We start from the raw sequence: 288,358 nt of genomic DNA, 5'->3' as shown, positions 1-288,358 counted from the left end.
TTTCAACATAATTAAGAACATTTAAAAACAATTAAGAACATCTAAAAGCATTTAATAGCACAGGCGCATCCTCTGACAGCTAATCATTTCAATGTTGCTGCAAGCTGTACGTTTCCGTCATGAAAAGCCTGAGTAAACAGGGACGTGTAGGGCTTTTTCAATTATTCCTCCCGGATGTTAATAATGAGGGTGACAGGTGCAGCTTCCACAAATGGGGAACTGCCACAGAGAAGGCCCCGTCACAGCTCACAGCCCAACAGGGGAACCACCTGCCCAGCCATCAAAAACCCTCCAAGTGTCCCTATTTTCCAGGGACAGCCCCGGATTTACAGACGCTGTTTCTGATTTGATCCCGGAATGCCCCACTTTTCCGTAAGGTAAAGGTAAAGGGACCCCTGACCATTAGGTCCATTCGTGGCTGACTCTGGAGTTGCGGCGCTTATTTCGCTTTATTGGCCAAGGGAGCCAGCGTACAGCTTCCAGGTCATGTGGCCAGCAGGACTAAGCTGCTTCAGCAGCACACGGAAACACCGTTTACCTTTCCAGCGGAGCAGTACCTACCGTATTTTTTTGCTCTATAAGACGCACGTTTCCCCTCCTAAAAAGTAAGGGGAAATGTGTGTGCCTTTTATGGAGCGAATGCAGGCTGCACAGCTATCGCTGAAGCCAGGAGATGTGCACCGATCCCTCTTGCTCTCCTGGCTTCAGGGATAGCCGCACGAAGCCTCTTCAGGGCAATGGGGGGAACGCTCCCCCTGCCCTGGCACTGCTATCGCAGAAGCCAGAACAGCAAGAGGGATCGCTGCTTTCGCCGGGCAGCAATCCCTCTTGCTGTTCTGACTTCACTTTGCTGGAGAGGCGCTGCACAGAGAGGGAGAGAATATTTTTTTTCTTGTTCTCCTCCTCTAAAACTAGGTGCATCTTATGGTCGGTTGCGTCTTATAGAGCGAAAAATACTTATAGAGCGAAAAATTTATCTACTTGCTCTTTGACGTGCTTTCGAACTGCTAGGTTGGTAGGAGCAGGGACCGAGCAACAGGAGCTCCCCCCATCACGGGGATTCGAACTGCCGACCTTCTGATCGGCAAGTCCTAAGCTCTGTGGTTTAACCCACAGTGCCACCCGCATTCCAGTCAGTGCTTTTTTCTTTAAAAAAAATGTTTAGCGGCACTCTCATTTTCCTACTCATATTGAGGCCAAACTTAGATTCACAAAATGTTTAGGGTTATGCGTACCCCTGCGTCCCCCCAGAAAAAAAGGCACTGCTCCTAGTTAAATGGGCTTTAAATCCATACTTCTTCTTCTCTCTCTCCGGCACCCTATAATCGTGGTGTGGGTGGGTCTGTGAGAGAGAAGAACTACTCTTGAATATGGAGGTTCTATTTTTTTAAAAAAATGATATTTATTAAAGATTTTTCCATTATAATACATAAAAAAAACAGAAACAAAAAAATTAAAAAACACATAGAATTCAAAGTCCTTATTTTCAATGACATATTTCCCTGACTTCCCCATACCTCCCCCTCTTGTATTCCAATTCAGATTGTTGGTTCAACAAGTTCTTGTCGCCAATTTTTAACCTTTTTATATTTAATTCATTTTAGAAAAACCAATTTTAACTTATAAACATCAATATTTAAACAACAGTTAAACAAGTTCTTGTCCCTAATTTTTAACCTTTTTATGTTTTATATTTTATATTTAGTTCATTTTGAAAAACCAATTTTGCCTTATAAACATCAATAATTATACATCCGTGCTTATTCTTAAAGCCTTTTTCTAAAGTCAACCTAAATTCCCTTCCACGATTTCCTCAATTCTCATACAAATGACAAAACAAAATAAAAGCAAAACAAATTATAATTATACACCCTTTGGATTCCCAAACTCCACCCCCCCCTTTCCCGGTTCCAATCCCCAATAATCGTCCATCAGTCAATCTACTATCAGCCTGGAGACCTCACGTCCTTGAATATGGAGGTTCTATTCCTGGCTAGCGTGGCTCAGAAGGGAAGGCGGCCCTCTGACTGTACAAGGTCCCCGACCCTTGATCTAAAGAAATTAATAATAATAATAATAATAATAATAATAATAATAATAATAATTGCAAGAGAGATAACCCATTCAGGACCAGGACCCCATTCAGGACCAGGGAGTCCTCCACACCAGCCCACCCCCTGTCCCTCAAGAACAGTACTTCTGTCTTGTTAAGGCTGTGTTCATGGAAGACAATCGTACTCATCTACAAGTGATTGCTAAAGAAGACCATAGGCACCAGTTCCTGGGAGCTGAGGCATTTTGGAAGCCCCACCCCCACCCCTGTTGTTGTTTTTTGAGGTGGCCGGACACTCTCAATGTTCAGAGGGTGTTCGGCTTGGCCCCCTGGTTCCTTGTGACGTCACACGTGCGGCTTCAGGAAGTTCCATTGGGCCCCCTCAGTTATCCTGAGAAGCTGGCGCCGCTGGTCACTACTTTTAAAGTCATTTATTATTAAGATTTCTTTCTGCCACTTAATATGCATGATCCCTAAGAGGTTTGCTTAAGAGAGACGGATGTATTAGAAAAGCAAACTGTAAAGCACTTAATACGCATATCGAAAAGAAAACCAAACAGAACGGTGCGGTAAAGGCTTATAATTCGGGGGAAAGCCTGAATAAAAAGGTGTTTAAAAGTAACCACTATTTACACCTCCCAAACGATGCACAGGAAGGTGTGCGAATGCCCAAGGGGTGCAGCTCAAATGTTATGTTCTTTGGAGGCCATGTGCGAATCGCTTTTGGGATTGCTTAGTGCAACTGGCTGTTCTTTATCACCACCACAGAGGAGAGGGCTGTGGCTGGCTCCTAGCCTTAAAGGCTTTCTGCTCTGCCTCCACAGAAGACACTTATTCACACGGTGCAGAGTTAAACTCTGGAACTCCCTGCCACATGAGGCAATAATGGCCACCAACCTGGATGACTTTATTTTTTTTTTTAAAATGATATTTTATTAAATTTAACAAGAGAAAGGAAAAAAACCATACAAAGAAGAACAATACATATTAAAAAGATTAACAGAAAAAAAAGAAAAAAGAAAAAAAAGGAAAAAGGAAAAGAAAAAAGACCTCTTTTCAAATTCTTATCATTCATGACCTTATTTTCTTGACTTCCACCCGCCTCCCTTTCTTGTATTCCACTTTGAAGTTGATCAGCAAATTAATTCTGTTAGTTTTGTCCTTATATAATTTCCCTCCCATATTGTACTTCCCCAATCCTTGCTTACTGGAACCCCTTCTTTTCATTTCAATGTCATCAGCATTCAAAAATTTTACAGTGTTTTTGTAAATAGATTTTAAACTTCATCCAATCCTCCCCCATCCGCTCTTCTCCTTGGTCTCGTATTCTGCTGGTCATTTCTGCCATTTCCATGTAGTCCATTACTTGCATCTGCCATTCTTCCAGGGTGGGTAGATCTTGTGTCTTCCAATGCTTTGCTATAAGTATTCTTGCTGCTGCTGTGGCGTACATAAAGAAAGTCCTATCCTTCTTTAACACCGATTGGTCTACCATGCCCAGGAGTAAAGCCTCCGGTTTCTTCAGAAAGGTATACTTAAATATCTTTTTCATTTCATTGTAGATCATCTCCCAGAAGGCCTTAATCCTAGGGCATGTCCACCAAAGGTGAAAAAATGTACCTTCAGTTTCTTTACATTTCCAACATTTATTATCGGGCAAATGATAAATTTTTGCAAGCTTGACTGGGGTCATGTACCACCTGTACATCATTTTCATAATATTCTCTCTTAAGGCATTACATGCCGTGAATTTAATTCCAGTGGTCCATAACTGTTCCCAGTCAGCAAACATAATGTTATGTCCGACATCTTGTGCCCATTTTATCATAGCAGATTTTACTGTTTCATCCTCAGTATTCCATTTCAGCAACAAGTTATACATTCTTGACAGTATCTTGGCATTGGGTTCTAACAGTTCTGTTTCTAATTTTGATTTTTCCACCTGGAATCCGATTTTCTTGTCCAAGTTATAAGCCTCTCTAACTTGAAAGTAATGTAACCAATCTCGCACCTTATCTTTAAGTTTCTCATAACTCTGCAATTTCAGTTTATCACCCTCCTGCTCCAAAATTTCCCAATATTTTGGCCAATTTGTCTCCATGTTAAGTTTTTTCAGGGCCTTTGCTTCCATAGGCGATAACCACCTTGGCGTTTTATTCTCCAATAAATCTTTATATTTAATCCAGACATTGAATAATGCTTTTCTGACAATATGATTTTTAAATGCCTTGTGCGCTTTTACCTTACCATACCACAAGTATGCATGCCACCCAAATACATTATCATACCCTTCCAAATCTAGAATATCCGTGTTCTCAAGAAGTAGCCATTCTTTCAACCAGCAAAAAGCTGCTGCTTCATAGTATAACTTAAAGTCCGGCAGGGCAAATCCCCCTCTATCCTTTATATCCGTAAGTATCTTAAATTTTATTCTGGGCTTTTTGCCCTGCCAGACAAATCTAGAGATATCTCTTTGCCACTTCTTGAAACAGTCCAACTTGTCTATGATCTGCAATGATTGAAACAAAAACAACATTCTCGGCAATACATTCATCTTAATAACTGCAATTCGGCCCAGTAAGGAAAGCTTCAAATTTGACCAGATTTCTAGATCTTTTTTCACTTCTATCCAACACTTCTCATAATTATCTTTAAACAAGTTAACATTTTTTGAAGTCATGTTCACCCCCAGGTATTTTACTTTCTTTACCAATAATAAATCTGTCTCCTTCTGAAACTTCTCTTTCTCAATTGGCGTTAAATTTTTTTCCAAGACCTTAGTTTTTAACTTATTCAATTTAAAGCCTGCTACCTGACCAAATTCCTGGATCAATTCCAGGGCCCTTTTAGTGCTAGAAACTGGCTCCTGCAATGTCAAAACTAGGTCATCTGCGAAAGCTTTAAGTTTATATTGTTTCTCTCCGACCTGGATACCTTGGATCTGTTGGTCCCTTCTAATCATATTCAGCAGCACCTCCAGGACCGAAATAAAAAGCAATGGGGAAATTGGGCAGCCTTGTCGTGTCCCTTTCTCAATTTTAACCTCTTCTGTCACCACATTATTAACTATTAATTTAGCCTTTTGTTCTGAATAAATCGCACCTATACCATTTTCGAATTTTTCCCCCACTCCCATCCCCTGAAGATTCTTTTTCATAAAATTCAACCTGGATGACTTTAAAAGAGGATGTGACTGATTTATGGAGGAGGAGAGGGGTGTCGATGGCTACTAGCCATGGTTGCTATGCTCTGCCTCCACAGCTGGTACCACAGGAGGGGAGAGGGCTCTTGTGTGCGAATCCTGCTTTCTGGTTTCCCACACGCATCTGGTTGGCCACTGTGAGAGCAGGAGACTGGACTAGGTTGTCCATTGACCTCATCCAGCAGATCTCTTCTTAGACTCTTGTTGTCATCCATTTCCTGGTGTGGTTTAGCAGGCAGGAGGGAGGCTGGGATCTGGACGACTTGGAATATTTGTTGCCATTTCTTTAAAGTGATAAATAAATAAATAACAGCTATTATTTCAAGGAGCCTGAGAACTACTTTCAGGGGTCTCCATAGGGATCTCTCCAGTGTGGCCCGGGGCCAGGATGCGCTTCTTTGCCAAGTTGATTTATGCATATTTCCTTTTGCGACAGAGAGGGAAATTCAGCCAAACTCTTGATCAAAGTGTCTGAAAGCCTTTTGACCCCGCTGCCTACAAAGGCCCTTTCTTAAGGCCGTTTCCCCTACTCGGCAGCCCCTCAAATCTCATATACACAATAGCATCTCTGCAAAACTGGGGTCACTCTGTCTGCTGGATTCCATGGGAGCAACATTTAGCTGCTAACACCAGTGTGTGTGAGAGAGACAGGGGGACAGACAGACGGACAACTATACGATATTTGAGGCAATGGTACAGTTAGGTAACTTTAGACTCTACTGGAGTCACTCTGCCCCTGAAGGAACAGGTGCACAGCCTGGGAGTCATTCTGGACTCACAGCTGTCCATGGAGGCGCAGATCAATTCTGTGTCCAGGGCAGCTGTTTACCAGCTCCACCTGGTACGCAGGCTGAGACCCTCCCTGCCCACAGACTGTCCCGCCAGAGTGGTGCATGCTCTAGTTATCTCCCACTTGGACTACTGCAATGCGCTCTACGTGGGGCTACCTCTGAAGGTGACCCGGAAACTACAACTAATCCAGAATGCGGCAGCTAGACTGGTAACTGGGAGTGGCCGCCGAGACCACATAACACCATATAACACTGTGCTGGAACCACAGGAGGGGAGAGCTGCTCTTGTGTTCGAATCCTGATTGCTTCCAAGCGCACTCTCTACCAAATGAATGCACACGTCAGATATTTAACTATGGCACTTGTAGTCATTTCTAGGGCTCCAAGTACCCAGATACACCAGATGCACATATTCCCAGGCCTGCACCTGATGGAGCAGTTGCAGCAACAGGGGGCCACTCGCCCTTCCCCAGTTTACATACCGCCCCCTGATGGGCTGCTTGAATGCAGCTGGAGACTACACCTGTGTTGAAGCTGACTTCAGCCCCCTCCTGGTTCTGGGAGTAAAGGTAAAGGTAAAGGGAGCCCTGAGCATTAGGTCCAGTCATGACTGACTCTGGGGTTGTGGTGCTCATCTCACTTTATTGGCCAAGGGAGCCGGCATACAGCTTCCGGGTCATGTGGTCAGCATGACTAAGCCGCTTCTGGCGAACCAGAGCAGAGCACAGAAACGCCGTTTACCTTCCCACCAGAGCGGTACCTATTTATCTACTTGCACTTTGACGTGCCTTCGAACTGCAAGGTTGGCAGGAGCAGGGACTGAGCAACGGGAGCTCACCCCATTGCGGGAGACAGAGGTGCAATAAAGGGTGGGGAAGCACCCAGCCCTTCACTTGCTTGATCTGATTCTTCCTCCTCTTCTTCCTCCTCTTCCTGTGCTCCACCCCGTAGGAAGGGGAGGTCCGTCCCCCCCTTTCAGTATACAAGTGCCCATACACAAACAATTTTCTGTTTGAAGAGACTGCAGCCTCTCTCGAACAACAAACATTAGCACAACCCTTAGTTCCACTTTTTCTCAATATTTGTCATGTCAGGTTGACCAGACCCAACATGGCTTCTGTAAACAGAATTTTGAAGCAAGCTTGCTTTTAAAGCTCTGTCCACGTAAGATAGCAGCCACGTTACACTGGTACCTCTGGTTAAGAACTTAATCATGTGGGGGCTGGGTTCTAGCCACCATGCGCATGGTGGGGCCGTGAAGCCCGCAACTCCACCTCTTCCGAAGGGTGGAAGTGGCTTTGTGCGGCACTCCAATAACTCCCTGTGACCCCCTGTCTCTTCTTTTTTTTTTAAAGATATTTATTGAGATTTTCCACCTTAATACATTAAAAAATCAAAAAAGAAAAAAGAAAAAAGTTAAAAACACATAAAGTTTACAATCCATATTTTCAATAACATATTTCCCTGACTTCCCCACACCTCCCCTTCTTATATTCCAATTCAAATTGTTAGTTCAACAAGTTCTTATCCCCAATTTTTGACCTTTTTATATTTAATTCATTTTAGAAAAACCAATTTTAACTTATAAGCATCAATATTTGTACATCAGTGCTCATTCTTAAAACCTTTTTCTAAAGTCGACCCAAATTCCCTTCCACGAATTCCCCAATTTTCATACTAATAACAAAACAAAATAAAAAACAGATTATAATTTTGCACCCTTTGGATTCCCAAACCCCACCCCACCCCTTTCCCGGTTTCGATCCCCAACAAATGTCCATCAGTCTTAGTCTACTATCAGCCTGGAGACCTCACGTCCGAGGCTCTTAATTCTCTCTCAATTCCTCTCTGCCGGTTTTTTTGGTAGTCCTTAGTATTAAACACCAGATCTCGGAGAAGCTCTGTCCCAATAGGGTCCATGTTTCTTCCAGCCAGACCTCCATACTTAAAAGTGGAGCCCGAATCTTGTTTCTTACTCCTTTTAAGTCCAAATGTCCCGAAAGCTCCAACTTCCACCTTAATCAAATTTGTAATCCATAGGTCTTCAGATCTCCACATAAGGAGATCTCTCCATTCTTCAATCTCCAATTCAGACCAGATTTTCATCATCCAGTACTTATTTTCCTTTGTAACCATCATGTCAGGCCTCTGGCTCTCCTTTGTCATCTGCAACATTACATCTCCTCCTTCCTTTTCCTCAGAAACAACATATATCTCTTTCTCCACACTCTCAAATCTCTCAAGTTTCTCTTCTTGTCCAGCTGCATGAACTTCCTGAGTCAATCAATCAATAGATTTTATTGCATTAGCCGTGTGGCCATAGCATGATATACATAAAAATAACAACATAAAATGGGGGTGGGGAGGTAAAGGTAGATATCGTCCTGGGCAAATACTTACAGGGGGGGGGAGAGATAACAGAAGTGACAAGGGATTTAAAACATCGAGTGACCGATAATACAAAAACAAAAAGACAAAAAACTACTGAGGGTGGAGGAGGATCGTTAAAGGGGTCCTTCAGCTCCTCAGATTTGTCCTAGCTCCATTGACCTTGTACAATAAAGCTACTTGGAACTTCGTTCGATTGTGCAGCGTAACTTCCTGAGTCAAATCCTTATCAAATTCAATGAATTTGTTTACTGTTAAGTCCAGAGTTGCAACATTGGTAGCCAAAACACCAATTTGGCCTTGTAACTTTCCCAAGAGAAGAAAAACTCTGTCCAATTTAGCTTGAATTTTTCCTCCTTCAGCCATTCTTGTAATGTCCCAAAAACCCCTCTAGAGGGATTTTGGTTACTTAATCTTCCTTCCAGTTCAAATCCAAAAATCAAGTTAGTTTGTATCAGTTCTTCCTTGCTTTCAACAAAATATAACCAAATTGTAACAAATATATCCAGCAGAGATAGCAGAAACAAAGTTCTCTTTTTCCTTCTTGACAGCTAATTTGACAGCTGTCAAACTCTTCTATATCTCCTCAACAGGCTCTCTCGCGGATCACTCCCGGGTCCGGGGGGGTGGCACTTCAGCTCTCAAAATTAGCTCTCAAAATTAGCTCTTATCCTCCAGTAAAATTACTTATACTGCCAAATCGTGAAATTAATGTCTTTTACCCAATAAAGAAGAAGAAGTTCTCTCAACCTTAGTTAACTAGTCCTTGCTTTAAATTATTTACAAGACGGGGAGACGGACTTCCTGTTTGCGCCTTCCCCGATCGTGCCTAATTCAAAAAAAAAATTTCTTTGCAAATCCAATTTCCGTACTACTCACGGGTTGTTGCTTTTAAAGTCCAATTGTTCACAAGAAGAAGTCAGCGCTCTCCGACCATGGCATGCAGCTTCACTTCGCAGGAGAAGCAGTCGACTCTCAGCACCGCGCCGCTCGCCCCGTCCCCCGTTCCAAAGCCTTTAAAAAGGCTCCTTCGCGGGTCGGGGTGCGCAAATGGTGCCCGCTGAGTCACCAGGTTCACAGGCTTCAGCGCCTGTGATTTCTGAGGGTCCCCGCGTCGCCGCAGCGGCAAGACCCAAATCCTGCGGAGCCGATTCCCTCCGGAGCTCGGAGGGAATCCGCCATTAGTCAATGGCGCTAACCCGGAAGTCCCCTGTGACCCCCTGTCTCTGACTCTTGCCTCCTAACTGGTACGCTTCCCCCCAAATCACTGGCCCCCTCTCCCGAGTCAGACTCCAGCCCCCCAGTGCACATTTGCCAGTGTCCCTGAAATCTGCTGGCATCCTGCAGGCATCTGGTAGGCCACTGTGAGAACAGGATACCGGACTAGACAGGCCATTGGCCTGATCCAGCCCGCTTTCCTTAGGCTCTTTTGAAGGAAAACCTCAGTCGGAACCACTGCAAGATGGATGGAGGGCTAAGGAAATTAGAGAAATCAGCCAAAAGCCTCATTAAGAGATAGGCAGATCTATCAATGTCCTGCCAAAGCTATGCTCCATCCCACTTCAAATATGATCTCATCATGGAGCACGAGGCTTCTGCTAACCAAACCATTCTTCTTTCTAGCTCTCCAAACATTTCAAAGTGTTCTCTTTGAAAACATCTCCAACTTGAGAGAAAGTTTCTCACCCCTCCTCTCTTCTTCTTCTTACCTGACACCTCCTTCTTCCACCACCCCCCTCCTCCTTTTCCCACTGGGATAAAAGACTCTCCTACATAATAATTTACTGAAAATGGATTTTGTGCACATTTCCCCCTTAGGGTGTGCATGGATGAGCATCTGCAAGCTCAGCTGGTGACTTTGATTTTATTAGCCATTCAGTCTTGGCGCTCAATGGAAAATGCAGGAGGGACAAGAAATCAAAAGGCCCCGGGGCAGAGCGGTTTGTGTGGGGGAGCACAGAGAGAGAGAAAGGGAGAAAACCCAATATCTCTGCCAGCAAAAGATCGGCTTTAATCAGGGCTCCATCCACCTGCTTTGGGTAAGAAAGAGGACCCTTCTTATTAAGAGCAGATGAGGGAGAGATGGAACAGAAGTGGAGGCTGCCTGGCAGTGGTCTGCAGAGATAAGATTTAAGCACTCAGAACGGGGAGTTGGGGAGGGGAGAGGGGTGTCATTAGAATAAAGGAAGAAGTGGCAAAGAGAAGAGGAAATTAAACTTTCGCAGGGCACTGACAACAAGTGGAGGTGAGGAAAAGCAACTGGCAATCCGCTCCGGGAAAGAAAGAGCGAGAGAGCGTTTGAATAGCAAAAGAGACCTAATTGGTTCTCTCAGGTCTTCCTTTCCTTGAAATTATCCTTTGCTATATGTTTACTTCTTTGGCACAGACCCAGATACTCCTGATTCCCCCATGTAAATGCTGTGATTTCCCAGGAGAGCACAGTAAAGCTAGACAGAGCCGTGGAATTCAGTGTCCTAGAAATCAAAGCTTCCCTCTTTTTTTAAAAAAAGCAACTTTCTAGACCTTATTGGGGCAGAGGTGAACTCGGGCAATGCCTAGTGCAGAGAAAGCAAGCCTTGTTGTTGTTGTTGTTTGGTCATTTAGTCGTGTCTGACTCTTCGTGACCCCATGCACCAGAGCACGCCAGGCACTTCTGTCTTCCACTGCCTCCTGCAGTTTGGTCAAACTCATGCTGGTAGCTTTGAGAACACTGTCCAACCATCTTGTCCTCTGTCGTCCCCTTCTCCTTGTGCCCTCCATCTTTCCCAACATCAGGGTCTTTTCCAGGGCGTCTTCTCTTCTCATGAGGTGGCCAAAGTATTGGAGCCTCAGCTTCCTGAAAGCAAGCATGGTTCTCTCCAAATGCAGGCTTCCCATGGGCAACTAGTTGGCCATTGTGGGTACAGGATCCAACAGCCAGTTCTCCTTATGTTCATGTGTTCTGAAACATCTTGGACTCCAACTCCCATCATCCTGAGCCAGCATGGCCAAGGATGATGGGAGTTGGAGTCAACAACATCTGTTTGTCCAAGCCTTCCTCAAGATGGTGTCATCCAGATGCTGTCAGACTACAGCTCCCATCATGCGTGGCAGTTGCCCATGCCGGTTGGGGCTGATGGAAGTTGGAGCCCAACAACGTCTTGGGGAAGAGCTGCTCTAAGTCAACTCTTTTGATAGTACCATCTACAGGTGTCAATCAGCCAGAGATGTCAAGATCAGTCATCTTGGAAAGATAATACCAGGAATCAATGCCCTATTTTGGTTACGACTTCTCCATTCTGTTTTACAGCTCTTGCCTTAATTCCCACGGGTTTCAGGGGGGAACACACCTAACTTGACCTGTCTATTGAAACAGGAGAATATAAAGTCATCACCAGAGCCATGGAAGTGTAATCAAAACTGATGCTTAAGAGAGTTTCATGTGGAAGTGAGCCTTTGAAAATAGGTGAAAATTGTTTTAATATAAGCAGCAATTAATACTGCTTCACCTGAAGCTCTGTATGCAGGCACTAATTAATTTCCCCATAATTGTCTCTAATTGCTACTAGTTTGTGTAGCCTGCATCTAAGACCTGATTTGGGGTTGGCTGCCAAAAACTGGTCCCTCACAGAAAGGTTTTGACCTTATAAATCCCTCTGCTATTTTTTAATGTTTTTGAGATTCTGCTGTAACAAAGTCCAGATTTACTCCCAATGAAAATTCCTGTTCTAATCCAAAAATGAGGTCTGTCCCATTTAAGATGTGCATATATTTTTTTACTGCTACTACTACTACTACTACTAATAATAATAATAATAATAATAATAATCACATACACTTAGGAGTTTCGATGGCAGTAACAGGAATAACAGAGGATACTTCTTGTGACCACTCTCTGCATCTGCAGTGGAGGTGACACTTGCAAGAGGGCTTCTGAAGGCCACCTTAGTGTCCAGATAGGCCCACAATGGGCGTTCCATGAAGTATTGAGACCCAAGCCATGGAAGGCTTTATAGGTCAAAACCAGAATTTTGCCCAGGAGTGAAAGTTCTTTGCCCAGAAACCCCGCCTAGCTGCTGCCAGTCAAAATAGATGCCATTGGGCAAGAAGGAGCAGTGGTCTGACTTGTTCTGTTCATGTGGCCCACTGAAATTCTGGAATGGTGGCATTGTGTGTATATAAATACATGCAGGGTGCAGGACTGGCCACATATTTTTTCACCGATTATTGAGCAGCAGTTGGCATAAATAATTGAAGGAGGCACAGAAAGCCTAATACTTTTTAGTCTTTGCTAAACATAGCAGAGGGACGCGGGTGGCACTGTGGGTTAAACCACAGAGCCTAGGACTTGCTGATCAGAACATCAGCGGTTCGAATCCCCGCGACGGGGTGAGCTCCCATTGCTCAGTCCCTGCTCCTGCCAACCTAGCAGTTCGAAAGCACATTGAAGTGCAAGTAGATAAATAGGTACCACTCCGGTGGGAAGGTAAACGGTGTTTCCGTGCACTGCTCTGGTTCGCCAGAAGCGGCTTAGTCATGCTGCCCACATGACCCGGAAGCTGTATGCCGGCTCTCTCGGCCAATAAAGCGAGATGAGCGCTGCAACCCCAGAGTCGGCCATGACTGGACCTAATGCTCAGGGCTCCCTTTACCTTTTTACAGCTGGAAGAAGTACAGCTGAGCCAGGATTGATGCAACATGATACAATCTTTGCTTGCTATATTGTACACAGCTTAGAGCTTTTGGAATGTTTTTTAGATACATATGCATGTTTTTTAGACAAATATGTCCAAGCCATCAAAATTCTGGCTGTGGAACACTGCATCAGCTGCGGTTTCTGGACCAACTTTAAAGGCAGCCCCACAGGCAATGCATTGCAGTAATCTTATCTTGAGGTTACTGGAGCATAGACAACTTAAGATAAACTCTATCTCTAACCAAGTGTAGCTGGAACACCAGCTAGAGCTTGTAGAAGCTACTCTGCTCCACAGATTCCAATTGTGCCTCCAATGACTGAGATGGACCCAGAAGTACCCTCAAGGTACGAACCTGCTCCTTCAGGAGAGCATAGGCATGTCCAGATCTGGCTGGACACGACCTCTCCAAAATGAAGAATCACCCACCAACAGCATCTCCATCTCGCCCCAGTCAATTTTCACTTTATTGGCCCTCATCCATTAAGGTGCTCAGGTGCCAGCTAAATGCTTCCACGTCCATTGTTGTTGTTGTTGCTTAGTCGTTTAGTCATGACCCCATGGACTATGCACTCTTCGTGACCCCATGGACCACAGCACGCCAGGCACTCCTGTCTTCCACTGCCTCTGGCAGTTAAGTCAAACTCATGCTGGTAGCTTTGAGAACACTATCCCACCATCTCATCCTCTGTTGTCCCCTTCTCCTGGTGCCCTCCTTCTTTCCCAACATCAGGGTCTTTTCCAGGGAGTCTTCTCTTCTCATGAGGTGGCCAAAGTCTTGGAGCCTCAGCTTCAGGATCTGTCCTTCCAGTGAGCACTCAGGGCTGATTTCCTTCAGAATAGATACGTGTGATCTTCTTGCAGTCCATGGGACTCTCAAGAGTCTCCTCCAGCACCAGAATTCAAAAGCATCCATTCTTTGGCGATCAGCCTTCTTTATGGTCCAGCTCTCACTTCCATACATCACTACTGGGAAAACCATAGCTTTAACTATATGGACCTTTGTCGGCAAGGTGACGTCTCTGCTTTTTAAGATGCTGTCTAGGTTTGTCATTGCTTTTCTCCCAAGAAGCAGGCGTCTTTTAATTTCGTGACTGCTGTCACCATCTGCAGTGATCATGGAGCCCAAGAAAGTAAAATCTCTCACTGCCTCCATTTCTTCCCCTTCTATTTGCCAGGAGGTGATGGGCCCAGTGGCCATGATCTTCGTTTTTTTGAGGTTGAGCTTCAAACCATATTTTGCGCTCTCCATGACCATACCTACTCCCAAAGAAAAGGAGAAACAGAAGCAAATGTCACCAGCATAATGGCAACAATGCAGCCCCCAAAACCCTGGTTGACCCCATGCAGTTATTTCATGTAGATGTTAGACTTTAAAGTGTTGGCTTTTGCTAGATAGTAATATGAAGATTTGCTTGAGGAATTTTGCAGCCTGAGAAGAAGGACAGGAAAGGAAAGGACCTGTCCATTTCCCTTATGTCAGCTTCTCCTTTTTCCAAACTTCAATTCGGCTCTCTACGTTTTTACGTTTCTGCAGCAATTTGCAGATTTCTTTCAAAAAGTCCTCATGAAGATTCTTCAGCATTTTAGTGTGGATTTCACATAGTAAACACATTTTTCTATGCAGTTTTGACTAATGTAACCAATTTCCAAAGCAAATTATCCTCACAGAATGCATTTTGCATGTCATTTTCACTAACATATTGATTTTTATACATGTGTTCCCCTAAAAGATGCATTCTTGTAAACGTCGCTTGGTTGGAGAACCGCGCTGCAAATTTGGGATCTGTTCGAATTTTGAAAGCGGGCTGCGTTTCAGTTCTTGCATTGCTTTGAAAATTGCGCATTTGATAAATTCGGTTTTAAATGCGGACATGAGTCAAATTTGTTCTCCATCCCTAACTTTAGATTGCATTAGGTCTGGGTGCATTAGGTTGATGCATTATTTGCAGTTAGTCATACTGCATGATAAGTCAAGTCTGTCTTTCTGCTGCTCTTGTGATGTAGTCATTACAATATGGTTACTAGATTTTTTTTCAATGAATCTGGGGACACTTTTTAAAAAATATATTGCATGCTTTATTATCCCTAATTACATCTATACATCAGCTGTTTTGCTGTCTTGAGAAGTCCGGAGGAGGAGAGAAACCTGGGGGATGGAGTTGGAAGCAGAGTTTGAGAATACGACTGTGGGATGTTCACAGAATCACAGATTTGGAAAAGACCTCTGAGGGGCTTCTAGGCCAATCCCCTGCAATGGAGGTGCCGCAACTCAAGCAGCCTCAACTTAAAAGAACATAAGGCTTCCCTGCTCCAGTTTGACTTCTGCAGTTCCCGGCCATCAGGGACACGCTCTCGTTCACGCTCTCTCACGCTCAGCTGCCCCTTCCTTTTGACAGACCAGGGGAGGCTCGGGAGTCATGGCCAGGTGGCCGTTTCCTGGAAGGGGCGCAAGGCGCACGGTTTCTCTGCTGGCCAAGGTGCAAAGCTCTTCTTTCGCACCCTGTGAAACTCTCAAAACAAAGGGGGAAGGCGCAGGAGATTGGGGGAGGCTCGGGAGTCACAGGCGGGCAGTGTGCTGTTTCATAGGAGGGGTGCTGGGCACACGGTTTCTCTGCCAGCCAAGGTGCAAAGCCCTTCTTTCGCACTCTTCGATCCCCTCATGCTCCTCTGCTTCTGCCTGCGCAAAAACTATCTTCCCACCCCCACCCCCAGCTGCCTATTACTCCAGGAGAGCAGGGTGTCACATTTCCTGGGGATATTTAATGAAATCCGGGGACATTCCAGGGACTGAATTTGTCCGGGGACAGATTTGCAAATCCGGGGACTGTCCCCGGGAAACATACCCTCCAAGTATCCCTATTTTCCAGGTACTGCCCCGGAATTATGACGGCTATCCTGGCTTCTGATTTGATCCTGGAATGTCCCTATTTCCCCTGCTATTGCTGTTGCTGCCAGTGCTTGTCCCAAGTGATGGTGGCTGTTGCGAGGGAGCACCCATTGCCTCTCTGTGATCACCACTGCCAGCCTCGTCCCTTGGGCAGCTCATAGTGGCTGCTGGCTGGGGAGCAGGAGAGGCTTTTGCCACTGAGGTCCAGCCCTACGTGGCACACTGGCTCTGAGAGGCAAGCAGAGGGCTTTGCTGCCCAGGGTAGGAAGAAAGGGTGAGCGGACCAGGGTACAAGGAGTCTTGATTTTTTAAAAAAATGTTAAAATGCTTCGTGCTTCTGCGTCTGATCTTTCCCCGTTCTAAAATTTATTTATTGCTGTGTGTTTTTCTTTTTGTAAATTTAAAAACTGGAGTTAAAGGGTTTTCTCATGTGTGGAAGAGATGTGTATTATCTCCTGTTGGTGTAGCGGTGGTCCGGAAGAGGCCAGCTTAAATAAAATTGCCCTTACTGCTAACTCACCTAAAAGCAGGTATTAAAGGAGCCAGGGATCTCTGTCTCAAGTTATGGTATGGTGGCGCTGTGGTCTAAACCACTGAGCCTCTTGGGCTTGCCAATCAGAAGGTCAGCGGTTCAAATCCCTTCACGGGGTGAGCTCCCGTTGCTCTGTCCCAGCTCCTGCCAACCTAGCAGTTTGAAAGCACACCAGTGCAAGTAGATAAATAGGAACCACTGTGGCAGGAAGGTAAATGGCGTTTCCATGTGCTCTGGTTTCCATCACGGTGTCCTATTGTGCCAGAAGCGGTTTAGTCATGCCGGCCACTGCCGGCCACATGACCTGGAAAACTGCCTATGAACAAACGCTAACCCAGAAATAGTACCTCGGATTAAGAACTTTGCTTCCGGATGAGAACAGAAATCGTGTGGCAGTGGCAGTGGGAGGCCACATTAGTTAATGTGGTGCCTCAGGTTAAGAATAGTTTCAGGTTAAGAACGGACCTCCAGAATGAATTAAGTTCTTAACCTGAGGTACCACTGTACTTTTTTATATAAATCTATGGCATGTCTGCATTTGGAATAACAATGGGTATCTCAAAGATGGAGCCAAAGACAAAGAGAGTGATCCAAAATATAAGAACCCCTTGTAATTTCCATTGGGGTAAATCATGTAAATGTAACTTATCCTTATCCCTCCAGTCCAAACTCCATTCCAAAGCTGAGCCAGCCCAAGCCTGGCAGAGGGAAAGCAAGCCTTTAAAACCACTGGTTTATGCCACTGGGTTGCTAGGTCATGTGACCGAGCTGAAAGGATTTTCCTTGCCCTGCTCCACCTTTGCTGCCCTCCCCAAATGCTGATACTCATTACATTAGATGACTTTAAAAATGAAGAAGACCATGAAGGGAGAGATAAAGTCCATCATGAGCTAAAATCCAGGATAGCTAAACAAAATACAGTGGTACCTCTCATTAAGAACTTCATTTGTTCTGGAGGTCTGTTCTTAACCTGAAACTGTTATTAACCTGGGTTAGCAGAGTCTGTAAGCTGAAGTGTCTGTAACCTGAAGCGTCTGTAACCCGAGGTACCACTGTATACACGTTCAGAAGCAGTCTATCTTGGAAAACTTGCTTTGGAAAGGCAACAGCAGCAGGGGTGCCTCAAAAAGTATGTTTTAGAGTTGGAAAAGGTTCAGAAAAGGGCAATCAGGGTTGGAGGGACTACCCTCTGAGGAAAAGATGCAGTATTTGGGGACTTCTCAGTTTACAGAAAAAGCAAGTGATATTATTCATGGCCTGGAGAAAGTGGATAGAAAAACGTTCTCACAGCCCTAGAACAACCCTTGGGGTTTTCATCAGCTGTACGCCATGATCGTCACAATTATAATAAATAAAGGCTTGACATATCTCACTTTGCATGTCATAAGTCTATCTCATACTTTAGTTTCACCTTTTAAGTTGAATTACTGAAATAAATGAACTTTTCCACGATATTCTAATTTTTCGACGAGCTTTTTTCTGATTTTTTTTGTGATAAATTGAGGGTCGTCTTATACATGGGTTAATATGCTAAGTAAGTGAGGGCTAGTGTGGCAGTAGCAGGGAAACGTTGGAGAGCAGGCTGCTTACCCGCTCTTCCTGGTTCAGGAACAGTATTTGGTGAGTGCCAGTATACGGTGTATTATGGCACCAGTTGCATCAGCCAGAGCGAGGGATCGTCGAAAAGCTGCTCAACAGCTCAGCACACTTACAAAAGAAGCTCAACAGTTGTTGAGGGCTCCCAAAAGTAGGAGTCATCTTATACATGGGGTTGTGTTATACACGGGAAAATGCGGTATCTGGACAGCCATCGTGGGAAACAGGATGGACCTACTACTGAAGAGATGGACGTTTGGTCCCTCCTCGTGTTCTCTTGTTCTTCACCAAGGCTTGGGCACAACCGCCTTCATCTGTGCACAAGCCAAACCATCGTGAAGTCTGGGCATTCTGATCACTCCTTATTCCAAACAGCTGTTTCCTACAGACAAGCTGCAAAAAGCGACTGCGCTCCTTTGGGCACACGGCACTGGAGGAGCGTGCGGTATTAATAGAAATCGATGGAATTAATGGGTTAATTCACTGCTAATAAAATGCTAAAGCATCGCAATAGAAGTTAGCCTAATGAAAACGTCTCTCTCCCATTTGCATCTGGTGATTCATCTACCGCTCCCCGCAAACAGACATTAATGAGATTGGAAGTGTAATTTTCGGTATTTACACGACGGAGGGGAGTCCAATAGAATGGGGCCAGAATTAGCTCCTGATGATCCTCAGGTTGCCAATTTCTCATGCCACATCATTGAACCCCTCTTTCCCCCACGTTCTTCCCATCCTGGTGGAATATCTCAATAAGTGAGGGGAGAGAGAGGGGGGGGAGGGAGAGGGAGAGAGAGAGACTTGCTATGTCTCTCAGCTGTGTGACCCTTTGGTTCAGGGTTATGCGAAGGGGGGGAAAGCAGCGTGTTTTCATCATTATTATTTATTCTCCCAGGGAGAAAGGGGTTTGTCCACCTAAGGATGAGGGCTGGGAATCCAGAATTCTAGGAGCAATTAGATGATGTCGGGTGGGGGGAGTTTTCAGAGGGTAGAATGTCACTCTCTTCTGGTAGGTCATAAAAAGCCTTTAGGGATTCAGTCAATCACAAATTCTTGTTATCTGAAAAATGCTTTCTTCCTAGCATGAGGCCACATCAACCCAACCGGGGAGCTCTGGCGCCTATTAGAATGGCATTCATTTTTTAAAGCATGCCAGGCACATCGCAGAACAAAGAACAGGGCAAGAGGGGGTGTTGGAACAAGACGGCATTGATCTCAGACGCTTGGCCTGCAATCGAGACTGCAGCCCGGATACTTAGGCAAGGTCAACCCACCCGAAACGCAGGACTTCGGGTGATGTAAGAGGGGGACATCCCAGTGATGATGTGAAGGGAAAGGGGGGGGGAGATGTCGTCATGCAACTGCACCAAAGATGGTTATGGGGAAGGAGGGTCACAGCGTCAAGTCTGTCCCTGACCCCACCCATTCATAAGAATTTCTGTGGCTGGGAATCACAAGTGGGGACAGTGCTGTTGCACTGAGGTCATGCTCTGGGGATTCCCACAGGCTTCTGGTTGGCCACTGGAAGAACAAGATGGTAGGCCAGATGAACCATTGGTCTTGTGTTCTTCTCAACTAGATAGCCCCTCAGGCATTAGACACCAGAGGGCAGAGCTGGTCCTACCGTTAGGTAGACTGAGATAGCTGCCTCGAGCAGCAGGTGTTGATGGGTGTGAAGTACATGCCTAGTTACCGTATTTTTCGCTCTATAAGACGCTCTTTTTTCCTCCTAAAAAGTAAGGGGAAATGTGTGTGCGTCTTATGGAGTGAATGCAGGCTTCATGCGGCTATCCCAGAAGCCAGAACAGCTGTTCTGGCTTCTGGGATTCAGAATATTTTTTTTCTTGTTTTCCTCCTCCAGAAACTAGGTGCGTCTTATGGTCTGGTGCATCTTATAGAGCGAAAAATATGGTACATCCCATGTCAGGGACTGTGCTAAGGAGGGCTGCACTGAGGAACAATGGTGGGAGCCACCTCCTCCTCCTGATCCTGATCTTGAATCTTCCCAGGAGCAGGAGGACAGTATAGATTTGGAACAGTGGTTTGCAGAGGGGCACAGTTCGGAAGGCAGAAGCTGGGAAATACTGGATGGGGAACAGCTAGCAGAAGAAACACTAGAAGATAGAGAGTTAACAGATTCACAGTCTCTGAATTCACCCCCCCCCTTCCCCAAAGCCTTGGAGAGCTCAGAAAGTGTCAGAACAGAAAGCACAGAGACTACAAACTCAGATTCAAGACATAGGAGTGAAGTGGCTTAATAGGGACAGAAGGGAAGGAGTGAGCCTTAATTGGGAGCACCGCCATTCTGGTTCAATGCTTTCATTTGTCCTTCGCTGTTTTTATTAAAGAAACTAACTGGCAAGAATTCCCTTTCGTTTGATGTATTCGTTTATGGCCACGGGGGAGGAAACTGATTCCCTGAATCCTGACATCCTGTTTGGATTACTGCAACACGCTGCACGTGGGGCTGCCTTTGAAAGGTACTCAGAAACCCCAACTGGCTCAAAGAGCTGCAGCCAGATGGCGGACTGGGGCTGGTTATAGGGAGCAGACATCCCCCTTGTTACAAGAGCTTCAACTGGCTAAAGCGGGGGACCCAAACCAATGGATTCAAATTGAAACTAAATTCCGACTAAGCATTAGGAAGAACTTTCTGATGGCTGTCCGACAGTGGGACGGCCTCCCTTGCAAGGTAGTGGACTCTGTTTCATTAGAGGTTTTTCAGCAGAGGTCGGGTGACTATTTGTCATGGATTCTTTAGCTGTGGTTCCTGCATTGCAGGGGGTTGGACTAGATGACCCTCGGGGTCCCTTCTACAATTCTATGATTCTGCCACTCCACTAAGCCCCACCGTGCAGAAGCCACAAGGTTCAGGTGGCTCCCTTTAGTCAGCTGGAAACAGCAATGACTTAATACAAGTAGCCCAATGTGTTTACCTTCACATCATCAAATATATTAAATACGCCTAATAAAATTATATTAAATTCTTGAACACGAGAGTAGATTTACTTCCTGCTAAGCAATTGGTTAGAAATAAAGCCTCCGCTACTTTTCCCCTACTATCATATTTTATTCCATTTATTACTCACATCTATACCCCACTTCCTGGACAAAATAAAAAAGGTCCCTGAAGAGGCGTATACTAAACTAGGATGAAAAACATACAAAATAATAAAAGAGAGTAATAAAATAAGAACAAATAAAATGAAGAAAAAGAGGGGAGGGGAAGCAATAAGAAAAAAGTATTTCTGGTAAAACAAGGACATAAAAGCCTTTTTCTAAAAAAAAATTGAAGGTGTTGGTCAGTCACCACAGAAGAGTAAGATCGGACTTTGCCAACCTCGTGCCCTCCAGATGTTTTCGACTCCAAGTCCCATCAGTTCTGGGCATTTGGTGGGCACCAGGTTGGCAAAGGCTGAGTTCCACCATCTCCACCTGTAATCTGAAGGCACGTAAGAAGTACTTTTGAAAATGTGTCCTGAATCTTCCAACCTTCAGCTTCTCTGCCTGTTTATGTGTTCAGGCCCCCCCATTTTGCTAAAGCTACAGAGGTTTGTGTTCAAATGGGTGACTGCCAGGGAACCACGTGGGCCACACCCTGAGCCCCATGATGGGGCGAAAGGGAGGATATAAATGAAAGAAGATACATGCAAATAAAGATATTGCTAAGAGCAAATGCCACAGATGAGAAGGCCCTCAGACTGGTTGCCGCTAGTGTCATCCCAAAAGTTTCCTCTCTCTTTTTCTAAATGAATTAATCTATAAGAAGTGACACATGTATTCAAAAATTATTAAAGAGTTGAGAATTTTTTAATGAAATTCTTGTGGGTGGGATGCAGGAATTTCACAGCACTTCCCTTTTTCTTGATCTGGGCTGTGTGTTTCACAACTATCTTTTTTTTATTCTTCAAGTCGTGTTTCTGGTGTTCTGCATTCTGCAGCCTCCCCAGGTGCCCATAACTTCCCCAAAAGCCCATGATATCCTCAGCTGCAAGCTGGAGGTGATGCCTGCAACGCTCCTGTTTGGTTTAGTCGTTTAGTCGTGTCCGACTGTTCGTGACCCCATGGACCCGAGCACGCAAGGCACGCCTGCCTTCCACTGCCTCCCGCAGTTTGGTCAAACTCATGCTGGTAGCTTTGAGAACACTGTCCAACCATCTCGTCCTCTGTCGTCCCCTTCTCCTTGTGCCCTCCATCTTTCCCAGCATCAGGGTCTTTTCCAGAAAGTCTTCTCTTCTCATGAGGTGGCCAAAGTATTGGAGCCTCAGCTTCAGGATCTGTCCTTCCAGTGAGCACTCAGGGCTGATTTCCTTCAGAATGGATCGGTTGTATCTTCTTGCAGTCCATGGGACTCTCAAGAGTCTCCTCCAGCACCATAATTCAAAAGCATCCATTCTTCAGCGATCAGCCTTCTTTATGGACCAGCTCTCACTTCCATACATCACTACTGGGAAAACCATAGCTTCTCCTGTTAGCGCTTCCTAATCGTTATTTCTGAGCGTTATTTATTTGCTGTTAAGGAAATCAGCACGGAAAGGCATGTTTGAAATGTCAGAAGGGAGCTCTTACCTTAAGAACAAACTCAGCAAGTGTGCTGACCTTTGGGGATTGAGTCTCCCTGGTTCCTTGCCCTTCAAGTCCAGTGATGGCCACTAATTCGGATGGCTTAAAAAGAGGATTATAAGGGACGCGGGGGGCGCTGTGGGTTAAACCACAGAGCCTAGGACTTGCTGATCAGAAGGTCGCCAGTTCGAATCCCCGTGATGGGGTAAGCTCCCGTTGCTCGGTCCCTGCTCCTGCCCACCTAGCAGTTCGAAAGCATGTCAAAGTGTAAGTAGATAAATAGGTACCGCTCCGGCGGGAAGGTAAACGGCGTTTCCGTGCGCTGCTCTGGTTCGCTAGAAGCAGCTTAGTCATGCTGGCCACATGACCTGGAAGCTGTACGCTGGCTCCCTCAGCCAATAAAGCGAGATGAGCGCCACAACCCCAGAGTCAGTCACGACTGGACTTAATGGTCAGGGGTCCCCTTTACCTTTAAAAGAGGATTAGACAATTTCATGGAGGACAAGGCTACTAGACAACAAGGCTATGTTCTCCCTCAGCAGTGGGAAACCCAGACAGATGGGCGGGGTATAAATAATCAATTATTATTATAAGTTATTATTCTGAATATCAGTTGCTGGAATCACAGGTGGGCTGTTGCTCTCTCATCTTGCTCGCGGGTTCCCCACGGGCATCTGTTTGGCCTCTGGGTGGGCCATTGGCCTCGTCTTATTGTCTTATTATTCAAAGTAAGGCATTGGGAGGCAAAACCACCGTTTTTTCGTTTTGCCTCTCTAGCCGTGGGCCTGTAATAGCACCTGAATGCTGACGGAGAAGGAAAAGAAAGGGTTTTTAGTTTACAGATTTTATGACTTAAAATATTTATAAGCCCCCTTTTAGGGAAACTACTTTCACAAGGCACACCGCACAGCAATAAAATGCAAACAAAGGAACAATTTAAGGGCAAGAGATATACCAGTCGCCCGGAGCAAACCCTGTTCAACATAATCACCCCTGCGATGTCTGCTAAATGGGACTCGCTTCTGTAGGATTCAGCAAATGGTGCAAAACACCTGGGGTGTGGGATCTAATGTAGTGCTAAGACAAAGTTTCGTAGCAATATACTTGTTGCAGTGGTGGCACGTTGCCATCCAGGGGTTGCCAAAGCAAGGATGTTACCAAAGATGGCTATGTAACAGATTGCACAGGGGGAAAACATCAGCTGTCGACGAAGTCCAATTTGTGATTTCGGCTGTGGCAAACTTAACTAGATTGATCCCTCCTGGAGGTGGGAGCGGGGAAAGTTGGGATTTATTTATTTTTTGTATTCTCACCTCTCCTTATTTGTAATTCATATATATTGGATATTAATAAAACTATATTAAAAAAGAAAAAAGAAAAAACAGCTGTTGCCCAGCAAGACTCAGCTGTTTCGCAACAAGCATAAAATGTTATGCCGCACAGCTATTGCAATGGATTTCTCTGTGGCACAACCATTAAACTCTGTCACTGCTAGTGCAAGAGCTATTGCGTGTGCAAGGGTTCATGCACCAACAGACAGAGAATGTTGCATGTGACGCTTTACCCTGAAGTAAGGATGAAGTCTCTTCTGTTCTGACGGGAAATGTGTGCATCACTTTTAGTTATTACTGTTTTCAATATGTATTTTACTAGGTAAGTCACCTTGTGATAGGCAGGCAGTGCCGGATTTACGTATAAGCTAAACAAGCTATAGCTTAGGGCCCCACTCTCTTTGGGGCCCCCAAAAAATGTAAATAAAAAAGTACATTTCCAAAATATAAGATAAAAAACAAATAAAATAAAACCTACATACAGCAACAGTGTTTTCTGTTGTGTAGACTCCTATTTGTTATGTGCAAATGGCTTTAGATACCTATTAGGTCCATAAATTACCATATAGCATATATTCAACACAGCAACAGTGTTTTGTGTTGTGTAGGCTCCTATGATGTAAGCAATGGGCCCCGCCTGCTAGCCTGCTCCCTAAAATATCACTGGTTTGCTCATTTTATATGTAGGGTGCCTACATTCTGCATATAGCATATATTCAACACAAAAAACAGTGACCATTTGTTGTTGATAAAGGACAGCTGGACATATAAAGGGGCTCGTTACCTTCAGTAGCTTAGGGCCTCATCAAACCTAAATCCAGCCCTGTCTGCAGGTATGGAGACACCTAAATAAAGTAACACCAGTTCTGCTAAGCTGATGGATGCTTTGCTATTGGGGACAGGGAACTAGGTGTGAGTCTAAGGCAGGTAGAGGTGACTCAGGTAACGACACTTGCCTCCTCAATGGTCCCATTTTTGGACTTACCACCCAAGAAGGGTCTTCTTATCCCTCTGCCAAATTTCACACACACACACACACACACACGTTTTTTCAGTTATTCCTCACCAATCAATGAGAAAGAAAACTGAAAATTACCAAAGGGAACAGAAAACCATTGTGGAAATCCTCATGGATGGGCTATGTGGTTATTGTATTTTCAAGCCGAGAGGTTTGGGAGTGTCCTTTCTTTCATTCCACAGGACTTCTCTCCAATGATCTTCCTACTGCAGCCTCCCCGGGTGTCCACACTTCCTGAAATCACTGTGTCACCCCCCACCTGATTTTCCTGAGATTGTGGGGAAGCAGGAAGACTGCAAACTGGACACCTAGTCATTGTTTTGGGAGGGTTAGGTGGAACCTTTTTCATTTTGAATATAAAAGTATACATCCAGCATGGTGTAGGGGTTAGAGTGTCATGGTATGAGCTGGAAGACCAGGGTTCAAATCCCCACTCGAGCATGAAGCCTACTGGGTGGGACTTTGGGCCAGTCATTGCCTCTCCACCTAACTTACTTCACAAGGCTGTTATGGGGATAACATGAGGAGGGGGAAGAACCATGATATCACCTTGAGCTCCTGGGAGAAACAGGTGAGATATAAATGCGACAAATAAACAATAAAAGGAAGGTGATCCCTTCAGAATAAAACCAGTGAGTATTCTAGTCTCAGCTGCTCAGTAGCCAGCCTCTTGAGCTTCCCAGACTTTGATTAAAGCCCAAGGGTAGGTGTCTTAACTCCTCCCTTGGGGCTTTATCTGATTATGAGCTGTTGGCACCTGGGGAGGCTGCAGAGAAATATTTAATGGAAAGAAAAGCACAGCCTCTTCAGCCATTTTACAGCGATAAAAGGAGCTCAGCCCCACATCAATAGACATTTTAAAGAGCTCTAGCAAAACAGGCAGAAAAACTGGAGACCCTTTCACAGGACAGAAAAAAATCTCGGAAATTGGAGAAGATTTTAAACACAGCAGTTGTTTTTCTGACACCAAACTGGCTTTCTTTTCTTTTTGTTTGCTGGGGCTTTTGTGTGTGTGTGTGTGTGTGTGTGGTTTTTTTTTATTTGGTTTGAATTGGATTGTGTTTGTTTAATCACTGAATGCTCCACTTTTAATTGTCTTATTGACTTGTTTATTGTTTGTATTGATTTTATGAATGCCTCCCTGAGATCCTTGTTGGCAGAAGCATGAGGTCTGCCTGTAAAAAGAAAAAAAAAAGCAATGAAGTGTCATGGAGAAACAAGGTGTTTGAAAACACCAGTGGGAATACAATAAATATATATATATATGGATGCGTCACAGGAGGGGCAGCATACATTTCCGAGAGGGCAGAGGAAGCTTTTCTTCATCTCTGAGATTTCTGAAAGAGAAATCTCTCCCTCTAATTGCAAACACAGGTGATAAGTGCCAAAAGGATTGCATGGATGAATCAGTCTCTTTCCAGCCCACAAGTCCGTCCCATCCAATTAAAGCATTTTTCAAGACAAAAAAACCCACCCAAAAATATATTATAGCGTATCTTTTCTCACAAAATAAAATTTAAATATAAATTTGTCTCTCAAATGTATTCAGTATCCTACCCCACAAAAAGAATGCATTTTTTTAAAAAAAAGCAAAGAGCTGTATTGCAAAAACCAGAAGTACAAAACCCCAAATCCTGTGAATCAGACCAGTTTAAAAGAGGATTAGACAAATTCATGGCAGAAAGGGCTATTGATGGCTACTAGCCATAGTGGCTATGCTCTGCCTGCACGTTTGTTTGCAAGCAATCCTTCTGAATACCAGCAGCTGAAAACCGCAGGAGGGGAGAGGGGTCTTGTGTTCGAATCCTGCTTGCAGTATGCTGAGCTATATGGACCACTGGCTCATTTTATGCTCTTACGCTCTTCACTTCCTTAAAAACGCATCACCCTAGCATCCATCAGGACCAAAGGGCGATATAAAAATGTCCTACAGTAAACGACCATTTCACGCCTGTCCTATATGCATGCAATCACATGCATGCAAATCGCCATGACCCGGAAGTGGCTGGAAAAGTGGAGGGGGGGCATAACAAAGCATAATGGGGCACAGTGATGTGAGCTCTGCAGGGTTCAGGAGCATCGTCTCTCTGCAAGATGGCCGTCGCCTGTATTTAAGGCTGTTTCTTCCATCTTCAACTGGAGTTCAAGACAGGGCAAACATTCCATGTTCTGAGGGAACTCGGGGTTTTGTAGCAATACAGATCTATCTCTTTTTTTAATAAAAAAAAAGGAGTTGTTGTACAACAGCTTACAATACAATGATACTGAAATGCAAAAGCCTGTCAAGTACAGGCACTTTACTTTGAAAGCAAATGAAGTTTCATTGCAATTTTTTCTCTGGGAACATTCCTCATATTCATGCTACACAGAGGCAGCGGTAAAATGGCAAATGTGCATCAATGGAAGGAAGTATAAAGTGATGCACACCAGGGCAAAAAAAATAAATAAATAGGGGTAAAGGGGACCCCTGATCATTAGGTCCACTCGTGACCGACTCTGGGGTTGCGGCGCTCATCTCGCTTTACTGGCCGAGGGAGCCGGCATACAGCTCATGTGGCCAGGTCATGTGGCCAGCCTGACTAAACCGCTTCTGGCAAACCAGAGCAGCGCACGGAAATGCCGATTACCTTCCCGCCAGAGCAGTACCTATTTATCTACTTGCACTTTTGACGTGCTTTCGAACTGCTAGGTTGGCAGGAGCAGGAACTGAGCAACGGTAGCTCACCCCGTCATGGGGATTCGAACCGCTGACCCATAAATAAATAAATAAATAAATAAATAAATAAATAAATAAATCCTAATTTCAAATGCCTTCTTCTTCTTCTTCTTCTTCTTCTTCTTCTTCTTCTTCTTCTTCTTCTTCTTCTTCTCTGGCAATCACTCGTAGCCAAGTAAGATTGTCTTCCATGAACACTGTTTTAGCAGTGAGTCCATAAGTGACTGTGGAGGCCAATTCTGGATCCACACGTCCTTCCACAGTGGGGACATAGGTTTCCAGGCGGGAGTTGATCACGGTGAGGGTTTGCCAAGCGTGCCTTCCTCTTAGCGCATTTCTCCCTTTCGTCCTGAGTTTGAGCATCTTCAAAGCCCATGACACCTGTTCTCCAACTGGAGCGCTTGCAGTCCAGCGCTTCCCAGTTTGTCAGTGTTTATACTACATTATGTTAGATTTGCCTTGAGAGAGTCTTTAAACCTCTTTTGTTGCATCACACTTTCCATTCTTAAGTTCGGAATAGAATAGTTGCTTTGGAAGACGATACTCAGGCATCCGCACAACATGACCAGTCCAACAAATGATGTTGAAGAATCATTGCTTTAACACTGGTGATCTTTGTTTCTTCCAATACACTGGCATTAGTTCGCCTGTCTTCCCAAGTAATTAGTAAAAAAATCCAGAGACACCGTTGATGGAATCTTTCAAGGAGTTGGAGATGGTGTTTATAAGTTGTTATGTACTGAGTTGAATAGGATTCAGAATGCAGCAGTGTGATTGGTCCTAGAACAATAGGATTCAGACTGCAGCAGTCTGATTGGTCCTAGAACAATAGGATTCAGACTGCAGCAGTCTGATTGGTCCTAGAACAATAGGATCCAGAATGCAGCCATCTGACTGGTACGCAGGAGCCACCCAATCCAAATCCAGGTGGAAGTGAATCCGCAACCTGATTGGCATACAGGAGAATCCCGGAAGTAGACAATCACGTGGGGCCCATTGTGTAAATAATGTGTATAAAGCAGATGTTTCAGGCGAACTTCCATTCCTCACTACTATGAGCTGAATAAAGAGCATGAAATCCACACTCGACTCCGAGTATATTCCATAAGTGTACACTAATGGGGTCTGAACTGGAGGTGTCTGGCCACTGTGAGAACAGGACACCTTATAGAGAGCCAGATCCTTGGCCCAATCTAGGTCAATACTGTCTGCACTGTCTGGCTGTGGCTCTACAGGATTTCAGGCAGGGTCCTCTCATAGTTCTACCTGGAGTTGTCAGGGGTTGAACCTGGGAGCTTCTACATGTGAAGGAGATGCTCTGCCACTGTGCAAAGGCTCTTCCTTTAAAAGTCCGTGCAACTCAGGACATGGCAAGGAATCACGACTCCCAAAAACATGAGAAGAGGCCTGCAGCTGGGTCAGGCTGCAAGCCCCTCTGGTCCAGTATTCTGCTGTCACAATAGCCAGCCGCATGCACCAATGGGTAACCACAAGCAGGTCAGGACATTCGCACAACCAGTTGACTTTGTTGCAAACAAAATGTGTTGTCTGAACATCTCTGTGCCAAATCTCGATCTTGGACACCTGGGTCACATCAGAGAAGAAGTTATTTCCTTCCCTGCCCCCACCTAAAAGCCGGAAGGGTAGTGACAAATATTCCCATTTTAGGCCCAATAAGCTACTACGGAGGTCTACTGAGGCATCAAATTAAAACACATTATCTAAGACCCCCCTCATAAATCAGTCTGGTGGATTTTTTGAATTAATGAGGTAATTTGCTTCCATGACTATTCTTTAAAGAAAAAAAAATCTATCAAAAAATCCCCAACTTCCAAATTCCCGTCGTCTGATGTTCAGGCAGCAGCATCTTCAGCCTCTGTTTCTCCATGGAGTCCATGAGGTGAGGAGAACCATCCCAGGCCACAGCGAAGAAGGATGAGCTCACAGTCCCCATTTCAAATTTCTTCTCAGCTAGGAAATCATAGAATCATAGAATCATAGAATCATAGAATCATAGAGTTGGAAGAGACCACAAGGGCCATCGAGTCCAACCCCCTGCCAAGCAGGAAACACCATCAGAGCACTCCTGACATATGGTTGTCAAGTCTCTGCTTAAAGACCTCCAAAGGAGGAGACTCCACCACACTCCTTGGCAGCAAATTCCACTGTCGAACAGCTCTTACTGTCAGGAAGTTCTTCCGAATGTTTAGGTGGAATCTTCTTTCCTGCAGTTTGGATCCATTGCTCCGTGTCCGCTTCTCTGGAGCAGCAGAAAACAACCTTTCTCCCTCCTCTATGTGACATCCTTTTATATATTTGAACATGGCTATCATATCACCCCTTACCCTCCTCTTCTCCAGGCTAAACATGCCCAGCTCCCTTAGCCGTTCCTCATAAGGCATCGTTTCCAGGCCTTTGGCCATTTTGGTTGCCCTCCTCTGGACACGTTCCAGTTTGTCAGTGTCCTTCTTGAACTGTGGTGCCCAGAACTGGACACAGTACTCCAGGTGAGGTCTGACCAGAGCAGAATACAGTGGCACTATTACTTCCCTTGATCTAAATACTATACTCCTATTGATGCAGCCCAGAATTGCAGAATCAAGAGACCACCATCTTTTTGTTCCTTTCTGCTCAGCCCCACCACCGTAATTTTTTTTTTCAGTTTTGGGAACGGGCAGGTGTATCCTTCCCAGGATACTCCATTCCACTTCCCCCTCCCCTGAGTTTTCTGTTCTAACACCAACTGGCAATCATGATTTCATGGCCACTGGAAGTTGTTCTCCAGGTGGGGCAGAGCCACCATGCAGATGTTCTAGCAGGTGGAGTCATTATGGGTTACCAGGAGAAGGAGAGGGCAGAGAGGGCAGGGCAGGTGACCACTAAGTATGTTCAACCCTCATTGGGCGGGGTTTGCTGTGAAGGGAGGCTGAGCTGAGCTAGGAGTTAATATTTGGCAAGAAAGTGAAGGAGGCAGAGCAAGTTGAGTGTGAAAAGGCTGATCTCTAAGGAGCTGGGAAGAATGGATCTGCCCATTCCAGTTTTTTCGATTGCAAGTTCAGTTTTCTGTATCCCTGCATCAGTTTGCAAAGTCCTTTCAAATCCTGTGAATATTCATCAGCATTTTAGAGCAAATTTCTCCCAATATGCACAATTTTATATGTTATTTTGCCTAATATCCACATTTTTGCAAGTGACCTTCCCTAACGTAATGCAAATTTGCACGTTAATTTCACTACTTTATATGCCTTCCTTCTGAAAGATGCCTCTTTGTACACCTTTTTAAAAATCTGAGTACTGGGTGACAAAATTCGGAGTTGATCAAATTCCAAAGCATCGCTATTTTTCAATTTACATATTGTTTCAGAAAGTACAATCAGGTGGTTTCCCGTTAAAATGTGAACAGAATTGAATTTTCTCCCTTTTTCCTACTTAAAAGCGAGCTTCCGGTTCTGATGCCTTTCCATAATATACATCAACCTTGTCTTTTTTGGTATACCTGGGATCCCTTTTGAATTCAATTTTTTAATTTAATTTTGGACCGCTTTGATCCCCTGAGGGGGTCCCTGCTCAGGGGGTTCCCTGCTGACAAGCCAACTTTCAGTAGCAAAATGCAGAAAGAGCCAGCCGACCCCATTCCCACCACACCTGGGTTGCTGTGAGTATGTTTGATTTACTCAGAATAATAATCACCGCCTGTCTCCTCAGAAGAGAAGTAGGCTAAAAGGAGAAGGGAAGGAATGGTTTCTTGGGGGAAACTTGCCTGCGACTGAACTTTAGAAGCCCTCGCATCTCCACCCACTAGGGTCTCACCCAAGTCCTTGCAGCACTTAGCGTCTGATTAAATGCTAAACTTTCAGGGAAATGGCCAATTGGTGTAACAAGAAAGTCAGGCGAGGGCCCCCGAGAGGCTCCATTAACCCCAATTGATTATGTGATAGAAAATGTAATTTTCCTTTAAGGCTCAGTCGATCGAAAGGGCCGAGAGAACACATCGATGTGCTATGGTGTGGGTAGTGTGGTTTTTTTGAATAGTACACATGTTCTCGGCAAAACTCCATAATCAATTTTCCTTCTCGTCTATTGTCTCTTGCAAAACATGTATCCACCCACCGTCTTTTCATTTTTTGCAAACGCATTTCTTGTCCCCAATCGCCGCCACCGCCGCCCCCCCCCCCGGCGACCTTTTGAGATATTCACCCAGTGAATTATCATCGAGTGTGGTTTATTAATAACTGTGCATGTTCCCAATCAAAGCTGAGGACTGTAATTAAATATCAGGATTCTCAAGCGCCACTCGGTGATTTGTTTGCATAGCGAGCTGCCTGTGATTGAATGACGGGTCTGTGAATGGATCAGATTAACCTACATTCTGTTTTTGTTTTACGAGGTTGTTCCCCGAGGGCGTAACTACATTGTGGGCTTAAAGCGGCTGAATAATCATTCCCTCTCTCCCCCCCCCCAGCCCCACCACCACCACCGGTGACCCTGGCAACTAGATGAGGATGGGTCTTGTAGTTTCTCAGAAAAGAATGCCCGGCAAACTACACTTCCCAAGATTCTCTGAGTCACAAAAGTATCACCCTTTTTCCCCAGTATAATTTTTCACAATAATCTTCATACCAAATAACTGTGTTGTTTCATAAATTGACTTCCCACTCCCAAACCTTTTCTACTGCGTTACATCTTTGATATTTTTGTTCAGTCGTTTAGTCGTGTCCGACTCTTTGTGACCCCCTGGACCAGAGCACACCAGGCACTCCTGTCTTCCACTGCCTCCCGCAGTTTGGTCAAACTCATGCTGGTAACTTCGAGAACACTGTCCAACCACCTCATCCTCTGTTGTCCCCTTCTCCTTGTGCCCTCCATCTTTCCCAGCATCAGGGTCTTTTCCAGGGAGTCTTCTCTTCTCATGGGGTGGCCAAAGTATTGAAGCCTCAGCTTCAGGATCTGTCCTTCCAGTGAGCCCTCAGGGCTGATTTCCTTCAGAATGGATCGGTTTGATCTTCTTGCAGTCCATGGGACTCTCAAGAGTCTCCTCCAGCACCATAGTTCAAAACCATCAATTCTTCGGCGATCAGCCTTCTTATGGTCCAGCTCTTCAGGAAAAGCAATGAAGTTAACTGAGCCTTCCTTTTCCCCCTTGTTGAAGATGGGGGCAACATTTGCTCTCCTCCAGTTTTCAGGGTCTTCACCTGTTCTCCAAGAATTCTCAAAGATTATAGACAGAAGCTCTGAGGTTGCATCCACAAGCTTTCTTAGTACCCTTGGACGCAGCTCATCAGGCCCTGGAGATCTGAATTTGTTTGAAGTAGCTAGTAACTTTGAAGTAACTTTCCCCTTCTGAAAGTTTGGGAACCAGCCACAGAACTGGCTCAAGCGCCTCTACCACCCACCTCTCCCACCCACTTCCCAGTCCTGGAGGAGGAGGAGTTCGGGGCATCTGCTGGGATTTGTGGGAGTTGGTTTACAGCGAGCCTCACGCAAAACTCACAGGGAAAACAATTTGGTATGTTAATCACATCCTTTGCAATGCTTGATAGTGGAAAGAGGTCAAGACTGTCAAATTTGAGGATATATATATATATATATATATATATATATATTCTAGATGGTGAGAACTGTTCCTCTGCTCTCTTCACAAGGAGCGGCTACTCAAGAGAACCAGCCTCCATCTCATCAAGTTGCACAAACTATAGGCAAAAGCTGCAGGGTACGTCACTATTGATTTAGCTCATGTATATTCCATTGGGAAGTACAGCATATAAGGGGGGGGGAGAGAAAGAGAAAGGGAGAGAGAGAGAACTTTTATAATGTGAGTCGCCTCAAGACTATTCTTAGTAGTAGGCATCTAGACAGAGTTGATATAGATGATAGATAGATGATAGATAGATGATAGATAGATGATAGATAGATAGATAGATGATAGATAGATAGATAGATGATAGATAGATCGATGATTGATTGAGATAGATAGATATAGATTTGAAAGCATAAAAGAGAACTTCAGGCAAGTTTGTTCTGGATCCTGGTAGAATGCAGTTAATCACTAAAACCTGAAAAAGCAGCAATATGGATAGAGAACATTGGATTAGGACATCACCTGCAGCTCCTGCAATATAATTTGTATCATCAAATGCCAATAACCACAATGCCATATTGAGTATGTAGGTAAAAATGCAACTGACCAACACACACATTGTAGAAACCACAGCTGGAATTTTGACACATACCCCAAAAAAGTGGGGCAAGCTGTTCCTAAATGGTTTGAGAACCACACCCTGCTGGACTTATTAGCAATCGCACTATCAGGAAGCCAGTTTCTACACCTGATTATCTTATTCTGCATTTATTCATTACTGTATTTTATTTTATTTCATAAAATTTATACACCGCTTGATTGTAAAAAGAAGAAGAAGAAGAAGGGTTTGGATTTGATATCCCGCCTTTCACTCCCTTTAAGGAGTCTCAAAGCGGCTCACATTCTCCTTTCCCTTCCTCTCCCACAACAAACACTCTGTGAGGTGAGTGGGGCTGAGAAACTTCAGAGAAGTGTGACTGGCCCAAGGTCACCCAGCAGCTGCATGTGGAGGAGCGGAGACGTGAACCCGGTTCCCCAGATTACGAGACTACCGCTCTTAACCACTACACCACACTGGCTCTCAAAAGCAAAAAACCCCAAAGCAGTTTACAAAAAAAAAAATACAACTATAAAATTATCAATAAGAAAAATCAACTTTCCAAAGGTTAAAAACAACACTAGTCTGAAAACAGATTAAAACTCGCAGCAACTTTCTAACTGTCTAACTGGGAATGTTTTTAGCTGGTGCCGAAAAGAGTTCACTATATATCATTTGGCAGGCTGTTCCAAAGTGCAGGTCTATTGAATGGTTCTCCTTCAGAATGGCAACATATGGACTGCTCTATCTCCGATGGTTTCTCCAACTGTCATGGCTACTTCTTGCCACTCATGTGAGAAACTTCCACTCTGAGATTGATGGGTGAGGGAAGAGAGTTCCCCCCCAAAAAACTATCTCTGTAACCCTGGGTGAAAATGGTAGAACATGGCAGAGGAGATCAAGATTTGACTGTCTCCTGGTGTTCCACTCGCTGAGAGTTCCACAGTGAGGAAGTTGCAGAGAATCATGTCATTTTTAAAAAAAAAATCTGTTTTAAAAAATAATTTTATTTAACATAATTATTACAAAACATAAGCAAAATATTGCAAATACATACATTTGTTGTTGAGTCGTTTAGTCGTGTCTAACTCTTCGTGACCCCATGGACCAGAGCACGCCAGGCACTCCTGTCTTCCACTGCCTCCCGCAGTTTGGTCAAACTCATGCTGGTAGCTTTGAGAACACTGTCCCACCATCTCGTCCTCTGTCGCCCCCTTCTCCTTGCGCCCTCCATCTTTCCCAACATCAGGGTCTTTTCCAGGGAGTCTTCTCTTCTCATGAGGTGGCCAAAGTCTTGGAGCCTCAGCTTCACGATCTGTCCTTAATAAATACATACATACATACGTACATGCATACATACATACATACATACATACATACATACATACATATCTATATTTAAGATAAGCACACATATATAAAAAAGAACAACAATGAAAAAAGAAAAAAGAAAAAATAAGGTGAAAAAGAAGAAAAGTTGGAAGAATTTCTTCCAAATTTATTCTACAAATATCTCAATAATAAAATTTCAATTATTGACTTCCATCACTTACACTGCACTTCCTATATACATTTTAAGCAAGATTGTATCCGTTATTCCGTATTTTTCCCATACAATCTCATACAAATATTCTAATCAATAAGTTTTCTAAATCTTTCATAAATCTATTTGAAACACAACCAATACCTTGCATTTAATCTTTATATACATAAATAATCATTTAAATCATTTAAACTATAAGAAAAAATTACTACCGCCTTTTCCACTGTCAAATAACAGAAGGTCACCCCTACAAAAAATAAAATTATCGGAGGCCTGATATGGCCAAGGGGTGAGCCACCTCTGACATAAGCCCATTAGCAGAACTGGGCGAACTGGGCCACTGGCCTGACTCAGTTGAAAGCCTCTCCTCCCTTGGTGATCTTCCTCTTCTTTCTGCGCTGATCGCGGACCAAAAACTGCCGGAGGGACGAGCCGTGAACTCAGCGAGCAGGAGCTGAAATGTTTAGGACCCTGCTTGAACGAGTCCCTCGGGAATGGCTGCCGGGAGCTCTTAATGAAGGACTTTCACACTAGAGTGGGAACAAGGAGATAGCATTGATGTCAAAAGCAAATGTACTCAGCGTGTCATCGCCTTAATGTTCTTCTCAGCTCCCCTTTTGGAGAAATGCTATCGCTGAGAGTCAGGGACACTGGCTGGCTTGCAAGTTTTAAAAACCAACCAAACTTCCACAGGCTCTGGAAGGAGCTGGCAATCGCAACCCTGTATGTTACAAAAGGGGACGCGGGTGGCGCTGTGGGTTAAACCACAGAGCCTAGGACTTGCCGATCAGAAGGTCGGCAGTTCGAATCCCCGTGACGGGGTGAGCTCCCGTTGCTCGGTCCCTGCTCCTGCCAACCTAGCAGTTCGAAAGCACGTCAAAGTGCAAGTAGATAAATAAGTACCACTCCGGCGGGAAGGTAAACGGCGTTTCTGTGCGCTGCTCTGTTTCACCAGAAGCGGCTTAGTCCTGCTGGCCACATGACCCGGAAGCTGTACGCCGGCTCCCTCAGCCAATAAAGCAAGATGAGCGCCGCAACCCCAGAGTCAGCCACGACTGGACCTAATGGTCAGGGGTCCCTTTACCTTTTATGTTACAAAAGAGACAGCGCTCTGAAAAATAATAATTGCCCAGCACAGACTTGGAGGAGAAAAGGTTTGGATGTAGGTGGGCATAGAATCGTAGAATCATAGAGTTGAAAGGGACACGAAGGGTCATTTAGTCCAACCCTCTGCAATGCAGGAATCTCAACTAAAGCATCCATGACAGGTGGCCATCCAACCTCTGCTTAAAAACCTCCAAGGAAGGAGAGTCCATCTTCCGAGGGAGACTGTTCCACTTTCAAACAGCTCTTACTGTCAGAAAGATCTCCTTTCTTGTAACTTGAAGCCACTGGTCCAGTCCTACCCTCTAGAGCCTTCTCTCCTTTAATGGCCCATCACCCAGGTGATCGCCTCATCAGAAAGTTAGCCTGGCCTATATTTTAACACTTGCTGGATTTGGGGTTAGAAGGGTCTCTGCACACAGCCTGCTTCCCCCCACCCCAAACTCATCACTATATATCATCCCCCCAAAACTCTTATCATCCCAAGATATGCCAGCCTAGCAGACCTTGTTTAATTTCCATTGAAAGTTGTTTTAAACTGTTCTTAGTTTTAATGTTGTAATGGGCCCTGGGACCTTAGAGTAAAGGTCAGGTAATGAATAAAGACGTAATAAAAACAGCAATAATAGAACTTTTACAACATGGCGGAGGGGCCCTTTTAGCTGGGTGGGAATGTCACCATATTCATGGGCTTAGCCAAAGGGGGGCTGGGGGCAAAAGGTATTACAAAGCAATAGAAACACTTAAACTGAGATTCTGCCCCCCCTAACAAAAGCCAGCCCACAAGGTGTTTTTTTCCCATATTAAAGGAAATTTCCAGGATCTTCCAAAAAGAAGCTTAACAACTTTTTGTCCAAACTCACCCCAAATAAACTCAACAACTTTGAGTCATCCAACCTCTGCTTAAAAACTTACAAGGAGGGAGAGTCTGTCACCTTCCAAAGGGAGTCTGTTCCACTGCCAAACAGCTCTTACTGTCAGAAAGTTCATCCTGATGTTTAGTCAGAATCTCCTTCCTTGCAACTTGAAGCCACTGGTTCGAGTGCTACCCTTCAGAACAGGAGAAAAGAAGCTTGTTCCCTCTTCCATGTGACAGCCCTTGAGATATTTGAAGATGGCTCTCATATCTCCTCTCAGACTTGGTTTCCAGACCCTTGATCATCTTGGTTGCCCTCCTCAGCACATGTTCCATCTTGTCAACATCCTTCTTAAATTGTGGTGCCCAGAACTGGACACAGTATTCCAGGTTGGGTCCGACCAAGGCAGAATAGAGTGGTACTATTATTTCCCCTGATCTGGACACTGTGCTTCTAGTGTTCTTCTCATAGCATAATATACTCCTTTAAGCTTCTCCTAGCATAAAGTTAGAAGTTCTTCCAAAGGCTCCTTTGTCAATTTTCTCCTCTGAACCTGGAGTTCTGAATTAACCTCTCATCTTTTTTTCTGAAGTGGATCTGAAATATCAGTGATTCTCCATTGGTCCATGTTCAGGGCTTTGTAAAACAATAAAAGGAGCTTGAGTCTGTTTTGTTTCACTTGTGCCTTTCCTCCCCATCTCCTTCCCCAGTGCACACAGGAACATGGATAAAACCTTGCGAAGAAGCAATCTTCTTCTCCTCACAAAAACCCTGTGAGGCAGGTGATGCTGAGAGTGTGAGACCAGGCCAGGGTCATCCACTAAGCTCACCAGATGAGAGAGAAGCTGAACGCTGGCCTCCCCGGAGGACCTAGTCTAACACTCCAGGCACTGAATAAGACTGTCTCTCAGATTCTCCATACCACTATTGCAATCCTCTGGTAACTGAGCTCATTAGAAAGTAGGCCGCTCATTTCTCCATCCCAGGAAGCTGGGAAACCATTATCAAAGGCAGGAGCTTTCTAATTAAAAACGGAAGGGGAAAATGACGAGTCAGTGCAAAGGACAACATTCACAGAAAGAAAGAAAGAAAGAAAGAAAGAAAGAAAGAAAGAAAGAAAGAAAGAAAGAAAGAGGAAGGAAGGAAGGAAGGAAGGAAGGAAGGAAGGAAGGAAGGAAGGAAGGGAGGGAGGGAGGGAGGGAGGAAGAAAGAGAAGAAGAAAGAAGGAAGGAAGGAAGGAAGGAAGGAAGGAAGGAAGGAAGGAAGGGAGGGAGGGAGGGAGGGAGGGAGGGAGGGAGGGAGGAAGGAAGGAAGAAAGAAAGAAAGAAAGAAAGAAAGAAAGAAAGAAAGAAAGAAAGAGAAGAAGAAGGAAGGAAGGAAGGAAGGAAGGAAGGAAGGGAGGGAGGGAGGGAGGGAGGGAGGGAGGGAGGGAGGAAGAAAGAAAGAAAGAAAGAAAGAAAGAAAGAAAGAAAGAAAGAAAGAAAGAGAAGAAGAAGGAAGGAAGGAAGGAAGGAAGGAAGGAAGGAAGGAAGGAAGGAAGGAAGGGAGGGAGGGAGGGAGGGAGGGAGGAAGGAAGGAAGGAAGGAAGGAAGGAAGGAAGGAAGGAAGGAAGGAAGGAAGGAAGGAAGGAAGGAAGGAAGGAAGGCTGTTCTGCTCCACCATCCCAGTCCAGGGGTGCCAACTTGAATAAAATATGAGGGGTAGGTAACACTGATCTAGGTCTTTCGATGGAACCCCTTATATGGGATTTTGTATATAAATTTTCCCTCGGCTCTTGTTGCTGGCCCATGTAGGACCAGCATGGATAGCTGGCTCCGGTGAATATTTGACATTTTCTCCCCTTATGGCTTTGATCTATGGGCTACCAATAAAACGAGGCTGCATTTTAAGCTGTATTCTAACTTATATTTTAATCAACTGTTCGTTTGGTTTTAGTTTTGGTTGTTTTTTTGTTTTGTTTTTAATGTTTTTGAAAGTGGGATGAGTGCCGCAACCCCATAGTCGCCTTTGACTGGACTTAACTGTCCAGGGGTCCTTTGCCTTACTTATAGGCACAGTCCAGGTTTATTGTCAACAGCTCACAGGGTTCGTCAGAGTGGAGTCTTCCTTGGCCCTACCTAGAAACGCCAGGAACTGAACCCGGGCAGCTGGACCATAAAGAAGGCTGATCGCCAAAGAATGGATGCTTTTGAATTATGGTGCTGGAGGAGACTCTTGAGAGTCCCATGGACTGCAAGAAGATCAAACCTATCCATTCTGAAGGAAATCAGCCTTGAGTGCTCACTGGAAGGACAGATCCTGAAGCTGAGACTCCAAGACTTTGGCCACCTCATGAGAAGAGAAGACTCCCTGGAAAAGACCCTGATTGAGGGCACAAGGAGAAGGGGACGACAGAGGACGAGATGGTGGGACAGTGTTCTCGAAGCTACCAGCATGAGTTTGATCAAACTGCGGGAGGAAGTGGAAGACAGGAGTGCCTGGCGTGCTCTGGTCCAGGGGGTCACGAAGAGTCGGACATGACTAAACGACTAAACAACAACAACATCTTTCAGTCCTTCCTTTAAAATAAAGGCTTCCCCACTCAGAGGCGCCCTAATGGAGAAACTTCACCGGTTCTGTTTCTACCTGCCATATCACTTTGGTCTTCTAGGTCTAAACCTAGAGGCACAACCATACCAGGGTTGGTTCCAACCAGTAAAAATCCTATCAATTGCTTTTATTGGAGGGGAGGAATCCCGCCCCCCCATCCAAATAAAAGGACAGGGCATTTGGAACACTGCAGTTCGTGTTGCCTGAAGCATTTAATTCCAACATAAATATAAAGCATCAGCATTCAGGGTGGTAAATATCAGCCCTGCTGCTCTCTCTGCCGAAGCAAAGCTCTTGGCTGGAGGGCACCATTAGTGGGTTTCATTTGTCAATACATCTCCAACCTCAGACTCTCAGCCTTTCATGCTTTCTTTATATCTGCAGCCTACAAACATATCCACTGAGCTCCCTTTCCAAAGATCAGAGGCAGCATCTTAGTTAAGCCTGACCCCTGCCACCCACAAGGGTGGTCTTTGAGCCTCCGCCCACCTGTAGGGCAAGTGGAGGGACCCCAGCAGAAATCTGAGATCGACTGCAGCAGTTTCCAAATGTTCTTCCTCTGGGCAACCCTTTCAGAGGCTGGATGCTCTGTCTGAGAAATGCTTCGGGATTGTGGAGGGTTCTTGAGCATGATCTGGGGTGCCTGGTTGGTTCACCTGGAGAACCTGGTTTGAAGGAACATAAGAATGTAATAAGAGCATGCTGGATCAAGCCAGTGGCCCATCACACTGTTCTCACAGTGGTTTGTCATCCAGAAGCATAGAGCTGCAAGGGACCCTCAAGGGCCATCTAGTCCAACCCCTTCCAATGCAGGAATCTTGGCTAAAGCATCCATGACAGATGGCCCTCCAACCTCTGCTTAAAAACCACCAAGGAAGGTGGGAGTCTCGTGGGAGTCTGCTCCACTGTCAAACGGCTCTTACTGTCAGAAAGTTCACATCTCATTTCTTGCAACTTGAAGCCATTGGTTTGAGTCCTACCCTCCAGTGTGTGCTGGGCCCGGGGGTAACCCGTGAGACATGGTCCAGGACCAGTTCAGAATCCAAAGGTTCTGCTAGGAGTCAGGGCCAAGGCAGGAAACCAGGCAAGGACAGGTACAGGATCTCAGGCAGGATCTAGTATACAGCAATGTTGCTCCCACAACCTGGGGCGGGGTCCGACAGCCTTTTAACTTTGTCGGGTAACGGCCAGTCCTGATCCCCCGGCGACTCACCTCCCTGTTTCGCCCGAAGGCGAGCACTCCTCCTGCGAGTACTCAGGTCTCTCTTTCTCTCAGACCTTCATCTCTGCAGCTCGGGAGACATCGGTGGGTTACTAGACCCAGAAGCTTCCTCAGCTTCCCCTGACCCAACTGGTAGTGGAGTAGCTGTAAGTGATGGCCCAGCTGGAGGCAACGAGGTCATCCCCGCATCTGGAGCCAGGGCAGGCTCAGGTCCCTGACTCGGCCCAGCTGGGGCTTGTTGCAGGGAAACCTGTGCAGACTGGGACGCTTCAGGATCATGCCCCAGACTTGGTTCAGATGACGTCTGAGGCAAAGGATCCAGTGCAGACTGAGACCCCTCTGGTTCAGAGTCCGAGCCCGAGTCCCAGGCCATCACACAGAGCAGGAGAAAACAAGCTTGTTCCTTCTTCCTTGTGACAGCCCTTGAGATATTTGATGATGGCTATCGTATATACTCTCAGTCTCTCCTTTTCCAGGCTAAACATTCCCAACTCCCTCAACTGTTCCTCATCAGGCTTGGTTTCCAGACCCTTGATCATCTCAGTCACCCTCCTCTGCACACCTTCCAGCTTGTCAACATCCTTCTTAAATTGTGGTGCCCAGAATTGGACACAGTATTCCAAGTGTGGTCTAACCAAGGCAGAATAGAGCGGGACTATGACTTCCCTTGATCTGGACACTAGACTTCTGTTGATGCAGAATAGAATGGCATTAGTTTTTTTGCTGCCGCATCACCCTGTTGACTCATGTTGAGCTTGTGGTCCCCTAAGACCCAGAGATCCTTTTTCACACGTACTACTGGCAAGGCAGATGTTTTCTATCTTATGTTTGTGCATCTGGTTCTTCCTGCCTAAGTTCAGAACCTGACATTTGTCCCTGTTGCAATCTATTTTGTTAGTTTGGGCCCAGTTCTCCAATCCATCTTGAATCCGGATTCTGCTGCACACCTGTGAGAAACCCCCAAGCAGGGTCTGTGCACAAGAGCCCTCTCCCCTCCTGCGGTTTCCCAACTTCTGAGGGTCACAGGGCAATGGTGGGTGGGGTCAGAGGCAAATGTGGGTGGAGCATGAAATGCAAATTGTAGTCCTACGCCCACTCATGCAACCTCCTCTGTCCTTCATCTGGAGAAGCAGGAGGTGTTGTCTGAGTTCACCGCCACCTTTCCAGCCAAGCAGAAACACTCAAGGAAGGTGTAAAGAAGGGTCTGTGGCCTGGGGAGAGTTTTGAGGGCCAACTAGAATAGTTTGGAGGGCCACATTCAGTGGCTGAGCCTGGGATTCCTTCCCCCTGGGGTATCTGAATAACTTTGGCAACTGTACTCTTACATGTGTGTGTTTTTTGTAATATTTATGCGATTCTGCAGATCCTATAATTATCCTGCACTTTGGCTTTGTATCTCGATGTGAGCTGCTTTTGTGTTCCTTATTTATTTTACTTAGGAACACTGTTTAAAAATATTTATCGTTGCCTAATAATTACGTCGCTTTAAATGTGGAATTATGATCATTAGACGTTGCAATGTGCAATTTGTATTGTATTTCGTATACCTACCTAGAGAGATATTATTATTTTTTGGGGGGGATAGGTAAACTGCTTAGAGCAGGTGTGGGGAGCCTGCGGCACCCCAGATCTTGCTGAACTACAACTCCCATCATTCCTGACTATTAGTCTTGCTGGTTGGGGCTTGTAGGAGTTGGAGAGCAATTTCCTCTGGAGTACCTAAGGCTACCCTTCCGCTGGCTAAGAAGTTTCTGTTGAAATATGAAGCAGTATATAAATGACATTCATGGAAATCATAGGATTGTAGAGTTGGAAGGGACCCGAGGGTCATCTAGTCCAACCCTCTGCAATGCAGGAATCTCAACACAAACATGCATGACAGATGGCCATCTAGCCTCTTCTTAAAACGCTCCAAGGAAATGGAGTCCACCAACTCTTGTGGGAGTTTGTTCCATTGTCAGACACCCTTTACGGTCATGAAGTTTTTCCTGATGTTTAGTTGGCATCTCCTTTCTTGTAACTTGAAGCCTTGGGTTCGAGTCCTACCCTACAGAGCAGGAGAAAACAAGCTTGTTCCATATTTGGTGAAATTGTTTTTTAAGAAGAAGTTTTGGGTCCTACCCTCTGGAACAGGAGGAATTTTATCTACCATGTGGCAGCCATTGAGATATTTGAAGACAGCTACAGTAGCAGGCCTTGATGCTTCAAATTTCAGCTGTGGCCCATGTGATGCCAAAATTCAGTTCTTGCCCCTGCCTCTCAACTTCCATTCTACAACATAGTTGCAGCACAATCTGTGGCACCCCAGAGGCACTGTGCCGTGCGACCCGCCCTGTGGAATGCCCTCCCAACAGATGTCAAAGAGAAAAACAACTACCAGACTTTTAGAAGACATCTGAAGGCAGCCCTGTTAAGGGAAGCTTTTAATGTTTGACAGACTATTATATTTTAATATTTTGTTGGAAGCTGCCTGGAGTGGCTGGGGAAACCCAGCCAGATGGGTGGGGTATAAATAATAAATTATTATTATTATTATTATTATTATTATTATTATTATTATTATTACCACCAGTAACTAGCATCTGCCTCTAAAGGCTATCATATCTCTTCTCAGTCCCCTCTTTTCCAGATTAAACATACCCAGCTCGTTCAATCTTTCCTCATAAGGCTAGGTTTCCAGACCCTTGCTCATCTCAGTTGTTCTCCTCTGCTCACACTCCAGCTTGTCAACACCCTCCTTAAATTGTGGTGCCCAGAACACAACACAGTATTCCAGGTGTGCTCTGACCATGGCAGAATAGAGTAGTCCTATGACTTCCCTTGCTCTGGACACTAGACATCTGTAGATGCAGCCTAGGTTTTCCCAGTAGTGATGTATGGAAGTGAGAGCTGGACCATAAAGAAGGCTGATCGCTGAAGAATCGATACTTTGAATTCTGGTGCTGGAGGAGACTCTTGAGAGTCCCATGGACTGCAAGAAGATCAAACCTCTCCATTCTGAAGGAAATCAGCCCTGAGTGCTCACTGGAAGGACAGATCGTGAAGCTGAGGCTCCAAGACTTTGGCCACCTCACGAGAAGAGAATACTCCCTGGAAAAGACCCTGATATTGGGAAAGATGGAGGGCACAAGGAGAAGGGGATGACAGAGGACGAGATGGTTAGACAGTGCTCTCAAAGCTAACAACATGAGTTTGACCAAGCTGCGGGAGGCAGTGGAAGACAGAAGTGCCTGGCATGCTCTGGTCCATGGGATCACAAAGAGTCAGACACGACTAAACGACTAAACAACAACAACAGAATAGTATTAGGGGGGGTTGGGGGAGTTGCTACTGCATCACCCTGTTGACTCATGTTCAGCTTGTGGCCTACAAAGACCCCCAGATCCTTTTCACATGTACTGCTAGTAAGCCAGATGTCCCCCATCTTATATTGGTGCAGCTGGTTCTTCCCGCCTAAGTGCAGAACCTGACATTTGCTGTTATTGAAATTCAGTTTGTTAGCTCTCCAATCTGCGAAGGTCATCTTGAATCCTGATTCTGTCTTCTGTGGCATTAGCTACCCCTCCCAGTTTGGTGTCATCTGCAAATTGAATGAGCATCCCCTCAATTCCTTCATCCAAGTCATTAATAAAGATGTTGAAGAACAAGGGGCCCAGGACAGAACCCTGTGGCATCCCACTTGTCACTCTTTCAGCCAGGATGACGATTAACCCTTAATGAGCACTCTTTGAGCATCCCCTCAATTCCTCCATCCAAGTCATAAAACCAATGCATCAATGCATCAAATAAATGAATAGCGCTTCTGTGTGAAGCTGATTGTCTCAGACCATCTGGTCCATATAGCCTATCAGGCTGGCTTTGGCTGGCAGTGGTTCTGCCAAGCGGTGACTGTGGTGAGTTTGTTTCCTGAGCTCTTAAATCCAAGATCAGGGAAAGAAAGCTCTGCCCATTTCAAGTCTCTTCGTTTTTCATTCATCCAATCTTAAATGAAGTTCTTTACCTTTCTACAAGGGACACAGGTGGCACTGTGGGTTAAACCACAGAGCCTAGGACTTGCAGATCCGAAGGTCGGCGGTTCGAATCCCCACGATGGGGTGAGCTCCCATTGCTCAGTCCCTCCTCCTGCCCACCTAGCAGTTCGAAAGCACGTCAAAGTGCAAGTAGATAAATAGGTACTGCTCCGGCGGGAAGGTAAACAGCATTTCGGTGTGCTGCTCTCGTTCGCCAGAAGCAGCTTAGTCATGCTGGCCACATGACCCAGAAGCTGTATGTCAGCTCCCTCAGCCAATAAAGCGATATGAGCATCGCAACCCCAGAGTCGGTCATGACTGGACCTAATGGTCAGGGGTCCCTTTACCTTTACTTTACCTTTCTACAGCAATCTGCAAATTATTCAGCATTCTAGCACAAATTTCTCCTAATGAACACATTTTTGCACGCAGCTTTTTGGCGACACACACATTTTTTCCTGGCAACTTCTCCTAATACGATGCATTTCCGTGTGTCATTTTCACAAACATATATGCAGTTTTATGTGCACTTTTACCCAGTGCATGCATTTTTGAAAATGTTGGTTGGCTGCAGAACTGCATTGCAAAAACTGGATAAGTGTGAATTTCAAAGGAGGGCTGTGTTGCATTTCTGAAAGTGCAAATTTGATCTGTTTGGCTTCAAATGCCAGCTGAGTTGAATTTCTCTTCTTTCCCTTTCCAAGATCCTTTGCCCATCGCAGGAGAAGACTGGAAGCTGAAAGCAAGCCGTCTTGCAGTGCGGTTTGCTCACAACACCTGATCACAACAGACCCAGCCTCGCAAGTTCCCCCAGGCCACAGTTTGAAAGCCACCACTCTGCTACATTGCAAACAAATAAGACGCCACTCGGTTTAATTTAAAACCAGTTATTTATTAAACATGAAACAGAAATGTGCACTCCCGGGAGGATATATGTCAACTGAATGGTCACTTCTTTCCCTCTGAATACAGCTGGAAGAAGTGGAGTTGCTCAGAACAATATTTAGTGCATAAATAAAACAGATTTTATTTTATTATTCATGCTGCTTCCATATCACCGCACCTACAAAGGTGCTACTTTTTATTCCAGATTTTCAGGAAAATAATAATAATGCTTTGCATTTGTATGGTTTGGATGTATTGTTCTTGTTATTATTAATGTAGGTGGAGCTGTGGTCTAAACCACTGAGCCTCTTGGGCTTGCTGATCAGAAGGTCAGCGGTTCAAATCCCCGCAATGGGGTGAGCTCCCGTTGCTCAGTCCTTGCTCCTGCCAACCTAGGAGTTCGAAAGCACACCAGTACAAGTAGATAAATAGGTAACACTGTGGCAGGAAGGTAAATGGTGTTTCCGTGCGCTCTGGTTTCCATCACAGGGTTCCGCTGTGCCAGAAGCAGTTAAGTCATGATGGGCACATGACCCAGAAAGCTGTCTGTGGACAAATGCCGGTTCACTCGGCCTGAAAGCGAGAGGAGAGCTGGGACAGAGCAATGGGAGCTCACCCTGTCACGGGGATTTGAACTGCCAACTTTCTGATTGGTAAGTCCAAGAGGCTCAGTGGTTTAGACCACAGCGCCACCCACGTCCCTAGTACCTCCATACACCCTGCCCAGGCTTGCGCCCAAGGGAGGTCACTTTGGTGGTGCTAAGGCAGTGGTTTGACTTCACCCCCAGAGATGCATTCCATTGCGTCTTGAGACAGATGGATGCCCAGTTCCCAGCAGCTGTGGAGGAGTCAAGGAACTGCAGATTCCATAAACAAGCACACACAAACCCACACCAAAATTATGCTGCCATTTTAAGGAAACTAATCTGAGTCTAATCTCTGCAGCCCAAGGCAGGGAACCCAATACCGAAAACATGCAACACACACAATCCCACTTCGTAGTCTCCACTGATGAGGGTATCATAACTTCCTTGGGGCAATCTGGTTAAGGTTTAGCATCCAGCTGTCCCAATATTTAAGAGGATTTTTTTCCTAATCTTTGTAATCGGCATGGGCTGGTGGTGGAGAGGAACAGTTGCTGTGAACTGCCTTTCTGAAAGCCTTCAGAGATTCTGAAATCTCTGGTGGAGAAGGTGCGACTGAGCAGTAGGACATCTTCTTTGCATGCAAAAGATCCTGGGTTCAGTCCCTGCACCCAGGACACCCCTGTTCTGCCTTCTTCCAGGTCCCAAAGGACCTGCACGTTGGCAGAGGCACATCTAGCTGCTCCGGCACCTGGAGTGGCACACATTCTGTGCACCCGGGGGTGGGGTTAGCCATCTGCAGACTGGCTGCTTAGCTTCGTTCATCTCACATCTCACAACGGTCTCAACCATACCTGAAGGAGTGTATCCACCCCCTTCGTTCTGCCCAGACGCTGAGGTCCAGCGCCGAGGGCCTTCTGGCAGTTCCCTCATTGCGAGAAGCAAAGCTACAGGGAACCAGGCAGAGGGCCTTCTCGGTGGTGGCACCCGCCCTGTGGAACGCCCTCCCACCAGATGTCAAAGAGATAAACAACTACCTGACATCCAGAAGACATCTTAAGGCAGCCCTGTTCATGGAAGTATTTAATGTGTGACATTTTAGTGTATTTTTGGTCTTTGTTGGAAGCCGCCCAGAGTGGCTGGGGAAACCCAGCCAGATGGGCGGGGTACAAATAATATATTATTATTATTATTATTATTATTATTATTATTATTATTATTATTCAGAAAGGAGGACCAAGGAGGAATTCTACACAACCACACACTCCTGCTTCTCTGCAAAGGTGGCAGAACCCCAGCAAAAGCACTGGGCAGTGGGAAGGTCATGGAATGGCTCAAGCAGACTGACCAGAGACATCCCTAAAGAGCAGGAAATAGAAGCAAGAGCAGCCCCAGAGCAGCCCTGCACAGAATGAGGGCCTTCCATTGCCACCCTCTGAGCTCCTCCAAGCTACAGAACTATTTCCCCAGCTAGACTTTCTTTCCTTTCGGATCACACCCTCCCTCTCCCTGTGTGTAACGCGCAAACTCTTCCCAGTTGTTCCTCCCCTCTTCCTGAGCTTGGATATCTCCTCTCCTTCCACACAGCCCAAGCTCAGAACTTTGCAGATGCTAGATGATTTTAATAGGAGATTTTAATGGAATTGCGGGGCAAACGTCCCAAGGGGGGTGCCGCCTACAGCAAGCATCCCAGGGGAGTGGGGAGGCGATGTCACCCCCCCCTCAGGGATGACATCCGGGGCGAGCCGCACCCACCACACTCCCTTCCTCCGCCAGTGCACATTGGTGATCGCACATCAATTGGACGTGCCTAAAATGACACTTGCTTTTCGACCACGCTTCATTTTCCTTGAGAGCTGCATTGCAAAATTCATCGGTGTGCAACTTTCAAAGGACAAGTGTCTCCCAATTTGCGTCTTGTTTCAGCGAGGGTGAGCTATGCAGGCCAGCATGGAAATGTGAGCCGAATGGGTGTCTCTTAGTGGGCAGCTGGTAGGTTCTACTTTGCAGAATGATGATTCGTATTCTGCTCGTACCTGCAGGACAGTTTGACAAGTGCACATTCTGCAATGATTGCCTTCTTGGATCAGATCAAGGTCCATCTAGGTCAGCGTTCTGTATTCAGCTTTGAAATATTTCCCGAATACACTATCACTTATCCCCGGCTTCTAACTGCTTGTCAATCTCAGGAACATCTTTTACCATCTTTGTTAGCTTCACCTGTGTTGCTGTGCCAGACATTTATCAGCTGGGTCCTGGGCAAACCCTGGAGCTTCTCCACGTCCAAACATCAACCATGCTCACAATTTTTAAATTAATTTGTGGGATTTACACATTAAGAATCCCCACTTGTTGTAGGAGGTTATTGGACAATTACCTTTAAAAAAATTGGTTTTTCAAATTAAAAGTTTACAGCAATATATCAAACATAAATCATAAAAACAAGATTCCAAGGAATCTCCTGGACTTCCATCCTCCCTTGTGGGTCCTATTATTAATCATTTCCTCCCGCATCTTTTATGATGAGCCAAATCTTTTACATCTCCATTGTGTCCAGAATTCACCCTTAAACTACAAGTGATATTCCAATCCTACTAACGATTTTAACTGTTTACAATGGTTATAAATTTCCCCCATTCCTTATTAAAATTTTGGTCTTCCTGATTTCTGTTTCTTCCGGTCATTCTAACCATTTCAGCATAGTCCATCAACTTCACCTGCCATTCTTCTCTGGTAGGAACAATTACCTTAATATACCTGAAGGAGCATCTCCACCCCCAGTATTCAGCTCAGAGGGCCTTTTGGCAGTTCCCTCATTGCGAGAGGTGAAGTTACAGGGAACCAGGGAGAGGGCTTTCTCAGCAGGCATGCCCGCCCTGTGGAACGCCTTCCCAGCAGATGTCAAGCAGCTATGTGATGTTTAAAAGAAATCTGAAGTCATCCCTGCTCAGGGAAGTTCTTAGTGTTTGAGGTTATATTGTGTTTTTACTATTTTGTGTTGGGAGTCGCTCAGAGTGCCTTGGGCAATCCAGTCAGTTGGGCAGCATACAGATAAGTTGTTGTTGATGTTGTTGTTGTTGAAAGTTCTTCTTCATGAAACACATGAACTATGGAATTCCCTGCCACAGGAGGAAGTGATGACCCCGAAACTAGATGGCTCTAAAGGAGGATTAGGCAAATTCATGGAGGAGAGAGTTATTGGTGACCACTAGCCCAGCTGGCTACGCTCTGCCTCCACAGCTGGAAGCAGCAATGCTTCTGAATAGAATAGAATAGAATAGAATAGAATAGAATAGAATAGAATAGAATAGAATAGAATTTATTATTTATACCCCGCCCATCTGGCTTGGTTTCTCCAGCCACTCTGGGCAGCTTCCAACAGAGTATTAAAATACAGCGGTCTGTTAAACATTAAAAACTACCCTAAAGAGGGCTGCCTTCAGATGTCTTCTAAAAGTCTGGTAGTTGTTGTTCTCTTTGACATCTGGTGGGAGGGCGTTCCACAGGGCAGGTGCCACCACCGAGAAGGCCCTCTGCCTGGTTCCCTGTAACCTCACATCTCGCAGGGAGGGAACCGCCAGAAGGCCCTCTGAGCTGGACCTCAGTGTCCGGGCTGAACGATGGGGGTGGAGACGCTCCTTCAGGTATACTGGACCGAGGCCGTATAGGACTTTAAAGGTCAGCACCAACACTTTGAATTGTGCTCGGAAACGTACTGGGATAACACTTGTTGGAAACTGGGGGGTGGGGGTGGTGTTAGAATTCCTGCTCCATGATTGCAGTCATGGGATTGTTGTCTATCACATGGTGATGTATGTTTTGACTCCACAGAGTGGGAAGTGACAGAGACAGGATGTTTGCGTTACTGTGTTCCGTGAAGTGGGACTATTGTCCTTTGTTCCTTTTCTCTTTTGCTGTCTGATGCTAGAGAGAGAGGGAGCCATGTTGCAGTGCTCCGTGTGTGTTTATATGTAAATAAAGTAGCTTAGCCAAAATGCTGAGTTGCTGAGGTCTGTTACGCAAGCTGAGAAGACTCTGTGGATCCCTAAGTGTTCTGTTGTCTGTTGGCATCGGTCGCTGTGATGTTCGGGCTGAAGAAAGTTTTTGAAGCTCCCAAACGATCGACCAGGAGGGAGAGAACATGCCAGTCGGGCATGTGTCTCTGCCAGGGTCCTACTCGGGTGTAGGGTGAGCTCCTGCTAGGGGGTTGCTCCTGGGGTCGCATCCTGCTTGTGGGTTTCCCCACAGGCATCCGGTTGGCCTCCGTGAGAACTGGATTCTGGGCTTGATGGGCCATTGGCCTGACCCTACAATCTATTCTTACATTCTTACCTCTCTAAGACAGGTCCAGTTTGGCAACGTTCTCATCCTGCTCTCTTGTTCTCCTCCAGAAGGGATGACCGATGTGGTCAGCTCGGCCCGGGACTGCCTGCAGGCTGGCGAATCCTGCACCAATGACCCCAGCTGCAGCTCCAAATTCCGGACCCTCCGGCAATGCATCGCTGGCAACGGCGCCAACAAGCTGGGTCCGGACGCTAAGAGCCAGTGTCAGAACACAGTGACAGCCCTTCTGTCCAGCCAGCTCTATGGCTGCAAGTGCAAACGGGGCATGAAGAAGGAGAAGCACTGTCTCAGCGTCTACTGGAGCATCCACCACACCTTGATGGAAGGTGAGTTGGCGGGGCTCCACAATGTAGCAGGGAGCTAGGGGAAGGAGCAGGCCGTTTGGGGGCAAAGGAGGGTGGGGAGGACTCCCATCTGGGGGGGAAACAGTAAAGACCTGATGAGGAGAACACAGCAAAGGTTATCTTTTCTGAGAATCCTCTGGAAAAATAATCTCTCAAAGGACCTGTTGATGGCATTTTACCATTGTACTATTGAGAGTGAATTAACTTATGGTCTGTGTGTGTGGTTTCGGAGCTGCACGGTCAAGGGAAAAACAATGCTGTCCAGGATTGTAAAGACTGCAGAGAGAATAATTGGGTGCACTCTTCCCACCTTGGACCAAATCTATCCTTCCAGGTGCCATAAGAAAGCTGCAGAGATAGTGCAGGATAGTGCGCACCCCGGAAATGATCTCTTTCAGCTTCTGCCTTCTGGAAGAAGGTACAGGGTTATAAAGACTAGGACTAGCCGCCTGAGAAACAGTTTCTATCCAAATGTGATTTTGGTTTTAAACGGTGTAAAATAGTCTCTAGGGACGCAGGTGGCGCTTTGGGTTAAACCACAGAGCCTTGGACTTGCTGATCAGAAGGTCGGTGGTTCAAATCCCTGCCACAGGGTGAACTCCCGTTGCTCGGTCCCTGCTCCTGCCAACCTAGCAGTTCAAAAGCACATTGAAGTGCAAGTAGATAAATAGGTACCGCTCCAGCGGGAAGATAAATGGTGTTTCCGTGCGCTGCTCTGGTTCGCCAGAAGTGGCTTAATCCTGCTGGCCACATGACCCGGAAGGTGTACGCCGGCTCCCTCGGCCAATAAAGCGAGATGAGCGCCGCAACCCCAGAGTCGGCCACGACTGGACCTAATGGTCAGGGGTCCCTTTACCTTTAAGGTAGTCTCTATGGGAGTATATTGTATTTAATTATGGGGTATAAGAGTTTTTAGGGGGTCAACCAGGCTGGGATAGCTGGGATAGCAGGCTTGTTGGTTTCTGAATGTCTGGTGTAGATTTTTCAATTTCGTTGTTCTGTATGGGACAATGACATAAGCGCTGGAGGGAAATGGCAGCCTTTCTTTCTGGCTTCCTCGGAGGAGCAGACATCAGCAAGGAAACCTCACCCAGAATTAATGGGGCTTTCCTTTCCTCTGATGCCCTCTCACCTCTCTGCCTCCCAAATGCTTGCAAAGCTATTTGTTGCAGTAGCCCTGGCTACAAGCTCCACAGGTGAATGGTGCCTGTGGGAGGCACCTCGGAGACCAGGGGCGGCAGCAGCTGCTGCCCGGAGGACTCCCAAGGAGAGGAGAGAGGAGAGGAGGCTGAGGTTACACTCCACAAGGGAGCATGTTTGAAAAAGCGTGCTGCCAGTTCCGCAGGCAAGGGGTGATCTAACCAGGCTCCTGAGCCCCGCAGAGGTGCTGCAGAAAGAATGTAGTTGGTTGAGGGAGCAGTGGACTCAAAAAGGTTGAAAACCTCTATCCTAGGTACATAAGAAGGCATCAATTTCTTTACTGCCCTGTTTGCGTGCAGCTGCGGTCCATCTTCTGCCAAAAATGACATCATTCATATCACTGTCTGCCGTGGCAACATTACATAGTTATACAGTGGTATCTCTGGTTGCAAATGGGATCCGTTCCGGAGCCCCGTTCGCAACATGAGCAGAACGCAACCCGCGTCTCCGCATGTGCGGGTCGCGATTCACCGCTTCTGCACATGCGCATGACATCATTTTGAGCGTCTGCGCATGCGCGAGCGGCGAAACCCAGAAGTAACCCTTTCCGGTACTTCCGGGTCGCCGGGGGACACAACCTGAAAAGATGTAACCTGAACCGAATGTAAAAAGAGGTATGACTGTATGCTTTAATTCTGCAAGAGTTTAATTGCTTTTCAATGATTGTTATATGTTTTCAGCTTTCTGTATTCTATCTGTGTTGCTTTAATTTGTGTACACTACCTTGAATCGGCAGGGGGAAAGGCAGGGTGTAAATAAATACAATAGCAATTGTCATTATGCATCCATCCCAAGGAAGACAAATGGCCCGTAGCTTAATTCTTTATTGAGAAAGCACAAACTTATGGTAGTTCCTGATGCCCAATAAACATGCTTCGGGTGGGCAAGCAGTTGGCTCCACGCTCTGGGTTTGCGCTCAGAGCTGGACTATTGTAGCAATGCACACTCCTGCATGGGAGCTGATTCTGTGCTTGCCTTTTCAAATACCTCCTGGTCCTGGGAGACATTTGGGGCTGGGGCAGAGGGGATGCTGCCACGCCCTTCCCTTCGGGCACTGCCCCTCCCTGCAGCTCCTGGTCCTCCCCACATCCTGCACCTCCTTCTCCACCCCCAACTGCTCACACTGCTCCCCATTTTCCAGCTCTGACATCGGCCTCATGGGAGGTGCAAAACTCCATAAATTGTAAAACCCCCCTTCCCCTGGATCACTCTCCAGCCCTGATAACTTCTCCAACCACTTGTCTGAGCCCTGCCAGTCCCGGGCATTACGTAATTTAAATACTGCGCATTACGTACATGGCATAATTTCGTCACCGTTTTCCTTATTCCGCCCCGCTCACTTCAGCGCAAAGCAAACGCAGTGCAAATGGATGGGGGGCAATTTGATCAATTGCACAATGTTTGCAGACTGAAAGCAACAGCCAGCGGAGAATACCGATTGTGTTCCCTGGATTGATTTCCGTTGTGGACATGGGACAAGTAAGCAAACATCGGCCTTTTCCACTCTCCTTTCCATACAAACACTCTGACATCCTTAACCCCTCCATTGGCCTGAAGCAGACCAAACACCATTTTTGAAATCTGTTTATTAACTAGATTCTTATCCTGCTTTTCAGGCAGTTAAGCATTTGTCAGAAAGAGGGAGAGGAAAGGGTCATAGCTCAGTTGTAGAGCACCCACATTGCATCTGCGGAGTTCAAAATTAAATCCCCAGTGAAATTTCCAGCTAGGGTTCAAAGTGAACTCAGCAAGAAACTCTGGAAAGGCACCAACAGTGATTGCAGGTTATATTCTGCTAGATGGGCCAAGCAACTAAAAAACAACCTATTTTAATAGTAATAATAATAATAATAATAATAATAATAATAAATTATTTATACCCTAAAAATTTTACAACCGTAATTTAAAACACAGGAAGTTGAAACCACAGTAGAATAGCATGAAACAAATTAAAGCTCATGTAAACTTTCTAAATATCTGGGTAGGCTTACCTGTATGCTGTCAGATTGCAGCCCCTGATAAAACCTACTTCCTCGTAGTTAGCTCCTCATTGCCTTGGCGACACAGGAAAGCACCAATTTACATGCAGGGCCCAGATCATGTGGCCGTACCCCGTCACGGCATCAGCAGCCCCAGCGGAGGTGCTACTTTGGTGTGAGAAGTGGGCTGCGCAATTGATGTTCCATCCATTACCGAGGCGCTTTGGATCCTGACCAAAGGGAGCCGTTTCCCCCGATCTCACTTCCGTCCCGACTCTGCTGTCTTCAACAGAGAGTTTGTCACCATTGATCTCCTCTGCGTTTGAAGTGTCAAATAACAAATTAAACAAGCACACAGGCTAATTAAACGCATGCTATTAAACAAGAGGCTGCTCTTGGCATTTATTCAGACATTTATTCCCCTTCTGGCTCCCTCCCAGCTCTCTGTGATATCTCCCTTCCGTGTCACTTTGCCACTGAGCAAAGAGGCCCTCACGGATGTCCTTCTCCATGAGTGGAGGGGTGGAAGGTCACGATCCTGGCAGCAGGGCCCTGTCACCTACACGCCTCCCAGAGTCCAGAAGAGGAGATCTGCCCAGTGTGTGGACTCTGCTCCTCTCTGTTCCTCGTTTTTCCAATCTTCAGTTCAGTTTGCAAATTCCTTTTCAAGCTCCCCGTGAAAATCCATCAGCAATTTTTAATGCTATTTTGCCTAGTGTACTTGGAGTCCTTTTTGCGAGTAGTTTCCCCCCTATATAATAAGAACATAAGAAGAGCCTGCTGCATCAAGCCAATGGCCCACCAGGCCCAGTATCCTGTTCTCAGGTGCCTGTAGGAAACCCACAAGCAGGATTCGAACGCAAGATCGCTCTCCCCTCCTGTGGCTTCCAGCAACTGCTGTTCAGAAGCATTGTTGCCTTCAACTGTGGAGGCAGATCATAGACATCAAGGCTAGTAGCCGTCAATACCCCTCTCCTCCATGCATCTGTGTGTATTACTTTCACTAAAATATTTGTGTTTGTGCACACACACACCCCTAAGATATGCTTTTCTGCACATATTATGTGGCAGCGGAGAACTGCATTGCAAAATTCAGAGAAGTGAGGATTTCAAAGAACAGGGCATTTTGGTTTTCCATATTGTTTTAGAAAGTACGGGTAAAAGGGGAGGGGGAGGGAAGAGAAGGGAAATAAAAGATCAGGCTGAATTCAAATTAAAGGCCAGGCAGAATAGCTCTGTGTTATAGGTCCGACAGAAGGCGGTTAAATCCTGAAGGGCCCTAGTCTCCTGGGACAGAGCATTCCACCAGGTCGGAGCCATCACTGAGAAGGCCCTGGCCCTCGTGGAGGATAGTCTGACTTCCTTAGGGCCCGGGACCTCTAAACTATGGTTATTCATGGACCTTAAGGTCCTCTGTGGGGCAGACCAGGAGAGGCGGTCCCCTAATACAAGGGCCCTAAGCCACAAAGGGTACATTTAGAAGGTACATTGAGCAGAGGGTGGAATAGATGACTTCACAAGTCCCTTCCAGCTCCAAAATCCTATGATTCTATAGCTGTGTCCAGGCCTGGCTGGATGCAGAGGTGTGTTAGGAGGTAGCAGCTTAGGAACCCCATTTATTGCCTGAACTATACCTCAGGGCAAATTTGTATCTATGCATATAAATTAGCATATGCAGTCAACAGAACTGTCCCAGCCCTGCCTGAAGATGACAAGGACTGAATCTGGGAACATTTCCATGCAAGGCTCTATGGCCCTTCGCAGTCTGGAGCTTTCCAGAAAGCCCTCCTCAAAACTGGGCTCCCATCTCCGCTGATAGAATTTCAGCAGGTTGGACTCTTGAACTTTACAACTCTACTCTTACAATGTCCTGGTTTTTGACAGCATGTCCGTGCACAATTTTACAAAAGTGTGCAGAAGCACGTCTGTGGCAAGTATCCTTTCCCATGCAAAATAGCAAAATAGCAAAATCATGCAAAATAGCATTTCCTTTTCCATTTTGGTTTCCTTGCTGGACAAGTAGAGTCTATTGAAGCCCACTGCTGTATGCCTAACCCTCCTGCCATCTTTGGTTTATTATGTACCTTGGTGAAGAAGGAAAAAAACATTAGCAGAGCCAAGGATTTTAAATAAATCAACACACTGGCTGTGCGGTGCTCGCTGTCATAGCTGTGACGGAGATGAAAGCCTGTGTGTTGAAATAATCAGTCTTTTATTCTCATAAAGACTTTCTGCCCCCGCAACTTTGGGGCAAATGGGAAACGTCAGCAGAGCACCCCACAAATATGCAGACAAACCGAAGGATTCCGTAGAGGACGGTGGCCCCATCATTCATCAGTCTGACACCCCCTCAGACCACAGCAGAGTTTTTCTGCTGAAAGGGGAGGTGGCGGAGAAACCATTGTTGCGAGTCTCCAAACGGAACGCATCCCTCCTGGCTTTTCAGATGTTGTCTGATGTTGTTCTCAGTGACCTTCGCCGGGAGTTCTGGGCCACACATCTTGTGGTGGCTGGTTGGCATGACAACACTTCAAAGCCCTTTTCGAGCTCAGTGTGGGCCTTTCAAAACCGGAGGAGGAGGCAGGAAATGGGGAGGGCAAGAGGAGGAAGGAGGAGGGTGGGAAGGCGAAACATCCTGCAGTTTCTGACTGGGCAAACCCGAGGGCACCGGCGGTGCTCAGGAGCCATCAGATGAACGGCAGAGACTCAGAGTCCATCCACCCGCATTTGGGAACGGAGGAACTGTTCTCAAAGTGGCCGGCTGGATGCCTTTGGGGAAAGGATCCGAGCACAAGAGTCCTCTCTGCTCCTGTGGGCTTCCAGCAGCTGAAACTCAGAAGAAGAAGAAGAAGAAGAAGAAGAAGAAGAAGAAGAAGAAGAAGAAGAAGAAGAAGAAGAAGAGTAGTAGTAGTAGTAGTAGTAGTAGTAGTAGTAGTAGTTTGGATTTGATATCCCACTTTATCACTACCCGAAGGAGTCTCAAAGCGGCTCACAATCTCCTTTCCCTTCCTCCCCCACAACAAACATTCTGTGAGGTGAGTGAGGCTGAGAGACTTCAGAGAAGTGTGACTGGCCCAAGGTCACCCAGCAGCTGCATGTGGAGAAGCGGGGAAGTGAACCCGGTTCACCAGATTAGGAGTCCACCGCTCTTAACCACTACACCACACTGGCATCGCTGCTTCTGACTGTGGAGGCAAAACAGAGCCATTGTGGCTAGTATAAGGTTACCAGATGTCCCCATTTCCTGGGGACAGTCCCCAGATGTACAAATCAGTCCCCATACAAAATCCTATCATTCCTACTGAAGTTGGAAAGTGTCCCCGAATTCATTGAAAAAAAATCTGGTAACCTTAGGCTAGTAGCCATCGATAGCCCTCTCCTCCATGAGATGGATTGACACACCATTTCCAGCGGTGACTGTGTATAATTTTGTATCTGTTCCCCTTCCTCTGCTTTATCTGATGGCCATGATTCCAGTTCACCTAGTGGATCCGGTGGACTTCCTTGGCAAATGATCAAGTCATTGAGATCTGATTGGAAGGACTTCTGCATTCCTTTGGGATGTGTCTTGACTTTGGCTCATAGGTGAGCCCGTCTAATAGCTGGAAAGAGGGAGGAGAACTTCCTCGTTAATAATAATAATAAATTTTATTTATACCCCGCCATCCCCAGCCAAGACCAGGCTCAGGGTGGCAGACACCAGGTATAAAAACAATTGATTAAAAACAAGATTAAAATACAACATTAAAATGCAGCCTCATTTCAGTAGAAACTCAAATCAAAAACTTTTTGGGGATGAAAACGTCCAATCTTCACCAAGGCCAACTCTCCAGACTGGTCCTACGTAGACCAGAAAAAAGCCAGGGAAGTCCCCAAATAGGAGTTCCATCACAGAAGGAGAAAGGAGGGTATATACCTTCTCTATGCAAGAGGCATCAGTTTGTCAATACAGTGGTACCTCGGGTTACATACGCTTCAGGTTACATATGCTTCAGGTTACATATGCTTCAGGTTTCAGACTCCGCTAACCCAGAAATAGTACCTCGGGTTAAGAACTTTGCTTCAGGATGAGAACAGAAATCGCACAGCAGCGGTGCGGCAGCAGCGGGAGGCCCCATTAGCTAAAGTGGTGCTTCAGGTTAAGAACAGTTTCAGGTTAAGAATGGACCTCCGGAACGAATTAAGTACTTAACCCGAGGTACCACTGTATCTAGCATGCCACCCCCTAAAAAACTCACATTACAGGCTGTTTGTGGGGGACACTAATTTCTCAACAGGGGGTGTCCTACTAGGGACACAGAAACTGGTGAAGAAACTCCCTAGGGATTATGCAAAGCTTGGGACCCCAGGATTGAGAATGCCACTGACCTGTATACCTAAAGTGAAACTTCACAGTGAATTTGGACATTCCTGGTGAACAGAAACACCCCAGGAACGTTGAGATGAGCAGACACAATGTCAACAGAACTAGCAAGGTTTCTCAGAGTGAGTCATACAACCTGGGTTGTGGGGACACATAAATTCGCAATCTCCCATGGCCCAAGTTTGACTGGTGGGTGGGATCATCCATCTGTCAATCGCCTGACATGGTCAGGTGACCAGTTTGTGCCTGCACGGACTATCAGCCGATAGTTGGGGCTTGCAAAGCACCGTGCATGGATCTCGAGGCTTGGTTTTCTGATTAGGAATACGAGGGCACAGAATCAGAGCCCCCACATATTCTGTTTCTACCCACATATTCAGTTTCCTCGTCCATCTAGCAGGACTTGCAGAAGATTGACTCTACCTTCCCAATGTTATGATTTCCGCTCCTGGTGTGACCAGCGAGGGCGCACCCATGTACAAAAATTGTTATAATGGGCTCTTAAGTGTGATAATTAGAGCATTACAGCCTTGGACTGTTTTTTATTCCTCCAAGCCACTAATTTTTGGCAAGTATTGAGTTTTTAAAGGGACCTCATAAAAGCGTTAACTCTGGGAGTCATAACTCTTGCCTTGTCAAGGCTCTGAGTGTTTTATGCTCCGTGGAAATTAAACCGGGAGTAAAACAAGGGCACCCAAGCGTAGGCTGGGAAATAGATGGATTAATAAAACACCACTGGGGGCTGGAAGAAAAGGTAGGGAGGCCGCGAAAGAAAAAAGTGGGGATGAATTACGATGTGAGGGAGGTGGAGAGAGAAAGAGAGGGAGAGAGAGAGAGGAAGATTGCTTAGGTGGTAGAAAGACCCGTCTTTGGCACCCAAACATCGCCAAACATGTGAAAAGAGTTGGATTGCCAGACTCTGAGCAGGTACTGCATCAAAAATGTGCTCTGCGGTGCGTTTCCCTTTCTAACTATTCTCCAACAATTAATTAGGAAAGAGATTGCATTTGAAAATCAGCAAAAGAGAGAGAAAATGTTGGTGCGACTCTCATAGATGGGGGCGGCAGGTTGTGTTGTCATTGTTGTGTTTTCCTACCTTTTGTGGGGGCTGAGGGGTTTTGTGGCTGCCCTTCTAGAAATCTGGTGGACTGAATCCTGCAGCTCGCTCAGGTGCCAGCAGTTTCTGAAAGCCCCACGATGTTTTCAGCTGGACATTCCTGTGAGTGCAGGAAGTGGCGGAGACTCTCTCTCTCACGCTCCTGAGAGCTGCCCGTTGTTGGTGCTTGTTACAAGTGAAGTCTTCCCACTTCGCACACAGACACAGTGCATAATTATTATTATTTTAAGGGAAAAGGGAAAACTGCCCTCAAAAACATCAGTGAGCATGCCAGTCTCGGGTGCTTAAAGGCCAGCCTTCTCAACTTCTCTTGGTTCATAGAATCATAGAATTGTAGCATTGGAAGGAATCCCAAGGTTCATCTAGTCCAACCCTCTGCAATGAAGGAATCTCCGCTGAAGAATCCCTGACAAATGGCCCTCCAACATCTGCTTAAAGCCCTCCAACGAAGGAGAGTTCACAGTGTTTCAAGGGAGTCCATTCCACTGCCGAACAGCTCTTACTGTCAGAAAGTTCTTCCTGAAGTTTTGTGAGAATCTGCTTCCTTGTAACTTGAATCCATTGCTTTGTGTCCTAAGCTATAGAGCAGGAGAAAACAAGCTTGCTTCATCTTCCATGTGAAAGCCCTTCAGATATTTGAAGATGGCTATCACCTCTCTGTCTTCTCTTCTCCAGACTAAGCAGCCCCATTTCCCTCAACCGTTCCTCATAAGGCTTGGCTTCCAGACTCCCTCTTCTGCGCATGTTCCAACTTGTCAATATCATCCTTAAATCGTGGTGCCCATAACTGAACACAGGACTCCAGGTGGGGTCTGGACAGGGCAAACTAGAGGGTACTATTCAGCAGCGGAGCAAGCCAGTTGGGCGGCTCCGTGGGGCCTCCAAGGAGTCTGCCTGCCTCCTCCCACTCAGACGCCCTACAGCTGAGGGGGAGGCAGTGAGCAGACCATTTGGGTCACTCCCAGGAGAGAGGCATGGCTCGGGGGCACTGCAGGCCCTGCGGTGAGCGCCGGCCAGCATTTTGTCACCCCCCCTCAGTGGTGACACCGGGGGCAGACCGCACCCTCCTTCCTCCGCCCTGGTACTATTACTTCCATACATGTTGTTGTTTGGTCGTTTAGTCATGTCCAACTCTTCGTGACCCCCTGGACCAGAGCACACCAGGCACTCCTGTCTTCCACTGCCTCCCTCAGTTTGGTCAAACTCATGCTGGTAGCTTCGAGAACACTGTCCCACCATCTTGTCCTCTGTCGTCCCCTTCTCCTTGTGCCCTCCATCTTTCCCAACATCAGGGTCTTTTCCAGAGAGTCTTCTCTTCTCATGAGGTGGCCAAAGGATTGGAGCCTCAGCTTCAGGATCTGTCCTTCCAGTGAGCACTCGGGGCTGATTTCCTTCAGAATGGATAGGTTTGATCTTCTTGCAGTCCATGGAACTCTCAAGAGTCTCCTCCAGCACCATAATTCAAAAATTATCTCCTTCATGGATCACTGCCTTGCCATGGTGAAGGGGCTTGAATAACTCAGAGAAGCTATGAGCTATGCCATGCAGGGCCACCCAAGATGGACAGGTCATAGTGGAGAGTTTTGACCAAACGTGATCCACCTGGAGCAGGAACTGGCAAGCCACTCCAGTATCCCTGCCAAGAAAACTCCATGGACAAAGACAACAGGCATATTACTTCCATACATACACACACCCACACAAAACCACACACACAGCTGCCTGCATTTGGGGACTCTCCTTGGCTATTTGTTGACATCTGTCTGTCTTGAGAGACAATGGAGTGCACCTCCGAGGGTGCAGTCAAACCGCTAGAGAATCACAGCACATGCTGTGGCTGCAGAGACCTTGCCTATGGGGGCTGTCATAATGAGTTAGGAATACATAGGAAGCAGCCTTATACAGTCAGACTAACAGTCCATCTTCTCTAGCATTGCCTACTCTGACTGGCAGCAGCTCTCCAAGGTTTCAGGCGGAGAGCCTTTCCCAGTCCTACCCGGAGGTCAAACGCAGGAGGTGACTTTGTGTACAGAGCGCTTGACCAACCCCTGAGCTCCTTGCCCCCATCGTGTTCGCTGCAACTGCACCAACACGACCCCATCGCGAAGCCTTGAAGCTTGAAAGGCAATTGGTGGGCAGACACACAGCAGGACGCTGCAGCCAATCTGGTCTCCCTGGACTGGGAGAACAGCGGCGCAGCCCAGCAAACGTGATTCATGGTGGTCGAATGAAGCCGAGAGCAGTTCCGAGAGACTGATGCCAGATTCCTGCCCCCAACGTGGACCCGCAACCTGATGGCAACAAAAAATAATATCCGCCAAGATGCCCTTTCTTCTGGCATCCTAGCGCATCCCCCTTTTGACGGCTTCTCTTATTAAAAACTATTCTGCAGCCGGCTCCTCTTTGGCCTCCTGCGATTCCTCCCAATCTTTCTCCGGCATGAGAACTGGGTCTCCAGGAGTTGTTTCTCTTAGAAATTGCCCTCCGCCTTGTCCCCCAAACGTAGGATTGATGGATGAGTATCAGAGGAAGGGAGCTGAGACAATGCCGGCTTGTTTGCAAAGCCTCGTCTTTCAGAGGCGCGAACCCTCCAGAGGCCGTAAAGGCTTCCAAGAAGCCATTTATACAATCAATTATCAAAGCCCTTGTCCTGGGAATTTGTGGAGCGTATTATTTACTCAACGCCGAATAAAAGCAAAGATTGCATTTCGGGAACCCGCACATTTGCAAGCACCAGTGAAATTGTCTGAGGACAAAAAGTGGCCGCCGTCATTACATAGGCAATTGTCCTCATCCGAGCAAGAGGATGCATATTGGGGGAAGGGGTCTTCCCCTCTGGACTGAGGTTGTGCACACCCTCCCACTCCCTTTGCATCCAGCATGATCCCAAAGCTCTTTTGGGAAGTGGTAGCTACACAATATTAGGCACAAGCCACATCCATCCTGCAGTTTCCTATGAAATGTTATGTTGCGGTGCTATTTCTCCTTGTTAAAAATGAGGTGGTTTACATTTTTAAAACAACAACCCCCTCAGGGTCTCCCCATCCCTGCTTTGCTCAAACGTCAGCTGTTGTTTAAAACTGCTGTTTTCCTCTAATTATGCCTCCATCCCTGTTGTTGTTGTTGTTGTTTTACTGTTGAGGGTTGCCAAAAACCCTGAATCTCCCGCACATAGCCGGAATGTGGCATTTGGAAGCAGGGCCCAGATGAAAATGGCTGAAATGTCTAGGAAAATCCGGGTGTAATGCAACCCTTGTCAGAAGTCTATATTTTGGCAAATCCCCCCCCCCCAAAAAAAGCTCAAAAACTGTGTGTGTGTGTGTGAGAGAGAGAGAGATTTTGCAAACTTCTGTGTCCATATTTCCACTTTTTGAAATTTGGCAACCCTATTACTATTACTATTTTTAATTTATTTATACCCCACCTTTTCTCTGATGGAATTCAAGGTGGCTTACAGATATAAACAAGAATCGCTAAAAACATAGACAAAACAGTAGATAAATAAGTAGATAAAAGTGCAAGTAGATAAATAGGTACAGGTCTGGTGGGAAGGTAAACGTGTTTCCGTGCGCTGCTCTGGTTTTGCCAGAAGCAGCTTAGTCATGCTGGCCACATGACCCAGAAGCTGTCTGCGGACAAACTCCGGCTCCCTCAGCCTAAAGAGCAAGATGAGCACCGCAACCCCAGAGTCATCTGTGACTGGACCTAACGGTCAGGGGTACCTTTTCCTTTACTGTGTGTGTGTGTGTGTGTGTGTGTGTGTGTGTGTGTGTTTACAACGTACAAATAATTACCAGCCCTTCCATTAAAAGCAGTCAGTTCCCTGAAGCCTGCTGGAACAAGAAGGCCTTCAGCTGCCGGTGGAAGGGCAACAAGGAGGGAGCCAGTCTGGCCTCTCTAAGGAGGAAGAACCAAACTTGTCTGGGAGCCACCACCAAGAAGGTCCTTTCCTGAGTCCCCACCGACTGTGCCTGTGGGGGTGGGTGGGACTGAAAGAAGGGCTTCCCCTAAAGATCTAAAAACCCAGGCAGATTCATGTGAGGGAATACAGCCTTTCAGATAGCCTGGGCCCTTGCAAGCCAGAGGGGCAGCGGGGCTTTGTTGAGGCTGCTCAGCCTCCCCGCCTAACAGCTGGTGTGTGAGGTATCTCAGCAGTCACTTCCCCGTGTATCAACTGGGCAGCCTCAACCAAGCCCCACTGAGCCTTCAGCTCATGAAGAGACCTTCCCCATACATCCTCTCTGGCTCTGGGGAGGGTCTCCTCATGAGTCGCAAGGACTCTCCAGGGTGCTTCCCACTCCTGGGTTCCACTTCCAGGTTCCCAGAGCTGTGTACATGTGCGTTTGCACACAAGCGGGAAATTGCCAGTACTGTGTCCATTTTTGTTTCTGTCTCTAGCCGCCCCTGGCACATGGTTCCCAGGGACTTTGTCCAGGAGGGAATGCATCCTGCAGGCTGAGGGAAAGGGTTTCCTATCCCTGTTCCAAAAGGTGAACTGTCTGTGTGCATCTTGTCGCTAACAGCTGCAGATAAAGGTAAAAGGTAAAGGGACCCCAGACCATTAGGTCCAGTCGTGCCAACTCTGGGGTTGCAGCGCTCATCTCGCTTTACTGGCCGAGGGAGCCGGCGTACAGCTTCCGGGTCATGTGGCCAGCATGACTAAGCCGCTTCTGGCAAACCAGAGCAGCGCACGGAAATGCCGTTCACCTTCCCGCTGGAGTGGTACCTATTTATCTACTTGCACTTTGACGTGCTTTCGAACTGCTAGGTTGGCAGGGACTGAGCAGCAGGAGCTCACCCCGTCACGGGGATTCGAACCGCCAACCTTCTGATCGGCAAGTCCTAGGCTCAGTGGTTTAACCCACAGCACCAACCGCATCCCTACCAGCTGCAGATAGACTTCACCAAAAGTCTGACGGCCACTTTTGGGAAGCCCTCAAATCCAGGAGCCATTGCTGAATCTTACAGCAGATAATTCAATCCGAGAATTACAGGTGTAAAGAAAAGACTATCTTTTGTCTGGCCCCAGCCTGCCGCCAATCATTTTCAGTGAGTGGCCCTCCCCCACAGCTAGGAACAGAGGTAAATAATTATAGGAGGACAAATGCATGCAAATCTGCGGGGATTTTTTGGTTCCCTTCCTGCAGAGTAGACCCCTCCTGGCTCTCAGGATCGCCGCGGCTTATGTAAACTGCCTCTACAGACCATATAAATGTCAAAGCGCACACACCAGGCTCTTTTGTTTTTCGTATATTAAAAACTTGCTGAAAAAACTATTTACCTCCATAACACCCAGTGAGATGAGTGGCTACACTGGCACATTTTACGGTCCTTGGAGCAGATGAAAGGGGGAGCGACTGATTGAATATAATTAGCTTGATGTCTTCTGCGGGGAGTTATCTGCCAGGCTTGTGTGTCATTATCGCAGAGCTCCACTACAAAGGGCAGCCCACAAGGAGAAGATGTTGTGGTGTGTGTGCGTGGATTGCAAAGGCGCAGAGGCGCAAATGGATGTGGGCACATGCGCCGTCCAATGAAGTAAACGGAAGGAGATGGAAGGGGGTGAAGTCAGGGTGGGGAGACTTTAAGGCTGTGAGTTGAGCAACCAGCCGAGCGAGCAAACCCGCAGCAAGGTCAGCAAAGCAGTGAAGGACAGATCCATACTAGACGTTTAAAGCACATTCAATGCACATTTAAAGCACAACGTATCCTTCCATCAATGTATCCTGGGAACTGTAGCTTCCCACCCCCTCACAGAGCTACGGTTCCCAGGATTCTTTTGGGGAAACCACATGCATCACAAGGGGTTAGTCTAGAGGACCTTTGCAGGTCCCTTCCAAATCTGCAGTTCTATGAAATGTGCGGTCATGGACTGGTTGGATGCAAAGGAATGGTGGGAGGGAACCAGCTAGGGAACCACCAAGGGGAAGGCTCAGAGCCAAGGGTGGGGGTGGGACAATGATGAATGGTCAGAGGGAGAAGACTGAGAAGAGGAGGTGTCAGAAGCTGAAAGGGCAACAGGGCTTGGTGAGCTGGGAGAGTCTGTGGCAGAAAGCAGTCCCAAATCAGAGGCAGAGGCTGAAGCAGGAGAGGAGAGAGGAGAGAGGCAGAGATGAGTCTGACTGGTGCAGAGTCCCCCTCCTGCTGCGACAGGCTCCCAGAACCAAGAAGAGGCATGAAAAGGGCAGAGGAGAGGTTGGTTGGCTGCAGGCACGCAGTCTCCAATCGCTTGGGGGAAACCCTGGAGAGGAGCAAACTTAGATGGCTGTGGGGAGGCGGCGACTTTCCATCTCAGCAACTGATCCATAGGGCAAGACCTACTGGGGCAAGACCTGCTGTGCTCATTAGGCCTGACACTCAGCCAAGTCTGCGAAGTTTTTGCTAATAAAGAGTTAACTCCAGCTCTGAACAGTGTGATTTACTACCAGCTCGCTTCTGACATGTGTGATGGATGTACTTTAAATATATGGTGTGGGTCTGAGGGTAAAGGAAGGGAGCCATCTTCAGATCGGGAGCCACATTCCCTCCTGGGCAACCTTTTAGGGTCTGTATGCCCACAATGCACAGGGCCAGAGGTAAGAGTGGATTGCAGGTTACATTTCGTACCTTTGTACAGTAGGCTATGCTTGTCCAGAGGGTTCTGTGTACCACCCTCTTCATTCAAGCAAGCTGAAACAGGGGGCGGGGGAGGCCAAGAGGCAGAGCTGAATTTGGCTGGTGAAGAGTCACAGGTGTCTCCCCCTCCTACTGCAACAAGCTCCCCTCCCCACTGGTCTCCCAGGACCAGAAGAGGCATGAAAAGAGCAGAGGCGGCGTACACAGGCGCAGTCTCCGCTTGCTTGGAAGAAGCAAGCTCAAGAACACGCAAAATCATTTGGTGAGGGTTTGGGGCAGGGCCAAAGAGGGGTGTGGCCTATGGAAGGGGTGTGGCTTCTGCAGATATCCAAGGGCCAGTCAAAGAGAGACCTGGGGAGGTCCACATTAGGTGTCTGGGGCAGAGGTTCCCCACCCCTTGCACTACAATTGCCACCATCCCTGACCATTAGCTCTGCTGGCCTGGGACTGATGAGTGTCGGAAGTCCCACAACACCCAGTGAACCATATGCTCCCTGTCCCTGGACTACAAGAGGGACAGTGTTGCCTAATGGTTAGAGCGCTGGACTAGGGGCTGGGAAACCAGGGTTCAAATCCCCACTCAGCCACGAAGATTGCTGGGCAGCCTTGGGCCAGTCACTCACTCTTAGCCCAACCTCCCTGAGGATAGAAAGGAGAGGAGACAGAACTGTTTGCGCCAATTTGAGCTCCTTGGAGAAATGGTCAGAGGGAATTGAGTTTCGGAGGAAACTGAGCAGTGTTGAGGCTGTCCCAGTGGCAAGAGGCGAATGGGAGTACCAAGGAAGTACATCAACAATCAGCTGCTGGGCAGGGAGAATTGATTGAAACCAAACCCAGCCGTCATTATTTAGATCACCAAGCAGAAAGCCTTCATTTGCAATCATTGATTTTAATCCGTTTTTCCCCACGGGTGCCTCAGTTTCCCAACCATCCGGCTCCCACCCCCAAGGAAATGTGCATAGTGATTTGTTGATATAACCATTAAAAGCATGTTGATTTACAACCACGCTGAGTTTCTCCCTGCTTTCCACATATCTTTTCTCCTCGCTATGGCAGTAGCGTACTCCAGCAATATGCATTTATTTGAGCAATTATAGATTCCCCCCCTCTCCTTCTTTCCCCCGGTTTTTTTAATATATTTTTTAAGGAACTGCACAATTTTTACTGCTTCGGAAAACAGAGGATGGTAAATTGCTTATTGTTCAAAATAGCTCTGCCCCTGGTTTTGTGAGAGGGGAGAGATAAAATAGAAGGCTGAAGAAGCACTCTCATGGAAAATTATCAAAGAGAAAGCTGTGAAATCAATCCAACAATAAGGCTTTTTTTAAAAAAGAAAAGACACATGCAGCTTCCCCACTGAGAAAGCCTCTCAGACCTCATTTCCCTGGCAAGCCTGGTGCGCAGGCTGTAACCCCTCCTGGGCCCATGTTCAGATGACCTTCAGGTTAGACTACTGCAATGTAGGTTACGTGGGGCTGCCTTTGAAGACTGTCCAGAAAGCTCCGTTCGTCTAACATCAGTTGGATGCTTTAAGGATCGCCTGAACACTGGCGGCTGTTATGTATTGAGATGTCTCTGTTTGCCTGAGCTTCAGTCTGGACTAAGATCGTGAAGCTGAGGCTCCAAGACTTTGGCCACCTCATGAGAAGAGAAGACTCCCTGGAAAAGACCCTGATATTGGGAAAGATGGAGGGCACAAGGAGAAGGGGACAAGAGAGGACAAGATGGTGGGACAGTGTTCTCGAAGCTACCAGCATGAGTTTGACCAAACTGCGGGAAGCAGTGGAAGACAGGAGTGCCTGGCGTGCTCTGGTCCATGGGGTCACGAAGAGTCGGACACGACTAAATGACTAAACAACAACAACAAAGGATTCTCAGCCCCTATGTCCCGATTCGGTACATGATATCCAATCACAGAACATTTCAGGATTTGGGTCTCTGCCATTGGCCCTGAAACTCTGAGTTATGATTTGCAGCTTGGAAGTTTTGACAGCCAATCACGTTCGGAGTGGGAGTGGCCCAGGCCTTCAGAAATGTATATAAGCAGTTGCTTTGCCCCTGTTGTCTAGTTCTGTTAATTCAATAAAGTTCTTGCTGTTATTGCTGTGTCTTGCCTCGTGGGAACCCAACAGCACTTCAGTGGACATCACTGCCTACTGTGGGAGAGAGTTCCACAGTTTAACTCGGTGCTGCGTGAAGAACTTTTTTTTCTTTTTTTAAATTTTTATTTCAAAACCAAAAAAATTTACAAACATCAAATTCAAAATCCATATTCATTTTCTTACATAAGCCTATTACATAGATTACCTAAATTAAAATATATCTAATTGCTCCAGGCTTCCCTTTGCTATATGTAAATACAATGCAATTAACAAATTATATTATAAATGATATTATAGGTTTCCATATACCCCCCCACTCCCCTTCACCCATGTGTGATCTCAATATTTTACTTCTTCCATCTTGTTGTGTTGTTATAATTTAATAATTATTCAATCGATTCTATTATTATTTTCTTGCTTACCGCTGCACGTTTTACCCATTCTCTATTAATATTTCAATTCTGGAACCATGTTTTTTTCATTTATTCCTTCACTCCACCCCACTCTGAAGGACTTTTGTTTTATCTGCCTTAAATCTTCCAGGATTCAGGTTTATTGGAGGTCAACAAGTTCTAGCGTTAAGAGTTGCATTAATTTGTAGTAATACTGTTGTTGTTGTTTAGTCGTTTAGTCGTGTCTAGTAGGAGATGGGTGATTGACTCAATGGGTATGGTAAACCTGTTGACAACTGTTAACAACTACAGGAAAAAGCAAGGGATAGTATGCAGATGACCAAAAATAGCTTTAGCATATGCAATGAGACAATAATCCAATATCTCTATTCAGACCAGGTCTCTCCATAGTTTTCAGTTTAGTGTTGTTGTTGTTTAGTCGTGTCCGGCGCTTCGTGACCCCACAGACCAGAGCATGCCAGGCACTCCTGTCTTCCACTGCCTCCCGCAGTTTGGTCAAACTCATGCTGGTAGCTTCGAGAACACCGTCCAACCATCTTGTCCTCTGTCGTCCCCTTCTCCTTGTGCCCTCCATCTTTCCCCACATCAGGGTCTTTTCCAGGGAGTCTTCTCTTCTCATGAGGTGGCCAAAGTCTTGGAGCCTCAGCTTCAGGATCTGTCCTTCCAGTGAGCACTCAGGGCTGATTTCCTTCAGAATGGAGAGGTTTGATGGAGAGGTCCATGGGAAGGACAGATCCTCTTAAGAGTCTCCCCAGCACCATAATTCAAAAGCATCAATTCTTCGGCGATCAGCCTTCTTTATGATCCAGCTCTCACTTCCATACATCACTACTGGGAAAACCATAGCTTTAACTATACGGACCTTTGTTGGCAAGGTGATGTCGTACATTGATCAATTCTACCCAAACCTGCACATTGCTTCTATAAAGGAAAGTTCAGTGGGGAGACTGACAAATAACTGAATAACTGAAGACATCGTCAAGGTTTCAACTTTCCATGATATAAGCAAGCATCGGGGAGGCTGCAGATCTCATGTTAAAGGTGCCTTTCATTCGCCTTGATCTCTCCGTGGCTTTCAGTACTATTGACCACAGTTTCCTTCTGGGGCATCTCAGTGAAGATCGCAGAATCTTAGAGTTGGAAGGGACCCAATGGTCATCTAGTCCAACCCCCTGCGATGCAGGAATCTCAGCTAAAGCGTCCATGGCTGATCCACCCTCTGCAAGGAAGGCGAACCCACCACCTCTTGTGAGAGTCTGTTCCACTGCTGAACAGCTCTTACTGTCAAAAAGTTTCCCCAGCTATTTAGTCAGAATCTCCTTTCTTGAAGCTAATGGTTCGAGTTCTACCCTCCAGAGCAGGAGAGAACAAGCATGCTCCTTCTTCTATGTGACAGCCCTTAAGATATGTCACATGGAAGGAGTGGGTTGGTGGCTCTCCACCTTGATGGTTCCACTCCTACTTCCAGGTCCATTTCCAGAAAGGAGTCATGGGAGGCGACTGTTCGGCACCATGGGAGGTGTCCTGCAGTGTCCACAGGGTTCCACCTTGTCCCCCATGCCGTTTAGCATTTATGTGAAGCCTCTGAGATCTGCCATCAGATCTGGAGTGATGTGCCACCAATCTGCAGTTGACTCCCAATTCGGTCGCTCTGCTCCATCTGAATCAGGAGAGGAGGTTGAGTGCATGGATGCTCTGATGATTTCAGTGTGCGCCAACGAACTAAGCCCTATTCCTCCAAAGGCAGAGGTGTTATGCGTCCCAGGTTTTCACACCTGGGAGGTTGCATTCACATGGAAGGAGCAGGGGGTGCTGCTGGATTCAACACTGTCTCAGGGGGTTCAAGTGGCCTCAGTGATGAGGAGTTGCCTTTTTCTTTTCTTTTTTTTAAATAATTCTTATTGAATGATTTTATGTTACAAAAAACAATACAACCATACTACCACTAAATATAATTAAGAAATAAAAATTACATACATCAATATTTACTTTGTTATTTGTTATTTACCATCTTATTTCCTCCCAAACGTTCCATACAAAAACACACATATGTGCAGACACCCACACACCCACACACAAAATGATAATAATGAAAGTAAATATTTTCCCCTTTTATTTTCCAAAATCTTTTCTTCAACTTTGACTTCCTGTCAAGTCCCTTTGCATATATTTTATCTTACAATCAAATGTACACAAAACAATTAACCTTTCTATATAAATTTTCCAGTACATTCTGAAAACATAATAAATTCTTAATTGTTGTCCACCTCCTTTTAGTTCCTTTATCACTCGAATGCTAGCACGGAGTCAAAACTATTATTGTATTTTTGAACATATCTTCTATAACCATCCCATTTTTCTGCCGCCTTTTTCACTAGTTACGGCTCCTTTTGGACAGAGATGACTTGGGGGCTGTCCTTGAAGATGACTTCAACTGGTCCAAAAGGCAGCAGCCAGATTGCTGGTTGGGGTTTGTGATGGGATGGTGAGCTGCTTGTGCGTAAAATCCTAGTCCCTCAGAGTTTGGCTAAGTCCACAAACCTCTGTCTGTGACGGAGCTCCTTAAGCATGGCTCCATCAGTCGCTCGTTGAATCGGACAGTGGGCGTTTACGGAACTTCTTCCAGCATAAAAGCTCCTTAACGGAAACGCGTCTTCTGGACTCTCGGCGTGACAGTTTCCGCCGAGGAGTGGGTGTCCCTACAGGAGGTCCTGAAATCTCCCCGCTGCTCCCGCTTGAAGTGTCTCTGAGCCCTCCCTCCGACTCACTTTCCCTTGGAACTCCACTTCTCCCCCTGCTGGTCCCCTCCTCAGCTGAATGGTCTCTCTCACCCTCCGTGAGCCCTTTCACCTCCTGCGTCTCAGATGGCAGTTCCCTGACATCCACCTCCCCTCCAGGGCCCCCTTCACCCCCTTCCCTCCCCTCCTCTGCGGGAGGCGAGGGAGCAAAACCCCTGAAGGAACCTCCCTCATCTTCCGAAGTTTCGAACACTTCCCTCCACCTCTTGCTGTTTCCGGTTTCCAAGTACTCCTCCTCATCGGAGTCTGTTCCTCCTTCCAACTCCGATTCCCTGAATCCTTCCAGTTCCTCCTCATCGTCGGTGGTGCCAAAGTACTCCCTCCGGAACCTCGCTACTGGCTGAGGTTTCCTGGGGAACCTTTGGTGGAACGTTTCGATCAAGACTTCGTCACGGACCTCCTCTGCCGTCACCCAGGTGTTTTCCGACTCCGGTTCCTCTTCCCACGCGACCAAATACTCCACCTGATTACCCTTCCACCTGGAGTCGATGATTTCCGCCACATGGTTGCTGCTTTCCCTTTCTTCTATGGCTGGCCCCCGTGTGGATACCCCTTCACCTTCCCCCCTATATGGTGACAGTAATGACCTGTGGAATACTGGGTGCAGTTTCATGTGGTTCGGTAACCGGAGTCTGAAAGCCACTGGGTTGACCTGTTGGATGACCTCAAATGGTCCCAATCTTTTGGGTCTCAATTTCTTGCAACCCCCCTTGAACGGCAACCCTTGGGTTGATAGCCAGACCTGACTCCCCACCCTAATGGTTTCACCTTCCCTTCTGCTCTTGTCTGCCTGCCTCTTATATTCTTCTTTGGCCCTTTCTAAGTTGAGTTGGAGTTGACGATGGATCGCTTCCATTTCTTCTACAAAATGTTCAGCGGCCGGGACACTCCATCTCTCCCCTCCTCCCCCTGGAAACGCCCTGGGGTGGTACCCATAATTAGCCAAAAAGGGGCTCATCCCGGTGGACACATTCTCTGCATTATTGTAAGCAAATTCCGCTAGCGCCAACTTTTCGACCCAATCGTTCTCTCTGTCATTGACATAACACCTCAGGTATTGTTGGAGGATACCGTTTGCCCTCTCCGCCTGCCCATTGGTCTCAGGGTGCCTGGCAGTCGAAAAGTTGACCTCTACGTGCAACAAGCTCATAAGTTTCCTCCAGAATCTGGACGTGAACTGTTTCCCTCTGTCGGAGACCACCCTCAAGGGGGCGCCATGCAGCCTAAAAATATGTTCTACAAACAATTTCGCTGTCTCTTCCGCCGTGACTGCATGTGAGCAAGCTACAAAGTGACCCATCTTAGTTAACAGGTCTACTACGACTAGTATGGCGGTTTTCCCCTGGGATTTAGGCAGATCAGTCATAAAATCTATCGATACCGCCTCCCACGGTCGTTCTGGTGTGGGTAACGGTTCTAATAACCCCGCTGGTGCCCGCCTTTCTCCTTTGGCTCTCTGGCATTGGTCACACCTTCTCACATACTCCCGTACATCCTCCCTCACCTTGGGCCACCAAAACTCCCTGGTCACCAACCACATGGTCTTGTGTTGCCCAAAATGCCCCACTGTGGGATTGTCGTGCAGCTGTTTGAGTACTCCCCCCCTCAATTCCCCTTCGGGTATATATAGTGCCCCTTTGTAATACAATGCCCCGTTTCTTTCTTCAAAACCTCCGGGGTCTTCTCCCTCTCTCCTTAAACCTCTGAGCTTATCCTGGGCGTATTCATCATTTACCGTTCCCTCTACCAGTTCTCTTTGCCCCACCCAGGCCGCCCCACACACCCAGTGATCCTCTGGGATAATATGTCTCTCTTCAGGCGCTCCCTCCCCCTCCAAATATTCAGGTTTGCGAGAGAGAGCGTCCGCTCTGATGTTTTCTGGACCTGGCACATAGCAGATTTCAAAATGGAATTTGGAGAACTCCTGGGCCCATCTCACTTGTCGTTGGTTGAGCACTCGTGCCGTTCTCCAATACTCCAAATTCTTGTGGTCCGTACACACTTGCACCTTATGCTGTGCGCCAATTAGTAAGTGTCTCCATCTCCGGAACGCTTCGTGAATGGCGAGTAGTTCTCGGTCATATACGGTGTAGTTCCTCTCGGATTTGTTCAGCTTACGCGAAAAGAAGGCACACGGTCTCCATTCCGACTTATTGCTCCCTGGCTGAAGCAGCACCGCCCCCACCGCCCGGTCTGAGGCATCAGTTTCCACTCTCATGGGTTTTTGTAAATCCACATGCAGGAGCTGTTCTTCCGAAGCGAATGCCCTTTTCAATTCCTCAAATGCTTGCTCCGCCTCCGCCGTCCAAACGAATTTCTTCTTGCTGCTTAGACAGTCCGTGATGGGAGCCGTTAAGTGGGCAAAGTTCTTGATGAATTTACGGTAAAAGTTCCCAAACCCTAAGAACCTTTGCACATCCTTTTTCGTTTTCGGTGTCTTCCATTCCAGCACCGCCTGGACCTTGCCTGGATCCATGGCTAATCCCTTGTCTGATAAGCGGTACCCCAGGAATTCCACCTCCTTGGTGTGAAACTGACACTTCTCCAATTTCACCCACAGCTGGTTTGCTTGCAGCTGGCTCAGCACTTCCCTGACATCCTTTACATGCTGCTCCTCATTCTCTGAATATATCAGCACGTCATCGAGGAAGGCCACGCAATTCTTGTAGAGCAAAGGTCCCAGGACATGGTTCATGAGCGATTAAAACAGGCGGAGCCTGATTGCAATCCGAATGGCATAACGAGATATTCAAAAGCCCCCAAAGGGGTGAACATGGTGGTTTTCCATTCATCCCCTTTCTTTATTCGTATCAGATATATGCCCCTCTCAGGTCCAGTTTCGTGAATATCTTTCCCTTCCTCACCCTGGTCAAAATGTCATCAATCCTGGGCATGGGGAAAGTCACTGGTTCTGACACGGCATTTAGCCGCCGGTAGTCCACTACAAGCCTAGGTTTATCCGTGTTTTTTTTGTCCACAAAAAACACTGGGCTCCCCCCCACCGCTCTGGACTCTCTGATGAAGCCCCTCTTCAGGTTTTTATCAATAAACTCCCTTAACTCCTGCATTTCCCTGTCTGACATGGCGTACAGCTTGCCCACGGGGAGCTGGGCCCCAGGGACCAGGTTAATTTGGCAGTCAAAGTCTCTATGCGGTGGTAGTTTATCTGCTTCCCTTTCGCTGAAGACCTTGCTCAGGTCAGCGTATTGTTTGGGCACCTTCCCTTTGTCCGCCACTTCCGTCCCTGCTAGAAAGGCTTTTGCCCCTTCTGGCACCTTTCCCTCTCTGCAGTGTTCCAGGCAATGTGCTGACCCAAAGGAGACCACTCTCTGATGCCAGCCCACTAGCGGGTCATGCAATGCTAGCCAGCTCATTCCCAAAATGACGGGAGCCCCTCCCAGGGTGGCCACATTGAACGCTATCCTTTCGGTGTGCCTGGCCACCCTCATAACCATTGGGACGGTCTGTAGGCTAACTTCTCCTCCCAACAGCTCCCTCCCATCGATCGTGGTCACCTGCAGGGGGTTGCTTAAAGGGAGTGTCTGTATCTGGTGTTCAGCTGCAAACTCCTTACTCATAAAATTACAGGAGCTGCCTGAGTCCAACAGCGCCTTTGTCTTTAGTGGGTATCCGTTTGCCAGCTCTAGCAACACCTCTATTACTAGGGCTGGTCTTGGAGGTTCCGGAGTGGGCACTTTTACTGCTCCTTGGCCTGGCTGCAGTGCCCTGACGGTGGCAGCCAGGCGTTGGCTTTTACTGGCTCCTGGACTCCCTCCTCCTTCCCCCCAACAGCTCCCGCCATCCCTTGCCATTCCTTTCTTTGCGGGCAGACTCTGGCAAAGTGACCTGGCTGCTGGCAGAGATAACATTTCTTGGCGCTCTTTCCCTCCTTCTTCCTCCCTTCACTGGGATTTGAAACTGCGCGCGCGCGCGCTGTTCCAACTTCCATCGGCTCTCCTGGCGGGAAACTTGGCTCTGGAATCTCTGGAATGCGGAAATCCCTCCAACGCTCTCCTTTCCCCTCCCGCTTCTCCAAGGCTCTTGCCTCCTGGCGCGCTCCAATGGTCAGCGCTGATTTGGTCAGCTGGTCCATAGACTCCGCCCTGGGCGCCCGGGAAAGTTCGTCTTTCACCGCCGAAGAAAGCACCTCTTCAAAGAGCATTTGAATGGGTTCCGCCGATAGGTCCCATCCCAATTTATGTATCAACATTGTAAACTCAGTCCAGTACTCACGAACCGATCGGCTCCCCTGTTTGCAAGCCATCAATTGTCTGCGCACCAGTCCCTGTTCAATCTCGCTGGAAAACATCAAATCCATGGCGCGAAAAAACTTCCTCGTGTCCTTCAGCATTTCACTATTCCCTGCCATCAGGGGTCTAACCCAGTCTCTCGCCCCCCCTTCGAGATGGCCAATCACAAACGCCACTCGCGATGCCTCATCGGGAAAGTCGTTAAACTGCAGTTCGAGAGCATACTGCATCTCTGTCCTAAAGGCTTGGTAGTTCCTGGGGTCCCCCCCAAACTTCTGCACCAATCCTGGCATCTTTCTTGCTAGTGTAGCGCCTTTTGCCTTTTCTGCATCCTGCGCCCTCCTTTCTTCTAGCCTCGCCGTTTGCAGTGCTAGCTGGACTTCCAACCCCCTGTACCTTTCTTCCAGGCTTGGACCCTCTCCAGCTCCTCCTGCTCCCCCGGCTCCGGCTGGGTTGCTCATGATGCCTCTCTGCACAAGCTGCTTTCAGGGACTGTCCAATTGCTGTGATGGGATGGTGAGCTGCTTGTGCGTAAAATCCTAGTCCCTCAGAGTTTGGCTAAGTCCACAAACCTCTGTCTGTGACGGAGCTCCTTAAGCATGGCTCCATCAGTCGCTCGTTGAATCGGACAGTGGGCGTTTACGGAACTTCTTCCAGCATAAAAGCTCCTTAACGGAAACGCGTCTTCTGGACTCTCGGCGTGACAGTTTCCGCCGAGGAGTGGGTGTCCCTATAGGAGGTCCTGAAACCTCCCCACTGTTCTCGCTTGAAGTGTCTCTGAGCCCTCCCTCCGACTCACTTTCCCTTGGAACTCCACTTCTCCCCCTGCTGGTTCCCTCCTCAGCTGAATGGTCTCTCTCACCCTCCGTGAGCCCTTTCACCTCCTGCGTCTCAGATGGCAGTTCCCTGACAGGGTTCTATAGACATCTCATATAACCTGCTTTAAAACAGCTGCACTGTTCATTCCTTGGTCCTCACAAAGCCCTAAACAACTCAGGACCCAAATATCTGAAAGACCACCTCCTTCCCATCAGACCACCTTGGGTGCTGAGATTGGTAGGGGGCCCTCTTGGTAGCTCCTCCACCCTCAGAGGTTCAGGGTGGGGTGGGGTGGGACAGGGTCTTCCATGTGGTGGCTCCTAAACTGTGAAACTCCCTCCCCACAGAGGTGCATCTGGTGCCCTCACCATACAGCTTTCGGAGAACGCCAAAGACACGCCTCTTTCTCCCCTGGCCTTTGACACTTGAGATGTATATTTTCAGACGTGCCTTGTTTTTGTGATTATAAATTGTTCTGAGCTGTGTCTTTCTGCAGTGGTATTTTCCTCCTGTGACATCGATTTCTGTCTTCCTTAGGCATGAACGTCATGGAGAGTTCCCCTTACGAACCCTTTGTGAGGGGCTTTGACTACGTCCGATTGGCTTCCATCACTGCAGGTATGTCTTCGCAGGGATGTTCCCCTTGTCCCAAGCACCAGGCAGTCTCTTAGAAGTGGCAGGGAAATGGACTTCAGCTCCCTTGTGATTCCAGGAAGTCTCTCTCCAAACTCCAAGCAAAGCCTTTTCACTTCCCTGAACTGTTTTGATTTCTGCCCATGCTGACATAAGCAGGAGAATCAAATGTTTTCTGCTCCTTCCTTCTTTCTCAGAGTTCCTCCAGAGGCCACCTTGTTTTTCCACCAGTGGCCAGTTCTGTGGGAATGTTCAGGGAGGCAGGAGAAGATATATTGTTTATTCATATCCTTCCTAACTTGCGCTGGCAAGTTCCTTAGCAGAGTTTCACATTCCCCTTTTAAACGCACAGCAGATAGCTGGTTGTAGGCTCATGTAAGCCTCTCACTATTATATACAATTCAGTATTGAATTGTATATTCCTGGTAAGTTCCATTTTCCCCCCTTAAAAAAATAAAAAAAGTCTTGTGTAAAGTATATAAATATAAATATATGAACACCGGTGTCCCAGGTCCTAGTCTGACTCTCTAACCATGACACCATACTATTGGGATACTCAAGTTTGAATCTTGAGGGTGGTAAAGGTAAAGGGACCCCTGACCGTTAGGTCCAGTTGCAGACAACTCTGGGGTTGCGGCGCTCATCTCGCTTTACTGGCCGAGGGAGCCAGCGTACAGCTTCTGGGTCATGTGGCCAGCATGACTAAGCCACTTCTGGTGAACCAGAGCAGCGCACAGAGATGCTGTTTACCTTCCCGCCGGAGCAGTACCTATTTATCTACTTGCACTTGACATACTTTCGAACTGCTAGGTTGGCAGGAGCAGGGACCGAACAACAGGCGCTCACCCCATCACGGGGATTTGAACTACTGACCTTCTGATCAGCAAGACCTAGGCTTTGTGGTTTAGACCACAGCACCACCTGCGTCCCTTATAGGGTGGTATATCAATTTTTTATTATTATTATTATTATTATTATTATTATTATTAGTTAAGCCATAGAAGTATAGTATCATAGAGTTGAAAGGGTCTTCCAGCCCACCCCCACCCCAATGCCAGGATGGGCATTTTGGACTGGCGTCTCTCTGCCTCGCAGGCTCCGAGAACGAGGTCACCCAGGTGAATCGCTGCTTGGATGCTGCCAAGGCCTGCAACGTGGACGAGGTTTGCCAGCGCCTTCGGACCGAGTACGTCTCCTCCTGCATCCGCCGCACAGCCCGGGCGGACACTTGCAACCGCTCCAAGTGCCACAAGGCCTTGCGGAAGTTCTTTGACCGCGTCCCCCCCGAGTACACACACGAGCTGCTCTTCTGCCCCTGCGACGACACGGCCTGCGCGGAGAGGCGCAGGCAGACCATCGTGCCCACCTGCTCCTATGAGGCCAAGGAGAGACCCAACTGCTTGGCGCCCCTCGACTCCTGCCGGGTGAACTACGTCTGCAGGTACGTTGCGTTTCGCGCCCCGTTGCCACTGCAAAGTGGAACTCTGTTTCTGTGGTTCATTTTGCATACCGTACACCCCTGCATATCTTACATGAACTAAACCATCCAGTAATCCATCCTTACATCCATCAAATCTTATTCACACTGTTGAATTTATCTCAATGCTTCTGGCATTTTTGAATGAACACAATTTTCACCCATATATTCAGTAAACATTTTCCAGTCTTCTTTAAACGTGCATTCTTCTCGTTCTGTTAGTCTATATGTTAAATCTGCAAGCTGCACGTATTCCATCAGTTTAAGTTGCCATTCTTCTTTCTTGCTCGTTTTCCATTTTGGGGCTAATGAAACACAGGCCACAGTAGTAGCATACATAAATAGTCTTTTTTGATGTCTGGGAATTTCCCTCTGAATTATCCCCAACAAAAAGCGCTCTGGTTTTTTTGGAAAGATAAACATTTTTTTCAATTCATTTTATATCATTTCCCAATATTCTTTTACCCTTTTACACTTCCATCACATATGATAAAATGTACCCTCAACCTCTTCACATCTCCAGCACTTAACTGATTCGGACTTATATATTTGAGTAAGTTTACTCGGAGTTAAATACCATCTGTAAATCATTTTCAGGTAGTTTCATGGTATGCAAAATGAACCACGGAAAGAGAAGAGGGGAAGTTGTTGATTTAAGGTTGTTTAAATGAATATTTTGAAATGCAATTTAGAAAATTTAATAAAATTATATTTATATAGGAAAGTGGAACTCTGGAGCCTGAGGTTAAAAAAGAAAGCCTGTCTCTTTTCCCCTTATAGAGGTGATGGAAAAGAGGCCACAGCCTGGGGTTTCTTTTTCATGCACCCAGCCCCTTGGTGCAGAGCAAGCGTCCAGTTTGATGTGCTTAAGAACCACGGTGCTGGCGATCAGGTCCAGCTCACTGTTAGTCCCAGGCATCAGCAGAGAAAGTAAAAAATAAAAATGTTCTTTTGTCCTTTGTTTTGCACAGAGAGAGCGAGAGAAGCCTTTGATTGGGATGCCCTTGGTCCAGAGCAGGCTTGAGTTATCTGTACGTGGAAATAGACCAATGGGACCCCTTGTCTTTGCTGGAGCTGCAACGTGGTGTCAGAAAAGTACGACACCCTTGTGTTTGTGCGTGTGGAAACTCTGCTTGAGTTTGGGGCGAAAGCTGCACAGCATCTTTCTCCCTTGACATTGGTGCTTAGCAGTGCCACTGGAGCTCACAGGAAATAGAGAGATAGAGAGATAGATCAGTTACCTTCTGAACGCATGCATTAAAAAAAAAAATTGTGTCCATAGTGAATAATGAGAAGCAGGAGCAGGAACCAGGACGTATCCAAGGTGACATGATTCTGAACGCCAGCAGCTGGGGATCACAAGTGGGGAATCATAGAACTGTTGGAAGGGATCCCAAGGATCATAGAACTGTTGGAAGGGATCCCAAGGATCATAGAACTGTTGGAAGGGATCCCAAGGATCTTCTCGTCCAACCCCCTGCAAGGCAAGAATCTTATAGCCCTTGCTGAAAGGCATGGCAGTGAAAAACATCTGGAGGGCATCAGGCTGGGAAAGGCTGCCTTGTCGAGGGTCTGCTTTTGATATGAGCATGTCAGATTGCAAATAACTTCTCCCCTTTTGCCTCTCTCCCAGATCCCGTTACGCTGAGTTCCAGTTCAACTGCCAATCCTCAGCGCAGTCTGCGACAGGGTGCCAGAGGGAAAATTACGCTGCCTGTCTGCTGGCCTATACTGGGATCATAGGTACATACCGGGGGTTTGCTTAAATTTTGCTTGTTTTCAGCCGCCCAGAAAAATCGCTGCCATGTTAATTCAAACATTGCTCCATTGACGATTCCTCCATGCTGAAAATTACAGCCCTAACTGGCACAGAATGTGAACGGAAACCCAGGGTCCTTTGAAACATTGCAAAGCATCAGATCATGTGTAGCTTAATGCCAGTGTGGTGTAGTGGTTAAGAGCGGTGGACTTGTAATCCGGTGAACCGGGTTCGCTTCCCCGCTCCTCCACATGCAGCTGCTGGGTGACCTTGGGCTAGTCACACTTCTCTGAAGTCTCTCAGCCTCACTCACCTCACAGAGTGTTTGTTGTGGGGGAGGAAGGGAAAGGAGAATGTTAGCCGCTTTGAGACTCCCAAGGGTAGTGATAAAGCGGGATATCAAATCCAAACTCTTCTTGATGCTTAAAATAAAAGATAGCAGCAGCAGCATTTTACTTAAAACCCACAGTTGTAGAAGAAGAAGAAGAGTTTGGATTTGATATCCCGCTTTATCACTACCCTAAGGAGTCTCAAAGCGGCTAACATTCTCCTTTCCCTTCCTCCCCCACAACAAACACTCTGTGAGGTGAGTGGGGCTGAGAGACTTCAGAGAAGTGTGACAGGCCCAAGGTCACCCAGCAGCTGCATGTGGAGGAGCAGGGAAGCGAACCCGGTTCACCAGATTACGAGTCCACTGCTCTTAACCACTACACCACACTGGCTCTTTTTATTCTGTTGTTGACTGCAACAATATACCCATCTCAACCTTTTAAGAGGTTTATCCACACTTTTGCTTGACCCATATTTTGATCATATTATTTACCAATTAATTACCCCAAGTCCAAGAGTTTCCTCTTTGTTCTGTGATTGTGCCTTGTGAAAATCCTGTCTTACCCGCTGAACTGAACCACATTTAAACAAAAGCTCTTGGATTTTCCACGCATCTGGTGCTTTTAAGAAAATTGCCAAGTCCCTTTGGCCACATAGACACCCCAGGCATTGACAGCAACATGATGGCATTTTAAAAATTCATGGCTTTCCTCAAAGAATTCTGGGAGCTGTAGTCTGTTGAGGGTGCTGAGGGTTGCTAGGATACCCCCCCCTGTTCCCTTTCCAGAACTACAATTCCCAGAGCTCCCTGGGAAGAGGGATGGATTGTGAAACCACTCTGGGAATTGTAGCTCTGGAAGGGGAATGACAACTCTCAGCGCCCTGAAACTACAGCTCCCAGAATTCTTTGGACTGTTCCAAGTGCATGATATGAATATGGGCGTTTTTATCTGGAGCAGCTATTCCTTTTATTTATTTATATATATATATATATATATATATATATATATATATATATATATATATATATTATTAATTTACAACAAAAACATACAACAGTTTCACATCCAATTTTTTCACAAAATATTTCTTTCCTGGACTTCCTTCAGCTTTTCCGTAAATCGTCCATAGTCATTATTTAAGTTACGCATTCCTTAAGTTTGTATTGTCATTATTTAATCCTTTCCCTTTCTATTCCCTTTTAACAATACTTCTCAAATTTCACAGTGCTTCTTTAAATCCCTCTAGCGTTATCTGTCCCTCACATTCTGTACTCACATTCACATACCACATTCCAGGTATTCCGCAAATTTCCCCCAGTCCTCGATGAACTTTTGGTCTCTTAAGTATCTGATCTTCCCAGTCAATTTGTCCAACTCAGCATAGTCTAACAGCTTCATTCTCCATTCTTCCATCGTCGGTATTTCCTCTTGTTTCCACTTCTGAGCCAGTAATACTCTTGCCGCTGTAACTGCACATTGAAAAAATTTACAGTCCTTTCTCTTTATCTCGTTTCCTAATATCCCTAACAGAAAGGCCTCTGGTTTCTTTATAAATGTGTATTTTAATATCTTCTTCAATTCATTATATATCATTTCCCGGAAGCCTTTCACTTTCTTACATTCCCACCACATATAGTAAAAAGAGCCTTCTTTATCTCTACATTTCCAACATTTATTACATGTCTTATACATTTTCGCTAGTTTAACCGGGGTTATATACCATCTATAGAACATTTTCATAACATTTTCTTTTAACATCATACAAGCTGTAAATTTTAAATTCTCCTTCCATAGTCTTTCCCAGTCTTCAAATTGTATATTATAACCAAAGTCTCTTGCCCAATGTATCATTACCGACTTAACTTCCTCATCTTTCAAATTCCAATCTAACAACAACTTATACATTTTAGATAGAATTTTAAAATCATTGTTTATTATTTCCTGACCTGTTGCCAGAGTTTGACATAGGATTGGGTTTTGTCCTCCATCATCAACAAATATTCTCTCTCCCTCTCTCCCTATTTCCCACTCCCCATTCCACCTCCTGGCAGGTAGTCCCATCACCCCAAACTACATTGACAACTCGACTTCAAACATTGCACCCTGGTGTACGTGCAACGCTAGCGGGAACAGGCAGGAGGAATGCGAGAACTTCCTACACCTCTTCACAAAGAATCTCTGCCTCCGTAAGTATAGGCTTGCCATACGGCAGGAAAATTCCTGACGTATACTGTTTTTTTGGGTGTAAAAATGGCATCAGGGTAGGGGGCATTTTGCTGAAGCGTCAAAATGTCAGGGGAAACCTGACATTTCAGGGAGTTCCCTCCCAAAAAAACTGAACAATTTTGTTTTTGGTTTTTCAAAATTGTTTCCATTTGATTTTTACAAATTCATTCACGCAGGTAATATTATAACAAATAATAAACATTGCACAAAATTATTCCAAAACTCCAGACTTCCCTCCTCCCCTCTGTGGGTTCTTTAAGTAGAATTTTTAACTGCACATCTGTCTAATTCATGGGTAGGTAAACTAAGGCCTGGGGGCCGGATCCAGCCCAATCGCCTTCTCAATCCGGCCCACGGACAGTCCAGGAATCAGCGTGTTTTTACATGAGTAGAATGTGTGTTTTTATTTAAAATGCATCTCTGGGTTATTTGTGGGGCATAGGAATCCATTCATACAGTATATATATCCTCCTGATTTCTGACTTTCCCAGTTAATCTTGCCATCTCTGCATGGTCCAATAATTTCACCTGCTGGTCTGCCCTGGTGGGTATCTTGTCATCCTTTCAGCTCTGGGCAAGAAAAGCTAAACTATTGTGGTGGTTTCCTAAAATAAATAAATCGCTTTTTGAAATATGGGAACCCGACGGTTCTCCCAAGCACCAGAGTTGGGGGACGGGGTGTCCCCTTCCTTCTCTCCCATGCCCAAAACCAGGGTCACCTCTGAGTAAGGAGAATCCTTCTGCTGCAAAACGGATGTCTCAGTCCTTGAGAGTGGCGTGAGGAGGAGGAGGTGAAGCGGGCAGCCAGGCCTTTCAAATGTCAGAAGGAGGGAAGAAAAATCTCTGGCAGGTTGAGCACGTCAAGACTCATCAGCGTCCTGAAAAGGACGCGAGGCTGTCGAGACTCAAGGAGATCTGACAAGAGCGGACCTTGCAACAGATTGGATCTCGGCGGCTGCTAAGGACGGAGCGTCTCCACTTTACGAGAACGCTCTGACAAGGGCAGGCCTCATGGCCTTGAGGGTGCTAACTTCGCCAGCACAGCGGCCAGACATTCAGTGCCTGGCTTCTCTGAGCCTCTTTAGATGGTGGGAAGAGGGCAGCAATAGGTCAGGAAAAGCATTGCCTTCGTTTAGCATCTCCTGCACACCTGAGTTCAACTACCGCATTGTTACAATGGGATTCCTTTATGGCATATCTCAGCCACAGATGCTTACATTTTAACGTTTCTGTCAGGGAACTGCCATCGGAGCCTAGAGTGGAGGTAAGGCTCCCTAACTATGCAGGAGAAGGGACCAGCAGGGAGAGAGAGCAAGCTTCCTTGGAGGAAGGAAATAGGAGGGACACCAGGAAGAAAGAGGAGGCTGCGGAGGGAGGGCTCCGAGACTCTTCCACAGAGAGCAGCGGGGAGAGCCCCGGACCTCCGTTGGGCACGCCCACTCTGCGCAGGAGACTTCCGTGCAGGGAGGCTAGGCGGAGACTTGGGGTGAAAGAATTTTTATGCTGGAAGAAGTTCAGAAAACGCCCACTGACGGATTCTGCCAGTGACTGACACAGCCATGGAGAAAGGGCTGTCCAGCCAGGGAAAGGTTTAGCCAGGCAACGTTGCCTAGAGCTGCAGCACCCTTTACGCACAAGCAACCCCAATTCCCTTTACAGTTTCAATGGGATGGCATTATTGCATTTCTTCATTGCAGCTTTTAACTATGCATGTGTATATTTTACTCATTCTTATTTGCTGTTGCTATTTATTGAAGTTCTATATCCATACGCATGCCCATAGATCTCAGGAGGTGAAGCTGAGGACACATAGTAGAAGAAGGAATTGCCCTCAGGGCCTGTCAGAGACCGTGCTGAGGAGGGCTGCACTGAGGAGAAATGGTGGGAGACACCCATTCCCCCCGCTCCTGATCCGGACCCTGAAACTTCCCAGGAGCAGGAAGGCAGTATAATTATATAATAATAATAATTTATTATTTATACCCCGCCCATCTGGCTGAGTTTCCCCAGACACTCTGAGCAGCTCCCAATCGAGTGTTAAAAACAATACAGCATTAAATATTAAAAACTTCCCTAAACAGGGCTGCCTTCAGATGTCTTTTAAAGATAAAATAGTTGCTTATTTCCTTCACATCTGAAGGAAGGGCATTCCACAGGGCGGGCGCCACTACCGAGAAGGCCCTCTGCCTGGTTCCCTGTAACCTCACTTCTCGCAATGAGGGAACCGCCAGAAGGCCCTCGGAGCTGGATCTCAGTGTCCGGGCTGAACGATGGGGGTGGAGATGATCCTTCAGGTATACAGGACCGAGGCCGTTTAGGGCTTTAAAGGTCAGCACCAACACTTTGAATTGTGCTCGGAAACATACTGGGAGGCAATGTAGATCTTTCAGGACCGGTGTTATATGGTCTTGGCGGCCACTCCCAGTCACCAGTCTAACTGCTGCATTCTAGATTAATTGCAGTTTCCGAGTCACCTTCAAAGGTAGCCCCACGTAGAGCGCATTGCAGTCGTCCAAGCGGGAGATAACCAGAGCACGCACCACTCTGGCGAGACAGTCTGCGGGCAGGTAGGGTCTCAGCCTGCGTACCAGATGGAGCTGGTAGACAGCTGCCCTGGACACTGAATTGACCTGTGCCTCCATAGACAGCTGTGAGTCCAAAATGACTCTCAGGCTGCGCACCTGGTCCTTCAGGGGCACAGTTACCCCACTGAGGACCAGGGAGTCCTCCACACCAGCCCACCCCCTGTCCCCCAAGAACAGTACTTCTGTCTTGTCAGGATTGAACCTGAATCTGTTAGCCACCATCCATCTTCCAACCGTCTCCAGACACTCACACAGGACCTTCGCCGCCTTCACTGGTTCTGATTTAAAAGAGAGGTAGAGCTGGGTGTCATCTGTATATTGATGAACACCGAACCCAAACCCCCTGAAGATCTCTCCCAGTGGCTGCATGTAGATGTTGAAAAGCATGAGGGAGACGACGGAACCCTGAGGCACCCCACAAGTGAGGGCCCAGGGGTCTGAACACTCATCCCCCCCACCACCACTTTCTGGACAAACCGTAGAGCAGGCATAGGCAAACTCGGCCCTCCACATGTTTTGGGACTACAATCCCCATCATCCCTGACCACTGGTCCTGTTAGCTAGGGATGATGGGAATTGTAGTCTCCAAACATCTGGAGGGCCGAGTTTGCCTATGCCTGCCATAGAGGAACCACAGTCTGCCCTGCTCTGCCTGAGTCAATGACAGCTAAAGCAGGCTGGGCCCTATAAATTAAGAGGCCCCTCTTGCTGAAGTTGGGGCTACCAACCAAGGCTGAGTAGCAGCTCCTATTTAAGGCTCAGTCAGAGGCTGGCTGGTGCTGAAACAACATTTAAGTGCTGCTGTTGTGGAATCTATAGCCTGAGCTGCCCGGTGTCCTTGCCTTGCCTGCCGCTCAAAACTCTCCAAAGTCTCAACAAGTTAAACCCCCGGACTGCATCATGTCTCTAGTGCAAATGCATGCAAATTTATGTGCATGAACACTCAGGCACCATGCCGGGCACAGCCTGTCATTTCACACTGCTGCGGTATATTTCAAAACATCGATAAGTGATCCTGGGACAATTAGGCTGTTTTCTAGCATACCTTTCACCAAAAGAACACAAACACCCTTTTTGGCTTTTTAATCACAGGAAGACAGGCTGTTGCAGAGTAAATTGCAGTGTGAAATCAGGTGAAAATGGGGATGGGAGAACGCGTTCCTGGCCACGAGAAGTCCTGTCTTACGAGCATATCCCACGACATCGCCTGTAAACGAGGAGAGGGTTTGCTGCAGAAGCATTTCTGAAACTGGAGCCTGGAAACCACACATATCAGATTAATATCTCTGGCCCTCGACACGCGGCAAGGGGGCAGAGGGAGTGGAGATCTTTAAATGAAAAAGGGACCGGGATACATAAATCATCTCCCTCCGTCTCCACAAGGCAGTTAAATTATTCACATTACACAGGAGTGCACTTGGAGAGTTTTAGGACTTTAGAGAAGAACGCATATTACAGGGAGACCACATCTAGTGGGTGAGGATATAAGAGAGAATCCCCACTTGTTCCCAGAGCCCAAACACAGAGTGGGCCTTGCTCAACCAGCAAGGTGGCGAACTTAAAAGGTCTTTACTTCTGGGGTTGCCCCAATCAGACCTGTTTCCAAAGGAGATTTTAAGCTCTTCACTGTGCTTCGTTGGAGACCCACAGGTTTTAGAGTTTGGAGAGAGGAAGGAAAAACCTCATTCTCTCTCCACTTACCCTGTGCCATGCATAATTTTATAAACTCCACTCTGGGCTGCTCCCAACAGAATAATAAAAACATGATAAAACATCAAAGATTAAAAACATCCCTAAACAGGGCTGCCTTCAGATGTTTTCTAAAAGTCAGATAGTTGTTTATTTCCTTGACATCTGGTGGGAGGGTGTTCTACAGGGCGGGTGCCACTACCGAGAAGGCCCTCTGCCTGGTTCCCTGTAACCTTGCTTCTCACAGTGAGGGAACCAGCAGAAGGCTCTCAGAAGAGGACCTCAGTGTCCAGGTTGAACAATGGGGGTGGAGATGCTCCTTCAGGTATACTGGGCTTTAAAGGTCAGCACCAACACTTTAAATTGTGCTCAGAAATGTACTGGGAGCCAATGTAGGTCTTTCAGGACCAGTGCTATATGGTCTCGGCGGCCACTCCCAGTCACCAGTCTGGCTGCCGCATTCTGGATTAGTTGCAGTTTCCGCATCCCCTTCAAATGCAGCCCCACCTAGCGTGCATGGAAGTACAGTGGTACCTCGGGTTAAGAACTTAATTCATTCTGGAGGTCCGTTCTTAACCTGAAACTGTTCTTAACCTGAAGACCACTTTAGCTAATGGGGCCTCCTGCTGCTGCCGCGCTGCCGCCATGCGATTTCTGTTCTCATCCTGAAGCAAAGTTCTTAACCCGAGGTACTATTTCTGGGTTAGCGGAGTCTGTAACCTGAAGCGTCTATAACCTGAACCATCTGTAACCTGAGGTACCACTGTAGTCCAAGCAGGAGATAACCTATCATTACATTCAAAGTATAAGGCAGCTTCCTGTGTAGAAATGAGGGGAACTGCTTTCCTCTTTCAGAGAATGCCATCCAGGCCTTTGGCAACGGGACGTACCTGAGCGCCGCCCTGGGCTCCTCCACCCCTCCCACGACGCAGATGCGCAAGCAGGAGAGGAACGCCAACAAGGCAGCAGCTACCCTCAGAGAGAACATCTTCGAACAGCTACAGCCCACCAAGGTAGGCAGAGGGTACAGCCCAGGGAACAAGCAGGGTAGCCATGGAAGACGTTTTCAACACCATCCTACCTTGTTGTTGTTGTTTAGTCGTTTAGTTGTGTCTGACTCTTCGTGACCCCCTGGACCAGAGCACGCCAGGCCCTCCTGTCTTCCACTGCCTCCCGCAATTTGGTCAGACTCATGTTTGTAGCTTCAAGAACGCTATCCAACCATCTCGTCCTCTGTCATCCCCTTCTCCTTGTGCCCTCCATCTTCCCCAACATCAGGGTCTTTTCCAGGGAGTCTTCTCTTCTCATGAGGTGGCCAAAGTCTTGGAACCTCAACTTCACGATCTGTCCTTCCAGTGAGCACTCAGGGCTGATTTCCTACCTTACACAGAGGAAATCTGAGCAGACACAGACCAAGGGACACCCTCCTTGGACCATCAACCAGCATCGCTCCCACCCGCAGGCTCCTTGCAGCTTTTGTACTGCCTTTCCAGACGTTCCTATAAGTCTCTGAAAGTCTTTGTAGACTATGCAAGTCTCTGAAAGAAGCAATAGGTCAGATTCTTGCCTGGTGAAAACAAGCCGTAATTCTTCTTCAGCACATGTTATGTAACTCTATGACCACTGCTCCATAGCAATTGTTGTTACACAATTCCATTCACCATATAGATGGGTTGATGAAGCATTTCTGTATCCTTCTGCTGTGCTGAAGAAGAATTCCATGAAACAGTGGGTATATCGGGAATCACTGTTCACTACGTCTATTTGTGGACCTCTTCAGCAGCTTTGGACGTCATATAACAAAGCTTTACGGCTTGTTTTCACCAGATAAGAATCTGACCTATTGCTTCTTTCAGAGACTTGCATAGTCTACAAAGACTCTCAGAGGCTTATAAGACTTATGTTTATTTGGTTCTATGTTTTCAAGAGAATCCATCAAGAGTGCACATTTTGTGACTTTGAGAGATTTATAAGATTTGTTTGTTTGTTTTTGCAGAGAGTGCATATTTCATATATTTCATATTGTTCAATGTTCTGTATGGATTATATAAAGAGTTTATATTGATATTGCATTGTTGTGCTTGGTCATCGTGTTGCCTTGGATATTACTGATAATTGGTTGCAACACAGGGGTTTAATTGGTTGGTTGCTTTCCAGAAGTTCTGACAACCAGTTGTTTCATTCAGAAAGAGACCTAGGTGGTATCTGATGCAGGAGAACCCCTAGCACAATGACTGCCAGCTCCTCAAAGGAACTTGCCCTCTCTCTCACCATGAATGGGTGAGGGCACTCCTCTAAATGCATTCTGGAGATTCCCTCAATCTTCCAGGACAGATTTGGGGAGGGCTCACCTGTTCTAGAAGCAAGCACACAAACATTGCAATATGTATAGAATCACAGAATTGTGGAGTTGAAAGAGACCACGAGAGTCACCTAGCTCAACTCCCTGCAATGAGTCTTTTGCTCAACGTGGGGCTTGAACCCCGAGATTAAGAGTCTCATGTTCTACCAACTGACCTAATCCAGGACAAGCAAGGGGCATGAGGTTCCCTAACTTTCACCATTGATTCTTGATTCAGGTAGGTCGCCATGTTGGTCTGACGCAGTCGAAATAAATAAATAAAAATAAGAAAATTGTCCAGTAGCACCTTAGAGAACAACTAAGTTTTTTCTGGGTATAAGCTTTCATGTGCATTCACACTTCTTCAGATACACTGAAGGAGAAATCACCAGACCCTTATATATAGTGGGAGGGTGGGGTAGGGTTTTTCTCAGAAGGGTAGTAGGAGATGGGTGATTGACTCAATGGGTATGGTAAACCTGTTGACGACTGTTAATGACTGCAATTAGTCCTACAGGAAAAAGCAAGGGATAGTATGCAGATGACCAAAAATAGCTTTAGCATATGCAATGAGACAAGAATCCAATATCTCTATTCAGACCAGGTCTCTCCATAGTTTTCAGTCTAGTGTTGTTGTTGTTTAGTCATTTAGCCGTGTCCGACTCTTCGTGACCCCATGGACCAGAGCACGCCAGGCACTCCTGTCTTTCACTGCCTCCCACAGCTTGGTCAAACTCATGCTGGTACCTTCGACAACACTGTCCAACCATCTCGTCCTCCGTCGTCCCCTTCTCCTTGCGCCCTCCATCTTTCCCAACATCAGGGTCTTTTCCAGGGAGTCTTCTCTTCTCATGAGGTGGCCAAAGTACTGGAGCCTCAGCTTCACGATCTGTCCTTCCAGTGAGCACTCAGGGCTGATTTCCTTCAGAATGGATAGGTTGGATCTTCTTGCAGTCCATGGGACTCTCAAGAGTCTCCTCCAGCACCAGAATTCAAAAGCATCCATTCTTCGGCGATCAGCCTTCTTTATGGTCCAGCTCTCACTTCCATACATCACTACTGGGAAAACCATAGCTTTAACTATACAGACCTTTGTCGGCAAAGGTGATGTCTCTGCTTTTTAAGATGCTGTCTAGTAATAAGCTGTAATTCAGCAACTTCTCTTGCTTTTTCCTGTAGCACTACTTGCAGTCATTTACCATACCCATTGAGTCAATCACCCATCTCCTACTACCCTTCTGAGAAAACCCCACCCCACCCTCCCACAATATATAAGGGTCTGGTGACTTCTGTTTCAGTGTATCCAAAGAAGTGTGCATGCACACGAAAGCTTATACCCAGAACAAACTTAGTTGGTCTCTAAGGTGCTACTGGACAATTTTCTTAAATTATTTTCACCAGTGATATTTCATTGTGTACATGGACCATAAAAGGGTCACGCTTGATATTCTGAGATGCGTATTTGGGGAGGGGAGGAGCATTTGGGGAGCAGAAGTGGGGTGGGTGTTCAACCCTACCTCATCCCCCAGTTGTCCTCAGTGACTCTCCTTACCTCAACCATTTCCCCCTTCTTCTGAAGTCAGGTTTCCCAGTCAAGCGGTGTGAAACCCAGTGGAAGGAGAGGATTCAGCGGGAGAGCATAGGGAAGGGAGAGGGTTAAGCACACCGACACACACCTGCTGCTTCTATAGCAGAAATGCTGACCCTACTTTGCACTCAAGAAGCAAGTGAGCTCAGAGTCTGTTGCCAAGAGACTGCTTCCAGCTTTGATTCATTTTTATTCCACGAAGTTGTAACCAGGAGTGAGGGAGGACTTCGAACCAGTTCTCATTTAAAGGCGAACCTCGCTCATTTGCACTCAGAGCCGAAGCACAATTCCTTTGAAATCTGTATATCCCTGAATTTTGCCAGGCTGCTTCTCCAGCCAAGTAACATTGTCAAACCTGCATATATTGGAGAAAGTGCATTTAATGTATGCATTAGTGAAAATGGCTTGCATTGTAGTTGGGGGAAATCCCTTTGCAAAATTGTGCGTCCAAGGAAAAAATGCATGTAGAAATGAGAGCATTAGCAGAAATTTGCAATAAAATGCCGATCAGTTTTGACAAGGACCTTCTATTTTTTCTTAAACAATCACAAGCTGGTGTGGAAATGGGGAGAGCTGAACCTACAACTGGAAACGGGGAGGAACTGAAATTGATAGATCCACCTGCTTCTAAGAAGTTGTTTGTTTTTCCCCTTTGATTTGAAAGTCATGTGTGCACCAGCAACAGCAGCAGCACCAGATCCAATAAGATTGCCTTGCTGGGAATTCTTCCTTTGGCTGCTGCCGCTGTTTCTTCCCTGCTCGGAGCTGAACTTCCTTTGCCATCTTTAACTCCTCCTGGCGCCCAGCAGCTGTGGGATAAGAGAAGAGCTAAGCCGATTAGACAGCAGGAGCAGGAGGTTTCAAAGAAACGGCATCTAACCATCCCTACTCCCAGCTTACGGAGAAGGGCTTGTGAAGCTGTATCTCTGTCCGAGGAGCTGTCTCTCCTGAAACCGGGGAGGGAGGGAGATTTTCCCCATTGAATCAAACTCATTTCTGTGTGCCTCCCCAAATTCGTGCCACAAAGCAGTAAAATCAACAGATTTCCAGGAACAGGACTGTTTGCGTCCCAGTATTTGGCTCTGCCCAATGTGGAAGGCAATGGTTCTTCACGCCACCCAGAGAGACAAAGTAATAATAATAATAATAATAATAATAATAATAATAATAATAATAATAATAATTTATTTATACCCTGCCCTCCCCAGTCAAGATCGGGCTCAGGGCGGCTAACACCAAATATAAAAACAATTGATTAGAATACAGCTTAAAAAAAAAATTAAAATACAACATTAAAACATTAAAATGCTGCCTCATTTCAGTGGAACTCAATCAAAAACTTTGTTGGGGATAAAAACGTCAAGTCTTCACCCAGGCCAACTATCCAGACTGGTCCTACATGGGCCAGAAAAAAAGCCAGGGAAGTCCCCAAATAGGAGTTCCAATACAGAAAGAGAAAGGAAAAAGGAAAGCGAGGAAGGGGATCAAGTTGATTCCAAGCCAAAGGCCAGGCGGAACAACTCTGTCTTACAGGCCCTGCGGAAAGAAATTAGATCCTTCAGGGCCCTGGTCTCATGAGACAGAGCGTTCCACCAGGCCGGAGCCAGAGTTGAAAAGGCCCTGGCTCTGGTTGAGGCGAATGTAACTTCCTTAGGGCCCGGGACCTGCTTTCTCACAGCTAGCCAGCAGATGGCGCTGGCCACCAGCTTCCTCCCAAACACAACACGGAGGAGCAAAGGAATGAACTGCACGCCATTGGCTCTGTCGCCACCTGCTGTTGCCTCCAGGAATTTCACACAACCAGTGGATGCCATGCACTACTGGGTGGGGCCAGAGGCAAAAGTGGGTGGAGCCAGTGGATGTAAATGTTTCTACACACCTCTATCATGCATACAGACAAGCAAGAAGTTACCCTCCCAAAGGCCTGGTCAGAATCTTTCCCTGGGATAAAAGGCTAATAACAAGGTTGCCAGCTGTTCCTCTCAGAGGGGAGGTCATTCTGGAGATGAGGCACCACCACAGAGAAGGCCTTTTCATGTGACCCCCATCCCTGAACTCTACCTGGCGCTAGAACCACAAACACAAACACAGCTTCTCTCCCACTCCTGACCTAACCCAAATCCACCCACTTCAGATCCACACTATACAATTAATGCACTGCACATTTATTCCTGCATTTCAGGGGCTGGACTAGATGGCCTTTGGAGTCCCTTCCAGCTCTACAGTTCCATGATTCAGTATCAAACCACAGTCCCCTGTTCCCTTCACTTGGGTACAGTTTCTGGAGCGGTTTAGCAGTCAGTCTCTCTTCCCAGGGAATTGTGGGAACTGTAGCTCTGTTATGGGGATAGAGGCCTCCTAACAAGCCCATTGCCCTTAACAAACTACAGTTCCCATGATTCTTTGGGGGAGGCCTTGCTATAGCGCAGAAGGAGCTGCAGACTAACAACTCATCCAGGTGTTAACTCCCTGCCTTTGCTGTTTTTCTCTTTCCAGGTATCTGCAGAGGAGAAGCTTCTACAAGATGCTACCCACCTAGCTTCTGACGGCTCCAGCTCAGCGCTGTCACTGGCCATGAACGGCTGGTTGGTGATGTGGTGTTCCACTTCTACCAGTACATTCCTCCTGGCGTCCATGTGAATTGGAGCGCGCCCACACTCAAGCGCCCTGACCGGACTGCTCTCCGTTTGTTTGTTTTCGAATCGGGGAGCTGGGGCAAAAGGCCTCGCCAGCTCCTGGCTCTCTCCCTCTTCAAGGTTATTGGGAGGAAAGGAAAGACACTCATCTCATCAGCTTGTTTGTCGACACCTTTCTGGTGAGCCACAATGTGTTCATCTGTGGAAGGACCCAGAAATCAGTCCCTGCAAGGAAGCGTGTGATCCATCATGGGTTACAGCAAGGACTAATTCACATTAGCTTCTTTTGCCCCCCATATTTAGCAGGTCAGTAAAAGTTGCCTGCTTTGGTAGGCTGAAACAGTCTTAGGAACATCCCCAGCACACTAGGATTTTGTTGCCATCTTGGAAAACCTTCCAAGAATGGGTTGAAGTAGGCTATCGTCCCAACTTCTCCATGTGTTGAGTCAAAGAACTGGACTGCTTCATCATGCCAATACTCCCATCTTGCGGTAGTGACACCACCCAATCTCCATATTTTTTTTAAGGAGGGGAGGGGGAGGGAAGAACTGAGCGCTTTGTCCTTGAGACCTGGGTCTCCAGACTCAGAATGAGACAGACAAGTCTGGGTATCTTGACTCTCTCCTTGGCCACAATTTTTGGGTGGGAAATGGGGTCTATAATCTGTTGAGCAGAGGGCTTTGGTTTGAAAATCCATGCTTGTTTGGAGCTTCACGAGGAGAGTTTAGACAGGACCAGCAGGACTGAACTTCTGAACCACCCATTCTTACCAGCAAGGCATTGACTTGGTTCCAGCACAGCACCTCGAAGGATAAAACCACACCTCACCTGATACTCTACAAGACAGCAATTGTAGGTGTACCTGGAATCTTCTCATGCAACTGGTGTGTGTTTCTTCAGCCTGGATGGTCCTTCTAGACACTTGTATTGAAGGCTGATTCATGCTGCTGATTCACTGAAATCCCGACGCAATCCACTGAGTTATATTTGAGAGACTCCCTTACTTTCCTCGGTGATTTTCAAAGGACAGTTTGGTACTTACCGCAGAAAACCCATCCCTGTAATTTGGTCCAGGAAAGAGACTGCAGGACAGAAGTCTTAAAAATGTTAATCTCAAACATTTCAATCATCTGGCATTTTGAGATCCCCAAACAACACATCTTGCACATCCAAACATTTGCTGCCGGAAAACAGAAACCACTGGGATCGGAGGCAGAATGTCACCTTCAGGACTGATGTCCAGATGCACAAATTGACCACTCAGCCAAACGTTTGAATTATATCTTCTCAGAGAAGGACTGTTTTGGGTTGTGAGTGGATGTAATGGATATTCCATCTGCGGCGGGTTCTGATCAGCAATGGCTGATCCACAGGTTCAAGGGAACATTTATAGCAAGCGATGGTCCTGAGAGTGTCAACTGGGTCTATGGGGGTGGGAATTACTCCTTCCACCATCCCAACTTGCCTAGCAATGCGTTACATCTCCCATTCATGGTCACGGCTCATGTGGGTCAACCATAGTTAGATTATGACACAATACTTTGACCCCAGTTCAAGATGGAGGTCAGCCCCCATGGAGAGCATTCTGATCAAGGGACTGCAAGGCCCTGAACCTTGTATTGAACTGTGGCCTCCCTCTTCTTGTGCAAAGGATTATTTTTTAAGAAAACACACACAGAAATTGACCTACCTACATTCCAAAGCTCTCCAGGGCTCAACATGCAGGCGTTTGTTCTTACGGAAGGGAAATGCTTTCCTCTTCATGCGTGCATCAGAATTCCGGCATGCCCAGCAAACTTGTTGGGTGGTGCACATGAGCACACAAATTTGGCAAAGTTAGAAAAGGCAGGGATGATCAGCTTGGGGGGAGTGAAAGAGGGAGCTCATTCCAGTACATTAACATCCCACCCACCTACAAAGCAACTTAGAGGTATCTTCATCTATATTGGCCACTAGCTGGTTCCTTGATTCCCGGCCCAGAGATGGATTTAGGGGCAGCGCAACTGGTTATGCCACACTGGGCACCAAGCCTAGGGGGGCTGCAGACCATCACAACTATAATGTAGTGAACTAAGCAGGGCAAAAGCTCAAAGAGGCAGGGGGCACCCAATTTTGGCCTCGCAAAGGGCACCACTGAAGTTTGAAAAGCCAAAGTCTGCCCTGCCTGGTTCTCTGAACTAGAACTGCATTTCTATAGACTGGTTCTGCCCGAAGGATATTTCTGCCCCTTGCCATCTGAGACACGCATCCTAAAGATATTCTGCAGCTGGGATGAGGAACCTCAGGTCCAGAAGACAGCCTACCGCACAAACACAAAATTCGCAATTGTTGCGTCACTCATTCTTGCCCCTCTGGTCCCACCTGCCACTGGTATGTGGCCCTCCAGAATGCCATGTGGCCCTTGAATGGAAAGAGATCCGCCAGCCATGTTCTGCAGCATTGCAGAGCAGTGTTTGCAACCCCTCCTTTGCAACATCGGCAGGTGATTCTTTGCTGCACCGGTGGCTTTTATCTCGTGTTTTTATCCCACGAACCACCCTGAGATCTTTTGACGAAGGGTCGTATATAAATACGATAAATAAATAAAATAAGTAAATAATAAAGGTTGGTGTTTGCTCAGTTCACACACCCCGGAAATAGCTTAGATCAGGCATCCCCAACCTTTGGCCCTCCAGATGTTTTGGACTACAGTTCCCATCATCCCTGACCATTGGTCCTGTTAGCTAGGGATCATGGGAGTTGTAGTCCAAAACATCTGGAGGGCCACAGGTTGGGGATGCCTGGCCTAGATGTTTCAGGTGACCATTTGGTCACTTGGTTCAGCTTGCCCTTCTGAGGACACTGCAAACATTTCAAGTCCTTTGGCAGTGACGGATGCTTTTCACATTAAGGCAGAAGGTAACTGATGGAACCCACTGACTCAGAGCTCCTGGTTTTCTTTGTTCAGACACATCAAATGTTCACCTGACATGCTGCACATTTTCCTGGCTGCAAAACAGAGGCGGAGGGCTTGGCATTTTTTTAGCACTTGGTCGCCAAAGTGGTGGAAAGAAAATCTGGGGAGAGCACTGAAATCCCAAAAGAGGATCTCAGACTTCCGAGTCTGCTAGCAAATTTTGGAAAATCACTAGAATTTAAGTATTTTAGAAAGGGGGGCAAGTAGTACAAAAGAACCTGATGGTTATCATCACCAGCATGAAGTAGTATCTTCTGGCTGGAGAAATATGTGGAAAGGGGAGAAGGTTTAAAAAGCAGATGGCCGCAACCGATATAAACTCATATTTCCATTGGCAGTCGTCGAGTTGATTTGCAGATTATTTTTCTGGAATGTGATGGGTGCCTAGCTGTTATTTATCCTAAGAGACAAAACTTAGCTGTGTCCCTTCCAACTCTACAATGCTATGGTTTTATTATTCCCTACCCCTGCCCTGCCCCCAGTTTTCATGATGGAAAAACTTACAGCAGAGCCTGAGAAATCCCAGAATGAACCTAAAGAGGTTTGGCAGAGGAGAATTCAGGCATCTTTGCACATTCCCTTGCCCCTTGAGGGTTTAGAACATCTTTGCCACCCTGTTTCCAAATCTAGCTTTGCCCACCAGGCGTAAACCAAGTTGAATCGCTACTCTCCAAGTTCAAACCAACGTAGCTCCATTGACTGGAATAGGAGAAAAGCGATCCATAATTCCACCAATCCTATTTGTCTTCTGGATGACGCCTCATGAGAGCTAGAAACCTGCAATCTAAAACAAATAGCAAAGCCAATGATTTGGGAGCGAGGGGAGGCGTTGCCAGCTGCAGCTGCGGGTCAAAACATCTGGAGGGCAGCAGGTTGGGGAAGGCTTTTGTAGGATCATAAGAGGGCCCTATGGGATGCGGGTGGCGCTGTGGGTTAAACCACAGAGCCTAGGACTTGCCGATCAGAAGGTTGGCGGTTCAAATCCCCGTGACGGGGTGAGCTCCCATTGTTTGCTCCCAGCTCCTGCCAACCTAGCAGTTCGAAAGCACGTCAAGTGCAAGTAGATAAATAGGTACCGCTCCGGCGGGAAGGTAACCGGCGTTTCCGTGCGCTGCTCTGGTTCGCCAGAAGCGGCTTAGTCATGCTGGCCACATGACCCGGAAGCTGTATGCCGGCTCCCTCAGCCAATAAAGCGAGATGAGTGCCGCAACCCCAGAGTCGGCCACGACTGGACCTAATGGTCAGGGGTCCCTTTACCTTTTTAAGAGGGCTCTGGCAGGACCAGGACAAAGGTCCATACCAGTTCACATCCTGTTTCCAGCACAGGTCAGTCAGGTGCTCCTGAGGCCATTCTGTGTTGCTCATCCTCATCCTCATCATCTGCTTTTCTTTTTCTTTTCAGCACACCTGAAATTAGTCGGTCGTATTGCTAAAAACAGAGATGCCCAATAGGGTTTCTTCCAGATGTTTCTGGAGAGCAGCTTCCATCACCCTGACCCATGCTGGCCAGAATGAGGGTGCCGTCTCGCTGCAAACCCCATTCTCGTTTTTTCTCTGTTCGGACCACCCACTCTTTTGTTATCTTATTGTTTTCTTATCGCCACCTCCTTAACCCTGCCGATGGTTCTTCAAATTACTGCTCCTGCTTTATCTACGCAGCACTTTGAATTTTGCAAAGTGCGCTTTGACCCTTCACATATTTCTTCTTCACCCTGAACAGCAAATTGCTTTCACACCCATTCTACAGACAGGAAACTGAGGCTGTGAAATAACATATTGTCCAAAGCCAAAGACCCTGTCTACTGAAGGGGTGAGCCTCACATTACCAATCACTTTCTCTCTATTTTTCAAGGAAGCTTGGCCAAAAGGTCCCTAATTTCCGGAAATGCCCTCTTTGCCCAGACAGGAAAGGATAGTAACATTCTGCCAATGTCTACATAGACTTGCCTTCTGTTGCTTGTGACTTGAGATGGGTATTAGGAAAAAACACCCTACGTTTACACCCAGAGCATGGGCGCTGCTCTGGCAGTGGCCAGGTGAAAAAATATATAATATAAGGTCAGTTCTGATTCCTACGTTTCAGGGGGTTGGGCTAGATGGCCTCTGAGGTCCCTCCTGGCTCTGTGGTTCTATGATTCTAAGATGTTCTCATCTCTGCAATAAGACAAAACACAAAAACCTTGATGCTGGAGAGGGGAGGTGCTCCCAAGATCACACATGGGTTTATAGGGGGGGTTGGTTATACTTTTGGGATCTAATCTGTACTTTCTGTATGTATCAGTATTAAAAAAAAATGTACCCTGAAATAAAGCAGATGTGGATTCTTTTCCTGAATAGGTTGGTCACCTTTATGTTGTCTCTTTAAGAATTTAGGAACATGAGGATTATCGGGGTGGGTGAGACCGTACAAGGGTGTTCATGGGCATGAAGGTTTTCCCCCAATGAAGTGGCCGAATGCCAAAATTACAGGTTGAGGAAAGAAGGCATTCGATTTTACGATACAATAATCTTTATTGTTATTGTCCCATACAGAACAATGAAATTGAAAAATCTACACCAGACATTCAGAAACGCACAAGCCTGCTATCCCAGCCTGGTTAGCCCCCTAAAAACTCTGATACCCCATTTCTAAATACAATATACTCCCATAGAGACTACCTTACACTGCGTTTAAAACCAGAATCGCATTTGGGTAGAAACTGTTTCTCAGGTGGCTAGTCCTAGTCTTTATAACCCTGTACATTCTTCCAGAAGGCAGAAGCTGAAAGAGATCATTTCCGGGGTGCGCATTATCCTGCGCTATCTCTGCAGCTTTCTTATGACACCTGGAAGCGTAGATTTGGTCCAAGGTGGGAAGAGTGCACCCAATTATTCTCTCCGCAGTCTTTACAACCCTGGACAGCCTTGTTTTTTCCCTGACCGTGCAGCTCCCAAACCACACACACAGACCATAAGTTGATACACTCTCCACAGTACAATGGTAAAATGCCATCAACAGGTCCTTTGAGAGATTATTTTTCCGGAGGAATCTTAGAAAATATAACCTCTGCTTGCTCTCTTCATCAGGTCTTTGCTGTTTGTCTGTTTGCTGCCTGCCCTTCACCCTAAGGTCCCAGGATGGGTTACAGCCTTAAAATACAATGTCAAAACATCAGGAAGAACTTTCTGGCAGTAAGAGCTGTCCGAGAGTGGAACGGTCTCCCTCAGGAGGCGATGGACTCTTCTTCCTTGGAGGTTTTTAAGCAGAGGTTGGATCACAGCTGTCAACCTTTCCCTTTTTTAAAGGGAAATTCCCTTATTCCAAATAGGATTCCTCTCAAGAAAAGGGGAAAGTTGACAGCTGTGGGTTGGATAGCCATCTGTCGTGGATGCTTTAGCTGAGATTCCTGTGGGAATGTTCAGGGAAGCAGGAGAGGATATATTGTTTATTAATATCCTTCCTAACTTGCGCTAGCAAGTTATTTTACTTAGCAGAGCTTTACATTCCCCTTTTAAACGCACAGCGGATGGCTAGTTGCAGGCTTGTGTAAGCCTCTCACTATTAGGTTCCTGGTAAGTTTCCTTATATCCCTCTTAAAAGAATAAACATGCCACAATCTTATTTAAAAATTAATAAAAGAAGTTTACTCACATCATCAGTTCACAGTTGGATCCCTGAAGCAGTGGCGTAGCATGGGTTGTCAGCACCCGGGGCAAGGCAAGTAATTTGCACCCCCTAACCCGTGGATTTTAGCAGGGGCAGAGAGCTGCGAGTGCGAGCGCGCGCCCCCAGATGTTGCGCCTGGTGCGGCCGGCCCCCCCTGCACCCCCCCACACTACACCACTGCCCTGAAGGCAGACTTAGTTACAAAGTATATACATGTCGATCTATCCCATATGGAGATAATCCCAGTGTCCTCTGTTGGCTGAAAGCTGAAAGTCAACAGAGCATTTCTAGCGAAAAAAGCTGCTCCATTGACAAATGGAGTCAAAAAGAGAGAGTCCTGCACTCCTTGTCCTTTTGTGTTACCTGGGCAGGTAAGGTCACACTGTGCTGGTCCCGGGGGGTTACCGTGGGGTGTGGTCTGAGTCCAGTCCAAGGTCAAGGGTGTGGTATGGGGGCTGTCCATCAAGGCTGAAGCGGGGTCCAAGGCAAGGAGTCGGGTGAGGTCAGGAACTCTGTCAGAAGAGCAGGACAGGGTGCCGGCAGGAACAGGTAACCAACGATGTTGCTCCCGCAACTGGGACTGGGCTGGCTGGCTTTTATCTGCCCCAAAGCATAGGGCGGCCCCGGTCCACAGGTGACTTGCCTCTCCTGGCCTGGAGGTGAGCACTCCTCCTGTGGGAACTTAGTTCCCTCCGCCTCTCTGCCCTGAGCCTCTGCAGCTCAGGAGAGGCTGGAGGGTTACTGGACCCAGAGGCAACCTTGCCTTCCTCTGACGGGGCTGAGAGTGGAGCACCTGCAGGCAATTGGTCCTCCATCACTTCCGGAGCCAGAGCAGATTCAGCTGGTGTCTGCTCCTGAGGATCTGGCACAGGTGAGGGCCCTTCAGGTTCAAGCCCCAGCCCTGGCTCAGCCAGTCCTGGAGACGGGGACTCCTGTGCAGGCTGGGATTCCTCAGGTTCAGCCTCTGAATCCGATCCCCAGGCCATCACACACACACACCTCTAGTCACATGCAAAGGAACTATGTCCCAGCCAGGAGGAAACAGGAAGTTTTTGACTGGCTGGACCAAACATTCCCCTGCGTGTCCACTCTAGGAAAACAAGGAATGTTGTATTTGACTGCTACTTATGCATCACATCCCACAATTCCTGCATTGCAGGGGGTTGGGCGACCCTCGAGGTCCCTTCCAACTCTACAACCCTGCGCTTCCTTTTAAAGCTCATTCTCAAAAGACGAGATGTTTTTCTTCTTGGAAATTAAAACCCGAACAGGAGTTGCAGCTCAGACTGATGAATGAAGAAGACGCAGAGGTGTGTTGGCACGTTTGCCAGAAACAATGGGAGCGGCGACAGATGCAAGAGGGCAGAGGTGACTCCCTGATGAGATCTGTAGCTGCAAGGCAACCTCTCTCTGAAGAAGAAGCAAAAGGACGACAAAAGGGTTGGTTTCGGGAGAGTGTGTGTGTGTGCTGTTCTTTCGCCTTGAGATTGATGAGGAAAAGCCTGACTTGCAGAGGGCTTTAGTCAAAGGAGGCCTTCCAGATGGTTCCACCTTGACCCACTTTCTTATTTGAACAGCAGGTTGTCCTTTCGAAATCTGCACCAAACCAATGCTGATATATCGCATACCCTACCTTAGATGAGAATAGGGACTCCTCATTCCCCCACAACTGACCCTCCTAGACCCCTCATTTCTTGTGTCTCCCACCCACCCACAGAGCATTTAAAATATCTCAAGGGCTGGTCACACAGAAGAGGCAACAAGCTTGTTTTCTCCTGCTCTGGAGGGTAGGACTCGAACCCACGGCTTCAGGTTACAAGGAAGGAGATTCCGACTCAACATCAGCTTTCTGACAGTAAGAGCTGTTTGACAGTGGAACGGTCTCCCTCAGGAGGTGGTGAACTCTCCTTTCCTTGGAGGTTTTTCAGAAAAGGTCTTGGGTGCTTTAGTTGAGATTCCTGCCTTGCAGGGGGTTGAACTAGATGAGGAGGAGGAGGAGTTTGGATTTGAAATCCCACTTTATCACTACCCAAAGGAGTCTCAAAGCAGCTAACATTCTCCTTTCCCTTCCTCCCCCACAACAAACACTCTGTGAGGTGAGTGGGGCTGAGAGACTTCAGAGAAGTGTGACTGGCCCAAGGTCACCCAGCAGCTGCAGGTGGAGGAGCGGAGACACGAACCCGGTTCACCAGATTACGAGTCCACCGTTCTTAACCACTACACCACACTGGCTCTCATCTACACCACAGATGACCCTCAAGGTCCCTTCCAACTCTACAAATCTCTGATTCTATGGTCCATAGCTCAATGACAGAGCCCCTGCCTTGCTTTCAGGCAAGATGGCCATCTGGCAGGGGGCCCTTCCTATCCTACAGTTCTGTGACTCTATGCAACGGGTCCCAGTTTCAGTCCAAAACAGCATTTTCCAGCTTAAAAGAATCCAGTAACACACGATGGAGAGGAATCACACCCACACCATACTTTCAGAGTACGTGGCTGTCCCCCAAAATCCTGGGAACTACCCATTTTTACAGGTGCTGGGAGTGATAGTTCTGTGGGGTAAACTAGAGTTCCCAGGAGAACCTTTGGGGAAGGCATGTGCTTTAAATGGAATGGAAAGCTGATGTTCAGCAGCCCAAACTGGACTAGATGGCTGGGTGCTTCAATGTCTTCCATCTGAGCCTGAAAACACTAAGACAGCCTTCGCTCTTGCAAAAGTCCCAATTAATTTCCACAGTTGAGGCTGGTGCCATCAAAGCTTGCAAGGAGCCTTCGTTTTACTTTATTTTTTTTCTGAGGGAGGGGGGAAGAACGTATCCCTCGCCAGCAGCAGGCGCCAACTTTATTGGCAGCTGTCTCAATGGCCGGTTCTGGCTGTTAAGAAGAGCCAGGTAAGAGGGGCGAAAATTAATGGCTCCTCATTATTCCGAGTCGCTGGTACATTTACAGTCTATCACTCGTTTGGAGTGCCTCTTGAATGCGCAATAAAAGGAAGCGGCAGTAAGATGTTGCCCACTTGTCTGATGAGCTCCTGTTAGCGGCTCCTCGGCCGAGAGATCCGAACGACTCCACCCCCAGCAAGACACATCCTGTTCCATACCCTCCAACATTCCTCCGATGAAAATAGGGACGTTCCATTCCACAATGATAATTTTACTATTTATACCCCACCCATCTGATATGGTTGCCCCAGCCACTCTGGGCAGCTTCCAACATATATAAAAACATAATGAAACATTAAACATTTTTTAAAAAAACATTCCCTATACATACAGGATTGCCTTCAGATGGCCCATACCCTCTGTAATATCCTAGGCAACACGATGACTAAATACAATGATACAATATGAATATACACTCTTTATATAATATGGTATATATGAAATCACATAAACAGAAAACTTATGAATCTCTGAAGATCACAAAATATGTACTCTTAATGGATTCTCTTGAAAACATAAAACCAAATAAACATAAGTCTTATAAGTCTCTGAAAGTCTTTCAAGACTACACAAGTCTCTGAAAGAAGCAATAGGACAGATTCTTATCTAGTGAAAACAGGCTATAAAGCTTTGTTTATGGCGTCCAACGCTGCCAAAGTAGTTCGCAAACAGACGTAGTGAACAGTGATTCCGGATATACCCACTGTTTCATGGAATTCTTCTTCAGCACAGCAGAAGGATACAGAAATGCTTCATAGACCCATCTATGTGGTGAATGGAATTGTGCAACAACAATTGCTATGCAGCAGTGGTCATAAAGTTATGTAGTCGCAGTGGCTCTCCAGAGTTTCGGGTCAGGGAGATCTAGCCATGCCTAGAGGTGGCAGGAACTGAACCCACGACTGTCTGAACCCAGATCATGTGCTCTCTTCCTGGGCTATGGCTCTGCCCTGTAGCTCTTTCTCTGCCCAGAAGAGGAACCGATAGTTGTACCCTTTCAGGGCATTGCACTAGGGGCAAGTTTTTCCTGAAGGGTAGATCATCCGCTTTTAATACACACTAGCAGGGAGCGCCTAGTACTGCCTGGGATTTTAAAGAAACCAAACCAAAAACAAAAATACCCTTTATTTTGTTTTTTTAATGGATAGTATGATTTATGGGTTTTGACACACCACACTAAATATTGGTCGAGGTCATACCAAAGTCATGTTTCAGCCCGCCATCTTGATTCAAAATGGCACCTGGCACCCAAACACCAACCTAGATACATATGAACACCCTATCCTATCATGCAAGGTGGCTGAAACTGTGTCAAAAAACAGGCAAAGACATGCCCAAGTGATGATTTGTTCTGCCAGCTTGATTCAAAATGGTGTCCAGTGTCCAAATGGTGATGGAGTCTGCCACCTTGAGAACCCTCATGCTGAGTGTGGTGGCAATATCTCAAGAGTGGTCTGAACTTGTGCCTATGATAACCTGTAACAACAACAACAAAAACAAATAATGCCCTCATACAGGCAAAGTCACACCAAAGTGGTGTTTTGGTCCACCATCTCAATTCAAAATGGCAGCCAGTGTCCCGATGTCAACAAAGAGTATCATCCCCACCTTGCCAATGCTATCTTGAGAGACATCCTAAGGTGTAGAGAACAAGCAAGAGGACACACCAACCGCTTTCCTCAAAATGTTGGATTTGTCCTGTGCCTGCCTCTACCACCTCACCAGTCTTCACTTCCTGTCAGGTCCAGGGCCTAACCACCCTGTGATCCTCAGATGAAGGGCCGTATATAAATGTTATTTAAAAATAAATAAATAAATTGGGCAGAGACAAGGAACCTTGGACTCCAAATCCTTTCAGCCCCAGTCTGGATGACCAATGACCATGGGTGATGGGAGTTGCAGTCCAGCCACAACTGAAAGGTCATTATTTCCCCCATCCTTGGCTAAGGTGTATCTGGCCATCTTTCACCCAGTAACGTAAAGGGTAAAGGGACCCCTGACCATTAGGTCCAGTCGTGGCCGACTCTGGGGTCGCGGTGCTCATCTCGCTTTACTGGCCGAGGGAGCTGGCGTACAGCTTCCGGGTCATGTAGCCAGCATGACTAAGCCGCTTCTGGCGAACCAGAGCAGCGCACGGAACGCCGTTTACCTTCCCGCCGGAGCGGTACCTATTTATCTACTTGCACTTTGATGTGCTTTCGAACTGCTAGGTTGGCAGGAGCAGGGACCGAGCAACGGGAGCTCACCCCGTCGTGGGGATTCGAACCGCCGACCTTCTGATCGGCAAGTCCTAGGCTCTGTGGTTTAACCCCAGCGCCACCTGCGTCCCCCTTTCACCCAGTAGGGCCCCCAAAATCAGCATCCTTCCAAAAATCCTTCAAGGAAAAGCATCACCTGGCTTTTCCGTGGGTGTCGCCCATTTCCTGTAGCGCAAACCGCCACAGCAGAGGCAGCAGCGTCTTTGAGCAGCCGGGTGTGCCTCTTGTTGATGGCTATTAAAATGTTGTCCATGCTTCTTCAGAGCCGAGACGGATGGCGGGAGGCCGGAGGCAAAGAAACAGGGACAGAATTAGCAGTTGCATGGTGGCGACAGTTCATCGCTCCTCTCGCAAAAGAAGAAAGCGAGTTCAGGGAAGCTCATTCTGAGGAGAGTGATTTGAGGAGAGGCTCAGGAATATTTCTTCGCTCAGATTTGAGGGTGGGGGGTCAGAGAGGAAGGCAGGAACGGAGAACGCTGTCAGGGCTTCAGTAACATCTGGACTTTCATCCTGACCTAACAAGGTCTGGGTGTCACTGGCCGGCAGAGCCTCATTGTGGCAAAAATAATCAGACAGCTTCATTTCTGCCTTCTCAGAAGCCTCGCGCTGCCTTCTCAGAAGCCTCGGGGAAAGAGGATAGCTTGTGAGTCCAGAAACATTTATCAGTCCTCAAGCAAGTGTTTAACTTGGCCTCAGGCAAAGGATGCTGCAAAGAGCTTGAGAAAGGCAGGGCAGATTACAGGCCTGGCCAGGGTCCCTTTTCTCTGTGTGTGTGCTTGTTTTTAAAATGAAATATTGGTACACGCCACCCCAACCTCAAAGCAGCGAGAGACTTCAGGAGTTAAAGGTAAAGGGACCCCTGACCGTTAGGTCCGGTCATGGACAACTTTGGGGTTGCGGCGCTCATCTCGCTTTATTGGCCAAGGGAGCCGGCATACAGCTTCCGGGTCGTGTGGCCAGCATGACTAAGCCGCTTCTGTGAACCAGAGCAGCGCACGGAAATGCAGTTCACTTTCCCGCCAGAGTGGTACCTATTTATCTACTTGCACTTGGATGTGCTTTCGAACTGCTAGGTTGGCAGGAGCAGGGACCGAGCAACGGGAGCTCACCCCGTCATGGGGATTTGAACCGCCGACCCTCTGATCAGCAAGTCCTAGGCTCTGTGGTTCAACCCACAGCGCCACCCGCGTCCCTTACTTCAGGAGTTACCCATGGTTGTTCTCTTGAAATGAAGGTCAGCAGAGACTGTGGTGTCGTTAGGATACACGGTTTTGTTTATGGAAGCTGAGCATAAGATAGAGGGGCTCACAGCATCGACACCCCGACAAATCTTCTTCCTCACCACCACCCCTGAAAGTGGGGGCTCAGAACTGCAAACCCAAGCTTCGCCAGTTCTAACTTTTGCCAAATAACAAGTGTCGATTTGCTGTTATTGGGCAATATATTTGTACTTTACGTGCCTTGTACTTTGAAGGTTTGATGAGAGCCACCTTCCTCTCAGGAACTGTTGGGTGATGGATTTGGAGCCGCAAAGGTCACTGAGGGACTCAAAGATGAGAGAAATGTTGGGGGGGGCTGGGAAGAGCGATAAGAAGCTCAAAGGCAGGTGCGCTGCAAAGCCCAGTGAGAACTGAGAAATAAAGGAAGCTTGGGCTAAAGTAATGTTTGAGACAATGGGCTATTATCTCTTTTCCCCAGCCACTCATTTCCCTCTCTCCTCATTAACAAGCTAAATCGAATATGCATAAGTATGCCAGGAGTGGGGGGGGGGAGCCCGTTTTATGTGCTGTCCATTGAAGTGGGACGCATCAAAGGCAGATCCCAATTCGGACAGAAATAAAAGTAATACTTTACTTTCCAATTTGGGTCTCTTTCTCCTTTCTGGAGCACTCCAGTCAAGACAACCATTTGTTACCACGAGACCCGGTTCAGCTCCCTTCTTAGGAGTTAATGTATGCTCAGGTGCCACGAGGCAGAAAGGTTAATGGTCAGAAACTAACCTCCCGGCCACATTTGGCAAATTATCTGGAGAAATCAGCCGGTGGAAACTGTGATGGACTCCAAAATCAATCAATTAAAGGGGGAACTTGCTGCTTTTTCCCTTCTGGGGGTGAGAAACCAAACCTCCCACCACCCCCGAGCTCCTATTCCCAGACTGACTTCAAGTATCTCCTTTGCTTCGGCGTAGATTTTATGATGTAACCAGTTACAAATGGTTCACCTCACAGGGGAGGGTAGCCTGAGGCCAGACTGCCAAGCAGAAAAGCACTTGACTCATCCAAGGAGGAGATGCAAAGAGCCAGGGGAACCCGTTGTCTTCCAGAACTGCCCTTATCACATCAGATTGTGCATAGGAAGAAGCTGACTGCTGCATCAGACCAGAGGCTCATGTGGTCCAACATGCTGCTTGCACAGCCAATGAGATGATCATTGCAGGAATCCCACAAACGGGACCTGAGCGCAACATTATGCGCCCCAGCTTTGATTCCCAACAACTGATCCACAAATGCAGAATGGTGCCCACAGTGGAATAAATTTTATTAGTTTCCAATTACTGTCAAATAATGGCCTCATTATAACAATACCAATTTATAATACAATTATAATACCAATCATCCAAATACTGAATTATATAATTTAAAGTGGCCCTCCGTGTGCTAGATTTGATTATTTTCTTTATTTCTGCATTCCAAAATCTTATTAGTTTCAATTACATTCTGGTTGACCCATTAAATGATTTATAAAACTTCAAGTGAGGAACTCAAACTATATCCTTGGTCTTCCAGTGTGTGGCAATTATTCTGTTTGTGGTGTTTCTTCCTGTCCTTGTAAGATGTCACACACACACACATACAGAGAGAGAGAGATTGTTGCTATTATCCGTCATGCTTTGGGCAGAGCTGGTATCTCATTGTTGTTCCAGAAATTTCTCCGTTGCTCTGTCCCGTGCTTCATTGTTTTGCACTGAGAACTTTAACAACAGCTGCAAAAGTTACTCTGTCCCAGTAAATATACTGTTGTCACAATTTTTCCTCTCAGCCTGGGAAGAAGAGTGGTTTGTCGAACTGCAGATGACTCAATAAAGAACCTTATCAGTTCCTTGGCAGCTCACAGACTTCTTTCATCCTTCCTTCCAGCTGAAGATATATGGCCAGTTATCCTTCCAATTAAATTAAATTCCAAGTCCTCTTAGCGTTATTCAGTTCATTTCATAGATTGTAAATGTTAGGGAAGAGTCAGCTCTAAGTTTCCATCATAAACCTTTTGCAAAATAGAGCTTCCCTCCCTTTTTCCTTTTACACACACAGTTCCATTTGATATTATATTTAATATTTATAATCCATTTTTTTCCATCCTCACTTGTACAAATATAGTTTGAACTAACATTCAGAGGAGGGTTGCCGAATCATAAATGTAGAGAATACAACTTTAAATAAAGAAACTGTAGGCCCCCCCCGTCTTTTGCACCAAATGAAGTCTTATCTCAAATTCAAACTTTAAAGTCCTTCCAATTGGTTTGTTCCAGTTTGTGATCTCATCTCTTTCCAGCATATGCCTATACTATCGTCCAATTAAACTCTAATTAACAGGAGAACTTCTGCTTCATAATGGTGGCAGTGGAGGGTTTTCGGCAGGCGAAGAGCTTTCGCACTCAGCGCCTCCCTGCCCCTCGCATTCCATGTTGGAGCGAGAGCCAGGTACTGAGACAAATTGCAAGTGAAGCCCGTTCCCCCCATCCCTGGGGAGAATTTGCAAGAATGATTTACTCCCAACCATTCTTCTTTTTCCTTCACCAATGATCTCTTGCAGTGATGGGGGCTGCCTCCATTAAGGCAGAGCAGAACCGGAAGCCAACTTACTTGGCAGGGGAGATAACTTCATCATGAACAGTGGAGGTAAAGGCAGATCTAATAATAATAATACCTTTATTGTCAATGTACAACCTGTATACAATGAAAATAACCGAGCCTCTCCCCCCCGCGCCCAAAACACTCAATCTCATTGCACTGTGTGCTTGTTGCACAACACACCAACCCCGAAAGTCAGTTGCACTATATTATTTTCCATTCAGCAACCTAACAGCCCACACATAGAAACTGTTCTTTAGCCTGTTGGTACGACTGATTATACTTCTATATCTCCTGCCCAAGGGTAGAAGATTAAAGAGGTGCTGGCCGGGGTGTGAATCATCCCTGATAATTTTTCTCGCTCTCCTAAGGCATCAATCCCTTGCGATGTCATCTAGTGGGCTCAGGGGACAGCCCATGATATCATGGGCTGTGTTCACCACCCTCTGTAAAGACTGCCTGTCCGTGGCTGTCAAGAGGAGCAGGACCACAGTGTTTGGTCGCACCAGGCGTGGAGCTTCTGGAGCACCTCAGCAGGCACACAACTATGAATCATAGAGTTGGAAGGGAACCCAAAGGTCATCTAGTCCAACCCCCTGCAATGCAGGAATCTCAGCTAAAGCATCCATGACAGATGGCCATCCCACCTCTGCTTAAAAACCTCCAAGGAAGCAGAGTCCACCACTTCTTGTGGGAAACTGTTTCACTGTTGAACACCCCTTACTGTCACAAAGTTCTCTTTCTTTCTTTCTTTCTTTCTTTCTTTCTTTCTTTCTTTCTTTCTTTCTATTGAGAAGCAAAGAGGCTAATAAGCCTGATCTTTATTAAACTGTTGCAACAGGGTCCCCCACTCACCCCATGCAGGACAGGAGGAATCCAGAACATTGGTGTGCAAGCTCTTATATAGACTTTTGAAACCACCCACCCTGTAGCCCAAGACCACCCCACAATACATCATACATACATCACTGAAGGAGGCAGTCTGTAGCACAAATCCTGTCTGCCAGGATACCTGATAATGGTCACTGATTGCATTACCTGGGCAGCCTGGCCATTCTTTTGTGATGGTTAATACTTTAGTTCCCGAGTCTGGGTCACAGGCTCACCCTATTCACACACAAATACACCCTTAAGACAGGATTTGCAAGCAAAAAGATGACGACCCGTCCCCCACAAACATTCTTTCTGTTGTTCAGCTGGAATCTCCTTCCTTGTAACTTGAAGCCATTGGTTTAGGTACTACCCTCGAGAGTAGGAGAAAACCAGCTTGCTCCACCTTCCGTGTGAGCTCCTTGAAGATGACTTTCGTATCTTCTCTGAGTCTCTTTTCCAGACCAAACACACCCAGCTCCTTCAACTGTTCCTCACAAGGCTTGGTTTCCAGACCCTTGGTCATCTTGGTTGCCCTCCTCTGCACACCTTCCAGCTTGTCAACATCCTTCATAAATTGTGGTGCCCAGAACTGGGCAAAGGACACAGGACTCCAGGCAGAAGACCAATGGAAGGTGAGAGGTCGGGGGTAGCACGGGATTTTGGTGGCACAAAGGGCATCACTGAAATTCGAGATGCCAAGGTCTTCTGCTGGTGGAGGTACAAAGCTGCCATTGTGGTTAGAAGCTATAGATAGCCCCCCAGAGCAGCACACAGGGGAAGGAGAGGGAAGATTTTTTCATCTGGCAAGAAGTGGTTGTGGTGATGGACCGATAATAATTGTGTGACACTGAATTCCTCCCATGCTTAAATTCGGATGGATTATTCTTATTGCTAATGTGAGCTGGCTTTCCTTCTCTCTTTGTTACACTTGACACACATATAGAATATTTAAAGCTATTTGGGCAACTCTAATCACAGTTTCCTCTCCAAGATGAGAAATTAACAGAGGATTTGATCTCCCCCGAAAGCCCCATCTCCAATAAGCTAAGGAATAGTTTTGGAGGATTATGGAGCGAGATGCTCTAACCGGCTCATGAGCAACCCAGCTGGCTCCAAAGCCTGTTTGCAGACTCTGAGCGCAAGAAAGGTGAGCTCTTTGAAGGCTGGATTACCTGGCTGGGCTGAAGGAACAGCCGGGGTCACCCACTGAGCTAATGGAGGGCAAAAAAAATGAAAGAAAAGGGGAAGAGCTTCTGTGTTACTCTTCGTCCCTTCTCTCGTACTACGAAGTCTTGATGCAGGTTTTAAAACCCACTAACTCCTTAAACTGCAAGGTGAAAACAGGAACTTTCTAGTAATAAGTGAGGTTACAGGGAACCAGGCAGAGGGCCTTCTTGGTGGTGGAGCCTGCCCTGTGGAACGCCCTCCCAGCAGATGTCAAGGCAATAAACAACTATTTTACTTTTAAAAGACAACTGAAGGCGGCCCTGTTTAGGGAAGTTTTAAATGTCTGATGCTGTATTGTTTTTAATATTCAGTTGGAAGCCGCCCAGAGTGGCTGGGGGAACCCAGCCAGATGGGCAGGGTATAAATAATAAATTGTTGTTTTTATTTTTATTTTTATTTTTTTATTATTGCTCAGATCTCAGCAGATGGAAATACAGGGTGAAAGAAATGCACTAGCGTAAGGCAGCAAGAATACTTCTCGCTAAATATTGGAAGACACAAGATTTACCCACCGTGGAAGAGTGGCAGATGCAAGTGATTGACTATATGGAGATGGCAGAAATGACCGGCAGAATCCGTGACCAGGGAGAAGAGTTGATGGAAGAGGATTGGAAAAAGTTCAAGGATTATCTACAAAAATATTGTAAAATGTTTGAGTGTTAAAATGATGTGGGATGTGAAGGTAACATGGCATTTGGGATATGGTTAAAAGAGCTATGAAAAAAAAGAATCTTAAAAAAGAGAAGGGGGTATGACTAGAATAATATTATGTCAAAGTATATAAGGTGGAGTAAAGGACCAAGATAAGGGAAATTAGAGACATAATAAGTGGAAACATATGATTATAAATGAGGTTTGAAAGAGGGCTAGAATTTGCTAAATTTGATGGAATAAAGAGGAACACAAAAAAGGGAGATGTGAGGAGGTCAGGAAAGAGGGATATAGAACCTTGAAATTTAAAAGTGGAATTTTCTTTTTTCTTTTTTTTACTAAGTGTGTATTTTCTGTTTTCTGTTTTGATGTATGTGATTGTTTGATTTATGTGATTTTATGGTTTCTATGTTTTGTAAAACCCTAATAAACATTTATTACAAAAAAAAAGAAAAGAAATGCACTAGCGTAAGAACATAAGGGCCCTGCTGGATCACACCAATGACCCATCTAGTCCAGCACTCTATTTTCAGACGTCTGTGGGGAAACCCACAAACAGGATTCGAGCACAAGAAACCTCTCGTCTCCTGTGGCCATCACTGCCTCCTGTGGCAGGGAGTTCCATAGTTCCACAGCCCAGCAGCTTGTGAGGCATGTTTAGGTCAGGCAGACCTGGATTCAAATGCCTGCTTCCATGAAACACGCCATGAGTGACGCATACAGCCTAGACTACCCTGCAGGGCTGCTGCAATGATGAAATGGGGAGAAGACCCAGGAATTTTGCCCCACACTTCTGGGAGGGAAAGGTGGGGCGTGAATGCGAGAAATACACAGTAACCAAAAAATGAGGCAGCCATTCTTAACCAGATCGTCTTCTTTTTATTCCAGAAGGGAAAAAAGTTTTTGTTCATTATTTACTTTTATTTACATACATATACTTCACATTGGTGTTTTAAAATGCACGTATTCATCACCTTGTTCCTGCTTTTAAATTAGCTGTTATTTTGTTTTTTTTTACAATACAAAAAAATACCAAAAAACCAGCAGCCCTAAAATGCGTATTTTTATACCATCCCCACCCCAGCAATGAAATACTTTACAATACTTACTCGTTATTTACATATGAATGCAATAAAGGCTAAATTATACATATGAACAAAACTAAGCTCAGGTCCAAATACAGAAGAATAGTGTTTTTCCCCCCACACCAGGAAAAGAAAGAACTGTAGGGGGAGGAGAAACAGAAAGAAATTCCTAAGAGAAAATTAGTTCAAGAACTCTACAGAAAAGACCTCTTTGTGCACAAATTTCAGAGTAATAGAAATGTAAGGGCTTTTTTCTTTTTCTTTTTCAAGGGGCTGCATTATTTGACACACCATGACAAATTTCACTTAATTTCCCCCATCCCAGTTTAAGTGCTGGAGCAGATTCCTGATGCGAAGAGACCAGGCTCAAAAGTGTCAAAAGCATTCTGAATCTGGAAGACGCAAAAAAAAAAGAAAAAAAGAGCAGCCTTTTTTTCTGGGAAAACAAAGAAAGTTTGTTGGAAGAGTTTTGCAGAGAGGCGGGAGAGTCGAGAGGTTGGTTTTGGGTGTGTGGGGGGGAACGTGAAGCAGCACAGCTAACCACATCCTGAATTTTTAAATTTGAAGCTGCTAGGAAAAGGTAGCGACTGGTGCCGCGATTTATAAGAACAGAAAGACAAAAGCGCCGTCGGCCTCTTGGCCGAAGACACTACCTACAGAGCAGCTGCACAAAGGAGGAACCAACCTGCATCTATAAGACACAACCCAGCAAAAGTTATTTCAAGTAGCAGCTGAAAGGGAAGAGGAAGCCGCCAGGACAACTGACCTGAATCCCAACTTCTTCAATAGGTGTTAGAAGCAGGGGGAAGTGAAAGAGAAACTCGCAAGCGGTGGTTTTGGCAATTAAATAAACCACGTTGGTGGTGCCCATTGGGCTTAGATGGCTGTAGGTGGAACTGGTCTGTGGAAAGGCAGTCTCTTTCTCTCTCTGGGTATGTTGCTGGTGCCATCATGCCCCGCTGTTGTCAGCTTCCCAGATGCATTTGGTCGGCTGGGAAATCAGGCTCCTGGACGGGTGGCTCCTCAAGTCCGATCTCAAAGGGCTCTGTTCATAAGCCCTTGCCTGGATGAGGCCTGGAGGGACTTGTCTTCTCCAGGAACAGCAGGCAAGGCCAACGTGGTGCTCTCCAAAGGCTGCTAGGGGTACAACCCCCACAATTCCTGCCCATTGGCCATGCTGGCTTGAGATGATGGGAGTTGCAATCTCACCTCTGGGGAGCACTACATTGGCGACTGCTGTCCCAGGGGATATTTCAATACCCACAGCGTCTTTCAGGGCCTCATGCACAGCCAAGTTTTTCACTAAACAGCTGCACCGCAACAAGTCGTTTCTGCTCCTGTTTCACGCTGGGGAAGCCTGCCTTGTGGGGCAAGCAGTTATTTCCCATGCGGCTACGCTAGACAGACTTGTTTGGGTCTCCATCCTTCCCAGCCCTGAACTACAAAAGCTCTTCCTCCCCAAATTTGGGGTCTCCTTCTCTTTTTCCATTAGGAAAGCTGAGCTGGGTCACACACAGGCTTGAGTCCCCGGGAACTTGGGAGGGAGACAAGCGAGTCACTGGTTTGAAAAACCAGCACAACTGGGTACTTTTTACCAGGTCGCCTCGGAGCAGCTGTCAAACGATACCAGACAAGGTCCACGTGCTTCTAGCAAGACGCGGCGCTGCAACATGCTGGCTGTGGACCTGGGGCTCCAATCCTCACCCAGAGATCTGCACATAATACAAGGGTTCCCCAATACCAGGGGCTTAGCCTGCAGGCTATTTTTGCTGTGTGCGTGAATATGATATCACCCTAAGAGTAACAAGGAGTCGCTGCTACTAGGATGGTTTGCAGCGGGCTTTGGTTTACAGCTATTACGAGTGAGGAAATAAATTCTGTGCGGGTGCCCTCTTAATGTTTACCAAGGGCAGCCATCGCCATGCTGGGTCCTGCCAGATATTTTGTACTACATCTGGCTGGCAGCGGGTCAGGCAAGCCGGACCTATGACAATGGGAAAAAGTCCAGAAATTTGGGGAGGGGGTTTGAGATAGAGATTGGAGGTGCAGCCAGTTAGGGTCTGAGCTGCTCCTCCTTTCTGAAACACATTCTCAACAACCCTGTAAGGTAGCACTGAAATGCAGGTTGGGGGGGTAATATATATGTCTAAGACCACTTATTGAGTTCCTGGAAAGGGTTGGATTCCTGGTTCACAGCTCAGCTTCTTTCCTCCAACACTACACTCATAGCCAAGATCTCAGACTTCATTTTATAGATATACAGATACTGTGTATATATAAAGCCCACTTCCGACAGTAATTCTAAAAGCGCACTGGAAACCAAGTGAATATATTCTCACACATCGGCGGTCTCCGTGGGGGAATTTCTTTCCTCCTTAATACAGTGTGCATGGTAACTAGAAGGCAGCAGATACCTGTCAAGGGGTGTTTTCACAGCCTGTCATTCTTCAAGCGTTTGCAATTCGCCACAGTTAGGTTACATTATTCATGGATAAGATCCAGGAGGGGAGGGAAGAGAATCTCAGGCACCAGGCAGTCAAGAGACAGCCGGGGCTTTGGCATCTGTGACACAGAACATTTGTGGCCTGACAGCTCCGAAGGACACGAAAGACGCATCGCCAGAGATACTCGTCTGCCTTTGTGTACAAATCACAGGTCCAAAAGGAACACCTTAGAAGTTTCTTGGATGGCAGCAGGCTCCCAGGTGCTCACCAGAGGGGATGAATGACCGAGGAACTGTTTGAGAACAGAAACAATTATATATATATATCCCAGGTATTAAAGAGTGACCCCCCACAGAGATCTCAATTCCAGCTGCCTCCAGAACTTCAAAAGCTGCAGAATTCAGATTCCGAAATAATGGCTTGAAAGGCGAATCTCTGTAAAGATCCCTAACTCCTCGGCTTCCCAGGGGAAATAACCCTCCATTGAAAAGCAGAATATAGCTGGCACAAAACAGCAGAATCAGCTGGGGGAGCTGCACAAGGCCTGTTCATTTCAAGGTGCTCCCGCACAACTTCCATCGATTTCAGGTTGGTCTGTCGGTGCAGGTGGGTAGTCCATGGAAAATGGGGGTCGCAAAGGCCTTCTCTGACACAAGAGGTTATTCCTTAAATCAACTTGTATGCTGTTTATGGGCTCTGCAGAACTAAGACCCGAAGTTCTTCAAACAGATCTCCTCCCCGAAACATGCACACCCCCTTTTTTTTTGGCAAATAATTTTACTTTCGTATATGGGGAGTATTGCAGTCCACAAGCTTTCCATGATTTTCGGGGTGCAGTTCTTTTTGGAGATTGGGATTCCCAGTTCTGCTTGAGTGATGGTGGTGGGAGAGAATTTTGTTAGCGCCACTCCCCTAACTCCTCAGTGTCTCAACAGAAGCGACACTGGTAGTATAATACTGGAGCAAACTGAATGGGAACAGCTCCTCCACTCCCAGATCTTCAGATCTGTGATCCTAACTGGAAGGTCCAGGAGACGGGTGCTTAGCAGGAAGTGGGCAAGGGATCTTGGTTCATCCCGGACTCTTGTCAACCCCTTTGCCATGGCAGATTCAGGCTCTTTTCTACTGCACACAAAATCCACACAGCCTCCCCCAAGCTGGCACGCTCCTTAACGCCGCAAAAATGGACTTCGAGAGGTAATTTGCTGCCTTCCACTTCTCCCTGAGGACAAGCCAATTCAAGAGCAGCTTCAACAAAGCAAATTGGGGAGGGGCGGGGAGAGAGATGCTATTTTAATTGTACGTTTGTTCCAGTTCTGTAGGGTTCAAGAAGTACAGGTTCATTAATATGCACAACGACAGGCAGTCCAGAACAAGAAAGCTTTGGTCGCTCACCGTTCATTCATTGCGAGATGCAAATGAGCGGCTAATTCCAGTCGCGCAATGCACATGCATGCACCTCCAAGGAGTCTAGATCGTTGACTCTCTCATCTCCACTCCCTCCCCCTCCCCATGAGTCCACTCAAAATACAGCTGTAATACATTACTGCATTCAAGAGAGGAAAAGGGGGTAGAGGGCAGAAGGGATGGAGTTACTCCAGGTGTAACTACAGGAGCTGCAACATGCGACACTGCTAAAAAAATATCGCATTTATGTTTCAAGCTACTGTCCTCCACCTGGACGCTGGGAGCACAAGCCTCAGATCTGTGCAGGGAAAGAACTTGCCAGAAAAATGGTATTGGGGGTAGCAGCCGCACTTAAGGGCCAAACATAGCCGCCGCCTCCTAGGCTACAGCAGCCTTGATCCAGCAGTGTGTTGTGCCCAGATGAGAGGGTGGCACAGGGGTTTCTCCAGTCAGTGTGGCATCAGGGGCAGCTCCCGGCTGCTGGAGTGGAAGCAATGCTACAGTGACGGGAGCCTTTGCTGCTGCTTTCTGCATGCATATAGGCAACGGGAACGCTCTCCACCAGCGGCAAAAGTGCAATTGCATCGCGACTCTTGCTATGGCTAATGGACTGGCTCCCACGACCCCCTTGCGTGGGCTGAGATGGCATGCACCGCCAAGCAGCCGCCAGCGGTTCCATTGTAAGTGGGACATAGTTTGGGCAAAATGGGATGGTGCGCTGACTTTCCCCGCCCTGTTTCGGAAGCCTGGTTGCTCCCTTCTGAACACACATGCGAGTGATTTTCAGAGGGAACACAATAGGTGTTAAGAGCAAGTGAAAACCTGAGTTATAGCAACTTCAAACACATGCCGACTCTGCAACGCCCGCTCAATTTGGAGAGAGTGCCAAAGCCAACACTTCTTGCTTCTCAAGGCTCCTGCTTCTCTGGCCAAGCTAATAAAACCCCAGGTTTCTGCTGGTTTCTGCCTGGAACGTACAACGGGCAACCCGGTTAACTGCCCAGGATTTATCAAGGCCAGAGCAATGTAAGTGGCTCTCAATCTGCAATGGCAGTCCAGCCCCTGGGCCAACCGAGAGGCAGTGGCCACCAAGAAGCTGCACCTCGACTTCTTGAGAAGGCACTCAAAGGGTGCCACCAAGTGCCACGCTCAGGTCTCCCAGCCTCTCCTTGGGGCACCTTACGTCAACCTGGCACCCTCCAGATCAGTGCTTCTCAACCTTGGGTCCCCAGATGTTTTTGGCCTACAACTCCCATGATCCCTAGCTCGCAGGACCAGTGGTCAGGGATGATGGGAGTTGCAGGCCAAAAGCATCTGTGGACCCAAGGTTGAGAAAGGCTGCTCCAGATGTTTGGGACTACAACTCCCATCAGCCCCAGCCAGCACAGCGTGATGGGAGTTGTAGTCCCAAACATCTGGAGGCCACCAGGTTGGCTAAGGGATGCTTCAGAGCTAATTCAGACCCCACCCTTGCACCAAGCAGGAGTACACTTGCCCGGGGTGCAGGATTATTGATAGGTATTGGGGAGGAGTGAGCAATGCAAGCCGTTCAAACAGAAGGGACCACTCTTCAGAGCACATCCACTGTAATGCAGAAAGTGGTTTTCCCCACGTTCGTTCTCAAGTGAGGTAAAATAAAAGGGGGCGTGGGAAAGGGGTGGCCCCCAAAAGAGGGAACATCTGCCTTGAATGGAAGCAGATGCACGATGCGAAATGACAATAAATAGGAAGCTTTCCAGCCCCCCACCCCGGCCCCCCGACAACCACCACGGCTCCATCAGCCTGAAACAGGTTAGCATCCTTATACTCCTCACCCGTTAACTGGGCACAGTGCGGAAAAGGCCACGGATTGCCCAGGGTAACTGAGGAATGTAGTTACGCAAGAGGCCAGCTATGCTAATTTCCCTCTGCTGCCTTGGTTCTATTTAAAACCTTGGGAACACTTGCACACAGATCTGCCACACAGATCCACGTGAAAAACATTAATCTTCCCAGAAAAGGGAGGGTGTTTTTTTTCCAGGCAATGTGCTGCAGTGCATAGCACCCAGCCATACTCAACAGCATCCCTCGATTTAATACAGTCAGGTGGATGAAAATAAAGCGGCAAACATAACCCCAGCCCCAATGAAGGTATTGTATTTGGAACAGAGCTCTAAAGAAGAGAGAAATAAATAGAATTTTTTACAACACTGGGTTCCTGGAGGAAATTGAGTTAGCTTCTCCTTAAATCCTGGGGGTTTAACTGCCGAGGGCAGAAAATTATCTGTAAGTGCTGCAGCTTTTCTTGTACAACCAGGGAAGGGGTGTGGGGAAGAAAATCAAATACCACAAAGCGCTTTCCACATACAAAAAGCTGAGTGTTCTTTGTCTTCCCGTGGCTTTTCCCTACTGCCAACCTTCAGTGGTAGAGGCGGACGGATAATGGATTCGCAACCAACGGCCTTTAGCTGGACAGGGGAGGGAGATGCAAAAACGTGGGAGCCAGGCGGGCACGATGGGATTCGCAAATCTAAGACGGAGTGGATGTCAAAACAAGGCCAACTAAGACACTGCCAACAGGAAGGGCTGGATGCTCCCCAGAAACATGGCGCCCGGTGCTTCGAGGTGTCCTTTGCGACACAAACCTTGCAAAAAAACCACACCTCTGTCCTCCTCCCAGGTAATCCCTTGTGTTTAAAACCCTAAAGAGGCAGTTCAGATGTCCATGCATCAAATACAGGTCCCGGGCTGGGCTGGAGGCTGCTGTTTGCGACTTCGTACCGCTCCCGACTTCTCTTTGTAGGCAATAGGCATTTGTTGTGAAATGTCCACCAACGCACTAGCTACTGCAAGACCTGGAAGGAGAAGGCGGAGAGCAGGGAGTTACAGGCAGAACGGAGAACAGGGGAGCCCAGCCAGCATCACCACACCCATCCAACTTAGACTGGCCAGAGACCCAGTGAGGTTTCTGCCTCTTGGTGCTCTGTGCACCCTGGCCAGATTCCTTGCACCCACCTCTGACGCAACTGGTCTCCACACTCAGTGGAAGGTGGACCAACCCTTGGCCAGGATTCAGAAGATGGGGTGGAAGATGGCAACGCGAGCTTCCAGAGAGAACCCAAAGCTTACAGACACCTCTTAAGGCAGGGTGACTCTGCCCTTGTGAAGTTAATTAATTAATTAATTAATTAATTAATAATTTATTATTTATACCCCGCCCATCTGGCAGAGTTTCCCCAGCAACTCTGAGCAGCTCCCAATCGAGTGTTAAAAACAATACAGCATTAAATATTAAAAACTTCCCTAAACAGGGCTCCCTTCAAATGTCTTTTAAAAATAGGATAGCTGCTTATTTCCTTGACATCTGGTGGGAGGGCGTTCCACAGGGTGGGCGCCACTACCGAGAAGGCCCTCTTTCTGGTTCCCTGTAACCTCACTTCTCGCAATGAGGGAACCGCCAGAAGGCCCTCGGCGCTGGACCTCAGTGTCCGGGCAGAACGATGGGGGTGGAGACGCTCCTTCAGGTATACTGGACCGAGGCCATTTAGGGCTTTAAAGGTCAGCACCAACACTTTGAATTGTGCTCGGAAACGTACTGGGAGCCAATGAAGATCTCTCAGGACTGGTGTTATATGGTCCTGGCAGCCGCTCCCAGTCACCAATCTAGCTGCCGCATTTTGGATTAATTGCAGTTTCCGGGTCACCTTCAAAGGTAGCCCCACATATAGCACATTGCAGTAGTCCAAGCGGGAGATAACTACAGCATGCACCACTCTGGCGAGACAGTCCGCAGGCAGTTAAGACTTCCCTTGCATGCATAGACAGGCTTTGGTGAAGAGACCAGACTAATTGCGTTTCCAACGGTTTCTGCGTATGCTGTTGAGGGAAGTGAAGGGCAGATGGGGCTCGTCAACCTGGGAAGATAGCCCATTTAGGAGAAGGAAAACTCTTATCCTAAATCTCCCATTTCCTTGCAGGATATCTTTGGGAGAAGAAAAGGCTAACGGGTAAAGCCTACACAAATCCAGAGTGGATCCACTAAGATGGTTGGATGCTGCCTTGTACACATCCTTTCCACAACTCCTGCAGCCAAGTTGGTGCAAAACACATTGCGCTGCTTTCCTTTGGACCAAGGTTGAGAGGAAAGTATTGTGGTCTGGCAGCCCAAAACCTCCACAAACACTGCCCAGGCTTGCGCCCTAGGGAGGTATCTTTGGTTACTTCTAATGATGCGGTTTGACTTCTACGGAAGTGAACTCCATTGTCTTTCAAGACAGACGGGTGCCAACAACAAGCACTCTCAACAAGACAGGAAGCAGGAAATGAGTGCCTCTATACCGACAGCAGCACTTGCTTCCATGTGCCGGGGCGTACAACATGTCAGTTATATGCCTTTAGCGCACGCAGTTCTACCAGCCCATTGCAATTCCTGTACATGGGCGTGCAAATCGGCACAAGCAGCCATCCACGTGGAGGTGCTCTGAAAGGAATGAGTTGCATTTAAAGTGGCCCCAAGGAAAGAAAAGCGAAAAAGGGCCGGGTGGTCTTAGACATCGAATGGCTGTAGGACGGGGTTACTGGACGACAACTTCCAGCATACGGCAAAAAAACAGAAGGGCACCATGCTGTGGAAGGACGGTGGTTGCTTACCTGATTGCCCTGGTGGGGGGATACCTCCCAGGCCTCGTGGCAACCTCACAAACACCGAAAGAACAGCAGCTTTGTTGCCAAAACAGGGCTCCAACGCTATGGGTTTGGGGACAGTCTGCAGGGGAGAAAAGAGAGCATAATTTACTTCATGCCAGTTTCACCTGATTTTGCCAGCTTAGGAGCTGACCTCTAATCTTCAACCAAACCGCAATCCAATCTGCAGCCACAAACTCCATGATGCGCTATACCTGGACAGAACCAACGCAAAGGGCCATAAGAAGCGCTCACAGAATAGAACAGAGGCAGCATCCATTTTTTATTTTTAAAGTCAAGGGAAAGCAATCAGCAGCTGTGTTTTCTTGCATCTGATTTATTTATCTTTGCTCAGCTTTCTTTAAGCAATCTCTCCGTGGTTAAATACAGGTTTGTGTGCACACATTCCCAGAATCAATTCAGCCAATACTTTTTAGCAGGCACAGCAGAAGCCAAGATTCATCCGTGCCTTTGCATAACCGGGGAGGAGGGCGACGGCAGGGTGCAGAAGGAAGAGTAATACCGAAAAAGAGCATCTGAATTACAGGCTCTGGGAGTTGGAGCAGAACGAACGCTTAGAGGGTGACAAGTTCCCCATCCTCAGGTACAAGGCAACTCCTGGGAGCACAGGAGGCTGCCTCATACAGAGTCAGACCATTGGGTCTGCCTAGCTCAGTATTACCTACACTGGCTGGCAGCAGCTCCCCAGGGTTTCCCAAAAATCACAGACACAGGTGGCATTCCTGAGTATGAAATTCATTTTTCTCTCTCAAGCTCATGCCGCAAACCTCTAGCCCTCTGCTATGTCACGCTGGTTTCTTCTGTGCAGCTCCTGAAACATGTCTAACATGCACTTAGCAGGGCTCCAAGACCCTGTGGTCGAAAATAAACTGGAAAGTGTTTCCATCTATATTTCACTTTGATAGATCAGCAGCTCATTTTAATGGGGCATGTAATTAAATCGAAAAGGTACTATGGAGCTGTATTTCAACATCTATTAAAAGTAGCAGAGTGTTCTCAACAGCAAAGTAGCTGGGAACAAGGCTCAAAAACTTGGGTCTTTGTGTGAGCAAACTATCAGAGAAGCAATTACAAAAGGAAAGGAAAGGAAAGGAAAACACTGTTCTGCTTAGCGGCTGGTACGTTTTGTTGCTTATAAAGTTTCAGCTTCAAGCAAATTCTTTTTATGACGTCCTAAACGGAGCAATTATTGCCTTTTTCGTTAGGTGAGGCATTATAATGCAGTACTTCTGAGCCAAACAGAAACTAAAGATGTTAAAAGAAAGGGAGAAGGAACCAAAGTCACCATTAAGTTAACAAATGCCTAACAAGGCAGTGACAGAGAGAAAAACCAAAATTAGTGCCTTTACGCATCTCTAGTATTAAACGGATAACAAACACACTGATGGATTAGTCCCTGCAAAGCATTTTGCTGTCTGCCACAGGGAGGCTGATATTTACAGCAGCCTGTGCCCTGGAATCTCCACTCCCTATAGAGTTGCTAAAGTTCAAAATAATTCTTTTCTTACAAAAGCAGTGGAGAACAAACTTGCACCATATATTCTGCCGGAACTCAATTACTAGAACTAATGGGCATGCAGTGCCAGGCAACTCCAAGTAATACATTGCCCATGGTGGCATCCAGCATGGAGAGAGAAATAGACAGAAAGAAGAGGAAAGAGAAAGAGGAGACAAGTATATATAAATAGTGTAGAAGAGGAAGGGTGGGGAATTGGAATCCGGCAAGCAGACTGGATCTTTGCCTCCTCTACGGGCCAACTTTAACAGGTGGGCAGGTCCCCTAGCTGCCAATCACCCAACCAAGTAACGAGTTTTCCTTTGAAATCAAACCAAGCAGTCAAGGGCCCGCCAGCTGATTGGCAGAGCCTGCTAACTCCACTTTCAGCAGAGCACCACATGTTTACCTGCCCTGCCTGTAGGGCAGGTGGGCATGGCTTGCCTGAAAGGGTGTCACAGACCAAATGGGAGCAGAGTAGGCATTCCACACCACGGTTTAGATTAGTGTTCTTCCACCTTGGTTCTTCCGATGATGACGGACTACAACTCCCATCATCCCCAGCCAACTTAGCCAATGGTCATGGACGATGGAAGTTGTAGTCCAACAGCATCTGAGGAGCTAAGGCTGAAGGACACTGGTTTCAGGAAAAGGAGAGAAAGCCAATGGTCCAGCTGTTCAAGCAAGCAACTTACAGGATGTGCAGGTCCATGATCTTCATTAACATTTTAATTGATATTAAGCCGCCAGGACAGAGTTACGATAGCATGTTTATTTTTTAGGCTACTTTGGTTTAGGTGCATTCCTTGTAGTAGAGAATGAAGACGAAAATACTTAAGGACAAGCCTTCCGTACTAAAAGAACATGCAACCCCCACCATATCCCTAATCCCCAGGTAATGTATGAACCCGTTTCTGCAAAGGAAATGAGAAATGCACCACATTCACTCAGAGGGCTCTGGTTGGCCACTGTGGGAACAGGATGCTGGACTAGGTGGGCCGTTGGCCTGATCCTGCAGGCTCTCCTTAGGCTCTTGTTTTCTTAATGTGCATCTCATCAGGTGAGTCACAACTGAAGGGGAACTCCATGGAGTTCATCTTCCCTTACCCAACCTGCAGGTACCTACTCTTCTCAACAGAATGGCTAACGCCGCAGAGCTGAAGAAGGCCTTCCACTTCCGCACCCAAGAGGCTGTTAGTGTGGTCCAAGAGCCTTTGCTTTGACTCCCTCTCCCAGGAACAGGAAGCCTAACTAGATAGCCCAGCTCCCACAGTGACAGAACAGGTTTCTTGGATCTCTGCCCAGACCAAGCTTCCTACTAAATATGGTGGCCTGTCTGACACTCCCCCGCCCCCTTCTTAGGGGTGTCATTTTGCAAGATGCCGTGGAAGTGTGCTGAGATACCTCGGGGGGAACTTTCCGTTCTGCCCCATTACTTTTCTTCGCATAAATTCACCAAGTCGCAAGGTCTAGGGATTGATAAACACATTCTTTATAAAAATAGACGTCAACAACAAAAAACAGATTCCCCATACTCGTTCTGAGAGCGATAATCAGTCCTAATTAAGTATTGTGAAACACCAGATGAATCAGTGAGTTGGGTTATCCTTTTTCAAATCCAATTAATGGTGATAGGCAGGGCCAAACACTTAAAAAAATAAAAATTCAGAATGACCACTGAACATGAACCCAGGGGAAAAAATCCTCCACACACTTCTTCTCCAACCATGTCCATTAAATCCCCCCATGCAGTAGTAGTAGTAGTAGTAATAATAATAATAATAATAATAATATATTATTTATACCCCATCCATCTGGCTGAGTTTTCCCAGCCACTCTGGGAGGCTTCCAACAAAATTTTAAAATACAATAGTCCGCCAAACATTAAAAGCTTCTCTAAACAGGGATGCCTTCAGATGTTTTCTTAAAGTCTGGTAGTTGTTTGTCTCTTTGACACCTAGTGGGAGGGCGTTCCACAGGGCGGGTGCCACTACAGAGAAGGCCCTCTGCCTTGTTCCCTGTAACTTGGCTTCTTGCAGCGAGGGAACCTCCAGGAGGCCCTCAGTGCTGGACCTCAGTGTCCAGGCAGAACAATGTTGCATAATAAACTTAAGGGCACAAAAGGATCCCTGCTGGATAGGACCAAAGGTCCACCTAGTCCAGAATCCTGCTTTTTACCATGATGGCCATCCAGATGCCTCCAAGAAGCCCACAAGTATGTTTTGAAGGCAATGCCCTTTCCTGCTCTTGCCTCCTCTAGCACCTGCTATTCCCTTCAGCCACCATGGCCCATAGCAATGGATAGTCCTCTCTTCCTCCATGAATCAGTCAAGGCCCCTTTGAAAGCCATCCAGCCTAGTGGCTGGGAATGGGGTGGGTCAAGGGGCTCCCGTTCCTTCCTCTTCCTCTTCCTCCTCCCATGGAGGGTGTGCAGAGGAGGGCGACCAAGATGATTAAGGGTTTGGAAACCAGGCATTATTAGGAACAGTTGAGGGAGTTGGGAAAGTTTAGCCTGGAAGAGAAGAGACTGAGAGGAGATAGGATGGCCATCTTCAAATATCTGTAGAGCTGTCACATGGAAGAGCGAGCAAGATTGCTTTCTTCTGCTCCAGAGGATGGGACTCGAACAAATGGCTTCAAGTTACAAGGAAGGAGAATCCGACTAAATGTCAGGAAGAACTTTCTGGTAGTAAGTGTCAGGAGTTCACCCTACACTCGAGTAGGACCCTGGCAGAGCCACATGCCCGATTGGCATGTTCTCTCCCTCCGGGTCGATCGTTCGGGAGCTTCAAAGCTTTCTTCAGCCCGAACATCACAGTGACCGATGCCAACCAACACCGGCACACTTAGGGATCCCCAGAGTTTGTGCAGCTTGCGTGACAGACCTCAGCAACTCAGCACTGTGGGTAATCTACTTTATTTACATATAAACACACATGGAGCACTGCAACATGGCTCCCTCTCTCTCTAGCATCAGACAGCAAAGAGAAAAAGAACAAAGGACAACAGTCCCACTTCACGGAACACAGGAACACCAACATCCTGTCTCCGTCACTTCCCACTCTGTGGGATATACCGTCATGTGAAACACAACAATCTTATGACTGCAATCATGGATGTTACATGGATGTAACATTGCAGCTGTTTGACTGTGGAGTGGTTTTTAAGCAGAGGTTGGATGGCCATTTGTCATGGATGCTTTAGTTGAGATTCCTGTATTGCAGGGAGTTGGACTAGATGATCTTTGCAGGTACCTTCCAACTCTACAATTCTATGATTCTATGATAATCACTGTTACACATTTTCTACTTGCATTTTTGTGGTAGCTGTTTCGCCACGAGGCAGCTACAAACGTGTCAGGAGGAGGAGTGGGACACATTTTCTACTTGCATTTTTGTGGTAGCTGTTTCGCCACGAGGCAGCTACAAACGTGTCAGGAGGAGGAGTGGGATCATTTCAGCAAAGCGCTCATAGTGCTTTGTGCCTCCAAAGGCCATCACAGCCCTGCCCCACTTGTGAGTGCAGAAAATGCATGAGCTGAAGTCCCGGCCCCACCCTTTGAAACCCTACGATCAGAGTCACCCAGAGGTCATCACAGCCACTGCTCTGCTGCACCTACCAGGAACAGTTGTCCCAGGTTTGCAAAAACTAACTCCATGCCTTGCTAAGCTAGCTAGAAATAATTCATTAAACAACAAAGGTTTGTTTCCTCCTGCCGCTCCTGTATCTAAGGAGCCTTTTTAGAATAAAGTGAAATTTTAGCGGAGCTAATCCGTTTTGCACACCTCAGCTGCCCGCATAATCTCCAGCTCTTTGTGGTGGGCAACAGCGTCCCCCTGCCAGGTGTTCAAAGGGCAGCGTGTTCCTTTCCATGAATTAAAAAGCGAGGTGATGTCAGCAGAGGCACCAAGTGGAACACAGAAGCCAAGAGCAGTTTGCCTCCTTTTGCTCTGATGTCCCTGCACATTAGAATCTGCTCAAAACCTGCCCACTGACACGGCTTGCATCGAGTGAACTGGTAGCCTTAGAGGCATGTTTTTAAAACGCTGCAGAGGAAGGGGTGCTTTTGTTTATTAAAGGGGAGGACTCGTAAGTTCAGAAGGCTATACTCCCCCCAGTCTGAAGTGCTTCATCAGAGGTCAGCCCCAGACACATCCAATTTTTTTTTTAATATATAATTTTATTAATTTTCCAAAACGATTATACAAATTGCACAAATTTCCATACATTTGATTCCTTTTTTACTTCCTTCGGCTTCTCTGATAATCATCCATATTTACCTCTCAGTTACGCATTTCTCTGATTATATTGCCATTGATCTTCCCTCCCACCTCTATTGCTTTTTAACAATATATCTCAACTTTTACAGTGCTTCTTGAAACCCCACCAGCGTTGTTTGCACGTCACATATTCTTTTCAGATATTCAACAAATTTCCCCCAATCCTCGATGAACTTTTGGTCTTTAAGATATCTAATTTTTCCAGTTAATCTGTCCAATCCTGAATAGTCTGTCAACTTCAGTCTCCATTCTTCTATCGTCGGAATTTCTTCTTGTTTCCATTTCTGGGCCAGTAGAGTTCTTGCATCCATCCAAATCTGAGCCTGGGCTCATACTGCCTTGAAGCAGGATCCGGTCACCGCCATCCCTTCTGTCTACCAGCTAGATCTCCCCCCCCCTCGAAATTTGCAGCTTAGCAGCAAGGTTTCCAGTCCCCTCTGTCCCCCCCCCTCCTCAGGATGCAGGAACCCTGGAGAAGTAGATTTGCCAGAGCTTCCATTACCAGGGATGCGACCATTGCAGCGTGCTAGGCACTGGAAAGATGGAGAGAAGGAGGGAGAGGAAGGGAAGAAGAGGAGGAGAAACTGTAGAGAGACACCCTGCTGCCACAAGTTTGGGGAAGGCGACGGTGTCCAGGGGATCTCCAGAGATGGGGAGACTGCATCATCAACTCCTCTTTTGAAAACCCTTGCAAAATCCTCAAGACAGCACTCCCCTCCTCCCGAAGCATTCATAAAGGAAGATTACAAGAAGCAGAAATCAAGGCGAATCTAATTCACCCAACACAATTCATAATGCTGCCCCAAACCAAACACTGAAAACTCAGAGGTGGTGTGATTCCGCGAACGACACACTGGACGTGATGCATGTGCAAAAAACACAGGAATCTGAATGTTAGCCGTTTAGGGAGAAAAACCACAATCCCCAGATAGTCAGTACCTTTATTAAGGGTGAACTGACCAATGGATATTACACTCCCAGCCTCCCTCTTCGGGGGGCAACAACACAAGCACTGCTGTATCTTCCTTTATGGGGTGGGGGGGTTGAGAAGAACTGCTTGAGGGAAAGTAGAATTTTTAATAGAATGAAGACAAAAGGGGGAAAGGTTTAATAAGCCAAAAACCATCCATCTGGTATGGTATGTTCTCTTGTGTGTGTTTGGGGTTTTTTAACAGTCACGTCTAGTTTTGGTCCATCGAGATCAACACAGGAGAAGGAGCAAAAGTGAGACAAGGATCATCAGCCGCTGAGGCAGCTCCCAGCAAAATTAATGAGAAGGAGAGGAGAGCTGATGAAGACAGAGACCAGCTGAAAGAAAGGACCTGAACTGGCTGGTGGGCAGGGACAGAAAGCCAGTACAGGACAGAGGAGAGGCAGGATTCGGTGGGGGAGAGTTTGGCAGGGACCCACAACGGTGTGTTCATAGGGGGAAATCAAGCTCTTCTGACTCCGCTTAGAGCGATCTGCTACCCACACGCCCTGAGGCTGTGGACCTCATTGGCTTTGCTAAAAGTGCATGGTGCTCAGATACAGACATTGGGAGGGTCTTGTTTTGCACCAGTGGGTCACACTGCCAGGTGACCTCCTGGTTATACCCAGCTCCAAGATTACATGAGGACCTACGCGCTACTAGATAGATTGCGCCGGAAATCTGGTTTTATTTCCTCAGTACAGAATGTTAAATTGCCAAGCAGCTTACAAGCTTTGCTAATCTTAGATCATTCACACCTGCCGATTATAAAAGCTACTTCAAAGCAATATTCTTCTCGGAATAAGTGGATGAAGAAAGCTCAGCTCTAAATCTGATTCGGAGCAACTCTGCCAAAAAGAGAGAGCTGTATTTCACAGGTATCTAATGACAAAGCAAGCCGATAAGCCTTAGAGGGTCAACTTGCCACACTGGCCCTTGTGAAGCAAAGGGGTACCAGATGCAAAACCAAAATGGCTGCCCACCGGCTAGCTGGAATATAAAAGAGGGGGGGTAGTTGGGAAGGGGGTGGGGAACCACTCCTTTAGGCTGCTAGTCACGCGTTGGCTTAGAAAGACGTCATTCCTACTGGGTAAATCGCTCTCTCTTTTCCTTCTTACGCACTGCAGGAAATATACTAATTGAGACTACTGTTCCAAAATGAGTCCAGCTGCAAGACGTTCGCCTAGGATGCAATTAGCTTAATCTGACCTGCCAGTTGGCCAGGCACAAAAGGAAAGTGAGAGACCCTTGCTGACTAAAATGACCCATTTCCTACTATTTGGCGGGCCGCTAGTAAGTTAAGCAGTCGAGGGCAAATTTGCACGTGGCGTCTGCCTGCACAGCCACCATATCCATGCAGAAAAAGCTCTGGGGTGCTCCAAACTCTGGTTCCCCACAGGATCTAGCCCTGCCAGAACAACTGGGTGGCAAGGAAGCAAGGAACAGTCTGGGGTGGGAGGCCTACTGAGAAGAACTGGCAACACTGGGGAGGAACAAAGCTCCTTCCCCCTCCCCAAAGCAATCTGTTACTCCAGAGGCAGTGGGGGATGCTGCCCCAAAATATCTGAGGGCCACATTTCCCATCAACTGCAGCAATAGGCCACAAAGCTGCTATAGGAGCAGGTGGGGAGTGGATGGCTCCCTTGGCCACTTGTCCAGAAGAGATGCATCCCAGAGATTCTTCCCTTTGGCCTGAAGGGGGCGGAGCAGGTCCTCTTCCTTGACTGCTGTTCTTGCAATGCAGCAAATAAGGCTCTGGTCTCCCCTCTGCCTCACAGTGCCCACTGGGGCACACCTTTGCACACTGGCATAAAAGGACCGTGTAAAAATTAGCCAGGAACGTGCCTGTGGAAGCTGCTCCTCTCCTTGCAATTCCCAAGAGCGTGAAATTGGGGTAGGATACAAATCTGCCTAATTTTCGAACAAAGTGGTGCCCGTGACCATTTGTACAATATTCACATAATGCAGCCCATGTGGGTGTGTCCATCCCTACACAGATAACTGGGAATTAAAACCATTGTGCGGGGACAGCCCAAGAGTTTCTGCCACCTGAGCCAGACAACCCAAATGGCCAGTCCTCCTCCCCACCTCCCTGGAATACGGTCAGGGTCCCAACTAAACCACATTGGCAATTTACACCTGACCTACACCATCCAGGGATTATAGTCAGAGGTGTTACATGAGCACTTGCACACCTGAGTGTCTTCTGCTTACAAAATAAGCAGAGCAAGGAAAAGGAAGGGGGGGCAGCTTGCAGAGAGACAAATTAGGTCCTTTTTTGTTTCCCGTGCTGAGAAGCGACGGGCAAACCATCCCCGCGCCCCCTGCAGTCATGCCACTTCCGTTTAAGTCACAGATTCTACACTCTCACACATGCATACACAAAAGTTAAGAGGGTTTCGATAGCTTGTACATCCATGAACTCCCTAACCCTGCTCCGCATTCAGAACAAGGGCTGTCTGTTCCCATATTGATGGCGAACATATGCCAAGTTCTCACGGCTCCCCGGCTCGGGGAGAAAAGGGCGCAGACGAAAAAGTGGCAGCTTGTCAAATCGTCTCCCAGGAGGAGCAAGGCGGCAGAAGCAGGAGGGGCGAGAGGAAGCAAAGAGGGAGGGTGGAGGACGGCTGCGGGAGCAGATCCCTGGCCCAACTAGCTGCCGGAGAACCTGGAGAGCCACTGCCAGAGAATATTCCCAGCCCGACCGGGAGCTGCCAGGAACTGAACCTGGAGTGCTTGCATTGATATGTGGTCCAGGCCTGGTTTGAGGGCCAGAGCACAATAGCGCCTTCACCTGGCAGTACATTGTGGGTGGGGCTTGCCTGACACCTGGCGTCTTGCCTTACCTTCTCCGGCTGCTTCCTTCCTCCCTGCGCCGGGCACTGCAGCTTCACCACAGTGCCTTGCAGGGGACCAGGGCCGATTCCCCTCCCTCTGTGCTGGGTGCTGGTTGTGGGGAGAGCCAACTGAGGTGATTTGGCTTCACCCCGGTGCCACGCAGGGCCAAAGCCAAATGATGCTCCTTCCCTTTCAACACTGCAATGTGTCACTATATCACGATGTTTAGCTGGTGATGCATCAGGATGTTAAAAAGCTGGCATCGCCCAGCCCTAGAAGGCAGAGCATTCGCTCTACCAACTGAGCCAAAGCCCTTCCCCACGCTTAACTGGCTGCACCTCAGAAAGTCCACTTTCCTTGCCTCTGTTACGATGCCCCCCTACAAATCAGGCAGGGAAGTCACTGGTTCACAACCCAGAGGGCAGTGGATACTATCCCACAGCAGAGACACTGGAACTGGGAACAAGGCTATGTTAGAATTCCTGCTCCATGGTTGCAGTCATGGGATTGTTGTCTTTCACATGACGGTGTATGTTTTGACTCCACAGAGTGGGAAGTGACGGAGACATGATGTTTGTGTTACTGTGTTCCGTGGAGTGGGACTATTGTCCTTTGTTCTTTTTCTCTTTGCTGTCTGATGCTAGAGAGGGAGCCATGTTGCAGTGCTCCGTGTGTGTTTATATGTAAATAAAGTAGATTAGCCAAAATGCTGAGTTGCTGAGGTCTGTCACACGCATGGTGCACAAACCCTGCGGATCCCTAAGTGTGCCGGTGTTGGTTGGCATCAGTTGCTGTGATGTTCGGGCAGAATCATAGAATCATAGAATCATAGAGTTGGAAGAGACCACAAGAGTCCAACCCCCTGCCAAGCAGGAAACACCATCAGAGCACTCCTGACATATGGTTGTCAAGCCTCTGCTTAAAGACCTCCAAAGAAGGAGACTCCACCACACTCCTTGGCAGCAAATTCTACTGTCGAACAGCTCTTACTGTCAGGAAGTTCTTCCTAATGTTTAGGTGGAATCTTCTTTCTCGTAGTTTGGATCCATTGCTCCGTGTCCACTTCTCTGGAGCAGCAGAAAACAACCTTTCTCCCTCCTCTATGTGACATCCTTTTATATATTTGAACATGGCTATCATATCACCCCTTAACCTCCTCTTCTCCAGGCTAAACATGCCCAGCTCTCTTAGCCGTTCCTCATAAGGCATCGTTTCCATGCCTTTGACCATTTTGGTTGCCCTCCTCTGGACACGTTCCAGTTTGTCAGTGTCCTTCTTGAACTGTGGTGCCCAGAACTGGACACAGTACTCCAGGTGAGGTCTGACCAGAGCAGAATACAGTGGCACTATTACTCCCCTTGATCTAGATGCTATACTCCTATTGATGCAGCCCAGAATTGCATTGGCTTTTTTAGCTGCCGCGTCACACTGTTGGCTCATGTCAAGTTTGTGGTCAACCAAGACTCCTAGATCCTTTTCACATGTACTGCTCTCAAGCCAGGTGTAAGCTGCAGGGAGCTTTTGAAGCTCCCGAACGATCGACCAGGAGGGGGAGAACATGCCAGTCGGCTATGTGTCTCTGCCAGAGTCCTGCTTGAGTGTAGGCCAAACTCCTGACAGGCTATGCTTCCCTCAAAGCGGGGGGGGGGTGTCAATTGGAAGAGCCACTCACCATCACTCATTCCTAATGTGGTATTTCCACTTTCTCCACCTATCCCTCTGCCTTTCCAGTGAGGTAGGGAGTGGCCCCCCAGCAGCTTGGACTGGTTGCAGCACTGTGAACCCATCCATGAAGAGGATGTGCATGAGCAGAATTATGTTCCAAATCATAGAATTGTTGAGTCGGAAGGGACCACTCGGGTCATCTAGTCCAACCCTCTGCAATGCAGGAATCTTTTGCCCGACGTGGGACTCAAACCCATGACCCTGGGATTAAGAGTCTTATGCTTTACCAGGTGAGCTATACTAAGTGCATACAGGTGATCTCGGTGTCAGTCCCACTCACATTCATTTCATTTCACTCTTAATTATACCACCTTTTCTCTCTCTATTATTTACTTTTACTTTGTATTCTTCCTGCATGGATCACGTTCAGAACCCGAGTGTCCACTGTACACACATTTCCTCCTCCCTCTTGTTGCAGAGGCAGCAATGTTCTAACATGCAACAGATTCCTTGGTTTCTGGGCAGTTATCCAAGTTATTTCCCCAACTCTCAGCCACAGGACAGCATGCTGGGGCTAGAAGCAGTTTGTCTGGCAGTGGCACTCCCTCTGCCCACTGTACCTGTTGCCAGGCTGGCTTTCCAGATCACCTGCTGCTGAGTGTAGACCCTCCCCCCGTTGTAACCAGTTTTACCCGAAATACTTTCTTAATACTTAGCCAATTAGCCTCCCCCCATCCTTTGAAAGACCGTGCAAAGAAGGCTTTTTCAGCAGCACCTACAGCTATTTCCAACCAACTGTTCTGGCATATTAAACTGTATCCTTCTTGATTACAAGGCATAAAAAATCTTTTTAAAAAGAGCTGCAACTTTTATTTAAACCAACGTAACCTGAAAGATGCAAACGAGCAGCCTGGAGAAAGAAAATTAGATCAAAAACAAGGCCTGCTGGGTTTCGAATGTTTACGGCTTCTTTGTGGCTAGACTTCTAATATTGCCTTCCTCTCCTCTCCTCCGCCTCCCTCTCGCAAAAGCCGGTCAAGCAGCACAGCATCTGTGAATATTAACTACGGGAACAGTGCTCCTACAGGGTGGCCCCTCACCTTTACGCTGCCTCCAATGAGGTCGGGTGGCTCCTCATCCGTTTCTAAGGCAACGTTGATGGACGCAAAAGGGCGACTGGCCATCTGCTGCATCTCTCGGAGCAGTTGCTGTTGAATAAATGGAGAGATGTTAATACGGCAGCCCGACATATTCAAGGGTCACGGGTGTTCATGGGATTTTCACACAGTTGCAAGGAAACAAGAGCGGCGGCTGGCACTCTGTGCCCAGAAAGAGAATAATTCAAGACTAGCAGTTAAAGAAAGTTTAAGCAATACTGCTATATATATATATATATATATTAACAGGATGTGGCAAAACATGGGGTGAAGGATCAGACCTGCTGCCACCACGACTCTGGTCCTGAGTTAGGGCAGTTGTAGATTTACAACCTGAGCTGAACAGGCTGCTCAAGAGGCATCGCCTATTAGGACCGATCCACAAGGCACAGTGAGATAAGCATCCCTTTGTTGCCTTCATGTGGAGATTTGTCTGGACGCTAACAGCCACATACTTGGCACTGCCCAGAAATCCTAAGAAACCAAAGTATCAGTTCAGTTTTGAAACCAGGGGTTAGAATAAGGGAAATTTTGGCAGATCCGTTCTTTTGCCATCTTGATTCAAAATGGCATCTGATTACATCCAAGCAGATGAAAACCTCTTCCTTTCCAAAATATATACTAGATGCGAGGGCTGAGTTGGAGGCGATGGATAGTTCAGCAAGGGTTGCAAACCTCTGCTGCGACCAGGGCTCTCACCACACACCTTCCTGCCATATTGAGACTCACAATCGTGTGCACAGAAAATAAAGTGGTCCTTTCACAAAGAAAAAACTCAATGTTTCATTGAGAGAAAACAGGCCTGGTTAAGTGACCTACAACTCAGAAAGGAGATGAGGGCTGAGTCAACCTGGAATCCCTTGATTGTATAGAAAGAAGTTCTCTCTAGGCAACTCACAAGTAACAATACACCCAGAAGAACTAAATGAGCAAATATATGTACTAAAGCATCACAAATTTGTCCAAGGTAAGGTAGGTCTCATAACTCTTCTGCTTTGGGATGACGGTGGAGAAGGTGTTCATTGCATGCTTGTTTCCACAGCAACTTCACTGATCCATCACACACAACCTCCAAAAGAAACCCTATTATGAGCATGTAAGAAACTAGCTGGCGTAAGGAAATCTGCAGAGCCAGATAGCCATGCGCCTTCCCCCATCACATGGCCAGTTCCTGCATTGTTTTTGTTCAGTTCAGCATTTTCAAATTGTTTCCCAACCTGTTCCCTACTTCTCTGGCCCGCTTCCACCTATATTCTCCACCCGGCTCCATGAGTTTTGTGGTTTTAGTTTTAATTGCACGGTTTTATAATTAAACGGTTGCATTTTGTGAATTTGGGGGGTGCTTTAGAAATAATTAAAAAAGCAGGCCACAAAATTTAAATGTTAAGTTGCACGAATGTTTTACCCTGTGATTGAGTGGGAGGTTAGCAAGTCTCCACTTCCCCCGCCAGCTGCAGGGCTGATACTCCACACCGACAAATTATAATGAAACAACAGCAGAACAGAGCGAAACCCACAGCATCAGCCATGTAAGGTCAGCAGGTCTCCCAAATCCATCAGATTCATGTGTGCCACAGTACGGAGGACTACCGTATTTTTCGCTCTATAACACGCACCCGACCATAACACACACATAGTTTTTAGAGGAGGAAAACAAGAAAAAAAAATTCTAAACGAAACAGTGGATGTATGATTTTTGTGGTTCATGCTGTGGCCACAGACATGTGATCTGACGGTGAGTTTGGGGTAGCCCAATGCAAAAATCCTGAGGAGCCAGAATCTAGTACCAAAAGAGTATTAGAAATGATTGAAGAATTTGGTCATGTGGCAGGGTTTAAGCTGAACAAATCAAAAACTAAAGTTCTTGAGAAAAATTTAACACCAATTGAGAAGGAGAGGTTTCAGAATGAGACAGGCTTAACATTGGTTAAGAAAGTGAAATACCTGGGGATTAATATGACAGCTAAAAATGGAAATTTATTTAAGGACAACTATGAAAAATGCTGGTCAGAAGTGAAAAAGGACCTAGAAATATGGTCAAATTTGAAGCTTTCCTTGTTGGGTCGAATTGCGGCTATAAAGATGAATGTATTGCCAAGAATGTTATTTTTGTTTCAATCACTACAAGTTTTGGACAAAATGGACTGTTTCAAGAAGTGGCAGAGAGACATTTCTAGATTTGTCTGGCAGGGCAAGAAGCCCAGAATAAAATTTAAAATATTAACTGATGCAAAGGAAAGAGGTGGATTTGCCCTGCCAGACCTTAAACTTTATTATGAATCAGAAGCATTTTGCTGGTTGAAAGAGTGGCTGCTTCTGGAGAACATAGACATTTTGGATTTAGAAGGTTTTAATAATGTGTTTGGGTGGCATGCATATTTGTGGTACGACAAGGTTAAAGCACATAAGGCATTTAAAAACCATATTGTCAGGAAAGCATTGTTTAATGTCTGGATAAGATACAAAGACTTATTTGAAAATAAAACCCCAAGGTGGTTGTCACCGATGGAGGCTAAGGCTCAGAAAAAACTCAATATGGAGGCCAAATGGCAGAAATATTGGGAAATTTTGGAGCAAGAAGGAGACAAATTGAAATTGCAGAGTTTTGAGAAATTGAAAGATAAAGTGCGAGACTGGCTTCATTATTATCAAATAAGAGAGGTATATAATTTGGACAAGAAAATTGGCTTCCAGGTGGAAAAATCAAAGTTGGAAATAGAACTGTTAGAACCCAAAACTAAGATACTTTCAAGAATGTATAACTTGCTGTTAAAATGGAACACTCAGGATGAAACGGTTAAATCTGCTATGATTAAATGGGCACAGGACTTTGGACATTATGTTTGCTGACTGGGAACAGTTGTGGACCAAAGGTATGAAATTTACGGCATGCAATGCCTTAAGAGAGAATATTATGAAAATGATTTACAGGTGGCACATGACATCAGTCAAGCTTGCAAAAATCTATCATTTGCCCGATAATAAATGCTGGAAATGTAAAGAAACTGAAGGTACATTCTTTCACCTTTGGTGGACGTGCCCAAAGATTAAGGCTTTCTGGGAGATGATCTATAATGAAATGAAAAAGGTATTTAAATACACCTTCCTGAAGAAACCAGAGGCCTTTCTCTTGGGCATAGTCGGCCAATTGGTGCCAAAGAAGGATAGAACTTTCTTTATGTATGCAACAACAGCAGCAAGAATACTGATTGCAAAGTACTGGAAGACACAAGATTTACCCACACTGGAAGAGTGGCAGACGAAGGTGATCGAGTATATGGAATTGGCAGAAATGACTGGCAGAATCCGAGACCAGGGAAAAGAGTTGGTGGAAGAAGACTGGAAGAAATTTAAAGACTATTTGCAGAAATACTGTAAAATTAATGAATGTTAAAATGATGTTGGATTGAAAATAAGTGGTATTGGTATTAAGATTAACAAGAATATGCAAATATGGATTGATAATGAATGAAAATATATAGTTATAATAGGTTAAGATATAGAGTAAAGATGGTTGAAAGAGGGTAAGGATTTGCTGAAATGTCTTTGTGAATGGGAATACAAAAAGGGGAGGTGAGAGGTCAAGGAAACAAGTAAATGAGTCCAAAGATATTGAAAAATGGATATTTTTTCTTTTTAAATTTCTTTTTCAACTGCCTGGTTTTTTTTTGCATTTTGTACCCTTTTTTATTCTTTTTTCTATGTGTGTTTTTTCTTAGTTCGTTAACTGTTGTTAAAATTTTAGTTTGTTAATTGTTGTTATAATTCTTTCTATTTTGTAAACTTACGTTTTTTATTTTGTAAAATTTGAATAAATATCTTTAAAAAAAAAATCCTGAGGATCCATGTGGAGCCATGCTTTGTAACCACGTTTTTGCACCACTGCGGCCCCAGGCAACAGTGGGTGCGTGGTTTTTTTGGTGCAAGCTGTAGCCATGGACATGCTATGTGATCTTATGGTGAATTTGGGGTGACCCAGTGCAAAAATCCTGAGGATCCATGTGGATCCGTGCTTTGTAACCACGTTTTAAGTGGGGAGGGAAGGAAAAGCACTCAAGGGACAAGGAACACGCGTGGGGTGGGTGGAGAAGGATGCTGCTAATAATGCAGAAGAGGGGTATAAGAGGAGAAGGCTCCTCTCCTCTCCCGCTTTGCTCCTTTAAAGCAAGCAGGCTCTCTGTCCCTCTCCTCGCCCCCACTCAGTGGCTCTTCTCCCGCTTTGCTGTTTCAAAGCGAGCCACGGAGGAGGGAAGGAAGGGGAACCATGGATCCTCTGCTCACGACTACAGCAGATCCCCCCGCCATTCGTAAGCATTCGCTCCATAACACGCACAGACATTTCCCCTTACTTTCTAGGAGGAAAAAAGTGAGTGTTATGGTGCAAATAATAATAATAATAATAATAATAATAATAATAATAATAATAATAATAATAATAATAAATAATTTTATTTATATCCCGCCCTCCCCAGCCGAAGCCGGGCTCAGGGTGGCTAACAACAATAAAACAATACAAAAGTACAACACAAACAACACTCTAAAATCATTCATTATAAAATTAATTAAATTCAAGCCACTGGCCACCATTGGGCCAGAGCTCCGCGAAGATTGTCGAGGGAGGGCGTCAGCTGTGCCCCGGCCAAAGGCCTGGCGGAACAGCTCTGTCTTGCAGGCCCTGCAGAAAGATGTCAAGTCCCGCAGGGCCCTGGTCTCTTGTGAGACTAGGTATATGTCTGCTTGAGATTAACAGCAGCTGTAAATAACTCAAGGGTCTACCGACTCCTCCAAGGTCCAGAAAAAGAACTGAACCTAAAGAGCAAAGGATATAGAAATTATGCTGAGTGGATGGATCTGCAGTCTGTATTGCTTAGGGGCGTCTATTTTTCTCACTTCCCACCAGTTGCTGGGGTGTTTGTGGGTTTTGTCTGGGGAGTAGGGGTTGCTGCTATTGTTGTTTTTGTGTCTTTATTGTGAGTTATGTGGAAATTGTTCAGTTTGGTTGTTTTTGATGTTTTATTTACTGTTTAGGACTACTTTTGTAGTGGGGGGGGTGTTAGGGGACGGTAGTTCCTCTGGTGGGGGATATGTCATGCCCCTTCTGGGGTAGTTTGTCCACCCTGAATCCCTACCCTGCACTCAGCAATCACCTGTGGCTCCTAGAAGCTGTGACAGCAGCCACACCCTGGGAATGGGTCCAATGGCCAAGAAAGTGGTTTCTGTACAACACACTGCAGAGGGAAGTGAGGAGCAGGTGGGTCTTGTCAACCCATCTAGGAGAAAGGAAAACTCTAATCCTAAACTTCCACTGCCTTGCAGGTTATCTTTGGGAGAAGAGAAGGCTAAGGAGTAGACCCTACACAAATCTGGAGTCCCTAAGGCAGTTGTACGCAACTCCTGCAGCCAAGCTGGTGCCAAGCGTATTGCTCTGTTTTCCTTCAAACCACATCAGTGAGGCCAGAGTGGGGTCTTGCCGCCTGGGCAGCTCAGAACGTCCATCCACACTGCCCAGGCCTGTGCCCCACGGAGGACACTTCAGTGCTGCTAATGCAGTAGTCTGACTTCATCTCCGGAGGAGCACTCCATTGTCTCTTGAGACAGACAGATGTCAACAATGTAGTTTTTTCATGTTGAATTGCCAGAGCCTGCCATCACGGGCAATTGCCCTGGGTGAAACAAGACTGGTAGGGGTGGTTCAGTACTTCCCCTACTGCTAGTTCAGTGAGGTTAGACTCAAGAGGTACTAGCGAAGCCTGGGCAGAGCTTCTGCTGTTGGGTAACCATGCCGAATTAGCTAGCTGTATTGAAAAGAGGTCAGGCTCTCAGCTGGAAACGCCCAGCTGCAAAAGGCCACAGAGCTCTTCCCACTATTTTAAGCATCGTTTTGAAATCTCCCTTCATTACTTGGGCCCATGGTGCAGATGAACTATGTAAAATTACTGAAATGAAAAGCATCCTAAAAATACACTGAAAGGCAGCCATTTTATATACAGTGGAACCTCACTTTTCGAATGTAATCTTTTCCGGAAGACCGTTCGACTTCTGAAATGTTCAAAACCAAAACTCGAGGATCAAAGGATGGTTGGCAAAATCCATTGAAAACATGGAGAAAAGCGCCTCAGAAAGCCATTCAACATCCGAGGAGCGTTTGAAAACGGAAGCAATTACTTCTGGGTTTTCCAAATTGTTTGTCAACAGAGATGTTCGAGAACCGAGGTTCCACTGTACTTTGCTTCCAGAAAAGGCTTGGAGGATGAAAAGAGTTTTAGAGGTAGAGAACAGTCTCTGAGAACACCTCTCTTTAAGCCCCTTGCTACACTTAGCATTTTATAAGAACAGGGGGAGCTTATCAAAGTCAAGCTTATAAGACTAGGAACTAGCCCAGAGCAGCAACTGGAAAGCTCCAAGATTTCAGGCAGAGGTCTTTCCTAGCCTGAAATCCTTCCCAGAAGCAGAATCCAGAGTGTACCAGTGGTTCCCCAATTTTTTCCCCATGGACCACTTGGAAATTGCTGAGGGTCTTGGTGGACCACTTAATATCCCCCCCCCCGCGCCTGTCTGTAGCAATTGTGAATCCTGGATGCTGAATTATTTTGACAGTACCGTCATACCTTGGTTCTCGAACAGAATGCGTTCCAGGAGTCCATTCGACTTCCAGAACTGTTCGAAAACCAAGACGTGGCTTCCGATTGGCCACAGGAGCGCCCTGCAGCCAATCGGAAGCTGCGGAAACCACACCGGACCTTCAGCTTCCGAAAATTGTTCGAAAACAGGAACACTCACTCTCGGTTTTTTATTGCCTGGGAGCCAAAATGTACAAGTTCCAGGGCATTCGACAACCAAGGTACGACTGTATCTGTTTGCTTCTTTTAATTCTTATATTGTATGTTATTGTATTACCATCTGAACTTAACAGGACTGTACAGAAGTCAAAGTGTTCTTCGCAGACATGCCCCAAACCACCTGAATTAAGCTCAGTTTGGGAACCACCAGTCCGGTCCTGGCCCAGAGTTAGCGAGTGTGAGACCTGGGATCTATTCTGGAGACTGCCTTGAACAATGCAACCATCATGCCAATAGAGCTTTACATAGTATAAAGGGAGGCAGTTTGCCCACAGGGATTTTTGACCTATACTCTACTGACAACCTGCCGTACAAGTGCCATTCAAGTGAACCCAAACTCATGTGCCAGACCTCCTGTTCCAGGCTACTACTTAAAACGATGCTCGGCAGATTGCAAAGTGAAGAAAGCGCGAAACAGATTGCAGGGTTGCTGCTGCAGTAATTGTGCCCTTCAGCTACCATAAAACGCTTTGTCTAATGGCTGTAAAATAAAACCAGAGCAAGCTGTCCTGATAAATATGCCCAAAATAAGAATCAAGCAGAACTCATTAACTCGGCAAGGAGTTGAATATTCACACAATCACTGAGCCCACCCAGGAGGTTATGTGGGTACAGCTACATGAATCTTGCACTTGCAATAGCTCTCGAAGCCTTCAAATCATGAGACAATACATGTTTGTGTGGGGTTTTTTTTAAAAAAATTGTTCAATTCATGCTGGAGGCCCTTGATCAGAATGGACAATGATGAACCATTCACAAGCCCAGACACTGATTGTTCACCTCAATGGAGCACAATAACAAAATTCAAGGATAATAACAGTGGGGCAAAGGAATCTCACAGCAGTAAAATGCTAGGTGCAAGAGTCCCCTGTACTGCAGCACAGATGAAGTAAAACAAGTGTGGACCTTATCCAGCCATTGATGGGAGACCAGAGACAGCCTCATGAAAGCCACGCTGAGCTTTCCAAGAGCGAGATCTAATCGTGTTTTGAAACCAATATTCAGGCATTTAAAGGTCTCTAGGGAAAGACTGCATAACTTATGTGTTCTCTGTAGGTCTTACTGAAATGACCCATTAATCTAGAGTTACTCCTGAGTAGGTTAATAAATAACAGCGTTTTCCAGCTCAGAGTTTGTGATCAGCATCAGAACCATTTTCACAAGTTCTTTCGTGCACAAATCAATTCCTGGTCTCCCCACACCCCCAAGGTGTTCTTTATCAGCAATCCAATTTAGAGGGAAATGCATTTTGCTTGTCACTGCACAACTGGAAGTCAGAAACCCTTCCGATCTACTTTGAATCACCCAGTGGTCTACCAGCACACCCTGCTCCTCCTTCTACCCACTCCTGCTGTCAGCGCAGAGGTGGGGCTCACAAGAGTCATAGGACTAATCTATACTGGTGAGTTATAACGTTATAAATGTGTTATAAAAATGTGACACTAGCAAGTGCTGTACAGGATTCAATGGGAAATTGCATTGAGAGCTATATAGCTTTTCTTCTTAGCTTTTTTTTTTTTTTAAGATCATTGTAGATCTACCCTTAGTTAAACAACACCTGGGAAGGGTGAAAGTTGGTCACTCGTGCTGTAGGAAATCAAAATTAAAAGGTCATCCAGCTATGAGAATGATATGCAAAAGGAACACAACTGGTACACACACACACCATTATCAAGAAGTAAGTTATAGATCTGTCCCATTATTGTGTACTTCTTGACACTTCTATGATTCTATGCTACCATCAATCCGTAACACCACCCCTTCTGGAAACTGTTTTACAAAGAAATAGCTTTGGCATGTATCAGCCTTGGGACTTGCTTAACTTCAAGAGGAACATCTCTTTTTAAAGGAAGCAACACTCCTCCACCCAAAACACACACACCCTGGTAACATTGCCGATCTCAATTGCTGCCAGTGGACCTTGGTTTAAGAAAACCCGACTGAGCAATACATCATCTTTACTGAAGAAATGTAACAAGAATGAAATATTATGCAATCAAGGATAAATCAATTTTAATGTTTTATCTTTACATTCATGAAATGGCGGCCTGCCAAAATGGAATTCTGAAACAAGCGAAGTTTTCAGTCATTAATGTTATTCTCCCTCGAAAAGATACTACGCTACTCCTCAGACCGAAATGCAGGAGCTTCCATTCAACCTCCAGGCACAACACACAATTGTTATGGAATTCTTTTGTGCATGACAATAGAAACCTTTGATGAGGTATGACAGTAACAAGCAACAGTAATCTAAGACAGACAGGATGGTGGTGATATCAAAACCATTGAAATATTGGAAGAGGGAGCAGACATTTTTGAATTTTTATTTTAAACCCTCACTAGTATTCTTTATAGCTATGAGAATGAGAGTAATGAAATCTGGGACTTTAGGGCGTGGAAACTGGAATAAAGAACACAGACAATTGGCTTTGTTCAGACATTGAACCAAACCCTAGTTACAGAAATTTAACTTTGGTTTGTTTTGAAGTCTGAAATCATAAGCCCTGGTTCGTGATCAGCCAATAAACTAGAATCAGAAGCCACACATGAATTGGTTTTGCAAACCATGGATTGAAGTGATGTCTAAACTGACAAACCATAATTATGGCCACTTCTACATCTCTGGAGAAAAAAGTGCTTAGCTGATGTTAAATTAAAACCACACATGGTGCAATAAATCATGATTTGCCTGTATAGTCATTCAAACCATGGCTTAAACTATGGTTGGACTACAGTTCTAAACTATGATTAGTGAAAGCTGTAGTTCGTTCTGATGCCCAGATTGAACCAACTTCTGTCTTTGTTGAAGCCTTAAGGAGAGCTATTATAAAATACATTATCAGTGGTAACTGACACCCCCCCCTCCAAATAAAAAAACTAATCGGGGGTGGAAAGGGGGAAGGAACGGGCTGGGGAAAGGGTAGAATGGGTCCATGTGAGGTTATGCACACTGAACCAATGCACTCAGGAGTCAGGAACGTAACCACCCCAAAAATCAGTTGTTGCCAGAACAAAAAAGACCGGCAGGAGCCCTCATCCATCCAACTACCATATGCATCACTAAGACCACTAGAAGAAGAGGCGCATCAGCATTCCATATTGCTTAGACCCAGCTCTGCATGGCCTGCAGAATGACTATCTGACTACAAGCCACGCTAGGGATGTGGGTGGCACTGTGGGTAAAACCACAGAACCTAGGACTTGCCGATCAGAAGGTCGGCGGTTCGAATCCCCGTGGCGGGGTGAGCTCCCGTTGCTCGGTCCCTGCTCCTGCCCACCTAGCAGTTCGAAAGAACTTTAAAAAGTGCAAGTAGTTAAATAGGTACCACTCTGGCAGGAAGGTAAACGGCGTTTCCGTGCGCTGCTCTGGTTCACCAGAAGTGGCTTCGTCATGCTGGCCACATGACCCAGAAGCTATACGCCGGCTCCCTCGGCCAACAAAGTGAGATAAGCGCCGCAACCCCAGAGTCGGCCATGACTGGACCTAATGGTCAGGGGTCCCTTTACCTTACAAGTCATTATCCGGAAGCCAAGATCAAGCCTTGGCCTCTTCATCATGGGTCCTCTGGGGAAAACCAACCACAGGCACTGGTTCACACCTAACACAAAGCCATTCTCTGCGTTGTTTTGCCCCATTCGTGGCAAAGGATTTTCAACAGGAGATGTGAAGCAGCCACTTCTGAGCAGCATGCAGCCCAATCACATAAAATAAGCTATTGTGATGGGATGGTGAGCTGCTTGTGCGTAAAATCCTAGTCCCTCAGAGTTTGGCTAAGTCCACAAACCTCTGTCTGTGACGGAGCTCCTTAAGCATGGCTCCATCAGTCGCTCGTTGAATCGGACAGTGGGCGTTTACGGAACTTCTTCCAGCATAAAAGCTCCTTAACGGAAACGCGTCTTCTGGACTCTCGGCGTGACAGTTTCCGGCGAGGAGTGGGTGTCCCTATAGGAGGTCCTGAAACCTCCCCACTGTTCTCGCTTGAAGTGTCTCTGAGCCCTCCCTCCGACTCACTTTCCCTTGGAACTCCACTTCTCCCCCTGCTGGTTCCCTCCTCAGCTGAATGGTCTCTCTCACCCTCCGTGAGCCCTTTCACCTCCTGCGTCTCAGATGGCCGTTCCCTGACATCCACCTCCCCTCCAGGGCCCCCTTCACCCCCTTCCCTCCCCTCCTCTGCGGGAGGCGAGGGAGCAAAACCCCTGAAGGAACCTCCCTCATCTTCTGAAGTTTCAAACACTTCCCTCCACCTGTTGCTGTTTCCGGTTTCCAAGTACTCCTCCTCATCGGAGTCTGTTCCTTCTTCCAACTCCGATTCCCTGAATCCTTCCAGTTCCTCCTCATCGTCGGTGGTGCCAAAGTACTCCCTCCGGAACCTCGCTACTGGCTGAGGTTTCCTGGGGAACCTTTGGTGGAACGTTTCGATCAAGATCTCGTCACGGACCTCCTCTGCCGTCACCCAGGTGTTTTCCGACTCCGGTTCCCCTTCCCACGCGACCAAATACTCCACCTGATTACCCTTCCACCTGGAGTCGATGATTTCCGCCACATGGTTGCTGCTTTCCCTTTCTTATATGGCTGGCCCCCGTGTGGATACCCCTTCACCTTCCCCCCTATATGGTGACAGTAATGACCTGTGGAATACTGGGTGCAGTTTCATGTGGTTCGGTAACCGGAGTCTGAAAGCCACTGGGTTGACCTGTTGGATGACCTCAAATGGTCCCAATCTTTTGGGTCTCAATTTCTTGCAACCCCCCTTGAACGGCAACCCTTGGGTTGATAGCCAGACCTGACTCCCCACCCTAATGGTTTCACCTTCCCTTCTGCTCTTGTCTGCCTGCCTCTTATATTCTTCTTTGGCCCTTTCTAAGTTGAGTTGGAGTTGACGATGGATCGCTTCCATTTCTTCTACAAAATGTTCAGCGGCCGGGACACTCCATCTCTCCCCTTCTCCCCCTGGAAACGCCCTGGGGTGGCACCCATAATTAGCCAAAAAGGGGCTCATCCCGGTGGACACATTCTCTGCATTATTGTAAGCAAATTCCGCTAGCGCCAACTTTTCGACCCAATCGTTCTCTCTGTCATTGACATAACACCTCAGGTATTGTTGGAGGATACCGTTTGCCCTCTCCGCCTGCCCATTGGTCTCAGGGTGCCTGGCAGTCGAAAAGTTGACCTCTACGTGCAACAAGCTCATAAGTTTCCTCCAGAATCTGGACGTGAACTGTTTCCCTCTGTCGGAGACCACCCTCAAGGGGGCGCCATGCAGCCTAAAAATATGTTCTACAAACAATTTCGCTGTCTCTTCCGCCGTGACTGCATGTGAGCAAGCTACAAAGTGACCCATCTTAGTTAACAGGTCTACTACGACTAGTATGGCGGTTTTCCCCTGGGATTTAGGCAGATCAGTCATAAAATCTATCGATACCGCCTCCCACGGTCGTTCTGGTGTGGGTAACGGTTCTAATAACCCCGCTGGCGCCCGCCTTTCTCCTTTGGCTCTCTGGCATTGGTCACACCTTCTCACATACTCCCGTACATCCTCCCTCACCTTGGGCCACCAAAACTCCCTGGTCACCAACCACATGGTCTTGTGTTGCCCAAAATGCCCCGCTGTGGGGTTGTCGTGCAGCTGTTTGAGTACTCCCCCCCTCAATTCCCCTTCGGGTATATATAGTGCCCCTTTGTAATACAATGCCCCGTTTCTTTCTTCAAAACCTCCGGGGTCTTCTCCCTCTCTCCTTAAACCTCTGAGCTTATCCTGGGCGTATTCATCATTTACCGTTCCCTCTACCAGTTCTCTTTGCCCCACCCAGGCCGCCCCACACACCCAGTGGTCCTCTGGGATAATATGTCTCTCTTCAGGCGCTCCCTCCCCCTCCAAATATTCAGGTTTGCGAGAGAGAGCGTCCGCTCTGATGTTTTCTGGACCTGGCACATAGCAGATTTCAAAATGGAATTTGGAGAACTCCTGGGCCCATCTCACTTGTCGTTGGTTGAGCACTCGTGCCGTTCTCCAATACTCCAAATTCTTGTGGTCCGTACACACTTGCACCTTATGCTGTGCGCCAATTAGTAAATGTCTCCATCTCCGGAACGCTTCGTGAATGGCGAGTAGTTCTCGGTCATATACGGTGTAGTTCCTCTCGGATTTGTTCAGCTTACGCGAAAAGAAGGCACACGGTCTCCATTCCGACTTATTGCTCCCTGGCTGAAGCAGCACCGCCCCCACCGCCCGGTCTGAGGCATCAGTTTCCACTCTCATGGGTTTTTGTAAATCCACATGCAGGAGCTGTTCTTCCGAAGCGAATGCCCTTTTCAATTCCTCAAATGCTTGCTCCGCCTCCGCCGTCCAAACGAATTTCTTCTTGCTGCTTAGACAGTCCGTGATGGGAGCCGTTAAGTGGGCAAAGTTCTTGATGAATTTACGGTAAAAGTTCCCAAACCCTAAGAACCTTTGCACATCCTTTTTCGTTTTCGGTGTCTTCCATTCCAGCACCGCCTGGACCTTGCCTGGATCCATGGCTAATCCCTTGTCTGATAAGCGGTACCCCAGGAATTCCACCTCCTTGGTGTGAAACTGACACTTCTCCAATTTCACCCACAGCTGGTTTGCTTGCAGCTGGCTCAGCACTTCCCTGACATCCTTTACATGCTGCTCCTCATTCTCTGAATATATCAGCACGTCATCAAGGAAGGCCACGCAATTCTTGTAGAGCAAAGGTCCCAGGACATGGTTCATGAGCGATTGAAAACAGGCGGAGCCTGATTGCAATCCGAATGGCATAACTAAATATTCAAAAGCCCCCAAAGGGGTGAACATGGTGGTTTTCCATTCATCCCCTTTCCTTATTCGTATCAGGTTGTATGCCCCTCTCAGGTCCAGTTTCGTGAATATCTTTCCCTTCCTCACCCTGGTCAAAATGTCATCAATCCTGGGCATGGGGAAAGTCACTGGTTCTGACACGGCATTTAGCCGCCGGTAGTCCACTACAAGCCTGGGTTTATCCGTGTTTTTTTTGTCCACAAAAAACACTGGGCTCCCCCCCACCGCTCTGGACTCTCTGATGAAGCCCCTCTTCAGGTTTTTATCAATAAACTCCCTTAACTCCTGCATTTCCCTGTCTGACATGGCATACAGCTTGCCCACGGGGAGCTGGGCCCCAGGGACCAGGTTAATTTGGCAGTCAAAGTCTCTATGCGGTGGTAGTTTATCTGCTTCCCTTTCGCTGAAGACCTTGCTCAGGTCAGCGTATTGTTTGGGCACCTTCCCTTTGTCCGCCACTTCCGTCCCTGCTAGAAAGGCTTTTGCCCTTTCTGGCACCTTTCCTTCTCTGCAGTGTTCCAGGCAATGTGCTGACCCAAAGGAGACCACTCTCTGATGCCAGCCCACTAGCGGGTCATGCAATGCTAGCCAGCTCATTCCCAAAATGACGGGAGCCCCTCCCAGGGTGGCCACATTGAACGCTATCCTTTCGGTGTGCCTGGCCACCCTCATAACCATTGGGACGGTCTGTAGGCTAACTTCTCCTCCCAACAGCTCCCTCCCATCGATCGTGGTCACCTGCAGGGGGTTGCTTAAAGGGAGTGTCTGTATCTGGTGTTCAGCTGCAAACTCCTTACTCATAAAATTACAGGAGCTGCCTGAGTCCAACAGCGCCTTTGTCTTTAGTGGGTATCCGTTTGCCTGCTCTAGCAACACCTCTATTACTAGGGCTGGTCTTGGAGGTTCCGGAGTGGGCACTTTTACTGCTCCTTGGCCTGGCTGCAGTGCCCTGACGGTGGCAGCCAGGCGTTGGCTTTTACTGGCTCCTGGACTCCCTCCTCCTTCCCCCCAACAGCTCCCGCCATCCCTTGCCATTCCTTTCTTTGCGGGCAGACTCTGGCAAAGTGACCTGGCTGCTGGCAGAGATAACATTTCTTGGCGCTCTTTCCCTCCTTCTTCCTCCCTTCACTGGGATTTGAAACTGCGCGCGCGCGCGCTGTTCCAACTTCCATCGGCTCTCCTGGCGGGAAACTTGGCTCTGGAATCTCTGGAATGCGGAAATCCCTCCAACGCTCTCCTTTCCCCTCCCGCTTCTCCAAGGCTCTTGCCTCCTGGCGCGCTCCAATGGTCAGCGCTGATTTGGTCAGCTGGTCCATAGACTCCGCCCTGGGCGCCCGGGAAAGTTCGTCTTTCACCGCCGAAGAAAGCCCCTCTTCAAAGAGCATTTGAATGGGTTCCGCCGATAGGTCCCATCCCAATTTATGTATCAACATTGTAAACTCAGTCCAGTACTCACGAACCGATCGGCTACCCTGTTTGCAAGCCATCAATTGTCTGCGCACCAGTCCCTGTTCAATCTCGCTGGAAAACATCAAATCCATGGCGCGAAAAAGCTTCCTCGTGTCCTTCAGCATTTCACTATTCCCTGCCATCAGGGGTCTAACCCAGTCTCTCGCCCCCCCTTCGAGATGGCCAATCACAAACGCCACTCGCGATGCCTCGTCGGGAAAGTCGTTAAACTGCAGTTCGAGAGCATACTGCATCTCTGTCCTAAAGGCTTGGTAGTTCCTGGGGTCCCCCCCAAACTTCTGCACCAATCCTGGCATCTTTCTTGCTAGTGTAGCGCCTTTTGCCTTTTCTGCATCCTGCGCCCTCCTTTCTTCTAGCCTCGCCGTTTGCAGTGCTAGCTGGACTTCCAACGCCCTGTACCTTTCTTCCAGGCTTGGACCCTCTCCAGCTCCTCCTGCTCCCCCGGCTCCGGCTGGGTTGCTCATGATGCCTCTCTGCACAAGCTGCTTTCAGGGACTGTCCGATTGCTGTGATGGGATGGTGAGCTGCTTGTGCGTAAAATCCTAGTCCCTCAGAGTTTGGCTAAGTCCACAAACCTCTGTCTGTGACGGAGCTCCTTAAGCATGGCTCCATCAGTCGCTCGTTGAATCGGACAGTGGGCGTTTACGGAACTTCTTCCAGCATAAAAGCTCCTTAACGGAAACGCGTCTTCTGGACTCTCGGCGTGACAGTTTCCGGCGAGGAGTGGGTGTCCCTATAGGAGGTCCTGAAACCTCCCCACTGTTCTCGCTTGAAGTGTCTCTGAGCCCTCCCTCCGACTCACTTTCCCTTGGAACTCCACTTCTCCCCCTGCTGGTTCCCTCCTCAGCTGAATGGTCTCTCTCACCCTCCGTGAGCCCTTTCACCTCCTGCGTCTCAGATGGCAGTTCCCTGACAGCTATGGTTTAACATAGGTGGGAAAACATTTTCATTGCTGTAATCGCCACGAACCCAAGTTCTCTTTACTGGTCAGTTACTGCCATGTCAGGTTGCATTAGTATCCATAGGACGGGTTCTTTTGGTGGGGGTGTATCCTGCCTCAATGTTCAACACTTTGCGCTAGCTTACACTGAACTGCATTTGCCAGTGCATTGCCCATTCTCCCAATTTGGGAGATGTGCTTTTGAAGCTCGCCAAAATCCTTTTTTGCTTCTACGACCCTGAAAAACTCTGTTTCATCAGAAAACATGGACATGTACCCCCTTAGTTCATGGACCACACCTGCTGGGTCTCATGAAGCCCCGTCAAGACTGCCTGGGAGATAAACACTAGGGAGCAGAACAGTTATTCACCGAGGCAACATAAATGCTTAAACTATCACGAGAGAGGAGAGGCATGTTCTTTTGAAAATAAATTGGGCAGTAACACTTAGCCACAATTGCAAGCCACCATGTAAAACAACGAATAAATAATTATCTGGCAGTATTTTCATCATAGCCGAAAATTAAGTTTCCAGTTCCCTGGGGCAGCGATTGCATTAATGTTAGCTAATTAGGTTTGTAACCAACTTTGCAAGCCTCTCTCTCTCTCTCTCTCTCTCTCTCTCTGTGTGTGTGTGTGTGTGTGTGTGTGTGTTTGTGTGTTTAAGGGGGGGGGGGAGAAATAGAACTCAAATGCTGTTCAACAGGCATTTTCACACTTCAAATTATTACAAACACAGGACAAAGCTACTGGGAATTGATGTCATGTGAAAAGACAAGACAAATGTATCTTCATCAGCCATGGATTAAATACATATTTTATCAGAACCAGGCCCCCAAACAAGGAAGACACAATGGATGACCTTTAGTATGCAGAATAAGCTGAAGGTTTGAGGCTTTAAAAAACGTAAGCGAGGTCTGCTGTAAATGCAAATTAAAAGCAGGGAAGAATACGATAACAAGGGGCACCCATCAGCTGAAAAGCTGGGAAATGTTCAATGTAATTACAAAAAGGCTATTATAACTCTCCAAGAGAATAAATTCCAACGCACCCATTACTGACCATTTTTTCCAGGAACAAACTGTTCCTTGATAGGGCAAGTCAAAAGCCCAAGCTTGTGGTTCTTCTAGGCAAGGATGGCCAAGCAAGCACTTCTTGGTCTGGATGCGACCCCTGAAACAATCTCATCAGCCACAATGTCATCTTTGACTGGTGGGCTAGAGGTAACTCAACAGTCCTGGCCCAGGAACCCAAATTACCAAAACTGAAGTCCAGTTTTGTTAAAAGCAAGACTCATTTTCCCTTCAAAAGCCAAAGACAGAACTAGATATTGAAATTGAGGACCTCATGGGAAAGAGAGTTGTGATCAGAGGCTGAAATCAATATAGAAAATTTATTTAAAATACCCAAGCAGAAAACCATTTTGCATGATGAAAAATGCAAGGATAATCCACAAAGAATATCAAAGTGGAAAAAGGCTTATTATACACAACTGTAAGGAACAGTGTATGCAGGTAAAAATAGAATGTAATGATTACATGGGTAACAAAACAGAATATTCTGCCTTGTGGCTTAATGCTATTCAATCTAAAGATTTCACTCTTAAAACTTTACTTTGTCATTTTATCTGATACTTCCAATATTTCTGTTCTATTGCAGTCAACAATTACGGCAAGCAAAACTTAGAAGTAATTTTTATTTACTTAATCTCTGCTTTGATTTACCTTCCAGATCACCCACTAGTCAATAGCAGTTAAAAGCTTTGCTTATATAGCAAATTAATCTTAAAAGTTAAGCAGAAGAAGAGGAGATGCTAAATCTGTGTTTCCAGGTAGGGGTTCAAAGGAACAAGTTTCTGCGGATTCCAGGAGGAGTGGAGAGATTAATTCAGGACCCAATGCATGGAGGAGAAAAAGATCAAAAAATAAAATAGTGTGGTTCAAACCTCACCGGGGAGTAAGCAAAAATAAAACAAGAATTATTTATGTATAAAAACTACAGAAGCCAAATCTGTTCAGAATTGTTCATGAACCAAAGCTTGTGCCCCAAAAGGCAGATTCACAGAAAAAATTGCCACAAAACACTTCAAAAGTGGAAGGAGGGACAAGCTCAAAGCATGAAACCCCTTCTTCTTGCAAAGAGAAAAGCAAAGGGCAAACTGGACCCCAGGAGGCCTAGAACAAGCAAAAATATATGATAGCAAAACGGGAGCTAAGCAGTGAAATCAAGTGAGAAGAAAAAGTGAGCTCTAGCATGGAGCTGCAGTCTTTTTCCATCCCCACCCCTTGGCACCCCAATTTTTCTGCCTTCTTTTCTCACTGTTAATTCAGTCTCGCTTTGGGTAAAGGACAGGCCAGCGGAGAGGCACCTGCAGAAACAATTCTCCACCAGTTTTAGGTGATTAATGGCACGTTCTTGAGCCTTATCAGAGTCCAGAGAAATTCACGAAGGCTGCTCAGGGCTGCTAGCCACATGGAATAACCAAACTCGTATCTTCGTCAGACTGCAGCACTCTTGTCTCAGCTCGTCAGCATTTCTGCTTCCAACATGTCAGCATCCGAGTCGACAGAGACATTTTTGCCCTTAAGAAGAACATTGAGGCCTGATTAAACCATGAGCCAGAGTTTCTCAACCAAAGGTTTGCTTCCATCCTGCTCCATAGCTCTCTGCCTTCCTTATGCACGCCACTATCTACTCCCTGCCCCAAAGATTCAAAGAACAGACGTCAATGTTTTTGCTGTCTCTCTGTCAGGTTGACTGAAATTTATTTTTTAATTACTTGTATACAGTAAGCCTGCAGCTTAAGTGCATTTAACTTGTGCGCAATCAGCTTTACGTGCATGGCAAAAAACATTAAAAGGGGGGCAGGGTCCAGGAAAAATGACTTGGGCAATCCCACTCGCCACTGAACCCAACGAGTTTTGACTATGCACAATCTTGACTTTCAGGCACGATGCCCAGAATGTAACTCCCATGTAAGCCTACTGTTCCACTTTCCCTCCAAGGAGCTCCAGGTGGTTGTACATACCGTATTTTTCGCTCCATAGGGCGCACCTGACCATAGGGCGCACCTAGTTTTCAGAGGGGGAAATCAAGGGAAAAAATATGATTCCCCCACCCCCCAGCTCTGGGAGCAGCGGACAGGCTGCAGGCAGCCTGTGCGCTTCTCCCAGACCTTCTCCTTGCTTTTGCGGGAGGTGGGGGAATTCCCCCATCTCCCGCAAAAGCCCACAGGAGGGAGAAGGGACTGACTCGGCCAGTCAGTCCCTTCTCCCTCCTTGGGGAAAAGCCCCCAAGAGCGGCGAGCTCTTTAAAGGCTGCGCGGCTCCTGCGGGCTTTTGCGGGAGGTGGGGGAATTCCCCCATCTCCCGCAAAAGCCCACAGGAGCCGCGCACCCTTTAAAGAGTGTGCGGCTCCTGCGGGCTTTTCGACCGAGCTTGTGGGGCTGGCGGTGGGGGGAAGCACTGCTTTCCCCCACCGCCAGCCTCAAAACCAGGTCGGGGAGCCGCGCAAAGGCGTCGTGCGCCTTCCCGCTGCCCCCCGAGCCTGTGGGGCTGGCGGTGGGGGGGAAGCGCTGCTTTCCCCCACTGCCAGCCTCAAAACCAGGTCGGAGAGCCGCGCAAAGGCGTCATGCGCCTTCCTGCTGCCCCCCGAGCCTGTGGGGCTTGCAGTGGGGGGAAGCGCTGCTTTCCCCCACCGCCATCCTCAAAGACCAGACTCTCCTGGCTTCAGTGAAAGCAACGCGAAGCCTCCAGAGTGCCTTAAACTTATGAGTATGGAAGGTGGCAGATAAATATTTTTAAAAAATGAAAGCAAATCACTATCTTTTCAGACTATCTACACAGGTATAGTATAGTATTTTGAGTGGACAGTCTACTGTTTTGAGACTTGGATAAATGCCCTCCATCATACCCTGCCCAAGCTGATTCACAATCTGAGGTTTAAGCCTTGGATTGTGGCTCACAGCTTGACTACAGGAATCCCAAAGGCATGTAAAAAAAGTGAAAGGAGGTTGAAAGGGAGCAAAAAATACATATTAAGACTTGGTTGTAGACAGATGTACTCTTTATGATGCCATTGCGGTTTTATTTCAAGCATTATTCTCCACCACCGCCTTCATGTTTCCTATCACTTTCCAAAAGTCATGTAATAAAAGGAGCAATTTTATCTGTCTTTCAGTATCATTCCGAGCCTCGAACAAGCATTCTTTCTTGTTTCCATTTCCTCCACCAGCAAAATACAGCGCCTGAAAGCCATTTCGTTACGGTGCTCAGTGGAGAGAGAGAAAAGGGTACGAATTTACGAACCACTCACTTCCCTTTAGTAGATCAGTGTCACGCAGACTCTAATGCCGCCTTGCCAAGTTGCCCAAATGTTGCTTCAGATAATATACTGATAGGTCTAAACCCCTGCCAAATGCTTTACAATATCCTACTCTCATTCAGTTATGAATAAATGCTCCTCATCACCACCGTATCCGGGCTAGGTTAAGTAGGGAGTTACATTGGCTATATTAGGTTTCAGGATTGGTTTGGTTTTTAATTTGTGGAGGAAAGATTGAAACAAATGTGCTTTACACTCATTGGGCAGATGCTCTTGGTTGTTCTGTTTCGAGCAATGGCCTGAGTAGTATGGAAATGGGGAATGGATTTTAATGGTACCTTGGAGAGCTCCCTGCAGGACTCAGGCTGGAGACTCCATTAAGAGCAGAGCTTAGATGTTGCTTCAGCAGCAGTCATCTTCTGACCAAGCCTTAAATAGGAGCTGCAGTTCTTTCTTAGTTGCTAGCTCCACCTTCCATGTGAGAAGCTTCTTGCAGCGGTTCTCAACCTGTGGGTCCCCAGATCTTGTAGGACTACAACTCCCATCATCCCTGAGCTCTGGCCTTGCTAGCTAGGGGTGATGGGGAGTTGTAGTTCAACAACATCTGGGGACCCACAGGTTGAGAAAGGCTGGACTTTAAAGGGCCCCCGGCTGCTTAAGCACTTGCAGATTCCTGAAAAACATGGGAGACTGTGGCCCTGCTAGGACCACAGCTAGAGTCCTCTGCCTCAGAGGAGGAAAGCAGGATTGCATGGTCATAACACTGTTCAGCACAGAGTTGGCAGGGACCACAAGCGTCATCTAGTCCAACCCCCTGCAATACAGGAATCCTTTGCCCAATGTGGAGCTCAAACCCACAACCTTCAGATTAAGAGCCCCATTATCTACAGACGGAGCTGTCCCAGTTCACCTGAGAGTAAGCAAAATCTTCTGCTTTCAGTGTTTTGCATCATGTTCTACTGGCCAGGTACAAGAAGTTATTGCAACTATAAATAATGTTTTAACAATATTTCCCCCCTAAAAAGCATAACATTCTATATTTTTCCGCAGTATTCTTCAAGCTGTTAGAAATAGCACGAGCCTTCAACAACCTTGCTCAACATTCCTATCACATAGTCCTTCAACACTCCAGAGTCCTGGGCAAGTTCTGTTACTCCCCAAACCAGCAAAAGTGGGCTTCTACTTTCCCTTCTAGGTCATAAGGACCCCAAATGGGTCACTGCCCTATCTTCCATATATGTATCCCTCTCCTAGCATACCAGCAACAATATAGGTGGCTTCTTAGATTTACTTGTTATTTATTACACAAAATTTCTACTCCGCTTGATTGCAAAAAACAAACCTCAAAGCGGATTGCAAAAAGATAAAACAATAAAATCGAGAAAAAATCACAAACATGCTTTAAAACATACAAAATATAAAATACTTTCTAAGCATCTGGGTAGGCTTATCTAAACAGGAATGTTTTTGGCAGGCACCAAAGAGAGTACAGTGAAGTCTGCTTGATCTCAATAGGCAGGGAGATGGGAAAGGAATTAACTGAATTCAGCCATGGGAAGCGGTTATGACCTCAGTCGTCATTTTGGGGTTGAGCAGGGACAGCAGGTGACCCGATACACAACTCGGGTCAGAAAGAAGTCACCACTGGACAGCAACTCTTCAACACTATTAAGTTATGAGGATCCCTTCCGTATAAAGTTTTAGGACAGTTTGTTAGAAATCAGACAAGTTGTCTATCACTTGAAATTAAAGCGTGCAAACCAAGTATGAGAAACCTAACTGTGAGAAAGATAAGATACCAGCTGATCCTCTCTGCAACTTTCAAAAAAAAAGTATGCCCAGAGGATAACTTCACACCAGTGACATTTTCCATTTAAGCCATCATTAAATGCCTCACTTGGCTCCAGGCAGAATGCGGTATTTCTCAGACTACATCCGACGTAAACCCTGATTAACATTTTATTTAGGAAAAACTCCAGGAAGCCTTCACTTTGCTTTTTATACTCTTGTCAAGATAGGAAAGAGAAAAACAATGGCCATTTATCCCCAAAGTCTGTCTCCTGCTGCTGGTGCCCTGCTCCATCAGACCAAAAACCTATCTGGCCCATCATCCCATTTCCCACAGTGGTCCATAGGAGGCCTCTGAGAAACCCACAAACAGGCCTTGAATGCTATAGCACTCGTCCTCTGTTGGCCCCCCAGCAATTGCAACTATTCAGAGGTATTCTGCCTCTGGATGTAGTATAGTAAGGGCACGCCTCAACTTTAAATTGGTAATCTAAAAATGTTTGCAACCTTCCTCTCCACCCTTTGGCCAAAGTGTTTTGAATAGGAACATGTGAGGTATAGGTTGACACTGTCAAATTCAGCCAATTTATTTCACAATTAAGTCCTCCCTACTATACTTAAAAATACCTGTTGAGATCTCTGAGTTTTCAAAGTTAGGTCCTGATTAAGGATGGGCATGGTTGCATGCAAGCCTTTTGAGCAAGACAGAGCAGATGACATAAGCACACAAGTGTACAACTCCTAGGAGGAAATACATGTCATATGCAAGAAGGACTTGCGCATTTTAAACACTCAAGCTCCAGAGTAAATGTCACTGCTCATGTCAATATATGTTAGATGGACTAGATAGGGAAAGGTAGTCAAAGCTCAGGAAAGAATAGTTTGCCCAATAAGATCTATGCGTGAGCCTTTTCAAACTACTTACAGAAAACAAAATGACCTCTCTTGGGCCTATAACAATTATTATCGCTTGCCTCACTGCTGAAATACCATTATTAACTTTCTTTACGAGAAACCACTACTCCTCTTGCATCTTATTTGAAACTAATTTTTACTTACAGCAGACCCACTGAAATAACTGGGCATAACTAAGACGTGTTCATCAATTTCAGTGGGTCTGCTGAATAAACTTACCCTGAAGTCTTCTGGCATGAACAGAGCCCTGGGAGGGGCAGGGCTCCATCTTACTTTCTGAGGGGCTTCAGAGAAGGCAAGGATCTGTATTTTTAGTATTTCTAAATATTAGCACATCATAAAAGATCGGGGTGGTGAAGAATGACAAGGCGCAAAGCACCATCAAGAACAAAGCAAATAACAACAGAAGAGACAGGCTGTCACATTAAGAAGAAGAAGAAGAAGAAAAAGTGTTCAAGAGACATTTGAAAGTCAAAAGCGAGGTTGCCTACTAAATATCTATTGGACATGTATTTCACAGCAGGACCTAACCTCCAGTTGAGGCCAATGAGGGTTCTGTAACATGTGGAACATCTGTTCTCCTCCAAATGATTTCAGGGATTAATATGGGATTATAAGGTCTCAGGTAAGGGTTCAGGTGGTCCGTAAAAGTATACTGGGTCCAAGTTGTTCAGGGCTATGTATATCAGTGCAATAACCTTCAACCAGGCCCATTAGCATATGAGCAGCCGGCGCAGATGTTTTAGCAAGCTGCTGGACCTCTGCTCCCATCAGTAGTCTAGCCATTGCATTCCGCACCAGCTGGGGCTTCCAGGTGAGGCGCAAGCACGGCTTGCCATGGAGTGTGGTGCATTAATGCTGGCTTGGGGAAGCAGAGAGGGGAGCCATGCTGCTTCCTGGCTGCCCCCAAATCCTGCACACAGAATCATAGAATTGGAAGGGAATCCAAGGGTCATCTAGTCCCACCCCCTGCAATGAAGGATGAAACAAGATGAAACAATATCTGGTCTCTTCCACACACCCCACATGGTGCCAGGGAACTAGGAGGAAGAGGAGAAGGGCCAGACCCTCTTTTTTTTTTTAAACATTTGCAGCAGGGCTTTTGCAAAAGCAATGTGCGTCTCACGCCATTTCTGCCTTCCACCGAGCTAACTCAAAAGGAGACAGTTGCCTCTCTGCTGCCTTCTACGGAACATAGGGAATTTCAAGAGGGCTTCCAGAGCCCTCGGTCAGTAAGCAAGGCTTCTGGTTCAATTGTGTGCTTGGCACCTCTTAGGAGAACACATGCAAGAAGCACACACAAAAGCTCACAGGTCGTAGCAAGAAGGCAGTGATTCTGTCATTCTGACCCACCTCTCTCCGCCGCGACGCCCAGCAGCTCTGCTTAATCTTCCAAACCACAGCGGCCACGAGGAGCAGAGACAAGAAACAGCTGAAATGGAGGAAACAGGAAAAACAACAACACTTATTTCCTTTCGATTTGAGATGCAGGAGAATTCGACAGCTAGACCAACAAAAATAGCATTGCACTCTCATGAACGTCTGTCAACAGATACTAATGGCACATAAAGTGCTTGGCAACATTAAGATTCATGTCTCTGTCTTGTAAGGTGGTGCACAGCAGGCATGGGGGGGGGGAGAGAAGCAAGATGTGCCGCCGCAAAGGGTGAATGACAAAGCCAGAATGAGACCATATCACCTGCCTTCACACTTGAGAACGTCAACATAACTCAATCAAGTTATCACTCAACGGTGATGACAGAAGGCCCTGCTAATGCAGATCTCACTGTGACCCAGCAAGGGAAACGGAACGGCAATGTGTGAAAACATGCAAAGGGGATTTTAAATAAGGAATGTTTGTTCTGTTTCCTTTCTAATCGCAGGTAACGTCTTATTTATAAGACCAAGTGAACTAGAAAATGAACCCTGTTCATATTGATTTATTCACTGGCTGAGATTTATAGGCCTACTCTCTCCCTAAGGCACAGAGTAGATTCTAGCCAAATGTTATCATTAATCCTCATAAAAACAAGCAAGGGAGGTCACCGTTATCCCATTTTTCAGATGGGAAAGTGAGGCTGAATGATGTACCGAAAGCCAGGTAATGATTCCATAGCTGAGTTGGGATTTGAACCCAAGCCAAATCTAACTCTCTACCCAGGGGGCTCTCCAGTTTCACAATCGTTTTGTAAGAGTACTCAATTATTTTTCTACATCTGTTATGACAAAGGAAAAGGGTGATCTAATAGCTTTCATATGTCATTACTTTTATCCAGATCTTTCTGTAATTGTTTTTGATCCAATTAATTATAGCAACTTGCCAACCCAGAGCCAGCAAACATTCTCCCCCCATTATCTCAATAACCTTTAAAGCAGCATGCCCTACAGTTAGATAGGTGGCTGCTACTTGCTCCAGTTTACAACCTGGAACAAAGGAAGAAAATTACTTGCCCAAATATTATCTGATAATTTACCAAAGCAAATGCCAAGTATCATTTAAAATCTTCCTATCTCACAGACATAATCTATTCAGCAGACAGAAAATACAAAGAGAGACCTGCAGCGGTTGTATGCAAGTTATTTAATACTCCTCCCCACCTAGCCTTGATGTTTGTGGCTTATTTGTCCAAAAGTAAGTTCTGTCGCAAGGTGAATTCTTGTCCGACCAAAAAGAAAATATCAAAAAATAAAATGTAGACCAAAGCAAGGGAATGGAATTCTGCTAGTCAACATCCCGGCCCATCGAAGCCTCCTGAACAAAGAACCAACTTTGTTTCTCTCCCTAAAACAAAACCCTACGGCATCTCTGCTCATGTCCTCCGTCCCAATCCGTTTTCACCATTTCTAAATTCAGAGGCAGAAGTTGGGAGCAGAAAGGACTTCTGCAGCCACAGCAGCTGCTCTTGGAGGCTTACAGGAGCTCACACTCCTCGCTAGCCAGACCGTAACCCACATCAGATATTTGTCCAATGGCTGAGGCCGTCCCGTCTGTGTGAAAAATTCAGCAGCCCTTAACACTTCAGCCAAACCCTGCTGAGTTTAACAAGAGCCTGTCAAAAGACTTCGCTGAAGTGTCACCCTCCTCTAACTCTTTTGCTACAACTATCTTCTTTGCCTTTTTAAAAAAATCCATTTGGGAAGGTATCAGTGGAATATACTGAGCAGCTTTCTTCTTCAACGCTTCCAAAAAGAGCCCTTTACATCTTTGTCACAAGGAGGCAGCAGATCCCCGTAAGTGCTGAAAAGCTCACACAGTGGGGCTCATTTTTTATTGCAGGAGGTCAGTCGCCAGCACTTCCAAAAGCATCAGAACTGCAGAGTTCACTTCAGAGTCAGAGCTCTGAACCCAAGATGATCAGGGTCATATTTAAAGGTGACATTTCTGACACATAAATGGCACTCAGAAGTTCCACCACGCTTGGGCAACCAGCAACTGGAACCGGCATGGGGCTATGCAGAACATCAGGCAAGGCAAATGCAAACAAGGTCCTGTCTCAGTTCTCAGTGGCTTGTATGAGAAGAAGCGATTGGTCTGCAATCCAGGGCAACTGAAAGGAGGAAATCCTTGCCCTTCACCTTAAAAGAGTGGCAAAAAATAAAGGTTTGGTGGACACCACAATGCTGCCAAATTGTATCCCATTACTTCTGCAAATGACAGAAATAAGAAGGTGACTTTTATTATTCTTATTTATTGAATTTATATACTGCCCTATTCCCGGAGGTCTCAGGGCGGTTCACAGAAAAGATCTACATAAAAACCACAATACATATAATAAAACAACAGCAATAACCCAATAATACCCCCAAAAGAACCACATTTTAAAAGGGTATGGGTTGTTGATCAGGTCAACCAAAGGCCTGGTTAAAAAGGAACATTTTTGCCTGGAGCCTAAAGGTGTATAATGAAGGTGCCAGGCGAACTTCCTCCCTGGGGAGAGCATTCCACAGATGGGGAGCCACTGCAGAGAAGGCCCTGTTCTCGTGTTGCCACCCTCCGGCCTTCTCGAGGAGGCGGCACACAAAGGAGGGCCTCAGAAGATGATCTCAGGGTCCGGGTAGGTTCATAGGTGGTCCTTGAGGTATTGCGGTCCTGACCCATTTAAGGCTTTATAGGTCAAAACCAGCACTTTGAATTGGGCCCAGAAACTAATTGGTAGCCAGTGCAGTTGGGCCAGGATCAGTGTAATACACTCAAACTGTCTTTCTCCAGTGAGCAACCTGGCCGCTTAGGGGCGATCATGTCAATAGCCCGAGTCATTTGGGTGTTCCAGAGGTCAGCTAGGGCTTCAACAGGGGCGCCAGTCATATCAGCCAGAAAACCTCCCAGAGCCGTTTGGAATCCCACTGGATCCATCACCCTCCGAGGGTGGACCTTCCTAATAGGTCCCACACCTCGGGATAGGAAAAGGTGCTGACAGCCTAAATCTCAACAGGAGTGATCTGACTATGGCAAGGGACTGATGTCAATGTCCCCCACCTTCAAATCACCCTATTCCTGCCCAGTCGAGAAAATAAGGTCCAGAGTGTGGCCTGCCATGTGCGTTGGGCTGGTGACATGTTGGGACAGCTACATGGGTGTCATGGCAGCCACGAAGTCCTGAGCCGTCCCAGAGCCAGCTGCCTCGGCATGGACGTTGAAGCCTTCCAGAACCAGCAGTCTGGGAGTCTTCGGCACCACCTCTGAGACCAGCTTTGTCCACTCAGGCAGGGAGACTGTTGGGCAGGAAGGTGGGCAGTAAACCAGCAGAACCCCTAATCTGTCCCGATTGCCAAGATCACACACTCTAGATATGATACGATACGATAATCTTTATTGTCATTGTCCCATACAGAACAACAAAATTGAAAAAATCTACATCAGACATTCAAAAACCCACAAGCCTGCTATCCCAGCTATCCCAGCCTGTTTAACCCCCTAAAAACTCTGATACCCCATAATTAAATACAAAATGCTCCCATAGAGACTACCTTACACTGCGTTTAAAACCAAAATCGTATTTGGATAGAAACTGTTTCTCAGGCGGCTAGTCCTAGTCTTTATAACCCTGTACATTCTTCCAGAAGGCAGAAGCTGAAAGAGATCATTTCCGGGGTGCGCACTATCCTGCGCTATCTCTGCAGCTTTCGTATGGCACCTGGAAGGATAGATTTGATCCAAGGTGGGAAGAGTGCACCCAATTATTCTCTCCGCAGTCTTTACAACCCTGGACAGCATTTTCCCTGACCGTGCAGCTCCCAAACCACACACACACACCCCCCCCAACTGGACAGAGAGTCTGTAGATAGAGAGTGGATCTCTATAAACCACAACAACTCTGCCGCCCCGACCCTCAAGTCTGGCCTGATGCTGCACTGAGTACCCAGGTGGGCACAGCTCGGTGAGACCAACTCCACCTTGTTCACCCACCCAGGTTTCAGTGATACATGCCAGGTCAGCCTCCTCATCCATAATCAGGTCAAGGGTGAGGGAGATTTTATTCTGGGCCGACCTGGCATTCAACTGCAGCAGTCGCAGACCCAAGGGCTCGCTGATATAATTGCCTGTGCCTTGTGCCCCTTGCCCGGCCTGCCATACCTCCCCCTACCAAAACCACTGTAACTGAGCCTCCCCCTGCTCTGCTCCTCTCCTCCGCTCCTCTCCTCCTGGGCACATGAAGAAGAGAAGAAGAGTTTGGATTTGATATCCCGTCTTTCACTCCCCTTCAGGAGTCTCAAAGCGGCTAACATTCTCCTTTCCCTTCCTCCCCCCCAACAAACATTCTGTGAGGTGAGTGGGGCTGAGAGACTTCAAAGAAGTGTGACTGGCCCAAGGTCACCCAGCAGCTGCATGTGGAGGAGCGGAGATGCGAACCTGGTTCCCCAGATTACGAGACTACCGCTCTTAACCACTACACCACACCACACCCTTATGGCCCAGTTAAAAACAGCTGAAACACTAAACAAAAGAATTTAAAAGGCTATAAAAACAATTTAAAAGAAGAAGCCCTCTCTGCTGAGCAGCAGCAGCAGTCCTTATAAAACTTGTCAGGCCCCTTATAAAACTTGTCAGGCCCCAATTTGGTTTGATTTGATGTGATTGGTCGGTTAATAAAAAATTATTCTTAAAAAAAAAAAACTTGTCAGGCCCCGCCCTGGGCCAGGTGGAGAGAGGCAGGAGCAGGGCCCTCAGGCTCTCAGCAAGATGGTCCTTAAATCAAGTCACATCACAGATTCACCTAGGGCAAAGGTAAAGGTAAAGGGACCCCTGACCATTAGGTCCAGTCGTGGCCGACTCTGGGGTTGCGGCGCTCATCTTGCTTTAGTGGCTGAGGGAGCCGGCGTACAGCTTCCGGGTCATGCTGCCAGCATGACTAAGCCGCTTCTGGCGAACCAGAGCAGCGCACGGAAACGCCGTTTACCTTCCTGACAGTACCTATTTATCTACTTGCACTTTGACGTGCTTTCGAACTGCTAGGCTGGCAGGAGAAGGGACCGAACAACGGGAGCTCACCCTGTCACGGGGATTCGAACCGCCGACCTTCTGATCGGCAAGTCCTAGGCTCTGTGGTTTAACCCACAGTGCCACCCGCGTCCCTTCACCTAGGGCAGTGGCTCCCAATTAGCTAAGTACTGTGGAACTCCTGTTTTTCAAAAGCCAAGCAATGGAACCCTACTTTTTTTAAAAAAAAAGATGTCTCTATGGTAGTTTTTGTTAAGTGAATGGTGCCACGGAACCGCTGGGTGGGTTACGTGGAGGGGTCCACGGACCACCTGTTGGGAACCACTGACCTAGTGCAATGTACTTGGAAGTAACATTGTGGTGGGGAGGAAACTTATATAGGCCACCTGAGACAAGGTGAGACCTCCATCTGAGACCTCCATCAATGGCCAACCCACCAGAGAATGCACTATGTGCCAACGCAAGGCAGGGACTGGCACCTCTGACGCCACCACATCAGCATTAGCAGGGTCAAGCCGAGCAGGTGGCATCCAACCACCCTCTGAATATATTTGCAAGGCTTCCTGTCAACATCCCTTTCATTTGCCATCTGTTGAAGTAGCAAAGCTATAAAAAGGACTGAAGTATCAGACAATAACCTTGGGAATCAACTTTACTGCCACAGGAATTCTATTTCTCCAGGAGGATACATCATCATCATCATCATCTCAATTTATTACTCACACTTTACCATAGGTCCCAGGGCATGTTACAACAATTTAAAATTCAGCATTAAAAATAATTGAAACAAATCACAGTGAATGAATGGGGTAGGGCCTAAAAACGTATCTCAAATGTCTCCTCCTCTCACATTCTCTTCTGGGGTTCCCCAAAATAGATGGGCGAATGTGTGGGAAAAGCCCCATTGCAACAGCTGGATTTCTACCACTAGGTTCCGCTAGCACACTGGGTTAGTTGAATCTGGCTCCTAGTTTCTGTCATATGCTGAAGACAAGCATCTGTTCCTTGCTTCCTGCACTCCCCAAGAACTCTAATAGGTTCATAGCACAGGACTTGCCCTTTGCACAAGCCATGCTGTCTGTACTTCAGCAAAGCTTGTTCTTCTATATGCTAGACTATTTTATCTTTAGCAATACTTTCCACCACTTTCCCTGCTACAGACATTAAGCTAACCAGCCTGTAATTTCCAGGATCCTACCCCAGTTCACGCTACCCACCTACCACAGTAAATCCCTTTTTAAAAAACCTCAGTTCTTACTGATAAAGGATTGTAATATGGCATAGGAACAAAGGACAAACCCTTATTCAGATAGCTCAACCGTCAGTCTTTAAGCACTTAGAAAAGGATGCTGAGATTACTAAAACCCAGCATGGGTTTCTCAAAAACAAGTCATGCCAGATGAATCTCATTTCTTTCTCTTTCTTTCTTTTTTTATGGAGTTACAAGCTTGGTGGATCAGGGGAATGCTGTGGACATAGTGTATCTTGGCTTCAGTAAGGCTTTTGATACTAACAGTAAAATATTTTAGTTATTTAGAGTAGAAGATTACCTGAAAAAGGTGACAAAGAACTGTACCAGGTCCATAAAGTTACTGTGCTGTGAAAATGCAATCTGTAGAGAGAGAAAAAGCAAATAAATTATTTGTTGTTGCATTCAGAAACTCACGTTGCAAATAAGCTATTCCGTTTCCAGGGCTAACATAATAATGAAATCCTGCTCCATTTAGATAGTGTTAACACAGCAACCTGTCACTTAAAAGTGGTGCATTGTTGACATATTTGATACCCCACCATTCTACCAGGTACCCAAGGAGGCTTACAACACACGAAACAATAAAAACATGGTGCCATATTAAAAGCACAAACAGAACAGCAGCATAAGAAACATGCATTGCTTAGAACTATAGGAACGTAATCAATACGCTACAACTTCTCTCTCTCATGCTCTATTAATGTCTGAGCACGCATTAATTTATTGCGCTAAAGCTCTGACAACCACAAAAACCTCCCTAATGCTCGGAAACCACAGTACAGAAGAGTATCGAGATGGTGTGGTGGTTAGGAAGCCATTCAAGTTAAAACAAGATGGGTTCAGGGTCTAAACCTGGGCCCTCTCAGAAGGGGGAATCCTGCAACATAAAAGACCTCCCCTTGAACCATCCTCAGCAATGACTATCAAGGCAATCCCTCTTGCAGAGAAGTAAAGAGTAGAACTATGCTCTGTGTCCTGCTCTTGATAATGTTTCCTGGCCAAAATCCACAGTTATTCACTCCTCCCTAGCAACTTCCTCAGTTCCAGTCTTCCCACTTTTTTCCATTACGGAAGCCTCCCTAGAGTGAACACCTCTTAAAGTAGTGCATGGCCCTTTAACTGAGAGCAAATCCCCTGGGAGGCGAGGTCTAAAACTCTTTTCAGCAGCATAGTGAGAGCTGGACCATAAAGAAGGCTGATCGCTGAAGAATGGATGCTTTTGAATTATGGTGCTGGAGGAGACTCTGAAGAGTCCCATGGACTGCAAGAAGATCAAACGCATCCATTCTGAAGGAAATCAGCCCTGAGTGCTCACTGGAAGGACAGATCCTGAAGCTGAGGCTCCAATACTTTGGCCACCTCCTGAGAAGAGAAGACTCCCTGGAAAAGACCCTGATGTTGGGAAAGATGGAGGGCACAAGGAGAAGGGGATGACGGAGGACGAGATGGTTGGATAGTGTTCTCGAAGCTACCAGCATGAGTTTGAGCAAACTGCGGGAGGCAGTGGAAGACAGGAGTGCCTGGCGTGCTCTGGTCCAGGGGGTCACAAAGAGTCGGACACAACTAAACGACTAAACAACAACAATAAACCATCAGCAGACTGCCAGGCAGTGCTGCTGCAGCGACACGCTGAGATACCTGCTCTCAGGCTCCAGCCCTTAGCTTTCACCTTGCCTGGAGCGCTCACAGTGTACTGTCCCAGGTCCTGATGCTGCCGTATCACTGAGATCCTCACCACCACCTGCTAATATTTGCAAACAATCTATGACCAGGACTGCAGACATTCCCACCCATTGCTTTCCTCCCTTGTCCCTGGGCAGCGACTCCTCTGAAGACTTCGGGCACAAACAGGCTTGCACAGACCTCTGTCAATTTTACTCAAAGCAGCTGCTGCGTTTCCAAGATTACATGGCGACAGCCACCCCAGCCCAAGTTTGGCACCAATATGAAAGCCGGCGAGCCAGTCCTGGTCTTTTAAGCAGGATGTCACCACTGTCTCATTCATTCCAAGTCTCCAGGGACAGGGCCAAGAGACAGCCTCCTCCTGATTCTTAGACCCTCATATGAAGATTAAAATATGGCAGGAAAAACTGGAGAGAATTTAAGGGAAGCATTCTTCTTATTTATTGTTTTGAAATACGAGATTAGTTTTGTTTTTACAATTCAGGTCACAGAAGGCTTTTACATATTAAAGCATGTTTGTAACACTTTTAATGCAAATGATGAACCATTTTCTTGTACTTTATCATCTGAGCACATAGCTGCCTCTGAAGACAGTTCAGAAACGTCAGCTACTGTAGAATTCAGTGGCCAGGTTGCTCACTGGAGCAAGACGGTTTGAGCATCTTACACTGATCCTGGTCCAACTGCACTGGCTACAGATCAGTTTCCAGGCCCAATTCAAAGTGCTGGTTTTGACCTATAAAGCCTTAAAAGGTTCAGGATGGCAATAACTGAAGGACCCGGACCCTGAGATCATCTTCCAAGGCCCTTCTTCATGTGCCTCCTCCTTGAGAGGTCCAGAGGGTGGCAACACAAGTACAGGGCCTTTTCTGCAGTGGCTTTTCTGGAATGTTCTCCCCAGGGAAGTTCGCCTGGCGCCTTCATTATAAACCTTTAGGCACCAGGCAAAATGTTCCTTTTTAAACACACCTTTGGCTGATTTGATTGACATCCTATGCCCTTTTAAAATGTGGGTGGTTTTTTTGGGGGGGCGGGTTATTGGATTGTTGTTTTTATTTTGATTATGTATTTTGTGGTTTTATATTTTGATTTTATTCTGTGAACAGCCCTGAGACCTCCGGGTATAGGGCAGTATATTAATGATGATGATGATGATGATGATGATGATGATGATGATGATGTTTTTATAAACATTATCTACTTGTTCTCCTTTTCTGTCTCTCAGAGTGTCCATTATTTTTACCATACACACCCAATCACAAACCCTGAATAGCCATGCTATGGATGGCAGAACTCCCTCCCCATTTATAAAACTTACTGCCATCGTAGCAGTTGTTAAAAGACACATTAATATTCCGAGATAAGATAGCTGTCTTTTTTTAAACAACAAAAACAGAACAATGGATGTAGTATGAATGCACAACTGCACACACAAGTCAAAATTGATTTCCAATGTTTTCTCTCTCTCTCTCTCTCTCGGGACATTATCCATAAATGTGGAACTGAACTGCTTCAATGTCACCACATCTCCAACAGATGTTATTCGCTGTAGTACAAATTCTGCCCAGCCTAGACAGCATGTATTCCTGCTTCAGATCAAATGGGCATGTTCTGACAGATATCCATTTTCAAGAACTCACATTTGCCTGAACTTGGGGTCCCGCAAGCAGCTTGAAACGATGGAATCAAGTGCGAGTTAATATACTACCAAGCAGAACTGAGAAGACCGACACACTTAGCAGAAAAAGAGGAACTGCACTCATTCCTTCTGCTACAGTCTTGTTTTGAGTAGACCAGAAGTTGATTTACAGTTAGAGAAAGCAGCAACCTAACCCACCAACATCATGGAAGCTAATTTGGCAAGTTATTAGGCCAGTAAGCAATGTGTATTTCATTTCAACAAATTAGAGACCAAATCAGCTATTTTGGATCCAGCGGTGCAAAAAGGAAAATAAAAGAAAAAAAGCTTCCAGGATTTTCTGGTTCCTATTTCAGAAAAAAATGGAATGCCAAAACAAATTAAAATACCACACAAAAGCACACAGAGACCCACAAGGTTGAAAAGTACCCAGACTTTCCAGACAGATAAAACAAACAGAAAAATACACCATGCACGCTTTGTGTGAAATCCATCTGTTTTCTTTCCTGCCACCTGTATTTCCTGAGTTCTAATGTTCAGAAGAATGAAGTCAAACAAACCTCAGAGCTGTGTTTGAATACAAAGCTGCTGCTCAACTTTCTATTGAAAAACAAATTGCCTAGGTATTTCCCAAGCCATGCCAAAAGTTGTCAAGATCATTCATTTTGGTTTTTGACAGTGCATTGTAAAAGGGAAAATTTTAATACTGCCCTTCACCTCAGGGCGGTTCAGCAGCAGTGGAGACTTAGATTTCCACTTATATTATTTTTTTAAAGAAATCAGGTCTTCTTGGTTGAATTTTTGAGGCCAAGGGTGAACCATTAACCTGTAAGAAGAAACAAATCAAGAACCATTCTGCCTGCTGAATCTCTCTTCCCAAATCAATAAATGTAAATTCTTTGATACTTTGTGTGGTGGGTGTTAGCCAAAAAGGGTTCCGGTTATTGCACTTTTATTAAATTATGGGGGATTGAATTGCTCCACAAAAGTCCTCCAAACACTGATTACACTGGGGACAAACTTCGAAGAACTTTAAGTCCAGGAACAATCCTTACTGTATCTTTTGAGAGCCTTGTAGTGTTATATTTTCTTGGTTCTGGACAAGAGGATAGATCACAATTCCTCAGAGACCAGGGCCCAAGAATGACCTCCATAACAGCTATTGGCTTTCACCATGAGATTCTAAGTGTGCACAAACCACAGATGAGGGTCTGAACAGGAGCTGAAGGTTAGAACTAGGGGATGATGAACTCCGGGACAAAATGATAGTTTCCACATGAGAAAAATCTATCATATGCAAGATTATCCCAATGCTAGGATTCTACAGGAGGAGAACAGGATACGGTAAACAGGGCATAGTTCAGCTTCCTGAGAATATCAGCTTCCTTTAAAGAAAAAAGCAAACCAACAAGTTTATATCCCTTTTCATGATGTAGCGCTGACTGAATGAGTGTGGGCAAATTTCAGACATCAGTGGTGAGGTATGGCTGAATGCGAACTTCAGTGCTCAGAGGTGGGGTTGACCCTCCCATTGCACGAAACCAGAATTTGGGGTGGAGGAGTAAGAAAATTGTGTCCTTTTTTTTGCAATCTTTATTTTTTTACAGTTCACAGAATTTGGATTCCCTGTGTACATAGAATCCTGGATATGCATTGAGGGATGAAAGGCAGAGATGGGGCAAAGAACATGAGAATAAATACTGGTTTTACACTTGTTACAAGCCGCCCCAATCTCTGCTGAGTGGTGGCAAGAGATTCCAGGGTCTTGGCACTTAACCAGGGTTGCATTTCCACTGAGACACCAAGACACAGCACAAAATGACACCTTCAGGAAATATGGTTTATTCACACATATTTACACCTGAGTTTTATGGGGAGAGAGTGCACAGCACGTATATCGTCCTTCCCAGGATTACAGCTTGGGATTCAGGGGCACTCTAAATGCCATCCCCATGTCTCTTTGCAACTGCACGCTCCAGACAATCATCATGGCTGCTTCCCATCAGTCCCAGCATGGAGTTCCTCCCCCTTCTTGCTTCCTCCCAGAAAGCCCTGCTCCCTAAACTTCTGTCGTAAAAGGGCACCCTCTTTTTCTGCGGTGACATTACACCCCTGCCTTTACCCTGGCAACCTCCCTCTGTGCCTGGCAAGGTCTTGTTCCTGGTTGATGACTTCCATTGAGGGGTAATGGGTAGCCATCACAACCGCTGTTTCTTCAATGACCCACCATCGCCAGGCTGGCCTCATGAAGAAGTTGTTGTTGTTGTTGTTGTTTAGTCGTTTAGTTGAGTCCGACTCTTCGTGACCCCCTGGACCAGAGCATACCAGCCACTCCTGTCTTCCACTGCCTCCCGCAGTTTGATCAAACTCATGTTGGTAGCTTCGAGAACACTGTCCAACTATCTCATCCTCTGTCGTCCCCTTCTCCTTGTGCCCTCCATCTTTCCCAACATCAGGGTCTTTTCCAGGGAGTCCTCTCTTCTCATGAGGTGGCCAAAGTATTGGAGCCTCAGCTTCAGGATCTGTCCTTCCAGTGAGCACTCAGGGCTGATTTCCTTCAGAATGGATAGGTTTGATCTTCTTGCAGTCCATGGGACTCTCAAGAGTCTCTTCCAGAACCATAATTCAAAAGCATCAATTCTTCAGCAATCAGAAGTTAGCTGATGTTATTTCCCAGTCCTTGAGAAATTCAGGAATTTATGAGTCTGCTCAAATTCTGACCCTTCACTGAATGTAGAGATCTGCCCCACCCCACCCCCTCATAGCAAGGGGCACCACCTGCCCCTTAAATCAGAAAGAATATCCCATTATGCAATATGCACTGGAATTTTCTTGCAGTTCTTTTGCAAGAACCTTTGCTATACAATGAAATGACCTGAAAGAGATTTCACACATACATACACACACCTACAGCCACAGGCTGCTGCCAGGGGGGAGATAATGGCCTCTGGAATGTCCCCCTTAACTGCATTCAAAGGAAACGCAGGAAAAGTCTGATTGGTCCTTGTTGCTGGTGCAGAAGAGACGTTTTTGAAAAGAAGCCATTCCTTCTTTACTTAGCCATTTCATTTCTCCTTTAGTGGAAGCAGAATGTGTTCTGGATTACTTAAACCACAACAGCTATTAGGAAAAGCTCTTCACAGCTTAAGTAGTCAGACTCGCTGCAGTAGGTAGGTAGAATTCACATGGAACAAAATTGTCGGGGGTGGGGGGGTGGGGAGTCTTAATTTTAAAAGTATATATGACTCACTGTTTCCACAGGCAGAGTTTAAGGATTGGAGTTCAAGCAAGGAGACTTCCTGACAAACCTTTAAAACAACAGCCCTCATCTTGGATCTCATGTGTGTTTGTTCAACGAAGCTGGTTTGAATTATTTGCTGTTTGGCAGCAGAGATGTTAGAATCAGGCTAGGATGCTTGCCTGCATGGTTTCTGTTACCTTTTTTTTTTTTGCAAAAGTAAGAGGATAATTTATTTCATTTAACACATGTCTGCGCATTTAACACACTCGGGAACATCCATTGAAGCTGAACACTGGGAGATTCAGAAGAGACAGAAGAAACTACTTTTTCACATGGTGCAGCCATGGAATTTGCTCCCCCAAGAGGCAGTATTGGGTGGCTTGGGTGGCTTCAAAATAGGATTGGACATATTCCTGGAGAAGAACTATCAATGGCCACCTCCACTATCAGACTCTTAACCTTGTCATGGGTGCGAGTCCCATGCTGGGCCAAACAATTTCTGCATTGCAGGGGGTTAGACCAGATGACCCTTGGGTCCCTTCTATGATTCTATGACTAGATGGGCCTCTGGCCTGATCCAGGAGGCCTCTTGTGATGTCCTTACGCATCATTTTTGTTCTTTCTCTCTGCCCCCCACCTCCCTCAAGAAAAGCAGCTCATGATAAATTGTGTATCAACATAGCTTACCGTATCAATACAATCTCATGCCAATGAACCCCCCCCCAAAAAAAAACCTACTTGGATGACAAGACTGAAACCTTGTGGTTGGAAATAGGCCAATGTCCCTAGACAAAGCATTACATGGGGCCATCATGGAAAAAGCCCTGCTCTCCATCCCATGGAGCAAAGCTTTTTCTGAAGACTTTTAAAGCTATGGAGGTTCAGTTGGCGAGAGAGAATCCCCAAGGGAGGCCAGAGGCAGCACCCTGTATATTGGTTTAGAGATGCTTGAGAAGTTTGATTTCTCCAAATTCTGATGCAAACGGACGTGATCAGCATCTCCCAAACTAATGTACAGATCGCAGTGTAATTACCCCTTTGGGTTTTCCACTTCTCAAAATCTTGTGTCACATTCAGCAGCTCAAGTAATGTAAAGGGAATTGGGGGTTGCTTGTGCGTAAAGGGTGCTGCAGCTCTAGGCAACGTTGCCTGGCTAAACCTTTCCCTGGCTGGACAGCCCTTTCTCCATGGCTGTGTCAGTCGCTGGCAGAATCCGTCAGTGGGCGTTTTCTGAACTTCTTCCAGCATAAAAATTCTTTCACCCCAAGTCTCCGCCTAGCCTCTCTACGCAGAAGTCTCCTGCGCAGAGTGGGCGTGCCCAACGGAGGTCCTGGGCTCTCCCCGCTGCTCTCTGTGGAAGAGTCTCGGAGCCCTCCCTCCGCAGTCTCCTCTTTCTTCCTGGTGTCCCTCCTATTTCCTTCCTCAAAGGAAGCTTGCTCTCTCTCCCTGCTGGTCCCTTCTCCTGCATAGTTAGGGAGCCTTACCTCCACTCTAGGCTCCGATGGCAGTTCCCTGACAAGTAAGTTAGCAAATGTGTATTTTAAAATAAAATGCATTTGGAAATGCATACACTGAGATAAAATATGCATATTATCACCTCACCCCTTATATACCCAAGCTGATCACTGGTCCTTGGCTTGGCAGAAACCCTCTTAGCAGGAGAACCACCTGCCATTTGGAATTCTCTCCCATTAAATATTAGCCAGGAGCCCCCTCTGTTATCTTTTCGGCACCCACTAAAAACCTTCCCATTCCAGCAAGCTTTTTAAGTAGAAACCTTTCCCAGTCTGCATCTGCACAGGGGTTGTTTTTAAGAGGCTGTTGTTGTTTGTTGTTTACCGCCCTGGGCTCCTTTGGGAAGAACAGTGGGATACAAACTAAATTATTGTAAAAAAATATGAATAATAATATCTAGATGCATATTTTGAGATAAAATACATATTTAAATACAGAGTGTGACATTTGGTGCAGATTCCTCCCCCCCCCCCCCGCTTTTTACCGAAACACTGCAGATTAATGCAGAAATGGGACAAAAGACTTATGAGTGAGAGACTGATCCATCCATCCCTAGCATTAGCCCCAGAAGCTAATTGCCAAGAAGCATTAATACAAGTCAAACTACAGGAGATAAAGTTCAACAGAAAAACCAGCAGCATACAATTTGCCTTTTCTGGCACAGAGCAGATGAAATCCATGCCACGGGAGGAAAGAGAGTATTTATTTCTGAAGCAGCATGAAGTACAGTACTGTTTTCTGGATGCTGCAGGATCTGCTCCAGTTAGCAACTAGAAATTATTCTGCCTTTTAAAAAGGGGGCTCCCATTAGCAGCAAAATTAATTGCATTTCTTTGTTTTAGACTCATTTTGCTTTAACAATACTATTGACGATTGTTCAGCTGGCACAGGAGCTCTATTAGCTGAAACACAAGTAAAATTCAAGACTCAGGTCTCCTAGGATCTTGCAACCTAACCATTCCAAGGTTTGCTCCCAGTGGCAGTTTATTAGGGTAGCATTTGCAGGTGCCCAGAAGTAGCCTGGTGTTCGACTTTCTACAAGGAAAGATGCAACATCAATTTCCCTGGTTTGCTGGGGGGGGGGTGGATGACAAAGGGACGGCTGATGGCTCTGCAGTATTGTCCAAACACCATTTGGGCAAAAGAAGTTGGCTAAAGCGGCTTTCTTCCCAGTGGGGCAGCATTCCCCCATAACTCCATATGTAGAAGGGGGCGGGTTGAGCCATGACTTTTCATTTTAGCGCGACAGCAAAACAAAGAGCAACAAATCCTCACGGAAGTGACCGTGCAAACAGCACTCATCACTCAGTAAAACTACTGCCATGTGAACTGCCATGTGGGCTTGGGTTTGCTCGGTTCTCAAAGTTAGAAGAAGATACTTCCTATTTGGAATGAAGCACCCAGTGAGGATGCGGGTGGCGCTGTGGTCCAAACCACTGAGCCTAGGGCTTGCCGATCAAAAGGTTGGCAGTTCGAATCCCCACGACAGGGTGAGTTGCCATTGTTCAGTCCCAGCTCCTGCCCACCTAGCAGTTCTAAAGCACATCAAAGTGCAAGTAGATAAATAGGTACCGCTCATGGTGGGAAGGTAAACGGCGTTTCCATGCGCTGCTCTGGTTTCGCCAGAAGCGGCTTAGTCATGCTGGCCACATGACCCAGAAAAACTGTCTGTGGACAAACGCCAGCTCCCTTGGCCAGTAAAGCAAGATGAGCGCTGCAACCCCAGAGTCGTCCACAACTGGACTTAACTGTCAGGGGTCCCCTTTACCCAGTGAGGCATAAGGTATATCCCACTGGTTAAATGGGGACAGATGGATGGACGTTTCACCTTGAAACAGCCCAAATTCAAAGACAGCCTTCACAAATATAAAGGAAGTGTACGGCCTGTTTCACCAGAAAGATTATTTCATAGTCTGATATGCATTGGAGGACCCTCAAAAGCAGATTTTCGAGGGTCTGCATGGAAAGGACAGGAAGGGAACCTCCAATGCATGATCTCTACAGGTGCTGCGCTGGGCAAGACCCGAACTCTCATCCAGCAGAACTCTTTTTACACACGTATTTGAGTCTCTGAAAGATGCATGTTCAAGACTTTTGCTCTTTTCCTTCCCTGGCTGCTTCTCGTTTTCGCTGCACTGGCAGAGTTGTCGGTGACCAAGCTGTGCACTTGACATCTGAATTTTGGTCCGGTGCATTGCAGCTTTACCTTTACCGCTTCTTTTAAGTATTCTGCCGCGAGCACATTCCCCGACGCTTCAATTGTTTCTCAACGAGAGAGACAGCTCTTTTCTTGGGCTGTCACACAAGCACATATTATTGGATCACTATGGATGCCGTTTCACATATCAAGGTACAGGCTAACAACTTTTTCGCCTTCTCTCCCCTCCCCACCCCGCACCCCATTGTTCCGCTTCATCCTCATTTACTGCATCCAGCAATTTGCTACCTAACTCTGCTCCTAAAAATAGATTGCGGTAGATTTTCCATCATTGCAATCAGGCTACAAAATGTTTGTGCTGAACTTCTTGAGAGTTTGTCGCATAGATGTAACGAATGCTTCAATTGGTGCTGTGCGGGAATGAGCTGGGGGGAAGAACGGCGGCGGTAGGAAACCTGCTTTGAAGGGCAGAAGGACACCAAGTTCCACTCAGTGGAGACCAACGGCAGGGAAAGCCACACCTCCAGTGGGGAAGAGGGGAAGGGACCAGAGGATGCTGGTGGGAGCCTCAGCACTGCTCCTGGCCAAGCCGGTCAGGAGGGAAGCACGCCTCTTCCGTCGCCCACCTTGCGCAGAGGTGTAAAACACAAAGAAGGAAGGAAAAGGCTGGGGGTGACTAAGCTCTTATGTTGGGGGAGGACCCGGAAACGACCACTCCCGGATTCTGCTAGCGATTGAGGCAGACCTGAACTGATGGTTCTGCACTGTAAATAGTTTTGCACCAAAATAAAACCAGGTAAAGACAGGTCGGAGTCCTGCCTGGTTACTCACGAGCAACCACCACTGACATCTGACACTGAGGTTTTGCAAGATCCACCAGGAGCTTCAAGCATGCTCCCACCCTTGCCTTCCCTTGGGCTCAAGGAGGGGGGAAAGTTTCCATTCAATGAAGGAAGCTGCTCCTCCCTCCCAGCGCTGCTTCATTCAAGCTATCAGCTTATATTCATCTGGGAGGATTTTCTCTGTACAGAAGGAACCAGCCTATTTGCTGTTTTCCTTATCCTAAAGGGCAGGAGAACAAGTTGCACATGGAGGCGTCCCAGGGCTGTTATGGGGCACCGATCCATCTGCTGCAGGGTCAGATATTATTCTCAGTCTATAAAGGAGCTGCTAAGGTCTTGTTCTAGCCTGGATATTGCCTGGGGGGCCGAAATGCGTGGAGCAGGGGCCCTTTTCCCGAGGTGGCACTGCAACTCCAGAATTCCCAACCGAGGTCCCTGCTCATCTGGGTCACTTTCTAGCTGTCAGTAGTAAGTGAAGACATTTATATTCTGACAGGTTCCTTGATTGATTTCCACTGTCTTTTTGATCGATGGTTCTTCGCTGCTTGCTCGGATGAGCACTTTGTTACAGGGAGGCTCCTGGTCTATAGTCGCATCATCTTACGATTGTAATACTTCGGATCTGCTGCTGCTGTTTCACAGATAAATCTGAGATTTTGCACTTTTGGTATAGGGGATTTTGCAGGGAATGTTACAGGCCACATTAGGCAATTTTCAGGAAGCAGAGGAGAGTGTTATAGAAACATATAAAGTGCATCAGGGGTATGAACCGCCCTGAGACCTCCGGGTATAGGGTGGTATATAAATTCAATAAATAATAATAAAATAATAGAATCGTAGAATTGAAAGGGACCCTGAGGGTCATCTAGTTCAACCCCCTGGAATGCAAGAATCTCAATTAAAGCATCCATGACAGATGGCCAAACAACCTCTGCTTAAAAACCCCCAAGGAAGGAGAGTCTACCACCTTCTGAGTCTTTTCTGCTGTCAAACAGTTTTTACCTTCAGAAAGCTCCTCCTGTGGTTTACTAAGAATCTCCTTTCATGTAACTTGAAGACATTCATTCAAGGCCTACTCTCCAGAGCAAGAGAAAACAAGCTTGCTCTGTCTTCCATGTGACAGCCCTTAAAATGGCTATCCTGCCTCCTCTCAGTCTCCTCTTTTCCAGGCTAAACATACTCAGCTCCTGCAACCGTTCCTCATAAGGCCTGGTTTCCAGACCCTTGATCATCGCACCTTACCATTTCCAGATGATATCTAACCCCTGCTCCCCCCTCTCTCACACACAGTGTTGGCAACTATCACAGGACAGAGAAAACAGATCAATACAAAAGCAACATTTTCCCAAATAACAATTTATAAGGAAGATTAAACAATTAACTGGACCATTATTTATCAGGCAGACAAAGCCAATCATAAAAGCTTATATAGTGTTTATTGATCACTCACATTCTTATAATAATTTTTGGTTCTGAACAGGCTAAATGCATCTCTTCTGAGATTTCTTTCCATATTAAAATTCACATTTCCTAATTTGTATCTCTGAACTCTTTGTGTCCTCTTCTTAAAAATAATTCACTGATTCACATCCAGGAAAGTCTTTTAACAAAATGAACTTCAGGTGTGCATTGACTGTGTGCTCTCCAAATTGTGGGGTGGACCAGGAGAGGTTTTCACATGTTTGAATTTGGTATGCCCTAAATTTCAAGTTGTTCTTTGGATTTGCCTGCCCTTGGTCCAAAAAACAGTGTGGTTGGGATTTAACACTAGGCCTACTCAGAGTAGACCCACTGAAATTAATGAACATGACTTAAGTTGGGTCAATTAAATTCAACAGGATTACTCTGAAAAGAAATTCGCTTAATTTCACCCTGCATTTTTAAAGTGACACTGCATTATTATTATTTTCTAAAAAGCAAAACCAATATGACAAGCTCAGTGCGAGTAGGGAGGGGTGGAGAAATAATTTGCTCTGACTGACACTGTTTCTGAATCCAAATGTTTGACACCACTTACAACACACACCAAGTCCTGGGTGCCACTCAAGTACAGTCGTACCTTGGTTGTCAACCGCCCTGGAACTCAGACGTTTTGGCTCCCAAACGCCCAAAATCCGGAAGTGATTGTTCCGGTTTGTGAACGTTCTTTTGGAACATGAACATCCGACAGGGCTTCTGACTGGCTGCAGGAATTTCCTGCAGCCAATCAGAAGCCGCGATTTGGTTTTCAAACGTTTTGGAAGTCGAACGGACTTCCGGAACGGATTCCGTTCAACTTCCACGGTAGGTATGACTGTGTAAGTCCAGGATCACTGTCCCTCTGATTGGCTGCAGGAAATCTAGAAATTTCACCTCTTTGTCATGACTGGAAGACATATGTAGCCATTCTATGTAAGGGTAGTTGAAGACATTAATCACTATAACAGCTCCTCTTTCGGATGCTTCCTTCATTTAATTCTGCATCTCAATGCCTCCCTGAACATTTTGATTGCAGGGACAATAGCACACACCCCCAGTACGAGATTACTCAATTCCCATTTCAACTGAAGCCAGGAAGTGGCACAGGAGATTTGCGTTTCACGATGGAGCTTGTACTTTTAAAAAAAAGTTTTTGTCACTGTGCTGTACACATGCTACTGCTCTGGTTCCACTTATATTGTCCAACTGGTGCTTTGAGCAGGGTAAATAGGCGTGGGTATTGTATACACTCCAACATTTCTCCAACAAAAATAGGGACGTCCCATTCCATAATGGTAATTTTACTGTTTATACCTGGGTTGCCGCAGTCACACTGGACAGCTTCCAACATATATAAAAACATAATGAAACATTAAACATTAAGAAAAAAAACTTGCCTATACAGGATTCACTTCAGACAGCTCGGGGGTTGGATAACTCCATACCCTCCAACATTTTTCCAGTGAAAATAGAGACATGCTAAAGCAGGCATGTTCAAAGTCCATTTTGGGGGCCTAATCCGGCCTCCCGGTCGATTTAATCCGGCCCCCGTGGCAATATATGTCCTGGGGTAAAATCCTAAAAAAATCTCAGCAACTTTGGGGTAAAATTGTGGAAAAAGCTCAACAACTTTGGTCGGCCCTCAAACATGTTCACTTCATCAAATCCGGCCCTCTTTGAAAAAAGTTTGGGCACCCCTGTCCTAAGGAGAAGTGGGACATTCTGGGATCAAGTCAGAAACCAGGACAGCTTCTCTAAATCAGGGATGTCCCTGGGACACTTGGAGGGTCTGGTATTGTGCAAATGCCTCCAGGTTCTCCAGAAGGAACTTCAAGGGCAACAGCAACCCAAATCAGTACAACAAAATGGACAGGTTAATAATACCTGCACCCTCAAACACTGATTATTGGGCACAAGACTCAGCTTGTAGCACTGCCAAGGAAACAGAAGTACCACTGACCTTACAAACCTCACTGCGGGTGTAAGGTCAGAACATACCACCGTCAAGTATGAGTGCCCATCACACTTCTAAGGCTTTCTCATTCAGTCACCAATTGACAGAGCTTTCAAATGAGCTCCGTTTGGACTCCGATGTTTGTGCCACTACGTCAAACCAAACTACAGAACCGCTAGCACACACGGGGAGGAGAACTTTAACACTGGCGCGTAAAACTGCTGACACAACACAATCAAAGGAGATTTGAAGTGTTTCCCATTACTAGCTTGTCAGATATAGCGAAAAAATGAGCCAAGGTAGAAAGGAGGGGGCGGCTTTGTTTGTTTGAACTGAGAGCCATCTGTAAAATTCCACTGCTGGTTTCTACAACTCAACTTCTTTGCTTCTCAGTTCGGAGGCTTCTAAAAACCACCAAGCTTAACCCTCTGAGATCACGACACCCTGTAACAACTCTCACCGCTGTGCAAACCAACAGGGGGGGAAAGGATGGGGATCTGAAACATGAAACTGCCATTCTCATATATTACTTTGCTGATGATCGACACCTACAATGGTTATACAGCATGCAGAAGACGAATTTGCCAATTCTATTTCTAGAAAGGCTCATTCCGCACGGCACGTGCCAAATAAACTAAATTAAAACTGAAACCATAAATAAGACAAACCGATTGCAGGCTTGATTAATTTTCTAAATCAAAAATGAACCCCTCTTTTTATAACAAACACCAACCATTTGCAGCGCAGACTGTATCCAACAAGAACTTACCCGTCTTCCCCGAAGGAAGCTGACAAACTAACTTAAGCAGACTTGACAATGTGGCTGTCACAAGCCAGAGTGGCTTAAACCGAACCGACTCAGTGAACACTGACACTAACTTCAAGTTTTTAAAGAACGGTGATCTACATTTTGCTAACTGTGAATTCTAGAGAGCTTTTTATAGAAGAGATTGCTTAAATGAAGGAAGCTGGGAGGGAGGGAGGGACATTCTACACCAATATACTTTTAAAACCAACTGGTGTTTTCAAAGAGAGGTGGAGCAATATTTTAAGGGTGGGAGCTCAGCACTGGCAAATGCACAACTATCAGTCGTACAAAAGAGCATTTATATGCTTGCAGCTTCCTAAAGAAAACCAGGCAGAGGGGAAAGGAGAGGCAGGAGGACAAGGAAGTCTTGAAACAGGAACTCCAGGACAAACAAGGGCGAGCGATCAAAGGACCAACATCTACGATGGATTCTTGCAATGGGCGGATCTTCCCAGAGATTTTAAAAGCCTTATATCTGGCACACACCACAACAGGACAAAAACTTAAGTGTCAGTTAACAAAAGAGGGGAAATGCGCCAGCACATTAATTAAGCTGCCCAAATTAAGAATACAAATACTGGCTTCAGGTTAAAATGAGAGAAAATGAAAGTGACTAAGAATGGGTAAACAGCAAAACAAAAGGAATTACACTGAACATGTAATTTCATCCTATTTCAGTTCTCCACTGTGGGCCAAACTACATGCAGCACTAAATGCGCCACTTGGAAGCATATCAGGGTTTTCTCGTTTGTTTTTTAAGTTTAATAATGGGTGAGAGGGTCCCTAATTTCCATTGGGACCCTTTTCTCCCCAGTATGAACACTAGAAAAAAATAATCTCCTGCCTCGGCTATTAGCTTTAGAGGGAAAGGCTATCATTATTGCCAATGAGTCCTTGGGGGTGGGGAATGCACATTTTTCACTCTCTCCAAGTCAATGCACACATACACCTTCCTTTATGTACAACAGGGTCTGGCACTGCCCACGTGGCATTTCTGCCACTTATCGAACTGCAACCCCTTCTCCTTCCCCTCAATAATACAAGTTGGCTTGTATTTTTTTACATTCCACCCCACTTCTAAACTTGGGACAGGGGGAGAGAGACCAAGACCAGACATGCAGAGTTGGCTGTACAGTTCCTCCGGCCGTGTTCGGATTCAAACACACGGCAGGCGAAGTTCCTAACGGGTTGATGGGCAGGGGGATTTGACCCATCTTTCAACACCCAGCTCTTGCCAAAGGAGGGCACTGACAGGGAGACTGGCCGCACCAACAAGGAAGGCTGCACAAAAAAGGCTAGTGGGAAGTGTGATATCACTCACAATAAATAACTCTTGGCCAGGCTTTCTTACTGATTTAATCAGCAAGGATAGCGATACACAGTTCCTGCTCGCCTGCTGCCAACTGGTTAAGGTCACGGAGCCACTGCTTAAGTCCTTCGTGTACCTTTCAACTTGGAGCTTATCACATTCACATCCAATTCATTTGCACCCATTTGTTGCTGTTTATACTATTTCTTATTCTGTTTGCCACATTTACAGACTGCTTTTCGCCATGCATGGTCTCAAAACGGTATTCCGAACTTAACAATGGAAAGCGTAATGCTGGTGGTCAACGAAAGAGGTTTAAAGACTCTCTCAAGGCGAATCTAAAAAAATGTGGTATGAACACCAACAACTGGGAAGCCCTGCCTCCAAGCACTCCAGTTGGAGAACTGTCTTTACTAAAGGTGTCATGGGCTTTGAAGATGCTCAAACTCAGGACGCAAGGGAGAAATGCGCTAAGAGGAAGGCACACTTGGCAAACCCTCACCGTGATCAACTCCCGCCCGGAAACCTATGTCCCCACTGCGGAAGGACGTGTGGATCCAGAATTGACCTCCACAGTCACTTAAAGACCTACGGTTAAGACCGTGTTCATGGAAGACAATCTTACTCAGCTACGAGTGATCACCAAAGAAGAAGACAATATAGAAGCCCACCAGCGGACATGGAGTTCTGCAGAAGTCCCCCACAGGGGAGGAAACCCAGGTAGGAGATGAAAGCACACACAGCAGGAGGGAGGGTTCATTCCATTATACAAGTACTCTGGTCCAATTTTTTAAAAATGGGGTTTGCACTAACAGACTGCTTCTCAAGATGGAGACCTTCCACTAGCACGGTCTGAATGGTCTCAAGTTGAAAGTCAATAAAAATGCTGTGGCCCCATAAAACCTACTGCGTTTAGCTGCCCAGGAGATCTCATAAGCAACAACCGACACAATCTGAATTGCACTGAGGCTGCAGAGTAAGTTAGATCACAGCAAAATAGTGATAATCTGGTGGAACACTCTGTCACAAGAGACTAGGGCCCTGTGGGACTTGACATCTTTCCGCAGGGCCTGCAAGACAGAGCTGTTCCATCAGGCCTTTGGCCAGGGCACAGCCTGACTCCCTCCCTCGGCAATCTTTGCAGAGCTCTGGCCCAATGATTGCCAGTGGCTTGATTTGAATTAATTTTATAATGAATGATTTTAGAGTGTTGTTGTGTTGTACTTTTGTACTGCTTTATTGTTGTTAGCCGCCCTGAGCCCGGCTTCGGCTGGGGAGGGTGGGATATAAATAAAATTTATTATTATTATTATTATTATTATTATTATTATTATTATTATTATTATTAATGGCAATAGGAGAAGGCTTCTAGCATACAAATATATACAGTACAGGACCTGAGCATTTGTTGGAGTATCGGACATCAGCACAAACAAACAGAACAGAGTATACAGAACAGCTCCCATATATTCCAGTCATTCTCTAGTGCTTATGTGAATGGAAGGGTCTCTTACCTGTATCTTTATTGGCCAGGTGAAGTTGCTCACGTAGACAAAGAAAGTGATATTGGGATTGTTGCGGAAGTCAAATTTCTCATTGGAGAAGCTGTCCTTGTACTCCTTGATTTGGCTCCTTGAAACCACCGGAATCTCCTCCCCTGCCTGGGTGCCAGCTGTTGGGAGTATTTTAAAAGAAACATTCTCATTTGTCAGGAGTGAAGATTTTCAGGCTCAGGTTCAAATCCTCACTTGGCCACAAGGCTTACTTGGTGGCCTTGAGCCCTCTCAAACTAATCTACCTCAAAGGGTTGTTGGAAGGGCAAAATGGGTTGGGGTGAGAGGAGCTCTTGGGGCAAAGCCAAAATATAACTGAAATGAAATAAAGATATATGTTTTTGTGCAAATCCTTGGTAACATTGCAAGGGGTGCTCTTAAATTATACAGCAGCGCTAGTTGATAAAACAATAAAAATTATTCTATTTCAACAAGACAGTACTGAGCTCAGTTTCATTACTGCGATTAAGAAACACACAAACGACTGTTGCATACAAAATTAACATTTCGGCTGCCAACGCAAGCATTCAAGATCTGGAAATCGGATAAACTGTTCTACTTCGTTTCTCAGATTATCTTTGGAGTGAAGTTATGCCTCAATATACAGACTATTACACGGCACAGCAGCCTTCTAAATCCCTAAGTCACCCATAGGGTATCTGCATATAAAGAGGCTATAAGCCAGAACTGGCTGCCTGAGCTGAGAGCTGCCTCTTGCTCCCGGCTGAGTTGCTGTGCACCAACTGTGTGAGAAAGACGATCTGTCTAGCTAAGGAGGAAATGGGAAGACTGGAAACAGAACAATGAGGAGCAGGAAGTTGAGGGATGGAGGGTGCCAAGAGGCAATGGAAGGAGTTTGGGCTGTTCAAGGCCAATGAAAGAGCCAGGTCAGAGGGGGACTGGCCTCTGGTTCAGCAGAACTGGCCAAATATCTGGCCACTGGTCTCTGGTTTAAATATGCCACCACTGCTTTCCAGACATTTCTAGTTCAGACACTGGGCATTTGGAAACGAGAAGAATTGTCCTCACCTGCAAAACTTGTTGACCAAGTGATGTTGAGGTTGAAGTTTTTAGAAGCATTGATAAACATGTCCAGGTCTCTGTTTTGCTGATTTCAGGGAACAAAGAAAGCAGCACAGATTAATGGCTTACACACAGAGAGAGCAGCTTCCATCAAGTTTTGTCAGCACTGCTTGGGCAAAAACAAAGGCATGTTAAAATCCCCCTAAAACAGCCCAATAGGATTCAAGCTTACCTATGCCACATTAAAACTCAGCACTGGTTACGTTTCTGTTTGCCAAATATTTTTGCATTTTTTTGTATTTCAGGAAGTGGGAACATGGGATCCAAAATCCTACAATTTTACCCTGTGTTCACGAGACAGGAAGATTCTGAGTTGCACAGAATACCACTTTATTCAGGATTAAGAACAATAAATCAAAAAGAAGCTTTAAAAAAAAACAAGCAGAAAACCCCACATTGGGTTATGCGTACACTTGTTCTCTGGAATTCCCAAAGTCATTTCCATAATAATGTCCCAAGGAACCACAGCAGGCACTACTAAGTAAATTAACCCTTCTTCAGCGTGGTCTGCAAAGAAAAATGTCCAATATGAAGTCAAGCAGCAGCAGGTCAGAGATTAAACCTGTGACTTCCAAGAAAGGCAAGGTAAAATTAAGAGATTCTAGCCACACTACGGTCAGATTAGCCCTCCCTATAATAAACTGAGCCTGGCCATTCTGAGTGGTCAACACAGAATGGCAAAGAACAACAGGCAGAGAGGGTTGGAACTACAAAGACTCAAGGGTACAGCCATAACACAAATGTACCAGGGCTTTGCCCTCGAAATGTATTATTTCCGTGTGATTCCTGAAACCAGGGCTGTGTCACCTTTTCTTAAGAAAATACCTATTTTCAGGAAAAAGTAAGAGGCATTTCCTAGACCAGCTCTCAATTAGCCCTTTAAAAAAGGGGGGCACCTGCCTCCTACTGGTTAGAGCAGGAACCACAGATATATCTAGACAAATACCCATTTGTAACTAAAAGTGTATTTATTTAAAAATAATAATAATTGATTGCTCCTATGGATCCTCTGCAGTGATGCCGTGATGTCAATATGGTTGTGTGGCTCTCTAATAATAATAATTATTGGATTCTGCCATGATTAAAACAAAATTAAATTTAAAAACCTATTTTGTTTTTAAAATTACCAACTGTTCTCACATACCCCCCCCCTCCTGTGATACTGTGGTGTTAAAAGGTTTTTGTAAAAACTGGAGGACCCCTCCCAAATTTGTCCATTTAAAAAAAAAATTGTTTTTTGGGGGGGGTTAAAAAAACCCTGACTTGCTTATGCCAAAATGTTTTTTGTGATACCCCTATTCCTCAAGTAGTGTGTGTGTGTTTTTATTTAAATAAGAACCATGCCCACATTTACACATCTGTGACACATACTCTTATATTACTGTCCCCTCAAGGACTGGCCATGCAACCCTTGGCCTAGAAATGTCAGCCCCAAGGCCACAGGACTTCACACGCAGGAGTATAAATTATCAGTTACAACGGTCGCTGTAAGTTGACTCTCAGCGTACAGTGGTGCCTCGCAAGACAAAATTAATTCGTTCCGCGAGTTTTTTCTTCTTGCGAGTTTTTTGTCTTGCGAAGCACGGTTTCCCATAGGAATGCATTGAAAATCAATCAATGCGTTCCTATGGAAACCGCCTTCAGACCAGGTCCGGGGACAGTCTGTCCCCCGACCTCTTCTGAAGGCGGGGGGGGGGGGGGACAAGGGCTTTTCTTCCCACCGCCAGCCTTCAGAAGGCTGTTCTGAAGGCTGGCGGTGGGAAGAAAAGCCCTTCTCCCCACCTCCCGCCCCGCAAGCTCCGGGGACAGGAGGGCTTTGCTGCCGACCGCCAGCATTTTAAAAGTCCCCGGGACAGCGGAGACTTCTCCGCTGTCCCGGGGCGATTTTAAAATGCTGGCGGGCGGCAGCGAAGCCTCCGCTGTCCCGGGGCGATTTAAAAATGCTGGCGGGCGGCAGCGAAGTCTCCGCTGTCCCGGGGGCTTTTAAAATGCTGGGGGTCGGCAGCGAAGGCTTTGCTGCCGCCCGCCAGCATTTTAAGATCGCCTGGGACAGCGGAGAAGTCTCCGCTGTCCCGGGAAGGCAGGCGGGGGGAGCAAAGACTTTTGCCCCCCGCCGGCCTTCAGAAGAGGTCCAGGACCTCTTCTGAAGGCGGGCGGTGGGCGAAAGTCTTTGCTCCCGACCGCCAGCATTTTAAAAGAGGTCCCCGGAGATTTCCCTATGGGCTTTATTCTTGCGAAGCAAGCCCATAGGGAAATTCGTCTGGCGAAGCACCTCGAAAAACGGAAAACTCTTCTTGCGAGTTTTCCGTCTTGTGAGGCATTTGTCCTGCGAGATACCACTGTAACTGCAAATTTTAAAAATAATTTAAATTTTAAAAAATTCAAAACCAGCCATTTATTACAGCAACGAACTCCACGGCTAATTACATGTACGCCTTGAGGTCATCAATATATCTCAACTTGAGTTCCCCATCACTAGGAACAGAACTGCAGGAGCCTCTCACACAGTGCAAAATGAGCACAGAACTGGCACTGAAAGGAGCGTGAATGCAGTCTAGTTGTGGGCGGGGGAGGGGGAGAGAAGAGTCAATCTCTGCATGCAGCCTACTGACCATCGGCCAGAGAGAACCAGGGCATTTTAATAAACAACGTGAAATGCAATTGGGATAATTTACTAACCTCTTCGGGCGTCGCTACAAAATTGATTGCTGTGTAATAACGATCATCTTCTTGCGAAAGGCTGAAGGTGAACTGATAGTCGATAAGGAGAGTGTCTGTATAAAAGTACACAAATTGGAGTTAGGTGCCGCCGTGGCATAAAGCCAGAGTCAGCCCGAGGCAGGAAGTTTGCTACTTGCTGGGATATAAATAAGGGACATAGGATATAAGGGATGCGGGTGGCGCTGTGGGTTAAACCACTGAGCCTAGGGCTTGCCAATCAGAAGGTCGGCGGTTCGAATCCCCGTGACAGGGTGAGCTCCCGTTGCTCGGTCCCTGCTCCTGCCCACCTAGCAGTTTGAAAGCACGTCAAAGTGCAAGTAGATAAATAGGTACCACTCCGGCGGGAAGGTAAACGGCCTTTCCGTGCGCTGCTCTGGTTCGCCAGAAGCGGCTTAGTCATGCTGGCCACATATGCCGGCTCCCTGGGCCAATAAAGCGAGATGAGCGCCGCAACCCCAGAGTCAGCCATGACTGGACCTAATGGTCAGGGGTCCCTTTACCTTTAGGATATAAATACGAGCTTGTTGCACGGCTGGCCCTTGCATGTGAGCAGGAAAAGCAGAGAGGGGCGAGTGCAAGCAGAGCCCCCGGGATAGCCTTGCCCAACCCAGTGCAGGCCCATCTAGCCACTTGCTCTCTATGTCTCAGCTCAACAAATGAAGCAAGGATGACAATAGTAATGGGCTCCTGAAGCATGACTCAAACGATACAAGGGAAGCCTCTGAAAAACCTCACGCTACACACATGCGGAATGTTGTTTTTGCAGTATGTTGCATGCGCCGCCATTACGCTCTGTCTGGTGGGAATGCGCAAGGAGCCTGGGCTCAGGTCACGGTACAACACCTGGCGTCTTCTCTGCTGGCTTTTCACCACTTCCTTAAGTCTTGTTTGTTCTTGTAGGCATTTAATTTATCTGGTTAATCCTTCATTTAGTTTTTATCTGCCGCTCTGTTTGCATTTTAGTTTTTAATTGGTTTTTAATGCCTTGTTTGATCGTTTTAAATTGTTTATGATTGCATTGTTAGCATCTATTAGAGGAAAAGGTGATATGAAAATAGGCTCAGGCAAACAAACTGTTTGCATTCGCACAGCTATCTTTCTTTTCTTTTCGCTCTTTTGCTTTCAAGTGCCTCCTTAACACGTATCTGCTCGCTCCAACCAGCCCTCTTCTGTTTTTACAGCCTTTCTGTTAATGTGACTTGACTTTATTATTAGATTGCAAGCCCACAGGCAGGATCGGAACTTTTAACTTCTTTTCAAGCACCTACAAATGCGAGGTGGGTGGAGATGTGTGTGCCTGCATGTGCGCGCACCGAATAAAAAACACATCATTAATTCCACTGGAGGGTTTTGATCCTTATCCTTTATCCAATGGCAAAAATAATGACCAGGGTGCTTCAGAAGAAATCAGCAACCCCTTACACATATCTCTAAGTATCTTTATTTAAATGTATTTTTATGGACAGAATATGGCACAACTTTTCTGAATGTCATGGGCTGCAGAACAGGCCTCTGCATCACCAAACTGTCTAGACCAGCTTCTTACAGATATCCATTACGAGAAGCCTGCCGTCAACTAATAAAGCTTGCTGTTTCAATCTTAGTATCAAGTCCAACATCTCTGCAGCTCCCCCAGACATGCACCTTCCTTCTCCTTCCCTTCACCCTTCTCCTTCCAAGGACCCTTCTGCACTTTGCCTCTACAGGTACCTAACCACCTCTTGAGAAGGCAAGAGCAAACTGGATATAAGAGCAATTGCACCTGCAGCTGAAACAGCAGCCCCTCAAGCCAAGACTGAAGCCCGTTTTGTCAACTGCAGTCTAAAACACTGAACTACAGCTCCCCTAAGAACGGCAGCTCTGGGTGAGTCCACTTAGAGAAGTAGAAAGAGACACGGACCCTCGTTCCAAGAGGGACCGTCAGAAACGATCAGGCCAGAAGTTGCCAACCGTTTCAGACCTGTGGGCACATCTGCTAACCCAAAGAAGTGTTGCAGGAGCCACACTCGCACACTATGACTAAGCACACACTGCAACCTATTCTGCTGGCTACAACAGAATGCTGCTTTCAGATCTAATTTCAGCATGGAAAGGACTTGTGGGTGGCAGGGACAGGTGCACAGGTACTCCATGGTAACCCCTGGATTAGAGAACCAACACACACTATTTATATAGCACAATTTGTGTGTCTGGCATGAGGAAATGGCAACAGAAATTGGTGGAGGGGAGCGGGGACACAGACTGCGGGGTGCAGGAAGAACTGGGGGCAGAAAAGGAAGTCACTAAGGGGAGGGAATGAACAGACTCAGAGAGAATGGGGTTGCCCCTACAAATATACATACAGTCGTACCTTGGAAGTTGAATGGAATCCGTTCTGGAAGTCCGTTCGACTTCCAAAATGTTCAGAAACCAAAGCGCAACTTCTGATTGGCTGCAGGAAGCTCCTGCAGACAATCGGAAGCCACGAGTGCCCCATTGAACAGTCGGCTTCCAAAAATAGTTCACAAACCAGAACAGTCACTTCTGGGTTCGCGGTGTACTGGAGCCAAAACTTTGAGAACTAAGCTGTTCGATAAGATATTGAAATTGTTTGATGTGTTTTAAACTGTTTTTGTTTTGTTTTGTTAGTTTAATGTGTTAGTGTTATGTAGTGTTTTTATATTGTATTGTATTGTTCTTTCCCCCCCCCTCTTTTCTCTTCTTTTGTTCTTTTTTGTAGTGTTTAAATTGTTGGAAAAGTAATAAATATTATTAATAATAATAATAATAATAATAATAATAATAATAATAAGCTGTTCGAAAACTAAGGTATGGCTGTGTGTGTGTGTGAGAGAGAGAGAGAGAGAGAAAGAGAGAGAGAGAAAGCGCAGCTCCAGAATAAGCAGCAGCCAACAGAGAAAGCAGCATATTGTTCTCTCCTTTGAGCTCATTTGCAGCAAGCTGATGATGTACAAGTACCAAGTTTACGTACAGGCAAAAGAAAAACCATTTTCACTCACAGTAGCACGTTCCTTTGAGAGGATTGCCTTGGTATCGGTTTTCGACCTCACACCTAGAAGAAAGAGCATGAGCAATGTTGACCTTCTGCCTTAATTTTCCCTTGAGCTTGAAATTGTAATGTTTGTTTGTTTGCTTTTCTTTTAAGTCACATCCAGCATGAACCAGGAAGAAAACCACTTCTTATTAAAAATAAAAAAGCAGCATGCCAAGAGACGAAAGAACAAACAACTCGGGACCAACAGAGGCGACGCAAACCCGGTGGAAGAGTAATGAAACTGAAATTTGGAACACATTTGAGAACCTTGCCACTAACTTTAAAAGTTGCCTAAAATAATCTAAGAAGCTAGCTGGGAATAAGCAATACAAGAAACCACAGGCGGTGGAGAGCTAGGGAAATGATGGTTTGTTTCACTACATGTTTTGTAGAGCATGGAAACTATTTGAAGCAGAAACAGTTTATTTTTCCTGAGCATCAAAAAGAAAAACCAGGAGGGGGGGGGATATATTGTTCCTGGACCCTTCAGGACCAGCAGTTGTGCGACGGAAGGGACCAGCCTCTTGAAAGACACATCTATCCTTCAACTTGCATCTGGAGAGGGGTCATCTCTTCCCTCTTTCTGCCAGTTTTATACTGGTAGCTGGACTAAAGGCTTTTGCCTGTCTGGAGTCCCTATTGGACCATAAATTTAAAAGGTACTAATAAACTGGGGGTTATCCACATCTAGCTTCTTCTTATTATTATTACTATTATTATTATTATTATCATCATTATCATCATCATCAATACAGTCATACCTCGGGATAAATACACTTCAGGTTGAGAGCTTTCGGGTTGTGCTCCGCAGTGACCCGGAAGTAACGGAGAGTGTTACTTCCGGGTTTCTCCGCTCACGCACGCGCAGACGCTCAAAATGACGTCACATGTATGCGTGGAAGCGGCGAAACGTGACCTGCACACGAGCAGACATGCTGTCACATCTTAGGTTCTGTTCGGGATGTGAACGGGGCTCCGGAAAGGATCCCGTTCGCATCCCGAGGTACCACTGTACTCTGCCCATCCACTCTGAAAAAGGAGGTAGCATTTATGGCTGTGCTAAATGTTTCCTGTTTTTAATAATATTGCAGTCAAAACTACTGTTTTCCAAGCAGAACAGAAACTCCTACCTACCCCATATAGTTTTCTGTACTTTCTACTTTTGATAATAAAAAAACCCCAAATCCCTGTTCACACAGCATTGAACTAAATGACCCTTGTGGCCCCTTCCAGCTCTACAGGTTTGCTATTCTATGACACCGTCTTAATGTAGGAATTTATTTTATTTTTTTCTAGCACCTATTTCCTGCTATTATTTCCCATGCACTGCTGCTGATACGGCACCAGTTTTCATTTCATGCTTATAGCTTCTTTCTAGTGACCTCCGGGCAATTGGGCAGCAAAATGCAAATGTGCTAATGTCATAATGCTACATAATCAATCAGATTTGGTTATATGCCGATATCTCTCAGAGCAAACAAAGCCAATTAAAGAGTGTGAGCAATGCTTCGTAGACTGGTCACCCTGGTTATCACAGCCAATAATACATTATGTATTGAACGTGATGTCTTTGAGGACAGATGGGCTATTCGTGACCCTGCTTCTTGAGTAGGGGGGGAAATTTTACCCCTTCCCAGAGTCTCTCAACTGGTGGGTGGACTTTCAGTACTGACAAAACAGTGTTCAACCAAACACACCCACTCCTCAAATCTAATAATTTTCCATCACATAACCCTGTAGCTCACTAAATCTTGAAAGCAGTGGTGGGAATAGATTCTTCAAATGTATATTGTGTTGCGCAAGTAACTTCATAGGACTCCTGAAGAGCAAGATCTTAGTTCTGCATCTCCACGGATCAACTTTTTTAAAACAGGATTCAGGGTTTATAAAGTAGGATTGCTTTCTTCTTCTGAGCTGCAGAAGCCTGGGCAGGTTTAATCTCAATAGTGGGCTAAACGTTCAATGTAAGAATCAGCTCCATCTGGTACGCAGGCTGAGACCCTACCTGCCCACAGACTGTCTCGCCAGAGTGGTGCATGCTCTGGTTATCTCTCTCTTGGAATACTGCAATGCGCTCTACGTGGGGCTACCTTTGAAGGTGACCCGGAAACTGCAACTAATCCAGAATGCAGCAGCTAGACTGGTGACTGGGAGCGGCCACCGAGACCACATAACACTGGTCCTGAAAGACCTACACTGGCTCCCAGTACATTTCCGAGCACAATTCAAAGTGTTGGTGCTGACCTTTAAAGCCCTAAACGGCCTTGGTCCAATGTACCTGAAGGAGCGTCTCCACCTCCACCATTCTGCCTGGACACTGAGGTCCAGCTCCGAGGGCCTTCTGGCGGTTTGTTCACTGCGAGAAGCCAAGTTACAGGGAACCAGGCAGAGGGCCTTCTCGGTAGTGGCACCCGCCCTGTGGAACACCCTCCCACCAGATGTCAAAGAGAACAACAACTACCAGACTTTTAGATGACATCTGAAGGCAGCCCTGTTTAGGGAAGCTTTTAATGTTTGATGCATTATTGTATTTTAATCTTTTGTTGAAAGCCGCACAGAGTGTGTGGGAAGCCCAGCCAGATGGGTGGGGTATAAATAAGAAATTATTATTATTATTATTATTATTATTATTATTATTATTATTACATGAGAACTGACTGCTGCATCAGGCCAATGCCCCCCCTAGTCCAGCACCCTGTTCTCACAGTGGCCAACCAGATGTCCGTGGAAAACCCTCAAGCAGGATATGGGCACAGCAGAAATGCTCTCCCCTCTTGTGGCTTCCAGAACCTGGCATTCAGAAGCATTGCTGCCTCCATCAGTGCACCACACCAAATAAAACAGCACCATGACACATTCTGCTTCAACCATGTTACCCAAACCTGTCACTGCACCCCATCCAGTCCTCTGTTTTATTGCAGGCATATGCAGCAAGATGCCACTGATGCATTAATAGTGCATTTGAAGTGGTTATCTATATATAAAGCTCCCTCATTATTGAACGCACAATTTAACTCCACCAGTCCCATTGGTGGGTGTTCATGCCACCCCCAATTCCACCTGCCCTTTTTCCCCTGAGGGCAGGTTGGTTGCCCTATAATAATAATAATAATATTTTATTTATACCCCGCCATTCCCAGTGCAAAAACTGGGCTCAGGGCAGCTAACAACAAATTTAAAACACAATTGTAAAAGCAGCATAAAATACAGTATAAAAACATGAACAACAATAAAATTCAAAAATCAAAAATCAATTTAGGGGAAATAAGCATTAGATAATCCCCAGGGCTAGTTGGCTGAATTGGTCCTACTTGGGCCAGCGAGGAGGCCAGGGGAGAATTAGCTGTGGGGTCTCAGAGCGGGTAATCTTCATAAAAGGGAAGGGGGGAGGGAAGGGAAATAAAAGATCAGGCTGAATTCAAATTAAAGGCCAGGCGGAATAGCTCTGTCTTAGAGGCCCGGTGGAAGGAGGTTAAATCCTGAAGGGCCCTAGTCTCCTGGGACAGAGCATTCCACCAGGTCGGACCCATCACTGAAAAGGCCCTGGGCCCTGGTGGAGGATAGTCTGACTTCCTTAGAGCCCGGGACCTCTAAACTATGGTTATTCATGGACCTTAAGGTCCTCTGCGGGGCAGACCAGGAGAGGCAGTCCCGTAGATACGAGGGCCCTATGGAGCCACCATGATTTCATTTGTACATTTTTTTGTGTTGTTGCAATCTGGCTGCAGTGGCTGTGCTAAAATGTGCATCCTTGCAGAAAAAGAAACAGGAATGTCACCACATGGCATCAAGGAGAAGTCGGGGGGGGGGTACAGCTACATGAGCTTCACTTCTGGCCCCAAATGAAAGTCAGTTGTGCTCTGGTGCCAAGCCACCAGACTTTGATTTTTAAGCTTTTCTCTTTTTTTATGCTCAGGCTGTGATTACCCGCGAAACCTTTGCTCGTTCACACACACAAAAGCCACCCCACAGGAACGACTGTATCCAGCATTAACAGGAAGCACTTGGGAGCAGCTCTAACACAAATAAGTGGATTTGATTTGGTGCCTTGAGAGGGCACCCCAGCACTCTGGTGCAGCAAAAGCTGGATCCCACACCCCAAGTTGGAACATTTGTGGCATGAAAAGATTTCAGTAGGGAGCTATGGGCCATGCACTGATTGCTCACAAAGCAGTCTGACTGCCCTGAAACCTTTGTGGCCGCAAACAGTATTGAATGCAGGAGTGTGTAGAACCACCCCAATGCCATCAAGAGCACAATGAATGGACAATAAAAAGGACATATGTAAAGGCTGACTCACAGCTGGCACTCCTCTCCTTTGATTCCTTTTGTGGTGCAAAAACACTTCCCTGTGTTTGCGTTGCAGATAGAAGCATGGCCATTGCACTTGCAAGCTGAAAGATAAACAGATTTCCCCCCCCCCTGTAAAATAAATACTGATGGATCAATTAACAAGCAATTAAGCTGTTCACATTGTGAGTGGCTTCCCACTCGCTTATATGCCTTGAATGTGCATTTATGTCATTTATGACAGGACACAAAACACTGCCTGTTGCACAATTTGGAAGACCGCACTTGATTGAGTAGTACCCTGAATTTCATCTCTCTGCCTATACGGACAGACAGACAACCCCTGGGTGACAGCTAAAACCAAAGGTAGTTCAGCAGCCTTAGCAAAAGGCGAGGAGGAAAGCAGGATCTTATCAAATTTCAGGCATGAATGAATGGCAAAGGGATCATCTCTACAGACTCAATGTCTTTGTTAAATGAGTCAATGATTGGGAAACGTGTTGCTCAGACTTTTTGTTCATATTTGAAGTAGACCTGCCACAACGAATATTATGATCCATACCCCTGTGAAATGCTTCTTTAAGTTCAGTTATATGACAGATGTAATAAAATATCACTGGTGTTACACAGTTCTATCACTGGTAATTATCAATTATTCTGTAAGAGCACAGGACACAGAATATGTATCAAGTGTAGAATTCAGCTTTCTGGTAATCTTAACTTCGCTTTTTAAATGGTTCCCACCCCTCGAGGCTGGGAAGATAGCCTTGAAAGTATGTAAGTGAAACCTGCTGAATTCTCTCCAAAAAGGCTAGATGAATAAAATTCTCAGTGTTTGGATGGCTTCAGTGCCCTGGCAAAACACAAATAAATTATGCAAAGAAGCAAAACCATAGCGTTCAGTGAAATAGTGTAAATTTGCTCATTTTGCGCAATTTACAAATTGCAGAAAATAGGTTTCCTTGGTACAGAATTTTGCACAGTCCACACACAGCCTCGATCATTATGGCCTGCATACTAGCTGTTAAAAAAAAAAAAGGTCAGGCAAAAATAAATGGGGACCAGGGGAGGAAATGCAATTGTTCAGCAGTGGGGAAGATGGATGGAGGACCCAACTTACGCTGACAGGTGCCTCCATTTGTGGGGTCTCCATAGTAACCAGAGATGCAGGTTTCACAGTGCTTGCCAGTCGTCAGGTTCTCACACCTCTCGCAGATGCTCTCATTGACACATCTACTGTGCCCGTTACACTGGCAGGCTAGAAAACAAAAAGGGACACTCAGCACATCTTTCGCTCTCTCCCATCCATCTCGTTATTTGTCACCACAATTTTGATTGCTTGGTGTTTTGGGCTAAGTAACAGCAAGTTCACACCAGACCAGGTGGTCTTGCTTTCCAGCGATCCAGGATAAGCTCCAGAGCATCTCAGCAGGGCTCCCCTTCCCAGAGTGGACCGGAGTGCACACATTCAGCAGCTACAATACTCAGCACTTAACTGTGCTGGAGAAACTCTCTGGCGTAGCAGGTGATTGTGCATCGCCTGTATCTGTACTCAAATAATTCTAATGGACATTAGAATTAATGGAGGGAGCACATGCAGAAATTTGCTCTTTTTATGTTGACTCATCTGCCCATAGACAAAGGCATTTATACATGTCGTTTTGTCTAACTACACAGCATGAAATTCAAAGGATCATATCATCATAATCTGGAAGCGAAACAGATTTTGAGTTTGAAACAGTTGTGCCCCCCAGATTTTGAGTTTCAAACAGTTGTGCCCCCCAGATTTTGAGTTTCAAACAGTTGTGCCCCCTTTCATATCTTGCTATCTGCAGCCACTGTTTCCTTTGATGGCCTCTGCTTTGGGAGACATCCGACCACCTCTATTCTTCCCCAGCCAGTTTGGGCTCCTGTTCTGAATGTGATGAAATCACAGCACAATCTAGCAAATCGGATTTAGCTATGTGCTGACATCAGTATATGAAAACTATCCATAAGGGCACTAGCTTCTTTCTGGTCACAGTAAGCCTAGCCAATCATGAATCACTGGAAGAATTGGGACATTTCTCTGCCCTTTCACAACACCAACTCCTCTCCTCCCCCCCCCAAAAAAAAAGGAAAAAGAAAAAGAAAAACCAGCCAAGGAAGAAAAGCTTTGCATTCCAATAAACTGTTCTTTTCCCTGCCCCCATTTCAGGTGACATTAACCCTTATATCTATTTCTATTTTATTTTAACTATTTCCCATAAGGCTGCAGCAGGGGAAGATATGGGACTGCAGGGCTGCTGTGCCAGCTCTGGAGAGCAACTAGATCCATTGGGCTCTTCTTCTCCCACCAACAGTTGAACTTCGACGTGGTCCTTTTAAAAACTTCATACTGTTAGGAACTGTTGTCTGAATTTGCTTTCCCCTCTGCCTTTCCTACTGCAACATGTCTTTTAGGCTGGAAAATTGTGGGCAAGGACTGCTTCATTTATAATGGAGTCTTTTAACTAAAGAGAGGACTACAAACACTATAAACAAGCAAACGGAGTGGCAGACTTCTACATTATAAACGTAAGATTGCATTCTCTGAAGTTCTCCCTTAACACGGCTAACAACTCTGCACTACTCAGGAATAAGGCACCATTACCTGGTTCCATTTTCAAGAAACTGCATACAGTCACTGAAAGATTAAACAAATCCACCCTCTTCTTGCCCCTGCCTACTGGGCATACAAGAGGATCACTTGAGGGTTTTAAGAGATAACTGATCTCCACATCAAATGTGCACTGCTAAATAAGTTACCTGGACAGTGAATAAAGGACCAGTTGTATTTGTTCTCAGCCAGGCACATGCTGACATCAAGGATAGGCTCTAGGTAGGATTTTCCTGTTGCTGGTGGAGGTGAAGGTGGCATCTTCACTGGACCTCTGGAAGAGCCTTCAATGCACTTCCCCTTGCCTGTATTACTGGGATCCGTACACCAGCCACAGCCAGGCTGCTCCAGACAGTGCCCACAAGTGAAGTAGCCAGAACAGTTTTCAGCTGCGGAGATAAAGAGAACTTCCAGGTTAAGGAAAGAAGCCGCCAGTGCTTTAAGGCTTCACATCCTGGGCTGGTTCACATGCAACAACAGCACACCAGGGTCTGAACATCCTCCCACTTGCACACTGCCTTTTTCACAATCTGTTTCGATCCTGGCTGGCTCCAAGAAGTCAGAGTTTGCCATTAAAGCTGAATGAGCAAACTACAGCCTGCAACCTGCCTTCCAAGCAACAACTGGGAAGCGTAATGTGAAGTGGGCTGAATTTTTTTTCCCTTGTAGGTTAGGACTTTCCAAATATCAATAATGCAATCATAAATAAAGATGAATAGAATTTTAAAACAGGGCCTGGGTTGCATCTGGGTAGCCCGGTAAATATTGTGCAGGAAAACTGGTGTTGGAGGCTTCACCTGGAACTCTACCGGCTGGAGGCAGTAGCCGGGCAGGATGCAGACAAATGAGAGCCTCAAAAGTCCTACTCAGTATGGGGATTCTAACATATTCCTCCGGATTTAGACCACTGCAACTTGCCCACAGCCACCCTGCTAATCTGGGGAGCAGCTTTGGGATCCTGTTGTCCTCAGTCCTACAATGAGCACACACACGAGTAAAATTCATTCTCCAGTCCAACAGAAGAGTATAATAAAATCTGTATACCCCCTTCCTCCATAGATCTCAGGACAGTTCACAAAATACAGGCAGCAACCACTTCATGCGGGGGTTCCGTTCCCAGGCCCTGCGTGTGCAGCAGAGCACATAGAAAAGCACCCCACCCCGTTATACCCCCCTTCGGCCATCTTCCAGGTCCAAAAGGACCCTGTGTCGGCGACTGCGCTTCAATTGGATGCCCCCAAAATAGTCGCTGCCTGTGCATAAATATATTAGGTGCACGGACCATTGGACGATACCACCCCCTTTATGGAACTGCCCCTACACAACTGCTGAGATCCCCATCAGCCAAAGGATTGCTTACGTGGACAGCTGCTCACGGTATGCCACTCCATGCACTGGCCATAAGGGAAAGAGGCCACATAAGCACTGGAGTCCACGCACTGTTTCTTGTTGCTGCACCACATACACTCAGAGTTGCTGCTGGTGCATTCGCTGCACACCGTTCTCAGGCCACAGGGGGTACGGCACTGCTTGGCACTGTGGTTGGCTGCGCATTCAACAACAACAACAACAAAAGGGATTAGTGCAAGCAGCTTTTACCATATGAGACATTTCCAAGCCTTTTTCTTTTCTTCCACCTTGAAGCCAAAGGTAACACTACATTGCTGGTGAAAAGAATCCAACTTTCTCCTCCCGAACCCCCGAAAGGCTGCTGAATCCTGACACCGCTTCTTGTCAGCATCACTGTGTTCCTTCCCATTCTTTACTAATAAAGCTCTTATCCATTAAGGAAGCTACTGTAGCCCTCTTGCTGACAGACCTCTTTCCGCACCCTGGACAATTCAAAACGGCTCTCGAGTTCAGCTCTGTGCCTGATTATCCATTTAATTTCCCCTCGAGGCTTTAGCCCTTGAGGTCACACTCTGCATGAACGCCAAGGTTCTTCAAGATAAACCACAGCTCCCTAGACTTTAAAAGCTGCAGCTCACATTTTGATCAGCAGTGGGATGGTGTCAAAGGACTCCACAAAAGTAAGTTATCACCACTCTGACAGTGGAACAGACTCCTTCGGGAAGTGGTGGACTGTCCTTCAATGGAAGTTTCTAAGTAGACTGGATGGCCACCAGTCATGGATGCTTTAGCTGAGATTCCTGCGTTGCTTCCTATGTTCCTGAGTCAGACAACTGATCCATCCAGCTCAGTGTTTTCAAACACTGACAGGCAGCAGCTCCCCAGAGTTTCAAACAGGGGACATTCCCAGCTGTAGCTGGAGATGCCGGGGACTGAACCTGCAGATGAACCTGCAGACGGGACCTTCTGCAGAGGAAGCAGATGCTCTACCACTGACCTACCGTATTTTTCACTCTGTAAGACGCACTTTTTTCCTCCTAAAAAGCAAGGGGAAATGTCTGTGTGTCTTATGGAGCAAATGCAGGCTGTGCAGCTATCGCTGAAGCCAGCAGAGCAAGAGGGGGAGCTGCGCAGCGCCTCTTGTTGTGATGCCTTCACAGCGATGCACGATGAGGGACGGAAGGGAGCCCTTACAGAGCCTCTTCCATCCCTCGTCCTGCTTTGCTGGGAAGCCAGCAGACCAAGAGGCACCGCACAGCTCTCCCTCTTGCTTTGCTGGGTTCAGCAGAGCAGCGCAGCGCATCTTCAGCAAAGTGGGAGGAGGAAAGGAAGGGGCTCCTTGAAGAGTGTCGCTTCGTCTCGCCTGCTTCCTCCGATCCCCCCAACAGGGACAACGCTGTTAGGTGGCCAGCAGATCCAGCTTCCCCAAAGGGGCGGACGGACCGGTGGCTCCTTAGCCTGATCCTCCCTCCTCTTAACTCTTCAACAACATTTGATTCAGAATATTTTTTTTCTTGTTTTCCTCCTCTAAAAACTAGGTGCATCTTGTGGTCGGGTGCGGCTTATAGAGCGAAAAATACGGTAAGTCCCTTTCCCTTGAACTGATAGTCCAGTGTGTTGATACAAATCAACTCTAATATTGTGGAAGGAAGAGTCTACACCAATGCATCATTCTGTATTTGCATGCCACCAATAGCAATGGTCTCCACACATGTTCGTCACCAGTCTCCTACGGCAAGAGCACCAAGAGATATTTTACCAGGCCTTTCGCAGACGCTGCCATTGACTTGGTTGATGCATGTTGCTGCTTTCAGCCCTTGGTTGTTTGGCACCGCCAAGTAGCTGCAGAACCCAATGTCGCTTGGCTCCCCAGGCAGCCACTGGAGTGAGGTGTTCGTGAAGGGAGACATGTCTTCCCAGCACCAGTACGATATGTTGATCTTCCGCAGCCCAACCCAGGGCGTCAGGGCTTTCGGCTAAGAGGAAGGAGGGCGGTATGAGAGTTAAGGAGGAGCACACAGCCACAGTTTGACACACGGGCATTTTCAATGAGCAAAAATATGCTTTCTATTAAGGGATAGGTCTTGCTTAACGCACAATGGTCTCTGGGCTGCCGAGATTCGAACAGGGTGCAAGTGAGAGGCAGCAAGCTGCTGGGTTTGCAAGCGAGAAGGTCATTTGTGACTCTCCACAACCCCCTTATGCTATCGCCGACTTCTTTCTCTAGCTCTCTGCCCCTTCAACAGACACGCATGCTAATTGCGGCAAGTCTCATAGCTATAAGCACACTAGACAGTCAAACCCAGCTGCTGAAATGGAGCCTTAAAACCAGACAACAGCTTGTCAGAGACATAATGGCAAGCCTGGGCGGAAGGGAGGGAGTGGCATCGTGAGTGCCCCAAGGGGGGTAGAGAGCACAGTTGTCACAACTACTAATAAGAATATGGGTAGTTGGGTCTTACAAGATAGCTAGATGTGAGTTCTCTGCATATGGAACCAAGCCAGGTAAGCCCCAACTTTCAACTGCTAAAGTAGTCAAAAACCAAAAGCAGTTGTTTTGGGGGATTAACATCAAAAACATAACATTGTACTAAGATGCCAACATTAGCCTTGGTTACAACCTCACAGAGGAATATGAATTTCAACAGCTCCCTTTGAAATGGAGCAACTCAACCTGAGCGTGAATGCGCAAGGGCCTCCCTGACCACCCAGACGCAACTTCAAAGGGCATTAAGGATCACTCACCGATGACTGTGTTTTCTGGAGTTCTTTAAGAAGGAAATCCACCTTCTTCTGGGTGGTGAGCGACGCCAGAGCGGCATTGTGGCTCCGGCAGTTCAGCTTTGCATTGTCGTAGCTATCTTTAGTTTGCGTGAGTCTCAGGCAAGAGTTGCCCACCAAGTGCCAGGTGGCCCCACAGATGTTCTCTGTAAAAAAAAGAGGAGCAGAAGTTACGCACGGATTTCACTCTTGCCTCGCTTGCGGCGATCATCCACAGGGACTCAGGTGCCTACAAGGATCTCCAATTCACAAAAAATATATATTTAACTCATCAATATACTATCATTTATTTAACTCACTAATAATGATAATAAATAATAATAAAATTTTATTTATGTCCTGCCCTCCCCAGCCGAAGCACGGCTCGGAGTGGCTAACAACAGTAAAAGTAACACAATTTACATAAAATCACAATCAATTAATTGAAATACATTCTAAAATCAATTCAGAATCAAATTAATAGCATTAGTTAAAAATAATGTCAGTGCAATAAAGCAATGCAAAAAGATAGGCAGGCAGATATTCTTCTCCATTTGGGAGTGAAAGGAAAGCACATGCGAATGCTACACTCAAGGAGAAAACATACCAGGCAAAGCAATGCATTCTTGATTCCGACCTTCCCACTGACAGTTCTGATCCAGGCTGCAGCTCTTACAGCTCGTCTTCTTGTTACAGTAAAACGCAGGGTTATCCTTGGGGCAATTTTCAAACGCAGCAATGGGAGTCTAACAGAGACAGCAAAGAGGTACACTTTTTCCTTCACAAGATACACAAGATGAATCAACAATTCTGCTAAAGAGACAACAGGGTAGATCTAGCCATGAACACACTCCTTGTGTGGCACCAAAGCCAGCAGAGTTATCTAAACTTCAGAAATCCCATTCATCCACCCAGCTTTGAAACCATTCCAGGCTTGGGTTTCATTAGAAGTTCCAGATCAGTTTCATCAGTTTTGTCACAGATCGTCCCACTGAATAAGAGTTTTGGGCAATGCATTCAAAGTGTGCCGCCCAGGTGGTGACAGCCAAAGGTTTTGAAAACGTTCAGGAAGCAACAGGGCTTTTTAAACATGGCTAACTGAATTATGGTGCTGGAGGAGACTCTTGAGAGCCCCATGGACTGCAAGAAGATCAAACCTCTTCATTCTGAAGGAAATCAGCCCTGAGTGCTCACTGGAAGGACAGATCCTGAAGCTGAGGCTCCAAGACTTTGGCCACCTCATGAGAAGAGAAGACTCCCTGGAGAAGACCCTGATGTTGGGAAAAATGGAGGGCACAAGGAGAAGGGGACGACAGAGGACGAGATGGTTGGACGGTGTTCTCGAAGCTGCGAACATGAGTTTGACCAAACTGCGGGAGGCAGTGGAGGACAGAGGTGCCTGGCGTTCTCTGGTCCATGGGGTCACGAAGAGTCGGACACAACTAAATGACTAAACAACAACAACTGCATTCCCAAAACACTTTGGGGCCCATATACTTTTTTCAGTGACTAAAAAGCAAGTTCTTCAGCTGTTGAGACCAAAAAAAGGAAAGAGGGGAAAGGGGGTCTGAGGGTCAGGGTGCATGAAGAAAGCTTTCCAAATGCAGCTAAATCAAACAACCTGGCAAAGTAGCAGCCATGTGACCTTATTCCTCATTGCTTAGCTCAGCTTTTGCTAACCTACTGCCTCCAGCTGTTTTTGACACTGGGTCCAGCCAGCACAGCTGTCCAAAGGAGCCACTTCCACCCACTCCAGGACCTTCCAGGCCAAAAGATATGATGTTACCCAACAACATGAGCTAACAGTGTGAGGCAGCAGCAAAAAAAAACCCCTAATGCTATTCTAGGTGGCATCAACAGAAGTATAGTGTCCAGAAGTCATAGTCCCACTCTATTCTGCCTTGGTCAGACTGCACCTGGAGTACTGTGGCCACAATTTTGGCAAACTGGAACATGTGCAAAGGGTGGCAACAAAGATGATCAAAGGTCTTGAAACCAAGCCTTATGAGGAACGGTTGAAGGAGCTGGGTATGTTAAGCCTGGATGAGAGGAGACTAAGAGGAGATATGATAGCCATCTTCAAATATCTAAAGGGATGCCGCATGGAAGATGGAATAAGCTTTTTTTTTCCTGCTCTGGAGGGTAGGACTCGAACCCATGGCTTCAGGTTACAAAAAAGGAGATTTCGATTAAGGATCAGGAAGAAGTTTCTGACAGTAAGAGCTGTTTGATGATGGGGCGGACTCCCCTTCATTGGACGTTTTTAAGCAGAGATTAGATGGCCATCTGTCATGGATGCTTTAGCCGAGATTCCTGCATTGCAGGGGGTTGGACTAGATGACTCTCGGTATCCCAGTGCTACAGTTCTATGATTCTATGACTCAGAGGTCTCGTCTGCACCACACCCCATTGCATGTAGTCCTCACTCTCCCTATGCCATAGGAACCAGAGCATCTCAAATGGAAAATGGCCCTTTGAAAAACACAAACAGGTCCTCAGAGGAAGACGGGCTGACAGAAGGTCTGGACCCACCAGCCTTCATAAGGCCTCGGCATGCCACTGAGACAACAGCCCTTTTCCTGCAAGCTCCAGCTAGCACTTGTCACACTGATCTGTCCATGGTCCTGACAATCTGTGGTTAGCCTTCCTGCTGCAAGGGGTGCATTGATCTGGGCCCACAGCACAGCACTGACATTCATTTATCCCAACCCTGACCTATGCATGTGAACGCCAAAGAACTGAACATCAAAATCGAAAATCCCCTAACGCAGCGGTTCTCAACCTGTGGGTCCCCAGATGTTGTTGGACTACAACTCCCATCATCCCTGAGCTCTGGCCTTGCTAGCTAGTGGTGATGGGAGTTGTAGTCCAACAATATCTGGGGGCCCACAGGTTGAGAAAGGCTGCCCTAACTAAAAAGGATACAAGGGCATAGGGAGGGTGAGGACGAATAAGGGACTATACTATTTTATTGTAATAACGTGAAAAACCTAATATGCTATAGATAAGAAAGAAAGACAAGCAGAGCTACTGATCTAATACAGCCTGCCTTGGAAGCATCAAATCAAAACAGGACAAGACAAAGGTAGGTGTTCAGTGACGGAGTGGGGGGAGATTGTTGTTTGCACCCTGCAACGCTTCTCAGTGTGTGTGACTTGTGTGATTAGGTATAAAAAATAGAAGCGTTTTGGCAGAGTATACACAACTCTTTTGCTTTTCCCCACTCTCTCTTTTAGGACGTTCATTAGTGAGCCACTGAGTACAATTGAAGCAGCCCACCCAGAGCTACGAATTGCAACTGCTTGGCAAAGTCAGCTGCAGTTGCTGACAAGCGCTTTCTTGGCAGCAGACATAAGCGGGGGGGGGGGGGGAGAAGCAGAAACCGTTACCTGGTCTTCTGAGCAGTTGCTATTCCTTGACACACACTGGTCGGTGCACCAATGGCACCGGTTTGTGTTGGACGTGCAGCTGTAGCAGTCTGTTATCTGATCGCATTTGTCATGGTCCACAGCTAGTAAGGAAAAGGAAAGACCTGCATGACCAAACAGGGGCATTTCCTAGCCGTCTCAAAAGGTCTACTTGCCCACCGCAATTCGGACACAAGCAACAGGTGTTATTATTTAATGAAATTTGCATGCCGCCCTTCCTCCATAAATCTCAGGGCAGCTCACAGCATAAAAATACTAGGTAAAAACACAAAATGCATAACAACAACAAAAACAAAAGAATAACCCACCCCTGTCAGCGGGCTATTCCATGTTAGACTGTAGCAGGGGACTTTCATATGAATGAATGCTCCTTTATATACATAAAAGGATACTCCACATTGTAATTCACCAGGCACATTAATTTTTTTTTATTACTTATTTCAAAATATAGAGGAGAAGCTCTAAAATTCAATGAAGGGGAGCAAGAGGGGTGAGCCATGGGAAAATATGCATTTACTTCAATTGCACCTATGCAGCTTAGTTGCAGAAGGCAGGCAGTACAGTGGTACCTCAGGTTACAGACGCTTCACTTTACAGACTCCACTAACCCAGAAATAGTACCTTGGGTTAAGAACTTTGCTTCAGGATGAGAACAGAAATCATGCAGCAGCAGCAGCACGGCGGCAGGCCCCATTAGCTAAAGTGGTGTTTCAGGTTAAGAACAGTTTCAGGTTAAGAACGGACCTCCGGAACAAATTAAGTTCTTAACCCAAGGTACCACTGTAACCGCAGCTCTGACCACTGTCACTGCTGGCTGGGCCTGACAGGGGTAGTTGTTCAGTGATATTTGAAAGGCACCCCCTACATTTTTCAACCCCCAAACCATTCCCCAACGCTACCAAACAGCCAGTGGAAACATCCCAAACCGAAGGCAGTGTCCAGTATGCCAGAGTAATAAAACCCAGTGGATCTGTCTGCAACACCTACCTGTCCAGCAAGGGCATTCCTCAGCAGCTTTTTGCTCTTGCTGCTGTGTGGCCAGTTCCCACGGGAGGCACTGGAGGGTGGAGCTGTTCCACACGCATCGCAGCCCGGGGCCTGCCCCCGAGCAAGAGGTTGCATTGCTGTAAGCTTCGCAGCTTTCCGGTGTGTATTTCACAATGTCGCTCAACAGCAGGCTGTTAAAACCTCCAAATATATACATATTGCTAACAAAGGAAGGAAAGGGGAAGGGAGAGATCAATGGCTTGTTCTTTACTTCAAAAGGGAGACCGTGTGAGACACTTCTAACCGGCTGATCCACGCACAGAAGCCGTGTTTGAAGATTCGTCTCAAACACTAGGCTCGTTTCCAATTAAAGCACTGCCATTCCATGAGAAGTTGCCTGGTTGTTCAGGAACCCTTTGTAGGGCCGTTCATTGTTACTGCAGGCACTGGACCACTTGCAGCCCACTGGCCTTGTCAAGCAGGTAGCAAGCCCACAGGTGCAGTTGGGCTGCACTTAGCTTGGTGGGTTGCAAGTCGGCTTCCATAAAAGTAACATTTCTACAGAGTTCACCACTATCAGAGGGTAGCCAAGCAGCTCTTTATGGCACAAGAATCTAATATAAGTGCTAGAAGCCACCCAGAGTAGCTGGGGAAACCCAGCCAGATGGATGGGGCATAAATAATTAAGTTGTTGTTGCATTGCATTGCAACACTAAAAGAGTAAAGAGAGAGGCAGAAGGACTAATAGGAACCACTTAGTTCTACATGCTGTGTGTTCGTGCAACTGATTGTGCAAGTCAGGTGTAGGGAACCTCAAGCCCTCCAGATGTTGCACTGGCAATGCTCACTGGGGTTGATGAGAGCAACATCTGGAAGTCCAAAGGTTCCTTGGCATAAGTACATGGTCTGGTACACAGTTCTTCAATGGGCATGCAAGAATCTTAGGTGTTTTTAAAAACCTACATCCAATCTTCTTGGCTACTGAGAAGTTTGAGAAAGTTGCAGCTGGGGCTAGTGGACATCTTGGAAGCAGATGGGCGAAGTCATGATGCTCATGGCTTCAGTACTCTAAATCATGGCTAGGCAAACTAAGGCCCAGGGGCCGGGGGCTGCCCAATCTCCTTCTAAATCCGGCCTGCAGACGGTCCAGGAATCAGCATGTTTTTACATGAGTAGAATGTGTACGTTTATTTAAAATGCATCTCTGGGTTCCTTGTGGGGCATAGGAATTCTCTTTCTTTCTTTCTTTCTTTCTTTCTTTCAAAATATAGTCCAGCCCCCCACAAGGTCTCAGGGTCTGCTGAAAAACCTTCCTAACTCCTGCTCTAAATTATCTCAAGTATCTCTTGGTTTATCTCTTCCCCATCTCCTGACTCTGATCTATGCAGGCCACCCACAAGCCAGTTTCCATCTGCTTCCAGTCCTCCAGCCTGGGTCAAAAACTCTAAAGCCACACTGAGCAATGTGTGGCCTTTCAGGTGCTGATGGACTACAATTCCCGTCATTCTTGCAAATGGCCCTGCTGGCTGGGGCTGATGGAAGTTGGGAGACCAACGTCATCTGGAGGGCCGCAGGTCCCCCTGTCCCTGCCCTGAATCTATGGCCTATGTGGATGCAAAACTTGCATAATATACTCTGACTGCAGGTCTGTTTCCCCCACTCGCCAACGCAGAAATATTGTGACGTGCAAAGTGCACAGAGCTCTTAATAACTCTGCTGAGAATCACCTGCACACAAAGGAGGCCAGAGTTTCACAAAAACAGAGTTTTTAAGTGAACCTAAGAAGTGTGAAAATTGTTTCTCTGGGTGTTTTAAGACAAAAGAGAAAACTGTGGCGGTACAGATTAAGTGACGGATGGCTGAAGTCAAGTGCGGTGCAGTAGATACAAAAGAGAGTTCACAAAAGGGCCAGCAGTAACACAGAGGAGCAGGGAAACGGGTTTTTGCCCAGGAGAAGATTTAAGGCGGAGGCTCTCAGAAAGGCGATAAAACCATGTTGTTATGATAGGAGGTACATTAGCCAGCGAATGGGGTGGAAAAGCTGAGTTGGAAACTGTTGTTCAAAGCAAGGATGGAGGCAAAACTCAATGAGCTAAACAGTCATGTTTCAAAACTAGTAAAAGTACTTCTCCACAATTAACCCATGGAGCTCATTACCACAGGAAGGTAATAGTACGGCAGCTAGCATAAAACCGGCAATAAAGAACAAAAGGGGTGGGGGAAGTTTCAAGCCCACCACAAAAGGTAATGTGTACTCTATACACATTAACACAACTGAGTGTAAAGTTGGGAAAGCATCCATGTTGTCATTTGCATACAGTGTGTTAATCTGCTGGGAATCTGGGAGCAAGAGCCAGCAGCTAAAATATTGGCCCTATCACTTAATTTGACAATCCACAAGCACCATGGATGCTGTTGCAATAGGAAAAGTCACTTGCTTTAATTAGCCTTCAGACAAATGGCGGTCCCCTTTGTGATAACAGGTATGGGCACCTGAATTGACATGGGCAACAGAGCAAGGCAGTATCGCCCCACGTATCCAAGGTATCCAAATTTGCTTTGGGGAAGGGGGGGGGGGAATGGTCATTTGTCTAAAAGACAAAACTAAATTTTTCTTATACGCGACGTCTGCAGCAAGAATCCTGGTGGCTAAGTATTGGAAAGGGAATCAGTTACCCACTAGGGGAGAGTTGTGTTATGCAAGCTTTCAGAATTAGCCAAATTGACAGATATAATAAGACAAAAACCAAAAAGTGAAGTGAAAAAGGAATGGGAGTGTCTAAATGAATACCTTAAAAGCCAAGGTTCGAGGACAGAAATCTGGCTGAGTCTGGAATAACCTTGTGAAGTGAAAGGATAAGAAAGAGGGATTTATATCTAGATGCTAGGATAGAGGTGATCAGGAAAACAGGAAGACACAATGAGAGATAAAGGAGGTGCTGTGGGATTGGTGGAAGTCAATGTTTGTTTTTCTTTTTAGTGTTTATATTATTAACTTGTAAGATATGGATTTGTTTTGTTTTTGTTTTTTTGAATGTTGGTTTTTGTGTTTAGTGTATTGTTATTTTTCGATATTTGTGTTGTGTGGAAAATACTAATAAAATTTATAAAAATAAAAAGGTAAAGGAGGGAGCATGCAAGTACAAAGGCTCCATCCTTGCTGCCACATGGCTCCCTCTGTCCTCCCACCTGTTGAGGACAAACACTTGAATCAACGAGCCTGCTGCGCTCCTCCAGGCTCCCCACAGCAGACGATTATCCTGAACAACAGGGGAAGGGCAAAAGTCAGAGCCCCACAGCCCCTCTGTGCTTGCGATGCCCCTTCATAGGAGGAACAACAGAATAGGGCTAACGGTTTGGGCACGAGTGGCAACACTGTGCAGCCATCACAAGCAGCTGATGCAAGTTCAGAGGTCCTGGTCTTGCCAGCAGGAGCGCCTTCAGCCATGACCTGGCGTGGTCGGGAACAGGAGTGCAGGACGAGACCCTGGCTCCCCTTCTCCCCACACCCACAAGGACCCAAGCCATTCTGCCCTCTTACTTGTTGCTCAGCACAGCAGAGTGTCCAAATCTGTTGACGTCGTGAGGGAGGTCAGGTTGAGGCAGCACGGACCAACAATCGCAAGCTGGAATTAAGCAAGCCTCATTTCAGAGCAGTTCCTTCTGGTACATTAGCTGGCATTTTAGGCGGAACGGCTTTTTTTTTTTTTCATTATTCCAAAAGCAATTCAAATGACAACACGGGACGTTCATTAGCTATTCCAAAGAGCAGATAAGTGCTAAAGCGTTTCGGGAGACACATCCAGCCCAATCCCCGGTGCAATTTCTTAAGCAGACCCCAAACAAGATGAGGGTATATGTAGCTGCCATTATTTTCACCACTTGCCTCATTAACTGGTATGGCAGAACCAACCTTGAATTGTCTGCAACCAAGTACCTGCTCTGTATGGCCAGAAGAAGAAAGTCTAACCTGTGCAAAAGGTGTTTTAGGGCTGGACGGTATTATTAAATCCCCAGGGGGGTCTGATTATCTTTTGCAACTAGATAAATTACTCCCCCACCACACACACAAATGAATGTCACAAGTAGCTAAGAGGGGTCCCTGTTCTTTCACTGGTTATTGGGTGAGTGGGCTCAAATCCATTTGGAATACTTTCTGCTTGCCATGGCTTTAAGGCGAGGAGGAGAGAAGAGCAAATCAAACCACCTCTTCCTTCCTCTCTCCAAGCTGTCCTAATACCCCCTTTCACATCTGCTTAGATTATTCCCACACAAATACACACTTACCTTGGACGAAACTACAAAAAGTAAAGTACTTGAACCAAAAAAAAGAAAGAAAAGGGCATCAGCCCATAAGGTTTAGCAAACATGCTATCTTTAGGCTAATGCCTCAAAGGGCTTCCTGTCTAGAATATCATGTCTTTCCCTTCCAGTGGTTCAAAATCTTTGGGGTCAAAAGCAACATTGCACCAGCCACAAACGTCCAGCCGTTTAAATCCTTTGCAGAAATCAAGAAATTGTCTGTAATAATGAGGAATAATGCAGGAAAATGTGGAAGGAGGGGGAGGTTCAAACTGTTCAAAATAGAGTGGTACCTTGGGTTACAGACGCTGCAGGTTACAGACGCTGCAAGTTTCAGACTCCGCTAACTCAGAATTAGTACCTCGGGTTAAGAACTTTGCTTCAGGATGAGAACAGAAATTGTGCTGCAGTGGCGTGGCGGCAGTGGGAGGCCCCATTAGCTAAAGTGGTACTTCAGGTTAAGAACAGTTTCAGGTTAAGAACAGACCTCCAGAACGAATTAAGTTCTTAATCTGAGGTACTACTGTAAAGGTAAAGGTAAAGGGACCTCTGACCATTAGGTCCAGTCATGGCCGACTCTGGGGTTGCGACGCTCATCTCGCTCTATAGGCCGAGGAAGCTGGCATTTGTCCGCAGACAGCTTCCGGGTCATGTGGCCAGCATGACTAAGCCGCTTCTGGCTGACCAGAACAGCACACAGAACCGCTGTTTACCTTCCCGCCGGAGTGGTACCTATTTATCTACTTGCACTTTGACGTGCTTTTGAACTGCTAGGTTGGCAGGAGCTGGGACTGAGCAATGGGAGCTCACCCCATCGCGGGGATTCGAACTGCCGACCTTCTGATTGGCAAGTCCTAGGTTCTGTGGTTTAACCCACAGCGCCACCTGCATCCCTGAGGTACCACTGTACTGAATCTTAAAAAAACACAAAAAAACCACCAAGGTCTGAGGCAGCTGCCATGAGAGGACCAGGGTATGTGGTGTAATCTTAAAATGTATCTACCCAGGTCAGCTCTAAGGTAATGAGTCAGGGTGTGACCAGGAAAGATACTCACCCACCCACAACAACTCAAGAAGGCTTTTAAGTGGTTCTGGCGATTGCTCCTCTTTACTTACACACACACAAACTGTTTCACACACACTACTTCCAGGAGAGGTGGAAGCACAAAAGTTTGCAGTAAGGAGAATTTTTTAAAGTTCTACCACCAGAGGCTTCACTATCTATATTACCATGCGTACCAAAGGCAGATGGCTGGCCAATGGGGGGGAAGAGGGAGGAAAGCTGGATCTCAAGAGACAGCCATTGATGCCTTGGCTAAAACAACATGTGGCCTTTGTTAATGCTTCAACTCCAACGGCACAACTGGCTTCTGTGGGTGCAACAGAGTTCCTTCTTCCTCTTCCTCTTCCCCTTCCTCTCCTGTCCCATCTAGCAGGTTCAGGAGGCACACAGCAGGAAGAGAGGAAATGGAATTCCTGTTGCACCACTGGAGCTACACACGAGGAGGAGCATTGTATGCATCCCACATTTTCCAACCCAGCCAGTTGCTTCTCATAATACAAATGAACCACAACCAGGTGCCTCGTCCTAACAGATTATCTGTTGTCCACTTCCTGGCTGTCCTGCATCCTCCTCAGCCTACGCCTACCCCTCCCATCGGGGCAGCAACCGATCCTATTTCTTCCCCTTTACACCCCCACATTACTGGTTATCCAGACTTAAAACTTCCCTGTAGTCAGTACTGCACCAGAATGTATTGCAGTGCGTGAAAAGGCGGCACCAGCAAATGGGACAACGCATGCTACATTAGCTGAAATCATTAGAGCTCTGGCAACTTTGAATAGTTCAGGACGAGGCTTTGGCATTCAGGGATGGAACCCTAATACAGTTTGGACTAATGGCTCCTCGCCCTGCCGGATGCTTTAATTGCCAGCAGAGGTTTCACTGATTTATTCTCTCTCTCTTTCCAAAAAAAAGTTCGGTGCGAGAGCATTTGATTTTTTCGCTGATCTGTTTAATGGGCACATGTGCCGTTCCAGCTTTTCAAGGCAGATCTAAGGGAAAGCGAGCCAGAAAGTTCAATGGTATTTTTGATCCAGGAGGCTGAGAGCTGCGAAGCCAAGGAACATATTTTTGTAGATTAGGAGGAGCACTTGAAGTGCTTCGACTCTGCTGCCTTCTCCCTCTTTCACTGGGAACCAAGTAGAGAAAAAGCTAATGGTTTTGAGATTACCAAGAATTATTGCCCTGCTGACTTTGAACTAAGCCAACTTTTGAATTCCACCTCAGATCCACAAGAATGTATCAGTTTGTGTGCGCACGCACACATGCACTGTGAAAGAGGTTTGTGTTCTCGTAAAACCTAAGCCCGTACACAGGGAAATGGTTGCCAGGATTTCAGTGCATGCCAAGAGAAGAGGGAGACACAGCAACTGCATTATCGTGAAGGGCTTTTGATAGCTTCAGAGAGCTATGTAAGATGCTGGGGGGGGGCGTAAAGCAAGAAGATGGACGTTAAGCTCTTGCACAGAAAAGAAAAATATATTGCTGTGCTACGACATGTGGGCAAAAACGAATCATTCCAGAAATCCAGGAATTATGGTGAGGCTTCCATAAAAACTTAAATAGGGTATTAAGAGATGATCTAGATTTTATTCTTCGGTGTGTAAACTGATCCCCATCTTGCCTAAAGAAAAACAGCATCCATGTTATAGTTTTGTTAAATGCTGCCCTCTCCTGGCTTTTCCAAGTTCGGCTGCTTAATCAAATTGGGTCCCTGACACATGGGAGCATCTCCCAGCAAGGCACATTCAAGCAGCCACAGATGCGCATGGCCTTTGAAACAAGAGCTTGGCCTTGTTTCATGCTTCTCCACATGACCACTTCGACCCCCGTGTGTGCTGGACAATCCAGCATCACACACAGCTGTGTCGTCGCTAGCCGTGCATCCTTTTCCTGGCATTATGGAACAACATTTGCAATGCACACGTTATCAGCAGGACAGATAAATAATGCGCACTCGCCTTGCAACAGACTGAGGGCTGCTCACGTTCCAAAAACCTGGGCACAGTTCATCTTAACTGTGTTGTTTACAGCATATTCTATTTCTCCCCCTACCTCATCCCCAGCTACAAGCTGTTGCAAAAGCAAAGTTTGGAGCAAAGAGAAATTTCCCCACGGCAGGAGCCCGGTGGCGACTCGACGTTGCAGACACGGCTGATCACAGCAGCGCTGGCTGCCATCTGTATGGGGGAACTTGAGATAATGAAAACCAGAACCGTCTGCTACCATTTTCAGGCAGCCCTGCCTCCATTTTGCCCAGAGATATTCCGGGGACAGAGTCACATGCAGAAGCTTGGCACAGTTGTGCCACAGGGAACTCTGCTGGAGGCTTCCCTGGGGAACCTGTTTGCAGTATAAATACCTAAGGTAAAGGTAAAGGTACCCCTGCCCATACGGGCCAGTCTTGACAGACTCTAGGGTTGTGCGCCCATCTCACTCAAGAGGCCGGGGGCCAGCGCTGTCCGCAGACACTTCCGGATCACGTGGTCAGCGTGACAAGCTGCATCTGGCGAGCCAGAGCCGCACACGGAAACGCCGTTTACCTTCCCGCTAGTAAGCGGTCCCTATTTATCTACTTGCACCCGGGAACCTTTCAAACTGCTAGGTTGGCAGGCGCTGGGATCGAGCAACGGGAGCGCACCCCGCCGCGGGGATTCGAACCGCCGACCTTTCGATCGGCAAGCCCTAGGCGCTGAGGCTTTTAACTAAGTTAGTATAAATACCTAACTCAAGCGTTGTGAGTCAAAGCTCAGAGGCTGAGCACCACTGTCCCCCCCTACAGTGAATGAGCCAGAGGGGGCAGGCAATGACCCTTCAGCGTTAACTGCAATCGTGTAATCCAAAAGGATCTAATGGTTTCAATTGGGGTTTTTAAAAAAAATCCTGCTATCTTGAATGTTGACAGATCAGCTTTCATGAGTAACAGGGGTTTTTGTCTGCTTACTTGAACTGCTAAATGAGACTTACCTAGATCATAGGCCATGAAATCTGAAGAAAAGCACTTGGCGCCATGGCTCATGGAAGTGTCATTGTGTGTGTTTCCTCCAAACACCAGCATGGTGCCACTAATGATCACAGCAGAATGCAGGTATCGGGAGAACTTGCTGTCTCTGAGAATTGTCCTGTGGACATATAACAAGAAATGGGATTTCAAAGGCTGCCACACCCTAAGAGCTCCAAGTGTCTTCTAAAAGAAGAGCGGAGGCAGCTATGGCTGAAAACAAGTACAATTATTTCAGAGGCAGCGCAGAAAAGATCCAGGGTCCAAGGCATCAAGGCCAAACACAGAGGTTGCAAACCCTCTGAGTGCCATAGCACCTATAAAGGTTTTTTCTGGTGCCTCTGGGCAGACGCCCAAGACTCTGAGCTTTCATTTCTAATTTTGGTTGTACCACACACCACACGGCAGTCTTTCTGTGTTATGCCATGCCCTCCCCCCTTCAAAATAGTAGCTATTTTATTGCTGGCGCTTCCCAGCACTCTCCCACAATTCAAAATGTCCCCACCGATCCATAAAGGTTGGCAGCCCCTGCTTGCGACAAAAATTCAAACAGCAAACCCAAAAGGTACACGGGGAACAAACCACATTTTCAAATACTGATAACAAATGCGTAAATGCAACACAATGTAGAAAAACCAAAATCAGGAATAAAAATACAAGCAATAAAATAAGTAAAAATCGCCATCACACGCAGCCAGCATACAGCCCCCCACTGACCCACTGCTTGCCCAGGCCCTTGCTAATAAAAGATGCTCTTTTTTGCCATAGGGAGAGAAAGGAGAAAGCATCTGCGAGCTCATCAACTATGTGCTTCCTTCAGAGCTCTTCTCTTGAATAGGAAAGAGAATGTGTTGGTCCAAGATTCTCGGCATTAATAAGTTACAGAGACCCGTGGGTGGGGGGAAGGCACGGAATGACAGAGTGACAAACTTGCCCTGTACTGTTCGACTTTCTGGCAAAATCTACTTCTAAGTGTATAATTTGCACAGAGACTGGTGTCAGAGCAAATTAGACATCATGATGGCAGATCCACTTGTCATAATCAGATCCTCACCAAGTCCCTGTGTGGGTAAGGTGGGGGCTGCTAAACAGTTTCCCCCCTCATGATTTCCCCACTGAAACGGCATCCCAATGTTTTTTCCCTCCAGCTAGGGCTCCGAAACTAAGAGCAGTTCCCATCAGGACTAGGTCAGCTGGGGGAATATGTTTTGGGGAAAGTGGGCAGACAAGCAGGGGCAGAATTCAGCCTTCTCTCGCCCCCATCCTCTTAAGGAATCTGCTTTTCAAGGGTCTGTGGCTAGTTGGACCCTGATTTGTAGGAAAATTTTACCTTTTCCTACAAATGAGCAGGGAGCGGGGATCTGTCTAAATAAAAATATGCCTATGTCCCTTGGTGTTGCCAATTTAACTGCACAACCCTTGCATAATTTAAAGAGAACCTATCGACTCACTTAAACGTGGTCTGCTAGTTAAAACAAAGACTATAAAATATGCATTTCCCATAGTCCTCCCTTTGCCTTCAGCCAAATATCTTAATTAACTCAATCAATCTCCAAAGCCCTTCCTAGCCACTGTGTGCGGTGGTCCTCCAAGTATGTGACATTTATTCAAGATATGGTTGACATATTCATCACTGCTTCCATGCAGGAAGCTGCCATGCACAGAGTCAAAGCGTGGGTCCGTTTCGCTCAGGACGGTTTACACTGACTGTTTGCAGCAGGGGTCGGCAAACTAAGGCCCGTGGGCTGGATCAGGCCCAATTGCCTTCAGGATCCAGCCCGCTGACTTTCTGTGGATCGGCGTGGGGATTCTGTTCATTCGGGCTGTGCCATTTTTCCCCCTGTGCCATTCCATTCCCCCCCCTCTCCCTCACACACACCACAGTGGCGCCTCCTCCCTCCCTCCTCTTGCCTTCTCCCTACCCTGCCTAGAGGAGGAAGGGGGCGGGGCTGAGCCGGATGAGCACCATTTTAAGCAGCCCCTCTCCAGAGCCAGCCCTTTCGCGCCGCTCATCTTCCCTCCACCATTGCTGCCCCCACCCTGGTACTCCTGTGGGCCAGAGAGCAGAGTGGACAAGCTCGCTCTGCCTACCCACGAGAAGCAGCGGCGGCAGCGGTGGTGGCAGCCCCTGGGAAGGTAAGCGCAGCGGCTGGGGCTGGGGAGGAGGACTACTTGCCCCCCTCGCCTCTTCTTCCAGCTCCTCCCTCCGGTGTCGTTTCTCCGGCCCACCACAAGGTCTGAGGGACAGTGGACCGGCCCGCAGCTAAAAAAATTTGCCTACCCCTGGTTTACAGGCTTACAGACAGGGAATCTCTATCAACCCTACCTGGAAGTGCCAGGGACTGAACCTGGGAGCGTCTGCATGCAAGGCAAGGTGCTGTACCACTGAGCTATGGCCCTCTTTATTTGTAGAGCAAGGGCTCTTTCAAACATCCAAAGAGACTGCTAAACGATCAAAATGGATTCAGTTTTTTTGCTGAGAGCCAGTGTGGTATAGTGGTTAAGAGCGGTGGACTCGTAATCTGGTGAACCGGGTTCGCTTCCCCGCTCCTCCACATGCAGCTGCTGGGTGACCTTGGGCCAGTCACACTTCTCTGAAGTCTCTCAGCCTCACTCACCTTACAGAGTGTTTGTTGTGGGGGAGGAAGGGAAAGGAGAATGTTAGCCGCTTTGAGACTCCTTTGGGTAGTGATAAAGCGGGATATCAAATCCAAACTCTTATTATTATTATTATTATTATTATTATTTCAGCAGGGGTAGGCAACACGGTCTCCTCCAGGTTCTTTGCAACTACCATTCCCATCAGCACCAGTTGCAATGGCCAGTGGACGGAAATGATGGGAATTGTAGCTTTGGAGGGCAACCTGTTGGCTGACCCTGTACTACAGAAACATTTCCCCAACATTTCAAGTTTTTAAGATCGACTTACAGTAGAATCCAGCATCAACTAGAGTGTCGGGACTCATTAGGTGGCCGCAGAAGGCTGCAAATTTCAAAGTGAAAATAGATTTGAAATATACCTACCACCTGCCCTTATTGACTTCATACTGGTATAAATCGTCTGTTAGTCTGTATTTGTTGGCACTGAACGCCTTGTAACCTCCGTGAGCGTAGATGGACTTGGTGTTTGGATCATACACACTGCTGTGGCCATAGCCTCCTTGAACTAAGGCTCCCGTTGTTTGCAGAATATTCCATGTATTTGTGGCTGAGAGAGAATGAAAGGCAGATATGAATGTGCCCTGCTTAATCGGCAGGTGTCATATGTTCCAGCTCAATCGCTACTAACAGCAGGGATCATCCTCTTTACAGAAATCCTCCCTATTATCAAATAAGAAAGCCCCTCCGGTTCACAGCTACTTTCAGCAAACGTTCACTGGCTGCGGAATCCTTCAGGGTCTGGCCACGGATGTTTCCCAGAAACAAATAAGAAAAGCAATTCAAGCTGGCTTACATACTGGCAAGCTGAAACTGAACTTTAATTTATACATTACAAAGATATATGCTGCGTACATAATTTAAAATTGCTACCTAACCCAACGCCAGGGGATATGAATTGTCAGGAATTTGATTTAAAAATGAGAGCAGGACCACTACCCCATCACAAGTGACAAATACCCAACTCAGAAGGATTTACAATCGACATCAGATCAACAAGGCTGAGATTGCCCAGGGGGTGGCTGGCGGGTGGGGAGAAGGGAACAGAACTTGAAAAGGCACATGAGCATCGAGGATCTGGGAAGGAAGAGGCAAGTGATGGAGGAAATGAACACAAGGTAAGGCCGCAACAGAAACCGTGAAAATTTGTGGGTATTTGAAAAAGACAAAATAGTGTTACCTAGTCCTCTGCAGGAGGGGACGACAACAAACACATACAGAATGATGACCAAGCAAACGCAATACAATAAAAAAATTAACATGGCAAACATGGAGCATTGAATGGAGCTTCCCCTTTCTTCCCACTGCAACCCCCTTATTCTACCCCCATCCCACCCCCCAAAAAATCTGCTCTAGAAAGCTCCCCATGGAGATGTTGGGGGGCAAGCAGAAGTCACAGGGGAAACGGAAAGGAAGGGAACACTCCATGGCACAAGTAAAATGCTTTTCTGCTCACGCACAGATGTCATTTGATACAACCCAGTGTTGAAACTGACGGCATAATTGGAATTATTAAAAGGGGACAGGTGGAAGAAGGAAATTTGTCCATTAGTCTTATGTAAGATGTTCCTCTTTAGTTCTTTATGAATGATAAGTTAAAGAGTCACTGTCAAAGCAATACCTACCCAGGTTGTATTCCTGCACGTTGCTGATGTATCCATAAAGAGGGCAGTGCCCAAAGATGACCAGCATCACAACAGAGCCGTCATCCCGCGTGACAATGTGGGCTGAGTGGCCAACGACAGCGTACTGCTCCTTGGTCTTCGGGGTCACCTGAACCCATGACTGGTTTGCAATATGGAACACCCAGAGCTCACTGGTCACGTTTCCAGATTCATCTATCTTGCCTCCATACATGTAGATTTTATTCTGGGGGGGTAAAGGTTTATTTCACATTAGAATTCATTGCTAAACAAAAAATGACCCAGCAAGAAAGCAAACTCATAAGCACGTCAAACAGCACTCCTAGGAAAGAAAGAAAGAACTTGAATTTGCACACACCTGCATATCACAGAATGAATGTTCTAATACAATCATTTCCACCATTCACCAGCACACGTGAAAAGCTACCAACAATCTGATCAGAGCCCCCCTGAACTTGAAGCATGGGAAGTCCCAATAAAAAAATTATAATTCGGCAGAATATTTGGATTATTTGATATTTATATGTATAATTTGGAATATTTAATGTGATTTGATTGGATTGTTAAAATGGAGAACTTAATAAAAATGATTTTTTTTTTAAAATGAAAAGGTACCAACAATCTAATAAATGACCCAGCATCCACCCAGCTTTAGCCTCACACCCACCTTTCACCAGTTAATATCAGCATTTAACAGAAAATGTTCCAAACTGTGAAGAAATGAAATAATCTCAGACATTCTTCTGCATATTACAATTTCACCTAATGGCATGGGAAATGATCCCGCTCCTCCCATATTCTGTCCCTAAGTGTGGAAGTCTCAAATGCCAGTGTGGTGGCGGGTGAAGGGGATGTGTGGAAAGCAGATGAGAAAAAACAAAACCATATGGGGGAATAACATCCCTCCCTGGCCCCAATGGGCTAACAACTGAGGCACCGCAAATCACATGGCAAGCTTATGACAGACCCAGGGAATCTGTTCCTCAGCCCCACAGCTTTAGCATACAAGGCCACTATGCAAGATCAGGAGGCCTGGAGGGAGGTGTCATTCGGATGCGGGTGACACTCAGCTCAGTTCTCCTGTCCTCTGAGTTAGGTGAGGCTGTGTGAGTGCTGAACTGGTGCCTGGATTCAGAAATGGGTTGGATGCTGGCCAAGAAACTGAGGCTCAGTTATGACAAGGCAGGCACGGCAGATAAGTAGCTCCGGTGTCCAAGAATTAGCTGCACAATCTGTTCTATATGAGATTGCACTCCCCCTGGTATGCCGTCTGGGGGCAACTCCTGGCTCCAGCATTGTCACAGAAGGCCTTAGTAGCACAGAGTGCTGCCCATTACTTTCAGCTGTTTTGCCAGCTGTGGCTGTTCCTGGACAGCAATCGTCTTGCCACAGTGACCCGTTGTCTGGTAACCTCCCAACTGGATCACTGCAATGCGTTCTACATGGGGTTGCCCTCCAAGACAACGCAGAAGCTTCCAATTCATACAGGATGTGGCTGCCAGAATTTTAATTGGCACAGCCAGATGGACGCACATTACACTGACTCTAAAGGACTTACACGGCAGCCGGATCGCTTCCAAGGCAATTTGTCTTTAAAACCCTCCAATACCTGAAGGGCTGCGCATATCCTAAGATCTTCAGATGAGCTTCTGTGCACCTCTGCCAGGTGAGATTTGTTGTATATCAACAAGGAAGAGAGAGCCCTTTAGAATGCCCTCCCTACAAGCACACGGCTGGCGCAAGCATTCTAATCATTTCAGCACGAGGTAAAACCTTATTTGCACAGGAGTTTCAAAGGTGCTTAGTCTAGTTGGCCGTATTTTGTTTCTAGTTGCCTTTTAAGTATCGTATGATGAATACTCAATTTTTTGGCACGTTTAGTTTTGTTTACGCTTAATGTGCATCACCCTGATATCCTTAAGGAGGAAGGACAGTGTGAAGATTAATAATCACTGTTTGTTTAAGTCCTTCTCTCAATTTCCAGTCCAAGCTCAGTAACTGCAGCATCATCCTTCCACCGATGGATCACCCCCATTTTTATATAGTGTGCCACATGAATTGCCTTCCATGCCAAGCTGTCTTAAACTGGGCTCCTAAGGAAATTCTTCCATTCTATGACTGGCTCCCATTGCACTTCTTGAAGCAGAATTAAATTCGAGGCTCGTTTCTTTCTTTTGCTGAATATACTGCATTTATCCCATTTCGTACTGGAATTAATCCATGAATCTCATGGATAGAGCACTGGATTTGGGGTGGAGATAAAGTAAAGGTAAAGGGAGCCCTGACCATTAGGTCCATTCGTGACCGAATCTGGGGCTGCGGTGCTCATCTCGCTTTACTGGCCGAGGGAGCCGGTGTACAGCTTCCGAGTCATGTGGCCAGCATGACTAAGCCGCTTCTGGCAAACCAGAGCAGCGCACAAAAATGCCGTTTACTTTCCCGCCGGAGTGGTACCTATTTATCTACTTGCACTTTGTTGTTCTTTCGAACTGCTAGGTTGGCAGGAGCAGGGACCGAGCAACGGGAGCTCACCCCGTCGCGGGGATTCGAACCGCCAACCTTCTGATCGGCAAGTCCTAGGCTCTGTGGAGATACCTGGATTCAAATCACTGCTTCACCACGAAACCCACAGGAACTTAAGAGCAAGGGGTTCTGCATCAGACCAAAGGCGCATCTAGTCCAGCATCCCGCTTCTCACCTTGGTCGCCATTCAGGTGCCCTTGTGTCCTGCTTCAGAGGATACAGCCTCCTCTCACGGTTGCTCCCCAGAAAAGCTTACACACTGGTGCAACGCCTCTGAACATGGGCGCTGAATGTAGACAACAGAACTAATGCCCGTTCATAGGCCTCTCCTCCATGTGGATTTTTAAAATACCCTATTAGAACCATCCACTCTAGTGGCAGTTATCACATCTTATCTTTTGGCAGGAAGTCACTTTCGTGGCATTGCTCAAGCCTCTCCTCCTCAGCCTAACCTGAACAGAGGAAGGAGCAGCTGCATCATCTGGTTGGAGGAAAGGTGGGATGCAAATGCATTAAATAAAGACACTATATCAAAGCTCTTTAGTCTGCTCTCATCTCGCTGTTTCTTAAAGGTAAAGGTAAAGGGACCCCTGACCATTAGGTCCAGTCGTGACCGACTCTGGGGTTGCCGCGCTCATCTCGCTTTATTGGCCGAGGGAGCCGGCGTACAGCTTCCGGGTCATGTGGCCAGCATGACTAAGCCGCTTCTGGCGAACCAGAGCAGCGCATGGAAACGCTGTTTACCTTCCCACTAGAGTGGTACCTATTTATCTACTTGCACTCTGACGTGCTTTTGAACTGCTAGGTTGGCAGGAGCAGGGACCGAACAACAGGAGCTCACCCCGTCGCAGGGATTCGAACCACCGACCTTCTGATCAGCAAGCCCTAGGCTCTGTGGTTTAACCCACAGCGCCACCTGCATCCCTTCACTGTTTTTTAAGAGTCACAAAAGAGCTGCTTCAGCATACTTGATCCCCAGAGAACAGACTACGCCCAAAGATGAGCCCTTCGCTGATCTGTGTCATGTCCCACCAACACTATCAAGAGAACGTACAACTTGGGCGGTTGCCAAAACAGACGTGGAATACTGAATGCTTCTCCTCCGTGTTTCTACTGGGAGAAGAGTTCACCCAAAGCAGGCCCAGAATTTCAAACCAGATTGGAAACACAGCCTCAATAGTTCAAATAAAAGTCCAATTGATTTTATTGTTTGCAGCCAATGGCCATTACAATACAATGTGAACACAAATCGCAGCCTCAATAACTCCAGCAAAGTCACCTACTTCGTGTATGTCCAGGGAATGCCCGTATCTGATCACAACTGCATTCACGCTGCTGTTCAGGGGCAGCCATTCTCCGGAAAGAAGATTATACCTGCATAATGAAAAAGGTAAAATACACGGATGTATCCCTTTTGCGCTCCGAGCACAAAGCTGCTATTTATATTTCTCATAATGCATATGGGACAAGAATAGGGCAAACACAGTAAAAATGCTAAAAGGGGTGTTTAATGATCAAACTAGCACACGGATAAAACAAAAACCGATTTGACTCCAGTGCTTCTGCTGGCAATATAAGCGGCTGCATTTGTTATGGTTCTTTGATAGAGAAAACAGACCCTCAAAATGAATTCAAGCAAGACAGGAAAGCAGCAGCAGAAACAAGAGGAATGCTTATATTCATTTTTGTTCAGCACCATCTCCAAATATTCTCTCTTAAGATGAGTAAGGAGCTTTTTCATGAAACTTTTTTACCCTGGAGTGCGGTGGCTACAAGCCAGCTCCAGACACAATCCTGTGAATTGCCACCTATTTGGGTTGCCTTTCTTGACCTCAGCTGTATTAGTTTAATGAAGTACAGTGGTACCTTGGGTTAAGTACTTAATTCGTTCTGGAGATCCGTTCTTAACCTGAAACTGTTCTTAACCTGAAGAACCACTTTAGCTAATGGGGCCTCCTGCTGCTGCCGCACTGCCGGAGCACGATTTCTGTTCTCATCCTGAAGCAAGTTAAGAGGTGGGAGTTTCCCCTCTTAACATGAGGTACTATTTCTGGGTTAGTGGAGTCTGTAACCTGAAGCGGATGTAACCTGAAGCGGATGTAACCCGAGGTACCACTGTACAGCCAATACAGAGAGACAGTGAAAGGCATATACATGATTAAGAGGCTGCCATGGCACCCTTTACCCGTAGCTTGGGAGACACTTCTTCTGCAAGAAGGTGCCAGGCTTCAAAGGTTGCACCAAAACGTCTCAACGATTACATGCAAGGCTGGCCATGCAAGTCTCCCCCATGGAACTGGCATCCTATCAGGGAGAAGAATTGGGACCACAGAAGACATCTATGCAACTAGCAACACTCCCATGGCTGCATCATTCGAGCACAGCTTTGTCTCAGCTTTGTCTCAGTCCTCGTTACTGATGACTGAGTCTTCTCCCATGGTCCCTTCCCAAGCAGTTACAGGTGCCAGGCAGTCCCCTGTTAACTGCTTAGGAAGGGTCCATGGGGAAGGACTCAGCCATCAATAACAAGGGTGAGAGTTAAGATAAATGAAAGAGGATAGGTTGGGAATAAGGCAGAGGAAGAATAGACCCAGAGATTGCCTGATAACTTTAAGATCCAAGGAAGAGAGAGATAAAATATTGAACCTGCACTACCAAACAACCCTTCGAATTGAAGATTTCTATATTGAGATCTTTAAAGATATTCCCAAAAGTATTTTGGATGCAAGAGGTCCTTACAAGGATTTGGTGACACTGCTGAAAAGGAACTACATACTATTCAGGTGGGAGTTTCCCCAAGGCTTGTCTTTTAAATACAAGGGGAAGAAAAGAAGAATAAAAACAGTGAGTGATAAAGACAAGTTCCTGGGAGAACACGAAGAAGACCTACAGAAAGAGACCTATCCAGGAGAAGGACACCCTTCAAGCAAGGGATCACTAGATACGGACACAGGACCACCGACAAAAGACGAACAACAACTGGGAGCTGTAGGAGGAAGCAAGTAACCCCATCATGGCTTTGCAACTTCTAACCTGGAATTGTAACGGTCTAAATAATCCCCGAAAAAGGAAAAATATATTTCATGCTCTAAAGAAAGATCAATTGGACTTGATTTGCCTACAAGAGACTCATGTGACAAGAGCACACAGAAAATTATTAATAAACAAGAGACTGGGACAAGAATTTATATCTTCAGACAGAGTAAAAAAGAGAGGAGTGGTGATCTATGCAAAGGAAAATCTGCAACCGAAACAAATCTTTAAAGATGACCAAGGAAGATATTTGGCAATTGAAATTCAATTCCAAGGAGAAAAATTTTTGATAGTGGGAATATATGCACCAAATGAAGGGAAAGCAGAATTTTTTAAGAAGTTGCATGAGACTTTAATGGACTATATGGATTATAAATTAATCATGATGGGGGACATGAATGGAGTAGTTTCAACAAATATGGACAAAGCACAAAGACAGGTAGTTACAAAAGATGGAAGACTACCAAAAACTTTTTTTGAAATGACTGACAATATGGACTTGATTGACATTTGGAGAACAAAACACCCATTAGAGAGAGAGGGAACCTTCTTTTCTGAAGCCAAAATGACATGGACTCGGATCGACCAAATTTGGGTGACTAGCAGTATGGCGTCGAATATAAAGAAAGTGGAAATCTGCCCAAAAACTCTCTCCGACCATAACGCAGTAAAGATGGTGATGAAGCAAACAACAACTGGTTCCTTCAGATGGAGAATGAATGACACCTTATTTAGAGACGAGGAGATCTGTAAAAAGGCCCAAAAAACTCTGAAAGATTATTTTGAAATTAATTTAAGGACTAAAGTAGAAAAAAGAATAGTGTGGGACGCAAGTAAAGCCGTGATGAGAGGGTTTTTGATACAACAAAATACATTAAAGAAAAGAAAGCAAAATGAGAGGAAAGAGAAAATTTTGGAAAAGATAAAAGAAGGGGAAAGGAAATTAAGACTGAAGCCAAAATCGCAAGAGATTTTAAGAGAAATTAAATTGTACCAAACACAATATATGGAACTGATGAATCAAGAAATAGAATGGAAAATTAAACAAATGAGACAAAAGACTTTTGAATCTGCAGATAAATGTGGCAAGTTATTGGCTTGGCAAATAAAGAAGAGACAAAAACTCAACACGGTAACAAACTTAGAAGTGGAGGGAAAGAACATATGTAACCCAGTGGAAATTAGGAACTGTTTTCAGAGCTACTTTAGACAACTGTATACACAAGGGCCGCAGAAAGAAACAGATATACAACAATTCCTCGAGAAAAATGGGCTGAAAAAGATTTCGCAGGAAAGTAAGACAATTTTGAACCAGGAGATATCAGCACAGGAAATAGAAGATGCCATTCAAAACATGACGTTGGGCAAATCACCTGGACCGGATGGATTGACTTCCAAATATTACAAAGTCTTGAAGGAAGGGCTTATACAACCCTTGAAGGAAGTCTGCAATGAAATTATTGAGGGGAGAAGGGCACCAGATACGTGGAGGGAGGCTTACATTACACTTATACCAAAGACAGAGACTGAAAAGACCCAACTTAAGAACTACCGACCCATCTCGTTACTAAATGTGGATTACAAAATCTTTGCTGATGTTTTAGCAAAGAGACTGAAAAGAGTTTTGATGGAGGAGATTCATGGGGACCAAGCGGGCTTTCTCCCGAAAAGGCATTTGTCGGATAATGTAAGGAACATAATTGACATTTTGGAGAAGCTGGAAGTGAATATAAATACTAAGGCTGTTTTGATATTTGTGGACGCCGAGAAAGCCTTTGACAATATATCTTGGAGTTTCATGTTGAAGAACCTCCGGGGGGTGGGGGTAGGCCAAGGGTTTGAAAATGGTATAGGTGCAATATACTCTGAACAGAAAGCAAAATTAATTGTAAATAATGTGGTAACAGAAGAGTTCAAGATTGAAAAAGGGACACGTCAGGGGTGCCCTATCTCCCCATTACTTTTTATATCGGTCCTGGAGGTTTTGCTTAATATGATTAGGAAGGACCAGTTGGTCAAAGGGGTTCAGGTCGGAGCTAAACAATACAAATTGAGAGCATTTGCAGATGACCTAGTACTTACTTTACAAGAGCCAGAAGCTAGTACGAAAAGAGTTTTGGAAATAATTCAAGAGTTTGGTCAAATGGCAGGATTTAAATTGAATAAGTTAAAAACTAAGGTATTGGAGAAAAATTTAACACAGACCGAAAAAGAAAGGTTTCAGAATGAGACGGGGTTGACTGTGGTTAAAAAAGTGAAATACCTGGGTGTGAATATGACAGCTAAGAATGTGAATTTATTTAAAGACAATTATGAGAAAACTTGGACAGAAGTGAAAAAAGATTTGGAGATTTGGTCAAACTTGAAGCTTTCCTTGTTAGGCCGAATTGCAGTTATAAAAATGAATGTATTGCCAAGAATGTTGTTTTTGTTTCAAGCATTACAAATAATGGATAAAATGGATTGTTTCAAGAAGTGGCAGAAAGATATATCCAAATTTGTCTGGCAGGGCAAGAAGCCCAGAATAAAATTTAAGATATTAACGGATTCAAAGGAAAGAGGGGGGTTTGCCCTGCCAGACTTTAAATTGTACTATGAAGCGGCAGCTTTCTGCTGGCTAAAAGATTGGCTGCTTCTTGAAAACACAGACATTTTGGATTTGGAAGGTTTTAACAATATTTTTGGGTGGCATGCATATCTGTGGTATGACAAGGTTAAAGCGCACAAAAGTTTTAAAAACCATATTGTCAGAAAAGCACTATTAAATGTCTGGGTCAGATATAAAGATTTGCTGGAAAATAAAACTCCAAGGTGGTTGTCGCCAATGGAAGCTAAGGCAGTTAAAAAGTTAAATATGGAGTCGAAATGGCCAAGATATTGGGAAATTCTGGAAAAGGAAGGGGACAAATTGAGATTGCAGAGTTTTGAAAAATTAAAAGGGAAGGTGAGAGATTGGCTGCACTATCATCAAATAAATGAAGTGTTTAAATTGGACAGTAAAATTGGCTTCCAGGTGGAAAAAACAAAATTAGAGACTGAACTGTTAGAATCCAGTACTAAGAATTTGTCAAAAATGTATAACTTGCTGCTGAAATGGAATACACAAGATGAAATGGTTAAATCAACTATGATTAAATGGGCTCAGGACATTGGTTATAATATTTTGTTCGCAGACTGGGAAAAGTTGTGGACCACCGGGATGAAATTCACGGCATGTAATGCCTTAAGAGAAAATATTATGAAAATGATTTATAGGTGGTACATAACCCCAGTCAAGCTTGCAAAGATCTACCATTTGCCTGACAATAAATGTTGGAAATGTAAGGAAAAGGAAGGTACATTTTTTCACCTCTGGTGGACGTGCCCGAAGATTAAGGCATTCTGGGAAATGATTTATAATGAACTGAAAAAGGTATTTAAATATACCTTCCCTAAGAAACCAGAGGCCTTTCTCTTGGGCATTGTCGGCCAAGGGGTGTTAAAGACAGATATAACTTTTTTTATGTATGCTACAACAGCAGCTAGAATACTCATTGCAAAGTACTGGAAGACACAGGATTTACCCACACTGGAAGAATGGCAGATGAAGGTGATGGACTATATGGGCTTGGCAGAAATGACGAGCAGAATCCGAAACCAGGGAAAAGAAGCGGCGGAAGAAGAATGGAAAAAGTTTAAGGACTATTTAAAGAAATATTACAAAATTAATGACAGTTAGAATGATGTTGGACTAAAGTAAATGGTTACTATTAGTAATGGTTAAGACAAGGAGAATAAGGACGATTAGCTTAAATTTATAGCAAAATAAGGGAAGATTTGCTGAACAATTGATTAGAATTTGGAATACAGAAACGGGAGGCATGAGGAAGTCGAAGAAGAAAGGTTTAAGAAATTAGGACATGAAATGGTACTTGTTTTTTGTTTTGTTTTTGTCTTCTGTTCGTTTATGTATGTTTTGTTTGTATGAGTATAAAAATTGTTTAATAAAAATATTATAAAAAAAAAAGATAAATGAAAGAGGGTAAGGATTTGCTGAATTGATTATGTAAATGGGAATACAAAAAGGGGAGGTGTGAGGAGGTCAAGGAAAGAAGCAAACGAGCTTAAAGATTTCAAAAAATGGATTTGTTTTTAATTTTTTTCTATCTATTTGTTCTTTGTATTTTGTATTTTTTTCTTTTTTTCTATGTATTTTTGTATTTTTTGTATTTTTCCTTATTTCTTCCTTTTTTTGCTTTCTTTTTATTCTGTAAACCTCTGTTTTTTGTAAAACCTTAATAAATATTTTATAAAAAAATAATAGCAAGGGCGAGAGGACAAAGCCGAGCTGCTTGGCCAATGAAGCTCTGGGAGCTCTGGCTGTGGCATCTGCTGCCAAGGTGACCTCCTTACACAAGGTAACCTGAAAACCAGAGGACCTGTCTACAACATCCACCTGAAAACAAGAGGACCTGTCCACCTTCACTGAAGCAAAAAAAGAGGCAGTAATCATGGCCACCACAGAAACTCAATGCCACACATTGAAAAAAGCCAATGCAATTCTGGGCTGCATCAATAGGAGTATAGCATCTAGATCAAGGGAAGTAATAGTGCCACTGTATTCTGCTCTGGTCAGACCTCACCTGGATTACTGTGTCCAGTTCTGGGCACCACAGTTCAAGAAGGACACTGACAAACTGGAACGTGTCCAGAGGAGGGCAACCAAAATGGTCAAAGGCCTGGAAACGATGCCTTATGAGGAACGGCTAAGGGAGCTGGGCATGTTTAGCCTGGAGAAGAGGAGGTTAAGGGGTGATATGATAGCCATGTTCAAATATATAAAAGGATGTCACATAGAGGAGGGAGAAAGGTTGTTTTCTGCTGCTCCAGAGAAGCGGACACGGAGCAATGGATCCAAACTGCAGGAAAGAAGATTCCACCTAAACATTAGGAAGAACTTCCTGACAGTGAGAGCTGTTCGACAGTGGAATTTGCTGCCAAGGAGTGTGGTGGAGTCTCCTTCTTTGGAGGTCTTTAAGCAGAGGCTTGACAACCATATGTCAGGAGTGCTCTGATGGTGTTTCCTGCTTGGCAGGGGGTTGGACTCGATGGCCCTTGTGGTCTCTTCCAACTCTATGATTCTATGATTCTATGAAATACACAGGAAATGACAGAGAATAAGGTAGACAGGGGGCAGAAAGCCTAGCTTTGCATTTTGCAGAGAGAGCCCATAAAGAAAGTTCCTAATGACACATCATCTTCTGCCACCAAGAAGGAGCTTTGCTGAGGGAGACGGCAAGGAGGAGCCAGGCCCTCTGAGCATCTGCCCTTTCCACAAAAACCTTTCCACCTAGCTGTAGAAGGCTTCGAGCCTTGCTCTGCACAGCCACAGAGCCCACGTGCAAGACTGCAGAGAGATCACCAGGTGCCACCATCTTTTAAGGAAAGGGAGAGCACAAGGCAAGAAACAGCTTAGCGATACGTCCCAGTACGTTACCGAGCACAATTCAAAGTGTTGGTGCTGACCTTTAAAGCCCTAAATGGCCTCAGTCCTGTATACCTGAAGGAGCATCTCCGCCCCCATCATTCAGCCCGGACACTGAGGTCCAGCGCCGAGGGCCTTCTGGCGGTTCCCTCATTGCGAAAAGTGAGATTACAGGGAACCAGACAAAGGGCCTTCTCGGTAGTGGCGCCCACCCTGTGGAGCGTCCTCCCATCAGATGTCAAGGAAATAAGCAGCTATACTATTTTTAAAAGACATCTGAAGGCAGCCCTGTTTAGGGAAGTTTTTAATATTTAATGCTGTATTGTTTTTAACACTCGATTGGGAGCCGCCCAGAGTGGCTGGGGAAACTCAGCCAGATGGGCGGGGTATAAATAATAAATAATAATTATTATTATTATTATTATTATTATTATTATTATTATACTTCAGAAGAGCAGAAAGAGAGCAGGGCCAGCACTGTACTGCAGTCAAACGGTTGGCTGTTACTCATCCCAACATCTTGGTTCCCTCTAAATTTAGAACAGGTCAACACACAAGAGCACAGTGAAACCCCTCACTACCATTTCCCATTAAAACGTTTTGAAGTTTTGTTTGTACTCACGCCAAAACCATTTGAGCATCCGTGTGGTTGAACATGTAACCACCAACTACCCACATGACATCATCTTGGACTACGGCTTTATGAGATGCTCTAGGAAGTTTGGGGATGTAGAATTCCTCCTGAGTCCAGAACGACTGGTTTGCTGGGACAGGTACTGAGCAGTCTGTACCTAGGAGAAGCAAAACCATATGTGTCTAGAACAGTATTACATACTTTCCAGCACTCAAGAACTACATTTATATTGACAGACATTTATAGGTAATAAGCTCTAATAAGGAGGGGGAGGAAGAGAGGACCTGAATAAAGAAAAGGATAAGAAGGGACTAGGGGGAGGAAGTATAGGAGCAGCAGAAGAATGGAAGAAATAATAGAAATTTCGACCCTAGGAGCAGAACAAGAGCTGCCAAGAAGCTTGGGGAAGCAGGATGAGTGAATCCAAATAGATAGCTGACGGGATAGGTGTTGGCGGCTATCCGAGTATGTAGGTAAAGGTAAAAAGGTAAAGGATGCCTGGACAGTTAAGTCCAGTCAAAGGCGACTATGGGGTTGTGGTGCTCATCTCGCTTTCAGGCCAAGGGAGCCGGCGTTTGTCCACAGACAGCTTCCCGGGTCATGTGGCCAGCACGAGTAAAATGCTTCTGGTGCAACAGAACACCGTGACGGAAACCAGAGTGCACCGAAATGCTGTTTACCTTCCTGCCACAGTGGTACCTATTTATTTATGTGCACTGGTATGCTTTCGAACTGCTAGGTTGGCAGGAGCTGGGACAGAGCAACGGGAGCTCACATCAAACTGGAAACAAAAAATGCCAGCACCATTCAAATCCTTGCTAAGCATTTCAAACTCTAATACTTGTATCACAAAAGGGCATTTGCCACCTACCTTGCCAACCCAAGTTGCAAACACATCCTTGGGTACCATTCACGTTGCACAGCCCTCTCTCTGGGGAGCCACAGTCGTCTGGGCAGAATGGAATGTCGCAGGCTTCTCCTTTCCAATGTTCTGAACACTCACATTCAACCACTTTGCTGCTGTTGGTGACCCTGCACTCCCCTCTGCCAGAGCAGTTATGAGGGCAGACATCAAAGCTGCAGGCAGAGAATCAGGAAAAGGTCATATCAAAGATGGGTTGTCATAGCACCGGGAAATGGAGACTGGCAACAGCAAACAACCAAGACTCATGCCAAATATGATCAGGTAGCTAGCAGTTTTACTCCTCCCTTGGGAGGAACGTCCGGATCGAAACCCAGTATGTCATAGTAATTTGGGGGGGGGGGAGAAAAAGAAAAGAATGCAATACAATTTTGCCCTTTAATCAACCAAATTATGCTCAGCGAAAGGACAGAACTCTTCCAGACTTTCGAAACATGTTTCTGAAGACTTAGTGCACAGAATCAGAAAGTTTTCAGCCTTTGAAGTTAATGATCTGAGTGTAAGGGTTTGATAGGCAGAACCTAGAAAAAAGTAGCCCGACAAGGAGCAGCTGCAGAGCTATAAAATAGGTAACATGGCTGTGCCCAGGTGAGGGAAGGTGAAATATTCAAAAGAGATAACGGTATGATTGTGGATTACACTGGGGAACAAAAATTTTGTTGCATTGACACCTGCAGCCACATACATAACAAAAGGCATCAGGCTTGTTTACACATTTTTGTCTACTTGAAGAAGCTATGGACTGATCTGAAAAATACAAATATTTAGGTTACAAAACTGTAAGAATAAAGAAAAATTAAGTTTGCAAAACAATAATTACCATGTGGTTAGGGTAGATCAATGTGTCAGTGTTCACATATGCCCAGTGTAAATACGAAATATCAGCAAAAGTTGGAAATTGAAAGATAACTATAGCATGTACAGTGGTACCTCGGGTTAAGTACTTAATTCGTTCTGGAGGTCCATTCTTAACCTGAAACTGTTCTTAACCTGAAGAACCACTTTATAATGAATGATTTTAGAGTGTTGTTTGTGTTGTACTTTTGTATTGTTTTATTGTTGTTAGCCGCCCTGAGCCCGGCTTCGGCTGGGGAGGGCGGGATATAAATAAAATTTATTATTATTATTATTATTAGCTAATGGGGCCTCCCACTGCCGCCGCGCCGCCGGAGCACGATTTCTATTCTCATCCTGAAGCAAAATTCTTAACCTGAAGCACTATTTCTGGTTTAGTGGAGTCTGTAACCTGAAGCGTATGTAACCTAAGGTACCACTGTACATGAAAATCGATTTCAGATTTGACATCAGCATTGAAAGAACATATAAGAACACTTGAAAAATCTCATGCAACAGAAAATGGGGAAAAAATTGTTCCCCAGTGATCATTACTCATTAAATTTACTAGTCTCTTTTTTGCCACTTTTTGATGTGTTTTATTTATTGTTTATGACTACTTCTGTAGTTATGGAAATCTGTTCATGTTGTGAGCCACCTTGAACATGGTTTTAATTATGGAAAGACAGCATACAAATAAATGATGGTGAGATCATGTGGGTCTCATCTGTTAGGAGGCTGGCTTAAGTTCTCCAGTCTAGGAGATCTGGATCAGTAACAACTTGTACATCAAATCACTTTCTTCAGCTCTGCTGAGTCAGGGCAGCTGGGGTATGCATGGGGTATTTTTTTTAAACAATGAACTACAAAAGGGTCATTTAGTTCACTGCAGGGCACATGCCTTATTCGTAGAATTTCCAAGGTTCAGTCCCCAGTAAATCCAGTTAAGAACCATCAGGTTCCAAGTAATGGGTAAGGGGAAGTCTGCCAAGAGCCTGGAAAGCCACTCCAGTTAGAGAAGATGCTACTGGCCTCGACTGGCAAATCATCTGACCTGGTATAAATCAGCTTCTTCTGTTCTTCAAGGTTTCGTACAGTGAAATACCAACTGATGCCACAAGATGGTGCTACAGTTTCTAGAATTTCAAGTTCTGGAAATGTTTGTTGCTACATCCCAGATTGCCATTTGTTCCATTGGTGTGTTTTAGATCCCAGTTCAGTGTAAAGAATTAGAGATCACAAATTGGGAATTTGAAAGATCCAAGTATAAGTAATAAAATTAACCTTTTTTTTTAAGAGCAGGGCATGATACATTCTGCATTTGCCAGTAGAATAGGGGAGGAAACTGCTATCAATATACCAGACACACAGGATAAAAACATAGGTATGGTTAGCTATTTATGCTCCAAGCAAGTCCAAAATAATCACCTGCCCAAACCTAACAGGGCAGAAACCATGTTATCGGTGTGTTTTCTTCAAATACCGTATTTTTTGCTCTGTAAGACTCACTTTTCCCTCCTAAAAAGTAAGGGGAAATGTGTGTGCGTCTTATGGAGCGAATGCAGGCTGTGCGGCTATCCCAGAATCCAGAACAGCAAGAGGGATTGCTGCTTTCACTGCGCAGCAATCCCTCTTGCTGTTCTGGCTTCTGAGATTCAGAATATTTTTTTTCTTGTTTTCCTCCTCCAAAAACTAGGTGCGCCTTGTGGTCTGGTGCATCTTACAGAGCGAAAAATACGGTAAATGAAGTGCTGATTCAAGATGCAAGCTAAATCCACAAGGAGATATTGCTTCAAAACCAACTGTAAATGCAAGCAGGGAGAAACTGACAAGTGAATTTAAAGCAGTACTTCAAAGCCTTTCATTCTGGCACTCCTCGCATACCCGTAGCCGCAACTTACTTGTAGGTGATGTTAAATCCTGTCAAGTTATATGCGGCATCGCTGAAGAAATGGAGGAGAGCATAACCAGAGGTGGCTACAACTTCTGGGACCGTCTCGTTGCTCTCCCTCTCGGGAACGATCAGGCCACTGTACAGGGAGAGACAAGATAAGAGGCAGCTGCATTAGGAGAGGGTTTCAGGAGCTAGAATAGGCAAAGATGCAACATCGAAGACTAGATGGAAGACCCCACACAGTCCTATCAGTAGAAAAGTTGGCCAACTAATAATAATAATAATAATAATAATAATAATAATAATAATAATATCTTTATTGTCATTGCCCCCTCTCAGGGACAACGAAATTACTTGACTGCTCCATAAAAACACTAATTAAAACAATACAGTATAGTACAGCAAGGAAGATTAGATGACTTTCAAAGTCCAGGCTTCCCATTCAGGGCTGAGATCGCTCTGGAGAAGAAGCTGTTCTTAAGACGGCTCGTTCTTGTCTTCATCGTCCTGTATCTCCGTCCCGACGGCAGGAGCTCGAAGAGACAGTGACCAGGATGCGATGGATCTTTTACTATGTCCAGTGCCTTCCTATGGCACCTTGTGGCATAAATCTGCTCTAAGGTGGAGAGTGGGCAGCCAACAATGCTCTCTGCTGCCTTAACAACTCTGCACAACCCCATCCTGTCCTGGGTAGTACAGCTTCCGTACCACACACATAAGCCATAAGTGAGCACGCTCTCAATGGCACAGTGATAGAAGGCAAGCAGCAGTTTCTGCGGAAGATGGTTTTTCCTTAGAATTCTCAAAAAGTACAGTCTCTGCTGCGCCTTCTTCACAAGCCCCCTTGTGTTGACACTCCAGGACAGATCCTCTTGTAATTCAATGCCCAAAAATCTAAACGTTGTTACCCTCTCCACACAGACCCCATCAATCAAAAGTGGCTGGATATTGCTCTTCTGTCTCCTGAAGTCCACCACAAGCTCCTTTGTCTTCCTTGTATTTATGAGCAAGTTGTTAGCTCTGCACCACTCTGTCAGCCGCTCCACCTCATCTCTATAGTCCGTTTCACCCTCCCTTTCAGGGATGAGCCCAATCACGGTTGTGTCATCTGCAAATTTGACAACCCTATTACTAGGGTGAGCAGCAATATAAAGGAGCGGACTGAGTACGCATCCCTGTGGTGTTCCTATGTTAGTCTTAAGCATTTTAGAGGTATAAGGGCCCAACCGAACCCTCTGGGAGCGGTCTGACAAAAAGTCCAATATCCACCCACAAAGTGATAACGGAAGCCCCAGATCTTCCAGTTTAGACATCAGACGCTGTGGTAGAATGGTATTAAATGCCGAGCTGAAATCTAAAAAAAGCAGTCTGGCATAACCCCCCCGCTGCTCCAAATGTGCAAGGACGGCATGGAGGGCAATCGCCACAGCGTCCTCTGTCGATCTTTTCGTTTTATAAGCAAATTGGAATGTGTCCAGTCCCTCTGGTAGGCAGGCAATGACATGATTTCGTACCAGCTTTTCAAAGCACTTCATGATTATAGGTGTGAGTGCTACTGGACGAAAGTCATTCAGATCTTCCGGGTTAGGTTTTTTTGCTATTGGAACGATAATAGAGGACTTTAGGCAGGATGGAACAATAGCCTGGGCTAGGGATCGATTTAAAATCCCAGTGAAAACTCCTGCTAGTTGATCTGCACAGTCTCTCAATATCCTTCCAGCTACCCCATCTGGCCCTGTGGCCTTCCTTGGGTTGATTCCCTTCAACACCTTCCTCATCTCTTCTTTTTCCACAGAGACTGCTACATTCCTTTGTACTGATGATGGTGATGGTGGTGATGATGGCAAAGCCTTCCCAGGGAGTGGTGGTGGTGGTGGTAAAGCCTCAGCAGGTGTTGCTGCAGATGTTACTTCAAAACGGGCAAAAAAGGCATTCAAATCCTCTGCGAGGGATGCCCCTCCCTCGTCTGCCAGGGAATCCTTGGATTTATACCCTGTTAATTCTTGTACACCTTGCCACACCTGCCTGGTGTTGTTACTTTGTAGATGATTCTCCAGCCGCTGTCTATACGCCTCCTTTGCTACACGGATACCTCTCTTTAGATCCGCTCTAGCTAAGCTGTACAGCGACTTATTTCCACTTCTGAAAGCAGTATTTCTTGCCTTTAGCAACCCCTGGACCTCCCTTGTCATCCAGGGCTTCCTGTTTGGGTAGATCTTTATCCGGCGCCTCTGTGTTACATTGTCAGTGCAGAACCTGATATAGTCCAACACTTGCTCAATATGAGTCTCTATATCCTGTTGGGCGAATACCTCCCAATCGGTGTCATGAAAACAGTCTTGTAGTTGTTGGGATGCTTCAGCTGGCCATATTGTAATATCCCTCTTTATAGCTGGAGTCCGTTTCCTCAATGGAATATATTCAGGAGTCAGGAGCAGGGACACATGATCAGATTGGCCTAGATGTGCCAATGGTTCGGCCTTATAGGCCTGTTTAACATTTGTATACAGCCTGTCCAGAGTCTTTTCTCCCCTGGTTGCACACTTTATGTGTTGATAGAATTTAGGTAGAACCACTTTCAGATCTGCCTGGTTGAAATCCCCGCATACAAGAAATGCAGCCTCGGGATACTTGCCTTGTTGTCTGCTAATGGCATCATGCAGAAGACCCATTGCCTCTTTGGTGTTCGCATCAGGTGCAATGTATACTATAGTTATCAGTACTGCTGTAAATTCTCGGGGGATATATATAGGTCTGCATTTAAGCGTCATAAATTCCACAGTTGGAGAGCAGTGGCTAGCTATCACAGCGTGGTTTGTGCACCAGCTGTTATTCACGTATGCACACAAACCTCCCCCCCTTCTTTTACCAGTAATATATGGAGACAAAAGCATAACATCTGACTGTCGAACAGTTTACAAATACCATCAATATCACTGAGTAGCGCAATTTATACAACCTGCAGCACAAGCCAAACTGTGACTACTCCGAGTTAAGTCCTACTGGATTCAATGGGGCTCACTTCCTGGTAAGTGGGGTTAGGACTGCAGCCTTAGTCACTAAAATGAAACTCTCATTCACCTGAGTCAATATCCAAATCATTTAATCTGGATAATGCATCTGGTTTTAATTATGAAGGCATGCATTTAAAAAAACCCTCCCATCATCATCTTTAGATGGGCAAATATGCAACCATGCACATTTAAAATCAAATGGATGGGAGCAAGACCTATGGGGGCACTTGCAAGAGCAACTAACAGGGATCAGTTATCTATCTTGTCCATTTAAACTCTGTCTCTCTCAAAAATCAGGAAGAGGCCAAAGCGATCAAAATCAAACATATTTTCAAACACCATCTATCTTCCTTTTGTACTTTTCGAGAAGGGAAAGGTTTCAACTACATATAAAATGCTCCAAATTACAGGAGGCAAAACACTCAAGAATTCAACACACACATATATGGAAGGGAGGGGGTTTTCATGTTGCATGTGCTCGTCAGATGAAGGGCAGTATATAAATTTAATAAATAAAATAAAATAAAAGTATTTCTCTCGGAGGTAACATGCCACCTAAGCATTGCCACAAAGTCGGAATGAATCGACCCCAAAAGGGAATGAAAGAGGACACATATTTGTATGTGATAATTTGTATGTGTAGAAATAATTTCTATAATTTGAATGGAAATACATCTCTCCAGGTGCTGGCTGTGGGTGCGCACCTCGCTGTGCCTTCCAATGGTTCTTCGCTTTTCAACAAGCCTTGGACCAGACAGTCCTTCAGATAAAGAGCTCTCAGCCTTGTGCTTCTCAAACAATGCAAAAGGGTACTCATCTAATTTAGGGGATGCTAGCTGGACACGACTAAACGACTAAACAACAACAAAAGCTGAGAACTAAAAACACACAAAATGAAAAATCAAAGCCCTTTTTATTTATTTCATTTTTAGCCCACCCTTCATCAAGCAGGGCATGCCAGGGTGGGGTACCTCAAACATAGAAACTAAGAACACAACAATTCCAATGAAAACAGCAAAGTAATATAAAAGCCAGCCAATTATACGTCTTGCTCACATTCGATACAGCACCGGATTCTGGAATTACGTTGGTCCAAGTGCAACCTCTTGTTTGCTCGTGACTGCCACGCACTTCAAGCTTACATCTGCACTGATTCACACAACTGTGGTGATCACAATGATGTTCTCACTGATCAAAGCAAAGCCTGATCACACCCATAGTTCTGGGGCATGTGCAGACTTCCAGAAGAACTGACCTTCTCAGTGAACGGAGGTCCTTTCAGGCACAGAAAAGGTGCATGTCCCACAATATGCAAATGGTGCATGTCTCATAATATGCAAATGGTATAGCTATGGTGCTGGAGGAGACTCTTGAGAGTCCCATGGACTGCAAGAAGATCAAACGCATCCATTCTGAAGGAAATCAGCCCTGAGTGCTCACTGGAAGGACAGATCCTGAAGCTGAGGCTCCAAGACTTTGGCCACCTCATGAGAAGAGAAGACTCCTTGGAAAAGACCCTGATGTTGGGAAACATGGAGGGCACAAGGAGAAGGGGATGAAAGAGGACGAGATGGTAGGACAGTGTTCTTGAAGCTACCAGCATGAGTTTGACCAAACTGCGGGAGGCAGTGGAAGACAGGGAGTGCCTGGCGTGCTCTGGTCCAGGGGGTCACGAAGAGTCGGACACGACTAAACAACAACAACAACAAGTAGCAACAAGAATGCAGAAAAAGCAAGGGATGGAAATGTGTTGAAGAATATATTGTACAAAATTGAGGGTGAAAGAGGAGAACGCAAAATATGGTCTGACGCTCAACATCAAAAAAACGAAGATCATGGCCACTGAGCCCATCACCTCCTGGCAAATAGAAGGGGAAGAAATGGAGGCAGTGAGAGATTTTACTTTCTTGGGCTCCATGATCACTGCAGATGGTGACAGCAGCCACGAAATTAAAAGACGCCTGCTTCTTGGGAGAAAAGCAATGACAAACCTAGACAATATCTTAAAAAGTAGAGACATCACCTTGCCAACAATAGTAAAAGCTATGGTTTTCCCAGTAGTGATGTATGGAAGCGAGAGCTGGACCATCAAGAAGGCTGGTCACCGAAGAATTGATGCTTTTGAATTTTGGTGCCTGAGGAGACTCTTGAGAGTCCCATGGACTGCAAGAAGATCAAACCTATCCATTCTGAAGGAAATCAGCCCTGAGTGCTCACTGGAAGGACAGATCCTGAAGCTGAGGCTCCAAGACTTTGGCCACCTCATGAGAAGAGAAGACTCCTTGGAAAAGACCCTGATGTTGGGAAAGATGGAGGGCACAAGGAGAAGGGGACGACAGAGAACAGGACGAGATGGTTGGATAGTGTTCTCGAAGCTACCAGCATGAGTCTGACCAAACTGCGGGAGGCAGTGGAAGACAGGAGTGCCTGGCATGCTCTGGTCCATGAGGTCACGAAGAGTCGGACACAACTAAATGACTAAACAACAACAATAGCTAAGGTGGGCCGCACACGGGGTGCAAGAGTCAGCACCGCACATCACGCATCTGAGACAGCCTGTCCAATCTCGTCTACCACTTTCATGCAATTTGAATGCTTTTTTTCCCCCTGGTTAGAAATCCTTTGGTTAGACACCTTGGTATATGCAAGGTTCCAACAAACAAGACCTTCTCTAGAGAAAAATTACTGCCACTCAACTGTTGCACATTAAAGCATTAAGAGAAATAATTTCACACTTGGCGCACCCTCGTAGGGCTCAGGTGCGTAAAGATTAATTATATATTTGCAGCCCTCTTATGCCTGCCACTCTAAAGTCAATGTTTCGTCATAGCTTAATGTCAAGTGAACCCAATTGTTCAACCAAGGAGCAGCTAGGAACAACAAGTGCTTTGTTTTCCCATCACAGTGGAGAACTATTAAAACATCTCCAGGCCATTGAAGTAGTTGTTCATAGACAAACCCATTGTAACAGCAGAGTTAACCAGTAGAATGCCAGGACTTTATTCTTCTAGAAGGAACCTGTTTGCCTGCCAGCCAAGATTCCAGAATGGGAAAATTACTTGACTACCCAGGATTTGTTATTTAAGGTACCAGAAGTTGCAGGTATCTACGAAGCAAAAGTCCAATGTGGTTGCTTTAGGCAGCTGCCAGGTTCCAGCTGCCATTTGAAGGTGTAAGCAACACTGGCAGTCAAGGGAGAGAAAAGGAGACTTAGACCGAGTTAAGCATGTCAGTCTTGATTCTTGCTCCAATGATGGTTTCGTGTGATGCAACTGAATGACAGTAGATCCATCAGGCAGGGCGGGACTTTTAATGAAGTTGGGGCTTACAAGATGTCAAGGCAGTCACTTGCCCAACTGTGTTTGTCATCAGTATCTACAACAGCACCTGGAAGCTTTAGGCCATATGAAGACATCATCAAAAGAGTCAAGCTGTAGTCAGCATTATACTACCTAGGGATCAGAATCCACTTTGTAGAAGCCAGCAGCAAATCAGATAGACAAGTGATGGGGAAGTTCATTATTCTTAGGCACCTGGGGGAATATCAAAGCTTGCCTACTTGCAAGAAGAAACGCTTATAAGTTTGTCAACAGCATGAGCTGAAGACGCCAAACACAGAAACATCTGCTTAAACTTGCTCTAAATTAAGTTCACTTAAGCCAATTCTGGATTGCCAAACTGGCAAGTGTCAAAATAAACAAGTTCATCTCAAGATAAAACAGAAGGTAAAAGACTATTTCTATGTATAAAACGGTGTTTATCCCGAGGCAGTGATTTCTCGTTTATGCCATTTCGAAACACTGTAAGCTTCCTGAAACCCCATTAATAAGCTCACTTCAGCTTTACAGATGAAAATACAATTCAAAGCAAGTATCTGCAAGATCTTTGCTAACGACTGGGGTGGGAGAGATCTATATTATTTTCCCAGATGAACCACGGCCTCACTATATGACATCTGGGCAAAGAAGAAGAAACAGAACTACTGTCAAGTTCTCAGTCTTGACAACTTCCTAAAGCACCCGAATAAAAGCAACATGGAACCCAAGTGCATCTCCTGTCGAAATACAGAAGTGTCAAGGCACCTGATGGGCAAGGAAAAAGGTTTTCAAGGCGGCCAAATCATGCATAGCCATCACATTTGGCTGGAATCAGCCAAAGCTCCAATGTGAGTCAAAAGGAAAACTAGTGGAGCGGCAGCACAGTGAGGACTGCTGTGCAAAGGCTTTTCCTGTGTTCACCACATGCACAGATATGCAAAGGGGTAGAAACTCAAGTAATGTGGGAACTACAAACAAAAAATATACCACATAATACTTTCCCTGCGTTTCCTGATCCTAGGACAGAAAAAAAGAACCGCAGACTTTCAAGACAAAACATGAAGAATCACATCTGTGGAACAAATACGACAAACCAATTAGTTTCACACTCTTCTCTGGGGCTTACCTAAAAGCAGCCAGTAATGGAGCATAAATCGAATCTCCATCATATACGTACAAGTGGTCCCAGCTGCATTCCGTCGCAAAATGATTAAAACGGAGCCTAAGAATCGAGTTCGGCCTGTGGGAAGAAAACAAGCGGCGTTATTTCCACAGACCCTCAACATATTGCTCTTTTTTGTAAGCAAAGCCACAGCTCGCCTCTAATATTGTATCATCGTCTATTCTTTCAGGTTATTTTATTGTGATGCAATGACTGTTGCCTCATAACTTCCATCACCACTTTTTTTGTAGTGAGCATTTCTTCCAAGTTAGTCCCCATACAATAGGTTTTACTAAATTCTGAAGAATTAGCCGAAGCTGAAATTCTGCAGGCTATTATAATCTCAACACAATGAGGAAATATTCCTATGTAAAAGCTAGGTTCTGCTGACCAGCTTCATGCTACAGTGGTACCTCAGGTTAAGTACTTAATTCGTTCCGGAGGTCTGTTCTTAACCTGAAACTGTTCTTAACCTGAAGCACCACTTTAGCTAATGGGGCCTCCTGCTGCTGCTGCGCCGCCAGAGCACGATTTCTGTTCTCATCCTGAAGCAAAGTTCTTAACCTGAAGCACTATTTCTGGGTTAGTGGAGTCTGTAACCTGAAGCGTATGTAACCTGAAGCGTATGTAACCTGAGGTACAACTGTATTGACAATAATTTGGCAGTTCGGACTTGCAAAGGAAGGAAATATTATCAAAGCAGTCATACAGTGCCACTGTTGTGGGGCTTATAGACTGCGGCTGGGGGGGTGCCACACATTTTAACCCCCCACCTCCACCCCAGTATATTTTGCCTGAAAATGTCCAGTCCAACAATGGATGTATCTCAAAAATTTAGCATAGTCTCCTCACTTATATTCAGTTTTGCTCTCTTCTTTCACATCAAGGACTGCAATGACATCTCCTAACTAATTCACATATCGCAGGCACAGGAATAAGGTTAACAAAGCAGGGGGTGCTTCTTTAATACAGGCAACTGCTTCTATGTAGAAATTTCAGTTGTGTAGATATATATATTCTGTCACATCTGACCCAACATATGTGCGCAAACGTAAACGCATCAAGTGCTCCAGAATCTCAAAATAGGTTGGGCTTGCCAGCATCCAGCCTAAAAATACCACAAAACATTATGACTGAACAAAAACACAAGCACCCTTCAAAAGAAATGGAACGATAAAAGCGCCATTCTTAATTTAATAAAAAAAAAATCCTGCTAAGAAACCACTAAAATCTGCTGGGTGGGGAATCAAATATCATTGTAGTTAAAGCAAGGACCTTGACTGAAAGGTTGACAGGACCTCTGAAGGTCTGTCTGAATAAATGTGAATTTGGGACAGGATCAGAGAAGTCCCAGCTTTCATTGGGGAAATGCCGGGTTTTGTTTCCTTGCACAAGAGGAAAAGTCATGAAATAGGCTGCCTCTTGCCTTTGGCACAATATCTGGGCAGCTAGGCTGCGACCCACAAGTTTAAGCTTGAGAGAGAACAATAATTGTTTTTCCTCTCTTTTGCCAACCCAAGGAGAATAGTAGCTATGATCAGAAAGCCGAACCACCAAATTATTGGTATTTTTTCATTATGTCACCCGATACAACTCAGGTCTTTCCCTATCTCTGCTGATGCTGAACCATAGTCTGAAGAAATGGGTGGTGAGAGATTCTCTGGGGCTTTATCCTCACAGCTCTATTCCAAATGACAGGCTGTAGTCTTTGCTATAGGCCAGGAAGAAGTCTTATTCGCCGAACTAAAGAGAGATGGATGCCGTTTTTGTACGGACTGGACCAGACCGTGGTCTATGAACTGTTCTTAAATTTGGTAAGAATTCTCATCCAAAAAAAAACAACAGCATAAAACTGCTGGAATGCAAAATTAGGGCCAGTTTCAATAAGTGTTCAAGAGCAATTCTTTCCTGTTTAGCAACTGGACAGCAAAAAATAAGCCAAACGGGAAAGCAGTTAAAAACATCATGATGTAGCTACATACAGGCAAGAATACTGCCCAATTCCATCCCGTGAATATAAAGGTGTTTGCTTCTTACCTTCCCACAATAAGCCATGTGCATTTCGTTTTGTATTTATAGTTTCCAGGTCCATCTGTTACATACCCCGAACTTCCAGTAAGCCTGTGAAGAGAAACTAAAAATGTAGCATCCCGTCATGATTTAGTCCTTCTTTTTTACTTTTAAAAAAACTTCAATATGAATACAGCCAATAAATTATCCTTATACTATAGTAATTCTCCTTCCCATCCTTTCAGCAAAGTGTTGTCATCTCTTCTTGCCAAAGTGTTTTAAAAGTATCTCCTCACACCCTTTGTGGAAATGCTAAAATATTGTTAGAGATATTTTTATTATTATTCTGTGATACTAGAGATCCTAATGTGGATTTTGTTGACAAACTATTTAAAAGGGAACTCAAGCATCCGGCATACAGTTACAGTTTTTAGAAAATCCATTCTATCTGTCCCCGGATTCACTAGCGATAAAGTCTCTCCAAAGTTAGTATTCTGAGATTTTCTGGGGGAGTACAAATTCAGAATTTCTACTAGGAGGTAGAAATTCAGAGGTCAAGGAGTACAGGTTTTTCCTCATCATTATCACCATGAAGCAAACCAAGGGTGCAAACCTGCATCACCCAACACAGAATGATATCCAATTAAGTCATACTGGAATAGATCCATTGATTCCAACAAGACTGCTCTGAGTATTACTTAGCTGGACGTCACCTGCTACTAAGAATTATATCTGTTTAACAGGGGCAAACAACTATTAGAAGTCTGGCGTGACTGGCACTATTGTGATTGACCAGCTTTCTAGGAAACTACCACATCACAGCCTCAGTCCAAATTAAAGGTAAAAAAGGTAAAGGACCACTGACAGTTAAGTCCAGTTGCAGACGACTCTGGGGTTGCGGCGCTCATCTCGCTTTACAGGCCAAGGGAGCCGGCGTTTGTCCGCAGACAGTTTTTCCAGGTCATGTGGCCAGCATGACTAAGACGCTTCTGGCACAATGGAACACCGAAACCAGAGCAGTGCACAGAAACGCCATTTACCTTGCCGCCAGAGCAGTACCTATTAATCTACTTGCACTTTTTGGCATGCTTTTGAACTGCTAGGTTGGCAGGAGCTGGGACAGAGCAACGGGAGCTCACCCTGCTGCGAGGATTCGAACCGCCGACCTTCCAATCAGCAAGCCCTAGGCTCAGTGGTTTAGATCACAGCGCCACCCGCGTCCCTGTACCAGTCCAAATTGGCTAGCTGCAAAGAGGTTAAACGAAACACACCCTTTGTTGCAGAATTCGACACATAGCATTGGGCAACTGCTCTCATTTTTGCCTTAGTATACTGCATTCAGATAACGCCAGATAACTATGCCTGGCCCCGTACTTCCTATACAGGGTACTTGCAACTGAGCATGTCCATAGCAAATACGGCATCAGCATACATTTGCACACTCCAAAAACAGCTTCCAACAGTTTGCCATGGGGAAAACCGAGACCTGTCTTTTCCAGGGACATTAATCGCTGGTACACAGAGTCGGAAGTACAATGAATTAGACTTGCAGGCAGACGCTGTGAGAGTCTACCTGCAGTCTCTCTTTTTTCTTTTGAAGGTCAGCATACCCATAAGCCTTTCCAATTGTTCAAAACCAAGCAAAGTTTCCCTGCCATCAGTCCCTCATGCCGCAGGAACTGAATAATCACTGTTCTTTTTACAGTCCCTGCTGCTTTTCAAAGTGGAGGATCTTGTGCTAATTTTAAAAGCCCATAACAACAAACATTAAAAGGTAAAGGTAAAGGTACCCCTGCCCGTACAGGCCAGTCATGACCGACTCTGGGGTTGCGTGCTCATCTTGCTTAAGAGGCCGGGAGCCAGCGCTGTCCGGAGACACTTCCGGGTCACGTGGCCAGCGTGACGAAGCTGCTCTGGCGAGCCGGCACCAGCGCAGCACGCGGAGACGCCGTTTACCTTCCCGCTGTAAAGCGGTACCTATTTATCTACTTGCACTTAAGTGTGCTTTCAAACTGCTAGGTGGGCAGGAGCTGGGACCGAACGACGGGAGCGCACCCCGCCGCGGGGATTCGAACCGCCGACCATACGATCGGCAAGTCCTAGGCACTGAGGTTTTACCCACAGCGCCACCTGCGTCCCTAAGAAACATTAAGGGCTGCCCAATTCTTTAAGGACTGCCCAATCGCCAAAGTATCTGAGAGAGTTGCTACTGGTGGCCCCACAGGGAGAGCCCAATTATGTGGAAATTCCTCCCAGCTGAGATCAGGCAAACTGCAGCAGCTCGGTGATGATATTATTATTATTATTATTATTATTATTATTATTATTATTATTATTATTATTATTTTCTTCAGTAGGCATCTTAAGTAAGCTTTTCTGATGTTGTGGTTATTTTTAATTGATTTTATCCTCTGTATCTCTTTTGTAACCTAACTTAAAACTACTGTTTTATGTGGTGTATGACTTGTGACAGCAAACAGATGCATAAAACCATTCATTGCTCAGAGCTAGATGAAGGTGCACCTCTTCTGCTATGAATGCACAGAGAGAAAAATGATTGGCAGCTGACTTTGGAATGAAAGTGACAAATTCCACAGCTAAATTATAGCAATCATTTCTTAAAAGGAAGCTAACCCAGAGTCCACACAGGTGTAATTGGACGCAGTTGGACATCTCTTGTCAAATACTTGTGTTTGCCCACTAGACCTCATTGCCTTTGCATTTTGTGAACTGGACAGAGCGGCACAAGGTGACAGCAGTGGAGTTCAAAGCATGATTCTGGGATGTTGGGAGCCAGGCAGACACCCCCAACAAGACTCCTATATATGTGTGGTGAAGGTGCATGAGAACCACCATACAGTGGTACCTTGGTTCTCAAACGCCTTGGTTCTCAAACGCCGAAAACCCAGAAGTGTTCCAGTTTTCGAAAGCCGAATGTCTGATGTGGCTGTTGGCTATTGTTTCCTGGGCGCCTGCACCAACCAGAAGCTGTGCCTTGGTTTTCGAATATTTCAGAAGTCAAACGGACTTCCAGAATGGATTAAGTTTGGCTCTTGTTTTTGCTATTTATTTTGTGTTTTCGTTTTTGAGGCTTTTTCGGTTAATTTGTTTTTGTGACTGTGTGGAACCCAGTTCAGCTACTGATTGATTGACTGATTGTGTGACTGCGGAAATGGATAAAAGCTCCCCATCCAAACAATGACTGTCATTAGTGCAGGTAAGGAAAAAATTAATTTTTAATTTTTATCATCTACAATACTGTCTTATTTATTTTATAATACAGTGCATTGATTATTGCTTTCATTTTATGGATCAATGGTCTCGTTAGATAGTAAAATTCATGTTAAATTGCTGTTTTAGGGGTTGCTTTTAAAAGTCTGGAACGGATTAATCCATTTTGCATTACTTTCTATGGGAAAGCGCGCCTTGGCTTTGGAACGCTTTGGTTTTGGAACGGACTTCTGGAACGGATTAAGTTTGAGAACCAAAGTACCACCGTACTTCTCAAAGGGGCTGTGCCTCATCTGCTGCTAGCAGCTGTGCAAGGCAAAGGAAGAACCCCAGCTTTTCCAAATCTTTGCAAGCTTACAGATTTGAAGGAATTTCACACATCTGTTTGATAATGTGCCATCACCGGGGATTGAGATGCAACGTCCAGAAAAGGGCAATTTCAGATTCTGACTAGTCCCCCACAAGCAGCTAGAGAATGATAAGAAGGACCGTTCGTTTTAGTGACTTTATATTCATTACAGGTTGCTACTGAAATTTCCCTGCACCTGAACCTTGTAGCATGGCTGTTTCTTTTAGCCGGAACAGAAGAGGTTGAATGTTTAACAGCCCTGAGAAATTCGGCGTACAGCGCAGGTGCCTAATTTGATCTTGTTTTCTCCAAAGCATGACCTTTAGAGAGCAGCGCAACCCTCCGAATCTAAATGTGCAAAGAGCACCCGTGTATCAATTGAGTCGGCACCCTGCCGGTAATTGATAGCAAACAAACAGACTTTGGTAGCTCAAACAAACCTTGTCGAAATGGCAAAAGATCTTGTGCAATCTGCCCTTCTCCCAAACAACTTCACTACGCAGAAATCGTTACAACTGACCTACTCTGAAAGCAATTACTGCAGCTTTCACAGTACAAATAGCACCACAAATGTCTCCAGCATTGCTGGCTAGACCCAAGGGGGAATGTGAAAAGTTCTGTTAGAAAATGAATCTGCCCAGGTCTCAACTGCTCCACCTAAAAAGGGACACCAGGATACCTCTAAGAGGTCAAGAACAGGAGAATTTCCAGCCTATAAATGATTTACTTGCTGTTATGTGTTTGTGGGTGCCCTGAACCGCTGCAGACTCCTGGGTGCTGGGGTTTAATCAGTACCTTGAGAATTAAGGTGAGCTGACAGATGTTGGATTTAGCAAGGAAAAAAATGTAGACTGAGCTAGTCCTTCTAGGCTGGGGCATCGCCTGTGCATAAGTTGTTAAGAAATGCAAGGATGCTGATGGACAGTCATCAGCGCATCAAGGGAAGACCCTAGAATCTGTGAGACAGGGGTTGCCAGGGTTACAACGGGCAGAGAAATGTTTAGCATTCCAGTTTAGCCTGAAAGTAAAACAGTGTGGCCATGCTGCATGTGGCTTGGGTTGCGTTTTGCAAGGGTTTGGGAGAAGAAGGGAGGAGCCAGAACTGCATGCAGGGCTGGCTGGTTGCACCGAGAGACCAGGTAGCATGACTGGTTTTTGCTCTGGACCCAAGCTTGCTGAAGCTATGGGAGAAGCAGCAAGAGACACTCTTGGGGTGTAATGTTCTGCACCCCCTCCACTGAAGGCTTCAGGTGTGAATATGTGTAAATAAACCATATTTCTTAAATACACTACAGTCTCATAAAAAGGTAAAGGGACCCCTGACCATTAGGTCCAGTCGTGGCCGACTCTGGGGTTGCGGCGCTCATCTTGCTTTATTGACCGAGGGAGCCGGCGTACAGCTTCCGGGTCATGTGGCCAGCATGACTAAGCCGCTTCTGGCGAACCAGAGCAGCACACATAAATGCCGTTTACCTTCCCACCGGAGTGGTACCTATTTATCTACTTGCACTTTGACATGCTTTTGAACTGCTAGGTTGGCAGGAGCAGGGACCAAGCAACAGGAGCTCACCCCGTTGCGGGGATTCGAACCGCCAACATTCTGATCGGCAAGTCCTAGGCTCTGTGCTTTAACCCACAGCGCCACCTGCGTCCCCTACAGTCTCATGCCTAGTCCTTAAAAGCTTAGTAGGCAGTGTGCAACCTGTTGGGACATCTTCACTGCAGCTCTGAATGTCTCTTGAATGGTTCCTGAACTCCTTATTTGTGACTCCTGAATTTTGCGTCTGCTGCCATGCCTGTACTGTTGCTTGCCTGGATAAAGAGCTCTTTCTTACTTGCACCTAAAAGCCTCTGTCCACATGTGTTGGGGAGGAAGGAGGGTAGCAAGAGCCTGAGGCTCAGCACCACTTATGCATACAAGAAGCCATAAGGTTGCCATTATACCTAAAAGAGGACAAAGTTATTAACCAACGCCAATGCTTGAGTTTCACACTGCAATAGTTCACTAAAGATAGCTATGCTAAAGTCACATTTGCAGCAGACAGGAATCATTCAACGCCGTCTCATCTTCAGCATTTATATAAGCACACTTGACTATACAGAACTTTAGTGAAAACAGATTTCAGGTATGCAATGAAAATCGAGGGAGATGATCCATTCATTGCCTTGTAATAACCTTCAACAGACAAAGATAAGCCCAAGTTAAAACAATGTTTGGTTAAAAACCCATTTTAATTATGTTTTCTCTGCAGCAGACCAGCTGACATTTAACTGCTTATTTTGTTTGGCAAAAAAAATATCAATTGACTGACGGAGTTAATTTGGCGGAGAAAATTACTGCAACTTCTTCCATGCCAGCCTTTGGGATAAAGGACTAGGCATGTTAAAATGAGAACAAAGTAAGTTATTGTCTACTAGATGTCGGGTAAAGATAGGAGTCAAGACTAAACTGTGTCAGTTACACCTATAATCAGAAGAATTTAACAGACTTAATTGGGTTTGAACCTTTTCACATCCATTGCTTTCTGTACTGAGGATAATTTATATGTCAATGTGGTACCCTCCAGCTTCCTGATTAAGTTTATCACCATTAATCATTGTGACCTTATAAAACAGTCAACAATTCATCAACATCTTTACTGCAATCACCTCAGAAAGGCAGATTTTTAAAATCGGAGTTGCATCACCAAAAATCACCCAATTCACACCCTAACCAAAAACTGAAGCCTAAACTCATCGTTTCACAGGCACAAACACTACAGGGATTCATAATAGGACATTTTTAGTAACAGCACCCTGGCTCTGGATTATGGTGGAATCAACAATACCTAATTTTCAGCACCAGATGAAAAGCTCCACTTATCCAGGGCTTTTGACTATATTAGCCTAGTTATAAAATGGGACAGACTGTCTGAATTGAACAGTAATTTTATCGACTGGCTTTATATATTTTGTATACCGCCCTGTGATCATTTTGCAATGAAGGGGGTGGTTTTTTATATATAAATAAGTAAGTAACACTTTAAATTCCAGTCATCAGGTTGCCTAGATGCCCAGAAAATTTATGCAGGCAGATAAAGATTTGAACAGATTTTTCCAAGGCACAGTATCAACCCCAATCTGGGTTTTATAGCGTATATAACTGCAGCATAACTTGCAGCACAGCGATGGGTTTCTGTGACTGGCAGGTCTCAAGTTGTCTAGCTGCCCAGAAATTTCATGCCGGCGGATAAAGATTTGAACAGATTTTTCCAAGCTACGGTATCAGCTCCAATCTAGAGTTTACCAGTAATTGTAACAAGACTTGCAGCAAGGCAATGGGGTTTCCATGGCCAACAGATCTCAAGTGCCACCACTGTATGCTATAAAGTACTACCAGTGGAATTGTTACGTACTCCCCACTTCCTCATTCAGGAAGAGAAGAGATAAGACTATTTGCTGAATGACAGTGTGCACTGGAGAATTCGGGGCAGCGTTCGTTCCCAGTTTATGAAGCTGTGCACAAGCACCATGGCGCTGGGTTCCTCCTTCTACTCACATTCACATCCCACCATGAAGGCACAATGACACTTTACAGCATATGCAAAAGGATGAGGCCTTGCTCGAAGGAGCAGCCAGGCCAATCAGAATTTCAAGTGTGGAAGACAAAGAACAGAGGGAAGGGTAATGAGCAATACATCTGGAGCCTAGCAGATTCTGTTAGCAATCATGCCTTTCCATTTATGTAATCTCGGTTCCATTTAAAGAGATCGTTGCAATCACCACGCAGTTATAAGAAGAAAGTATAGATTGCCTACTGACACAACAGCCATATCCCAAAATTAGAAACATACAATATGCCAAAAATGAAGGATCTTGAAATACACAAGCTGGTATCTAACCTACATTTTCTGCACCTGTGCGCTTCTCAAACATTGGCTGGGATCCAAACTGCTCTGCACGCTGTTTGCCACATGCAGGAGACTTTAAGTTCTCCAGCTTTTCATAGAAACCCAATAGTCCACCCATGCCCACCTGTAAAGGTCAGGACACCTGCCAGAGGAACACCCCATGAGGGAAAGGAGCTACCACGGCAAGGGGGGAGGAACTGGTAACCCCCCCCAAAAAAGCTTTGAATGCATGCAGCGTATGTTGGGAGATTTGGAACAGACAAAAGGAAGTATTTCTTTGCACAGTGCAGTTGAACAATGAGATTTGCTAACAAAAGATTACCAACCTGGGTGTCTCTAAAAGATGATTAGACAAATTCACAGCAAATACAGCTGTCAATGGCTACTCCCCACGATGGATGTGCAATACCCTCCAGTGGGCACCATGCCTCTGAACACCCAATGCTGAGGAGTCCAACTGGGAAGAGTGCTCCTACACTCGTGTCATGCTTTGGGGCTTCCCTTGGGCGCCTGGAGACCACTGCAAGAACGGAATGCTACTCTAAATAGTCTTAGGTCTGATCCAGCGTTGTTCCACACCCAGGCTTCTCTGGGTCCTGGGCAATGCTTCATGACCACAAGTCTTTGGACCACAAAAGTTACTGCAAACAGCAGCATTCCACCAACTAAAGAAAGTCACCATGGACAAGTCTTCCCATCAATACACATGAAAAGACAAGTGACAGGGAGGTTGTGTTTTTACTCTGCTCACCTATCAATCTCTCAGTAAATGATGTGTCCTCAGTCACGAAGGGTCAACTCCTTCATGCAACATCAACATGTAAGAAGAGCCTCTTGGATCAGAACAAAGGCCCATCTGGTCCAGCATCCGGTCTCATAGTGGTCAACCAGATGCCCCAATGGAAGCCCACCAGCAAGACCTGAGGGCAACAGCACTTGCCCACCTGTGATTCCCTGGAACTCAGGCATACTGCCTCTGACAGGGGACGTGGAACGTAGCCATTGTGGTTAGTAGTCACTGAAAGTCTTTTCTTCATTAATCTTTCCAATCTTCTTTTGAAGCCATTCAAGTAGAGGGACTTCTTTGCCTCCGAATTAGCCAAACAAACAAAAAACTCCAAACGCTGCAACGTGTCCTCATATGGGAGTCACACACCATCCCCTTGATCATTTTTGCCACCCTTTTCTGAAGCCTTCCCAACTCTATAGTATCTTTCTTGAGAAGAAGCAACCAGAACTGTACCCAGTATTTCAAATATAGTCCCGCCATAGATTTGTACGGTGGTAGCGTTTTTATCAATTCCTTTCCTAGTAGTCCCTAGCCTGGAATCTTCCCTTTCGCAAACGCTGCACCCTCAGACAACAATCAGTAGAAAGGAACAACCAAGGCACATTTTGAAAACTGTCTGTCACCAAACAGAATCTATACTGTGTCGGTATGTCAGTAGCCATATGTCAATACGGGTTTGGATTTTTTGTTCCCATCATATGCAAAAATTCTGTAACCCTGCAAGGCGTGTGTGTAGAGGGAAACCCTTGAGCTGCCACAAATTTTTAGTTTTTTAAAACCAGACACACACGAGGGCTAAGATTTTCACTATCATTATGCTTTTAAAAATATTGGGAAACAAAGGAAGAACATCAATCACATAAGTTCTAAAGTGCAGTGGGATCTGGATCATAGTGTGCACATAACAAATTTGGGCTTCACAAAAGTGGTAATACTTTAGCCTAGATTCATGAGTTACCAATTATGAATTCACTCAACTATGTCTCTAATAGCAAAATCGGATGATAAGATTGTGGATCCATATCAACTGGACAGTATGCCAAGCTCCAGGGGGTTTCCAGAACCTCCTTGGACAACAGCCCCACTCAGTCCGTATTTAGGAAGAACCACCTATGTAGCACAAAGAGGTATAATTGCAGGGAGGCTGCAAATAAGTCTCCAATATACACAAAACTCAATGCTTTCTCTAGAAAATGGCTGTCAACCCAGAATCTTCCTAAAAGCGCAGCTGGCCTCCAGAACAAAGGGGGTAAGGAAAAAACTAGATGTTATTTTAGGGCAAGCATAGATGCATATGGTGATTGCGCACATCTTTAATGTTAAATACGTTTCAAGTCAATCCAAGGTTCGTGCATGTTGAAGGGGGTGTCAATAAAAGCATTCTGTGCAACTTGACATAAAAAGCCCTTGTCCTTGTTCTAATGGAGTTCTGTTTGCATCCGGTCTTTGCCAAGCGTATCTACAACTAACCAAACAAGTATTTGGTAGTTCATCAGTGCTGAAAAATCAACAGGGAGAAATGGAAAAATAGGAAGCCCGCTTCTAGATGCCATGGGAAGGAACCCAGGGAGTCAAGAGTCCATGAAAATGTAACAGCATCGTCTCCCCAATAAGGACAGACACTCCAAAGAAAGACCAGGGCACATATCCAACAGACTGGGTGTGAATAGGAACCTTAGCTTTATCACTCCCTTAGTACCTTTTCAGCACATTAATTCTCATTCTCATAACTATCCCACAAATCAATTTGAACCTGAGTTTCGGAGTAAGACAGCATCTCCAACATCCAAATCTGATGTTTCTGACCTGCATTTATAATCCATTCTCTCAGAAAAACAACCCTACATAGGTTTGCACATTTTGCTTATTTACTGAATCAGAGGTTAAAGTTCGCTGAAAATCGCAGCCTAGCAAATGTAGAAACTTGCTCCTTCAGCCAGAGATCGTGAAAACAAGAGCAGAGTTGTCTCTTGAGTTCTCAGTATGCATGTGTGGTACCTGAGCTACTCTGTAAGGGAGTGTCACAATGTAAGAAGCTACACCCAGAGTAATATTGGGCAAAAATTACAAGATTTAAGATGACAACACTCTATACAGTGGTACCTCGGGTTAAGTACTTAATTCGTTCCGGAGGTCCGTTCTTAACCTGAAACTGTTCTTAACCTGAAGCACCACTTTAGCTAATGGGGCCTCCTGCTGCCGCCACGTGATTTCTGTTCTCATCCTGAAGCAAAGTTCTTAACCTGAAGCACTATTTCCGGGTTAGTGGAGTCTATAACCTGAAGTGCATGTAACCTGAAGTGCATATAACCCGAGGTACCACTGTATGCAGCATGGCACCAAAAATTGAACTTGTCATCAACTTTGCATGCTGCTCAGCTGAACATATAAAGCTGCCTTACACCAGGTGAGATTGTTGGCCTATCTAGTTCAATGCTGTCTACACTGACTGGCAGTAGCTCTCCAGGGAACGTTCCCAGCCCTACCTAGAAATGTCAGGGATTGTAGCTGGGATAGCAGCATTCACTTCACCACTGAGCCAAAGTGCTTCCATAAACCTGCGAAGTGGCTGTCTTTCCGTTCTTGCTATTAAAGAGTTTGGTACAATTTGAAAACTTGCCCAAGAGCTCAGTCTAAAAGAAAAGCATTTCTCTCTAGCTGAAGAGCACACAAGCAGAAGCCCCATCAAGCACCATTGCCACTTACAGAAGTGTGTTTTGAGTTCTTCCCTCCAGCAGTAGACCAGCCCTCTCAGCGCTACGACGACGGGTGTTGAATTTTGGGCCGCATGTGACTCGCGAATGACAGACACACAATTCAAGTATTTTAATCACTGGAATACTGTCTGTCTGAAGCACTCACCGGGAAGGTGATCCCCACAAAAAGGCTTCACAATTTGGTCTGAGGCACAAGACTTATCAAGTGACTTACTTGTGGTTAGAATTGTTGACTGATATGTCCAAAACAACACGGATGTTAAAGAAGGCTTGCAGATAGCTTCCTGAAGCCTGGAGAGCGAGAGGGGTCGGTGCGCACCAATGCCTCTCGCTCTTCAGGCTTCAGCGAAAGCCTGCATTCGCCCCATACGACGCACACACATTTCCCCTTCATTTTTGGAGGGGAAAAAGTGCGTCCTATGGGGCAAAAAATACGGTATCTCCCGCCTCTGCTTCCAGCAAGGACACACAACTCCTTAGAACTATTTTTGCACAATTCACAACAGAAATCAGTGGAGGTTATCAAACAACCATTTTGTAAGAGGGAAACAGAAACCTTGCTGAACCAGATTGAAGGATCAAGTCCAGCTTCCTGCTCTTCGTAATAGACAACAGATGCCACCAGGAAGTTCACAGATTTGTTCCTCTAAGGGAAGACAGCCACCAAAACATTATAAATTGCAGGTCATGAGCTGAAACAGAAGATATGCAAAAACTAACAGCATGCCCTCTATCTCAAAACATGGAACAATAATGTATGCATTCCTAATTTTTTAAAAATCTGCCCAGTTTGCAGCACTTTGCAAAGCAGGAACCTGAAATAGTTCTTCTAACTCCAGCAGCTCTCATTGGTGGGTTGGTGACTTTTTAAAATAATAGCCCCTCTGCCTCTCAAGGGTGTTTCTCAATTGGTCCAGCAGGCTGGATCCTCAATCCTTTGCACAACAACAACATGAATTCCAGGCTATGTTTGGGGAGAATGAGGTGAGCAGAGCAGCATCAGTATGATCCAGCCATCGTTCCTGTGAAGGCTTCCCCAACCTCATCCACAAGATGGCCATACTCAAACCCATCAATTCTCCATTGCATTATCCAACTTAATATGGCTCTGAACTTTTGACTAGATACATATATTTCCCCCCACCGCTCCAAAAGAAGAGCGGTGTCACCCTTCTCTCTCCCCGCCTGCCCCACTCTCTCCAAAACCCACCACATCACTGAAACTTCTGAGACCTTCAGTATTCATCCCTAGCAAACCAAGCATATATGTTGATTTTGCTGGCATTCATCTCTTGTTAGCTTTGCATTCCTGTCCTATTGCAGAGAATCTTGGTTCAGCTAGAAACCTGGATATGCCCAGAGAATCTGTCTACCTTTTCTGGCTTCTGATCTGAACGAGGAACCTCTGCTCCATGAGGATCCTAATTTCATTTGGGAGAAGTCCCAGTGGTCTGTACCAGAATAAACTTCCCACAATAGTTACTAAACACAGTAATTTCCCTGCGGTGAGAAATAACTGGACCGCCACATAGATTACAACATTTAGTGCGTGCCTAATTAGTCTCCAGAACTCCTACCATATCTACTGTAAATAAACACCCTTATTTAACATTAATTAATTCAGTATCACAAATAATGGGTGCCTTCCAGCAAGTACCTTCCCCAGGAGATGAGATTCAGCAATCTCATTTCAGCCCACACTATCCACTAGCCAGTTAATTAAGTTTGAATTTCCTGGAAAACATAGCCACCTTTTCCCATAAGGGACATACTAGTTACCTGGTCATAACTCTGGTTAGCCAGAGGCCTGGATTATTTAGGTCCCTGTGAAAACCCAAGAAGACCCAACCGCTAAGCCATTCTCCTCTATCCGGGGAACAGGTGCTCCTTGCGCTTCAACTCTCTACTTCCACAAATCCAGCTCACTTACAACTCTAAAGCTGCTAAGGTGGTGGATTTTTATTTTCACCGGAAATAAGGCAACTGCAGAGCACAGGACAGTTACACTATTTCCAGCAGCTAGGCGACAAGCTAGGCGATGTCCTGCTACCTCCTTTCCATTATCAGTAGAAAGTTACTTAAGTTAAAGATCCATAATTTTTAAAAGGGGCAATACATTTTATTGACCCAGAATTTGGACTATTTCAGCAGATGGTTTTGCTTTTTTTGCCTTTTTCTAAGTGCCGTAGAAGAGAGCACTACTTGGTGTTCTTAATTAGCAAAGATACTTTAAAAGATTATAAGCAAAATGCATTGGCCCAAACCTTTTGCGCTCTCTCTCTCTTTTAAGTATTAGACACATCTGCGGGCAGGTATTTTCATACTGATTATCTCTAGTGTCTCATCTCCATACTAAAAACAATGCAAGACGGGAGGTTTCCATTTTGAGGGTGTCCAGTGGTGGAGCTTCATGCTCCAGCACGGGGGGGCAGAGAGCAGGTGGGGTGGGGCTGGCGCACATCCCGGGGGCGTGGCGCACCACCCACAGGGCATGGCATGCGTCCTGGAGGCGTGGCGACCACCTGCGGGGGCACGGCGCCCAGCGCGGCCGGGGAGTCAGCCGCAATGGAACCCCACTGGGATCACGCTGCCGGGGGCGGTGCGCTCCCCCTGCACTCCTCTTCCTCCACCAGTGCACCCCATGGTTCTTAACCCCAAACTCTGTGCAAGCTCCGCTATACATTTGAGAGCATAAGAAGAGCTTGCTGGATCAGGCCAATGTCCCATTTGCCCATCATCCTGTTCTCACATTGGCCGACCAGATGCCTGTGAGGAACAAGCCTGATCCTCCATGAGCAAGCGTCTTCGTTCACTTCACTGGGATGGTGATGCTGTTTAACAGACCATCCTCTCCTCCCAAATATCAAGCTCCTTCGTTTCTGAAAGCTGTATTCCAGCAAGGTGTCACACATACACCCCTCATTCGCCAAGGCAGGGGAAATCAGAAATCTAGAAGCCACCACTGAATGTGCCTGCAACACTGTGGGTTGCAGCCACACTAAGGAAGCCAAATGACTTGCATTTTCAGTATTTATTAGCAAAGCATTCTGTTACGTCAGCTCCTAAAGTGCACCACTCGTCACTAACTAGCTGTCTAGGCAATCTGCAGGCCTGTGCTTTCTCAGACAGTTGGGACAACAGCACTGCTACACACGTCCTGCTCTCTTAAACCTCCTTGGCCTGGTGTGGTGCATGAAAGAACCCATCACCGCTTCCTCAACGGCAGCTCCTGTTGCTCTCCTCGCTTCAAAGCCCCTCCTTGAGCATGCAGACAGGGGGGAAGACAATGGAGGGGAGGGAGAGAAGGGAATTGCAAAGGCATGACTCTCCCTGGACCCACCACTGGCTTTTCAGCTTCCAAGACTCCCTCCAGCACTTTCCCCTGGTCTCTGGCCGCCCAATCTCTTCCTCTTGACTCCTCTCTGCCTCCACCCACCAGCAGCTGCTTCATGGGGGGGCACAGAACCCCACAAAGCACTGGCCCTTTCTCTTGGATCACCATCTTCCCCAACTGCCTCCTCTGCTCACACATTCCCCCCAACCCTCAGGCTCTGCCTGTCCCTGACACTGAGTAGGGTTACCCAGTACTTGGGTTTAAGGGCCCTCTTCACCTTGGGAGTTTCCTTCTTTATGGGAGCTTCAGCAGGTGCCCTGAAAAAACACCATTCAAAACAAAAGCCTTAGATACAGCTTCTTTATGTTCAGCCTTGACACCTATTCTTTAGTAGAGAAGGAATAGCAGACAGCCTACATTACTGGTGGGAGGCAAGAGGCATGTTCAGTTGTGATGAGTGCTTTGGATAGAGAAATTAACAGCCATAAATGGCAGAAAAAAATCCCAGCACCTGACTACCTAAAACTGTAGTGCTGGCACTTGGGAGTTTTCAACTAATTTTCTTGTCCTACTAGAGAAGTTGTAAAATTGATATAGTTGTCCCAAGAAGGCATCTTCTTGCAAACATGGGAACTCCAAGACATGTACAATATTCCACCATAACGGTGACTTTCCCCTACAAAGATTTCCCCAGTCACTTCAATCTCAAAGCAGTTTACTTACTTAAACTGAATTAGCTTTGCAACATATCAGAGGTTTCACCCCCAGGTTGGTGAATATTTTATTCTTAGCATTCTGCCCCCAAAGTGATATGTAATATAAAAAATACTAGGGGGAAGGATTAAAATAAAACAAATCCTGTTATCTTTCTGCTGTTTTAACATGCTTTTATACTGCATTTTATAGCTTTTGTGCATCACACTGAGATAAAAATGTGGAAGGTGACAAATAACAACCACCACCAGAGTGGAATTTAAAAGCCATCAAAAACCCAGCAGAAGAAAACAGGTTTGTTTTTTCCAGCCGACCTAAATCTAGGCAAAGATGGGACCATCCTAACCTCCCTAATGAGTGAGATCCATTTTCAGGGCAGAGCTACAATCAACACTGTGAGTTACACAAATATTTCCAATCAGCATACAGTTTAACAACAGTGCTGTTTACGAATGATTCGGTTTATGAACACAGCAAAGCCAGAAGCAGTGTCCCAGTTTGCGAACTTTACCTCGGTCTAAGAAAGGAATCCGAACGGTGGAAGGGCACCAGCGGCGGGAGGACTCATTAGGGAAAGCGTACCTCGATTTAAGAACGGACTTCCAGAACAGATTAAGTTTGTAAAATGAGGTACCACTGTAATGTGAATAAAAGTATCCCCAGTAAAAACACTGAAGGGTTTCCAAAATACAGTGGTACCTCTGGTTGCAAATGGGATCCGTTCCGGAGGCCCGTTCACAACATGAAAAGCCCGCAACCTGAAGCGCCGTATCTGCGCGGGTGCGCAGCACGATTTAGCGCTTCTGCACATGCGTGAGTGGCAAAACCTGGAAGTAACCCTTTCCAGTACTTCCCGGTCGCCGTGGGACACAACCTGAAAAAATGTAACATGAAGCAAACGTAACATGAGGTATGACTGCACACAGTATACAATTTCTTTCTTTTTTCAGATTTGGTGTCTTAAACCACCAGCTACAGCTGTTTAATGCTGTTGGATGCCTTATGGGGGTGGAAGCATGGAATATAAATAATTTAAACAAATAAATATTTTAAACCCACAAAACTTGTTTAAAGGTCATTTTCAAAAAACAATTTCCCGCCCCTGAAATGAGGGGAGGTCTGTGCATACTGAACGAGCACAGAAACGTTTTAATGGAGCAAAAGTCAGATCTAAGAGAGAAGAAGGTCATGTACAACATGCCCAATTCCAAATTTAGTTATTCATAAATTATAGAATAGCAGTTTCAAGGGACCCCGAGGGTCATCTAGTCCAACCCCCTGTAATGCAGGAGTCTCAAATAAACCTCCATGACAGAGGGCCATCCAACCTCTGCTGAAAAACCTCCAAGGAAGAAGAGTCCACAACCCCCACAGGGAGCCTATCCCACTGTGGAACAGTTCTTACTGTCAGAAAGTTCTTCCTGATGTTTAGTCGGAATCTCCTTTCTTGTAACTTGAAGCCATTGATTTGGGTCCTACCCTCCGGAGCAGGAGAAAACAAGCTTGCTCCATCTTCCATGTGACAACCCTTCAGATATTAGAAGATGGCTATCGTATCTCCTCTCAGTCTCCTCTTTTCTAGGCAAAACGTACCTAACTCCCTCAACCGTTCCTCATAAGACTTGGTTTCCAGATGCCCTCCTCTGCATATGTTGCAGCTTGTCAATATCCTTCTTAAATTGTGGTGCCCAGAACTGGACACAGTATTCCAGGCGTGCTCTGAGCAAGACAGAATAGAGCGGGACTATTACCTCCCTGGATCTGGACAATAGACGTCTGCTGATGCAGTCTAGAATAGGTGATGTTGCTGTATCACACTGTTGACTCATGTTAAGCTTGTGGTTTACTAAGATCCTTAGAGCCTTTTCACGTTACAAACCACTGACTAAAACCTTCCATTTAATTCAAAAATAATCTGCAGCATGGCTTTCAGCAGCAAATGACCTCAAGAACAACTGCTTGTTGACATGGTTAGCATTCTATCTTTATCTTTCTGTGGTGGATCACACCTCTAATTATGAATTTCTTAAAAACCTAAAGCCTGAGCAAGAACTCATTGGCATAGTCAGCATTTCAGTTAAACATCCCTCTGCCTTTTGGGATTGGAGCGGTGCAGTGTTAACTTTGAGAATTTTAAGAGCAAAAGGAAGACAAAAGAGCCATCAAACCCAGCCTTCCTACTTGGAAGTAGAAACATCCAGTCACCACAGAACAACGTATGCAAACCAAACTTTGATGCACTAAGAAGGAAAAGGTGCACTGCAATGTTTCTCAGCAACCCATAAATGCAAGGTAAATAAAGGTCTGACAGGTGGACTTACTAGAACCGAGACTACCACTAAGAGCTATATCCAAATTAATCACTGTAAGCTTGCAATGTGCAACTTCAACAAAACCTCCCTTTCCTCTCCTTCCTCAGTATACCTCACAAATCTGCTAATGGGGCTCCCCCAATCCTCCAGAGTAGATTTCGAAGGGTTGAAGGGAGGCACAAAGGGGAGGGGAAGTTCCCTTACTCATAAGCAATGATTTAGTTGGATATCACCTTAGCAAATTGGTGGTGCTTATATTTTCTTGGGAGTTAAATATGTGACCTAACAAATGTAAATGGAGGTGGTTTCTGTCACACATTCCTAGTTTTGTTGTCTCGGTTTTGTCCATTGCAAAAGCAGCTACCCAAAAATCAATCACCACTCAAAGTGCCCTAACATTTGCACTAACAGGCCAATTTAGAAAATTTGTTCAAAGCATCCTTAAACAAGATAAACTGGATTCCCTATCATAAATCTATCCAAGTATCTCTAAAGTTCTGAAAATTCAGAAGTTATTTAGTTCAACATTAAAAAAAAAATCAAGCTAACCTTCATAAATATTTGTAAAGCACAGGTGGAATAACCTTCACTTCACCAAAAAAACTGATTGGGTTCATTCTCTTTCAGCTTCATTAAAAAGATAATAGATTTGGAGGCTTGCAGAGTTGATCATTAGTACAACAACCTGTCAAATATGTTATTATGATCCCCATATTGAAACCAAAGGCTAAAATAGTGACTTGGCATAGTTAGTGGGCACTTTCTGTTCAGAGCTCAGTCTTAGCCACTATGCTAGACTGGCTCTCAAAAGAGCACCAATGAACCAGAGAGACACATAACACATTAAGTCCAACTTAGCTCTGCGGGCCATTGACAATGCAGTCAAATTAGCAATGAAAGCTCCGCAGGGTCATCAGATCCCACAATCTAGCCTCTTCCTCCAACTCTGAAGAACTTGCTGTCAGCATTCGCAACACGACATCTCTGGATACAGGAGCAACTACTTGCACCCCGGGAATACAAACGCAGTTCTACAGCACTGAAAGCTGATCATGCAAACCCCGTCTTAATAGAAGCAGAACTAAAGCTGTTGCAAAGTGTTTCAACCTCAAAACATGGAATTAACAGCCAAGAAGAGGAGGCGGTGGAAAGAATCCTAATGAGCAACCCATAAAGGCATGATTAATCATATGCTTCACATAGCCAAAATGTGTTCCCAAACTGAAGGTAACAAGAGCATTATTGAAATAAACCAACTAAATTACATGCTGCAAAACTTCATCAAGCATCACTTTTTGAGGGAGGGAGGGAGGGAGGAAGGAAGGGAAGGACAGACACAAATAAACACAACAAAAATAAAAGTTATTAACTTGCTATTAAAATGAAAGGTCATATTAAACTGACTTCTTGGTTTATCCCTTTTGGGAGTATATAATATTTCCTACTGAGAGTGACAGAGCCAAAATCATGTTTTACATATGGATGCTAGTTTAAGGGATTTTTTTTTCTTAAGCAAGCTTGTCATCATGGCTTCATAAAAATAAAGGAAGTGTGCCAAGTTTGATGCCTGAAGAAGCAAACAGAGTGACTCATTCATCCTCTCTATTTCAGCCTTCCCCAACCTGGTGCCTGCCAGATGTTTCGGATTACAATTCCCACAGTCCCAGCTACCATGCCCACGTACAGTGGTACCTCGGTTTACAAACGTCTCAGAAGTCGAACGTTTCGGCTTCCAAAGGCTGAAAACCCAGAACTTCCTGCTTCGGTTTTCAAATGCTTTTCGGAAGCCGAACATGCCAAACAGCTTCTGTATTGAGTTTTCCGGATGGAAATGCTTCCAGAAATGCAGGCTTCGGCTTTCGAACGTTTCAGAAGTCAAACAGTCTTCCAGAACAGATTACGCTCAAAAACTGAGGTACGACTGTATATATATATATATTTGCTCCCTTGACCTGAAACGAGATGAGCGCCGCACCCCACAGTCGCCGTTGACTGGACTTAACTATGCAGGGATCATTTCCCTTTATCTTTATCTATGTATTTGTGGCTTTATTTTGGTCCAGATCTCCTGCTTACAAATCAATAAGACATGTATGTACTCTCTCACATACTTCCTAAGTGGCCAGGGGGCATGGAAATCACCTGAAAAACATTTTATCCCAGGATAAAATGTATAACTGGATGAAAATTAATAAAATTTATATATATATAAAAAAAGGAAATCACCTGAAAAACATTGCATAACTTTCCAGCTTGGCTAATATTGTATACTGGCATGCATTCATTGCTACCAGTATGTTTTATAAAGCAATGAATGCTTAGAAACAGTTCCATTTTCCAGCAGATTTTCTGCCCCATGTTACTGCATGCAATACCCCCAAACCAGGAGGCACGGTGTGTGATGCCTTATTCCATCCATCACCATGGCAGCATTTGTTAAGACGAGATATCATAGCCTTCCATAGCGAAAGGCAAGCTACCTTCTGGCCCTGTACGCAAATGGGACAAAAAGCCAGTTTGGCACACAGGAGAAGAAGTTAGCACATATTTGCAGTCTGGATAAGAAGCAAGCCTTCAGGAGACCCAGTTGTGTGTGCGCCCTCAGTGCCACCAATTAATCAGAAGCACATTAAAGCCTTAGCCAATTAATTGCGCCAATTGAAAGAGGAGCGAGGCATAAGCAGAAGGACGACTCCGTAAGGTACAAGGCATCAATGTTATCTGAAGGTTAAGTCCACCAGCGCAGGGCAGGAGGGTGACTCAGCCATGAAAGCAGCATGAACCTTCGTGAGAATGCATTCACAGATGCTGGCAGCAAACCAGGAATGACTATAACCTCCCTGCCCTGCTTAGGAGCTTCCCCAGCACATTTAAGCTGGTCGCTGCTGGAGGCTGGTCTAATCCAGGAAAGCAATTTTTATGTTCTTCTGTGAAAACAATGATAAGCCAATTACAAGACACAGGCGCTCTCAAGTATTTTCTACATTGCCATCCAGCAGACGGTTTATAACACAGTGAAATTTGCTTGGGAGGTCAGATATTACCGCCTGCAAGTATAAGGAACATTATGAGGAGTTACTACACAATTTGAATACTAACCGCAAGGGCCTTGCCTCATTTTCATTTTTGTCGTGCTGCCGTATCAAAAAGTGAACAATGGCCACTTATGAATGCCATTTCACTAGTGTTTCAGTGCGCTCATCTAAATATTTGCAAATTAATGTGGAAAAAGTGGGCGGGAGAAACCAATTCAAGCCATCTGACAAGAACTGTGAGTGCACTTGTTTCTCCAGACAGTTTATTTACTAACAATTCAGCAGCTGAGGGAGCAAGATAAAGATCAGAGCAAGGAGGGCTCAAAAAAAAACCTGACAGGGGAGAAGAAGCAGGGAAATACGTGGTACAAATCTGCAAGGCAGACTCATATCAGATGGAGATTACAAACCCAGTTTGTGAATATTGCAAATACTAAGCTTACTGCGGTGATGGGTGCAAAAGAGGACAGATAAGCAAGCAATTCTAAAGGAGGACATTTCATTAAAGGAAGGCTAGTGGCCTTCTTAAATGGGATTGTAAAGCAATTTCATGTGCAACAGGAAGCACAAAAAATAGATGCAAAAGCAGAAAGTGAAATGAAACGCCATCAACACTCATACGGGCCCAAAGACTTATGACTGCCCTTTAATGGCAAGAGCCCACAGGAAACAGCATATTGTAACGATTGCTCTTGCATTTCAATACCATTAGTTAAACTCACCTTCATAGCTTCCAAGACACTGCAGGTTGTACACTGAAAATGGATAGCTCTCGTAGGGAATTTTAAAGTATGTTTCCACAAGAAATTTCCACTGTTCAGCATTTCCCACATCTACCAGTGAAGTCACAGCAGCTGATGTTAGGCATGCTCAAGCATTAACATTTTATACTTTTGGAAGCACCACAGCCTCCTAGAGGAAATTGTGTGTCTCTATGGTGATAATGAGCATCCATGACTGATACTGCACATGATAAACAAAAAGCTATGCCAGTGATGCAAAGTGGAATGTTTTCCACTGCTGTATTTTTCTGCAGAAAATGTTCCACTTTTAGAAATGGGCTGTTTCATAAAAACATAACGAAGACAATACAAGTCGAGGCGGGCTATGCTAGTCAATTCTGAACTCAAGAGTTGCAACTGTTTGCAGATTACTGTCCCTACTCAGAAGAGCACAACTCTTCAGATATAGAAAAATAAAAATTTTAAATATTAAAATTAGTATGTTAACAGTTTTTGGTGCCTTAATTTTCCCCCTTCAAAAATTAATTGCAAGTCGTCGAATCTTAAAGCAATTACAAATATTCCTACTAAAAATCCAAGTAAATGTGTCCAAATATGACATTTATTTTACACTTAGTACACCTTATAGGGTGTTTTTCCTATTAAAATGTACTGATTTAGATCCATTCCAATCCAGCTTCAGGCCTGACTTTGGGACAAAAACAGCCTTGGTCACACTTGGAAATGACTTATGCTGCACAACAGGTGTAGAAGTGCAATCCTGCTCATTCCCCTTGACCTTCTTTCAGAGACTTTCTACGCCATGTCTATCTGGGTGGAGCTGGAGAAGCACTGTGTTCCTGTGGTCCTTCCTGGAGGAGCAATCTCAGAAGGTGGTTCTGGGGAACTCTTGTTTCATCTCATAGCCTATGGGAAGCCTCAAAGTTCAAACCCCCCCACACACACATGAGTTTTAACTTCTACATGAAACTATCCAGAAGTTTGAGGTTTACAGCTGGTTTTCAGTGGTGCTGTGCTGCTTCCCAAGGCAAAGTCTGCATTTTGGAATGTTCATGGAGTCAACCCTAACTGGAGGCCTCCTTTTAAAGGCCCTTAGAAACATCAGCTGGTACAGAATCCTGCCACCAGAGTCCTGGTGGGAGTCAGGCAGGCAGTTCACGTAACACCTACCTGCACTGGTTGCCAGTGCATTTCCAAGCCCAATTAAAACAGTACAGTACTGAATATTAAAGAAGCAGTAGGCAACATGGTACCCTGTTGAAGTTGCTGGACCACAGCTCCCATCAGCCATCACCACTGAATTATGCTGGTTGGTGAGAGTTCTGGCAGTCCCCTCTCCCTCTCTCCCTTAAAGTCTTAAATGATTTTGGTCTGATTTACCCAAAATATCACCTTAACCCGCTAACAGCCTGCCCATATGTTACGATCAGCAATGGAGTTCCTTTTCCCACAGCCAAGTCCAAAAATAGTTGGCAAGCACAAGGAAGTGCGGCTGTTCTGCAGAGGCCCCCACCTCTAGAATACACTGCCAGCTGCAGACTGTCAATCCCCATAGTTGCAGGCATTTAAGGAAGCCCTAAAGTCCAGCAAGTTTGGAAAACTCAGCAGTGGCCAGAGGATTGGAGAAGATCAGTCTACATCCCAATCCCAAAGAAGGGCAGTGCCAAAGAATGCTCCAGCTGAAGGAATGGGTTTCCCAAAACCCAAAACTGACTGTGCAGGCAGTTTTAAACTGCACCAAAATCCCTATTTTTCCTTAGCTAAAATGCATAAACTTGAGCCGTTGACCAAATGCATAACAAGAACAAAGCTCTCTCCCTTATCAGTCCGTGGCGGCAATGAGTGACCTTGCCAAGTCCCAGTAGAGCAGGGATGATGCGTCTGTACCTTATCTTATGTGCTGACCACAAAAGACGCACAGACCCAATCTGGGAACAGCGCCAGAGCGTGTTCTCGGAGATGACAACCTCTTCCTCCAAGATAAGAGTGGGAAGAGGAAGATCCTTTTATGGTCAGGAGTGCAGGAAGGAAATCCCTTCGATGGTTAAGAGTGCCAGAGCAGAAACATCTGTGATGCCAACCTGCGTGTACAAGCTGACGTGGCTGGGGAAGGGGAAGAGGGTGCCTGGAGGATATATATACTGCATGAAACTTCTCATTTCTTTGGACTTGCTGTGGACTTGATCACACAAGTGCCTTCTGCTATCCGGAGAGCAGAATAAACTCTTTATTTGAATCAACCTCGGTGTCATTTGACTTCCTTCTTCCTGTCCCAGAGCAACGCAGACCCAATCGGTGAACTCAAATAAGGCTACACAACTACCGCACAATTGCACTCATTTCACACACTAGCAAGGTTATGCTTAAAATTCTACAAGGAAGGCTCAAGCAGTTTGTGGACCGAGAACTCCCAGAAGTGCAAGCTGGATTTAGAAGAGGCAGAGGAACCAGAGACCAAATTGCAAACATGCGCAGGATTATGGAGAAAGCTAGAGAGTTCCAGAAAGACATCTACTTCTGCTTCACTGACTATGCAAAAGCCTTTGTGTCGACCACAGCAAACTATGGCAAGTTCTTAAAGAAATGGGAGTGCCTGATCACCTCATCTGTCTCCTGAGAAATCTCTATATGGGACAAGAAGCTACAGTTAGAACTGGATATGGAACAACTGATTGATTGGTTCAAAATTGGGAAAGGAGTACGACAAGGCTGTATATTGTCTCCCTGCTTATTTAACTTATATGCAGAATTCATCATGTGAAAGGCTGGGCTGGATGAATCCCAAGCTGGAATTAAGATTGCATGGCAAGTCCCCTCCCCCATGTGAAATGAAGACACCGGACACAGAATTTTAGGTTAATGGGCATAAAAAGGCCACAACTTTATTGATTACAGAATTGGAAGGTATTGGCCTTAGGCATTGGCTCCTATCGACTACCCGGCATGGGGACCGGGGAGGGTTGTCCACAAACCGTGGGAGTCCTGTTGAAGTACGCCAACTAGGATCCCACGGGTGTCACCGCTCTGGGGCGTGCCGGAGGCCCTTACCTCCCTAGGTTTCGGACAAGGCCACGCCCCTCAGAGTCCTCTACCGGACTACCCTTACTTTTGGGGAAGGTGATGGCGCTTCCTTCCCCCCTTCATTTGCATAACAATTGACCCCTGCCAATGCCTAACCACCAATACCAAAATAAGTGGTGACGTTTGCTACGAGGTAGGCGAAAAAACCAAAAGGCTTGAAGTGCGCCAACTTGGAAAAATTCCTACCAGGCCCCTTGCGGCAACCAACCGAAGTCCGTAGCAAGGTCAAGGCTAGCTAAACCTAAAGGGAGGGTGGGATGGGAAAACCGCTCAGCTGGAAAGGGGGCAAAGAGGGCGGTCCCCGGCCGTGCCTAGTCTTAAATAGGCTAGGCTACGCCTCCCCGGCCCGCTGATTGGCGGGCCGGGTCACTGACACGCCCGGGGATTCCCTAACCACGCGGGGGCAAGGGCCAGCCCCCGCGTGTGAGATGTGGGAGGGATTTCTGCCCGCAACCCCCTCTCCTCCCAGGTCGGAAATGGCTTTGCCGGAAGAAATATCAACAACCTCAGATATGCAGATGACACAACCTTGATGGCAGAAAGTAAGGAGGAATTAAATAACCTTTTATTGAGGGTGAAAGAGGAGAGCGCAAAATATGGTCTGAAGCTCAACATCAAAAAAACGAAGATCATGGCCACTGGTCCCATCACCTCCTGGCAAATAGAATGGGAAGAAATGGAGGCAGTGAGAGATTTTACTTTCTTGGGCTCCATGATCACTGCAGATGGTGACAGCAGTCACAAAATTAAAAGACATCTGCTTCTTGGGATAAAAGCAATGACAATAATAATAATAATAATAATAATAATAATAATAATAATAATAATAAATTTATTTATATCCCGCCCTCCCCAGCCGAAGCCGGGCTCAGGGCAGCTAACAACAATAAACAACACTCTAAAATCATTCATTATAAAATTAATTAATTCAGGCCACTGGCAACCATTGGGCCAGAGCTCTGCGAAGATTGCCGAGGGAGGGAGTCAGGCTGTGCCCTGGCCAAAGGCCTGGTGGAACATCTCTGTCTTGCAGGCCCTGCGGAAAGATGTCAAGTCCCGCAGGGCCCTGGTCTCTTGTGACAGAGTGTTCCACCAGATCAGAGCCACAGCCGAAAAAGCCCTGGCTCTAGTTGAGGCCAGCCTAACTTCTCTGTGGCCTGGGACCTTCAAGATGTTTTTATTTGAAGACCGTAAGTTTCTCTGTGGGGCATACCAGGAGAGGCGGTCCCGTAGGTACGAGGGTCCTAGGCCGTATAGGGCTTTAAAGGTTAAAACCAGCACCTTAAACCTGATCCTGTACTCCACCGGGAGCCAGTGCAGCTGGTATAGCACCGGGTGAATGTGATCTCGCAGCGAAGACCTCGTAAGGAGGTGCACCTAGGTGCACCTAGACAGCACCTTAAAAAGTAGAGACATCACCTTGCCTACAAAGGTCTGTATGGTAAAAGCTATGGTTTTCCCAGTAGTGATGTATGGAAGTGAGAGCTGGACCATAAAGAAGGCTGATCGCCGAAGAATGGATGCTTTTGAATTATGGTGCTGGAGGAGACTATTGAGAGTCCCGTGGACTGCAAGAAGATCAAACCTATCCATTCTGAAGGAAATCAGCCCTGAGTGCTCACTGGAAGGACAGATCCTGAAGCTGAGGCTCCAGTACTTTGGCCACCTCATGAGAAGAGAAGACTCCCTGGAAAAGACCCTGATGTTGGGAAAGATGGAGGGCACAAGGAGAAGGGGACGACAGAGGATGAGATGATTGGATAGTGTTCTCGAAGCTACCAGCATGAGTTTGACCAAACTGCGGGAGGCAGGGGAAGACTGAAGTGCCTGGCGTGCTCTGTCCATGGGGTCACGAAGAGTCGGACACGACTAAACAACAACAACAAAGTCCTATCTGGTAGGTGTTTTATTATTACTGATTACTTTTATTATTTATTTGAAGTTTGTGATTGCATTACACTGTGTTTTATTCTGCAGCTAATCCTGGGAGGTTCTTTTTGTCCTAATAGGAGGAAAGTATAAATAGAATTTCAGTTCAACTACCTCTGACTATTACAAACAGATTCTGATGTTTATACAGAATGTGAAATTATCAGTATAACTGAGTAAACAAACTTGGAAGTTGAAAGATATGATAATTCAGGACTCCACTGATTCACTCAAAAATACATCCCGCTGAATTCAACTGAGCCCTTTATATCTTAGCGCATATAGGATTATAGTCACAATGTTAACTGTAAATTATTCAGATTCAGAATTAAGATTTGGTTTAGATTCTATCTACTGTCATAGATCTTCAAGGCTTTTAAAAGATCTCAATGCAGATTAATTAATGATTAACACTACATTGTGGAAATAAATATCTGGTTAGGTAGGAAAACATTCTCAAGGCAGGAATAATTAGCAATGATGGAAACACTGATGCTTCTAATCTGGATTTTTTAAAAAACAAAACAAAAACAGGATTAACAAAGGATTTTCTCGGCTTTTTCAAAGCCCACAAAACCCTCTCTTTTTACCAAGGGCATCTTCCCTCACCATTCATATCAGAAGGTAAAATACAAAGGTAAAGGATGGTTAATTCCAGTCAAAGGCGACTATGGGGTACGGCGTTCATCTCGCTTCAGACTAAGGGAGCTGGCGCTTGTCCACAGACAGCTTTCCGGGTCATGTGGCCAGCATGACTAAACTCCTTCTGGTGCAACGGAAACACCATGACAGAAACCAGAGCATACAGAAATGCCGTTTACCTTCCCACCGCAGCAGTACCTATTTATCTACTTGCACTGGTGTGCTTTCAAAGTGCTAGGTTGGCAGGACCTGGGACAAAACAACGGGAGCTCTCCCCGTTGCACAGATTAGAACCGTCGACCTTCTGATCAGCAAGCCCAAGAGGCTCAGTGGTTTAAACCACAGCACCACCTGCATCCTTTCATATCAGAAGGAGGATTCAAGTGTGTTAGGAATTCCCCCTGATCTGCACTAAGAGATGTTATGAAAATCCCCTCAGCCAAATGGAGGCAGCTCCAAACTGTATTTGTAACTATTGAAACAAAACTGAATCTCACAAAAAGGTGATGAATTGGAGAACACAACCTTGTGCTGTAAGATTGATCAACTAAACTTTCAAGGTGGATTTTGCCCTCCTGGAAACTGTTCCACAATAAACGTGGAGTAACAGTATGAGAAGAGGCATGATACTTTTCACCTATCTGACCTTAACTGCGACAGAGGGATGCTTTCACTTGTGATCTGGCTGCAAGAGAGAACTCCTGATCTGGGCCTATTTTGCAATATGTATGCCCTTTGAGATTAAAGTCAGACAGAAGCCAGGGCTCAAACCAAAGGTTAGATGACTCCAGCTAATGAGCTGGGTCAGGGTGTTCCAAATTAGTGGTTACACAAGCCTCTAGTGGCGTAGGTAATGGCTACAGGGTCCATTCTGACTACCCTTCTAGCAGGGGTCCATAAATTCTGGCTGACCAACCAACAAAGCAGGCAATTGGGCTTAACGGTTCTGATCTTGTGCTACTACTTGCAGTTCCCTATCAGTGCTCCTGCCTTCAATCTCCACCTCCTTCCCCTCCTCTAGCTAACTTACAGCCCATCATTAACCACTGCTATTGCTTGCTACCGGGTGGGGCGACAGCACTGGCCAGTCATACTTGTACCTTACTCATCATGTTAAGCAAGGGACTCTAGTCCTGTCTCACTTTCTCATGGAAACCACTCACTTCCCAAGCAGATGAAACAAAACAGAACTCTTCTACATAAATGAAGCATACCCAGAGAAGACAGAAAATGGGCATATCAGCTATCCCACTCCTCTATGAACACCCGCCTCATTACTTTTGAGATCAGCATACATCCTCATGGATTCTTCAACATATTTTCCAAGCACAAGAGCATAAGGAAGTCATTTCTTCCCCAAAAAAGGACAGACTGGCCAGCTGATGTGCAGCAACACCTGCATTTCTCAGGACAGCACGCTCAATTACTGCAACTCACTCTATGGCTAAGATGCTCCTTGTGCAACAGCCCATCTGCTGAAACACAGAAGGTAACAAAACAGACAACAGACAAGCCTAAAACATTTAAAGCACCACAATTTTTAAAAGCCCTTTTCTCCAGTCCTCATCCACATCACTTCAGATGCGAGAGGCACCCAAGAACAGTGTCAGGAATGGTGCCATTAATTTGTTTTGGACTACAACTTTTTATCCTTCCTGATGACTGGTCAAGATGTGTGGGGCTGATAGCCTCAAAACCTCAAAACCTGTGTAGCCTCAAAACCTCAAGGGCACGAGCAGTGGGTGGAGGCTGATGTTAGAGCCTTAAAGGCTGACATCAACACTCTGAACTGAGCTCAGAAATGGACTGACAGGAATAATAGGTTATTATCCCACAAGATTTATATAAATGCACATGCATCTGGATAATCGTAGCCGACATATTTCACTAAGAGAAAAATACATTGTAGGTTAATTGGCAACTACATCGATTAAAGGGCCTGATCCAAACTCTCTACATATTGTCTGGCTAATACATACCACACAGGCCAACTGTGGTCCACTAATAGTTTAAGGACCAGTATACAAAACACCAGTATCTAGGTTAAAAAAATCTAATGATGCAAAGAAGCTCAATACAACCCTTCAAGTGGTTTCACGGAACCTGTGTTCATCAGTGGCATGTGAAGGAGGAAAGCAAGCTACCTTGAGCGCCAGCAGGAGATGGGTGAAAGGCAGGTTCTCTCTGGGCATGCACCACTGGACTTCATGTCTATGCATAGGAAACATGCAAGAAGTGTTGTAGCAGTCTACCAGAGAGCCTCCTTGCACAGCTGGTCTACTCAGACTTGCAAGACAGGAGAAAACCCTTTCCACGTTTTCCACAAAAGTTCCTCTTTTCTTCCTCAGATGGCACAGCTCATTCAAAAGCCAAATAAAAATTCAAAAGACATTTGCGGATTTTGCTTGGAAGTGCAGGGAAGAGTATGCCTTCACCAAGTACAGAAAGCATCAACGCCTAAAAGCCCTGAATCTTTCAAGCGGGTATTTGCACAGCACATCAGGATTTCTCCCTATGGAAGTCATTGCTGAAAACTATGTTGGGGAACCATTTATGGATGGATCACTTCTGCCCTAACACATTACTGTATAAGTTGTTTAGACTGCAGCCTTTGATCAAAGGAAGAAGAAAAAGACTACAGGACTATTACTACGCTACATACAGCCAACAATACACATTGTGCTAGAGATATACATAGCAGATGTGAAGCAGCTCCATGCCCAAAGTTATCTGTGCAATATGTTCAAAGATGCATCATGGGCTTAACAAAAGGTTAAAAGCCTACAAAAAATTACTAGCTATGTGTGGGCAGACAATCTGCGTTAGTCATTTATTGCACATTGATGGCTGAAAAACAGACACAAATCAGTTATATTTTACCATTTACAAGCACTTCCCAGCCTAGGCGGCTATTCTTATCCAACACAGACAGCAGGCAAGTTTACAAAAATGAATTATTACCTCCAAGGGGACTGTTGTAAGGGAAAGAAGCATAATTGTTTCTCACAACCAAGAGGGTTCCCAGTAGGGCTCACATACATTACAAGCAGTAAAAGCAAAATTATGGAATACAGAAGTCTGGTTCAAAAGCAACATGCTGCTTCAACAAACCATGGTTTGCTGGTATGCAAAGAACTCTCAAGTGCAAACAGGTTCTTTATCTAGCTGCGGAGGAGATATCCTAGATTTTAAAAGGACAGTTACCACAACATCTGAACTAGAAAATTTTGGTTTAAAGACTCCTTATGAATCCTGGTTTGCACTCAGCACTTAAATCTATCTCCTGATTTTGACATATTATTATTATTATTAGAGTTTGGATTTGATATCCCGCTTTATCACTACCCTAAGGAGTCTCAAAGCAGCTAATATTCTCCTTTCCCTTCCTCCCCCACAACAAACACTCTGTGAGGTGAGTGGGGCTGAGAGACTTCAGAGAAGTGTGACTGGCCCAGCAGCTGCATGTGGAGGAGCAGGGAAGTGAACCTGGTTCACCAGACTACGAGTCCGCTGCTCTTAACCACTGCACCACTGGCTCTCCAGTGTTTTTTATTACTATTACTATTATTAGTACAGTGGGGGAAACTGGTTTTAGAAGCTGGAAGTTTCCTCTGTTGCTGGGCAAGCTAGGAGGCGGGTGCACTTGAGCTCATCACTTCTTCATATGTCAACAAAGCATAGTATAATGGAACAGCCCATATTGGCTGAAACCAATCAAAGAGTACTAGCCACATGTATGCATGTCTTCACCCAAAAGAAAAGCAGTGCCCAAGGAGAGAACCCAAGATAGGAAAAGAGGTGGTAAGGAAACAATGCTCCAGGGCCTGATAAACTGCAGCTAAGGATACTAAAGGAGCTTGAAGGTATAATCTCAGAGCCTGTCTATAACCTTCAAGAATTCTTGGAAAACAGGTGGGGTCTCTACAGACAATGGCAATGGTTGTCCCCATCCTCAAAAAGGTGGGGAAAGAGGACCCAAGTAACTAAAGACCAACTGCTTGACGTAGATACCAGAAAAGGTCCCAGAACAGATAATTCAACGGTCAGTTGTGAAGACTTAGAAAAGGATGCTGGGATTGCTAAATCCAGCATAGGTTTCTCAAAAAAAAGTATTGCAAGCTTGGTAGATCAGGGGAATGCAGTGGACGTAGTATATCTTGGTTTTGGCAAAAAATATCCCATGATATTCTTGGAAAGAAGCTGGTAAAATGTGGGCTATATGAGGTAATCGTTAGGTGGACTTGTAGTTGGTTGACTGACCAAATCCAGACAGGGCTCATTATGTTTTCTCATCATCCTGGGGAAAAATGAGAAGTGGGATGCCGCAAGCTGGAAGGTGTACAGAGAAGGATGACCAAGATGATCTGGAAACCAAGCCTTATGAGGAATAGTTGAAGGAGTTAGGCATGGTTGATGTGGGAGAGAGGAGACTGAGAAGAGATATGAAAGCCATCTTCAACTATCTGAAGGGATGTCACATGGAAGATGGCGCAAGCTTGTTTTCTCCTGCTCTGGAGGGTAGGGCCCAAAACAATAGAACCAAATGACAAGAAAGGAAATTCCAACTAAACACCAGGAAGAACCTTCTGACAGTTTTTAAGCAGAGCTTGGATGGCCATCTCCCAGAGATACTTCAGGTGTGATTCCAGCATTGCAAGGGGTTTGATTAGATCCCTCAGGATTTTAACTACTTGTATAAATGAATAGGTCCATACTGTTTTTGAAATGTGAATAAACAGATGTCTTTGAAGTTCATTGAGGAGGGATGGGGAAGGATGTTGTTCTGGGGGTTTTCTAGTGGATGAACAGAAAATAGGCACAGGAAAGACAGATGGAATCAAGATTGGTTTCAGGCATGCAATCCATGAAATCACATGCAGCTGGGAGCAGCTAGTGACAAGAGAAGCTTGTTATGAGTGCAGGAACTACTAAAAAAAAAAAAGCAGTCTGCGCAGTAGTCTGGCACAGGGTGGCAGTGACTTTTAATACACAAAGGCTGTTAGGACACTACTTCAACTACCGTATTAGGACTTTTCAGGAGCTCAGAGAAACTAAGGAGACAAGAGTAGTAAGCACCACACACACGACCCCAAAGAAGTATCACTGGTTTTATTATGGTTCACCTAAAGTTAAGTTTCCCAGAAATTAAGCAGCAGCCAGGAAGTCCAAGAGCATACAATCCACTAGGATATAACTCTGCTGAGAACCCAAGAATGTCTTCACTGCAACAAACTAGGGTAAACATCTCTGTAGCGGCAGAGAGCCTGTGCAGGGAGAAAGGGTATTTAAGGGGACAGGGTAGACGAAGAAAAAAGCAAGAAGCTTTGAGCTAGCAGTCACAATACATTTCTTTCAAGCAGTGGTGCATTCCTAGACTTGGCAAACACATACAAGAGATCCACCAGCTGTGTCCTGGTCAGGACAAAGGCCTTCGGTCTCAAAGATTCAACTGGTGGAGTCTGTGGAAAGCGCCCCTCCCTGACATTATAGACAAGAGCTGAGCACATGCAGTAACTTGAAGCAAAAATCTGCCAAAGCAGCACAAACTATGGTAATAAATGTGCACAGTTGTGTCCGAAGTGCACTCCTTAGAACGTCTTGTACCCTTTGGCTAACTATTTTAGCCACTGAAAGTTACTATGAAGTTACCTAACAGAGAGGGAGAAATGGGCATTGGATGAAAACTGAATGGTCTGGCTAAGGCTCATGCTGGATGGTGAGGAAGTCCATGCAGCCAAGGCTCACACAGTCAAAAGTCTCCTGCTTCTGTCACCTCGGCCTTGTCAAGCTTGACTTAAGAGCTGGAGTGGAGGTAATCCTGAAGCAGTATAAACTGCATTTATCATATGGAACAAGGTTTTCTGCTTCAAAGAACAGAGTTAATTTGTAAAAGGTCACAATTCTGCTGGGCCATTTGCTACCTACAAGAATTAGAAACAGCAAAGCTGATTTTGTTATTTTTTGCACATCTGATCAGACACAAAGGAAGTTACTGTCTGCAATTAATTTCTTTATTAAGAATAGAAAAAAATAACTATCCTTTTCAATCTATTTTGTATATCAGAAGTACACAAAATAAAAATCAGACGATCAGATGCATGTGACAAAGTGAAAACATAGCATGCATAAATATGATCCTATGTAAAGGATATTACTATAAAATCTGAGATTATGGGCCAAACCAGATGCAGGGGGAAAGTGTTTCTTTGTTGAATTAGAAGCCACATGCTGCCGCTTTGAAGATTAGATAAGCAGCCTGCTGTAAAAAGGTGTTTGACCCTCTTCTCCTTTAAAAGGTAAAGGACCCCTGACAGTTAAGTCCAGTCACGAACGACTCTGGGGTTACAGCGCTCATCTCGCTTTACAGGCCGAGGGAGCTGGCGTTTGACCGCAGAGTTTTTCCGGGCCATGTAGCCAGCAGGACTAAGCCGCTTCAGGCAAAACCAGAGCAGTGCACAGAAATGCCGTTTACCTTCCCGCCAGAGCGGTACCTATTTATCTATTTGCACTTTGACATGCTTTCGAACTGCGAAGTTGACCGGGCAATGGGAGCTCACCCTGTTGTGGGGATTCGAACTGCCGACCTTCTGATTGGCAAGCCCAAAAGGCTCAGTGGTTTAGACCACAGCGCCACCCGCGTCCCTACCTTCCTTTACCCGTGTCCTAATCTAAATTCCCATAAAAGGCACAGCATCAGTACTTACGTTCTCCCCTCCCAGGAGCTAAAAGTGCAGCTTGCAGGGGGGCAAGCGGATTCAGGGATTCCCACTTACTTTTTTGGAGGGGCTGTTTTGGAAGTCTTTTTTCTTTTTCTTCTTTTTGGAATGAGACTAACCATCACAACTAGCTTGGCCATTCAAGAACCTACACAGAGTTGCCAAATACCTTTTAGCACTTTTTTTCCTTGCTGCAAAACAAGTTCTAAAGATACTTTCAATGTTTTTACACTTTTGGTGCTCTAAAGTAAATTTAATGGCAGAGTATGTTTTGCTTATTTGGGCAAGGTGTTCCAATTTATTGCAGTAGATGTTAGATTTTATTCCGAATGAAAACGATCCAACACCATACTCTGAGGCCAAGATTAATTATTTTTAATGTACCACTCAGCACATTTCGGCTACAGAAGCTGTGTAATATTCATCTATAACTCCTTCCATTAACTTAATGAAAGACATTTTCCTTTCTTATAAAATACCTTGTAATTGCATCCCACTAAATCATTTTCACTCTTCTCCCCACATCAGATTTGCAGGTTTCTTTGCATGTACGGACGCCTTCACAAAATTTTGGGGGGGAATGTTTGTGTTTTGAGTCATATTCACTAAAAAAAAAAAAGAACTGCTGAGTTTCGTGGGACTTATTCATGTAAGGGTACATCAGACTGCAGCCTTAGGCATGCAATGGCATACAAAAGGCATGTATTTTGCAAGCATAAATACAGAGGCAATCATCCAACACAAACATGTGACTTGCATTCAACTTCCTCCAAGTCCCAAGCTGCTGCAAGACAGCCAAACTCTGCTCAACACTTCAGTACTGCAGAATAAAAACAGAGTAGACACAAGGGAGACTGTGTAGTCACCTAAAAGACCTGTATTCAGGTAAAGGTAATCATGCTGCAAGTGACAGCACACTCCTTTCTCAGAAGCACCACTCAACTATCTGAGCCCATACAAATGGATCTTATGCTCCTGTTTAATTCCCTCCAACGTCCTGAGTTCTGCAATATCAGTTCTGAACTTATAAATACATATGGAAAGTAAACATCCATGCAATATTCTATTTCACAGAGAAACACCCCTTTACTCATTAGCTACCATCTCTTGTCGTCGGAAAGCTTTAAGTACTAACTGCGAATTCTACAACTCTATTTCTTCTGCACAAGTGCTCAGAAATTAGTCCCACTTTGTTCAACAGTGCTTACTGTCAATAAGTTTTCCAACGACTGGCACTTCCACATTCCACTTGCTCGGCATTCTTGCACATATACAGGAGAACTGGCTTCCACTTTTAACGCAGGCGGAGAGAGCCAAACAAGTCTCTGTCTCGTCTCTAAGCAGCCATAATTCTGTCATGAAAAAGGCACCTGGCCCAAAAACATTGATTATGCTCCTAGGTTGTATCTGGCTGTACTCCAAGATGTTTTAATTGTTACAAAACCCATCTAGTATTCATGCTTGTTCACGAAATGTATGCGTTTCAAATTGGGAACCTTGATTTAAAACTATTCCCATTTTTCTTCCCTTTGAGATGGTTTAAATCAACCTGACCTTCATAGATCCAATGCATACTTTATGTCCGCAGGTGTGTTTGCTCTGTGTACACTCAGGTTTCTTACAGAGAGCACCTTCAGCATGAAAGAGAGAGGTACACCTCCACGGATTCACTGGACTGCTGTGGTTTATTTATTTTGAATATTTATAGCCCTAAGAGGCTTTCAAAGCAACTTTCCATCATTGTTTATTTGTACACCACCTTTGCAAAGTAAACCCTGCTCAACAGCTGACAACACTGAAAAGTTTATGTAATTCACTGACAAGACTTCACGTTTAAACAAGCTTATGAAAACATCTCCAATGATGCAACAAAATTAAACAATCCACTAATGGCTCATACTAAGGTCTAAGAATAAAAATACAAGAGCATAGTGCAGGCAGCAAAAAAAAATAATGCAGCTCCAGAACTAAACCTTGACCCTGGCAATAACACTTAAGGAAAACCCCTCCCTAATGGTATTTAGGCATCCCAAGCAGCAGAAGCTCCCATTGTAGCTGAAATCAGTGAGGTCCACCCTCCAGGCCAGAAAAAGCAGGGAGCAGGTCTGGCAGGAGTCACAGCAAGATGGCCTCTTGTACCTTCAGCAGCCACCTTTGCAGTTGGGATTTGTATAGGACCCTGTCCTCCAAGGTCAGAAGGAAATGTCAGGAGCACGTGCAGGAGCCAGGCCCTGTCACCAGTAGGACTTTGCAGCAGTGGGGCCTTCCTAAGTTTGTTCTGAAGAGGCAAGGTACGGCTGCACAGGTGAGGTGGCTTGGTAACTCACTGCACCTGGTGGCAAGAGCCGGGAAGGGATATTAGGTCAGCATTTCCCTTCGGCTCTTTGCCACAACAACACGTTCCCTGCCTTGCTGCGTTTGGTTCCTTGACTCCTTACTTCTTGATCCTCGGACCCTCGACTTCCTGGCTTCTGGACTCCCGTTCCTGCTCCCACCCCCCATCTTGCCCCCAGTCCTGACGTCCCCAGCCGGGACTTTGATTGCCTGTGAACCGGACCATGACAGGAAATAGGTCAGGCAAAAGAAGGTCTTGCAGGACTCAGAACTTACAAAATATTTGCACAATACAGCCACATTTTTAAAACTCAGTACATAAAACTAGAGATAACATTATCAGGTTTGCTCAGGCAGCTTTTTTCTGCCCCCTTTTTGGTCACAGCTTCCCCCAGACATGATGTACTTTACTGCATGTCTGGAAAGGTCTACCTCTCCTTCACACTCTTAGGAGACGACATAAGCACAATGAATACACACCTGCCTCCATAAAGTGTAAATTGCCGAGTTCTAAATAGCTAGCTCGGAAGCACTTTACTATTCATAAGAAGATGGGAAAATAATTTAACTCATCTGCCCAGGAGAACCCACACAGTGCTGCATATAACCTTCAAGGCTGTTGCTGAAATGCAAAGCCAGACAAATAGCAACCCAAATGCATCATTGCAAGGCTATCAATATTCAAGCTAGTTCTGGCAACAGAGTTGTATCCTAAAGCAAAATGCAGGCCTCTAAAATAAGAACAAGCTACGTGGATGCTTTCGTTACTCAACAGTATTTGTCACAATCTAGAGACACCTGCCATTAAAGCCTGATTTTGTATGGTTACCTGCAAATAAAGGAATTACTTCCAGGACCAAAGTATAATTCAGTAACAGACAACACCACTGGCTAATGAATAATGGTATTTGTTGTATAGGACCAAGTGAGTCAGAGACCTACCATGGCCTCTTCCCTTCTTATCTGAGCACTAGAGGGCTGGGAATCTACCTTCATCTACAGTAATAAAGTCTGCATCTCCAATTCCCCTCCCCATCCTACACTTCGCAGAAAAGGAGTATATTGGCACACACTTCACAGAAGGTCAGATCACAACAAGCTGAAATGGGCACAGAAGCAAGTGAGGAATGCATGTGGTTCACTCACAGGCCCATGCTGGGAGATTTCTGCCCTCTTTGGTTTTCCAGCATGCAGACACCTTCTTCTTGTGCATGGGTACCACCATTTTGGCTACATAAGAATCATCACTCACGAACCAGTGAACAATGCTAACTGAGGGAAGGACAGCACAACATACCTGCCTCGTTCTCACTTGAGGATTAAGTAATCAAGTCACACTATGACCTTAAAGGCATCACAGCATATATTACTAAAGTAAGCTTTTCTGCACCAACATTCTGTCACCTAGTTATGTAGAGAAAGGATTTGTGGGGAGCAGGGGACAAAGCATTTTAAAAGCTATTTTTTTGTCTCACAAATTAACACCGACCGAAATACACAGATGCCACCCCTTTTCCGGCACCAATGTTGAAACCTTTACTGACTGGGATAAACTTCTGAGCAACTTTTCTAATGACCCGCACACACAATTCATCACCTTTGCAACAATAACTCCATCCACTTAAGGCAAGCCTACTATCCCATGATCACAGGTACAATGCTGATCAAAGAACCCACTCCATAATTCTTCCCACAGGCAACTCATGGGGAAACGTAGCTTCCCAATTAAGGAGGACTCTGTGCCCTGTCCTTACACTGGTCCTTAGGGCTTGGTAACTGCATCTTCCCCTACAGCGCAATCACCCTTGAATAAATGCATGTATTGTGATGCAAGGAGGCCAGCATCTATTTTAACAGATCATGTGATGTAAGAGGAGGGAAGACTCATCCTGAATACAACCACATAAACACATATGTTTACTGTGCCATCACCCCAGATCAAGATTCCCTTAAGAGAGGGTGTCCCAGATAACACAAAAAGATCCTTTCACTAGTGTCCTAGTTCTGCAATACAGACCCACTTGGAACAGCATAAATACATTCTGAACCACAATACATGCAAAAGCATCCAGCCTTTAAATAACATCTGGAAGTCCGCTCTCTCCTCAGCCGGTCCATCCACTACATATTTTGAAAAGTTGCTTCTCTCTTCTTTATGCATTTGGAAACTTTGTAAGATATTATAACCAAATGTTGCACGATGGTTCCTCAGATCAAGGAGTGGAGGGCTGTTTTTTTCTGTGTTTGAATACATTTGTACATCATTTTGAATAAGGAAGGTTCACTAAACCTTTCAAAGCTGCAGTGATTTCTTTTCTCTCTTAGAATTCCCAAGCAACAATTGTCACTTACTGCTAGGCCATTATAAACCAAGGCGATCTAACATACTGTCACTATAACCCAAAGTGAGTAGCACCCTAGTACTCTAATATACTGCCTTGCTTCATTCCGCCCATCTATGGAAAGGTTCAATCACACAAGCCCCTTTCTCCAGGGACTACCAGTAAATGGACCTCACCTTAGCATCACACTCTCACAGTATGAGACATATTGAATTAAGATTTCATGCTGAACTCTTCTCTTTTTCTTAGACTGGTAAACCACAGACATACCTTGTTTTTTAAAAAGGCAACCCTATTAATCATTGGGTTTGTCTGACAAAGTAAGTAATTCCTTTCAAATGCTTTAGGAAACATAATCTTCACTATCAGCATAGCCCAGGCATGTAATTCACATCCTGGCAACACAGCCATTGGACTGCAGCCACAGCTTCACATGCCTACTTTCAATGGTGCATCTTGACTTCAACTTCCTCTCCTCTCCCCTCTGCACATACCCACAAAATCTGCTCTGGAGGGTCCCTCAACCCTCCAGAGATGATTTTGAGGGTGCAAGGAGGGCTGAAGGGAACAGGAGAGGAGGGGGGACGTTCCACTGTATGCACAGAAGTCTGCTTTGCGAGTTCCCACTGAGTTCTAATTCTTTACTTTGTCCTATTTGTACCAGATAATTTTTTTTAATGCCTGACTATATCCTGGGACGTGGGTGGTGCTGTGGTCTAAAATCACAGAGCCTAGGACTTGCCAATCAGAAGGTCGGCGGTTCAAATCCCCGCAACAGGGTGAGCTCCCGTTGCTCAGTCCCTGCTCCTGCCAACCTAACAGTTCGAAAGCACATCAAGTGCAAGTAGATAAATAGGTACCGCTCCGGCAGGAAGGTAAACAGCGTTTCCGTGCACTGCTCTGGTTCACCAGAAGCACCTTAGTCATTCTGGCCACATGACCCGGGAAAACTGTCTGCGGACAAATGCCAACTCCCTCAGCTAGTAAAGCAATATGAGCGCCGCAACCCCAGAGTCATCCGCAACTGGACCTAACGGTCTGGAGTCCCTTTACCTTTACCTATATCCCCAGATGAACCATACCAACATGTTTTTCATGTGTGCTAAAACTCAGTCTAATTTTTTAAAAAAAGAATTGTTTAACCACATCAGTTAAGAAACGTGGATATATATTCTCAGTGCTTTTTCCTGGGGGGACGCAGGGGTACGCATACCCCTAAACATTTTCTGAATCTTTGTACTTTTGTCCATTTACTGTATTTTTCCCGATTTGAACTATAAAATGGTAATTTTCTTGAGTTAAAATGAGAGTACTCCTAAAACTTTTTTTTAGAATAAAAGCACTGTATATACTATAATGTTATTGTTTTAGTTAAATAAATTGTTTAAATTGTTATTAAGGAAATGATTATTTTTCTCCTTCCAAAAAAGTACAGCAGAAAAGTTGTCCAAATATAAACAGTTAACTTATTAAACCTCACAGTAATTCCATAATTATCTGTCTATGCATATCTAATAGTATAACCAAATCAGTAATTTTTGATATAACTGTAAAAACTACTCTGAAACTTTATTATTCCAAAAATGAAACCTTCACCTGGCTGTAAATATTAAGATTATACCAGCAAGAATGATTCTTTCTGTTAAAAAAAATGATTTAAATCAAGTCTTACTGACTAGTGATTTAAATTTTGATTTAAATTGTGATTTAAATAGATTTGATTTAAATCAAATCTATCCTGCAACTCCCCACTATGTATCTGAATGTGAATGAACACAAATGCACATACAGTACTTCTATTAGCAAGAAACAAGAGCAAAGCTATGCAGCAACGCTAACGAAATTATTGTGGCACAGCTTCTGTAGTCTATGAAAGCTTATGTGCCATAATAAATATGTCCATCTTTAAGATGGCACATTTAGTCTGCAGCAGCACACACAGTTAATTCTGTAGAACTTGTCTTTGCAAAATTGTTACCTTCTGCCCTCACCAGCAAGACCAAATGCCATGGTTTCACACAGCGACAACACAAATACACAGAGACCAACCACTGCTTGCCTCTTTTCCACACTTCCCTTTTAAAAATGTGTGGGAACTGGCAGACCTTTCAGTGGCAATGCTGCACCCTCAGAGAGACTTGCCCCAGCTTAGTAACTCAGGCCCACCGATCTGGCTTCCATCCTTGCCTTCTTTGTACACTCCTCCACATGATCTTACAAAGCCAACTGGGAGAGAAGAGCTCCTGCAAGACCACACATCCCTGCCTCTGTTCATCAAGCTGCTCAGGGAACCCAGGCAGGATTTCCTTTGTGACAGTGTAATCCTATGCACATTCAGTGGGACTTAGTGCCCAGTAAGTGGGTACAGGACTGCAATCTTAGTGTTACAGCAAAGCTTCACATTCAAATATTTGTTGTTGCTATTATCACAATCCTCACTGGTCTATGTGGAGAGACCTCAGCCCGAGTTTTCTCCTGATATCTCCCCTGTGACATCGCTTCCCACACCACCATGAAAATCACCAGGCCATAACTGTCACCAACTTAAGGACTAGAGCAGTATGTTAGCTAAACATCTCAGCCACTGGAAAGTCCACAAACCAAGTCTCACCACAGCAAAGAAATGCCTGCATGCATGAAAGCACCTTTTTTCTCTCTGCCACTAACTCTCGTCTGTAATGTGACAGTAATAATACTGGCCTACTCAGGGTTATTATAAGAATTACTGAGATAACATACATGAGGCAGTTTGAGCAGTCCAGATGGGTTATGTTATTAAAGCAATTCCTTAATACAGTATATACTTTAAATCAACTCTCTTCTCACAGTTTCCACACCTTTTAACCATTACTCTGGAATGCTTTCTATAAATGCTTAGTGTCATCTACGAGCAGAAAAACTCTGGTTCAGTTTTTCTGGTCATAGATGACACTAAGCATTTATAGAAAGCATTCAAAGCACCTCCTTGACGTTGCCTTGCAATCTTTGTAATTACCTTGCAAGATGAGGTGAGTATTAGCCCCATGTTATTTAAGAGAGGGAGGATGAGAGCTAAGGTCACCAGACAAGTTCATAGGAGGGGCGAGATCTGAACCAGAACATTTCCTGGTCTTCTGCACAAACAGCCAAGGCATCAGCACTTACTTTCATCATGTATTTTGAATGCAATTTTCACATGTGCTCATTCCCAAGTCATTTTAAAATCATACTAGAAACCGAAAAGATGCATTCTCCTACTTTTTCTTTTCTTTTTTATCTCTGGCAACCTACAGCAGGGGTGGCTTTTCTGGGCCTGAGGGCCACATTCACCCTTGGCCAACCTTCCTGGGGCCGAATGCCAGTGTTGGGTGTAACCACCCACTCTCCTGCAGGTATACCTGCAAAACATACACACCTACAAGCACAAAGCAGCACCACACCCCTCCCTCAACTGTTCTGAAGGAAGGGGGTTTTCAGACTTATTCCTCATTCATAAAATGATTGGTCCGATGACTAAGGGGTAGGACATCTGTGTCCCTATCAGGGCACAGGGCTGAGCACATAGAGTTCAAACCACCTGGGCCATCATTATTTCTTAAATTTATTTTTGCACCCACTGCTGAAATCAGTGGTGTCTAGGGGGAAGTCAAGAGAATAAAATGTGGTTAGGGGGCCACATCAGCCCCTGCCCAGGGGTTAGTTAATCCTGGCCTAAATTCCTCACATTTAGACATCAGAGAGCAGAACTTAGAGGGGAGTAAGGGGAGAGTGTCCTATCTATATATTGCACATCCCCTTTGCTCCCTAGCAATTTGTAACATGGGGGCAACCCTCACACCCACCCTGGTTTCTGTCACCCACAAAAACTGTTCTTCTCTGTTTTTAGCAGTTCTTACTTTATATATAAGCTGCCTCAAGTCCCTGTCAGGGGTAAAGTCAGGATATAAATAATTATACAACAACAACAACCCCCAACACATGCCTAATGCTTTTTTCGTCATTATGTATTTCCCCAGATATGAGCTCACTAGCACTTACAAAAGATTTCGCTGTTTAGCCAACAACAAATGTGCATATTTGGAGGAGGGGGGCAACCACAGTAGTACCTATATGCCCGAGGCTTATTATTTCAGCCAGTCGAATAAAAGTATTATTTGCTTCTATACTAGACCGAGTCACTGGGTGACTTGACCAAGCACGTAGATAAGAGGCACGTTCACCCAGAAACAACTCCAACCTGCAGTTGCTCCCAGGTGTGTGCAGGACTGCGGGTGAAATCTTATGCAGAATTGAACAGGATTTGTGGAAGGTAATGTCAAGGCGGGTTAGCGCCAGCAGGCCAGGAGAGGCGCAGCATTTGCACACACCTCCCCGCCCCTCCCTCACACCAACCCTGTGAGGCAGGTCAGGCCGAGGCTGCCCCAGGGGTCGTGCTCAGCGCCCCGGCCGAAGAGACCCCGACCCCCCCCGCTTCCCCCGGCGCCCCCTCACCCACCGGAAGCGGCCCCCGCAGTGCTGGCACTGGTCGCCGACCCATCCCGGCGGGCACTCGCACTGGCCGGTGCTGGGCTGGCAGCGCCCTCCGTTGGCGCACGGCTTGTCGCACTCCTTCGCCTCGGCGGCCGCTCCGGCTCCGGCTGCCACCCCGGCCCCGGCCGCCGGACCCAGCAGGAGGAGCAGGACGGCGGCCAGCCAGGCTGGGGCGAGGGCGAGGAGGCCGCCGCGCCGCCTGCGGCCCCGCCGCTCCATCGCCTGAGGGGAAAAGGGACGGCAGTGAGGAGAACGGAGCCCGGGGAGGGGGCGGGCGGCGGCGGAGAGAGGCTCCGCCGAGAAGCTTCGCGCGGGCGGACGGTGGCCGGCGAGGGCTGCGGCTGCTGCTGCGGAGCGGCCTCCTCCTCCCTGGAGCGACGGAAGCCCGCGAGGCTTCAACCTTAGCGCGGCGGCGGCCGGCCTGGCGCTCGCTCTCCTCCTCACACAACCGTTCTGAGGGGGAGGGGGGAGGAGGAGGAGGAAGCGACGGAGCGTCGCCCGCTCCCGCCGGTGTCCGCTCCCGATGACGTCGGCGTCGAGAGGAGCCCCTGACGAGGGGGGAGAGCGAGGAGAAAGAGAGACCATAGAGTTCTTCTCTGTCGTAGAGAGGCGGGCGGATGGTATCCAGGCAACCGCCTAAGCGGGGAGAGGGGGTGGGGCTTCGGGCGGGACGCAGGTGGGCGGTGCCGAATTTGATAGAGAGCAGGCTCGCCCAATCAGGTAGCCGGCAGGTACTTTTCGGACTACATCTCCCATCAGCCCCTTCAAAACGGGGAGGAGGCTGCTCTCCGTCAGGTTTGGCACCGCCCACCTGTCAAGTCCGAGGCCCCGCCCTCTTGCTTTCTCTCCGCTGTCGCTCAAGTGGCCGTCGCGGGAGGCAGAAGTTCAACAGGTGAAGCCACCCTTCCTCGCCCACCTGCAGCAGGTCTGCAGGTGCAAGGAACCTGTGCTATTACTTTAATTTCCAGAGGCGCAGGTGTGTTAGTCTGTTGCGGGGGGGGGGGGAGAATCTTGCAGCACCTAAAAAGTCTCAACCAATGTTACGATGGCATCAGTGCTGTTGCACTCCGGCCCTTCTTCTGGGCTTTGAATCAGCATCGGATTGGCCTCTGCAAGAACAGCGTGCAGGATGAGAGAGGCTCCCTTGGGCCTGATGGGCTCTCTTTAAATAATAATAATGATGATGATGATGATGATTTAAATTGGGTTTTTTTAGAACGAGTAAATACATAGCAGGGAAAGTTATCTGCTCAATAAAGTAAGTTAAATGTGACTGCATTGCACCATTATATTTCCCTCACTTAGCAAACAAGGGGGGGGGGCTAAATTAAACTCCAACAACAGCAACAAGTGCTTTGGCCTGGCTGGAATATGTCCTTGAACTCTGATAATGCCTCTTGGAGAGGTTTGTGCGAGGGGGTGTTGGTGAACAAAGGTAATATTTACATTTGTCGCTTCTTCCATTTTGCCTCTGGTACCACTGACCTCTGGCCTGTGCCCGCTCCAAGGTTGCCCTGAAGCGAAGGCAGACTGAAAAAGGTTTCCCACGCAGGTTCTCTGGCAAACAAGCATCGATGATACTAATACCCACATTTGGGGTGCGTGGTTGGCATGTTCATCATGCAGGATTTTAATCTTCCTGGTGTGCGGTGTGGTTTTGGTCCACGTTGGCCAACGCTACTCTTTTATTTTTCCTTTTTTTTAAAGTCACTTCGCCTACCTGCCGCCTCCCATTCTGGGAGCGCTGTCATGATCTGGCCAACTCCATCTGTGTGCTGGCATCTTCCTTCCTGGCCTGTGTGCTATTTCAGCTCCCTGGGCCTGGATTTGCCAGCAATTCTCACAGATAATTGTTTTCTCTCAACACCACCTGCTCCCTTCCTATCCCCGGCGTAGGTGATGGCTGAGCGAAAGGATCAAGTAAAACCTGACACGCTGTCGGGATAATTCCAACCAAACCATTTCACCTATAGGGGTGCTTTCGGAATTATTCCAGTATAAAAGGACAAGATTCAACCAGGGCAACTTTCGCTTGCTTAGCCCGTTGCCAAGGCACCTGTTCAAATTCCCAGCAGCCCAGATTAAGCCGAATAAAACCTGGCATGTTGGACGGAATTCTGTTTCGGATTGCATATGCGATGAATATACCTGTGTCTGTCCTAGAACTGTTCTTACAGAACCCAAATAAATCACAGCTATACATAACGGAGGAGGAGGCAGA

The 288,358-nt window shown here is 45.9% G+C and overlaps 2 protein-coding genes across 4 annotated transcripts in view; one reads left to right on the top strand and one right to left on the bottom strand.

Annotated features, from left to right (window-relative positions):
* GFRA4 (GDNF family receptor alpha 4) overlaps positions 1-99,623 on the top strand; it is a 143,271-nt gene extending 43,648 nt beyond the window's left edge. Inside the window, exons 2-8 of one of the 2 annotated variants that reach the window (XM_053402109.1) lie at positions 51,118-51,393; positions 77,605-77,685; positions 78,796-79,141; positions 80,811-80,920; positions 83,320-83,454; positions 88,624-88,781; positions 94,194-99,623. In XM_053402109.1, coding sequence (XP_053258084.1) covers positions 51,118-51,393; positions 77,605-77,685; positions 78,796-79,141; positions 80,811-80,920; positions 83,320-83,454; positions 88,624-88,781; positions 94,194-94,337 — 1,250 coding nt within the window. In that variant the 3' untranslated portion in view covers positions 94,338-99,623. Of the gene's footprint in view, positions 1-51,114; positions 51,394-77,604; positions 77,686-78,795; positions 79,142-80,810; positions 80,921-83,319; positions 83,455-88,623; positions 88,782-94,193 lie in introns of both variants that reach the window. The other variant, XM_053402108.1, reaches the window with a different exon arrangement.
* Positions 99,624-119,790: 20,167 nt separating this feature from the next.
* Positions 119,791-286,748, bottom strand: ATRN (attractin). Of its 2 annotated transcripts, XM_053402098.1 has the most exons (29): positions 286,103-286,748; positions 243,497-243,580; positions 241,424-241,537; positions 233,974-234,102; positions 231,188-231,393; positions 230,305-230,473; positions 222,469-222,559; positions 218,645-218,888; positions 217,386-217,569; positions 214,328-214,482; positions 209,537-209,621; positions 205,996-206,216; positions 204,970-205,091; positions 202,188-202,326; positions 201,566-201,747; positions 200,580-200,796; positions 198,831-199,016; positions 197,620-197,859; positions 195,953-196,090; positions 194,843-194,936; positions 190,508-190,560; positions 187,467-187,561; positions 184,734-184,812; positions 183,666-183,823; positions 165,843-165,904; positions 159,207-159,285; positions 134,702-134,809; positions 122,300-122,414; positions 119,791-120,504 (listed from the first exon to the last, which is right to left on the bottom strand). In XM_053402098.1, exons 1-29 carry the CDS (start codon positions 286,720-286,722, stop codon positions 120,380-120,382), a joined length of 4,494 nt encoding a protein of 1,497 aa, XP_053258073.1. In that variant the 5' UTR covers positions 286,723-286,748; the 3' UTR covers positions 119,791-120,379. The 2 variants fall into 2 exon arrangements, with proteins under 2 accessions (XP_053258073.1, XP_053258074.1); XM_053402099.1 differs by lacking the exons at positions 119,791-120,504; positions 122,300-122,414; positions 134,702-134,809 and adding an exon at positions 152,208-153,409.
* Positions 286,749-288,358: the final 1,610 nt, after the last annotated feature.

Source organism: Podarcis raffonei, chromosome 9 (genome assembly GCF_027172205.1).
Source record: "Podarcis raffonei isolate rPodRaf1 chromosome 9, rPodRaf1.pri, whole genome shotgun sequence".
NCBI classification, from domain to species: domain Eukaryota; kingdom Metazoa; phylum Chordata; class Lepidosauria; order Squamata; family Lacertidae; genus Podarcis; species Podarcis raffonei.
This window is presented reverse-complemented; position numbering and strand designations above follow the sequence as displayed.

Excerpts from the sequence above, each read along its gene's own strand:
- ATRN (XM_053402098.1), bottom strand. The coding sequence starts at position 286,722 with ATGGTCTCTCTTTCTCCTCGCTCTCCCCCCTCGTCAGGGGCTCCTCTC. Across the intron at positions 222,560-230,304 it reads GATGCTCAAATGGTTTTGGC|GTATAATCTTCTTTCCGGAG; the intron begins GTGAGTACAAAC and ends TTCATTATGCAG. Across the intron at positions 217,570-218,644 it reads CGTGCAGGAATACAACCTGG|CCACAAATACATGGAATATT; the intron begins GTAGGTATTGCT and ends ATTCTCTCTCAG.